Raw genomic sequence first — 265,625 nt, 5'->3', positions numbered from 1 at the left:
GTCTTGGAGAGGTACCAAGACCCTGGATCTTTCCTACCACAGGGTCTTTGCACAAGCTGTTCCATCTGCCTGCACTGTTCTTCCCTAAACACGTTCACATAGGCACCTTCTCCTATGTTGGAGGCTCGACCCGTGTGTTCCCACGCCCTAAAGCCCTAATGGGGTCCCTCTCCAGTCTCTGTCTTTCCCATTGCTCTCTTTTATTAATCTTGGTAGCTACTTTCACTCTCTGAAACAAGAAGAATTTATTTGTTTACTTATTTGTCATCTGTCTCCCCCACTAAAGTGGCAGCATCATAAAACAGGGGACTGATTGATTTTGGTCACTGCTTCATCCAGTGTTCCTGGCATATAGTAGATGCTTAATAAATGTTTATTGAAAGATTTTTTTTTTAATTTTTTTAAAGTTTATTTATTTTTAAGAAAGAGAGAGCGCGTGAGCAGGGAAGGGGCAGAGAGAGAGGGAGACAGGATCTGAAGCAGACTCCAGGCTCTGAGCTGTCAGCACAGGGCCCCACGTGGGGCTTGAACTCACAGACTGTGAGATCATGACCTGAGCTGAAACCAAAAGCTTAACCAACTGAGCCACCCAGGCACCCCCGTTGAATTATTTTTTTAAGTATTTTTTTAATGTTTATTTTTGAGAGACAGAGAGCGGGGGAGGGCAGAGAGAGAGGGAGACACAGAATCTGAAGTAGGCTCCAGGCTCTGAGGTGTCAGCAGAGCTGACAGGGGCTCGACCCTGCAAACCGCAGAATCATGACCTGAGCCGAAATCCGACACTTCACTGACTGAGCTACCGAGGTGCCTCTAAAGTTTTGTTTTTTTGTGTTTTTTTTTTTTTTTAATTTTTTTTAAGTAGGGGCACCAGGGTGGCTCAGTTGGTTAAACATCGGACTTTGGCTCAGGTCATGATCTCATGCTTTGTGAGTTCAAGCTCTGCTTTGGGGAGCCCTGCTTTCTCTCTTTCTCTCTCTCTCTCCCTTTCTCTCCCTCTCTGCCCCTCATGGGATTCTCTCTGTCCCTTGCTCACTTGTACCGTCTCTCTCTCTCTCTCTCTCAATAAATAAAAACAATAAAATAAAATATTTTAAAGGAGGCTCCATGCCCAATGTGGGGCTTGAACTCACCCTGAAATCAAGAGTTGCATGCTCTACCAACTGAGCCAACTGGATGCCCCTGTTGAATGATTTTAAATTACATTTAATTCTTTAACCCATTTCCCGATTAATTTAGCATTTATTGAGCACCTAATATATACCAGGCACTGTGCAGGTCCCTGAAGGGGCCACGATTCCTGCCATCCTGGGCCACAAAGCTGACAGGCAGAGATAGACTTTCAAGGCAAGGTGTATGGTAAAGGGGTGACAGGATGGGACAGAAGGAAAAGGGAGGGACAAACCCCTGAACTTCAGGGTCCAGGGAGGCAGCCGGCAGCCATGACACTTAGCAAATTGTGCTCCAATGGGAGAAACTGTACATGCAAAGGAGTAGAAAGCTCCAGACACGGGGAATTTTGTTTAGGTCAGCTTATCGGTGGGAGGAGAGCTGGAGGCACAGGCAGAAAGGTACATCTGAAGCGTGCGCCTGGAGCAGCTCAGACTTTATCTGATACAACGATACCCCTCCAGAGGCAGCTTCTTCTATTTCTAGATGCATTTGTCTTTTTTTGTCCCAGTGCCACTCTGCTTTAACTATTGTAGCTTTAGAATATGGTTCAAAATCTGGGGTGCCTGGGTGGCTCAGTCGGTTAAGCATCCAACTCTTGATTCCAGCTCAGGTCATGATCCCTGGGTCATGGGATCGAGCCTGGAGTTGGGTTCTGTGCTGAGTGTGGAGCCTACTTGAGATTCTCTCTCTCTCTCTCTCTCTCTCTCTCTCTCTCTCTCTCTCCCTCTGCCCCTCTTCCTGCTCATGGGCTCTTTCTAAGAAAGAAAGAAAGAAAGAAAGAAAGAAAGAAAGAAAGAAAGAAAGAAAGAAAGATAGATTCAATATCTGATACTCCTCTTTTTACAAAATTCCTGGGCTGTTTCCTTTGTCTTTGTCTTTTTTTTTTCTAGCCTTTTGTTGGTTTGTGTTGCGTTTTGTAGATGTCTGTGCAGTTTCCTCATGAAACCCAAACTGGAAATTTACAAGTACTTTTATTGTAAAATAAAATACAAATGGGGGCACCCGGGGGGCTCCGTCAGTGAAGCGGCCGACTCTTGGTTTCGGCTCAGGTCATGGTCTCACGGTTTGGGAGTTCAAGCCCCGAGTCGGGCTCCACAGCTGGCAGTGTGGAGCCTGCTTGGCCTTCTCTCTCTCTTCTCTCTCTCTGCCCCTCACCCTCTTGTGCTATCTCTGTCTCTCTCAAATAAATCAATAAACTTAAGTAAAAATACTTTTGCTAAAAAAAAAAAAATACACACACAGAGCCAGATCCAAGAAACCACATAAACCAAGTACATAGTTTACGGAGTTACTGAAGAGGAGATTCCCAACCAGGGCTGGTTTTTCTCTTCGGGGACACCCAACAATATGTGGGAGACATTTTTTAATTGTCTTGATGGCGTGCGGGAGAGCTGTTTTTGCCATCTAGTGGGCGGAGGCCAAGGATGTTGTTAAAGGCACCCCCCCCCCCACACACACACAGCCAAGAATCATCCAGCCTGAATGTCAAAAGTGCTGAGTTTAGAAACCCAGCTCGAAGGTGACCCTCATGATAACCCCCACCCAGGTCAACACGTAGCACATCGCCAGCACCCCCAGAAGCCCCTCCCTGCACCAGGGCCCAGGCGCAGGGACGCCTCAGCCCCACAAAGTAACCACTGTTGTGACTTTTGCAATAATCGCTTTGTGTTTCTGAATCGTCTGTCACCCAAGGAGGAGTCTGCAGACATCGAAGTTTAGTCTTGCCCATTCAGAAAGGAAACGATCTGTCTTTTAAGTCTCTTCTGATTCACGGTGGCCCCGTCCATTCCTTTCCTTCCCTTACAACGAATCAATTGCCCAACTCAGGCTGTTTGTCCCAGAGCATTTCCCACGGTCGGGGGGGGGGGGGGGAGGGGGGTGTCGCGGATCCCACACTTGGGTTCCTCTGTCCTCCCCATTCCCTGCGGATTGGCAGTTGGTTCTAGAACTGGGGTCAGACTCAGGCTTGTCCGGCACAGCTAGGGGGATGCTGGGACCTTCTGTCGGAACACCTAGACTCTGATGGTGTCTCCTGCATGGGGCTGGCAGCGAGTGAGCTGGTGGTTCGCTGCAGCTGCACGATAGAGGTGTCCTCCTAATGTTTCTTCCTCATTTGTTAGCTAGAACTCTGCCCTTGCCAGATGCTGCTTATTACGTCCTATTTCGCTCCCAGTGGCGCATTCATCATAAGAAAGGCAAGACAGAGGCGCCTGGGTGGCTCATCTGGTTGAGCCTCTGACTCTTGATTTCCGCTTAGGTCATGATTCCAGGGTTGTGGGCTCAAGCTCTGTCATGGAGTCTGCTTGGGATTCTCTCTCTCTCTCTCTCTCTGCTCCTCCCCCACTCACTCATGCGCTCTCTCTCAAAAATAAAATAAATCTTTAAATTTAAAAAATTTTTATTTTTGAGAGAGAGAGAGATACCACTCTGCAAAATAATGTATTGATTCCCCATCATCTTCTGAAGGTGATGAATTAGGCTTTTTAAAAAAGTCAGTATGGCGGTGCCTGGGTGGTTCAGTCGGTGGAGAGCCCGACTTCGGCTCAGGTCGTGATCTCACAGTTCGTGGGTTCGAGCCCCACATGGGGCTCTGTGCTGATGGCTCGGAGCCTGGAGCCTGCTTCGGATTCTGTGTCTCCCTCTCTCTGCCTCTCCCCTACTTGTGCTCTCTTTTTCTCTCTCAAAATTAAATAAACATTAAATAAATAAATGCATACATACATAGTCAGTATGGGGCACCTGCCTGGCTCAGTCGGTAGACCATGCAACTCTTGATCTCAGGGTTGTAAGTTCAAGCCCCATGTTGGGTGTAGAGATTACTTAAAAAATAAAATATTGGGGCACCTGGGTGGCTCAGTCAGTTGAACATCCAACTTCAGCTCAGGTCATGATCTCACAGTTCTTGAGTTCAAGCCCCGCGTCAAGCTCTGTGCTGACAGCTCGGAGCCTGGAGCCTGCTTTGGATTCTGTCTCCCTCTCTCTCTGTCCTTCCCCCATTTATTCTGTTCCTCTCTCTCTCTCTCTCTCAAAAATAAACATTAAACAAAAATTCAATGAAAAAATAATACAATACATTTAAAAAATAATAAAATCTTTAGGGGCTCCTGGGTGGCTCAGTGGAGTCAGTTAAGCGTCCGACTTCAGCTCAGGTCATGCTCTCACGGTTCGTGGGTTCAAGCCCCAAGTCGGGCTCCATGCTGACAGCTCGGAGCCTGGAGTCTGCTTTGGATTCTGTGTCTCCCTCTGTCTCCTCCCCTACCCTGCTTGTGCTCTGTCTCTCTCTCTCAAAGATAAATAAACGTTGGGGCCCCTGGGTGGCGCAGTCGGTTAAGCGTCCGACTTCAGCCAGGTCACGATCTCGCGGTCCGTGAGTTCGAGCCCCGGGTCGGGCTCTGGGCTGATGGCTCGGAGCCTGGAGCCTGTTTCCGATTCTGTGTCTCCCTCTCTCTCTGCCCCTCCCCCGTTCATGCTCTGTCTCTCTCTGTCCCAAAAATAAATAAACGTTGAAAAAAAAAAAAAAGATAAATAAACGTTAAAAAAATTTTTTAAACACAGCATGCTTCAACTGATGGGCCCACCTGGCCAGTGGGAGCCTTTGCAGGTTGTGAGCTGTTTGAAATGTCTCTCCTGGTCTTTGAGTGTTCTTGCTCTCTTGTATGACCAGATGCTCCAGGCTCATCTTGGACTTCTGTCCCCGACCTGCATCAGATAGAAACTCCAAGAAACTCTAATTTCTTTGGGTGGGAAGTTATATTAGTTTGGGTGCTAAGAATGTTCATTACTGGGTTGTTCATGGTGTGCAGACTTTTTTTTTTTTTTCAACTTTTATTTATTTTTGGGACAGAGAGAGACAGAGCATGAACGGGGGAGGGGCAGAGAGAGAGGGAGACACAGAATCAGAAACAGGCTCCAGGCTCTGAGCTATCAGCCCATAGCCCGACACGGGGCTCGAACTCACGGACCGCGAGATTGTGACCTGGCTGAAGTCGGACTCTTAACCGACTGCGCCACCCAGGCGCCCCTAGTGAACAGAGCTGGCTGGAATACATATTATATTATACATATTAGATGCATACAATATAACATAACACATGAGATACGCAATAATCACTATATGATACAATATCAGGAGACACAATCAACAGAGTGGAAAGACAACCCACAAAATGGGAGAAAATATTTGCAAGTCATACCCCTGCTAAAAGATCAAGATCCAGAATATATGAAGAATTCGTACAACTCAACAACAAAAAGATGAACAACCCACAATTCAAAAACAGGCAAAGGACTTGAATATCTCTCCAAAGGAGACACAGTAGTCACCCTGCCCACATCCACAGTTTCACTTTCTGTGGCTTTGGGGGAGGGGCTTTTTTGTAGCAGGAGCAGGAGGAGGAGTTTCACCTATCTATTTAATTTTTTTTTTTTTCAACGTTTATTGATTTTTGGGACAGAGAGAGACAGAGCATGAACGGGGGAGGGGCAGAGAGAGAGGGAGACACAGAATCGGAAACAGGCTCCAGGCTCTGAGCCATCAGCCCAGAGCCCGACGCGGGGCTCGAACTCACGGACCGCGAGATCGTGACCTGGCTGAAGTCAGACGCTTAACCGACTGCGCCACCCAGGCGCCCCTTTAATTTTTAAAAAGTAATCTCTACGCCCAACGTGGGGCTCAAACGCCCGACCCCGAGATCGAGAGTTGCACACTCCACCGACTGAGCCAGCCAGATCAGATGCCCCAATGCTGTACCTAGTTTTAATTTTTTTTTTAATGTTTATTTATTTTTGAGAGAGACAGAGAGAGGAGGCAGGGGAGGGGCAAAGAGAGGCAAACGCAATCCAAAGCAGGCTCCAGGGTCCAAGCTGTCAGCACAGAGCCTGACGCGGGGCTTGAACTCACCGAGTGTGGGATCACGACCTGAGCCAAAGTCGGACCCCCAACCGACTGAGCCACCCAGGTGCGCCACTTTACCTAGTTTTAATTACCTGCGGTCAATGGTGGTTAGGAAGCACACAGTCAGAAGGCCTAGAGGAGCCTAACCCTACATCACAATGCCTACCCATCATTCACCTCACTTCATCTCGTGACTTAGGTAATTTATCAGCTCCCATCATCACAAGAAGGAGTGTGAGTACAGCACAATGAGGTATTTTCAGAGAGAGAGAGAGAGAGAGCACATTCACACGACTTTTATGACAGTATATCATTGTAATTGTTCTATTTTATTATTAATTATTGCTGTTAATCTCTTATTGTGTCTAACTGATACATCGAACTTTGTCATAGGTATAGATGCCCAGGAAAAAACATAGTATATATAGGGTTCCACACTATCCGCAGTTTCTGGTGTCCATGGAGGGGGTCTTGGAATGTCTGCCCGGTGGATAAGGGGAGAATTCTGTGTACAATACAATGCTGTATGAGCACGTGAAAAAATGCTCACCATCACTCGTCTTTAGGGAAATGCAAATCGAAACAGCAATGAGATAGCACCTCCCACTCACTAGGACGGCTATTACCGAGATAAATGTCGGCGAGGATGGAGAAATTGGAAGCCTCATCCATTGCTGGTGGGAACGTAACTGTGGGAAAACGATTTGGTAGTTCCTCAAAAAGTTAAACATAGGGGCGCCTGGGTGGCGCAGTCGGTTAAGCGTCCGACTTCAGCCAGGTCACGATCTCGCGGTCCGGGAGTTCGAGCCCCGCGTCAGGCTCTGGGCTGATGGCTCAGAGCCTGGAGCCTGTTTCCGATTCTGTGTCTCCCTCTCTCTCTGCCCCTCCCCCGTTCATGCTCTGTCTCTCTCTGTCCCCCCCAAAAAATAAATAAACGTTGAAAAAAAAATAAAAATAAAATTAAAAAAAAAGTTAAACATAATCTTTGAAAGGTTATGTTTTTTCCCCAGGTTTCTAACATCATTCACGGTGGAAAATGTGACCCTTCTCTGTCCCATCCTGTCCAGATGAGGCTTGAGCCAGAGAAGAGAGAGGGGCTCCTGGCCATGCCAGAACTCACGGGAACTCATTGGAAGCCACTCTCAGCCCCTCTGCCAGATCAAGGGCTCCTGAAACTCCAGAGCCGCCATCGCCCCAGTCTGGAATGTTCAGCTGCTCCAGAGAGGCTGTGCCTACCCCCTCCCCACCCCCAAACAGTCACTCCCAACCCTGAGGGCAGACTGGCCCCAACTGGGAATCTCAAACACCAGGATCTCCTTCCATCCACTCCCCAGCCTCAACCTGCAGGCACCTCTCCAGGCTCCAAATCCAGCTGGTCCGCATCCTATTTGTTTCACTGCCGGAATAGTTCTGGAATCCATGTCTGGCTTATCCAAGACCCCATCACCCCAGTCTTCCCTGCTGCCCTCCTGCCCCAGCCCCAGGTTTGAACAACTTGTATCTTTCACCAGGCAAGAGGGGTGCTGGAGTTTCTCTTATTGGGCTGGGTGTCTTCCTCAGCCTGGTTGAACCTTACACGAATGTGTGTTTCATTGTTACTCCTTACCTTCACACGTGTTAAAAGCAACCTTTTGTCCTTATTCAGTATTTATTTAAAACAATGAAAAGCAACCAATCTGGACAATGATGCAGGCAAGAAACTAATGATGGAAAGTTTTAGGAAAAACAGGATCTTTGCATAACTCCAGTGTATCCGTCCATAACATAACATACTGATTACAAAGGAGAAAATTACAAGGCTACAGATGAGAAACAGACAGACAAGGTCCCCACCAAGTCATCTTAGTTAAAATGGCCCTTAATGGGGCAAATGAATATCGATTGCCTCCTGATATAATGCACGGAGGACACATCGTTGTCCTTTGGTGGCATTCTTCCCAAACATGCATAACCTGCATCTAATCATGAGGAAAAGTAAGACAAACCCAACAAGGCCATTCTATACAAGGATTGGATTATGATCTTCAAAAATGTCACTGTCATAAAAGACAAATAAAGGGGAAAGAATGTTCCAGGTGAAAGAAATTAAAAAGGCATGGCATCCAAATGCAATACATGATCCTGGATTGGACCAGAGAGCAGAAAATGAAAATTGGTCTAAAAGATAATATTGAGGGGCGCCTGGGTGGCTCAGTCGGTTGAGCGTCCGACTTCAGCTCAGGTCATGGTATCACGGCTTGTGAGTTCGAGCCCCACGTCAGGCTCTGTGCTGACAGCTCAGAGCCTGGAACCTGCTTCTGATTCTGCGTCTCCTTCTCTCTCTGCCTCTTCCCCGCTTGTGCTCTTTGTCTCTCTGTCTCTCAAAAATAAATAAATGTAAAAAAAATTTTTTTTAAATAAATAAAAATAAATAAAAGATAGTATTGAATGATTGATCAAATTTGAACAAGGTCTGTGGTATAGCTAGCAATGTATATCAATACTAAATTTTCTGATTGTGACCATTGTTCCATGGCTATATGAGCAATGGTTCTTAACTGGAGGCAGTTCTGTTACCCAGGGGACAGTGTTAGTTATCACGACTAGTGATAGTTAGCACGGCAGATGTGTGCTACTGACATCTAGTGGGTGGAAGCCAGGTATGCTAAAAATCCTACCATGCACTGCACAGTCCCCACAGCAAAGAATTCTCCAGCCCCAAAGTCAGCAGTGACAAGGAGAGAAACCCTTTGTAAGAGAGTGTCTTTCTCTTTTTTTTTTATTTTTTAATGTTTATTTATTTTTGAGAGAGAGAGAGAGACACAGAGTACAAACAGAGGAGGTGTAGAGAGGGACGGAGACACAGAATCCAAAGCAGGCTCCAGGCTCTGAGCTGTCAGCATGGAGCCCAACTCCAGGCTTGAACCCACGAACCGCGAGACCATGACCTGAGCGGAAGTCAAACACGTTTAACCAACTGAGCCCCCTGGGGCGGCCCAAGAGAGTATCTTCCTTATCAGGAAATATAAATTGACACATTTAGGAATAAGATAGTGTCATGTCTGTGACTATTTCTCAAAAGCTTCAGGGGGGAAAATGTGTATCTATATGTGTGTGTGTGTGTGTGTGTGTGTGTGTGTGTGTGTGTGTGTCTGTCTCCATGGCCCCTGTTTATGCTCGTCAAACACATGAGCCACATTCCCGCCTCAGGGCCTCTGCATTGGCTATTCCTTCTGCCTGGAATGCTCTTCCCCCAGATTTCCGTTTGACTTACCCCTCTATTTAAAATTGTAAGCATCCCCCTATTCCATATCTCCCTTCTTGGATTTGCTTTTCTCCTTAGTAGGCATCACCACGTAATGTGCTATATGTTTCCCTTAGTTACCTTATCATGTTATAATTCTCACAGACAATTATTGGGTCAGGTCCTTGTGTTAGGGCCTTTGCACCCATTGCGTGGCACACAGTAGCTTCCCAATGTTTGATGAACAGCCCAAAAGAATGAAGGAAGGAGGAGAGAAGGAGGAGGGGAAGGGGGAGGGGGAAAGTTGCTACTCTTCGTCTCCACATCACCCCTTTGGCTGCTTCTCTGAATCTTTCACCCTAGAGGCCACCTCGGGTGCCCGTGCTGCCCTCCGGAGTCTCGCAAAGGGGGCGCCAGGAGCGCCTCCCCTCCCTCCCTGGAGTCCGGAGTAGCGGGAAAGGGAAGTCTAAGGGCTGCTCTCGGATCCGCCACCAGGGGGCGCTGCCCTCCGGCCAAATCGGGGACTTGGCGCTTATCCGCGGAGTACCTGGGAAGGAATGTTCCTTCGGAGCAAAAAATGCAAACTTGGCTTTTTCTTACTGCTAATTAAAAAGTAATCTCTTGGGGCGCCTGGGTGGCGCAGTCGGTTAAGCGTCCGACTTCAGCCAGGTCACGATCTCGCGGCCCGTGAGTTCGAGCCCCGCGTCAGGCTCTGGGCTGATGGCTCAGAGCCTGGAGCCTGTTTCCGATTCTGTGTCTCCCTCTCTCGCTGCCCCTCCCCCGTTCATGCTCTGTCTCTCTCTGTCCCAAAAATAAATAAACGTTGAAAAAAAAAATAAATAAATAAAAATAAAAATAAAAAATAAAAAGTAATCTCTTGGGGCGCCTGGGTGGAGTCGCTTAAACGCCCAACTTCGGCTCAGGTCATGATTTCGCCGGTTTGTGAGTTCGAGCCCCGCATTGGAGCCTGCTTCGGCTTCTGTGTACCTCCCCCCCGCCCCTCCCCCACTAATCCTGTTTCTCTCTCTCTCTCTCTCAAAAATAAATAGACATTAAAAAAAGAGCGTAATCTCTAAAAATTAACATATTCGTTGTAGATATTTAAGAAACTAAAGAAAGAAATTAAAATTGCGCCACTGGCCCTCCTGGGAACTCGAAACCAGATCTACGAGCACATTTTACTTTGATCAGCAGTTGCTTACTCAAAATTTTTCTTTTAACTTTTGTTTTGGAGAATTTAAAACAAACAAAAAGAAATAGAGAAGTATACTTAATTCCACCAACTGCCCACATAAAGTGGTAAATTTTCTGATACATATCTTCTCCAACAATGAAAAAAAAGTATCACATAAACAGCCAATTATGAACTCAATCTTTCTTCTTTTTTGATAAATGTTTATTTTAAAAAAATTTTTTTTCAACGTTTATTTATTTTTGGGACAGAGAGAGACAGAGCATGAACGGGGGAGGGGCAGAGAGAGAGAGGGAGACACAGAATCGGAAACAGGCTCCAGGCTCCGAGCCATCAGCCCAGAGCCCCACGCGGGGCTCGAACTCACAGACCGCGAGATCGTGACCTGGCTGAAGTCGGACGCCCAACCGACTGCGCCACCCAGGCGCCCCGATAAATGTTTATTTTTTTAGAAATGTTTTTGTTTTGAAGTTTATTTATTTAGTTAGAGAGAGAGAGAGGCCGCGCACACAAGCGGGGGAGGAGCAGAGAGAAGGAGAGACAGAATCCCAAGCAGGATCGGTCCCTAACATCAGCACAGAGCCCGACGTGGGGCTCGAACTCACAAACTGTGAGATCATGACCTGAGCCTAGATCAAGAGTCAGACGCTTAACTGACTGAGTCACCCAGGCGCCCCTCAATCTTTTTCATCTCCTTTCATTTTCCCATGTCCTCCCCTATTGGATTATTTTGTTTTGTTTTGTTTTGTTTTTTTAATTTTTTTTTAACGTTTATTTATTTTTGAGACAGAGAGAGACAGAGCATGAACGGGGGAGGGTCAGAGAGAGAGGGAGACACAGAATCTGAAACAGGTTCCAGGCTCTGAGCTGTCAGCACAGAGCCCGACACGGGGCTCGAACTCACGTGAGATCGTGACCTGAGCCGAAGTTGGACGCCCAACCGACTGAGCCACCCAGGCGCCCCCCTATTGGATTATTTTGAATCAAATCCCAGGCTTCCCATCATCTGTAAATATTTGAATATGCATTCTAGGAGATGCAGACTATTTCTTTTTTAAATATCCATAATAGCATTATTATAACTTAAAACCTTAATAGTATCAAATGTCCAGTAAATGTTCAAATTTTTAATTGTCTCATAAATGTCATCATTTGTTTTGTTATGTTTTGTTTTACTATTTTAGAGACGCTGTGAATCAGGATCCCCAAACATCTATATGTTCGTTGAAATGTGGTTGTTGGTTTTTTTTTTTAATTTAAATGTTAGTTAACATACAGTGCAATATTGGTTTCAGTAGTAGAATTCAGGGGCGCCTGGGTGGCTCAGTCGGTTAAGCATCCAACTTCAGCTCAGGTCATGATCTCACGGTTTGTGAGTTCGAGCCCCGCGTGGGGCTCTGTGCTGACAGCTCAGAGCCTGGAGCCTGCTTCGGATTCTGTGTCTGCCTCTCTCTCTGCCCTGCTCACACTCTGTCTCTCTCCTTAGTACCCATTCCCCACCTAGCCCATCCCCCATCCATCTCCCTCTGTCAACCCTCAGTTTGTTCTCCATTGTTAAGAGTCTCTTATGGTTCGTTTCCCTCTCTTCTCTTCCCCACTTCCCATATGTTCTTGTTTTGCTTCTTCAATTCCACATACAAGTGAAATCATATGGTACTTGTCTTTCTCTGCCTGACTTATTTCACTTAGCATAATAGATTCTAGCTCCATCCACGTGATCGAAAATGGCAAGAGGTCATTCTTTTCGATCACCTAGTAATATTCCATTATACATACATATACACCACATCTTTATCCATTCATTAGTTGATGGACGTTAAACATTTGGGCTCTCTCCATAGTTTGGCTATTGTTGATAATGATGCTATAAACATCAGGGTGCATGTGCCCCTTCCAATGAGTATTTTTATATGCTTTGGGTAAATACCTAATAGTGCAATTGCTGGGTCTTAGGCTAGTTCTATTTTTAGTTTTTTGAGGAACCTCCATGTTGTTTTCCAGAATGGCTACACCAGTTTGCATTCCCACCAGCAGTGCAGGAGGGTTCCTCTTTCTCCGCATCCTCTCCAACACCTGTTTTTTCTTGTGTTGCCAATTTTAGCCATTCTGACAGGTGTGAGGTGGTAACTCAACATGGTTTTGGTTTGTATTTCCCTGATAATGTGTGATGTTGAGCATCTTTTCATGTGTCTGTTGGCCATCTGGATGTCTTTGGAAAAGTGCCTATTCATGTCTTCTGCCCATTTCTTAACTGGGTTGTTTGCTTTTTGGGTATTGAGTTTGATGAGTTCTTTATGGATGTTGGATACTAACCCTTTATCCGATATGTCATTTGCAAATATCTTTGCCCATTCCATCAGTTGCCTTTTAGTTTTGTTGATTGTTTCCTTTGCAGTGCAGAATCGTTTTATCTTGATGAGGTCCCAATACTTCATGTTTGCTTTTGTTTCCCTTGCCTTGGGCGATGTGTCTAGTAAGAAGTGGCTGCAGCCAAGGTCAAAGGGGTTGCTGCTGCCTGTGTTCTTCTCTATGACTTTGATGGTTTCCTGTCTCACCTTTAGGTCTTCCATCCATTTTGAATTTATTTTTGTGTATGGTGTAAGAGCGTGGTCCAGTTTCATTCTTTTGCATGTCACTGTCCAGTTTTTCCAACACTGTTTGTTGAAGAGACTTTTTTCCATTGGATATTCTTTCCTGCTTTGTCAAAGATTAGTTGGCCATATAGTTGTGGGTAAATTTCTGGGTTTTCTATTCTGTTTCGCTGATCTCTGTATCTGTTTTTGTGCCAGAGCCATACTGTCTTCATGGCTACAGCTCTGTAATATAGCTTGAAACCCAGAATCGTGATGCCTCCAGTTTTGTTTTTCTTTTTCAGGATTGCATTTTCTATTCGAGGTCTTTTGTGGTTCCATACAAATTTTAGGGTTGTTTTAGCTCTGTGACAAATGCTCATGGTATTTTGATAAGGATTGCATTAAATGTGTAGATTGCTTTGGGTAGTATAGACATTTTCACAATGTTTGGTCTTCCAATCCATGAACATGGAATGCTTTTCCACTTCTTTGTGTCCTCTTCAGTTTCTTTCATACGTGTTCTATAGTTTTCAGAGTACAGATCCTTTACCCCTTTAGTTAGGTTCATTACTAAAGTATCTTATTGGTTTTAGTGCAATTGTAAATGGACTCATTTCCTTGATTTCTCTTTCTGCTGCTTCGTTATTGGTGTATAGAAATGCAATAGATTTCTGGAAATTGATTTTATATCCTGTGACTTTTCTGAATTCAGGTATTAAATTCCAGCAATTTCTTGGTGGAGTCTTTGGGGTTTTCTACATAGAGTATCATGTCATCTGCAAAGAGTGAAAGCTTGACTTCTTCCTTGACAATCTGTATACCCTTCATTTCTTTTTGTTGTCTGAATGCTGAGGCCAAGACTTCCAGTACTATGTTAACTAGTCATGGTGGCAGTGGACATCACTGTCTTTTCTGACTTATGTCACCTATGTCATCACTGGCCATAGGGGAAAGGCTCTCAGTTTTTCCCTATTGAGGATGATATTAGCTGTATGTCTTATATATGGCCTTTCTGATGTTGAGATATGTTCCCTCTATCCCTACTTTGTTGAGGGTTTTTATCAAGAATGGATATTGGGGGCGCCTGGGTGGCTCAGTCGGCTGAGCGTCCAACTTCGGCTCAGGTCATGATCTCGCGGTTTGTGAGTTCGAGCCCTGCATTGGGCTCTGTGCTGACAGCTCAGAGTCTGGAACCTGCTTCAGATTCTGTGTCTCCCTCTCTCTCTGCCCCTCCCCTGCTCACGCTCTGTCTCTCCCTCTCTCTCAAAAATAAATAAACATTTAAAAAAAATTTTTTTTAAAGACTGGATACTGTATTTTGTCAAATGCTTTTTCTGCATCTATTGACAGGATCATATGGTTTATATTTGGGTGCTTTCAAATTGGAGGCATAAATATTTACTGTTGTTAGATCTTTTTGATGGATAGACCCCTTAATTATGATATAATGCCCTTTTTCATCTCTTGTTACAGTCTTTGTTTTAAAATCTAGTTTGTTTAGGGGCGCCTGGGTGGCGCAGTCGGTTAAGCGTCCGACTTCAGCCAGGTCACGATCTCGCGGTCCGTGAGTTCGAGCCCCGCGTCAGGCTATGGGCTGATGGCTCAGAGCCTGGAGCCTGTTTCCGATTCTGTGTCTCCCTCTCTCTCTGCCCCTCCCCCGTTCATGCTTTGTCTCTCTCTGTCCCAAAAATAAATAAACGTTGAAAAAAAAAATTTAAAATCTAGTTTGTTTGATATAAGTATGGCTATTCCAGCTTCATTTTGATGTCCACTAGTGTGATAGATGGTTCTCCATCACCTCACTTTCAGTCGGCAGGTGTCTTTTTAATTTTTTTTATTATTTAAAAAAATTTTTTTAATATTTATTCATTTTTGAAAGACAGAGACAGATAGAGCACAAGCAGGGGTGCGGCGGAGAGACGGGGGGGGACACAGAATCTGAAACGGCTCCAGGCTCCGAGCTGTCAGCACAGAGCCCGACGCGGGGCTTCAACTCACGAACCGCGAGATCATGACCTGAGCCGAAGTCGGACGCTCAACTGACTCAGCCACCCGGGCGCCCCTAATTTTTTTTTTAACATTTATTCGTTTTTGAGAGAGAGAGACTGAGTGTGAGCAGGGGAAGGGCAGAGAGCGAGGGAGAAGAATGGGAAGCAGGATCCAGGCTCTGAGCTGTCATGAACCATGAGATCGTGACCTGGGCCAAAGTCAGACGCTCAACCAACTGAGCCACCCAGGCGCCCCTGCAGGTGTCTTTAGGTCTAAAATAAGTCTCTGGTAGGCAGCATATAGATGGATCTTGTTTTTTTATCCATTCTTGTACTTTCTGTCTTTTGACTGGAGCATTTAGTCCATTTACATGTAGAGTGATTACTAAAAGATATTAATGTGTGTTACCTGTACAGTTGGTGTTTCTGATGATGTTCTCTGGTCCTTTCTAGTCTTATTGCTTTGGTGTTGTTGTTGTTTTTTTCTCCCCCTCCACTCAGAGTTCCCCTTACAATTTCTTGCAGGGCTAGTTTACTGGTCATGAACTCCTTTCGTTTTTGTTTTTCTGGGAAACTCTTTATCTCTCCTTCTATTCTGAATGACAGCCTTGCTGGATAAAGATTTCTTGGCTGCATATTTTCCCCATTCAGCACGTTGAATATTTCCTGCCTCTCCCTTCTGGCCTGCCAAGTTTCAGTGGACGGGTCTGCCGATAACCTTATGTGTCTACCCTTGTGGGTTAAGGACCTTTTGTCCCTAGCTGCTTTCCATTTTTGTCTTTATCTTTGTATTTTTCAAGTGTCACTGTGATATGTTGTGGTATTAGCCTGTTTTTGTTGATTATGAGGGGAGTTCTCGGTCCCTCTTGTACTTGAATGCCTGTTTCCTTCCCCAGATTGGGGAAGTTCTCAGCTATAATTTGTCCAAATAACTTTCCTGCCCCCTTTTCCTGCTATGTTTCTGGGACTCCTATGATATTGATATTGTTCCATTTTATGGAATCACTAAGTTCCCTAGGTCTACCTTCACAATTGAACAGCTTTCTTTCCCTCTTCTTTTCGGCTTCATTGTTTTCCATAGTTTCATCTTCTATATCACATATTCTCTCCCCTGCTTCTTCGATCCTCGTTCTGATTGTGTCCAGTCGTTTTTACACCTCAGTTACAACATTTCTTTTTTATTTCATCCCGACTAGTTTTGGGGCCTTTGATCTTTGCCGCAAGGGTTTCTCTGGCGTCTTGTACGCTTTTTTTCAAGCTCACCTGATAGTCTTACGAGTGTTCTAAATTCCTGTTCAGGTTTATTGCTTATGGCTGTTTTGAGCAAGTCCCTGGCAGTAATTTCCTCTTGACTTCTCTTTTGGGGAGAATGCTTCGGTCTTGTCACTTTGGCTAAGTTTCTGTCTTTTGCATGTTTTGGAAGCTTGTTATGTTTCCCGTACCTGAGAGTAGCGCTATATCAAAAAGGGGTCGGGGCACCCGGGTGGCTCAGCTGGTTAACCGTCTGTCTCTTGAATTTGGCTCAGGTCACCAGCTCAGGGTCATGGGATTGAGCCCCGCGTCGGGCTCCTCTCTGGGTGTGGAGCCTGCTTGGGATTCTCTCTCCCTCTCTCTCTCTCTCTCTCTCTCCCTCTGTCCCTCTCCTCTGTTCACATGCTCCGTCTCTTTCTGAAAAAAAAGCTTAACCTTGAATTTAAAGTTTTTTTTTTTTTTTTTAACGTTTATTTATTTTTGGGACAGAGAGAGACAAAGCATGAATGGGGGAGGGGCAGAGAGAGAGGGAGACACAGAATCGGAAACAGGCTCCAGGCTCTGAGCCATCAGCCCAGAGCCCGACGCGGGGCTCGAACTCACGGACCGCGAGATCATGACCTGGCTGAAGTCGGACGCTTAACCGACTGCACCACCCAGGCGCCCCGAATTTAAAGTTTTTAAGAAGGGAGTCATTGGGCCATACACTGTCCAGGAAGGGGGCCAAACACTCCAGGAAGTGTCTGCTCTATGCTGTGTGCGCTCTGTTGTTGCATTTTGGCTGCTTTTTCCCATTGGTCTTCCTCTGCAGAGCTCCTCCTTGCTTGGAGCGGGGAGTGTTTGGACCTTTACCTGGGTGTGCTTTGATTCCTTGTTAGAATAAGCCCCATACCTGCCATGCCGTCACCCTCTAACCGTGGAGAACCTTCTGCTGGTCCTCAGATCAATTTCCTGGGTGTTCCAAGTGATCTGACCCCAATACAGTTGTGTTTGGGGGACAAGAAAAGCCCAGGGTCCCCCTACTTCTGGCCCATCTTAACTCCTCCCCCAAGGCCTTCTGAAATGTGTTTTAATTCTCTTTCTCTCTCTCTCTTTTAAAAGGTTTTATTTTGGGGGCACATGGGTGGCTCAGTCGGTTGGGCGTCCGACTTTGGCTCAGGTCACAATCTCACAGTTTGTGAGTTCAAGCCCCCCATTGGGCTCTGTGCTGACGACTCAGAGCCTGGAGCCTGCTTGGGATTCTGTGTCTCCCTCTCTCTCTGCTCCTCCCCCGCTCATGCTCTGTATCTTTCTCTCAAAAATCAATAAACATTTGGGGCGCCGGGGTGGTGCAGTCGGTTAAGCGTCCGACTTCAGCCAGGTCAGGATCTCGCGGTCCGTGAGTTCGAGCCCCGCGTCGGGCTCTGGGCTGATGGCTCAGAGCCTGGAGCCTGTTTCCGATTCTGTGTCTCCCTCTCTCTCTGCCCCTCCCCTGTTCGTGCTCTCTCTCTCTCTCTCTGTCTCAAAAATAAATAAACGTTGAAAAAAAAAATTTTAAAAATCAGTAAACATTTAAATAAATAAAAATAAATAAATAGGGGCGCCTGGGTGGCTCAGTTGGTTAAGCGTCCGACTTCGGCTCAGGTCATGATCTCACGGTCCGTGAGTTCGAGCCCCGCGTCCGGCTCTGGGCTGACAGCTCAGAGCCTGGAGCCTGTTTCAGATTCTGTGTCTCCCTCTCTCTCTGCCCCTCCCCTGTTCATGCTCTGTCTCTCTCTGTCTCAAAAATAAATAAACGTTAAAAAATTTTTTTTAAAAAATTATAAAAAAAATAAATAAATGAAAACAAATAAGATACAAAACAGTGCATGCAATGTACTATCTTCTGTGTAAAAAGGGCTTGGAGGTGTTGTTTATATCTGTCTAAATAAACACAAGAAAGATAGAGTACAAAATGTTGATGCTGACAGTGATTGTATGTGGTAGGGAGGGGAACTGAGCAGATAAGGAACAGGAGTTCTACGGAAATTCAAATTCAAATTTGAAATTAAAATAAATTCCCTGGGGCACCTGGCTGGCTCAGTCAGTAGAGCCCCACATTATTTAAAAATAAAATCTTGGGGCGCCTGGGTGGCTCAGTCGGTTAAGCGTCCAACTTCGGCTCAGGTCATGATCTCATGGTCGTGAGTTCAGACCCCGTGTCGGGCTCTGTGCTGACAGCTCAGCGCCTGAAGCCTGCTTCAGATTCTGTGTTTCCCTCTCTCTCTGCCCCTCCCCTGTTCATGCTCTGTCTCTCTCTGTCTCAAAAATAAATAAACGTTAAAAAAAATTTTTTTAATAAAATCTTAAAAAAACTCCCCCAAAAGAAATGAAAGCGTTATCCAATCAAGAATTTGTACATGAATGTCCATAGCAACTTTATTTAGTGGGAAATAACCCACATGTCCTTCAACAAATGAATGGATAATGATATTGTGCTTTATTCGCATTAGCATTAAAAATAAATACACTACAGGGGCATCTGGTGGCTCAGTTGGTTAAGCGTCCAGCTCTTGATCTCAGCTCAGGTCTTGATCTCAGGGTCCTGAGTTCAGGCTCTGCGTTGAGCTCCATCCTGGGTTTGGAGCCTACAAATTAAATAAAAAAATAAATTACTGATACACGCTCCAACAAGGATGAATCTCAAAGTAATCATGCTGAGTGAAAGAAGCCAGACCCCCCCCCCAAAAAAAATTATTCTATGTGATTCCAGTGATACAAAATTCTAGAAAAAGCAATGTAACCTGTAGCGATAGAAAACAGGTCCTGAGTACGTGGGAAAAGTGGGAAGAGCCAGTGAGAAGGGTTCCCAAGAAGCACAAGGAAGGTTTTGGGTGTGACAGATACGTCCATTACCCAGATTATGGTGATAGTCTCACAGGCGTGTGTGTATATGTATATGTATCAATGTCAATTACCTTGTGCCCTTGAAACTTACCAGATTGTGGCACGTTGATTACACTTCAGCATGCTGTAGTCATCATCTTTGGCTGCCATAACAAAATGGCACAGGATGAGTGGCTTAAACAATAGATCTTTATTTCTCACAGTTCTGGAGGCTGGAAGTCCAAGATCAAGATGCTGGTGAATTCGGTTCCTGGGGAGAGCTCTCTTCCTGGCTTGTAGGCGACCACTTCCTCCCTTCCTCCTCACGTGTGTCTCTGTGTATCTCTTTTTATAAGAGCACCAATGCTTCACAACCTAATCACCCGGGAAAGCCCCCAACCCCAAGTACCAACACACCAATCACACTGCGGGGGTTAGGGCTTCAACAAATGAATTGTAAGGGAACACAACATTTTATCCATAACAACTGTTTTCAGTTTATTTATTTATTTTTGAGAAAAAGAGACAGAGAGAGAGAGGCAGAGAGAGAGGGAGACAGAGAATACCAAGCAGGGTCCGCGATGTCAGTGCAGAGCCCAATATGGGGCTTGAACTCCTGAAGTGTGAGATCACAACCTGAGCCAAAATCAAGCGTTGGACGCTTAACCAACTGAGCCACCCAGGGGCCTCTGTCTGTAACAATTTCTTATTTTTTTTTATCTCTCTCTCTCTCTTTAAATGTTTACTTTTTTTTGAGAGGAAGAGAGAGAGCCCTCCACGCAGCAGGGGAGGGGCAAAGAGTAGGGGAGACAGAGGATCTGAAGGGGGCTCTGTGCTGACAGCAGAGAGCCTGATGCGGGGCTTGAACCCACAAACCATGAGTTCATGACCTGAGCTGAAGTTGGGTGCTTAACCAACTGAGCCGCCCAGGACCTCTCTCTCTCTCTCTCTCTCTCTCTCTTTAATGTTTATTTATTTTTGAGAGAGATAGAGAGAGCATGAGTCAGGGAGGGGCAGAGAGAGAGGGAGACACAGAATCTGAAGCAGGCTCCGGGCTGTCACTGCACAATGCGACATGGGGCTCAAACTCATGGACTGGGCGATCATGACCTGAGCCCAAGTCGGATGCTTAATCAACTGAGCCACCCAGGCGCCCTCCCCCTTTTTTTAAAAGTAGGCTCCACACCCAACATGGGTCTTCAACTTACCACCCTGAGATCAAGAGTTGCAGGCTCTACTGGGTGAGGCGTCCCCATAACAACTATTTTAAATATTTATTAACTTATTTTGAGAAAGATAGAGAGCATGAGCAGGGGAGGAGGAGAGAGAGAGGGAGAGAGAGAATCCCAAGCAGGCTCCGTGCTTAGCTTGGAGCCCAATGCAGAGCTCAATCTTACAATGGTGAGATCGTGACCTGAGCCAAAATCAAGAGTCAGGTGCTCAACCAACTGAGCCACCCAAGTGTTCCCCTCATAACAATTTTTTTTGATTGAGTGATTGATTGATTGATTGACTGATTGATTTTCAGAGAGACAGAGAGTGTGAACAGAGGGAGGGACAGAGAGAGAGACAGAGACAGAATCCGAAGCAGGCTCCAGGCTCCGAGCTGTCAGCCCTGAGCCCAACACAGGGCTTGAACCCCTGAACTGTGAGAGCAGGACCTGAGCTGAAGTCGGACCGGATGCTTAACCGACTGAGCCACCCAGGCGCCCAGAAAATGAAATCTTTAAATAAACATGCACTGCTATGGTTATTATTTCTTCTTTAGGGAGGTCAAAGTTGTTGGCCCTCGATGTAAAGGCCGCCCAGGTTCATGTGCACACAAGCTCCCAGGCTAGGACTGTGAGGCAGGGTGCAATCTGCCCCAGCCCTTTCTGGGGACCCAGCCCACAATCTGACTCATCCTTTTTTCCCTGAGCCTCTGAGCCGGCTGCCCTCTGGCTGACCTTTCCTGGTGATCTGGATATGACTAGAGGCTGGCAGGAAAGGGCATGAACAGGGGCTAGAGGTGGTGGGGGTCATTTCCCGGACACAGGCCAGCAACCTCCCTTGGTGGGGTCCGTGTCCCTCTGGGCTCATCTGGGACGGATTGGGCACGTGTCCCAGGCTATAGTGCATTTTTCACACTCTTCCTCCAATCTGGGTCATTCATTCCTTACCGTCTCCCATCGGGTTGATCTTACTATCGTCAGCTTCCGGGCCTCTGCCCCAGGAAGCCTTGCCCGATGGGACTGCTCCCTTTTCTGGGCTCTCCTTGGTTCTCATGCTTCCCCCACGACTGACCATCCAGTATTAAAATTAAATGGTTAAGTGGTTCCTGGGTGGCTCAGTGGGTTAAGCATCTGACTCTCGATTTTGGCTCAGGTCATGATCTCACAGTTTATGAGTTTGAATCCCACGTCGGGCTCTGTGCTGATGGCGCAGAGCCTGCTTGGATTCTCTCTCTCCCTCTCTCTCTCTGCCCACGCGTGTACTCTCTCTCTCTCTCTCAAAATAAATAAGTAAAGTTAGAAAAATTAAGTGGTTAAAATAATCACAATTAGAGGAAACTTTCCGTTTTAGAATAAATTAGTTATAAAATAAATAAATCCTGGGGATATAAGGTGCTGCAAGGTGAGTATAGTTAATAATACTGTAGCGCATATTTGAAAGCTGCTAAGAGAGTAGATCTTAAAAGTTCTCATCGCCAGAACAAAAAAGTTTTATAACTATGTAGAGTGACGGATGGTAATCAGTTTACCGTGGTGACCATTTCACAATAGATACAAATATGGAATCATGGTGTTGCACACCTGAAACTCCGATAAGGTTATACGTCAATTATACCTCAATAAAAAAACAAACCTGGGAGGCCGCTGGGTGGCTCAGCAGGTTGAGTGCCCAGCTTGGGCTCAGGTCATGATCTCATGGTTCGTGAGTTCGAGCCTCACATTGGACTCTATGCTGTCGGCACAGAGCCTGCTTCAGTTCCTCTGTCCCCCTCTCTGTCTCTGCCCCTTCCCCGCTCACGCTCTGTCTTTCTCTCAAAAACAAATAGGGGCGCCTGGGTGGCTCAGTCGGTTAAGCGGCCGACTTCGGCTCAGGTCATGATCTCACGGTCCGTGAGTTCGAGCCCCACGTCGGGCTCTGTGCTGACAGCTCGGAGCCTGGGGCCTGTTCGGATTCTGTGTCTCCCTCTCTCTGACCCTCCCCCGTTCATGCTCTGTCTTTCTCTGTCTCAAAAATAAATAAACGTTAAAAAAAAAAAAAAAAAAAAAACAACAAATAAACATTCAGGGGCCCCTGGGAGGCTCAGTCGGTTGAGTGGCCGACTCTTCATTTGGGTTCAGGTCATGATCTCAGGATTCCTGAGTTTGGGCCCTGCTTGGGATTCTCTCTCCCCTTCTTTCTGCTGCTCCCCCTGCTTGTGCTTTCTCTGACTCTCTCAAATAAATAAATAAATAAACTGTAAAAAAAAATAAATATAAATAAATAAACATTTAAACATAAACAAAATTTTTAAAAAATTTTGTAATGTTTATTTATTTTTGAGAGAGACAGAGCATGAGCGGAGGAGGGGCAGAGAGAGAGGGAGACACAGAATCCGAAGCAGGCTCCAGGCCCCGAGCTGTCAGCACAGAGCCCGACGCGGGGCTCGAACTCACGGACCGCGAGATCATGACTTGAGCCGAAGTTGGACGCTTAGCCAACTGAGCCACCCAGGCACTCTGAAAATAAACAAATTTTTAAAAATCACAATTAACAGTGCCAATAAGGGGCAGAGAGACATCACGGGCCTCCTGCTAGGCACAGAGAAGGACAAAATATTGCTGTCAAAAAAAAAAAGTCTAATCGGGAGGAAACATCAGACAAATGCAAGTGAGGGATATTCTATAAATAACTGGTGTGTACACTTCAAAAATGTCGATGCTGTGAAGGACAGAGAAGGACCCTGGCGCCGTTCCAGATTAAGGGGAGCTAAAGGGACAGAAATAAAATGCTGTGCATGATCCTGGATGGGATCCCGGTGGAAAACACAGCTGTAAAGGATATGGTGGAATATGGACTATAGATTAGATGATGGCAAGGTGTCAAGGTCACATTTCCTGACGTTGCAAACAGTGTTGTGGTGCAGGTGACTCTCTCCATATACATGTGGAGTTTGTGTTATACATATATCTGTGTATAGGAATACATCCCTACATATATGTGTATTATATATGTGCATTATATGTCTCTGTTTATGTTATATATATACATATGTAGCTCTCTACAGATAAACGTGTATATTATATGTCTCCATAAAGGTTTGTTATATGCATCTCTCAAAATATTTGTGTGTGTGTATATATATGTATATACACACTATGTGTGTGTATATATATGTATATACATACATATATATATGTATACATATATACATATATGTATGTATGTATATACATATATATACACACACATAGTGTGTATGTTACATATCTGTATCTATATGTACATGGAATTTATAGATAGAACAATAAACTTAGTGGAACAAGTTGACAATTGGTGAATCTCTATGAAGAGTATACAGGATGCCCATGACGTCTTCTTGCAACATTTCTGTAAGTTGAAATGATTTCAAAATTTAAAAATTTACAAAAAAAAAAAAAAAAAAAAAGGGGCGCCTGGGTGGCGCAGTCAGTTAAGCGTCCGACTTCAGCCAGGTCATGATCTCGCGGTCCGTGAGTTCAAGCCCCGCATCGGGTTCTGGGCTGATGGCTCAGAGCCTGGAGCCTGTTTCCGATTCTGTGTCTCCCTCTCTCTCTGCCCCTCCCCTGTTCATGCTCTGTCTCTCTCTGTCTCAAAAATAAATAAACGTTAAAAAAAAAAATTAAAAAAAAAAAAAAGAACAAGACAGAAGCTACGTGTTCTTTATGATCTAACCTAGGAAGTCGCACACACCATCGTCTCAATAATATCCTATCGCCTACACCAGAGGGGGGACGTCTAGAAAAGCATGGATATCAGGAGGCAAAGGCAGAGCTACTAGGGACAAAGGCAGAGTGTCATTGCTGCCAAGAGCACAGTTGAGAGTCGGCTAGCCCGGGTTCAAATCCTAGCTCTGTCTGGATAATTGTGAGAATTTGACCAAGCACTTAATCTCTCTTTTATGTAGTCCTCATCTATAAAGTGGAATAAGAGTTCCCAACTCATTTGGCGTTGCTATTAGGATTAAGCGAACATATAATCACTTTAGGGCAAAGCATAATACTCGGCATAAATGAAGGACACGGTAGGTGTTCGCTATTTCTATCCTAAGCAGCCTGTCTGCTAACAGATCAACCCTTCCTGACTCACCCACCAGGAGACCCAATGCTTGGGGATTAGTGAAGAGGGACTGAGGGGCCCCTACTAACTGGGGTTCTAGAGACACAGATGGAAAGACACTTCTTTTTCTTCCTTTTTTTTTTGTTCTTTAAAGCAGCCTCCATGCCCAGTGTGGGCCCCAGCTCACAACCCTGAGATCAAGACCTGAGCCAGGGGGCACCTCGATGGCTCAGTGCGTTAAGTGTCCAACCTCAGCTCAGGTCATGATCTCACGGTTTGTGGGATCGACCCTCATGTCAGGCTCTTTGCAGATACCTCAGAACCTGCTTAGAATGCTCTCTCTCTCTCAAAATAAATAAGTAAGCTTAAAAAAAGAAACAACTGATCAGAGCAACAGTATCACTGCTGGGTCAGAGAGTATGTTCCACAGAACAGTTTTTATTTATTATTAAAAAAAAAATTTTTTTAATATATTTATTTATTTTTGAGAGATGGGGGGAGAGGGGGGGGAGAGGGGAAGAGAAAGACAGAGACACCGAATCCGAAGCAGGCTCCAGGCTCTGAGCTGTCAGCACAGAGTCCGATGCGGGGCTCGAACCCACAAATCGTGAGATCATGACCTGAGCAGAAGTCGGTCACTCAACCGACTGAGCCACCCAGGCAGCCCAGAACAGTTTTTAGAATGCAATCCAGAGCCAGCTCCGGGTCCCTGGAAAATTTCTTCTGGGCCATGTTCACATCAGGTGCCTCTAAAAGCTTCTGGCGGGTTCCGTGTCCTGTGAAACATGGCACAAAGGAAGAAGCCCCTGAAAAGTGAGTGGAGAGAAAAGGCCGTCAGGTTGAGAAGGTAACTGATCATTTCTTTCAGGGCAAGAAGCCACGGAAGAAAAGAGCACACCCTGAGAGTTATGTCACCGCCTCAGAGAGAGGCCAGGGTGTCGGGGGTGGACAGGCGGGCTGCCAGGGCAGATGGTGGCTGTCTGGACCTACTCCATGCAGAGGTTTTCCTTGCCGCCCTTCCCATCTGCCTGTCACTGCTGCAGGGATCAGCCGTCCTGGCATCCAGCCCGGCCGGGGCCAAGCTTATGAGTGGTGACCCGCACGTCAGCCCCGGGGCATGCAGTTTCAGATTCCAGAGACTGAGCTGGCTCTGAGCCCTGCTGAGTCAACTCTGTTCTTCTCGCCCGTGTGCCAAGCCAACCTGCCTGGGGGTTCTTCCTGGCAGGCAAGTTTTTCTTTGCCAGCCTCAATTTCCCGACAGAGTATAGTGGAGCAGGACAGGAGGGAGGGGAGGAATTTAGTCAACGTCTGTTAAGCGAATGCTTAGCCTTTTGGAATGAACATGGTCGGCCCCACAGCCTCAGTTCTTCCTTTGTTCCAAGTTTGCCCCTACCCCAGGCTCAGAGTGTCGGGCTCTCTCTTACAGAACAGAGGGGCTGTTTGTTGAATGAGTGAATAAATGAATGAGGAGTTAGGAGCCCTTCTTTCCGTGTATCACCTCTTCCTGTTCTGAGGTTTCTGCTTTGATACAGGAAAAGGCTCACGACACTGCAGACCCTGGGTGGGGGTGGGGGGCAAGCAGGGGAGTGAGCCGTGAGCTGGAGTCTGAACAAGATAGACCGGGAGCCACCCCGAAGGGGCAGTCAGTTGTGGGAAGCGGGATGACGGACGTCAGGGGATCCGACAAACTCATCTGCAGTGACGAATCCTTGAGCGGGAAGGAGCGTGGGAGCCCAGAGTCGTCTCCCTGGTCGTCCAGCCTGGTCGCGAGCTGCTCTCCGAGAAGTCTCCGGGGCCGGGGATGTTTCAGGTGTCCCGGGCATGCCCGGCCTGACTGGACTCAGCGCACCGGGGCCCTTTCTTATTCGTCTCTCTCTCCAGCTTTTGACTCGGGGAGGGGGGTGGGGGGTCACGGGTACCGCTGAGCGCGGCGGGTGCAGCGTGAAGGGTTTGGGATTCCGGTGTTTGGAAGGGGGCCCCCGTGAGGGTCACGTCTTCCACGGTCCGCAGAGGAGACGCTCCAGGGCCTGCTGGGGGAGCCAGAGTTTTGCACCCCGAGGGCGCCCCCCCTCCCCAACTCCCCGGCCGCTGGCTCCCACAACCCTACCCCCGGCCGCACGCCCCGCCCCCGGCACTCCCTGCGCCCCGCCTCCGAGGCTCCCCTTTCCCTCTCTCCGCGGGCTTATAAAAAGGGGGCGTCGCGGGGACTAGCCAAGCCCCAAAGGCTGGCGGCTGTGATCGGAGCCATCCTTGCGGCTTCTGAACGCCAGTGAGTCTCCGCCAGGACGCCCGCGTCGCCAGCCCTCGACTCTCCAGCCCGCGCCTCCGCCTTGCGCTCCCGCCACCCGGAAGGATGCGCGGTGCGCCGACGGCCTCGGCAGCCTTGGTGCTGTGCGCCGCCACCGCCGGGCTGCTGAGCGCGCAGGGCCGCGCGGCGCCCGCCGAGCCTCCCGAGCCGCCGCGCTTCGCGTCCTGGGACGAGGTGAACGTGCTGGCGCACGGGCTCCTGCAGCTGGGCCACGGGCTGCGCGAGCACGTGGAGCGCACCCAGGGGCGGCTGGGCGCGCTGGAGCGGCGTCTGCGCGCGTGCGGGGCGGCCTGCAAGGAGTCCGGGGGGTCCGCCGCGCCCCCGCGCGCGCCCGAGGGTCTGGGCCCCGGTGGCGAGGCTGCCCCCGAGACCCTCGGCAGCCTGCAGGTACGTGGGCTCCCGCTGCCCCCCCTGCGGGTCTCGGACAGTGTGGGCGGGAGGGGGACGCATCCGGGACTCCCTGGGCTCCCCTGCCCGGGTCTCTCGGGAGGGAGAGCTGGAAGGCCAGAGACGAGTGACGATGAATGGAGAGGCTGGCCGCAGAAGGCCGGGTCCTCACCGCGGTGCTGTGCGCACGCTCTCCCAGACTCAGCTCAAGACCCAGAACGGCAGGATTGAGCAACTCTTCCACAAGGTGGCCCAGCAGCAGCGGCACCTGGAGAAGCAGCACCTGAAAATCCAGAATCTGCAGAGCCAGGTGCCTGATGCTTGCCCCGGGGTTGGGAGGGAGGCCGAAGCTCGTCCGGGGGCGGGGGGGGGGGGGGGGGTGGACCTAGAGCCAGGCAAGTTGAGGGGCCGGAGCCAGCCAGACCTGACATCCCCCTCCTGTCCTGTCCAGGTGAGCCTCCTGGCCCCCATGCACCTGGGCCACAGGATGGCCAAGCCTGGCAGGAAGAAGAGGCTACCCAAAATGGCACAGCTTGTTGGCCCTGCTCACAATATCAGCCGCCTGCACAGTGAGTGTCCAGCCCTCTGCTGTCCTCTGGCAATTCCTTCCCCCCAACCACCACCACCACCACACACACACACACACACACACACACACACACCACTCCTGTCCCCTTCCTTGTCCTGTCCACCTGGCCCTGGGTTCCTGTGGGCTCACTAGTTTCTGGTAAAGGGCTGATGAGGGCACATCCCATCTCATCATCCCTGACCCTGACCAGGTAGGCCACCCCACCCTTCTTCCTGGCAAGCCAGTGGCATTCCCCGGAGCCCTGCTGGCCGCTAACTGGAGCAGGGCTTGGGGTCTTTAAGAGGGTCCAGGAGGGACTTGAGCTGCATGGGTGTGGGGAAGGGGGCGGTGCAGGTCAGAGACGCCTTCCTGACGGTTGTTGGAACCTTCTCTGAGGGCACACTGGTGGACAGGAGGGTGCCAGCTATGGAGCCTGGAGTTCTGACGGTGAAGAGCGATGGCTTCCTGGGAGGGGGATTCTGAGCTGGGGCTCCCCCCCCCCAATGGTATCTTGGAGCATAGCTCTAGGAGGCAGGTAACCCCCATCTCCCTGGCCAGACACACCACTCGCTTTTGCATCTCTAACAAATCCAGGGCTCCTGCCCCCCACACCTGGTGCCTCACTCCCCTCTTGGTCCCCGAAGTCCCTGATCACCCTGATTCCTGCAGAGAATGAGCCTTTGCCATCAGCACAAGCTCTGGGTCCTTCATTGTGCATCCCAGATCGCCCCAGACCTCCTGCCCGTCCCCCTCCCCCCCCCCCCCAGCATGTCTCCGTGTGTCTGACACAGGCTCACAGCTCCTGGTGTCTCTGTCCCCACCCTTAGTTCGGGGCTCCAGACCCGGCTGGCTTCCCTGTAGTCCTCCTACCCCATCACCCCGCCTGGCATCCGGGGCTGTGTGCAGCCAACTGGGTAAAAGTTCGGATTCCCCCTTCCACACCCTGGGTCTGGCTGCCGGCTGCCGGCTGCAGGCTCCCTAGTCTTGAAGGCTGCCCCTCCCCCTGCCCTCCCCCACTCTTCCTCCTTCCCTCACCGGGCCTGTAAGGGTCCATACATCGTCCCAACCCCCCCTCCCTGCCCCTGCGCCTTGAGGGGCTTTGGAGCTTGCCAGCAGGCGTGGGTCCGGGCTGGGGGATGTGACGGTGGGGGATGCGTGGGTTTGGGGACTCCCAGACCTGGGGCTCAGCCCTGCCAAGTAGGGGAAGGTTCAGAGCTGGAGAGACAAACAGCTCCTTCTAATGGAAGCCACATTGGTGGTTTGGCCGGGTGCCGTCCCCCGATTGGAAGGGAGGAAAGTAGGGGAAAGGGGAGCTGCTCCCGGGGCCGGAAAATGTCTCCAGTCACTCTGGGCCCGCCCCCATCCCCCTTACCCCCACCCTTCAGCGCGGACTTCCCCTCCCCCGGGCGACCTTTTCCCTACTTTCCAGGCTCGACTGGGGGCGGGGACTTCACAGCCTTTGGGCACAGCCCAGCCATCCCTCCCAACTCTTTCCCTCCCTTGTCTTCCTCCTAGGTTCCTTAGTCCTGCCTTCCCCTTTACCTGGGATCCCAGGTGGGGCCCCTGGCCTTGCAAGCCTCATGCAGAGCGCCCCCCACCCCCCAACAGAGCGCTTCTGCTCAGCCCCACTCCTATCTTCTCCACCCTGGCCCGGCTTCTCAATCCCTCATGCCTCCAGTCTTTATTAAACACCTGCTGTGGGCCAGGATTAACCTGGGCACTGGTGCCAGACTGTGGGCAAAGAGCCACTCTGTCCCTGGCCCCATGGAATCCTCATTCAGTGGCGGAGAGACCGCTGGATGACTCCAGTGTTGTGGGCAGGAAGTCCCCGATGCTTCTTTTGGGAGCCTGGCCTGGTCTGGGGGTCAGGGAAGGCATCCCTTCTAGAAGCTGGGATCTTTAGAATGAGGCAAGAAAGTCCTGAGGGAAGATCTCTCTGGCATGTGACTGGCATGTGCAGGCATAGAGACGGGCATGTGCAAAGTCCCTGTGGCAGGAGGGTGTGTGATACAAGGCTGGCTGTGTGGCCTGAGGTGAGAATGCAGTGTGGGAGGAGGAAGGATGGTGGGTGGCTCAGGGGCCATCCAGGACAGGGGATGCTGTGAACCCAGGATTACCCCCTCATGTCCCCTGTCACCCACTGCCCAGCCCCTAACATGCCTGTTTCCTGAGGCCCCTCCTGCTTCAGTCTCCCCGCCCCTCTCTTTGCCTGCCCTTCAGGGCTGCCCAGGGACTGCCAAGAGCTGTATGAAGAGGGAGAGCGGCAAAGTGGACTGTTCCAGATCCAGCCCCAGGGGTCCCCACCCTTCCTGGTTAACTGCAAGATGACCTCAGGTAGGATGCGCTGGCCCGCTGGGGTGCCCTGCATCCTGTCATGGGCCCTATTGCCATTCCAATCAAATGCAGCTCCCCGCCACCACCCAGGGTTGAGCCAGGTTCAGTGGACCTAGAGAAACTTCCTAGATTTCTAACGCTCCCTCCCTCCTCTCCTCCCTCCTGGGGCCTTGGGACAATGTCTAGGCTGAGCCCCTTGCACGTTGGCCAGCCCACCTTTAACCACCTTCCTCTAGTCCTGCTGGGGTGAATGAGAAGACCTTGGCCCTCTCTGGGTTTGGAGGCAGTTTAGGGTTTGAGAGCCAGATGGGAAGTCGGGGTCCCCTGCAAAAAGCGGCCTCCTGATGGCATTGCACCTCTCTGGGCAGATGGAGGCTGGACTGTAATTCAGAGGCGCCAGGATGGCTCCGTGGACTTTAACCAGCCCTGGGAAGCTTACAAGGCTGGCTTCGGAGACCCCCAAGGTGGGTGTTTCCAGCCCGGGGGGCCGGAGGCAGAGAGGGGAGGAGGGGGCGAGGAGGTGGGTCTGACTCACCGATGGGCCTCTCTCTCCCCTGTAGGTGAGTTCTGGCTGGGCCTGGAGAAGGTTCACCGCATCACGGGGGACCGCGGCAGCCGCCTGGCTGTGCAGTTGCAGGACTGGGAGGGCAATGCTGAGTCTCTGCAGTTCCCCGTCTATCTGGGTGGTGAGGACACAGCCTACAGCCTGCAGCTCACAGCTCCCGTGGCCAGTGAACTGGGTGCTACCACTGTGGCACCCAATGGCCTCTCCCTGCCCTTCTCCACTTGGGATCAAGACCACGACCTCCGTGGGGACAAGAACTGTGCCAAGAGCCTCTCCGGTGAGCAAGCTCTGTGCCTCCCTGTCCTGCCTCGCACCACGAGGTCGAGACCTCCTCTCTCTGCCTCTGTGTTTCCCTGTCCTGCCTTCAGTGCCAAATGCCGTCCGTTCTCTGCCCCCCTTTCTCCTAACTTCCTGTGTGTCTTTGGGCAACTGACTTATTACCCTGTCTCACCTTCGGTTTCCCCGTCTTTAAACTGGGTATGACCACAATGCCCACTCCTTAGGATTACCTTGAGATGACATTTGTGGGATAGTGGCCGGCATGTGGCCCAGCCACCAAGATAAACCCTGTGTTGGCTTTTGTTTTTGTTTTTTAGTTTATTTATTTTGAGAGCGAGAGAGAGAGCAAGTGGGGGGGGGGGGAGCAGAGAGAGAGGGAGAGAGAATACCAAGCAGGCTCCTTGCTGTCAGCTCAGAGCCTGACCCAGGGCCAGAACTCATGAACCATGAGATCACGACCTGAGCTGAAGTCAAGAGTCAGGTGCTTAACTGATTGACCACCCAGGCCCCCCGACCCTGTTGTAATGAAATTGGAGGCAGAACCCAGGCTCTGTAAAGTGAAACATATGACATTGCTTTTTGGTGGGTCAAAAAATGATGGAATACTAGTAATTTTATATGGTTTGATCAAATATAAGTTGAAGAAATGGACGATGATCATAGAAAGTCTTTTTTTTTTTTTTTTCAACGTTTATTTATTTTTGGGACAGAGAGAGACAGAGCATGAGCGGGGGAGGGGCAGAGAGAGAGGGAGACACAGAATCGGAAACAGGCTCCAGGCTCTGAGCCATCAGCCCAGAGCCTGACGCGGGGCTCGAACTCACAGACCGCGAGATCGTGACCTGGCTGAAGTCGGACGCTCAACCGACTGCGCCACCCAGGCGCCCCAGAAAGTCTTTTTTTTAATATTTAAGTTTGAGAGAGAGAGAGAGAGAGAGAGAGAGAATGTGCAGGGGAGGAGCAGAGAGAGAAAGGGAGACTGAGAATCCCAAGCAGTCTCCACACTGTCAGTGTAGATGTGGGGCCCAAACTCACGAACCCTGAGATCATGACCTGAGCTGAAATCAAGAGTCAGACACTAACCGACTGAGCCACCCAGGCACGCCAGAAAGTCTTTAATAAACGTTTCCCACGTGTCAGGTACAGAACAGTAACTCGTCACAGTCACAGACACAAAAGCTGTAGTTACCGGGAAGGGGTCCAGAGCCCCTGAAACTCCTTTGTCACAGCCTGGGGTCCCTCAGGACGTCGTGTGACCATCACTAGAAAAGTCTTCCCCTCTGAAGTTTATAAAGTCCGGGGCTCCTGGGTGGTTCAGTCGGTTGAGCGTCCGACTTCAGCTCAGGTCATGATCTCACGGTTCGTGAGCTCGAGCCCCGCATCGGGCTCTGTGCTGACAGCTCAGGGCCTGGAGCCTGCTTCGGATTCTGTGTCTCCCTCTCTCTCTGCCCCTCCCCTGCTCACGCTCTGTCTCTCTCAAAAATACAGATTAAAAAACAAATAAAAAGTTTGTGCAGTCCAACACCCAGCCGCCTCTCGGTCCCAGCCTCCGTGGAGGCCCAGGGACCCCAGCCTGACCAGTTCCTTTTCCTCTGACCCCGGCAGGTGGCTGGTGGTTTGGCACCTGTGGCCATTCCAACCTTAATGGACAGTACTTCCGTTCCATCCCACACCAGCGGCAGCAGCGTAAGAAGGGCATCTTCTGGAAGACCTGGAGGGGCCGCTACTACCCGCTGCAGGCCACCACAATGCTGATCCAGCCGACAGCGGCTGAAGCAGCCTCCTAGCCTCCCCACTGGGGCCTGGCTCTCAGGCTCGTAGACAACAGTGACTTTGACTCTGGCCCAGCGTGTGGCCACTCCCTGCTCAGGCAGGGGCTCGAGACGGGGGCCATCTGGAGCCTCACGGACAGAGAAGATGCTCACGACTGGAGATGCCCCCTTTCTGAGTGGCGGGGTGCAGGTGATACCCTCTGAGGGCAGAGCTACAGGGTTGCAGGGCACAGAGCCAGGAAGCGTGAGACGGAGGGGCAGTGAGGCCCGCTCCTTGCCCGCCTAAGGAGTCGAGGACACAGAGGGACCACTCGGGGGCCGCCGAGCCAGCCCTCGACGGCGGATTCAGTCACATTGACTGGCTGGGGGACCAGGGCTCCCGTGGGCCCCCAGTGCCCTCACGGTGCTCTCGCGTGTGGGTGCTGTGGGATGAGCCGGTGCCAATGACATCCGGGTGGAGCTCACCAAATTCTTGCAATAAAAGCAACCTCAGCACATTTCGTTCTCCTGTGTCCTTCGGTTTGTTTTAAAAGTGGGCAGTTTCTGGGGCGCCTGGGTGGCGCAGTCGGTTAAGCGTCCGACTTCAGCCAGGTCACGATCTCACGGTCCGTGAGTTCGAGCCCCGCATCCGGCTCTGGGCTGATGGCTCAGAGCCTGGAGCCTGTTTCCGATTCTGTGTCTCCCTCTCTCTCTGCCCCTCCCCCGTTCATGCTCTGTCTCTCTCTGTCCCAAAAATAAATAAACGTTGGAAAAAAAAAAAAAAAATTTAAAAGTGGGCAGTTTCAAAGTGCACATAAATATGTTCCCAGGGTAGAGGGTGAACACTCCCAGGTCCCTCGAGGACAATGCCGATTGGTCCTACAACTGATTTCAATTTCCTCCATTTATTATTTCACGATGTGGATCTCAATTCTTGTTTTTCAAAAACCAAGACCCTCATTCAGTCCTTCTGGAAGCAGGTAATAGAGAAAATGAGAACCCCGCCCCCCCCCTTTTTTTAAGTTTATCTATTTATTTATTTATTTTGAGAGAGCTAGAGCATGAGCAGCGGGGGGAGGCAGAGAGAGAGGGAGAGAGGGAAATCCCAAGCAGGCTGCGTTCCCGTCAGCGCAGAGTCTGACGCAGGGCACCAACCCACGAAACCCTGAGACGGTGACCTGAGCCAAAATCAACAGCTGGATGTTTGACTGAGCCATGCGGGCGCCCCGAGAACGCCTTCTTCATCATACTTAATGCATGTGAATCACAATGAACTGTTTAGCACCCAGCCATCTGATAGAAACATAATGTGAGTCATGCATTTTAATTTTTTTTCTAATAGTCACATTTAAAAAAAGGGAGAAAAAAAAAAGAAACAGATGAAATTAATTTTAGAAATGTATTTTTATCAAGCCCAATGTAACCAAAATATTATCATTTCAACATGTGAGTGATACACAAGTCATTAATGAGATATTTGACACTGGTTGTTTTTTGTACTAAGGCTTTGGAAGCCAGTGTTTACGTTTATGACACATCTTAATTCGGACTGGCCATATTGCAAGGGCTCAGTAGCCAAGAGGCTAATGACCACCATATTGGCCAGTATAGTTCTAGTGTTTACACGAAAGCAGTGCTTTGGGTAGATTCTTTACATTTTTTGCCACATCAGCCAAAGTTTTCCTTTAAGTTGGCTCTTTTATTTATTTTTTATTTTTCAAAAATGTTCATTTATTTTGAGAGGGGGAGGGGCAGAGAGAGAGAGAGAGAGAGAGAGAATCCCAAGCAGGCTCTGCACAGCCCGCACAGAGGCCTGGTGGCTCGGTTGGTTAAGCATCCAACTCTTGGGGGGCGCCTGGGTAGCTCCGTCAGTTAAGCGTCCGACTTTGGCTCAGGTCGTGATCTCACGGTTTGTGAGTTCGAGCCCCGCGTCGGGCTCTGTGCTGACAGCTCAGAGCCTGGAGCCTGCTTGGGATTCTGTGTCTCCCTCTCTCTCTCCCCCACTTGTGCTCTGTCCCTCTCTGTCTCTCAAAAATAAATAAATAAATGTAAATAAAAAAATTTAAAAAAGCATCCAACTCTTGGTTTTGACTCAGGTCATGGTCTCACAGTTCATGAGTTCGAGCCCCACATCGGGCTCTGTGCTGACGGTGTGGAGCCTGCTTGGAATTCTCTCGAATTGTCTCTCTCTGCCCCTCCCCTGCTCTCTCTCTCTCTCAAAGTAAATAAATAAGCTTAAAAAAAAAAAAGAGAGAGAGAGGCCTAACTGACTGAACCACCCAGGTGCCCCTAAGTTGGCTTTTTTTAAAAGTTGGCCTTATGTACGTAAAAATACGTATAGAAATTCAACTCATATTTATAGAGTTCTTACTACATGCCAAACCCTTGTAGTAAGTGCTTGGCAACTAAATCCTAGTGAACAGAAAGATTCCTGCTCTCACCAAGCTTACCTTCAAAGCCCTTCCTATCACAGACAGTTTGGCCTGTAATTGATGGTCCAAAGGGAGGCACTTTTGAGTGGGGGGAAAAATACAAATAGTGGTTGACACTGGAAAAATGGGCGGGATTTGACTGTGAAGTGGGCATGAGGCAGCCTTCCCCGGTGATGGTGACGTTCTGAGCCTTCCTAGAGACGGGTTACTCCGCCGTACGCCTTTGTCTCTGTGAATGGACACTGAAGACCTATATTGCATTGTATGTAATTTTCACCTTAGAAGAAGAAAACACAAAAAGAGCCATAAACAAATATTGAACTCGAGTCGATGACATGCATGCTGAAGTGTTTACAAGGGGAAGTAGACTAATGTATTCAACTTTCTTTCATTTTTTCCCCAGCTTTTTTAGATACAACTGACATATGATATTGTGTAAGTTTAAGGTGTACAATGTGTTGATTTCATACACCTATATATTGTGAAATGATTACCGCCCTAGTGGTAGCTAACACTTCCATCACATCACGTAGTTCTCTTTCTTTCTTTCTTTCTTTCTTTCTTTCTTTTTGTTGTTGTTGTAAGAACATTTATTTATTTTGTTTATTTGTTGGGAGAGAGAGAGAGAAAGAGCACGGGAGGAGAAGGTGGGGGGGGGGCGGGGGAGAGAATCGCAAGAAGGCTCCATACTGCCAGCACGGGGCCAGATGTGGGGCTCAAACTCACAGAAGCATGAAATCGTGACCTGAGCCAAAATCAAGAGTTGGATGCTCGACTGACTGAGCCCCCCAGGCACCCCTGTGGTGAGAACATTTAATGTCTCCTCTCTTAGCAACTTTCAAGTACTAACTAAAATCACCATGCTATACATTAGAGTCCTCCAAAGTTTCAACTTTCTTTGAAATGCATCAAAAAATAAGATGATGGCTGGTTGGATAGACAGATGGGTGTATAATAAAGCAAAATGTTAATAGTGGAATCTAGGTATTCTCTGTACAGTTCTTTCCATGTTTCTACGTGTTTTTAAAACTTCACAGTAAAATGTGGGCAAGAAAATTCTAGCCAGATCCTGTTGCCTTCTGAAGGCTCTCAGCCTGCCTCGGGGCTCTGTATAAAAAGGGGAGATGGGGCTAGAAAACTGTTCAAGATGGATAGATGAGCAAGAAAGAAGACTTTCTCTTTGATAGATGATAAAATACTTCAAAACTGGGAAAAAGTGAAGACTTTCTCAGCATGTGGGTCAATGCTATTTAATGCACTGCCTACAATTGTCACTCCTATCTTACGGCTTGGAATGTGTGATGCCTTATCTCCAGGACACATGTTAGGGAAAGGCAACATCTGTCTGTGTCCTGAGGGCCCAGCTGCTGTGTGTGTGTGTGTGTGTGTGTGTGTGTGTGTGTGTGTGTTGTTCGTTTGTTGTTTTTGTTTTTGTTTTTAAGTAGGCTTCACACCCAGCATGGGGCTTGAACTCACAACACTGAGATCAAGGGTCGGAAACTTCAGACACTTAATCGACTGAGCCACCCAGGTGTCCCTTAGCTGCTGTTTTAACAGGGGAATATATCTTTCTAATACGCCTCCTAAGCGCTCCTAAGGTAGTAGGGGGCCTCTTTTGGTAGAAGAAAAGTCTGTGACTTTCTTCTCCTGTGACTCTTCCTGGATGATGCTGGGACACAGTAACTTCCGTGGGGCCCTGGCTGAGTACGGGTGATGAACTCCTCAGCTGGAGGCCAGACCCCCTCCAGGCTCCTTGTCTGGGGGTGTCCTGTACCAGGCGGGCTTGCAGAGTCTCCCCTGAGCCCGTTGTGGTTGGAACTGGTGGGAAGTCCCGTCCGTGGAGGTTGGCAGGGGAGGGGGTTCCCCCACCTATGCCATTTCAATTCTCAAGCTCTGCCAAGAAAGCTCATCCCCCCCCCCCCCCCCCCCCACAAACTGTCCCTTCTCCTCCTCTCTTCCGTCTCCAGGAACAACACAAAGAACCACCACCATGACTGGGAACCAAACAAGAGCCAGGATGTGAATCCAGACCCATTCAGCTCTTCAGCGACATCATTCTCCTGGTTGACTAGAGACTGTGTACTAAAGCTTGGTGGCCTCAGCTCCTGCATCTGGAAAATGGGAGGGGGGGGGGCACTGGTACCCCACCCTCCCATTCCCACCCCTTTCTCTTCTCCTGGTGCTGTGAGGATTTCATGCAGCAGTAAATGAAAAGCAGTCCAGACAGCGTCTGGCTAGTAGTGAGCACACAATGTAAACATCAGTCGTCATTACAAATACTATTATCACTCTGAGCTATGCTGGGGGGGGCGGGGGGGGGGGGCAGGAGAAGGGACCCTGACTCAGACCGGAGAAAAAGCTTCAGGGTGAAGCTGACTTTTCAGGCAATTTTCAAAGAAGGATGAAAATTCCACCAAGAAGGTGGGGGAGGGAGAGGACATTCCAGGAAGAGGACACAGTGACATCAAAAGCCTAGTGACGTCATCAGAAAGTGAAGCTCGCTGGGGGAATCAGTGCATAGCGCCCCCTGTCTGCAGCATTTGGGCAGGAAGTGGGGATGGTGAAGTGGGGGCGGGAGGGGGTTTGAGCAGGAATGTGCTCTTCAAGCCAGCCACCCAGGAGTGTGCCGACAAAGCCTGGGAGGGGCCACTCTGGTCTGGCTTCCGGTCTCGGCTTTTTCACGTCTTCTGAGCTCTTGGTCCCTGGATCCAACTCTCCAGCCACCACGGCCATCTGGCTGTTCAGATCCATCAGAGTCTCTCTCACTTGCCGTTGTGTCCCCCCTGAAATGCTGTTCCCACCATTTCCTCCCCTTTCCCCAAACTTAGGGCAAACGCCATCTGCTCCAGGATGCCTTCCCTGGGTCCCTAGCTAAGGAACGCCACGATCACATAATGTGAGTCATTCCCCTCACTGCACGCCTCCCATTCTGAAACTACCTTGTGCATGTTGTTTACTGGTTTTTCATCTGCCTGACCCCATCAGACTGTCAGCTCTGTGAGGGCTGGGACTTTGTCTCATTCGATACTGCATCCTTAGCACCTAGAGTCCTACCTGGCACTTAGCATGCGCTTGGTAAATGTTTACTAAAGGAAGAACCGAAAGATTTTTAAACAGCGGAGTGAGACAATCTGACTTATGTTTTAAAAAACGGCCCTAGGGGCTCCTGGGTGGCTCAGACGGTTAAGCATCTGACTCTTGATTTGGGCTCAGGTCATGATCTCATGGGTTCCTGAGTTCGAGCCTCCTGTAGAGCCTGCTTGGGATTCCTTCTCTCCCTCTCTCTCTCTCCCTCTCCTGATTGCGCATGCACGCTCTCTCTCAAATAAATAAACTTTAAAAGATAAGATAAAATAAAAGACTGACTGGGGCGCCTGGCTGGCTCAGTCGGTAGAATATACGACTTGATCGTGGGGTGGCAAGTTTGAGTACAGGAAAAAGATTCTGTACTGGACAACTGTACTGGTCCAGGGACTAACGACAGGGCTAGGATTGAGGGGGTGAGAAGTGGTCAGAAATTTAGGAGGGAAGAGGAACAGAATAACGCAACTGAGGGAAAAGAGGGGAGGAAGAAGCAGGGGACTAAGAGAGGAGGAGAGAGAGGAGTCCATGACCTTTGGCTGTGAGATGGGCATTGGAGCAGCACGAGGTAGGGGGTGGTGTGGGGAGAACACAGTCACAGGGGGAGGAGTAGACCTGGAAAAAGAGACCAAATTAGTGTCTGAGATGCCTGTTGGACAATCCAGGGATGAGGGCTAGGAGGCAATTATAATAATTACAATTATGGTCATAACAAAATAACTAGCACAGAGCTCTCTGGTTATATTATTCATCACTGATCAACTATACATTGAGCACTGGGGACACAGCACCCACAGTGACAGACAGTCCTTGCCTTCATGGGGCTGATGTTCTGCTGGCAGGGGACTAAAGAGATTACTGGATCAAGAAATATATCTATATCTATATCTATATATCTATATATATATTTATATATAAACATAAACATTTATGTTTATATATAAATATATATATAGATATATAGATATTTTTTAAATAAGCTCTACGCCCAACGTGGGGCCCAAACTCCCCACCCTGAGATCAAGAGTCATAGGCTCCACCGACTGGGCCCGCCAGACCCCCCCCCAGAAATACATAATCTAATGTCAGGTAGTGATAAACCCTCGGGGTGGGGAGGTGGGGATGCGAAATAAAACAAAGCGAGGATTTAGAGAAGGGGAGATCATGTTGGAGAGAGTCTGACGTCCAGGAAGGATTTCATAAATATTTGTTTAAAGACTTAACGACAGAAAGTGGATGGTTGATTTACTGAGTGTTTAGGGAATTGATCTGGTTATCCTCAAAAGATTCCAGGAGGTGAGTTCCTTCCGTTATGTAGCGGAGAAAACTGAGGTAGAGGGGTATCTTAATGACTCAGAAACGTAGTGATGGAAACCCAACCAAGCGAGGACAGGGAAACACTAGGTGGAAATCCCCCCTCCCCCACCAGCTCAGAGGCCCCCGGAAACGGTCATTTGCCAGGGCGGAGGAGGCAGAGCAGAGCGTATTGACCTATGACGTCATCGGGACGTTAAACAGCGTAACATCACCTGGACGTAGACCCATTTCCCTTCCCGGACAGGTCCTCTGGTACTCCGGGACCTCCCGAATCAGGCCTCTCATTGGTTACTCGCTCCATCAATCTGTTTCATTCTTACAGTCTTCCGCCCCGCCTTCCAGAGCCCACCTCTGATAGGCTGACGCGGCCGTCACTTCAAAAAGGTCCGCATTCCTTCCGCCTTTCTCCAGGAGACCGAGGGCGAGAGGGGTGGATCCCAGGCAGCGCCCACCCCTGAGGCTCTGCTTCCGCCTGTAATTGGCTGCCCTGGGTGCCGGTCGCTACGCCACCCGCCTCTTATTGGTCACCCATCCGCCGCTCTGCGCGGCGCCGGCTCCGCCCCCGACGGGTGTTTGTGGTGGGGCTGCGGAGTCGCCGATCCCGCCGGAAGCGCCAGGACAATGGGGACCCGGGACGACGAGTACGACTACCTATTCAAAGGTGCGGTCGGTGGGACACAAACGGGCGAGGGGACGACGGGGAGGTGGCGGACCGAGGCTGCTCTCCAGACCGCTGGGCCCAGGCCGGAGCCCGGGACTTGGGGCCCGGCGGGTCAGGCAGCCGGGAAGGCCAGGGAAGTCTGGGCTCAGTCAGCTTTGCGGACCGGACCGGTGGCCCAGAGAGGCCTGGGGGCCTTGGATGCGCCGAGGCGGGGCTGGGGCCGAGAGGGGGTGGGGCCCGAAGCGGTGGGAGAGGCCGTTAGGGGCGGGGCCTCGGGGAGCCGGGCCTCCCCAGCGTTTGGCGGGCCGGGCTGGGTGGAAAGCTCCATTCGAGACGGGGGCGGGGCCGCCAGAGGCGGGGCTAGGGCGTGGTGGGCGTGCCCAAGAAGTGGGCTGGGACGGGGCAGGTGGGGGTGGTGCTCTCGCGGAGTGGGAGGAGCCAGCCCTGATTGGTAGCAGCCTGTCTGGGGGCGGGAAGAGACGGCATGGTAGGGGTTGAGGTGTGTGGTAGGGGACCCTGGAGTGGGGTGCTGACCCAGAATTGCTTGGAGGGGCGCCTGGCGGGGGGACTGTGTGTGCCAGGCTTGCTGGTTAACCGCAACAATTATCTTTGAACTCTCAGAACTCTTAATATCGAAGTACCCGCCCTTTCCCAAGCATTCCCGCTCATGAATTCGTTACATGAATTCACCCCAGCCCTGTGAAGTCGTCGATATTCTCCAGCCTCTCTCTGTGGGCTTGGAAACTGAGACCCAGAGAGAGAGGGCACGTGTTGGAGCAGGATTTGAATCCAGGTCAGCTGTGGGCTTTACCACCTAAGGAGTATATATGGGACTAATAAGCTTATCAGACCACCTCTCCCCACACATGCGCACTGGTAGGCCTGCTTTCTGCCAGCCTGCTGGAGGATCGTCCCTGCCCAAGGGACAGAGGGCTCTAGAGCCTCGAGTGAGGCCTCGGCAGATCAGGCAGCCATTGCTGGCCTAGCTCCCTAAGCCTGCAGCCCCAGCTGGGAAGACTCCCGCCATCCACATCGCTGGCGTTGTGCACTGATTTCAGAGTCACTGGCTTCACGGTGCCAACCTGGGCTTTGGCCAGGTCCTGTGCTGTCCGTTCTGGGCTCCCTGGACGACAGTGGTTGCCCTTGATAGCTACCCTGGGGCCCCGTGAGACATCATTGTCCTGCCGCCTGCCGCTTGAGGGTCTGCCTCCCAAACCAGCTGTTGGTCTCTCCCCCTCGTTGGGCAAGCCTGGAGATCCCTGGGAGTGCAGTCTGTGTCCGTCGCTGACCATTGTGTCTCCTCTAACACGTTGGGGCTGGGAGCCTGGGGATCTTGGGGCTGTGGAGAGCCAGGTGGAGCGCTCCCTACCTGGGATATCCATGTGGTGAGAGGCTTCTGGGCTGGGGGAGGGCCCATGCAAAGGCCCAGAGTTGGCACACAGCACCGTGGGCCCAAGGAGCTGTGTGCAGGCTGATACGTCACTGGCAGGTGAAGCTGTGTGGTCAGCAAGCATCAGTCCAAGGCCTGACTGAGCCTTGGGGTCTCACGGTAGGGGCCGGGGAAGCTCAATCGGGGCTTTGGGGACTGGCGACAGGTGGACCGGACTCCATCCTGCTGCAACTGGTGCCCGGAGGCCACTGCTCCCCAGGTCCTGACTGGTCACCCGCCTGGATGGGGACCCCCAGGGCAGGGGGCGTTTCCCCAGGAGTCACCGCCAGGTTTTGATGGTCCTTTCCCACTTGTTATTTTCAAGCACTTGCTGTTATAAATAACTCAGCTCAGTGTTTTTCCCAGTCATCTTTTGCCCTTTGGGTTATTTCTTTGAAGTACGTTCCCAGAAGCACCGTTACTGGGTCAGGGGCAGTGGGGCGGCTGTGCGCTTCCCGGGACTCAATCTCCAGAGTCTGCTTCCTGGAAACACAGATCTGACTTCTGCGGCAATTGGCAGGGGTGGGGGTGGGGAGGTTGCCTGTCCTGCTTTCCTCCCCCACTGGCCTCGTTTCCTGAGTTGGCAGGTGCCCTGCTGACCTTTCCAAGCAGAGTTAGGAGTGAAAGTCTAACCCACAAGGTCAGTGCTTCCCAGACTGCGGTCATCTGAGACCACCTATCCACACGGATGCCCCACTCAGTTTTTCACTCACTTAAACGGGACAAGGAAACTGGGTGGGTCTGGCACATACAGAAGAAAGGAAAAGAAGCCAGCAGGTAGGCAAGCCACCACGGTCCCATCACTTGCCAGTGACAAGACAGCTGAGACAGAAACATGAATATACTGTCGCCCCGGACCCTCCTAAGACCCCTGTGGCCTGCAGAGGGGCAGGTCTGGGCATTAGACAAGTGCTCAAGGTAAGAGTGTACCAGAAGGGGTGACAGGGGCCAACTTTCTTTTTTGTTTGTTTGTTTGTTTGTTTGTTTTTTATCAAATGTTTTGCTTCTTTTTGAGAGAGAGAGAGAGAGAGTGTGTGCATGAGCAAAGGAGGGGCAGAGAGAGAATCCCAAGCGGGCTCCGTGCCATCTGCACAGAGCCCAACGAGGGGCTTGAACTCACGAACCGTGAGATCATGACCTGAACCCAAACCAAGAGTCAGATGCTTAACCAACTGAGCCACCCAGGCACCCCACAGGGGCCAACTCTCTGACCTCGAGGCTCGCCAGCCCTGCTTCCTGGTCGGAGGGGGCCGTTCAGGAGCTGGGAGGCCAATGATCCTCCTGCCCCCAACCCTGTGCTCAGCCTCCCCCAGGCTTTAGTCACCTTCTGGCCCTTCCCTTGGCACGGAGAGGCCACACTTTTCACCCGGGACACAGCCTGCCCCTTGTTTAGCCCTCCTGCCACCGCCTTGGTTATGTTGGCAGCCACATCACACGTTAGCTCCCTTGACCTCCAAGACCAAGGCCAATAGAATCCCCCTGGGTGTTTTCCTCACTGCACATTCCCCTCCTCCCGCAGGAGTAAGGTTGTTTATTTGTACCTAATTATAGATCTGCACGTTTATCCTGCTAACATTTTATCCTGTCAGCCATGGGGCTATTTTCCCAGCCTGCAGATCAATCCCTGGGGGCCACCTCTGACCTCTCTTCTGGTAGGCCAGGCTGCGGGGTCCACAGTGGGAGCAGCTATGTCCCCAAGGGCCGCCGAGGACTTCCTAGAGCCCCTGGCCACTCACCTAGACTGTGAGGATGTGGGTTGAAGTGGGACGCTGCTGAGGTAGCCCAGGACCTTGTCCTCCAGGCTTTGTCTACCCCTGGACCATCTTCAAGTCCTTTTGGGAAAGGGGTCGAGCAGAGAGTTGCAGCCGGCACCCAGAGAACAGGCCAGGCCCCAGTGCTCGCCCGCCTCTGCTGAGCGCTTCCGAGGCAGCCTCCTGGCTCTCCAGCCCAGGCAGGCCCCCCACCAGACCCGCCGGTAAGGACCCAAGCGCACCATCTTCCTCCAGTGAGCAGCCTTCCCTGTGTCTTGGCTTTGGGCACCTGTCTGTCGTCTACTCTGATGCCCCAGGACATGGCTGTGGCAAGATTGCCCCCAAGCGCCAGTCCCTGGGGCCTGGGATGGTCAGGGCTGGCTTCCTGCAGGAGAGGCAGGGTCCTGTTCTTGCTGGAGTAGGGGAGCCAGCTCCCCTGTCCCCGCAAATGGCCACTCAGTCCATGAGTGTCCTGAGTGCGGGCTCCAGGGGTGCCGTGCTATCATGGGGCAGGTCAGTGGACCCTGGGCTTTAAGAAGTGCCAGCTCCTTGTTTTTGCCAACTGGGCTTGCCTGCTCTGCCAGCCAAATGGCATGTCCAGGGAGGCAGTTTCCCTGGCCATTGGTGCCACCAACTTCTGTGGAAATTCTACGGGCTGTGTCCTCAAGGGCCCTTTATTTCCCCTAAGACAGTAGATCACTTGTGCCTTGGACAATGCCGTTCTCATTCCCAGCCTGCACAAGGGGCCAGCCTGGCCACTGCCCCACCGGCCACCTCTCTGCATTGGGCACCGTGTGCCAGGGACTGTCCAAGCAGCCTGGCCTTCCCGTCGTTCATCTGGGCTGTGGCTGGTGGCTCTCATCCTGCTCTGGCCTCCACTTTCTCACTGGGGGACCCTGGACCAGGAACTTTGTCACTCTGGGTTGAGTGTCCCCAACTGTAGAAGGGGAATGATAATATGAACATTTGTCCCAGGGGTGGCCCTGAGAACACAGTCACAAAGCCTTTAGGGCTGAGCCTGGCCCGAGGTGCTAAGGGGCTTGTTGGCTAGGCCACAGCAGAGTGGGTGGGGCCAAGGGGACTCTGAAGTTGTATAGTTGCGCCAAGGCTGGGAAGGGAGGGAGCAGGTAGGGGCGGGGATACAGGGCAGGGCCCAAAAGGCACCCTCTTGGTCATTTCCTGTTCTATTCCTAAGGGTATAAAAATTGTGAGCACACCCCTCCAGCCTTGGCCAGGTCCCCCTGGCCGTGTGGGAAGGAGGGGAGGGCTTGGGGGTGTAGGTGGTGGGCCCCACAGCATGGCTGAGAGCCACGGGCCCATGTCCGTCCCCACTCTTTCCACCTTTCTCTGAAGTCAGCTCGCCATCTTCTGTTGGGCACCCCCAGTGTCACAAGAGAACACTGGCCCTGTTATCACAGGTGTCGTGGGCCAGGCCACATGGTGGTTTGAGGGGAGAGGAGAGGCCTGGCTTGAGGGGTTTTGAAGGATGAGCAGGAGTTTGCCATGTATTCCAAGGGTCAGGAAGCCCCCCCACCCCCGCCCCTGAGCTCAGCCCTGGATGCAGAAGACATGGGTTCAAATCCTGATGGACAGCTTTCCAGCCAGGAGGACCTGGGCAAGTCACTGTCTGGTGAGCATGGTTGGGAGGTAGGAGCGAGCCCGCGTTAGGCTTGGCATTCTCCCGCTTCCTAACCCGTAAAGGTTACATGAGACATGTGTGTGAGGGGGGTCTATCAAGGGCTTTCTTAGTACAGACTCGTTAAAAAAAAAATTTTTTTTTAACATTTATTCATTTTTGAGAGTGACAGAGACAGAGCATGAACAGGGGAGGGGCAGAGAGAGAGAGGGAGACACAGGATCCGAAGCAGGCTCCAGGCCCTGAGCTGTCAACACAGAGCCCCATGCGGGGCTCGAACCCACAGACTGCGAGGTCATGACCTGAGCTGAAGTCGGACGCTCAACCAACCGAGTCATCCCAGTACAGGCTCATTAAACATTCTTCTTGCTCTTAGTGTTCTTGGCTCTAAAGTAGCTGGCCGAGAGAGGGTGCTGGGTCCTGGGTGCCTTGCCTGCCTCCTCACCTGCGGCCTGAGGATGATAACCTGGGCATCCTCCAGGGGGCAGGGAGGCTGGGACGCTCCACCGGCCGCCTTGGCATTGGTTCATTCTGCAGGCGTGGATCAGGTGCTTCCTGCGTGCTGGGCGCTGCACCAGGCCGGGACCCAGCAGGGAAGGAGACTGTCTGAGGTTCCTGCCCTTGTAGCCCAGTGGGAAAGACTAAATAAGTAAGTGAAGGCTGCAGTGTGAGAGAGTGGGGAGTGCTGTGGAGGAAGTCAGGTGGGGCAGGGAGTGGGCTTTTAAGCGGATGGCAGCGAAGGCCTCTTTGGTCGAGTGCCATCAGAGGGACCACACTGAGGAGACGAGGGCAGACACCAGGCAGGTACCTGGGGAAGAATGGTCCAGGCGAAGTGCAACGTGCCCCTGTGTATCTCCTAGTCCTGGTGAGGAGGCCCGTGTGGCAGGAGCAGAGAGGGCGAGAGGGAGAGAGGGAGGAGGGGAGGGCAGGGAGGGCCCGGGGCAGGTCATGCAAGGCTCTGTGGGTGGGCCTGGACTTGGACTTTTATCCCAGGGAGGTGGGCGCCCTGGAAGGCTGTGGGCAGAGGAGGGCGGGGCCTGGCTTGGCAGCTCACAGGCGCCCTCTGGTGGCCTCCGGGAAAACAGCCTGTTGGTACGAGCGTAGCCACCAGGGCTGCGGAGGGACGCGTGTGTTGCGGACCAGAGTGGGGGCGGTGACGCCGGTCAGAAGCCGTGGGAATTTGGGAATGCACATATACAACTTTCCACCGAGGAAAAACTTTTAACTAGGGCTGTGGGTGACCAAGCCTACAGCCCCCGTGACTTTCCACTGGACAGGCCCACCCTTGGGTGCCAGAGCCCAAGGCCCCCACGTGTGGTTTCCGCCTGGGGTCTCTGACCAGACAGCCGCGTACTGTTTCTTCGACGTTGTACGTACAGCCGCGCGTGCGTGTGCGGCACATACACTGTGCACACACAGACGTGAGACTACCTGGGTCTAAGGACAGCCTCTTGGGCTCAGACTCCTGGACCATGTCATGTGGCCCTGTCACAGAGCCTGGGGCGCCTTGGTCTCTAGAAGCAATGCTTCTATGGCTGGGGCAGGAAACTTGGGAAAGAGAGGGATAAAGGCAGAGACTGGAGGGGCCTGCTCTGCCCTCCTCAGGACGACTCTTCCTCTGGATGTCTGCAGAAAGGGCTGACTCTGGGGCTGTGGGGGTGGCGGGCTCTGTCCCCTCCCAGCTGCATCCAGAGGGCACATTCCTGTTCCGCATGAGCCAGCTGTGACTGTGCTGGGGCCCGAATGTGGATTGGCTTGCAGCAGCTCTCCAGAAGGAAGCAGAGGGTGGGCGCGGGGGTGAGGCTTCCCATTTCCTGTTACTTACAGCTCCAGAGACAGACCCCTGCAGGTAAGAATCTAGGGGAACTGTGGTAATAACCGCTCCCCTGCCTGTCTTAGCACGCTAGATGCTAGCGGAGTTCTGATCCTGCCATTTCTCCTCGAGTCCCCCTCTTGCAGAAAAGGCAGCCCGGAGAGGTTAAGTGACTTGCCCAAGGTTGCCCAGCCCTGGAGCTTTCTTGGCCACCGGGCTGCCGTGGAGGTTCAGGGGTTCCGAGTGGGATCCCCACCCTGCCTGCCTGCCTGCCAGAATGTCTGGGTCCCTACACCGCAGCTGAGGCAGCTCTGCTCTGAAGAGACCAGAGACGGCAGGGGTGTCGTGCTGTCCGCAGTGGCTGTGCTTCTGGAAGCCCAGAGCCTCTGTTTGCTTCTGCCCCGGGAAACGCGGTGCCTCGGGCTCCGACCGCCCCGATGTCGGTTTCCAAGTTGGCTCCGCACCTGGGACGCCACCATTCTCTAGGTGGCCGTGGGTGGTGTGTGGGCCTTGGCTCGGGGACGCCGGCCCGCAGAGTCTTACCCGTGTCCCTCCTGCCCCCAAAGTGGTGCTCATTGGGGACTCAGGCGTGGGGAAGAGCAACCTGCTATCACGCTTCACCCGCAACGAGTTCAACCTGGAGAGCAAGAGCACCATCGGCGTGGAGTTTGCCACCCGCAGCATCCAGGTGGACGGCAAGACCATCAAGGCGCAGATCTGGGACACCGCCGGCCAGGAGCGCTACCGTGCCATCACCTCTGCGTGAGCGACAGGGCCGGGGTGATGCAGGCAGCCGTGGGTGGGGGGGCCCCTGGGGAGAAGGATGGGTAGGACTCGCGTCGGAGGAGGAGAGAGCGGATCTCTGAGGGCAGGAGGCCCCGCGGTGGAGGGACAAGACCCCCAGGAGCTAGGGGATCCTCGGGAAGACCCGTGTGCCCAGTCTCGGCCACTCTGTGACCCCGGGGCAGGCATGTCCTGCAGTGTCTCCGGCCCCCGGAGTCCCGTGAAGCCCTGCGGTTTTGCTGGGAGCTGGCTGCACGATGAGAGTTGTTACCCCGGACCGGCTTGGGCCCCTGTGGCCGCTCGCCAGCCCTGCCTGCCTTCTCTCAGCTTCCCTCTGCGCTTCAGCTCCCACCTGGTCCCACACCTGTCCTGTCCTCCCACGCGGCTCCCGGCGCTCCCCGGCCACCAGTACCCACTGGGGCTGCCTCTTCCCAGACCTTCCCTGTCAGTCGGCTGCGTCCTCCGGACTCCCCCCGCTGGTCACCTTCTCATGTCCTTAATCCCTCGGGATGGGTGTGTGTCCGTCAGCCTCCTTGGTGGTCAGGCTGGCCAAGCCTCTGGTGGGCGCTGGAGCTCTTGCCCAGCAGTGGCCCTTTCCTTCTCCCCTTTTGTGGCCGACCCCAAGGGTGTCTTCTGACTTTGGGTCCCAGACTACTTCCTCTGGTCCCGTATTCCCCAGCTGAACCTGGGGAGCAGAGCCTGAACCTCGGGATACAAGCGTCTCCCGTGAGGCCACCACGGCTGCCCCTCGGGTGGGCCCTGTGCCTCCTGCTCTGTGTGTGGGCTGAGGAATGCCGCCCCCGGAGCCTGGTGCAGGGAACTGGCAGCCGGCTCAGGCTTGGGCCCCGCGCCCCGCGTCCTGCCCCACAGCTACTACCGCGGCGCGGTGGGCGCCCTGCTGGTGTATGACATCGCCAAGCACCTGACCTACGAGAACGTGGAGCGCTGGCTGAAGGAGCTGCGGGACCACGCCGACAGCAACATCGTCATCATGCTGGTGGGCAACAAGAGTGACCTGCGCCACCTGCGGGCCGTGCCCACTGACGAGGCTCGTGCCTTTGCAGGTGAGTCATGCTGGGCCGGAGCGGGTGAGGCTGGGGGCTGCCGGGGCTTCCCCCATGGGCCACATTCCCGAAAGGCATGTGACTGAGGCATCGGAGAAGCATCTGGAAGTCAGGCAGCACCCCCACCCCGGCCCCTGCCATCTTCCCTGTCTGTGCCCACGGCCTCAGTGCCAGCTTCCCCTTCCTGATGCGTGGGCATCTCGGTCCTCTCTCTTTGACCCCAACCCTTCTTTTTCCTGGGCCAGGCAAGCAGCGTCCCCGAGAGGGCGCAGGACAGCACCCTCCACCACCTCCCCGCTCACCTGGGCATTATTCTTTTTGTTCCAGAAAAGAACAACTTGTCCTTCATTGAGACCTCAGCCTTGGATTCCACCAACGTAGAGGAAGCTTTCAAGAACATCCTCACAGGTGGTCACAGGGCCTGGCTGAAGCCATGGTGGCCCCCCGAGTGCCTGGGGAGGGCGGGCGTGACGGGAGCACCGGCCACTCGGGTTGCAGGCTCCGGAACATAACCTCTGGAGCTTTCTTCTTTAAACCTGTGAGTGGGTCTGGACTGAGAACAGACATGGCGTGCTCCATGGGCTCAGGCCAGATCGCGGCCCTGCTGGCACTCAGGACATAGAGACCCTCCCTCCACCCAGCTTCTCCAGGGGGTCCCTCCCTGGCTTCACCAGAGAACAGCCAGCTTGGGCAGCTGCGGAGCAGGCGGCATCAGGGGCGCAGGGCCCTCGGGCTTCTGAGAGTTTATTCTGGGGGGGATGGAAGGGGAGCGCTGATCTTACAGGATAAGAGGCCGGGCGTGGGGGAGGGCTATATGTGACCAGATACGGTCTTGCCTTGCTGAGCACACAGCCAGCACTGGGTGAGGGTGGAAACCTCCAGGAGCCCACCCCCTGCCACGGTTCCCCTTGACCTGACGGGGGGCACAGTGGGAGCTGTGGGCTCAGCCTGGGGGGCGGGGGGAGCGGGGGCAAGGCGCGAGGTCTAGATGAGCCCTGCAGGGGGGCGGGGCGCGCAGCGCGCTCACCCCCTGCTCCCCCCACTCCCCCCCCCCCCCCCCCCACCGCAGAGATCTACCGCATCGTGTCGCAGAAGCAGATTGCAGACCGCGCTGCCCACGACGAGTCCCCCGGCAACAACGTGGTGGACATCAGCGTGCCGCCCACCACCGACGGACAGAAACCCACCAAGCTGCAGTGCTGCCAGAACCTGTGACCGCCCCGCGCCGCCCCGCGCGTGCGTGCACGTCCTCCGCCCGCCCCTCCCCCCGCCGTCCTCCCTGCCCTCCCCTCTCCGCCCCCTCCGTGACTGGTTCCTGCCCTCCCATCGAGCTCCGCATGGCTGGCCGGGCCGGGGCCCCGGAAGAACAGGAGTGGGCGGCACCTGCCGGCCCGCTCGCTCGCTCGCTCGCTCGAGGAAAGCCGGAAGCCCCGGTTTCCTCTGGGGCCTCCGTGTGCATCTCGGCGGGGCGGGGCGCATGGGCCAGGAGGATGGGCGCACCGAGCGGGCTTCTCCGGTTTTCCACGGCAGACTCCAGGGAGCGATTGCCTCCCGCCCTCTGTGGCCAGTTGGCCCAGCTGGTCCGCGCTCCCCATCCGGAACCCCCTTCCGGGCTGATGCTCGAAGAGCAAGGCGCCAGGGGGCCGGGGCAGGCGGACACTCTCGGCTCTCGGCACCCCTGTCCCCCCCACGCACAGCCAGCACCGGCACACGCACCGGCACACGCCTTCGACCTCTCCCGTGCGTGCGCGACTCCAGCTCCCGCCTGTAGATTTATGCTGGGAGAAGACACCCCCCCCATCCCCCTCCCCCTCCTTTTGCACGCGGCGCGCTCTCCGGCCCTTCCCTGTGCCCCCCTCTGTCTTGTCTCCCGTCTGGTCCGGAACCTGTTTGCAAGTGAAGCAATATCTCCGTGTTTTGTATATACAACCGCTCTTGTAGCCTTTGGTTTTTTGTTATTGTAGAGAAACACAGATTCTTTATACACTTTGTAAGATTTACGCCAAACCCCAGCTCTCGATCTCTTATTCTCCCTGTGGCCCCTGCACTGTTGCCCCGGATGCCTCATTTCTTCAGCCCGTTACTAAAATGTATACTCCGACTTCCTGTACAGAAACCTGCCGCTGCGCCTTTGTCTTCTTTCTCTCCGCCAGGCGGCCACACCTGGGTGCTTCTCGCTGCCCACGCCCTGCTGCGGGCTGCCTCACCCTGGCCCGGCCCCCCAGGGAGCTAGAAGACCAGGTCGAGGCCCCGCTTGGGACAATACGGAGGCCCACGAGCTGACCCCAGGGGCCTTGGCCTGGGGGGGCGGGGGTGGGGGGGGAGAGGATCGGATCCTCTCTAAGCTGCCCCTGTGGCTGGGGGGGGGGGGGGGGGGGGAGGGGCGGGTATTAAATTTCCCGGCCCAGGATCCAAGGGTGCCTCCTGGCGGGGGAGGGGGGGCGTGAGCCGTGTCCACTGCCCCCCATTCGCAGCCTTGGGGTTGTTCATCCCTGCTGTTCCCGGCAGCCTCATCACCTGGGGTCCCCGCAAGGACAGGCGAGAGGGACTGTTCTGGGGAACGTTGGTACCAGAGCCACCCCGGCTCTCCCCATCCCAGACTGACCTTTAAGGAGGGCCCAGTGGGAGGGAGGCAGGTAGCCCGGAGTTCTCTGCCTCTCCCCAGGATCCAGCTTCTCCCCTGGTCCCTGTGGGCAGAGCTGGCCTGAGGACCATTTCCCACTATATAGGAAGTGTGGCTGTGCCCCCCCCCCCACCAGCCCAGGCCTATGTGGACCCCCCAGCCCATCCCTGCACTAGCCACGGGACTCACTGTGGCCCCTCAGGTGAGGGCAGGGGGCTGTTATAGAACCTCCACCCTCTGGCATGAGGCCCCTTATACTCTTGACCCCTAGAAGAGCCACCAGAGAAGGGGGTCTAGTCTCTCCCAATTTCAGGCTTTGGCCACCTTGCCTGGAGGGCTGAGCAAACCCAGAGAGGCCTTCCAGAAGAGCCCTGAGCCACAGGGAGCCGTTCCTATAGAGTTGGAGTGAGCCAGGGAGCAGCGTGGGCCAAGGCCACCAGTGGGACAGTGGGGGAGATCTGGTGGGGCCACACGCTCCAGGGGCCATTCACACAGACCTCGGGGGTGCTGAATCCATTTGGGCAGTGTGGGCGTGGGGGAGGGGGGCAGAGAGTGGGTGGGGGCTTCAGGTGGGCCAGGTGAAGTAATGAGGCACCCTGGCGGGTTTCAGGTAGTCCAGAGATCAGATCTCTCCCGAGCCTCTGTGATTGGCCAGGCCGGAGGCACGTACCGGGGAACAAGACTAACCCGACACTGTTCCCTTGAGGGGTCACGCAGTCCAGTGATGCTGTTTCGATGACTCAGATTTCCGTGATTTAATAAGCGCGGCACGTTCACTCAGTGCTAGGCGCTGCTTTTTGTATGGTAAAATAAACACATTAAATTGGCCATCTTGACCGTTTTTCAATATACAGTTCAGTGGCATTAAGTACATTCAGTGTTGAGCAGCCACCCCCACCATCTGTCTCCAGAACCTTCCATCTCCCCAAACTGTCCCCATGAAACACGGACTCCCCTGCCCCTGCACCACCCTCCCGGCTCCCACCATCTATCTACCTTCTGTCTCTGTGGATGGAACTCCTCTCAGGACCTGGGGACCTCCTGTGAGTGGGATCTTACGGTATGTGTTTCTTTTGTGTCTGAGCATAAGGCCTTCGAGGTCCGCCCACATCATAGCAGGTGTTAGAATTCCCTTTTTGACAAGAGGCTGAATGAGAATAGTGCATCGTATGGATATTCATTCCTCTTCCTGTTTGTCCATTCATCCATCGATGGACACCAGGATGGCTTCCACTTGTTGGCCATTGTGGATAACGCGGCCGTGAACATGGATGTACAGATATGTGTTCGGGTCCCTGCTCTCAATCCTTTCAGGTACATGCCCAGCAATGCAACTGCTTGGGTCTATGGTAATTCTGTGTTTAATTTTGTGAGGAACTGTATCAACCTAAATAAATGGTGACATAAAAGACAAGAACACTCCAGGGGCGCCTGGGGGGCTCAGTTGGTTGAGCGCCCTACTTCAGCTCAGGTCATGGTATCACACTCCGTGAGTTCGAGCCCCGCATCGGGCTCTGTGCTGACAGCTCAGAGCCTGGAGCCCGCTTCCGCTTCTGTGGCTCCCCCTCTCTCCGCCCCTCCCCTGCTTATGCTCTGTCTCTCTCTGTCTCAAAAATAAAAACATTAAAGGGGCGCCTGGGTGGCGCAGTCGGTTGAGCGTCCGACTTCAGCCAGGTCACGATCTCGCGGTCCGGGAGTTCGAGCCCCGCGTCGGGCTCTGGGCTGATGGCTCGGAGCCTGGAGCCTGTTTCCGATTCTGTGTCTCCCTCTCTCTCTGCCCCTCCCCGTTCATGCTCTGTCTCTCTCTGTCCCAAAAATAAATAAACGTTGAAAAAAAAATAAAATAAAATAAAAACATTAAAAAAAACTTAAAAAAAAAAAGACGAGAACATTCCACACAATGTGAGTCTTTGACATGTCATGGTATTCATAATGACCCTAGGAGGTGGGCATAGCTTACTAGCCCTGATTTAGAGATGAGAAACGGAAGCAAGGGACTTGCCCTGGGTCCCACAACTAGTAAGAAGCAAACAGCTTTTAACCTCAGAGCTGTTGGTAACCACTAAGCTATGAGACCTCACCCAGTGTTTATTGGGTGCCTACCAGGGGCCAGAAAGCCCTAACAAATGGAGAAAATGCCCGAGAGAAAAGACGGGGAAGAATTTTTTTTTTTTTACATTAATTAAGGAGATTTTATTACAAAATATTTTTGTTTGTTTGTTTGTTTGAGAAAGAGAGAGAGCGGGGCGCCTGGGTGGCTCAGTCGGTTAAGCGTCCGGCTTCCGCTCAGGTCATGATCTCGCGGTCCGTGAGTTCGAGCCCCGTGTCGGGCTCTGTGCTGACAGCTCGGAGCCTGGAGCCTGGAGCCTGCTTTGGATTCTGTGTCTCCCTCTCTCTCTGCCCCTCCCCCACTCATGCTCTGTCTCTCAAAAATAAATAAACATTAAAAAAAATTTTTTTAATAAAAAAGAGAGCAAGCAGGGGAGGGACAGAGAGAGAGAGAGAGAGAGAGAGAGAGAGAGAGAATCCCAAGGAGGCTCTGTGCTATCAGCTCAAACTGTGAGATCATGGCCTGAGCCGAAATCGAGACTTGGATGCTTAACCCACTGAGCCACCCAGGTGCCCCACAAAAGATTTTAAACACATAAAAGTGGAGAGAATAGTCTAAAGAACCCCTATCAGCCCATCACCCAACTTCAGCCAATCTGGTTTCACCCTATTCTCTTCCTGTGTGCCAACTCCAGACACATTCCAGCCCTAAATATTTCAGTACCTCTCTCTAAAATACAAAGACTTGTGCCTGGGTGGCTAAATTAGTTAAGTGTCTGACTCTTGATTTTGGCTCAGTGAGTGATCTCATGGTCATGGGATCCAGCCCTGTGTGAAGTCCCGGGTGGGGCTCTGCACTGGTGGTATGGAGCCTCTTGGGATCTCTCTCTCCCTCTCTCTCTCTCTCTGACCCTTTCCTGCTCGCATGCATGCACATGCGCTGTCTCTCATAAAATAATTAAATTAAATGAAGTTAAAACTTGTGGTCACTCCGTCTGAATTTTGCTGGTAGCATCCCTGTGATCTCTGCCTTTTTGTTTTTTAAAAATTTGAGATAAAGTTCACCCAACCTAAACCTCTCCGTTCGAAGCATTTAAAAATGCACATCCAGTGGTTTCGAGTATATGCACAAGGTTGTGCAAACATCATCACACTCTACAACGGAATTGTTTGCACCACTCCACAAAGAAACCCCATACCCATTAAGCAGTTTCTCCCCATTTCCCCTTCCTTCCCCAGTCTCTGGCAACCACCAATCTGCTTTTTGTCTCTAGGAACCTCTAGGGTGTCATTTAACATGTCCCTTTGTCCCCTGCATTTCCTGTAAATTAATAGATGTGGAGTGTGATCAGATCTGGGACTGGGCACTTCGGAGGTGATGTGGGCACGCGCTAGGAGGCAGATGATGTCAGCATGTCTCATTTGTGGCGCGTGTCTCCTTTGTAGCTGCTGCAAAGTATCGCTTAGGTTCACAATCCATTAGGGTTACAGAATGGCGATATTCGAAATCTAGCCTTCCTCACTTATTTCTAGAATACATCTGTAAAGAGAAGTTTCCCTTCACCTACGTAGTTACCCTGAGGTGTGGATTGTACGGGCCAGCATAAATACTTCATTCTTTGTCCGCTTTGGAATTTCGTCATTTTCGAGATTTTGGGTCCCAACTCAAAGGCTTCCCAAGAAGCCTTCAGTCACTGTTGCGTCGTTTTTGTTTTTGTTTTTTTAGTTAACGTGCATGAATTTAACTCCTTGGTTGGAGCCACGCTTTCAACCAGTGTGCCCACTGGGGGTGGACTTGTGTAGGAGGTATATATCTGGGACTGAGTCTTGACCAGTGCATCTAGGAGTGAGGCTATACATGGGGTGGGGTTGTGTAGAAGAGTGATGTACTGGGGATCATGAGACATAGGTTTCTCAGTCAGAGGAGGAAGTTAGAAATATGCAAAGTGTCTGGGATAAAGTTTGGTGTTGGGTTAGAATTAGACGTATGGGTGTGCACTCGTGGTTTTAAAGACGGATGGATGGATGGATAGACAGACAGATGATAGACAGGCAGGTAAATGTCTATATAGAGGTACATACACACACGTATGACGATGAGAAAAGTAAGAATTGATAACCACTGTAGTAACAGTTGACCACACCTAGCAACCAGCTCTTGGTTTTTAAATGTCGTTCCCCATGAAAACCAGGGCTCCTTGGGAGAAATGGTTGCTTCCAGAGCTGGGGCAGGTAAAAATAACAAGAAAATGCCACCTTGGAACATTTTGTTGAGCCAGTATATAAGGAAGTGCTCGAAGACGGAGGTAGAAAAGTTATTTGGCAACCGTAATCTGGTTTTAAAAAAAGGCTAACACCTCCATGCCACTCCCTTCTTCCTGCCTTGATTGAGGATATGACGCCTGGAACCCCAGCAGCCACCTTCACTACCGTGAGGAAAAGACCAAAAAACTCTCAGAGTCGCTGACCCTATTATCATCATTTGACCAAGCCAATGCCGGCAGCCATCCTCCTCCAGAATTCTTTATTTATTTTTTAAAAATAAAACCTTCTTGGGGCGCCTGGGTGGCTCAGTCGGTTAAGCGTCCGATTTCGGCTCAGGTCACGATCTCGCGGTCCGTGAGTTCGAGCCCCGCGTCGGGCTCTGTGCTGACTGCTCAGAGCCTGGAGCCTGTTTCAGATTCTGTGTCTCCCTCTCTCTCTGACCCTCCCCCGTTCATGCTCTGTCTCTCTCTGTCTCAAAAATAAATAAACGTTAAAAAAAATTAAAAAATAAATAAAAAATAAAACCTTCTTTGTCTAAAGTAACGTTAACAACAAAATTAAAAAAAAAATTGGTGTGTCATCAATGGATAATAAATCTGGTGGGTGAAAGTTTGTTGAGGAACCAGATATTTCATTAATTTCAAAGTCTTTTCCCATAAAGCACCGTTGACAAGTGCAACATACTAGCTCAGGCTGGACAGCCGGCAGACACGATTTTAAACAGGCTAGCATAATCAGTAATGGAAGAAATCAACATTCTATGCCTCCGGATATATGCACTGAGAACGCTTTATCACTTCTGTAGTTCTTGTTCCAAGTGCCTAAATCATGACAAAACAGTAGACAAACACAAATTGAGGAACTTTCTGCAAAATAGCTAGCTCATACTCTCCAAAAGCATCAAGGTCGTGAAAGACAAAGATTGGAGAATTGTTACCGAATGAAGGACACTAAAATTAGAAAAATACAGTGTATGATCTGGAATAGATGCTGCAGCTTTAAAGAACCTTGTGGGAAGGGTGCCTGAGTGGCTCAGTCGGTTAAGCGTCCTACTCTTGGCTTTGGCTCAGGTCATGATCCCAGGGTTGTGGGATCGAGCCCCGTGTCGGGCTCTATATCGAGCATGGAGCCTGCTTAAGATTTTCTTTCCCCTTTGTCTCGTAGACACACACACAAACAAACTTTTGGGACTTTATTGGAAACTTTGAATGGGATTTGGGAATTACATGGTACTCTTGGATCAGTATTAACTTCCTGCTTTTGAAGGTGGTACTGTGTTTATGTGCAAGAGTGTGCTTATACTTGAGAAATATACACTGAAAGGGTGTCTGGCTGGCTCAGTCCACAAAGCATGAGACTCTCAATCTTGGGGTCATGAATTTAAGCCCCACATTGGTGTAGAGATTACTAAAAAAAAAAAACAAAAACAAAAACAAAAAAAAACAGACAAGAAAAAAATATTAAAAAAAATAAAAGATTCAGAAATGTTAACAAGTGAAGAATCCGGGCAAATATTTGTAGGAGCTCTGTAACTTTCACTTCTGCAATTTTTATGTACATTTGACTTTTTTATTTTGAAGTAAACTCTGTGCCCCATGTGGGGCTTGAAGTCATGACCCCCCAGATCAAGAGTCACATGCTCTACAGACTGAGCCAGCAAGGTGCCCCAACGCTATTTTGAGATAAGAATTTTTAAAACCCCAGTGAATGGATTTAAACATTTGACCTGATCGGGCTCTGGGCTGATGGCTCAGAGCCTGGAGCCTGTTTCCGATTCTGTGTCTCCCTCTCTCTCTGCCCCTCCCCCGTTCATGCTCTGTCTCTCTCTGTCCCAAAAATAAATAAACGTTGAAAAAAAAAATTTAAACATTTGACCTGTTTTGATCAACTGCAACCATTCCCCTTATTGCAGGGCAAATAATCCCATTTGTGGCCAGTGAGAGCTTCTTAGTTGGGCTCCCACTGCCATTGCCTCACTAGGTCATGTCTTTGATAATGCCTGTGCTTTCTGGTATACCAGAATGCACCAGGTTCATCTTGTCCATTCCCTGCTTCAGACCCAGAATCAGATATTTGCCTAGGTTCCCTGGCTCATTCAGTTGGAAATGGTATTTAGAGACCATGATCTGGGCTTACGGAGTGCTCATTGCAACAAAGTCAGTCTTTGTTTCAGAACTTTTCAGTGGACAGAGCTAGGAAATGTATTTTTTTAATGTTATTTATTTTTTTTTTTTAACTTTTTTTTTTTTTTTTTTTCAACGTTTCTTTATTTTTGGGACAGAGAGAGACAGAGCATGAACGGGGGAGGGGCAGAGAGAGAGGGAGACACAGAATCGGAAGCAGGCTCCAGGCTCTGAGCCATCAGCCCAGCGCCTGATGCGGGGCTCGAACTCACGGACCGCGAGATCGTGACCTGGCTGAAGTCGGACGCTTAACCGACTGCGCCACCCAGGCGCCCCGATGTTATTTATTTTGAGAGAGAGAGAGAGACAGAGACACAGAGACAACGTGAGCAGAGGAGGGGCAGAGAGAAAGAATCCCAAGCAGGCTCCGAGCTATCAGTGCAGAGCCCCACGCGGGGCTTGATCTCACCAACTGTGAGATCATGGTCTGAGCTGAAATCGAGAGTCGGGCAATCAACCGACCAAAGAAATGTTTGCTTTTTATATAGGTAAAATGTATCGCAACACTCTCAATTCAAATTCAAGACTGCAGGGTTTTTATTAATGTGATCAACTTTATATTCCCTACTTCCTTCGCTCCCTCTGAAAATCCCAGTCCTTGATCAGTGTAAGTACTCCTTGGCTTTCGCTTTATCCCAAACTAAATATGCCACAAGTTCAGAATAACAATTGCGACATCACCATCAACAATATAGTAGTGGTATGCAGACAAACAGTCCTGGTCTCAAGTCAGTAGGAGTTCATCTCCGTGTCATTTTGTACCAACTGGATACAGGGTTTCCTTTGTTTTATTTTTGTTTTGAGGGCTATCTTTACGCTTTAAATTTTGTTTTATAATTATGTAAAATTTTTACATGGTTGTAAAACCAAATATATAAGACAAGGTATATTTTTTAAGAGTCTAACTTGTATCTTTGTCCCCTTCCTCCTACCTCTTCCCTCTAACCTCTTAAACAATGTTACGATTTATCTTTTCACTTTTGAAAAATAAAGCCAGTACAACACAACAGAATGTAACTGAGGTCATTGAACTGGCCTGTGTATTCCATAAAGATAGGGCAGGAGAGGAAGGAAATACTGAGGCAATTCTCCATCCTACCTCAGCTCTTTGCATGTGCTTGAACTCTCTGCCTCGGATTCTTCCTCCCTCTCTTCTCCTAGTTCACCTCTACTCCTAGTTTTCAGTTCAATTGCTTCTTTTTCAAGGAAATATTTTTGGACTTTCCAAATTATTCCATGATATGCCCCCTCTCACTTGCCAGAATTTATTGCTTTTATAATTAATAATTAACTATACAATTGGTTGTTTAATTCCCTGGATTAAGGTCCGTGAAGGCAACAGTATTTGTCTTACTCAACCTTGTGTCCTCAGCGCCGAGGACAGTGCCTGGCACATAACAGGCCCTCTTGTTGATGTTTATTGTATCCAGTGAATGAACCTTTTGCATGAGGGAATGAATAAGTGAATGATGAGTACATGACCTTGGCCTTAGGCTCTTCCATGGCCCCCTATCCTCTCTGGACTGCTTTCCCTCTGTAAAGTGTGATCATTCGGTTCCTCTCACTTTCTCTCCCAGAATTAATGAGAAACATAAGTGAGGTGATGAACACTTACAAATCCCTTTGCTATGAGTCACGTTCATTTCTGTAACCGTTTTATTTATTAGCTGGCACCGGTCGACGGCAGGTGGCGCCACCAACCCCGCTCGGGCCCCCTGCCAAGATGGGGCGGGGAGAGGGCTGGGGGTGGAGCCGGGACTGGGGGCGGAGCTAGGACGCGGCAGGGGCGGAGCCAGCAGCCGCGGCGCCGCTGGGCCTGTGCGGCCTAGGACGTCCCCGTCGCCCCCGGCCCCGCCTCCTAGGGCGGGACGTGCACGGCGATTGGCTCATGCGGGCGAGAGGCGGTCGCCATTGGTCCGCCGCACCGTCGGCTCGGCGGGCGGTGTCCGGACGCAGGTGCCGGCCCGAGCGAAGCTAGCGGCGCTGAGGGGACCGGCCGGGCCGGGACCAGGGCCGGGGCTAGCGAAGGGGCCTGCGCGGCCGCCCGGCCCGGCCGCGGATCAGGTAGGCACGGGCGGGCGGGTGGGGCCGGGGGGCGCGGGTCCGCGGGGTGGCCCCGGGTTCGAGGCCCGAGCCTGGCTCCCGAGCGGGACGATCAGGCTCAGACTCTTCGGCCTCAGCCTTCCCTGGAACGAGGGGATCGCAGTTCCGGTCTCGGGATCGGCGTGAGGTCCCTGAGGCCCGGCACACAGTAGGTGCCTCTCCGCGCCTCGATTTCCCCGTCTGTGAAACCGGGTCATCCCAGCGCCAACCTAATGGGGGCTTGTTAGGAGAATTCAGAAGGTGGTGGATGAGGAAAGAGCCCTGCACACAGTAGGCGCTCACTAAGTGCCTTCCCCAACCTCCTTCTCAGGGGGGCTCTGCCTGGAAAATAGTAAATATTGTAATAACCCAGGCACTGGATACAAAGGACTTGCTTAGCAGAGTGCCTGGCTGTTAGGGGATGCTCAAAACAAGGTGGTCAGAATTGATATGATTAGCTCATTTAATCCTCCAGGGACCATAAGAGGACGAAGTACTAGAAACGTTCCCTGTTATACAGATGAAGAAATTGAGGCTCAGAGAAGGCAAGTCCTTTCCCTTGGGGCCATACAGCAAATGAGGGCAGAGCAGGGAGTAAACCCTTCTTAATAATTATGCGTGTAGGAGCTGGGTATCATTATGACCCCCGTTTTACAGATGAGAAAACTGAGGCCCAGAGAGTGAAGCAGTTTGCCCGAGTTGACACCGTAGGGAGTTAGGGGCCCTCTGATTCCTCTTCCTTTAGTTTCTTGCTCTCGGGAAAAGAAGGCTGGGCAGGTTGCAATGCCCCAGCACCACCCCAGATGGGCCCAGACGCTTCTCTGGAGGAATTGAGCCTGGGGGCTCCTTCTCAAGAAGTTTTCTCAGCAAACAGTCTACCAGCTTCTTCAACTTATTTGACAGAAGAGAAGGATGAGGCCCAGAGAGGCAGAGTGGCCTGTCCCAGGACACACAGCATCAGTGACGGAGTCAAGACTTAAAAGAATCCAGGTCTTTTGAGTCCCAGACACACTCACTGGATTAAATTCGAATCTTGGTACTGTCCCTTGTTAGCTGTGCGACCTTGGGCCAGTAGCTGCCCCTCTCTGAGCCTCAGTCTCCTCACTTGTCAAATGGGGGTAATTATTGGACTTCTGTCGTATGTTTGTTGGAAAGACTCGGTGAAATCTATCCCCCAGGCACTGGGCCAAGTTCCCTTGGGATGTTGGCTCACGCTCCCAGCCCAGCAGCCCCCGAGCTGAGTCGAGCTTTGAGTTTTGGCCCCTTCCAAGCCCGGGCCTCTATGGTTTGCACAAACCTCTAGCCTCTAACCATCTCTGACTCCCACCATGGGCGTTGGCGGACCAAGGTATGGGGGTCACGAGGGCTGATTCTCCCCACCGATTGGGGGGCTGAGAAATTAATGCAGCAACTTTGTGCCAGACCCAGGGCAGGCGCTGGGGACGGTGGAGTGCATGTCAGACTGGGTCCCCCCTTCCCAGAACTCAGTGAAGGAAGGAAGGCAGATGTGGGTCCACAGGTAGATGAAGAAATGAATAAGAACGCTTCAGAGAGGGACACATTCGACGAGCTCAGTAATATGGATGCCTGTGGCCCTTCGGCCAGGGGGTTCAGGGAAGGCCTCTCCAGGGAGGCGACCTTTGAAGGGGACGCTTAACAGCAGCTATTTGGAGTTCAGTGAGCTTCTCAGTACGCCCCGGGTGGTAGGCCCTCCACAGAGCTGCTGTCGGAATTTGGGTGATTTTCAGGCCTTGCTTTAGCGGATTTCCTGATGACCTTTAACCCCCAATAGTAACTGAAATGCAGAACTTAACATCCAGGAGCCGTGCTGGTTCCTGTAATGCCCAATCACTTGTAGGAATGTTAAGGCTGATGCCTGGGGCGGGGCTGGAAGAACGGATTCCCCTCTGTGTGCATTCTCTCGGATAGCCCGGAGGCTTCCCTGTTGACCTCTGAGCCGGATGGACGTTCTGGTTGTAGGCACCAGGGAGGGACAGGAGCCTACACCACAGGACAACACGACGGCCCTCCCTCTGCTGCCCTGAGGATGTTATCTAGGTCACACAGCCTTCCTCCCGCTCCTCCTGCTTCTGGGCTGATACTTGCTTATCTGGCCGGCAGTGGCCCAAGTGTGGAGGCCCCAGAAGGGCATGATGGGCTAGGAGGGCTCCATCGGCCACTGCTTCTCCTCGAGGACACAGGCGTGGCTCGGGGCAGCCGCCCTGGTGGGGACAGAGGCCTGCCATAGCTCTCCCCAGCCTGGGCCATTTTCCCGATGGCTTGAGGTACCAAGGAGGTATCAGATGATGCACCATGCTGGTCTGTGGGGCCAGGTTTCCAGCCCGGTTCTGCCCAACTCAAAGGCAGGCTCACCTGCTCTGAGCCAAGCCCCAGAAATCCAGTCCGTGGAGGACAAGCGTCTATGTGCTTGGTGGGCATGGTTCCAGCCCGAGGAAGCACCAAGCACGGGCCAGCCACACACCAGGCACTCTAACTGTGAGGTGCCGTTACCGTGTCTAGAGAGGTGATTGGCCTTGAGGGCTGGATCTGGCTGACTTTTCTCAGGGGAGTCAGAGATAATATAACCGAGCCCCTGTCGTGTGCCAGGGCAAGTGGCATCTCCTTGAATCCTCACAGCCCCCCGACAGAGCCCCATTTTACAGATTGGGCAACTAAGGCTCAGAGAGCTGGATTGAAGCCCCGCTCAATGTTCGGCTCGAAAACCTTTCCCTTAACTTCCCTGCCGGGCCTCTCCCCAGGCTCTTGGGACCATGGGCCTCGGGCCCTGAGGACGCAGGGCTCCCTGTGGCCATGACGACTGGTGATTGCTGCCACCTCCCTGGCTCCCTGTGTGACTGCTCTGGCAGCCCTGCCTTCTCCAAGGTCGTGGAGGCCACTGGCCTCGGGCCACCTCAGTATGTGGCGCAGGTGACTTCAAGGGACGGCCGGCTCCTCTCAACCGTGATCCGAGCCTTAGACACGTCAAGGTGAGTGGTGACCGAGCAGGTGTCTTTGCCTGGGCCAAGCGATTTCCTCCCAGCCTGGGGTCAGAATCATCTAGAGGGAACAGGTGGGCAGAGAGCGGGGCCCCCGATCATAACCACCATGTGGAAGCAGAGGCCCAGGCTGGCCAGGTCTGGTTTCTGGTTCTTCAGGAAAAGTGGAAATTCCAGATTGTCAGCTGACGTCTGAAGATTAGACGTCCGTGGGTGAGTAGCTCAGATTTTGGAGAGGCGTTATATACAAGTGGCTAGCAGGGCAGGCCGGGCTCAGATCCTGCTGCCAGCCTGTCTCCCTCGGGGACCCGGGACAGGTCACTCTACCCTCGTCTCCGAGATGGGGACACCTTCCCCATTGCATTGTTCTGAGAGGTCGTTGCCATGGTTCACATAAAGCGTCTGCCCGCGGGTCTGCCAATGTGTATGTGTTCGATAAAAGGATTTAAGCCTCGGTGCCGGCTTTCCAGACCCATGTGTGAGCTGACCCTGCCTGGTTTGCCAACTTGTCATCATTCCCAAGGAAAAGCGTCTGAAGTAAACCCCACACAAATTCAAATCCATTTAGTTTAATTTAATTAATTGGTTTATTCATTCGTTTATTTACTTTAAAAGGAGATAGAAGTTTATTGAATACGCCACAAGGGAGCGGTGGGTAGGACAGCAAAGGAGAGTGTCTGCCTCGAATCCATTTTAACTCAAGAAAATTCTTTTTAATGTTTATTTATTTTTGAGGGAGAGAGAGAGAGAGAGAGAGAGAGAACATGAGCAGGGAAGGGACAGAGAGAGAGGGAGACACAGAATCCCAACCAATCTCCAGGATCTGAGCTGTCAGCATAGAGCCCGACATGGGGCTCAAACTCATGAACCTCAAGATCATGACCTGAGCCAAAATCAGACACTTCACCGACTGAGCCAGCCACCCCATTTTAACTCATTTAGATGAAAATAGCTGAGCAGTTGGCTAAGGAAACAAAAGTCTAAATGACATCTTTTTCTTAGCAAGGTTTAATTCATATGTGTTTTTCTAGTCCTTTTAAAGTTTATTTATTTATTTTGAGAGAGAGCGAGAGTGGGGGGGGGAGACTGTGGAGAGAGGGAACCCCAAGAAGGCTCCCTATTGTCAGTGTGGAGCTGATTCGGGGCTTGATCTCAGGATCTGTGAGATCATGACCTGAGCCAAAATCAAGAGTCAGATGCTCAACCGACTGAGCCACTCAGGTGCCCCTCCAATTTTTTTATTGTGGTAAAAAATATATATATGTGTATATATATAATATAATATAAAATATGCCATTGTAATACTTTTTATTTTATTTTATTATTTTTTTAACTTTTTTGTTGTTGTTTTAATTTTAGTGAGAAAGAGGGGGAGAGGTGGAGAGGGGCAGGGGAAGAGAGAGAGAGAGAATCTCAAGCAGGCTCCACACTCTGGGTGGAGGGCTTGATCCCACGACCCTGGGATCATGACCTGAGCCGAAATCGAGAGTCGGATGCTCAACTGACTGAGCCACCCAGGTGCCCAGCCTTGAAACACTTTACCAAAAAAAAATTTTTTTTAACGTTTATGTATTTTTGAGAGAGAGAGAGAGAGAGTGTGAGCAGGGAAGGGGCAGAGAGAGAGGGAGACCCAGAATCCGAAGCAGGCTCCAGGCTCCGAGCTGTCAGCACAGAGCCTGACGAGGGGCTCGAACTCATGAACCGCGAGATCATGACCTGAGCCGAAGCTGGACGCTTAACTGACTGAGCCCCCCGGGCGCCCCAGAAACAGTCGAGTTCAGTGGCGTTAGGCACACTCACGGGTGTACCGCCATCCCCACCATCCATCTCCAGAACTTTCTCATCTTCCCAAACTGAACTTCTGTCCCCATGACGCCCTGCCTGGCACCTGCCATCTACTTTCTCTGTGAACTTGACTCCTCCAGGGAGCTCATCTAAATGCATTCGTACAGTAGTTTTTCCGGTGACTGGCTCGTTTCACCGAACTCAGTATTTTCCATACTCATCCGTGTCGTAGGGTGTGTCAGAATTAATTCATAAGTCATTCATTCAAACCTCAAAAGAAGCAGATGGGAGCCTCACAGTGCTTTGGAGGAGGCTCACTGCCATTCACCCTCCAAGTCTCCGCCTGACGTCACTTCCTGAGGAAGCCTTACCTGAGCCCAGATGATGTGGAGAGTGCCCTGGGCGTCCTCCAGGGCGTGGGTTTTTATGTCTGCATCTCCACAAGCCCCCTTGAAGGCAGGACAGAGTCTGTGCTGGTCAAGCCAGGCTGGGGGCCGGGGACATTTGGTGGGGTTGGGGGCCTAGGAAAAGGCTGACCAAAGCTGGGGTCTCCCTCCGTGGGGTTTCTGAGAGGCACAGAGTGCCTCCCTCACCCCACCCTCCCTCCTGACACCTGGGAAGACTGAGACCCAGAGGGAGGCGGGCACCTGCCAGTGTCACTGAGCGTTGCCAAGGCCTGAACCCAGGACTCCTGCTTGGGTTGGGGGAGCAGGGGGAGAAGCTGGTTCGGCCCCGCCAGCCAGTCCTGCAGTCCTCATAGGTGGGGCAAGCGACAGGCAGCAAAGAGTCCCTCTGTGACCCCGCTAAGGGTCAGGAGACCACTTGTCCCTCTTGATCTGCCCCTTGGCCTCTCTGCTCATGGCTTCTCCCCTCTGATTTTGTTTTCGTTTTTGTTTTTTGCTTTTTTTTTTTTTTTTTAAGTCATCTCCACACCCAGCACGGGGCTCGAACTGACGACCCTGAGATCAAGAGTTGCACACGTGCTCCACCAACTGAGCCAGCCAGGCACCCCTCCCCTTTGATGTTTGATACAGCTCACCCCAAGCCCGTCCAGGCCGAAGACCAGGGCACAGCCACCTTCCCAGAGAGGAGGCTGCTGTTTGTCTAAAGGGCTTTTATCATCCTGAGCCTTTGGCCCTCTGCCCACCAGTCTGTGAGCAAGCCCAGGCCCTTCTCGAAGCTTCTCAGAGCATTTCCCCAGCCCTTCCTCCTAGCCATCCCCTGCCGTCTCTTCCGCATGGCTTCTGCCTGCTTCCCTGCTCATTCTCTCCCTTCTCTGGCTCTTGGCATGTGCTCTGGGCAGCCCCACTGAGGCCCCCCCCCCCTCCGCCACTCCCCCAGTCCGTTCCCTTGTCATCTGTGTCATATGTGTTCTTTTCCTGCCAGGACTTCATGAGCAAGGCCCATTTCTCTTGCCCTGCCATCTGGAACAGACAGTGTAGCTGCTCAGGGTGCACGGGCCCTGGAGCTCAGGCAGGTCCGGGATGTCCTGGGAATTAATTCCTGAAAAACCCCCGCTTCACGGGCTGCTAGCTGTGTGAGTTCCCACAAGCGGGGTCACCCCGCGGTGCCTCAGTTTCCCCATCTGTGAAAGGGGGGCAAAACCAGCACCGTCCTCCCAGGCTCCCCACGAGACTAGCAGATTGGCCCATGTGCTGTGCTTGGAATATACCTCACAGTCCGTAATAAGCCCTCTGTGATAAAGCAGGTTTCATTTTGTGTTGTCTCCTCCAAACTGGCTCTTCCAAAATAGGGTTCCCCAGGACAGACCCCCCCCCCCCCAACTGACGTGGCTCTCTTCCTCAAGGTTCTCGTCCCTTCCACTTCCTGGAGTTGGTTTTTCCGGAGCAGGGATTCCTTTTCCTGTTAACTCTGGGCAAGGGGAGTGTGGGGTCAGGGTGGAGCCGGGCACGGCCTTTTGACATCGTCGGGGAAGGCAGCTGCCGGGCACAGGATTGATGAGAAAGTAGGCATGAGGGTCCGCTCGGGGTTTCGGCTTCAAGGCAGCCAGGCTCTGCCCCACCCCCCCAGCAGGAGACACCGAGCAAAGGATAGAAAACAGTTTCTGAGGGGAAACTGGTGTTCTCTGGAAAACAGCCTCCCTGCTCCGCCTCCTTCGTGGGTTCCTGCAGTCCTGTCTCTCGGCAGAAATGTCTGGAAAACAATGACTCATGTGCTGGACAACCTCTGCGCCCACCAAGGCCACACCCCCAGTCCTGAGCTGCCCCAGGAAGGCCCCAGTATCCCCAGAGACCAGGCTGGCGCTGAGACTTCCCTGAAGTGGCGTCTTCTGAGCCCAGGACATGTGTCTGTCTTCTGAGCCCAGGACACGGGAGCAGGGGAACCACGCTCCCTGGACACACAGGTTTCTCAGGTAGCATGGTCTTCAGGCGTGGCTCGATCCAGAGCCTCCGATGGTGTCTTTGAGAGAGCAGGGTCTTTCCTGTTGCCCGGCTCAGCTTTCCTCTGTTTGGCATCATTCACAGACTCCACGTGGAGACCAGACTGCTGCCAGCCGCTCCAGACTTACATCAGCCTGGCTGTCTATAGCTGGGAGTTTAGGGGTGACAAAAAAAAAAAAAAAAAAAAAAAAAGAATTTCAGGAATTAATCCCCAGTGACTCTGATTGCATCACACATGCCGTTCCCTGAATCAGTCCCAACGACCAGGGGTGTGTGGTGTTCTAACTGGTGAGGCCTGAGGTCATCGGGGCTGTTGTCAGCTCTGTTCCAGTCCCGGAGGACCAAGAGTCGAGAGTGGGTTGGTTGCTTCGGACAATTAGGAGAGTATTGGCAGGAAAAGGAGGCTGGATGCGTGGGGGCAAGAGGTGCTCACCTTGGGGCTAAAAACGTGCCACAGGAACCCCGGGGAGGGAGCACATCGCCACACCTCTGGGAATCCAGGAAGGCTTTACGAAGGAAAGGAGTTTGGAGCTGGGCGTTGAAGGATGAGTAGGAGTTTGCCGAGTGGCAGGAGAGGGGCACCCCAGCTCGTGATCCAGTGGGTAGTGAAGCAGGCATAGGCAGGCAGCTGGCTCATGTGCCTTATCTCTGTGTCCAGTGATGGTCCCTTCTGCCGGATCTGCCATGAGGGAGCCAACGGGGAGAGCTTGCTGTCTCCCTGTGGCTGTACTGGCACGCTGGGCGCCGTGCACAAGAGCTGCCTGGAGAAGTGGCTCTCCTCGTCCAACACCAGCTACTGCGAGCTGTGCCACACGGAGTTTGCAGTGGAGAAGCGGCCCCGGCCCCTCACAGAGGTATGCTTGCGAGCCTGAGGTTGGAGTGGGCAGAGGGAAGGCGGGCAGGCATGGGGCCGGAGGAGGGAACTGCAAGGGAGGATCCTTCTCTATGGGACGGACCTCCCTTCTGCCCCCCCCCCCACCGCCCCCACAGTGGATTCAGCTGATGGGGGTGGGGAACCCTGTGCCCCCTCCCTCATTTGGTCACCCCTGAAGCTGAGACCTGAAGAATGAGGAGCCGGCGATGCCCAGGCACCCGGCCTGGGGAAGGGCAGTCCTGGCAGAGGGCACAGCAAGTGCCAAGGCCCTGGGGCCAGGACGAGTTTGGTGTTCCGTGGGGAAGCCTAGGCGGCTGGAGTGAAGCGAGGTACAGGAGGAGGAGAGCGACCTGGAAGGAGGTGGTGGCAGCCACTCCGGGCTTAGTGGGCTGTGCCCAGGAGCTTAGACTTCAGCGTGAGCATCACGGGTCGGGACTGAGATGAGCACTGTCGGACGCGGTGGCTGCCACACTGCTCCCCAGAGTACCGCTGGCCGCATGGATGCCCTCGGGCTCCTCTGGGCTTGGCTTGGAAGGGGGCAGCAGAGCGCTGCAGAGTGAGGTCTCTGGGCTCCTGCAAAGGCCCCTGGCCCCACCTGGGAGCTGGGCTCTTAGGAGAACACTAGGTGGGGGAGGCAGCCCTGGCCTGCCCCGCCCCCCGCCCCCTCGCTCTTGTGCTCCAGCCACGTGGGCCTCCTCCCTGCTGTACCTCGTCCAGGCCGCAGGCTCCGACATCAGGGCCTCTGCATTTGCTGTTCTGCGGCCTGGGGCCCCGTCTCCCCCATTCTTCACATGGCTGCTTCCGCTCATCGGGTCAGCTCACTGTCGCCTCCTCAGCAAGGTCATCCCCTCCCTGGCCATCCACCCCGTTTCATCCCTCCCGCACCAGCCCAGAAGCTCTGGGAAGGTGGGGGCCTTCCTGTTCCATGCACCAGAACCACCACGAGCGAAGCCCGTTTCTCTTGCCCCTTCATCTGTGGCGGGCAGTGTAGCGTAGCGGCCAAGGGCACGCAGGCCCTGGGGCAAGACTTCCTGGGGTCCGGTTCTGGCTTTGTGGGTGACTAGCTGCGTGAGTTTGCACAGATGAGTCAGTCCCCCTGTGCCCCCAGTTTCCCCCTGCCTGTACAGTGTCTCGTCGTACGCAGGCTCAGTAAGTATATGGAGGAAGGGAAGGACAGAGGGAGGCGCCAGGCGGGGGGCTGGTCCCGCAGGCCCCACCAGTCAAGATGGGCCTGCACCCCATCCCCAGGCCGGGACTGGTGGGGCTGCCGCGTGTAGCCCGCCTCGGCAGCTCGTTCCCCCACCCCCGCAGTGGCTGAAGGACCCGGGGCCTCGGACGGAGAAGCGGACGCTGTGCTGTGACATGCTGTGTTTCCTGTTCATCACGCCCCTGGCTGCCATCTCGGGCTGGCTGTGCCTGCGCGGGGCCCAGGACCACCTCCGGCTCCACAGCCGGCTCGAGGCCGTGGGGCTCATCGCGCTCACCATCGCCCTGTTCACCATCTACGTCCTCTGGACGCTGGTGAGTGCTGCCAGCCGGAGAGCGGGCATCTGGGGGGCTGCGGCTCAGAGCAGTCAGGCCAGGGGTTTGGTCAATGGCTCGGGGGCCTCCCTGTCCGCCTCTGCCTCTGCCTCTGCCTCTGCCTCTGCCTGGGTGGGAGCAATTCCCAGCATCTCGTGGCGCTCCGGATTCCGAGCCCAACCAAGGTCCAGGAAAGCCACAAGTCAAGTGTGAGCCTCCACTGCAAGGAGGTGAGGGCACCTGATCGGCTCCGTTGTGTGTAAGCCCTGCCATACACGAGCCCAACAAGACTGGCTGGGGTTAGGGGAAAGGGAGGTTGGGAGGGTGAGAGGGAGAGCGAGACCAGAAGACTCGGAGAGAAAGAGCAGGAGAATGAGAGAGATAGACAGGAACAGGCTTCCAGCAGCCATGAGGACCCTCGCTCAGAGAGGATCCCTGGTCTTCCCTCTTAGGTATGACCACTTGTGTCTAGGTGTGGGGGCATCCCCCCCCCCCCCCCCCGCAAACACTGTTTTCCATGGCATCCACTTGCATTTTTTTAAACATACAAATAGTATGAAACCATAGGTATTGCTTTGCGGTCTGCTTGTTTTCACTTTGCTAACGTCCTTTAAAAAAGAAAGGCAGCTGCCCAACAGGGATTCACGGTCTGGATGTACCGTATTTATTGAACTAATCCCTTTTAATGGACACTGGATGCTTTCCAATCTGTTTTTCTCCCCCCTTCCTTCCTTCCTTCTGTCCTTCCTCCTCCTTTTTTTTTTTTTTTTTTTTTTTCTTTTTCTTTTTGCTGTTACCAGCAGTGTTGCTTTGGGCACCTCGTGTACAAATGCTTCTCAGAACTTGCTTGATCAAAGACTGTGAACTGTTGACATTGATTTAAAAACATTTTTATAGACTCTATTTATGTATTAGGGCAGCTTTAGGTTCACAGCAAAATTGAGCAGAATATTCAGAGAGTTCTCGGATATCCTCATCCCCATACACGGCCTCCCCTGCTATCAACATGGCACCAGAGAGGACAGGCCGTTTGTCGCAAGAGATGAACCTATATTGACACATCATTCTCATCCAAAGCCCACGGATTACATTAGACTTCACACTTTGAGCTGTACATTCTATGGGGTTTGGACAGATGTGTAGTCAATGCATCTATCATTATAGCGTATGTTATATACAGTAGTTATATACAGTAGTTACATAGTTATAACGTACGTAGGGAGTAGTTATAAACAGTAGTTGTATATGTTACAGTGTGTGTATAGTTTCGCTGCTCTTAAAAATCCTCTGTGCTCCGCCTGTTCATTCCTCCCTTCCCTCAACTCCTGGCACCACTGATCCTTTTACTGTCTCCCGTAGATTCTTCTTTCCAGAACGTCATAGAGTTGGAATCCTACAGCGCGTAGCCCTTCAGACTGGTTCCTTTCACTTAGTAGTATGCATTTAAGGTTTCTCCGTGTCTTTTCATGGCTGGAGAGCTCATTTCTTTTTAGCGCCGAGTAATATTCCCTTGTCCGGATGCCCCCCAGTTTCTTTGTCCATCCACTTACTGAAGGACGTCTTGATGGCTTCCGAGTTTTGGCGACTGTGTGACCCACTGACATTTAATCCCTTCCGAGAGACTGTACCACTTGGGTCCCATCCTGAGAGAAACAGAAAGGGAGTTCCTTGCTCCCTGCTGCAGGGCCCTGCATTTTTGCAGGGGTCCAGAAGGTCAGTGGGGCGCTTTCCAAGGAGAGTGAATGGGTGTATGTACACAGTCTGTATGAGAAACATATGGACACTGTCCCTGCCTCTGGAAGCATGAGCCCAGCCCTGGTTTGGGCCAAAGCAGGTGCCCCAGGGGCTCAGTGTTCCTCCCCCGGGGGTGGAGACCAGCCGGCTGGCATTCCCAACCACCCCCCCCCAACACTGCCCTGTAGGTCTCCTTCCGCTACCATTGCCAGCTGTATTCCGAGTGGAGAAGGACCAACCAGAAAGTTCGCCTGAAGATCCGGGATGCAGACGGCTCTGAGGGCACCCCGCACTCCTCACTGGCAGCTGGACTCCTGAAGAAGGTGGCAGAGGAGACACCCGTGTGAAGGCCGGGCCAGCAGGGCCAGAGACAGCTGGCGACGCCCTGGTATTTGGAAGGACGAAATTGCCTGACCCTTCCTGCACGGCCAGAATGCTTTTGAGGCCAAGAGCCACCAAGCGGAGCTGGTTCTGTGATCCCACACGAAGATGTTTTCCAATTGTTTTGCACACCGTCGTACCTGAGGACAGATGGACGTGGGCCTGAGCTTTGGACGGAGCAGGCACCCTGATCTCGTCCTGAGGTCCACCCGGCCCCTTGTGGGCCAGCGGCCGTGGCCATAGGTGAACCAGGGCGCCCATGGGGCTGGGAGGTTCCGCAAGCTTCTTGCGCTTCTCTGCACCCAGCAGGCTTGCTTTCCTGGCACCCTCGACTTTATAAAGTTGCACTGCGTTTCAAAAACCCACCCTGAACGAATAAAAGGAGCCCTTGCTGGACAAAACGGACTTGTCAGTTACGTTTCTGAACCCAGGCCTCGAAGGGAGGCCCCTGGGACCTGAAGGGAGTTAGGGACCATCCAGAGGTTCAAAGCAACCTAACCGAACCCTCAGCTGGTTTGAAGGGATCTGTTGCGCAACACTGGAAGCAGCAAAGCCTGAGCGTTCAAGTGAAGAGCAGGGAGCAGGGTTATATAATAAATGACTTAAAATAAATAGTTGTAAGAACAGTTCCCACTTACTTTGCACGTAGAGTGGACCACGCATCTTACAGATAAGACCGGGGCTCAGAGCGGGGAAGCCTGTGTCCAAGGCCCCCACGGCTCTAGGAAGTAGAGTGAAGGTTGGCCCCCAGTCCGCGTGGCCCCCCGTGCTGAGCTTTCTGCTTCCCCTTCCGGGAGGACTCGGGAAAGGAAGAAAAATATGGTCACGGTAGTAACAGCACCTACTTCGTGAGCTCTTGCTGAACTGTGTACATTTGAGGGTTCTCTGCATTGGGCCACGTTTATTACTCAGAGCAGATCTGAAAGGTGGGTTCTGGGCTTCCCTTAATTAATCCCATTTGCAGATGTGCGAACGGAGGCTCCGAGCGGTGGGGTTTCTCACCCAAGGTCACACATCCCTGACGGGCTTAGTGTCTGGTGTGTTCTATTGTTTTCTTCACGAATGCCCATCTGGGGTATGGGTCACCCAGAGAGGGAGAAAAAGCCTTTCTGCCTTAGATGAACAGCAGGGGGGAAGCCAGCCTGGCCTTTGGGAGGGGGGCGGGGGGAGGAACAGCAAAGGGCAAAGGCCTGGAGGCTGACACCTGCCTGGTCTGTGGGAGAAGCCCAATGGCAGATGAGTCCTGTGATTGAAGGGCAGAGGGGCAGGAGAGAGGCAGCAGGAAGGGTGAGCATGACTGTAGGCTTCTGGTGGTCTGCAGAACGGATGGTCCCCAAGTGTCTCAGCTCGGCCAGTGCTCAGGGCCCTCTGCAGCCTTTTACTCTACACAGGTCTGGCACCCGCTCTCTCAGGGCAACTTTGGAGTGCTTCTCCTAAAGGTGGTGCAGAAGCCCCAGGATGTGCCACCACGAAAAGAGAAAGTCGTTTCCTTTGCAAATCACTTCTAACACTTTTTTTTTTTTCTAAGTTTACTTGTTTATTTGGGGGGGGGAGGGGAGAGAGAGAGAATTCCATGCAGGCTCCTCACCATCTATACGGAACCCCATGAGGGGCTCGAACACACGAACCGTGAGATCATGACCTGAGCTAAAATCAAGAGTCAGACGCTTAACTGACTGAGCCACCCAGGCACCTCTCTTCTTCTTCTTCTTTTTTAATATTTTTATTTATTTTTGAGACAGAGAGAGACAGAGCATGAGCAGGGGAGGGGCAGAGACAGAGGGAGACACAGAATCCGAAGCGGGCTCGGGGCTCTGAGCTGTCAGCACAGTGCCTGACGCAGGGCTCGAACTCACAGACTGTGAGATCACGACCTGAGCTGAAGTCGGACGCTTAACCGACTGAGCCACTCAGACACCCCAGGCACCCCTCTTCTAACGCTTTTATATAAAGTGAGGAGAAGTATGTAGTTTGGTGCTTGGTGGTCTTTAATGACCCTTAACCCTCGCAAAAGAGAGAGCAAGTCTTAGGCTCAGAGCTGTTGGCAGTGAGCATGACTGAATTTCTACTTTAACAGCATCCTCTTATTTTTCACAGTAAGCTATTTTAGCAAGTTTTCAGTACGTGCTGTGATGTAAAGTAGAATTTAAAAGCATATTTCTTTTTTTTTTTTAATGCTTATTTTGAGAGCGTGTACTTGCACACGTGCATGCAGTGGACAGGCAGAGAGAGTGGGAGAGAGAGCGTCCCAAGCAGAGCCTTTAACAGCGCAGAGCCTGAAACGGGGCTCGATCCCACGATCCATGAGATCATGACCTGCGCTGAAGTCAAGAGTTGGACGCTTAACCAACTGAGCCACCCAGGCGCCCCCAAAAGCCCCTTTCTTTAAAGGAAAAGAACGTGTGCCAAAGGAAAGTGTGAAGAAGATAATAGTTCAGGAGACTGCAAAATTCCTGGGGGCAGTGTTGGGTGAAGTCAACCAGCCCCCAGCCCGTAGGAGCTTGGCCTGGAAGAATTTGTCTCTTCAACCAGGGCCTGGCTTATCCCTGATTTCCAGTCACACTGCAGGAGCAGGGACTGGAGAGCCAGGTGGCTTCTTGTCCCTGTTGCTTTGCATTTGATTCGGACTTTGCTCCCTCTCTTAGATTGTTATGGTCTCCTCCACCCTGTCTGAGCTGCGCTGAACAAGGCGATTCAGAGGTTTGTGAGGCTCCTTCTGCCCCCTACAGTCTAGGGAGAGGATAGTAAAGCTTAGATTCCAGTGGGGCCACAGAAGAAGGGGGTGTGCCCAGGAGATTTTAGTAGAGCAGAGGGGGTGTGGGAGGAGGAGGTCCTTGAAGATGGGTGATAGGAGGAAATTTTGTGAGACACAGGAGTTTGGGAACTATGTGGGAGTGGGGCCTACCCTCCGTCAGGCTGGGCTACTGGATTTCTTCTCTGGGCCTGGAATTCTCAGCCTGGGTCAGAATCACCAGGAAGATTTAAGCAGCTAGGAGGGTGTGGCAGATGAGATATTCCCCCAGAGCTTGATGACGTGTAGAGAAGGGGTAAAGAGAACTTTCCCTTTGTAAGCCCAGAGAGAGCTTGATGGCTGGATGGAAACTTCTGCGAGATCCAGCGAAGCACTTCGAAGTTCCAGAGACACTGGGGAGGGAGGTGCTGTGGGGAAAGGGAGCCTGAGGCCTCTAAATACTCTCCTGGGCTCTGGCCTCTTCCCAAGCCAATGTGGTTTCCTCATGACACATCCTGTAACAGCCCTTGAAAACCTGTTTCTGGACAGAGTCAAGCCTTCAGGACAAAGGAATCCAGGGGTAGGCAGAAAGGGGCCCCAGTGAAGGGACTCTCCTGGCCTGTGACTAATTTCTTCCATCATGTTTGGATTCTTGCTTTTTCATTCACTCAAGAAACATCCGTGATTCGGGCCCCTGGGTGGTTCAGTCGGTTGAGCATCTGATTCTTGATTTCGGCTTGTCGTGATCTCTCCGTCCAATGGGATCCAGCCCCTCGTCGGGCTCCGAGCTGACAGCACAGAGCCTGCTTGGGCTTCTCTCTCTGTCCCTCCCTCTCTCTTTCTCTCTCAAAATAAATAAATAAACTCAAAAAAAAAAAAAAAAAAAAAAGAAAGAAACATCTGTGAGCACATGCTAAGTCCTCAGCCACATGTTTTGGTTTTTGGTTAATGGGTTCAGTGAGAGGAACGTAGGCCACGAGCTCTGCACCCAGGAGCTCCCAATGTGGTAGGGAGACAGGCCAGACAGAGGCCACAGATATTCTTGGTGCAGGATGATACTTGCTAAGGGAGACAGCATTTTGCACAGCAGTTCTGCCTGGCCTGACCAGTATCCTGGCCCTCCTAGCCTAGCTAATTCCTCTATATTCTAGGAAACAGAACTTTCTCGCTGCCTCTGCGCCAGCTCTGATTACAGAAAGCTGGGAATGAGTAGGTCCAGGTGGGGAGGTGGGGAGATACTCTCCTGCTAGATTTGGAGAGCTGGTGGAGTATCCAAAAGGTGCCTAAAGCAAATTCGTCGCGGTAATGAATGAATAACAGCTGCACGTGTGCGCTTGCGCGCGGCGGGGGCGTGGCCCGGGGCAGGGGCGTGGCCCGTGGCGGGAGGGGACGAGGCGGGAGTCGGTCCCTGCGCGCGCAGGCGTTACTGGTCGCGCCGAGTCACGTGAGCGCGCAGGCGCAGCGCCGCGCAGCCCGTACCCTCACACAAAGCCCAGACGCGGAGAAAATGGCGGCAGGGGTCGAAGCGGCGGCCGAGGTGGCGGCGACGGAACCTAAAATGGAGGAGGAGAGCGGCACGCCCGGCGTGCCAAGTGGCAACGGGGCCCCGGGCCCGAAGGGGTGAGTATTCCACGGCTCCTTGTCCCGGGCCGGTCATCTTCGCGGCGGCCGGCGGCGGCTCCGTTAGGTCTGTTGGCGGCCTCCCCCCGGCGCGGCCTCGGCCCGGGCCTTCCCCGCCGGGCCTTCCGAGGGTGGGGGCGGCCGAGGCCGTGAGGAGTGAAGCCGGGCGACCCCGTGGACGCCACAAAGGTCGCACCCTCCTCGCAGGCCCCGGTCCTCCACTCCGCGGGTCCCTCTAGGCCGGGCCCGACGCCGAGGCCTGCGGCCGGGGCCCTGCGCACGGGGATGATGGCGCGGCCCGGGGAGTCGCAGAGTCCGCGGCCCGCTCGCCTGTCGGGTGACCTTGGGTTGAGTGGTTTCACATCCCGCCCTCCCCCACCGTCCGTGGTCTCAGTTTCCCGATCCGTGAAGTGGGGGGAGGGGAGGGAGTGCGCGCGCAGGGTTTCGCGCGCGGTGAGCCTCGGTAAACGGCAGCCGAGGCGGGTAGATTTCAGTCGGCCGGGACCGCGAGGCCGGTTCGGGGCGCCTCCTCTTCCTTTTCCCCTTCCCCCGCCCCGCGGGAAGTGCCTCGGCCAGAACCGCGCTAGCCCTGCGCTGTGGCTCCGGCCCGAGTCCCTCGTCGCGTCCTTCGCTCCTCCCCAGGTGCGCAGTACGTATTTGTAGAGAGTTCGGACCTTGCTGCTCGGTGTTCACCCTTAGAAACAAGAAAGGGTAGCGGAAAAGAAAGAAACTTCTTCCGTGTTCCAGGGGAAGATTTTCCATCATCAGGCGGGCTCACCACTTGCAAACTTGGTCACCTTTTAAACCCAGCGTGGGGCTCTGTGCGGGGTCCTTGGTTTTTCAAGTTTAATTAAAGCTTCGAAGTGTTATCCTGTCCCCCCGAAACCCACCCATTCTGATTACAGTCACCTGAAAGACGTTGTGGCTATGACCAACAGCTGTCCGGCCAGGAGGGGGGGGAAGTCTGGGCACACATTTGATTTTAACACAAGTTAAAAAAAAAAAAATGTGGTAACGTGCATAACATAAAATTTACAGTTTTAGCCATTTTTGAATGTGCGATTCGGTGGCATTAAGCGCATTCACCATGCTGTGCAGCTATCATCCCTTGTCCATGTGCAGAACGTTCATCTTTCCAAACAAACTGGAGCCTTTATACAGTAACTTATTCTCTCCCTTTCCCCAGGTTCTGGTTACTTGTATATACTTTTCTCTTTATGAATTTGCCTTCCCAGAAATTTTTAATATGCGTAACTAGAGTCTGAGAGTGAATGTAGTGAAATTGCTTTGTTAATGAGCATTCAGTCAACACTAGCTTTGTTAAACTTTCTCTTCTGAGGTGGAGAGGAACAAAATACCATGGTTACTGGTCCTGAGAAATCACAACAGAAAAGGCATCCTGGAAGTTTTTCCAATACTTTACTGTTGAAAACTGGAAAGAGAGATGTTCACTTGGACTTTCATCTATTTAGGGAGCTTTGTAGGATTTTTGAGGGCCATAGTTGGGGGCATTTAAGATACATATTTTTCCCGTATTTTATCTTTTAAAGCATTTATCACAGGGTGAAGTGTTGCTGGAACCATGTTAGGTGAGAAGTTGGATAAATTATAAATTATATGCTATAAATAAATGCTATAAATTATAGCAGCTGGGGGACAGTTTTCAAATTTCCCATTTTCCTGTGCATTTTCAAGTGGTCATTTTGTGATTGATTCATTTAAGATGTGGACTATTAGGAAGAACCTGAAGGCTTTTAGAGAGAAAATACCCCTTGTTGGAAAGAATCCAGAGTTTAGCACTGCTTAATAGAGTATATATCAATTAGCAACATTTAGATCGGTTTCGTGTGGCTGGTGGAAAACTTTTTTTTTTTTTTTTTTTTTTTTTGGTGTGAGGAAGCTTAGGAAACCGAGCTCTTTGGAATAAAGTCTTTGCCCAGAAGAGGAGGCAATTTACATTTCTGTAGTAGGGTAATTACGTTGTGAGAAGTAAAAGGAATTATCCGGCTGGGAGCTTGGAGGGGCCACCCTCCCTCCAACCTAACCTGCCCCCAGGGAGCTGTTGGAGGTGGATGAGAGAAGATGAATGGGGAGGGGCTGGGAGGAGAGTGTCTAAAGACTAGGGATTTTAGGTGTTTGCTTTGCTATTTGTAAGGAACTGAAGCTGCTTTAGCATTTTATGCTAAAATACTGGGGGCCAGCTGGTGGGCAATGAATTCCAGGCTAAGGAATCCAGATTGTTATCTTGAAAGCCTTTTTAGGGATGGGAATTGAGTGAAGCGGTTCTTCTGACCTGTCTGTAGCGGGAGTGGAGTGTGCTGGACAGCAAAAAAGCAATGAGCAAGCAAGCTTGATTGAGGACCCCGGATAGGAAAGCTTGTTTTCCAGTTCCTTTTCTCCTGGGTGTGGGAGGACTTGTTTTATTTTGATGAGAAATTTTCATCTAAAGGCCATCAAGATTCAGAGTTAGAGTATATTTAGTATGTTTTGTTGGGGGAAAAGCATTCATTTTAGAGGACTACATGTGGGTTTAGGTGTCCCGCCCCCAGTTAAGTAAAGGTTGCACCATATATTTAAAATCAGTGACTTAACCTATTCTTTTTCTAGATTAATCTTGTGGCTGAATCAGAAAATTGAGAGATGGACTGGTCATTTCAAAAATAAGAAACTGTATTTAGTATAGCTTCCCAGGGAGGTAACGTTAACTCTGTTGTAGAACCGAGAAAAAGTTGTTTTTTGTTTTTTGTTTTTTGTTTTTTTTTTAAACAATTGAGAAAACTCATTAAGGAAATTGACCCAGAGACCAGGGTGGCCATCTTGATTCCAAGGGCCTTGTTGCTTCCACAGTGCTACCCCGGTAACCTCTCTAAACATAGTCAGTGGAAGTGTTTTATTTAAACCAAATTCTCTGCTCTGCAATGATTTGAGTGTTTGCTGTACTTTAAAAAGTGTATACTTGATAAAAAGGATTTTTGAGGCACATTACATTGTGAGCTCAACTTTAGAATGGGGGCCCCAGATGATTTGAATGCATGCTGCCAGCTCCTTGCTTTTACTTTTTTCTTTGATTTTATTCATGGCTAGGCAAAGAGATCCTCTGCAAAGATTAGGTTGTTTCTTTTTGGGGTTCTCAGATGGGCTCTTCCATTACCATGTTTTACAGTCAGAGTTGAAAGCTGAGTTGCTCCTCCCGTAGACTGTAGCGGCTGTGCCTAGGTGGCCTCAGCCACCGCCCTGGTGAACTTTTAATCACTATGTAACAGCAGAAGGCTAGGACTGAATCCATCCCCGTCAAAATTGTTACAGAAATCTGTCAGTGCCACTGTTACTGTGTGCTGAGTCTCCTTCAGACCTGTAAGTGTGGCTAGTAAGGAACCGAAGTCTAGCAAGGAGACGGTGACGTTGGGGTTCAGACCTGGATATGTGATGCTTAGTTACCTGTCCTGCTCCTTTGCATATTGTGCTTAACATTTACCAAGCTGCTTTTTGTTCGATTGTTTGTTGATTCTCACAGCATCCCCGTGAGCTACCTTGGGTACAGGTTATGCTGGTTTTGCGGCTAAAAAACCAGCCAGGTAGAGAGCTGGAGTCATGAGTAGTGCTGTGAACAGTAAATACATTAGAGGAGCTGAGGACCTAATGTGAGCAGGGATTGGGGGAGGAGGGAATCTTTCCCTCAGGAGATATGATCAGGTTTTCAGGGTGTCGAGGTTGCCATTCAAACTACACTCTTTGTTGAAAAACTAAAAGCAATGAGAGCATTGAATGCCGTGGAGGAGGCGTAAGAGAAGGAGAGGGTAGGGATTCATCAAATGTAGCAGTTTTTTGTGGAGCAGGCACTGTCTTTTTAGTTGTGGTCTTTAGGTACAGTATAATTCTAGCACGGTGGGGCAGTGACATGAAAAATGATTAGCTCAAAGAATGCAGTCAGTGAAACAATTCCATAAGCCATAGGAAACATACTTCATCTTAATGACTTGGAAGGTATTTAACAGGTATCTTACGCTTGGTTTTTGTTGTATCATGAAATTGATGGAATGTTAGAAAAAAATTTTATGTTGCATCTGTTTAGAACTTAGGGTGAGTGATCGGGTGCCAGAGTAGACAATGTTCATTGGGAGTTGAGAGCCAGTTAGCAAGCAGAATATTGGTAAGACGTTTAGCTGGTCTAGGTATATCTCTTATTGTGGCTTCAGTCTCTCTGAAAGATTACTTTAAACTCTACTACATGTTGGGGCACCTGGGTGGCCCAGTGGGTTAAGTGTCCGACTTCAGCTCAGGTCATGATCTTGTGGTTCGTGGGTTCGAGCCCCGCGTCGGGCTCTGTGCTGACAGCTCAGAGCCTGGAGCCTGTTTCGGATTCTGTATCTCCCTCTCTCTGCTCCTCCCCTGCTTGCACTCTGTCTATCTCTGTCTCTCTCTCTCTCAAAAGTAAATAAACATTAAAAAAATTAAAATCTACTTTATGTTGGAGTGACAAATCAAGTTATTAGAGTTAGTTTGAAATTCCACAAGCAAAAGTAGAAACTTTATAAAAAATCTGTATTGCTGAGGTGCGTGGGTGGCTCAGTTAAGCGTCTGACTCTTGATTTCGGCTCAGGTCATGATCTCACAGCTTGTGGGATCAAGCCTCGAAATGGGCTCTGTGCGGAGCCTGCTTGGGATTCTCTTTCCCTCTTTCACTGCCCTTCCCGTTTGTGCACACGTGCTCTCTCAAAATAAATAAAAATAAACCTCAGAAACTGTATTGGCGTTATTGGCACAATAAGCACACGTATTGGAAACGTGCAGCTTGGTGTCGGTATTATGAATCCCTCACTGAATCGGTGTAATAAATATGTCTATGACACCCACAAGTTTTTTCTCTCCTCTGTAATCTTTGGAGCTCTCTCCCCTTACCCCCAACCATAGTTCTGCTTTCCTTCAGTATGCATCAGTGGTTCTCAACATAGTTGACTTTTTTCCTCTCCAGGGTACATTTAGAAGTGTCTTGGAGACATTTTTGTTTTTCACCTGTAAGACTGAGGGATGGGGTTGCTACTGGAACCTCTTGGGTAGAGGTCAGGGATGCATGCGGCAGTCCCACACAGCAAAGCTTCTGGCAGGGATGCCCGTAGTGCTGAGGTTGAGAAGCCTTGGTGTGGATTAGTTTGCCAGATTAGATTTTCTCAAATATAAACTTTTATATGATGGAATCCTATGTTATACTCCTTGTTTTGGTCTGGTTTGTTCGAGTAGGATTGTGTTGAGATTCCCTTTTGTTGTGTATAGTTTTTTTACTTTTTGTTGCTGAGTAGTATTTCAGCTTATGGTTTTACTACAATTTGGTTTTTCATTTACCTGTTTAGTAGACAGATTTCCAGTTTTAGGGTATTACAAATGTTGCTGTGAATATTTAGGTACAAGTTTTTGTATGAATATATGCTTTATTTTCTCTTGGATAAGTAGCTGTGAATGATTGGGTCATATGGTAGGTGTGTGTTTAATATTTTTAAGGTCTGTAATCTAAATTTGGGGTATCTGGGAGTAAGCAGTTTATCAATTTCAAAATATAATCCACTTATAAAAATTTACTTTTTTTTCTTTAAAATTTTTTAATGTTTATTTTTTGAGAGAGAGATAGTGTGAGTTGGGTAAGGGCAAAGAGAGAGGGAGACAGCGACTCTGAAGCAGGCTCCAGGTTCTGAGCTGTCCTGATGCTGGGCTCAAACTCCTCAACTGCGAGATCATGACCTGGGACGAAGTTGGCCGCTTGACGGACTGAGCCACCCAGGTGCCCCTAAAAACTTACTTCTAAAAGGTTTTCGGAATTAAATGTTATAAATATCTTAGGGCTATAGAAGAATATTCCCCCAATTTTATCCTGAAGATAAGTGAGAAAATCAAATTGGGCATTCAGGATACCACTTTTTTTTTTAAGTTTATTTATTTTGAGAGCACAGTCGAGGGAGGAACAGGGAGAGAGAGAATCCCACTTAGGCTCTGCACTGTCAGCACAGAGTGTGATGCAGGCTTGAACTCATGAACCACGAGATCGTGACCTGAACCGAAATCAAGAGTTGGGATGCTGAACCGAGTGAACCACCCAGGCACCCCAAGGATACCACTCTTAAAACCCTCACATTCTCAATAGTTGAATGTGTATTTTGAGTGGGATTTCTTTGAGGGTGGTCTGCAATTCTGTCAAGAGGGGTTGGTCATGTAGGTATTACTTAAGACAAAAGAAAAGTTTACAAAGGGGCAGGCACCTGGCTGTTTCAGTCCGTAGAACATGTGACTTTTGATCTCGGGGTTGTGAGTGCAAGCCTCATGTTGGAGGTAGAGATTATGAAAAGCATTTTTTTAAAAAGAAGAACTGGTAGTGATCTTTGGGTTTACGAAAAGGTCAGTTTTTTGGGAAGCTGGAAGTGATGATAGTTCTGACCCCTTTTACTTAGGATGAAACTTCTCGGTGGAAATGATGAGCCAGAGAAGGATTGGGGTACAGAGTGCTGTGCTCACATCTTGGGCATAATCCATATGAGCTGCTTGCTTGATGGTGAGCCGTGTGATAGGGATTAACCCCAAACCAAATACCCAGCTTCTGTGGTTAGATTGGGTAGCTAGTTTATTCTCAGCCATAATGATCTGCAGAATGTAGGCTAGACACTTTGTTACCTGCTTTGGCTGTAGTTAGTTGTTTATACATTTTGTAACTAGTAGATGAACTGAGCAGGTCTGTGAAAACACAGATGCAACTATTACGGTGTCATGGACTTTGTGTCAGGATGATGTTTTTTAACATAAATCATAGAGTATTTAGGTTTTAAAAGAAACTAGATATTGAAATACTTTTTTATGCACAGACCCTCCCTGTAGGTCCATGAAGGTAGGTTGATCTACATTTTATTGATTTTTACTAACACTTTCCTCCTATCTGCCAGGAACAAGAGACACTTTGGCAAATGCGCTCTTCAGCAGACTTTGGTGTGGGACTTTCGCATGGCATAGACAGGTGGTCTCTGGTGGTTGAGGGATTCCTTTGAGATCTGCTTGTGGTGTGCAGTCAGCCTGAGAAGGATCTCGTGTGAACCTGGGTAGACCGTAGAATTCTAGGAATTTAGAGACTAGAGTGGCCATACCCCTTCACATTTGCCAGCCTCTGTGAAGGAAGTCTATTGCATGTTGGTGTAGTTAAAATCATGGAGGAAGCTGCTTTCCTTACTTTTGCCTAGGAGGATACTTTCACTGGGTTACCACTTGGCACCCTTGTGTTTGGATATGAGGGACCAGCAGAAGAAACTCTGGGGTTTATAAAAAAGTTGCTAAGTTGATAACATTAAAATTTTCCAAGTGGGGTGGCTGGGTGGCTCAATTGGTAGGGCATGTGACTCTTGATCTCGGTCATGAGTTAAAGCCTCATGGGGGGCATATAGATTACTTAAAAAATTTTTTGGGGGGTGCCTGGGTGGCTCGGTTGGTTAATCGTCCGACTTCGGCTCAGGTCATGATCTCATGGTCCGCGAGTTCGAGCCCCGCGTCAGGCTCTGTGCCAACAGCTCAGAGCCTGGAGCCTGCTTCTGATTCTGTGTCTCCCTCTCTCTCTGACCCTCCCCCGTTCACGCTCTGTTTCTCTCTGTCTCAAAAATAAACATTTAAAAAAAAATTAACCCCCCCCCAAGTAAATACTTCTCTAAGCTATCATCTGGTATTTGAACACTACTTTTCCCATGCAAGGAAGACGTATCCTAGAGTAAAGGTAAGCCCTTTAAACGAAGGTGGGTTTGTAAATCAGTAATAGACAATCTTTTTGTTTTTTCCGTTTTAGTCATGGATCACAAAGTCTGCTAAAATCTGTGGTTTGGGAGTTTTCTGCATTTTCACTGGGGGAAAGCATAGGGCTTGGTAAGCGGAAAGTGCAGGACCCAGTGTAGGAAGCGAGAGAACTTCCTGTGTCTGTTGGATCCCCGTTTGTTTCTGATCACCTCTTACCGGTGTCTGCCTGTAGTCACAGGGGGCTGAACAAGAGTGGGCAGGCAGCTCACGGAGTAGCTTCACTTGGCCTGTGTGTGGGCCCTGCCCTGGCCGCACACACTGGCCTGTTTCTCTGTGCTGTCGCCTAAGTTTCCAGCCTAAAGTCTGATTCTGTGCTTTGGAGGTTTGCTTGTGAAATCTTCTAAGCTGAATTTGTATCTGTAGAGCTTAGAAACTAAGTGTTATGGCACGGAGACTCGTGACACAGAAAGGTAAAGAGTATTATAGGAAAAGCCACGCCAGAAGAACATTCACCCTTTGCTGAAGGTGGGATCGTTGGCTGCATATTGTCTTTTACCTACCTGGGTTGCTCAGACTTTGGTTTTCCTAGGGTTGTATAGAGAATGACTTCTTTACTGTTAAAAAATTGTGGTAAAGTGTACGTAAAATACGCCGTTTTAACCATGTTAAGTGTATAGTTCAGGGGGATTAAATACAATGTTGAGCATATACCACTGTCCATTTTCAGAACTTTCTTTCTCATCCCAAACAAACTCTCATCCATTAAACGATAACCCTTTTCCCAACTCCCTCCAGCTTCTGGAAACCTCTATTCTGTCTTCCTTATCTGTCTGACTTATTTTGCGTAGTATAATGTTTTCAAACTTCATCTGTGTTGCAGCATGTATCAGCATTCCGTGCCTTGTTATGGCTGAAGAATCTCTTTATGGCTGTACCACATTTCTTTATTCCATTCATCTGTTGGTGGACCCTTGGGCTGTTTCCACCTCTTGGCTATTATGAATAATGCTATTTGGTGTACAAGTATTTCCTCCTTCCTGTCACTTCTTTTGGATCTGTACCCAGGAGTAGAATTGTTGGGTCAGATGGTAATTATGTGTTTTAACTTTTTGAGTGACTGCCAAGCTTTTCTGTAGTGGCTGTACCATTTTATATTCCAGCTTAAAAAACATTTTCCCCCCCTCAAAATAAAAAGGTAGTTTTATTTGTGAAGTTAAAGTTGATTGGGCCTATGTGCACCAGCTCATTTCTGTTCCATGAAATCTTGCAAATCTTCCCTTCTTTTTTCCTGTTTCTGGCATGAAATGAAAACACCTTGGGCAGGGAGTTGGCTCCTGGCTCCTGTCTCTATTATACCCCCTAGGAATGTGTGAAGGCAGAGGAGAGCACAGTTTATTGGGAACGGCTGCTTGATACGTGGGTTTTAAGGAGTGTGCTACTTCACCTTTCTGCTCTAGGAGCACTGAAGTTTGAATGTCTCAGAACAAAGTGAAGATTAGTCTTGTGATGGATGTAACTATGTGGAATTCTAAATCTGGCAAATCGAATACTGTCTTTCATGTTGTGCTAACATATGGACCCTTTTTTTTCCCTTCGAATTCAGTGAAGGAGAGCGACCTACTCAGAATGAGAAGAGGAAGGAGAAAAACATAAAAAGAGGAGGCAATCGCTTTGAGCCATATGCCAATCCAACTAAAAGATACAGAGCCTTCATTACAAACATACCTTTTGATGTGAAATGGCAGTCACTTAAAGACCTGGTTAAAGAAAAAGGTAATGGTACTGGTGGTCGAGTAGGGTAAGAAGGTTGATGTGTCATCTTTTCTGTGGCTAATTCCTTGGTTATTTTTTGTCAGTGGAAGTTGATCTGGGTAGAGCATTGTGTTCTGTCCAGGCTTGAGAGTTAAGCCGCTTTACCCACCCTACTTTTTTGTGTGGTCATGCACCTGTGTGTCAAACAGGGTGGTTTGTATGGTCCTTTGGCCTACAAATGATTTCACTGGCTTAATATGGTTAATAGGACTTTGATTAAGCTTGAGGGGAACCTCTTTGTGTTAAGGAAATTTTTTGATTTCTTCATATTAGGTGGGAGAGGTTTTTCCTTTAAAAATTTTTTTTTAGCTTTTTAATTCTGGAGGGAAGGTAGTTTGTTTAAATTTTGTGGATGTCTTCCTGGGATCAAAATTTGGTAGTTGGAACTTGCGCTGCTCAGCTTCTAAATTCTAAAACATGAGCTTGTATTTAAACTTGGGCTTTTTCCACCCTGGGAAGAAACACAGGTTAGATTGGCAATTGGAGAGCTCAAAATAAGGCATCTGCCGGGCAATGCCGTTCTTGCCGGCAAACCTCAGTAGCGGCCTGGTGTCCCGGGCCAGGGCAGGGGGAGCAGCCGAAGCTCTGCTGCCACCAGGAGGTCCTAGGAGGCCGGTTGTCCCTGTGGTCCTCTGCCTCGCCCCCTGTGCACACCATACGGATCCTCTGTCTTTTCACATTCTTGTTCTGCTTTTGTCTTCTTTCTTTCCTGATTCTCGGCCCTGCTGGTGGCACTCAGGGCTGAAGAGATTGCTCAGCCCTGGTTTAGACAAAACTATTGATAGAGAACAATTTGTCTGATGCCTTGAGGTCTCACCCCAAGGGAAACTGGAATCAAATTACCCTTAAATGGAGTCTTTTTGAAGGACTGAAAGTTACTGGTTTTCTGGAGCATTCATAACGAAAAGAGATGCAAGTTTGAATTGTCCAATGATGAACATTTCAGTGGCAGAGATGCCACTTGGATAGGCCATTCTGGTATGTGTACTGGTGCTCCCAGCATCGGGTTTTGAAATTATGACTGGCCCACTGCCGTCATTGTCCCATCCATGACGTGCCAGAAGCACTAGGCACCGTGAACTTCTCTGTACAGTCATGTAGGCTGCTCCCGTGTAGTAGTTCTCCAGAGAACACGGATGGAAAAATGTTTCGGTGTGAGATTTGTTTTCCTGCCTCGATCAGCCAAATCATTCCTGCCAATGCTCCTAGGGCAAGAGTGAAGTTTCTTCTTTTTGTCTGAAGGGCGTGTCCTGTGGCATCCCAGATGCAGTGTTCTTGGTTTTTGGGACTGCTGCTTCAATACAAGCTTAGAATTTCTGTACAGTACAGTTGGGTCTCATTCGAATTAGTTTTTGGAATAACTCCCAAATTTGTGTTTTTGTGATTTGGTTGAACCGCTGAATTGCTACTTCCATTGATAATAAGGTATAGTAGTTCCAAGAACCAGGAATGTGGCTTTGAAAACGCAATTGTTAGAATTTTGTAAGAGATTGCAGGCCAAATTATTTTTTATTTTTAGGAGTGTGTGAACCAGTTTTGGGACATGATGGATAAAGTAGGTGACATTTTTACTGCTTTACCATTCAGTAATTCAGTTTTGGAAGCCTTAAAGCTGGTAGCAGCAGCAGCAGCCATGACGTTTCTGGATGTAGAAGCAGTTCACCTCAATTTCCTATTTTGCACTGTATTAAGTGTGGGGCCAGCCTGGTGGTTTATTCGGATCCTTCCAAACTGGTTCTCATATTCCTCTGGCATACTGCTATGAATGCCCTGGCTCAGCCCTTTCAGTGTATTTTTTTGGTGGTGTAACTTAGAATTACAGGTGTGCAGTAAATCAGTTATTTTAAACAAATCTTAAAATGTTCTTGTTTAGAGCTCCCCTGTATAGGTTAAATTAATTATTTTTCTGTTTCAGTTATTTGCAGTATTGTATTGTGGGTAAAGGGAATTCATAAGAGAAAGGTAATTTTTTATGGTAATGCTTCTGTTCAGCATGGGAAGTCTGAAGTTTACTGTTCATGTACATAGGCCTCCTTAAAAATGTTCTTATTTTTATTATGAGATTTAAAATTACAGTTTTATTCGTTTCTTGGTATGCTGAAAACATGTGTAGGTGGTTATTTGAAATCTGTAGTATTTACTTGAAACCTGTTGCAAGTAAGTTTTTATTTTTTGAAGGCCTGTTGCCGCAGCTAGGGACAGTTAGCACCCTAAAAGCGTCAGTCTCCAGGTAATCTCCAGAGTGCACCAGCTGCAGAGACCTGGCTTGTTATAACCCAGACGCTTTTTATTGGTCTGCCTTTTAAGAGTTTTGCTGTTTCAGGAAACCAGTGGAATAAGCTTCATTAGTTGTCTTCAACTGAAAGGCCTGGGAAATGTCCTGTCACTGCAACACTGTCTAATTGCCGCCTCTCAGAACTAAACTAGATGCTTTAAAGTGGCATGACCAGAGCTTTTCTAAGGCTAATCATGCCTGAGATTGCCTCTTGTACCCCTCCGTGATTCCTGATCTTTACCCCCTTACATGGCCACCGGGCGTATGTTGTCCGTCTTAAGTTTTAGCATTTGGCAACATTCTAGGACATCCTATGAATGACACATGTATTCTGTGAATTGGTCACTTTGCCTTTTTCCCCTGGATGGGCTCACAAAGCTTGTTTGGTGCCCAGCTGTTTGGTGACACTATCATGAAATCAGCATCACTGAGTTTAAAGAGAAAATGCATGGAAAGCTTGTTTTGTCCTGAGTCGGGCTGCCTTTTTGCTCACTACCCACCCATCCCCATACCCCTGTATTGGTCAGGGATGTGGCTTCAACAGTTTTCACAGCCCATAGAATTGAACGCTGAACTTTCCTCTTCCTGTTCTAAGTGTCCTGATGGAACAAAGGAAAGGTTTCTGTTGTCCTTTCTCTTGACCATGTTTATTTTTAACAGAGATATTACATGGAACAAATAAATGGCTGCTGTGAACACCAAAGAGTTGCTGGATTGAAACCAAATTGAGAGTCAGGGTAATAGGAAATTTGAATTGGCGATTGTCACACCAGGTCCCAGTCACCCAGTTTTCACCCCTTGACAGATTGGAATCACATTGCAGGTGTTTGACCTTAAGGACTGGGTGAAAAACGGTGCTCTTGGGAATTTACACTTGGTGTTGTGCTACGTTACTGGGAAGTTCTGTGTGGATGAATAAAGCTCCTTATTGGTTATTGGGCTGCTTGTTCTTGTTCTCCTGGCCTGACCAGGTAGTTGGCACATGGAGGTGGGGCGGTTGTAACCAGACAGGCCTGAGTTGGACCTGCCCTGAGTAAACAGCACAGTTGTAGGAATAAAGGAAAGTCCATGATGGAGTTTACTCTCAATCAATCCCAAGTTTATCAGCAGTCAGGTTGACCTGTGTAAGCAAGGATTTCTTTAAGCACTTAATCCTGTCCTCATTTAATGCATCACTCTGAGTAAATTTCAGATTCCAGCTGACAGAAAACTGAGGCCCAGAGGGCAAGTGTAGTCCAGAAGAAAGTCTCCCTTGGCCCTTGAAGACAACCTATGTTGTGGATTTATGGAGCCGAACTTTATTTTCAATTTAAGTAAAAATCCATATCCAGTCCTTTTGTTCCTTTGTGTTTTCCTGTTTTGGAAATTCAGCCTGCATTTTTTAAAGAATTATGCTAAAGCATCTCTATCTGGGGGTAATTGGGTTGAACCTGGACAGTGTAGCCTGCCTTAGCTTACTTGGTAGCTTTTGGTTTAGTTAGAGAAGTAGTGGTCTTCAGCTTTTGCTATGAAAGTAGCAAGAACGGGCTCCATAAGTATCCAGTATGTCCATTAAATTAAGTAGACATTGTGTAGAATAATTATTTTGCCACGTTTCATGTTGTCTATGTATTAAAGATACAAGCTTTCCAGTTAAAATACTCGTTTGTTCCGTGCACCCCTCTGAGAGCAGCCAGTTGAGAGTTGAATGTGTTTGAGGGGAATGCATTTGATAACGTACCCTACTTTTGAGCCTTCCCCCTCCAACCCCATCTTTTAAATTATAGGCCTTTTCACATGTGAATTCTCTTCAGTGAAGTTTTGGCCTCCATACATCATCTTTTTTTGGGGGGGGGGGGAGGGGGTCGGTTTCAGAGTAAATGAGAACACAGAAACAAATACTCCTGGTGATAAAAATATGTGCGGGAGTGTTAAATCACAGTAGCTCCTAGGGACTTCCTGACTTCATTTTGGGTTGGGTGTTCACTCTCCTTATCCTCATGATGTGTTTTATTCTTGAGGCAATGTTTTTAATAATCTGTGTAAATGTTGGTGAAAGGTGACTTGGAGCATTTTAAACTAAAGGTAGGTGATAATGTTTGTCAGATTTTTCGAAGTCTTAGTTTTTTCATATAGATGTTTTGATGTTTAAAGCTCAGAAGGATTTCTTAGCACCTCCTCTTGAGATTCCATGGATTCCATCCATGTTCAGGAAGGGAGAGGAACAACGGTATTTTTCATCAGTACCTGCGAGTTCCATTTCAGGGAGACTTGCTACTTACTGCCAATTTGATACCTCTGCCTCTCAGTCCTAGCTCCTCTGCTGTGGTGGATTTGCTTTCTTAAACGTAGTTTCATTGGCTGTGAGCAGACTGTGCATGGTTGGCAAATTTTACCTTCAGAGTTTTGTTGCTAGTTGTTCTGACTGAACAGGTTTTTGTTTTAATCCTGTAGAACTGAAAAGAGAGGTGGTCTTCGTTACATCTTCCTCTAGGGAAGTACGAACTAGCACCTGTTGCATATCTTGTATACTGATTTGCTTACATCTCTGAATTAAGGCAGTCTCTCAGGGGAGACATTGGGAATTGACGAAGGACACAGTTATTATTAACGGTCCTCAGGAACAGCACTACTCTTGCTAGAGCCACAATGACTTCCTAATCTATGGCTAACCGGATAGGGTGGAGGGTTTTTTTTAATGTAATTTTTTGTTTTTACTGAACAACTATACCATTTGGGGGGAAAAATAAGAAAGGACATTTTAAACAAAGTTTTGGTGCTAAGGATTGAAGTTGGATGTGTGCCATCACTAGAATGTCAAGTGGGCAAAGCCCTAATTTCTGAACCTGGCTTTTTGGAAAAAAGTTTGGTTTGGACTTGGTTTCTAGGGTGCAATGACAGTTTTGATAAAGTGTCTTTATGGACACGGACTAGAAACTTATCAAACGCAACAGTATTTGAATTCTGACAACATAGTTGTCTTGAGTTAGAGATGGTGATTATTTATTTTTAAGGTCACTAGGTGGTAGTCCCCGCTTGTAGAAAATAAATTTGAGGTCTCTTCACTGTCTTGACACTATTTGGCATTTTTATCAAAGTGGAGATAAAGGCTGTTGGTCCTCAAATGGCTGCTGCTGTTGAAATGAATGGCTGTTTAAAAACATGGCCTCAGGAATGGCCACAACTTTTTTGGAATTGCTTTCCTTTGTAAGGGTGAAATAAAGCCAATTTGTATGACTGTCCTTGGCTGATCATTTTCAGTTTGCCCCACAGGAGTACGTACTCCAAAAGTTAAATTACACCAGCCCCTATTTCCACTCTTCGTTCTTTGCACTGATTCTCCTTCCTGTTTTGTGCACAGTGCTGGTCTGGTTCTTTAACGTACCAAAAAAAGACAAGGGGAGGTGACTTTGAACACTTGGCCTTCTTGTTGTCAACTGCCATGCAAGTATATTGCTAATAAATACTCCCTTCAAATTGTTAATTTTTAGAAGTAATTTTATTCTACTTTACATTCACATCATTCCTTGATGTATTTTAAGTTGCTTGTAATGTTAATTTCCTTTGGACAAATGAATTAGAATAGGCAGGACTTGTCAAGGCCATTAAGAGGCTTACGTTTACCCTTGTACTGTTAAACCAAACTTGAACACTGAATTGGAGAAGGCTTTACTATCATAAAGATAATCCTTTTTCAAAAAGGATATTCCTGAGTACAAAACCACTTGCTTGACTTTGGAGAGCCTGCTGAGAGATGTTTTCTCCAAGTTAACACTTTAAATTTCTGTTGTTTTTTGTGCCATCTTCAAGTTCAGCAGCCATTTTGGTGGTTGTCGTCTTGATGGGTTCTAACATCTGGTCATGGTGGTCATGAATTGGCAATCCAAACCTTGAGGAAAATCTGTGGAACCTTTTGAAATGCTTCATTTTTAACCCGTTCCCCACCTTTGTGTAGATTAGAATCCTGTGTCTTAACTGTTAGTTGCAAACTGAGCTCTGAATTCGCATTTATCTTTGTCTTTCAATGGGAAGGTTGAAAAAGCAGGAGGAATAAAAGCCTGCCTTAACTCACCGAAGAGAATCCAGATGCTGCTCTGGTTTTGCGATCGGATACTCGAACATCCTCCTTCTGACCATTATGGAGCCTAGTGCTGTGCGCAGGACCAGCTACAGATTTTGTGGGGCCCCGTGCAAAATGAAAACGCGGGGTGCCTCGTTAAAAAACTAAGAATTTTGTGATAACAGCAGCATTAAACTATGCACGTGGCCCTCTTGAATGCAGGGCTTTGTGCACTCCTGTAGCCGCCCCTTTGGGCATGTGTGCGTGCACATCCTTGGATTTAGCAGTTGAGCTCAGTTCAGTGGCCTTGCGGGCCTGTGTGCTGTTTACCTGCTTTCACCAGTAAGAGTGTACGTGCAAAACTGTTTTCCTCCTTTCCCCAAAAAAGTGAATCACGCAGACTTCTTTCCTATAGATTTGGATTGCCTCTAGTCATGAATGAGTATTTCAGACAGGGAAATTGATATGGAAATCTGTGGAAATAGCTTGTTTGTGGTGGGAGGAAAATCAAGGACATAATTGTTAACGAGTCTCACCTACTTTTACTGCACACCTGTAATGCCTAGTTTGGTGGTTTAGAGAATATGGAGTGTTTCTGGGCTTTCTTATAAGGCAGAGGCTCCATACAAGGTTGCTGATGATTGTTCTAAATTCCCATTGTTTTCTTGGCTTTTCTCCCTTGGTTTATGTGTCGTCTGGAAACTGATTTGTAGTTGGTGAGGTAACATACGTGGAGCTCTTAATGGACGCTGAAGGAAAGTCAAGGGTAAGTGTCTGAGAGAATTTCTTCTGTGGATTTACTACTTGAAAAATGTAACTGTATGGTGGCGTGGAATCGAATGAAATCAGGAAGGCAGTGAGTGCTCATGTTATAGTAGCTATGTTTGACTTTTGCCAAACATTTGAGTGGGGTGGGAGGGGATTTGCAAACGGGAGTCCCGCTTTTCCAAATGGCTGGCCAAAGAGCTTTTTGGTATTCTGTTTGGATGCCCAATTTGGATAACTGGGGACCAATAGCAGCATTGTCTCTTTGTTAACAGAGGAATTGGCTGTGTGTGAATTATGCATGGAATTTTAGCGGTGGCATATTAATGTAAAACGTGTGTTCTTGTCTAGAAAATGTTACTCTTGGTCGTTTGCTGAATTTGAAAGTTGTGTGAACCAAAGATTCCGAAAAGTTGCCTTTGTGCCAGTAAATTGTAAAACAATTATTAAAACCTGAATGTTTAAAATTGGCCTAGTTTAAAGAGAAAATTAAATTATTTTGTCGCGCAATAGAATGGCTTAGAATAATCAAAAGGATGAGCTTTAATTTACGGAAGGGATGGATTTAGGAGGAGTATGATAAGGAATTGATTTGAGTACAGAGAGAAGCAGATCTAAAGTTTGTGTGATTTCTTGGAGAACCTGAATTTAGGTCTGCTTATTACAACTTCAGCAGCTATAGTGCAATGCTGGTAATGTGCAGGCAGAGGAGGTAACAAGGAGCCCAGCTTTTAATAAGGAAGGCTAGGCGAGTCATTCCTGTGAGCTTCCCCTTAGAAGGGTTGATATAAAAACTAACCTTGTTATATAAATCGTATTTTTAATTTCTATAACTGTCATTGGTATTTACTATGTTTTTCTTTTTTTCTCCTCTTTCCTTGCTCTTCTGACTGGTGTGTGGCTTCCTCCAAAGGGATGTGCGTAAGTATTGTCTAGTTACTTATTGGCAATTGAGCCTTCTCAGTCGTAGGACCGGTTTCACTCATCTCCTTTTGGCTCTTCATAGCGTTGTTGAATTCAAGATGGAAGAAAGCATGAAAAAAGCTGCGGAAGTTCTAAACAAGCATAGTCTGAGTGGAAGACCACTGAAAGTCAAAGAAGTAAGCTCTTGAAACAATGTGGATATCATTTATAATTGTCGAGTTGTCCCCGTTTGGAGTTAGGAAAAGACAAAAATAATCCTTGACTACATTTTACGGAGCAGACCAACCTGTTGTTTTTAATGAAGAGGGCCAGTCGCAGGCTTCAGCAGTCAACTCCTGTAGGAACTTGGAATAATGATGGAGCACGTCCTGAGCAACTGCTGTCTTCCCGATGTCTGTGATTTGTCTTAGACCAGCCTACCTTGTTTTATTGATCAGGGGCACTTGGACTGAGCCCCTGGTTGGTGTATGTGTTTGTGGGTGTGTATGTGTGTGTGTTAAGGGATTCTACACCTAAAGTTTTACCCAGCCTGAACCCTATTTCTTAGCCCACCTTTTTTCTTTTTTAAAGCGAGTTTATCATTACTCAGATCCACTTTGGTATTTAATCCAAACCAGATATCTTCTCTCCCTTGAGAAAGCGGGAAGTTCTTATGATTAAATCCCTCCCTTATTTTTACCTTTCCTTCTTAGAGGAAGATTAATATATTCAGAGCTCAGAGAGTAGAGCACAGTAGGGGCTAAGGTTTCTTTGGGCTGAAGAGACACATGAAAGGGCAAAGAGTTCAAGACTAGTGTCAATGCCAGAGTTTCCTACACCTGTCCAGACCTTACATGAGTCAGACGCCTGCATAACATGAAGGATGGAGTACCTCGGTGATCTAGAACTGCGTTTTCAAACTTTTGGAACAATCACTGATGGGGTTAACAGAAATTAACAGAACCCCATTGAAAATTAGTGAGATTCAACTATACCAAGCCTGTGAAGATCTTATTTCAGTCTGGAAGTGTTCTGTGTTCTATCAACTAATCTTGTCATCTGCCACTCAGTTCAATTGATAGCTAAATTTGACACCTTTCCTTTTGGCCTCGTTCCTTTGGCTGGAATTCTTCTAACCTGATGGTTGAGTTCGTTTGAATTTCTTGTTATAGATTTCAAGAAATACTTTTCCAAACAACCTCTCAATCTCTGGAGTTTTGGGAATATCACTTTTTGTGAGATCATGGTCTTAGTTGTCACTGGGTCAGTTAAATGTAACACTTTTGTGCTTGTTTTAGGATCCTGATGGTGAACATGCCAGGAGAGCAATGCAAAAGGTGATGGCTACGACTGGTGGGATGGGTATGGGACCAGGTGGCCCAGGAATGATTAATATCCCACCCAGTATCCTAAATAATCCTAACATCCCAAATGAGATTATCCATGCATTACAGGCTGGAAGACTTGGAAGCACAGTATTTGTAGCAAATGTAAGTAAACGGAAACATTGTCTAAGGTGGAAAAGTCAGAACTTTATGACTTTTGTTTTGTTACTATGTTATAAAAGTAGTTCTGATATTTGAGAAGAACAATTGAAAAGAGGGTTATGCTGTCTTCTTCTTCTTCTGTTTAAAAAACAAACAACTTTGAAGTTGGGCTTTGTCCCACAGTGACCCTGTAGTGATCAGTCACAGGCTTGACCATGGTCCCACTGGGGTCATGTTCACTGGCTTTTGCTGGTTATAAAAGTGGCAGCTGAGTCTGCATTCCCTGCGGGTGCAGGCCAAAAAAGTATATGAACCAAGCTGACATTCCATCCCTCCTCTTGTGTTTGGGATGAAAGATAATGCCTTTGCCATTTGCAAAGGGAAATATTTTTAAAGAAAAATGCATTGGGAAGGATGACGGTAAACTTCAGCTGGGGAACAAAAAAAAAATTTTTTTTTTTTTTTGGGGTTCAGAGTAAGCATTAATTTGAAAGGCATGAGGTGACTTAACCTGTTCTTCCGGAGAAAAGAGACAGTGACTAGCAGTTAAGGCCAGGCTTCATAATCGCATCTGAAAAATTCTGTGATGGGATAAGTCCTTGTGACATTATATTTATTTATTTATTGTATTTAATTAATTATTTATTTTTGAGAGAGAGAGAGAGAGAGAACACGAGCAGAGGAGAGGGGCAGAAGGACAGAGAATCTCAAACAGGCTCCATGCTCAGCAAAGGGGCTCGATCCCATGACCATGGGGATCATGACCTGAGCCGATATCAAGAGTCGACCCTCAACTGACTGAGCCACCCAGGCGCTCCTGTGACATTATTTAAAATAAAATAATAAAATAAAAAAAAAATTTTTTTAATGTTTTTATTTATTTTCGAAGGAGAGAGGGAGACAGAGCATGAACGGGGGAGGAGCGGAGAGAGAGGGAGACACAGAATTTGAAGCAGGCTCCAGGCTCTAAGCTGTCAGCACAGAGCCCGATGTGGGGTTCGAACTCACAAACTGTGAGATCATGACCTGAGCTGAAGTTGGACGCTTAACTGACTGAGCCACCCAGGCACCCCTGTGACGTTATTTTTAAATGTTTGTTTCCAACCAGAGCATCTTGTGTTCAATATGTTACGTGTTCAAAATGTTTTTTCTTGAGATGTCTACATTGAGATTTTTCTCTCCTTTCTCTTGATTAGCTGGATTATAAAGTTGGCTGGAAGAAGCTGAAGGAAGTTTTTAGTATGGCTGGTGTGGTGGTCCGAGCAGACATTCTTGAGGATAAAGATGGAAAAAGTCGTGGAATAGGCACTGTTACTTTTGAACAGTCCATTGAAGCTGTGCAAGCTATATGTATCCTTTTATCGGAATTCAACTCTTGGTGAACAGTTTGGCCTTAAATATTGCATGAATAACACAGGTTTTTGGGGAGGAAGTGGTAACTGTGTGACCATAGGGATTGCATTACTGTGGAATGTAAAAGTTGTCTGTGATGGAATTGATTCAGTACTGCATAAATAGAAAATAGGCACATGCCCGTGAGTGGTCTTTTCCAGTATTCTCTTTTTAGAGTCTGGTTTGAAGGGAGAAGTCTAAAGAATACGCCACTGGAGAGAAATTCGGTTGTTACTTCACGTATAAGTCCTTGGCTGTATTTCTCCAATGGATTGACATCATTCTAGAAATACTTCTGTCTCTGATCCTAAGCTGGTTACCCTGGAGTTTTATCTTTGTAGTCACAGCGGAGAATGCCACACATGAACAGTCATTAAACTTGCACAAGACTTTTACTGTGTATCTTACCCAGAAAACGTGGTACTTGAAAAAATATATGGTACTTGGCCCATTGGACTCCTACAAAAAAACTGACGCCAGTACCAAAGAGGATGGTTTAGTGAGAAGTGTGGGGTTATATGAGTGGAGCTCTACACCTAAGGAGTAAGCTGACACTTACTTCCCCGTCCCTCGAGCTTTATTTATTGTTGCTTTTATGGTTAATGTAGAAACAAAGATTTTAAAAGTTTAATGAAGAACCAAAATTGCTCATAAATTCACTACTTAGAGGGGCTGGTAGCAGTTGGAGCATTTTTCTCTTCTGTATTTCTCTCCTGTGCATGTTTTTAGAATTGTGAGAAATAGCCTTAATTGGAATATCAGCTATGTTTAATGGTCAACTGCTATTTGATAGACCAATGCACGTGAAAATGGTAAGTTAATAGGATCTCTTTCTCCATGATATATTCAAATAAGTCTAGAATAACATGGGAATATTAAGAGTGTACATAGCTATTATACTATATTTATGGATCAGTCTAAGTTAAAAAAGTTGCAGTATGTTGAGCAAATTTATGGCAGAAACACAGCTCTTCAGATATATTTCCCTTCTGCACAGTTGCCTGTTAACTGACATGGTCAGGAGATCAGTTGAGTATCCTGCTCAAGCAAGTGATCAAGTTCAAAGATCCGTTATGTACATGGGGTTCTACTCTTCAGGGTATCTCATTATAATGTTTAGCATTTTATCTGTTGTGAATGTAATTAAGTCTTTGATTCACACAGCCTTTCAGGTTCTGTTGAAGCGCTTCGTTATAAACATCCCTGCTTTGGCTGTGCCAGGATAATAGTGAATTAATACAAGCACGACTAGAATATGCTGAGGGCAATCTGGTGAGGGCTCAGATTCAAGAAGAAAGTAAAGGGAACTGTAAAGGGATATTTTAGCTACTTTAAGCATTCAGTTTAGTTTTTTGAATAGATTATTGCTTTACGTGGCTTAAAAAGCATGAAGATACAGCGTGAGAGTCTTTCCCTTACTTTGTGCCCAGGTCCCTTTCATCCCCCCTAGTAACGTGGATGCATATTTTTGTCCTTCTTTTTACATAAGAGTGCAAGGACTCTGTGTATTTCTTTTTGTACTTGTATGTTATTTCGTGACATGGGTGGATCATAATTTAGCTAGTCCTCTGTCATTGGGAGTTGTTTCCATCTGTTGTTGTTGTAAGCTGTGCTTTAATACTGAGATTTTACTCACTTTCTCTTTCAGGATGAGAGGGCCTTACCAAAGGGAGATTTTTTCCCTCCTGAGCGTCCACAGCAGCTTCCCCGTAAGTGTCTCAGTATGGCTTAGTTTTTGAATTTGATCAATACTGACCGGAGAACTACACTTACCCTTGAGCTTGCGCCATGTGATTCTGCAGTGCTCTTGATCATTCTTGAGGGAAAGGTTCAAAAAGGGGTTTGTGGTAATTTTTTTCCCCCTGTAGATTCTTCAGGGTGAAATACGAGCGGAGAGATTCGCAACTTAGGAAGGGTGGTTAGGATTACTCTGTGGTGAGGCAGACTACATCCTCTAGGATGTAGTTGGGTGTTTTGAAAGTGTCCTGTGGAAGGAAGAACCAGAAACTGGAAAGGAATTAAAATCAGGTTGCCCGTGGGATCAGAAGAGATTGGTTAGCACGGTATGGCTCAGCGTGGTTCCACTCTTAGGTATACGTCGAAGAACTGAAAACTGTGTCTCCATAAACATTCATGTGGGTGTTCCTAGCACCGTGATTTCAGTTGATAAATGGATAGAAGTGGTAAATTTATATGATGGAGTATTACTCAGCCATAAAAAGGAACCAAGTACTGATACCTGCCACGGCGTGGATGCACCTTGATTCCATCTGTAGGAAATGTCCAAAAAAAGACAAATCCACCTACAGAAAGTAGATTAGTGGTTGCCAGGGGAGAGGGGTAAGTGGAGAGTTGTTTTTGGGGTGATGACAGTGTTTTGGAATTAGATGATGGTGATAGTTGTATGTACGAAAAATCACTGAACTGTACACTTTGAATGGGGGCATCTTATGTGAAGTACGGTGATCCATATTTTTATATGGGGTCACGTGAAACATCCAGGTGAAAGTCTGTCCCGTGACAGGGAAGACTAGGTGACCAGTCACCTCGAAGATGGAAGTGGTGCATATTAGTGAAGCCTCAGGCCCTCTTTCTGACAAGCCCACAGGGCTGTGCGGAGCCTGGGCATAGGCAGCAGTGAGAGTGCTGGCCTCCAGCAGGAAGAAGGGCTGGGGAGTCCGTAGGAAGCATGGGAGTTAGGTGGCAGTGGGAGGGGAGGGGCTTGCTTGTGCTATGTTGGGAGAACTTCCTAGCAGATGAGGCAGTTGGGGTGGGTGTCTGTTTGGAGGGCCAGGGAGTGTCTCTGGTCTGGAGTGGGGACTCAGGCCTAAGGTCCAGCATCAGATGGATTGAATGAGAGCCTAGACAAGAACACTAACAGGAGTGCCTTTGTGGTTTAACATTATTGGAAGCATAAATGAGGCAGATTTCGAGGGGAGGTCAGAGGCTTCAAGAATAGATGGCTTAGTTGAAAATTTAATATTTTTTAGAGAAGTACCACATATCCTTGCCCTAAACAATGTGGTCACTTGCCATGATCACTCAGGATCAGAGTGATGGCTCTTACTGACGTTTGTGCCTAGAGGAAGTGGGATGAGGGCTGTTTGAGAGCCTTGGCTGGCACACATTGGGCCCCAGGGAGCCCATTATCCATGACTCTTGGTCTCCCAGCACATTTCAGAGGGTTGACTTCAAAATCTTCAGTGCCTTAGGGAGTAAGTAACCTTGGTGATCTCTCGCTTGCTGTTTCTATGCAATTTAAAAACACTAGTCTGTTAAAAAACAGATTAAATATCTGGGAACTGGCATCAGGGTTCTTTTTAAGGTATTATTATTACTTTTAATGAACTTGGTTGCCATTTAAAACCTGGCCTTGGTTTAAGCGTCAGGCCAAGGTCACTCAGAGCATCGCAAGTGTCTTGCACTGTCTGGTCGTGTTCGCTCTTTTGAGACCAGTCTGTATTCTTACATCCCTGCTTGTGTGTGTGGGCATGGAGTTGAGAGCGGACTGGGTATTGATCCACAGGTTAGGAAGCTTTCTGGGCAGAGGAGAACAGTAGTTTCATTGTTGCTACAACCACCTGTAGAGTCAGAATAGTGTATGCCCAGTGTATTAACTGGCTGGTTTATTCCATTGTTTTTTCTTGGGGAAAGTCCTTTGGGTTACCAGGTTGTGAGGTGGTGATTGGGCACATTTGCACTGCTGGCCACCCGATGTCCTTAATTGCCTTATTTATTTGTTTGTTTAAGTTTATTCATTTTGGGAGAGAGCAAGCAGGGGACAGGCAGAGAGGGAGGGAGAGAATCCCAAGCAGGCTCTGCACTGTCAGCACGAAGCCTGATGCAGGGCTCGAACCCACGAAATGTTGAGACCAAGACCTGAGCTGAAACCAAGAGTCGGATGCTTAACCGGCTGAGCCACCCAGGCGCCCCTCCTTTTTAACCTTTTAAAAAATGTTTATTTTTGAGAGAGAGCATGAGAGGGGGAGGGACAGAGAGAAGGGGAGACAGAGGATCTGAAGCGGGCTCCATGCTGACAGCAGAGAGCCTGATTTGGGGCTCAAACTCAAAAACCGTGGGATCATGACCTGAGCTAAAAGTCAGACACTTAACTGACTGAGCCACCCAGGTGTCCCCTTAATTGCCTGTTTTAATTAAACATTTCTCAATTTGAGATTTGGGGAAATGAATAAGTGTCTGTGATTCTTACATTTGAGTTGCTCATGATTCTCTGTAATTTTCAGTTGCCTTTGTTTTATACATAGCACAAACTCTAATCTGCAATTGCATATGAAAAGTTACGCCTTGAAAGGGATAGCTCCCAAAAGCCCTGGGTTTGCTCTTGGAGGTGGGTGGATTGGAATGGAGTGTGACATTTACAACACAGTATAAACAAAGACTCTTTTTGCTTTGGAAGGTCATGGTTTTCTAAGTGGAATCTACACTTCCGACTTTCTCTTTTCCTTTCAGATGGGCTTGGTGGTATTGGCATGGGGTTGGGCCCAGGAGGACAGCCGATCGATGCCAATCACCTGAATAAAGGCATTGGCATGGGAAACATAGGACCCGCAGGTGAGAACTACAGGGTGCTTTGGAGATTTCTGGGGAAGTTAGTTTTTCAAATTATTGGGATAATTGGATGTTGAGTGCTTCAAATGGAATAAAGATTTAATTGGGGCAGAATTTCTTCCTTACTCCTCTTTCATTCATTTTGATAAAAGCAGTATTTTGTGTTTTTACTGAATTGAATCCTCTTTTCTAAAGTTATACTTTTGCATTTTGTCCTTGCATGACCTTCTGAGCTGAGGTAGTTCCATAAAAGGAGGCAGGCCAGAGAGTTGGTCTTGCTCAAGGTCACATTATCAGTTAGTGACACACTGTAGATCTCCTGACCGTGGGACTACTGTTACCCAGACACCCTTAGGCTCTTGCCTGATGGTGATAATGGCTTGTAGAGGTGGGGGCATTGGCAGATACAAAAAAGCACAGGAGGGCCTCATTGCATGACAGCATAGCTGTCACAGGCCACAAAGACGTAGTGTTGAGTGTTGTCTTTGTTCAAGATGATAAATAGCTAATGAATAAAAACTTTGTGGAGAATATACTTTAAATTTTGCTGTTCAGCATTTTCATTCTGTGCAATGAGGTGTTTATATACTATTAAGAACGATTTCATTTTTATGACCACAGACTTAACGGCTGTCTTTCTTGAAACCCTTTGAATTGCAGCCTGGATGCCCCTTCACTCCACTTCTGTCAGTTCTGCATATCCCTTGTCTCCCTCCCAGATTAAACTCTGGGCTGACCTCAGCACCCTCAGCCATCACCTCAGCCGGCCCTACCAGTCTGATGGCCACTCCCCTAACACCTAAGAAGAAAGTCTGGTGTTTTTAGGAACTGCTTTTTATTTAGAGAATTTTATCTTTGAAAGAGGTTTTTAAGTCTACTTATGTTCCATAAAATAAGCTTATAAAAAAGTGCTCTCCACTTTGTACCTGGTTAGTTATATATCATGTTTAACGTGGTCTGATTTGGGTAGTTGTTAAAACTGTATGTGGACCCTACAGAATTTTGAGTCACGTGATTATTTTGTTAAAGACTAACGTTTCTTGGAATGTGATAGTGTGACAGGGGAGATGGTAGGACCGCTTTCCCCCTTTTCCTTGACAACTAAAATATACTCCTAATCAGGGATATTTTTTGTTCATTTATTTGATGGTTTGGGATTTCCTGTGCTTTTTAAGTTCAAACGTTACTTACTACTTTGACATAATTTTAGTTTGCATTGACTTTTTCTTTTTAAGGAATGGGAATGGAAGGCATAGGATTTGGCATAAATAAAATGGGAGGTAAGAGATTTAAAATGAAGTACAAATGTAATCACTTTTAGGTACGGTTTTCTCTCACCTTTCCTCTTTCTTTTTCCTTAAGCCTTGCATGAATTCTCACTTTCGGTTTTCTAAAAGTTTGAGACTAGAAATTAATTTTACCTGTCAGTCTTTCCTAGTGGGTATCTTGGCTTTTGGTCTGGCTTTCTCACTAACTAGCTCTGTGACCTTGGGCAAATCACTCCATCTCTCTGGGCCTCTTTGTACTTGTCTGTTGAGGGGGTGGATCAGATTAGCGTTTTGAAGATGGTGGTTTCCAGGCAAGGGCACTAGCATTTTTTCCCCCAAAGTCCTTACACTTGGTAAGGAAGTTCCTGGCAGAAAACACCCAAAGTGAAACTCACGAAAACATCTTTCTTTTCCTGATGAGTGTAAGCAGTCTCATTGGGATGGTGCTCAAATGTGGATATCTCTTGCAGGAATGGAGGGACCTTTTGGTGGCGGTATGGAAAACATGGGTCGATTTGGCTCTGGGATGAACATGGGCAGAATAAATGGTAAGACTTGGGTTTCCTTCCTGTGTGCACCTGCCCTCTGCTGGTTGTTGTCTCCTGGGCGACTGTGAGGCAGCACACCCATTTCAATGAATAAGATTTGCCCCTTCCACTTTTCTTGATGAATCCAGTGTCTTTGAATTGCCTTATTTGAAATCATAAGTTTGTATTTCAGAAGCTAGACTTGCTGGTAGGTAAGTGTTAATCCCCTTAGCCACTGAACTGTGTTCTGAATCTCCCCAGTAATTACCCAGAAAATTCTAGAGCTTTTTTATTGCCTCCAGCACTAGCAGGCATCCTGTAGACACATTTGTGGTTGTGTTTTGCACACTTTAAAATCATCTTCAAGTGTGAGGGATTAGTTTTAGTTTCTTTGGAGTTTTTGATCAAGTTCATCTCTCTCCTGGAGTGCTGGAACTGCATCAGTTCATGAGCATCTGCTCTGAGAACTTGGAGTTGTGAGCAGAGACAGTGATTTAGCTCAGCATTTCCATAGTGAGAATTTTGGTGTATTTCAGATCTTCTATCCCTTTCGAACCCTTAACAGAAATTCAGTGGTATTAATTATCATTGTAACCGTGTGTTTTGTTCAGTCCTTGCAAGAACCACATGATTTGTAGGTACTTTTATCACCATTTCATCAGAAACTGAGGCCCGGAGAGTGACTTGCCTAAGGTCACATGGCTAGTGATATTGGGAGATGGGTCCCGGTGTCTGGCGGATCCTGCCCTTCAGAACTGCCTTCCGCGTGGGCGTCAGCCCCTCCTCAGTGGGCCTGCAGAGTGTGCCTTGAGAAGCCCCACAGTCTGTCTTTCTGAAATTCTCTGGGGGTTGGTGGACTCTCTTACCCCCACCTGTGGGGATGATGCTTCCCTTATACACATAAACTTCCCTGAGGAAGGTCATTGAAGATTTGCATGTAAATGTTTCTTTTCTGACCTGCAGTATCATTTAATGTGAAGATCGAATTAGAGCAACGGAGAGTCTTACTAGGATGGACCTTACTAACTATCAAACTGGAAAGAAAGATATTTCTCAAGAATAAACTGTCCTTCTCCATGGGGTTGTCTTGTTCTAGATAATGGTAAAAAGATGTAGGGAAGTCCTCACCAGTAGTCAGGAATGAAGGGACAAAGGCCTGAGTTTGCAGGGTGCTTTCAAGCCGGCCTGTAGTTCATAATGTGTATGGGAATTTTTTAATAAAAAGAGTTGGAGGAGTCTGGCTTGGTAAAGTGTTTGCTCAAAACAGATGAGTCCTCAGGAAGGAGGTAACATTGTTGCTCTGAGGAGTGGAGTGATGTGACTTAGAGGCGGACGGACGGAAGTGAGCTGGGGCTGTGCTGAGCTGTGTGGGCAAAGTCCTTGGTGACCTGGCAGGTGGAAGGCAGCAGCCACAGTTCTGAGCCTGGTGATCAAAGGGTTCTGAGTGCAGATTCTCGTGGGGAGCAGCAGTGGAGGATGTGTTGTGATGCAGTGCTCTTAGATGTTCTCACGTACAGATACTCAGTCCTCCCATGTCATCCTCGACAGCAGAGAACAGGGACTTCTTCCACTTGAGCTGTGTTCTGGGATTTGAGTGAGTCAACGTAATCACAGAGGGAAATTGATAAAGATGTTTTGGGTTTAATATTTAATTGGCGACTATAATCCATCTGTTCTGGTCACAGGTGCTGATATCAGACTGGCCCTGAGATTCTGATTTCTAATCAGTCAGAGTAGAGGTCAAGTCCTAATAGAATGGATGCTTAGGAATTACAGATTAAAAAACCAAATCCCAAACAATGATTTGATGCAGTATTTGACAGTGAAACACTTCCGTTTTGGGGGGATTACATTGGAGTTCACAGGGAGTTCCCTGAACTGCAGAGACTGCTGACAGTTGGGAAGATGACTTCTGAGGCCATTGTCATATTTCTGCCTGCACATGACTTCCTTATCTCCAGGGGGCAGAGTGCTGCCGTCTTCATGCCCTTGTGATAGGGATTAAAGGAGTGCAGCAGAGCTCTGTCTGTCACGGTGCCAGTGTGGGACTTCTGCTGTGCCTGCCACATGCAAGCTCACACAAGTTAGTTACCTTTTCAGCAGATGGCATGCCACCAACCTGTGACCTTCAGTTGGGTCTATGCACACTATGAATAGCACGTCTGCCATTGCTAAATGAGGCATTTCTAATTCATAAGGCCAGCCTGCTTCCACATCTTCAGTAGACTTATTTCATTGAAAGTGTAAGGGCTTGAGCTGCATATAACCAATTTTGGCAGTTGCACAATTGAAGGCGATTGTTTGCCTGATTGCTAAGGAGCAAGATTATTTAGTGTTTTTTTTTTTTTGTTTGTTTGTTTGTTTGTTTTTAATTTTTAACGTTTATCCATTTGAGAGAGAGAGGAGAATCCTAAGCAGGCACCATGTTGTCAGCACAGAGCTGGATGCAGGGCTCGATCTCACGAACTGTGGGATCATGACCTGAGCTGAAACCTGGAGTTGGATGCTTAACTGACTGAGCCACCCAGGAGCCCCAAGACCTTTGTTTTATTTTAAATTTAATTTTTTTTTTTTTTTTTTTTTTTTTTTAACATTTATTCCTTTTTTGAGAGAGAGTGAGCAAGGGAAGGACAGAGAGAGAGGGAGACACAGAATCCGAAGCAGGCTCCAGGCTCTGAGCTGTCAGCACAGAGCCTGATGCGGGGCTTGAACTCATGAACTGTGAGATTATGACCTGAGCCGAAGTCGAATGCTTAACCAACTGAGCCATCCAGGTGCCCCTGTTTTTGTTTGTTTTTTTTTTTTTTTTTTTGTTTGTTTTTTGTTTAAGGCATTGCAAAACGTAACTCTTGCTGTGAATGTAGAAAAAAGTAATGAAGTTACCAGTGTCCTTGTGTAGAGGAGACCACTACAGTTGATCCTGGAGAAGGCATGTTATACTGCAGGGATGTTTCTGGATTCTCCTTGGATGTACTTGTGTTAGGAGAGTTTGGGTTTTTGCATTGGGTTTATAGGTTCCAGCCTTTGCCTCATCCCATAGCAGGCAGGTGGCCTTGGTCAGGTTACTAAGTCATTTGAGCCTTAGTTTCTTTGTAAAGGGGCCATGATGGTGGAGGGTGATAGAGGTGTGCAGGCTGTTGGGCGGATTCCGTGGACTGCTGGCGCCCCCCGGAATGCTGTGGGTGGGGCGGGGTGCTTGGGAAGTAACCGAGAGCTGTAGCTGCTGCTTCCTGTGACACAGCGTGGATGCAGCCCATTGCTGTAGTGGCTTGGTGTAGCCACCGTGTGACTGTAACGAAAGTCATCAGTTAGTCTTTGGTGGATTGAAGGTAGGTGGTTTGCAGGGACTCACTTGAGGTGAGGGGACCTTTGTAAGGAATAAGGGATGAGTGATAGTTTCTCCTAGAAAAAGTAAGCGTGCTGACTTGGTGCTGGCTGCTGTGTGCCTGTAATTTGTTTTATTCATGTCTAAAGCACAGAGGGATTCCTGGAAAGGCCTAGGGTAATGATTTCTTCCACAGAGATGGAGCGTGGCTTGGGTGGAGGATTTGAGAGAGACTTTGCCAGAAACAAGATGGGAATGTTTCGAAGCTCTGGACAGCCCCATGGCAGAGGCATGGGTAAGAAGGCCCCACGTGAGCGGGGCTCATGCTCAGCTCAGAGGTTCTTTCTTAAGCAGAGTCCGCTATCTTTCCATCGTCTTTTAAAACATTGTTTTCTGGACTTAGGTAAAAGCTTTTGGTCCTTGAATTTTTTATTCGTATCAATAGCAGCAGTTTCCTTTATAGTCTTTTCAAATGGCTTCTTTGGCTGCATCGGTATAAGGTGTTTGCTTGCCGAGGGAGTTAAAGCTGCTGCATTTACACAGCACTGGCTATCTAGTGCGGTAGTGGCTTCTGAGGCCCTGCCGAGCGGGATGTGAGTCCCCTTGTCCAGGGCGCCATGGTGCTCTAGTTAGCGGATGGTGTGGTGTGATTGCTGGTGCCTTTAAGACAAGAGGCCTCAGGGAACTAGAGAAGTGTTCTGGTGCTGGAAGGCCTGGAGTATTGGGCCTAAGTGCAGAGAAACTTTCGTTTCAGTTTTGGTTGCATTTCCCGGAGTGTCTCTCCCCTCCCTGCTGTTTTGAGTGTAGATGTTTCTGAGAATCTGTCAGCTTAGTTCTTCGTTAGTATGACGCAGAGAGATTGTCCATTTCTGCACTGTTAAGTTTGTTTCTGTCCAAGCAGAGTTTTGGAGCATCGGTCCGCGCTCTTCCCCCATCTTTACCTGCTTCTCATTCTGTGCAGATGTGAGGCTGCTAGGTGGCTGCCCCGCAGGGCTCAGCCTCTGTCTTTAGGGGACCCATTGAGTTAGGTGTGAGGTTTGAAGCTCCTTTTTGTCTTGTTTGTGTTAGTTGTATTCTTAGAATTTATGAAGGCTGTAGAAAGATTCATCATCCAGTTCATCAGTGAGACAAGATTCTTCTGTGGATTATCTCTGGGACTCCCATCCTCTTTGTGTTTGTGTTCTCCATGGAAACCAGGAACTATTAGAAACTGTTTTCCTTTTACTCTGAGTTTGGGGAGACTTCTATTTCTTTTTCCCTCCCTGCATGTGAGGTAGCTGGAAGGACTGACTTTCTTGTGTCTTACCAGGCGGGTAGTGACGATTTACCTTTTTTTTTTTTTTTGTATGTTTGATATGATTGTCTATAACTTTATTCTAGATTGTTTCAAATTTGTAGAATTTGGGGGATGAATTCATAATCTGTATGCGACTAGGTCAGTTAAAAGTTTCTTACTCTCTGACTGGCTTTGCTTTTTGTGTCATGGAATGGCCGCGTATTTTGTTTTTATTTATTTTTTTATTAAAAAAAAATTTTTTTTTTTGACATTTATTTTTGAGAGAGAGAGAGACAGAGCGTGAGCGGGGGAGGGGCAGAGAGAGAGGGAGACACAGAATCGGAAACCGGCTCCAGGCTCTGAGCCGTCGGCACAGAGCCCGATGCGGGGCTTGAACTCACCAACTGTGAGATCATGACCTGAGCTGAAGTTGGACGCTTAACCGACTGCGCCACCCAGGCGCCCCAAGAATGGCTGGGCAGTTTCAAAAACATGTGAAAACTTACAGTCCTTTGGCTGCAAGTAGCGATTTGTGGATACCGAGGTGAGAAGAACAAGATGGCACATGGCTTTTGCTCCCACAGGCACTTGTTCCCGCCCTGAGCCTTTAATCCTTTGCCCCTCTGTGGTGCCTCTCCGTGGTGAGGCTGGCAGCCTTCGCCTCGTTTCTCGCAGAGGTGCGGGAGGTGGGTCTGGTGAGGTCGTTACTTCTCGCGGCAGCAGGAGAGTCTTCTGTTCTGACCTGAATAGAAGCATCATCTTGTAGGCCTTGCTGTCTCCTGCTACTTTGCCATCCCTCCCTTGTCTCTCTGTGCTGAGGCCTTGCACAGTGACAGGGGCAGGAGCAGAGGGCTTTGTTCTGGAATTCGTTACTCCTTGTGGTCAGACCCACTTTAGTAAAAGCGTCTTTGTACCAAATAAGTTTAAGTTGGGTTTTCAGACTAGGATTTTTTTTTTTTTTTTTTTTTTTTTATTCAGTTCTTGACCCCCCCCCCCCCGCAAGTGGAATCATTTTGGTGGTATTTTCTGTAGGGCCTCCCCATTCATTGTCCCTTCTATCAAGGCAGTAGATCTTTGCCCTGGTTTCTGCAGGCCACTGTACTTGGTGGTACAGGGAGATAGTTGTGTGTTTCTTGATCTTGAAGGAGGTGATGGCAGCTGTGGAGGTGATGCCCAGTGGCTCAGGGCAGCACCAGAGGCCCCTCTGGTAGAAGAGGCCTAGTGAGGGTGCCAGTGGAAATGTTGGTTCCTTGGCCCTTGGCAGCCATGTGAGCACCACCCAAAGGTGATCATTTTCTCTCTGTGTTAAGATTTGAAAAAGCACTGCTCTCGGTGGTTGATAGAAGTGCTCTGTTCAGAGAGCATGGGATCCAAGCAGGAATACAAAAAGATGAGTGCAGGGGATGTGGTTTAAGCTGGAGGGGCTGGGTGTCTGAGAGGGTTCAGCATAGGTAGAGGGTGTGCTGGCAGATAAAGAGGGCTGACCGCATCAGATGCAGAGGTTTGGAGGTGAGGACCTACCTGGGGTGGGGAGAACAGGTTCAAGTTATAGGACAGGGAGGTCTTTGCCCATGAAAAGAATTTTTCCTTTCTCTTTAAATCAGTGGTGGGCTGATTGTGAGGGATGTGTGCAGGAATAGTTTGATCTAAGTGCCGTTTTAGGAAGGTGAACCTAGGCCTGGGTATGCTGAGCAGGATCACAGGTGTCACGGAGGAATAAGTGAGCCCTGTGCTTGCAGGCTGGAGGTGTGTGCTTCCCTGTGTCCTTCCTTTAGCAGGTAGCACCAGAAACAGCTGTGGGCTCAGGGTTACTCTCTGCGGTCATGGGCCTAAAATGAGATGTGCAGACAGACTTTAAAGGTTCGGATGAATTGTTGGCAAGCAGGCGACAGTGTTTTCTCCTTTGGACGAGGTGTTGGATGAGTTTTGGATGTGTTGGGGGTTTTATTTTCCTGAAGCTTTGTCACTTTAGTCAGCATCACCCCCAGCTCCTTCCAGGTGGGGCTGGTGGGCTCAGCTTGCTGGAGTCCCTGCATGACTTAATGAGGTCACGCTTCAGTGCTGCGGGCGGTTGCTGCTGCGTTTCAGGGTTTGGGCAGCGAGCGTAAGTAACTACAGCTTTAGTTTGCTCTAAAGGACAACCATGAGAGGTTGGTTGGATCTGGGAGGATGAGCGCAGGCTTCGGTGTGAGCGCTGAGGGTCTGGACTGCTTTAGAAAACTGCTGCTGGCCCCATTCTTGCTCTGACTTTCTCAGTTTCAGTTCATTGGTGCACACTGGTCTTCCTTAGCTCTGCTGGATGCATTCCCAGATGGTGTTGCCAACTGGGCCTCAGACTCTGGAGCTACATGGGATCCTAATATCATGACCCATCATCAAGGACTTAACAGTTTTCCAGTAAAATGATCTTGTCTCTGTGTGTGTGTTTCTTAACCCCTTCCCCGTCCCTTGTTTTATTTTTAAATTAGTAATATTCTTACTCTGGAATCTGTAATAAACAAGTTTCTGTTACCATAGAGAAATTTGGCTAATTTTTTTTTCTTCCTGATTTCCTTAGAAATCCTAAGTAATGCACTGAAGAGAGGAGAGATCATTGCAAAGCAGGGAGGAGGTAGGAAACGCTTAGTTTTGATGTTTTGATTTTTAGAATAGGCTGTTATTAACGGGGATAGTAGAGTGTAGTGGTGAAAAGCACGGGCTCTAAAATAGACTGCCTGGGTGGGAACCAGCTCTGTCTCTTCCTAGCTGTGTGACATTTGGCAAGTTACCGAACCTCTGTTTTCCATACTGTAAAATGGGAATATAATGGTACCTACCTCATAGGGTTGTTGTGCAGAGTAAATGAATTAATGCATAGAAAAGTGTACCTACTAAGTGCTATGTAAGCATTGGCCATTGTCGTTATAATGTCCCTGTAATTTGGGGGTTTGTTTTAAATACTATAAAATTACAAATTCCTAAAAGTAAATACTTAATTATAAAAGCCTACTACTTCCATACCTAACAAATAATTACTAAAGTATTTATATGTACTCTTACTAAGATTCAAAAAATTATAAAGAAAGTAAATCTCTGCAATTGCGCTGCCCTGTGATGAGTATTGTAAACATTTTGGAATATATGCTTCCATTAATGTGCTTTTTTTTTAATGGGTAGTTAAAACTAAATGTACTTTTTCAGCTTGATTTCCCCCACCCATGGCTCTGAGTGTTTTGACATTTCCTTGGTTACTCCACTTGCTGGTTATTTCTGTGGTGTGCTGATTCTAGAACTCCACGTGGGCACCGTTTTTTCCTAGTTCTCTGCTACTGTTGGCATCCGGGGAGTCAGCCTGATTTCTGATCCTCTTGAGCATGCTGCCTACCCTTTCCAGTTATCTTACTTTTTAAAAAAAAATAGTTCCTAAGAAATTTCTGCTTTGGAAGTCAATATTTGTAAAACCGTGTTTATGTTTTGCCACTCGGTGTGCTGTTATTAAGTGTTACTAAGGAAACGGGCATGGAGAAGTGGAGTGACGTGAGGTCACTCTGTCCGTTAGAGACTCACTTCTAGAAACTGAGTTTCCTCTTGATTTACATGTTGCACCGGGCGGCTCGGACCAGTAATGGGCTGGCTGTGGGCTCAGCTGCCCTTCATCACAGGCAGGTGGTGCTGGTGGTGGTCAGGTGAGGGGGGATCCTTAGGCTCTGCATGTGGAAAAGTGGTGGGCAGTGGCCTTGGTGGTGGAGCCAGACCCTCCTTGTCCAGAGTTATCAGCCGTCACAGGGTCCTGCTGGCAGGCACCTGCCAGCATGTGTCCAGCTGAACCATGGCACTGAGAACTGATCTTAGGCTGTAGAATCCACTCTGCGGTGCCATCGACTTCTTTCCTTGAAAGCCAGCAGAGTAGTTACACACAAGTCATTCAGTGGTTTTCCTCACAGAGTAAGGTTCCCCGGAAGTGGCTGTCTGTTCGTCTAGACATAGAGGATCTATACTGGCGTTTGTTTTCTTTATCTCTTAGTAATTATGTGGCCGTATACTAGCTTCTTTATGCCTAGAGGTGCTAAGGAAGTTCAGCCAGACTGGCCACCAGCATGCATCTGAGAGAGGGATGAGCTGGGAGAGGATAAAGGTTGTGAGGGATTTGAATTGTCCCATATGATTCAAGTAAATCCATTACACTGGCTGACTGAGTGAGGGTTTTGGAGCTTCCTCCCTTGAGAGCATTTCTCAGTGTCTGGTGGTGGGAAGAGCTCAGGTTCTCTGAAATTGACCACCGTGGCTCACAGAGCTAGTTTATGAGTTCTAGAACTTCCGAAGTAATGAGTAATGTGGAGAACATTTTTTGACACAGGTGCTCCAGGGTGGATTTTTTTCCCTTTTTAAATTTTATTATGGAAATTTCAGCTGTGGCACAGAAATAGGAAGAATGGTGTCCTCGCTACCCTGCCTTAACAGTTGTCCACATTTGAGGGGTGTCTCGTGATAAATTGTCGTGGGACTTAATTCCTGAACTGTGGTTGAGTTTGTGGAGTGCCCCGGTCTCTGTACCCAGGTCACCTTTCTGGCGTGGTGTGTGCACATAGTGTGCAAGTCCCTGATATTTGCCTGTGTTTTGTGTCCTTGTTTCAGGTGGAGGTGGAGGCAGTGTCCCTGGGATCGAGAGGATGGGCCCTGGCATTGACCGCATTGGGGGTGCCGGCATGGAGCGCATGGGCGCAGGCCTGGGCCATGGCATGGATCGCGTGGGCTCCGAAATTGAGCGCATGGGCCTGGTCATGGACCGCATGGGCTCAGTTGAGCGCATGGGCTCGGGCATCGAGCGTATGGGCCCACTGGGCCTCGACCACATGGCCTCCAGCATCGAGCGCATGGGCCAGACCATGGAGCGCATCGGCTCCGGAGTGGAGCGCATGGGTGCCGGCATGGGCTTTGGCCTCGAGCGCATGGCCGCGCCCATCGACCGCGTGGGCCAGACCATTGAGCGCATGGGCTCTGGTGTGGAGCGGATGGGCCCTGCCATCGAGCGCATGGGCCTCAGCATGGAGCGCATGGTGCCCGCAGGCATGGGGGCTGGCCTGGAGCGCATGGGCCCTGTGATGGATCGCATGGCCACCGGCCTGGAGCGCATGGGCGCCAACAACCTGGAGCGCATGGGCCTGGAGCGGATGGGCGCCAACAGTCTCGAGCGCATGGGCCTGGAGCGCATGGGCGCCAACAGCCTGGAGCGCATGGGTCCCGCCATGGGTCCGGCCCTAGGCGCTGGCATTGAGCGCATGGGCCTGGCCATGGGTGGCGGTGGCGGTGCCAGCTTTGACCGCGCCATCGAGATGGAGCGAGGCAACTTTGGAGGAAGCTTCGCAGGTTCCTTTGGCGGAGCTGGAGGCCATGCTCCTGGGGTGGCCAGGAAGGCCTGCCAGATATTTGTGAGAAATGTAAGTGGCTCTTGGGCAGATCCTTGGTGGTGGTACGCACAGAGGGGGAGGGGGCGGGTCGAAGTCAGGGGGGTGCCCCCAGGAGGGGAGCGGAGTAGCAGCGCAGAAGGCCACCTTGCCACTGTCCCCAGAGTTTGGTGCAGGATCAGGGCAGAACGTAAGAGCACGCGGGATGTGTGCAGCTGGAGCCGGGGCTTCTCGGACTGCTGGGTGGAACCGACCGTGAGCTCAGGAACCCTCGCTGCTTGATTCCCTTGGCTTGAAGGGCCGCTGTACCTGGGCGTGGCAGACCGAGGGATAAAGGGCTGTATCTAAATTCTCTTTCTACCAGATTGACCACCTTCAGCTACTGTCGAGTGGTCTGTGGGCCGCTCACCATAGGCGACTGCATTTTCTGCACGTTGAACAAGGAAGTGTACTTGGTGTGCTGGTTTAGAACCTCATTCCAGGCAGGCTTGTTTTGTTCTCTGCTGATCATCTCAGTTTGAGATGTTTCTTGGTGCAACAAGAACCACTCCCCCGCCCCCAAGAGACCCTGAGGTTTATGCATTGAGGGTGTTAGGATTTGGTTGTGTCACTCATCAGTTTCTCCTTTTCCCTTTAGCTCCCATTTGATTTTACATGGAAGATGCTAAAAGACAAATTCAACGAATGTGGTAAGTGTTTGAGAAAAGGCTTTCTAGGTGCTTCCGTGTGTTGTGGCCTCCGAAGTCTTAGCTTGTCAGTGATGCACTTGAGGGGTGAAGCAAAGCTCCCATCCTGGTCTTCACTGCCACTTGCCATGACTCGCGACTGATGGGACTTGCCATTTTTCTGCCCGTGCAGACAGTCAAGCCAGCTGTTGGGTTTCCTTTTATGTGTCAGACACTTCTCACCTGTGCTCTCATTTCAACCTCATTCTTCTATGGTTTTTGAAAGGAGGTGATGTCCCCATTTTACAGATGAGTCAGGCAGTCACGTTGCCAAAGTCACATGGCTTCTAAGTGACAAAGCTGAATAAAATAAATACTGATCTGAGATGAGGTTGCTTTCTGCCACAGCACTGTTGGTTCATGCCTCAGAGAGCACTTGCCCAGGAGTTCCCAGGGGTGAGTGAGTGAGTGAGTGAGTGAGTGTGTGTGTGTGTGGCCTAGGGGCTCTGGTTTCCCGGCACATCAGGCCATCATTTGGTTCGCTTTGTGGCCAAAAGGAAGTGAAGTTGTCACCGGGTGAACCCCTGCCCCTCACTCACATCACCTCTGTTTTTTTAACCCTGTCAAGTGGGAGCCCCAGGCCAAAGCCAGGAGTCTGGGCGGTTTGCTGGGTCAAGGCTTCCTCAGCGTCTTTACTCATTTCCTGTTTCAGTGTTAGCTCAGATTGCACCACTTTGCTGCTTCTCCTGGTTCTTCTCTTGGGGCAGCTGTTGAGCCATAGCATGCCCTCGTGCCCTCTCCCCACTCCTCAGTTTCTGCATTGTACAGTAGGCAGTCTGAAAAGCCAGACTGGATCATGCTGCTCTCCGGCCTGAGAGGCCCGGAGGTACCCGGCTGCCAAAAGAGAAACTCCCCAGCCCCTTTGCAACTTAGTCCCTCCTCTTTCATCTCCTTTCTCCTTCCTGTCCCTGAACCCTGAGTTGCAAGTGCCATTTTTCAGAAGTGCTTTATTTCGAGCTGTGATGGCAAGAGTCTTCCTTCTGGTGAAGGTCTTTCAGAACTTTCTGCTGAGAAGCCCTGGAGATGTTGACCTTCCCTCAGGCTGAGTTAATGGCTCTAGAAACGTGGGTCCCTTAGCACAGGCTGCATGGTCCTGTCCTTTGCTCTTCCCCCTTACAGACTTGTTTCATGGTGCTTGACACATACCTGGATGCTTAATCAGTGCTTGAATAAATATGTGAAACCCACTTCCTAGTTAGGATGCAGCTTATATCTGAACGGTACAGAGTGTCCATTGTATCACGATGGCCTTGCAAATGTGGTGTGGGGTCTTGAAGCCCAAGCCTCTGCAAAATTCACCTATAAAGTTGGCTGCACACGGCCCCCCTTTTAACTCTCTCGAGCGTAAGGGTATGCGCGTGTGAAGCAGCCAGGAGGTCTTGTCACGGGCCGGTCCGATTATTGTCCTTTGGCAGAAGAATGGCAAGGTGGCTTAAGGGCCATCGTCTCTGGGTTCCGGCTGCTGCGTTCTGAGCATTCATGTGCCAGGGCCGCTCTCCCTTTTGACTCTGTCCACCGAAATCCAACAGGTGATCTGGACTGAGTGGAGCCCAGACTGAGGCTGAGCTCTGGGTTTGCCTGATGAGTTGTGGTCTCTTCTTCCCTCCCTGTGCCCAGGCCACGTGCTGTATGCCGACATCAAGATGGAGAACGGGAAGTCCAAGGGGTGCGGTGTGGTTAAGTTTGAGTCGCCAGAGGTGGCTGAGAGAGCCTGCCGGATGATGAATGGGATGAAGCTGAGTGGCCGAGAGATTGATGTTCGAATTGATAGAAATGCTTAAGCAGTTGCCTTTTTTAAACATCGATACCAGACCTCTGAATTTGTATTTTTTCTTGTTAACCATTTTAATTTGTTGGCTGGATGTATAAAGATGTTTAAAAAATTCAGTTGCTTTTTGGGGTAATTTGAATTACTTTTTTAATGACTGGGGTTCCATTTGACTGTTTGCATTGAGATTGCAATGTGCGCAATTTTTTTTGTAGTTGTGGCATCTTGTTGACATCGAATATGACTTTGATAATAAATACCAGTTCCTGAAAAGACGCTTGCTTTTTGCGTGTGTGTTGTGGGGCATCCACCTGAGGTTTGGGGAGCTAGAACCAGTCTTCCTTCTACCCTTGGAGCTCTGGCCACTGGGGGGTCGCATCCCCATCCTTGCTTTGTGTGTGGACGCCGATGGGGGGAGGACATGGGCCTCGGCCACTTCAGAACTCTCTGGAAACTGAGCGGACTTGGATTCTCCAGTGCTGGCATGCACTTGGATGTTAGTGGTTCTGAAAGCCGCCATCCCCCCTCCTTGCTTACAGTTCCTCTTGGGGGCGTAGACATCGTGTCAGGCTCATTTCCAGTTTGGCTTTTGTCGTAGTCTACTTCGGGCGCTATAACAAAGGTACCATAAACTGGGCGGCTTAAACACAGACGTTTATTTCCCACAGTCCTGAAGACTGGGAAGTCCAAGATCAAAACACCAGCAGATTCCATGTCTGGCGAGGGTACCTGATCCTGGTTCATAGATGACACTTTGTAGCTATAATCTCAACATGGTGGGAAGGGACAGAAGGCTTCTCATTCCTCTTTTATAAAGACACCAATTCCACTCACCCCCCAAATACCATCACATTGGGCATTAGGCTTTTAACGTGGAAACTTGTGTGTGTTGGGGGGGTGGGTATATGCGTTCAGTCCAAGGCAGCGTTTCTTAGCTACCACAGACCAGGCAGGGTGTGAGTTTCTGAGCATGTTTAGTCCTGTAGCAGCTCAGGCGGAGCGTGATACCTGGGCTCTGTCAGAACTGGGTCACCCCTCCCCCGTCCACCAGGATGTGACCTCATACATAGGTCCACTTGGGCTAGACAGCTGTTGGCAGCCCGCGTGGAGCTGCAGCCACTGCTTGTCGTGTTTGGATGTGGCGTCCTACCCTTGCTATCACCTCCTCGTCACACTTCTCCTGGTGTTTATCCCTGATGGGTGAGACGGTGGGGGTACAGGGTCGACTTCACAGACCCCCAAGGAGATCATGTCTCCATTGGGTGCCAGTCAGGGGAGAAAGAAAAGACAAGAAGCAGGGATCGCTTTAAATAGGAGCTTTATGTGGTTCATGTATGCAGTCAGGCACCAGCCTGGATGGTTCTGTGACTGCCAAGCTGGGATCCAAGGCTCCTGGTTTAGCAGGTGGCTGGGCGGGCAGGTTGTCCTGGGTACCCACACCTGTGGGCCCTACTGTCCCCTGGGGAATGGATGGCTCTCCAGAGGGTCTGCCAAGGAAGGGAGGGTGACTTCCATTGCCCACCCGCCCCCCCCCAAGTAGATAGCAGCCCCTGGGGAAACGGGGTGTGGGAGGGGTTACCTCCTTCCAGGCACCGTGATCCCTTCCAGCCCACCTAGAGCATCTACATACCCTAGAAGCCAACATCGTCATACACCTCCGTTTCCCTGGCGGCAAGTACGGCTTGGTCAGTAAGGGTCACCCCGGCCCGTTGACCAGCCCCCTACCCCCCACCCCCAGCCAGGGCCAGTCAGTACTCACAGGGGCAGTAGAGCTGTTCTGGGCACGTAGCCATCTGCAAAAAAAGTGGAATAGGTGAGCTCCCGGCGCTGGTGGTGGCCCGTTTCCCTAGGACTTTCTGGCCTGACTTACATTTGCCCTTGGTGTCCCGGCACAGCATCTCATCCTTGTTGGTGAACTCGATCACCTCTAGGATCTCCCCACGCCGGATCCCCAGGTACTTGCCACCCCCGCGACGCGTCTTGGCGTTGGGATCGATCATCATCCTTGTCTGAATCACTATCTCCCCCTCAAACTGGGGAGGGAGAAGTTAGAGCTTTTGTTTTGTGCTGTCACCCCAGGGCTTTTGTCACCTAGGGCTGTGCCAGATCTCCCAGGGCTCCTGTTCACAGAGTTGTGGTGTTCACACCTTGAACTTCTTCCGGAACTCCCTCTCGGCTTTCTCTGCCTTCCGGATCTGCTTCAGAGACTTAAGGTCTGCAGGTGGCAACTGCTGTGGCTGGGGGGCCTTCTCCTTCCTGAGGAATTGGAGGGTCCTGAGCAAGATGTGCCCCCCACCCCACCCCCGTCCCCTTCCTGACCTCCCAGACCTCGGCCCCACCCCGTTCTACACACACCCTTTGCCCTGTGGTACCTGAGCTCTGGGTCTTGTGGCGGCCTGAGGGGTTGCTGGGTAGATGGCACCCCATCTGGGAGCGGGGAGAACACTGAGTTAGGACAGGGACTCTTGGGCTAGGCCTCCCTTTCAACCCTGGTGGCTTGATCGGGAATGGAGCCTTCCCTGTGTCAGTTCTCAGGACGTCAGTCCCCTCCCAACCCTCACCCTGCCCACCGGCCCATCTTCTCCCCAGGCCTTTTTCCTGGGTTGTGAGTTCTAGTGCATTGCCTTTCATTTTCGTAACTGTTACTGCATGATCGGCAAGGCTGAAATCGTTCACCACAGTAACTCCTTCCAACCCTCATGACAACCTTCCTCGTAGCGGGCAATACGGTCATTCCCAACTTGCTGAGGAGGGAAATCAGGGCTCAGAGAGGGGTAAAGCGGTCTGCTCCCGGGTCATCCAGCTGGTAAATGGTAGAGGGAGGATTTGTCTGTGGGCTTTTGAGGCGATTTCATGTCTGTCTCCTAGGGTAGGCTGGCTTCTGGGAATTGTCATGGGATTTGGGTCAAACATAAGGTGAAAGCATATCCTTGAGCAAATGAAGTGGGCATCTGCGAAGAGGCTGGTGGGGTGGGGTTCTTGGACTGGCCTGGCTGCTGCTGAGACTGTACTGTGAGTCTCCCAGGTCAGGGTTGACTTCCTGGCAAACTACCAGCCTTCCAGGCAGGAGCCTGCTGACTGAGGGTTTGGCTTCTAGCGAGAGCCTCGTGAGTACCAGTTGAGTGACAGATCCAGAACCTGAAGCCCCTGCCTTTTCACTTCAGACTCCAGCCTCCTTGGCCTGGTGCTCGGATGGTGCCATCCATAGTCTTACCCAGGACACTCCCTCCCGCTGCTCCCACTCCTCCCGGAGGCACTCCGGGGCCCCTACCCCCCTGGCACACCTGTAGCCCAAGCTCCCTGGCAGTGGGACCCAAATCAGGCCACACAAGTAAGGCGGGCTCTGAGGATGGCCCCTTCAGGTCCTGGGACCACCTAGGTCTGGCCCCAGCGCCTTCCAGGGAAGCCCCCTGCTGTGCAAGGAACCTCTGGAGGAGGGCCGCCACCGCTCCAGAATGAGGCAGAGTGGGAGGCTAGATTTGGAAAGGCCAAGTAGCCTTTGGAACAATCGGTACTAACAGTGAGTCGTCCCCCACCCCCACCCCCACCCCCGCCCCCCGATGGTGTCTGAGAAGGGAAAGATTTGGGAAGTGTATTTGATTGGAATCGCAAAGAACGACTGACCCGGAATGGGGAGAGACAGTTGTCCACTGGCAGGGATGGTGAGCAGAGGTGGGGATGTGCCTGGCCAGTTTGGGGCTGGGGACGGGGGCGGGCCATGCCTGCAAGGCTGCTGGACAGTTACCAGAGTCACCCCCTCTCTCCCCATGTCCCTGTCCCGAAGAGCGGCCTCCAAACCCCAGCCACGGGAGGCTCACTGGAGCGGAAGCAGGAGGGGCCCTGCCAGGAAGCTCTGCTAACAGAGGGGTGTTGCAAGCAGCCCCTGAGGAAAGCCCAGGAGAAGCAGGAGGGGCTCGGGAAGGAGGAGTGCAGGCAGCAGACCTGGTGCGGGGGCTGGTGGGGAGGAAGCGGGCGCATCCCAAAGGCACTCCCAATACAAAGTTGCCCTGTAGGAAGCCCTTCCAAAGGTGGGGCAGGGGAACCGGGACCACAGGACCTGGGCTCCTGTGTACTGACAATGAGCTGGGGCAAGTTACTTGGGTCAGGCTTCCACATCTGTAAAACGGGCATGACGTGGCCTTGGGGGTGGGTGGGAGGTCATGCAGGGTCAGTGAGATGCACGTAGAGTGCCTGCACGGAAGCCGCTTTTTTCCCCCCCGCTCGAAATTGATGAAGGCATTGACCCTGCAGTGGACTGGACACGTTGGGGGTGGGCTCCACCGTCCTCCTGCTCTCTCAGAGCAGAGACTTGGGAGAAGGGAGAACAGGGGACCTTTCGGACCCCAGAGCACAGAGTATCGAGGACCACAGGCTCAGGGGTCTCCGTCTCCAGCCCGTGCCCGAGTTCAGGCCCGAGTCCCGCAAGCACCTCCGACACAACAGGTGTGTGTGGAACCTGACCCCTTGTCCCCAGCTCAGGGTGCCTTGGCTCTGCACCCAGGCGTTGGGCTCGAAACGCGGGCCTCATCCGCGTCGAGGGCTCGCTCTCACCCGCCTGGTGGCTCACGCACCACCAAGTCCTTGTTCGCAGTCTTCCGCGGCTCTTTCGCCCCTCTGCCACCGCCCCGGGCCGCACTCCTGGCCACACCATACCCACTGGCTGCTCCGCCCACCAGAGGCTGGTCCCACCTTTCCGGAGGGCCTTTCCTGCTCTCTGCTTTCTCCCTCAGTGTTGCCGGGGAGACGGGTGGTCACTTGGCTTCACGCCGGCAGCGCGGCAGAATATGCCCTGGCGATGGATGGTCCCCAGGTGCCTGGGCGGAGGGTCTGGCTGAGGGCTCGGCCCCACCACCCACAAACCTCTGCCCTCGCCGCTGGGGCCGGAGTGGTCCGTGGGCCCCACGTCATCATACAGCTCGTAGATCTCATCCTGGTCCCTGCGGAGATACCTGAGATGAGGGCCTCTTGCGGCATCGGGCCTGTGCCGGGGCTGCTTGCCCCCCACACTCACTGCGGGATGTCTTTCGTCTGTTGCTCCTGGAAGTGGATGGCAGCAGCGGAACGAGCCCTCCTCAGAGCTGTGGGGGGAGGAGAGCAGGAGGGAGGCGGGCCCTGGCGGGGGAGCCTCTCCCCGGCTTTCTGCCTGGGCTGCCGCGACCCACCTGTGGACCCACCTGTGGCTGCAGCTGCGGCTCTCCGGAAGCTCTGAACGTCCCTGGGGCCTGGGGGCAGTGGGGGCTTGGCTGGAGGGGGCCCCAGGCTGCTGGCAGGGGGCAGAGGCCTCCGCCGGGGCGGGTGGCCCTGTTTGAGGCCCAGCCTCGACCGTCCACTGTGAGTGAGACTGAGTGGGAACCTGGGGCCGGGGCCCGCGACAGCAGTGGGGAGCGAGCTCTCCGAAACAGAGCCAGGGAGAGGGGGCTTTCTGGGAAGATCACCAAAGAACTCGGCATGCGGGCGCTTCTTGGGCAGAGCACTGGGCTCGGGCTGTGAGAACTTGCGGGGGGGCCCCTGGCACTCAGGCTGCAGGAACTTGCTGGGGAGTAGGCCAAACTCAGGCTCTGAGGCCACCCTGGGGAGGCCCCCCGGCTCGGGCTGCAGGGGCTTCTTGGAAGGTGTTTTGAATTCGGACTGCCGTGGCCTCTTGGGAACCACACTGACTTCCGACTCTGAGGACCTCCTGGTGAGGTCTCCAAAATCAGGGTGCAGGAGCTTCTTGGGGAGGTCACTCAGCTGAGGGGCTGGGATCTTCTTGGGAAATGTACTGATGTCAGGCTGTGATGGGTGGGGGTGGGGCTCACTGGACTCAGCCTTCCAGGGGGGTGTCTGAGGGACCTCACTGACCTCAGGCTGCGGCAGGCACTTCTTAGGGAGCTCACCGACCTGAGGCTGCAGGGGCTTTCTGGGGTGCCCACCGAACTCAGGCTGTGGGGGCTTCTTGGGGAGGGTACTGACGTCAGGCTTTGAGGGGTGGGGGTGGGGCTCACCAGTCTCCACCTTCCAGGGGGGTGTCTGAGGGACCTCACTGAACTCAGGCTGCGGCAGGCACTTCTTAAGGAGCTCACCGACCTGAGGCTGCGGGGGCTTTCTGGGGTGCCCACCGAACTCAGGCTGTGGGGGCTTCTTGGGGAGGGTACTGACGTCAGGCTTTGAGGGGTGGGGGTGGGGCTCACCAGTCTCAACCTTCCAGGGGGGTGTCTGAGGGACCTCACTGGACTCAGGCTGCGGCAGGCACTTCTTAAGGAGCTCACCGACCTGAGGCTGCGGGGGCTTCTTGGGGAGGGTACTGAAGTTGGGCTGTGAGGGGTCTGGGGTGGCCTCGTTGGGCTCAGGCTGCTGTAGCTTTTTGGGGAAGGCGCTGGATTTGGGCTCTTGGGGGGGCAAGGCCTTTTGAGGGGCCCCGAGCTGCGGGAACTTTTTGGAGGGTTCACTGAACTCGGGTTTGGAGGGCTTCCTGGGCAGATCAGCGAAACTGGGCTGCGAAGGCTTCCTGGGCACTGCATTGAACTCGGGCTGCGGGGGCTTTTTGGGGTGCTCGCTTAGCTCAGCTGTTGGAAGCTTCTTTAGGGGTTTGTGGAACTCAGGCTTCAGGGGTTTTTTGGGGAGTTCACTGGTCTCGAGCTGAGAGGCCTGGAACTTTGCTTGAAGGCTCCGGAAGTCCTGATGGCTCCCCTAAGGAACATGGAGCCAGAGTCAGGCAGGGACTCTCTGCCGACTTCTCTTCCCCTGACTGTGTCCGTGGCTCTCTCCAGTGTTGGCTGAGGACTCCCACATTTGTCTCCAGGCTCCCCGGAGCCCTGACCCCTTAGGCACTGCATATGTGCCCCCAGGCTCACCCCCATCAGGACCCAGGCTCCTGCTGCTCCCCCAGTCCGCCCTCAGTTGGTGGTGCCTTGCAGGTGTCCTTGAGATACCCCGTTGCTAGTACCTTCTGTTTTAATTTCAGAATACATCCAGAATGCAGCCACTTGTCTCTGCCTGTACCACTGTCACGCGGGCTGGAGGAACCCAGGCCCTCCTCCTGGGTCTCCTGCCCCCGCCCCCACCGCCCCCCAGTCTCATCTCTGGCCAGGCCCTGCCCCCACAGCAACCAGAGGAATCCCCTCTGCTCAAAATCCAGCAATGTTCCTTTATTTCCCCATGGTAAAAGCCAGAGACCTCATGAAGGCCCTGAACCATCCATTGGCCTCCCCTACCTGGATCCTTCCTCGCCTGGCCACCTCCTCGTCCCCCTCGCCCTCCCCCCTCCCGTCCCCCAGTGTCTTGGGCCTTTGTCCTGCCCCCTTGCCCGTGACACTTCTCCCCATGGCCTGCTTCTCGTCTCTTCCACCTCCAGGTCTCTGCTCGTGATACTTTCTCTTCTTTCTTTAAAAAATGTTTATTTTTGAGAGAGAAAGGCAGAGAGAGAGAGAGGGACAGAGGATCTGAAGCAGGCTGTGTGCCGACAGCAGAGAGCCCGATGCGCGGCTCAAACTCACGAACCAGACGAGGTTGGATGCTCAGCTGACTGAGCCACCCGGGCACCACATCTCTGATATTTCCTTATTAGAGAGGCCTTCCTCCTAGGCCACCCATATTTAAAACAAATCGATTCCCCCCTTCCCCTCCCCCTGACCTGCATTTTACTTTTAGTACTTGCTGCAAAGTGTCACAGAGTTTACTTGACACTGTTTCATAAATGTGCCCTGACTGTTCTTTTGGTCGCTCTACCCTCCCCAGACCCCGTGGCAGATCAGGGACTTGGCTCATTCGTTGCTCTCCTTCCAGTGCCTGGCACACTGTGGGGGCTCAGCAGAAATAAATATACACAAAGGCGTAGACTCAGCCACGTCCAGTCTGTCACAAGCCTCGTGAAGAAAGACACACAGAGACACAGAGGCCCGGCGGCAGACACACCCTTTGCTGACGGTCAGGGCACTCACAGGTGACCGGCAGGCAGGCCCAAGCGGCAGCACAGGCACGTGCACCTTAGCACACCTAGTCTGACCGGCCCTGTACCCTCTGTCACAGACACAGGCGGACAGGCCAGGCCGGCTCTGACCAGAGGTGGCCCTGCTGCAGGCCCCCAATCCTGGCTTCACCCGGGGCCTAGGAGATCGGGGAGTGGGGGTGGGGGCAGGGCAGAACCGTGTGGACTTTGCTCTCTTGTCTGTGCCTCACTTTCCCTGTCCCGCGAACGAGGAAAGGTAGTGACTCCCGCCCGGGGCCTGAAGTACCTCTATTAAAGCCCCCCTCCGGGAGGGTGGGGCCAAGGATTCCCTGGGTGACCCACAGGACCAGAGCAATCAGGATCAGCGGGTCATAACTTGGGTGACTGCTGGGGTGCAGGGTGGGCAGTAGGTACGTGACCCACTTTGTCACCCGTAGGAAGCCCCTGTGTTCACGCTGGTCTCCTGTTACCAGGCTGCTTTTCATGCTGACCTGTTCCTCCTGTTAAAGTCGAAACCTCAGCCTGGGCCATAGGCCCCTTGGAGCCCCGGCTGTCCCAGCAGTGAGTCCCGGCTGCTTCCCGCCTCTGGGCCTCTGCGGTGGTCATTGCTGTTTACCTGGGTGGCTTTCCTAGCCCCTCTACCACTCACCTCTTGGAATATGCCCTCCAGTCTCCAACCACAGCACCCCTTGCCTGTGGCCAGTGGCGGAGGGGGGGGGTGTCTCCTAGGGTTGGGGGTTCACTCACCATGGCTACAGGAGGGTGACGGGCCACAGGGCGAGTGGGACCTGAGCTGGGCCGCTGCCTTCAGGAAGTGACTGTGGCTTCTGCTCCACGGGCCCCACGGGGGTGGGGGCTGATGGCGGGGTGGGGAGGACAGAGGAGGAAGGAAAGGAGGCGGAGACAGCCTCTGCCTGCCCCCAGATCCTGTCTGGCATTTGAGTTCCCATCCCGCCTGCTGCTGTCTCTCCATGGCTTTGGGCATCGGCTGTCAGCACATGCCCAACACAGTCACTAGTTTCTTGACTCTCTCTAGTTCTGGGGGCTGGCTGACTTCTGGTCTCCAGGGAGGACTCCGCGGGACGGCGAGTTCTCTGTGGGTAAGGGGCATGGTCAGCTCTGGGCCGGGAGACCAAGGAGTTGGGGGAGCGTGATGAGGAAGGTCCTTCTGCCGGCTCTTGTTGCCTCATCCGCCTGCCTCATTTCCACACTTCCCCACGGATTCTCAGCTCTGAGCAGGACTTCCCTATTGTAGGGGCAGCTGTCTGTCACATGGGCCATGGACACCGTGGTGGACAGGGGGCCCAGCCCAGATGGCAGATTCGGGGGGGGGGGGTGGCTAGTATACAGGGCCTTGCCTGCTGGGGAGGGAGGGAGTCTGAGGACACCCTAGGTGTCCAGAAGAGGGTGGGAAGAAAATGGAGACAGCAGGGAGACCAGTGAAGAGGGGGTGAAGGGAGGGGCAAAGCCAGCGCTTGTTAGGGTCAGGCGCGCAGACCAGGGGAGAAGATACCTCCTGGGAGAGTGCAGAGCCCTGATTCTGTTTGGCAATACACGGGAATGGCTTTTACAGAAAGATGGAAGGAAGCTCCTGGAGATTCTGACTTAATTGGCCTGCGCCTGGGGGTTTCTTAAACACTCCGAGGGGGATTCTAATGTGCCCACGGGTCACCCTGAGACCCCATTAAAGTGCAGGTTCTGCCCCAGGTCTGTAGTGGAGCCTCAGATTCCTAGACACCCTAGGTGATGTCCCAGAGTAGCGAGGGTGTAGGAGGACGCGGGAGGTTTGTCTTGAGGGGGCTGCATTCCCAGCTGGAGCCGTTCAGTGGCCGCCCTGCCATGGAGGCCACCGGCCGCATGGTCGGAAATGACTCCGTTCGCGCCTAAGATGCACAGCTTGAGGATTCTGGAGCCTCTGTGCCCGCCCATCCTCACCACTGCATGGGCAGACATGCACCCTAGGTCACATTCCCAGATGTGGGTCCCCTCAGGAGTCCTGGGGGATCAGGGGTGATGAGATGTGGGTCCTCCCTGGGTCTCCGGGTGACCGACACTCCCAGTGTTTGGTGAGAGAGGGAAACGAATGAATGAAAGAAAAAGCGATTATTGGCCAGAAACACACAGTAGGTGCCCAATCCAGGGCAAAGCCAAAGGGCTGGACACTGGTGACAATCTGATGACTCCCCAGGCTCCAGGGCCAGCCACTCCGTGGGGACTCTGGATTTTGCAGTTGGGAGGGCTCCACCCTGGGGAGCCCTATTTTCCCACAGCCCCCCTTATGGACATTCCCCCAACTACCCTTGGTGTTTGGAGCCTTTCCGGTGGCCGTAGGCTGGTCTGCACAGCGAAGCCATGAACTTGGACAGGCGGGTCCACAAATGGAGCTGCGGGGACCAACCCCCGAAGTGAACACGCGGGCCTCAGTCCGCCTTGGGGAGTTGTGGGGGTGGGGAGGTGTCTGCTGGGACCAGCGTCTGGAACCCTGGTTTAGGGAAGGGTACCGGTTCCGAGCACACGGCGGGGGGGGGGGGGCCGGGACGGGGGCGGAGTGGGCACGTTCAGCCGTGCACCTGGCTGCCCTGGTCGGAGGTGGGGGTGGAGTAGGGGACGGACACGGCGGCGGGGGCCAGGCTGAGCCGCGCATGCGGTCCCAGTGCACGCAGTGGAAGAGGACTGAGCACGTGGGCGGCCCATCCTGGGGCCACGGGGGGGGGGGGGCGCTCGGGAGGAGCCAGGGGCCCGGGATAGGGGTGCTCGGATCCGTGTCAGAGGCAGGGCTCCGGGACGTGTGCCCAGGAGCCTTCATTTCCCCTCTCAGTCTGGTGACGGAGCATGGTCGACAACTGCCGGGCGGTGGGCGGGTACCTGGCCGGCCTCACGGCTGACGTAAGCCGCCTGCAGAGGCTCAGTGTTTCCACGTGACCGGCAGTCTCTTACCAACCTGTCCTCGAGGCGGGGGCAGCCAGGCCAAGCGGACGCCTGCAGGGACACGCTTGCTGTCTTTCCCTGTCCCTTCAGATGGACACTCCTGGGCGCCCTCTGTTGGGCAGAGCCGGGGCCCCACGAGGACTCAGCTGTCAGGCATTTTGTGGTTGGGGGAGGGGGGACCATCTGTGGAATCAGTTTGGCCGCATGGGCTTGGTGGGCAGAGGGACGTGAATCACTCAGAAACATTTCCCAAGTGTCCCCCCCCCCCCCAACCTGGTCCCTCTGAATCTTCACAAGGATTCCAGGGAGTGAGCAAGCATCGGGACACCCATCTTAAGGACCGACAAACTAAGAGGTGGGGAGGTTGAATCTTCTCCAGGATCAGAGTCCTGGTTCCAAGGCTCATGGCAGAGAAGAGGAGAGCTCTGAGGGGGCCTGGAGCCCCAGGGTCCCCCGATGGCCCACCTGGCCCCACAGCTGGCGCTCGGCGATACCTGCCTCAGCCTGGGCCTGGAGGTGCTGGTGGACAGACACCTGGCCTAAGCCAGCTGAGTCTCAGCTACAACCCCATTAAGGGCATCACAGCCCTGAAACCCACCGTGAGATCTCGGGTGGCCACAAAGGCAGGCAGGTAGGTGGGCAGGCGGGCCCCTGGGTGCAGGTGGGCCGATCCTAAGGGCACTCAGACCACCCCCCACACCTGCCTTCAGGAGAGGATGAAGGGCCTCTCTGGAGTTTGGGGCTGTTCACCTGCACGGAGGCTGGGGCGGTCTTGTTCACGGAAGGGCTATGCTCCCCGGAAGGAGAGGATAAGGGGGAAGAGGAGGGTGGTGAGGGAGGGCATGGGGAGGTTCAAGATGGGCCTTGTGGGCTATTAGGAGAACACAGTCTCCATCCAGAGAGCCGCGGGGAGCCACGGAAGGGTACCGGGTGGGCATGAGAAGAAACCCCCGTTTCCAGAGGTGATCAGATTGCTGGGGGGTTGGGGAGGGCAGGAGGGTTGTTGCTTCAGGTGCCTGAGGAAGGGAAAGGGTTGAGGCCTGGGCTAGGGGACCGTGGAGCCGGGAGGGAGGGAGGCAAGACGCAGGAAGGAAAACTAGCCTCTGAAGGGTGGCTGTCAACAACGCAGAAGGCTTTCACATTCAGGAGGCTCGGCCCGCTGGGTTTTGGTGACTACAGGGCTGGGACAGCAGTGTGGCCCCAGAGTTTGAACGCGGACCCAGGACTGACTTCCCAGGAAGGAAGGGGAAATCCCTGTGGTTGGAAGACTGAAAGGGAAGTGGTGAAGAGGGAGGAGCCAAGCCCCCTGGGGCTGGCTCTGACCCACCTTCCTCTTCAGAGCTGGCCTAGGGGGAGAGGTGAAAGCAGGGAGCCAAAGAGGAGGGTCCCCAGGACAGTGACCAAAACAAAACCTGAGCCTAGCCTGCCTGAGTGCCCAGCCCTGGGGGCCCTGGCACCTGTGAGTCCACACCGGCGGCCTCAGGATTGGCGAGTGGCTCCAGCTGGGCCAGGCCCTGCCTCCCAGCCTGTCCTACCCCACTGATTCCTGGGACTTTTAAATAAACGTGGGATTTCCATCCCATCTGGTTTCTGGAAATGGTGGGACAAGACAGGACACTGGCAGTCCTAACTGCTGCTGGATAGGGTAGCACTGACCCGGGTCCCGGTGCTAAGGTGAGGTTGAGGGGCAGCTTGTCCCCTCCCAAGGTATGAGCGTCCCAGGGCTGCCAGACTGTGCATTGGGAGGGGCAAGGGACCCAGACACAGCACAGGCTGGCTCATCGCGTCTCCTTTATTGTCCCCCCACCCTCTCCATCTTAGGCCCCGCGAAAACGACAAAACTACCCACACCCACAGTTGAGCCCCCCTCCCCCCGCCCCCCGCCCGCGGCCGGATTCAGAACGGCGAGAAAACCGGACACTCCCCCTCTGCCAGCAGCGGAGACACCTTGGGTGCAAGCGGGGCCGGGTCTGGGTGGGGCAGAGGAGGGGGCGCCTGAGCCTCGGCCCCGCCCCTCGCCTCGGGGCCCCCGCCCTCCCCACCCGCGCGCTCCTCGGCCTTACCCGGCGGCGCGTCGGGGCGCGGCTGCCCGGGCGCCGGGGCCGCGGGGGCGATGGGGCGGTGGTCCTCCAGGTGCAGTGTCATGGCGGGCCGCGAGGCCGTGGAGAAGGCGCACTGCATGCACGAGTAGCGGCCGCGCGTGTGCTCCCACACGATGCGGCTCGGGGCCGCGTGCCCTGCGGGCAGGCGGGGCCCCCGTCAGTCCCGGAAGACCCTTCCACCCCCAAGGATGGCGGACGAGGACGAGTGCGGGTCAGGTCTGGCCGATCCACTTCCCCGGATCGCGTCCCACCCCTCCGTAACTGGGGACACTAAACTTGTATCCGAATCCCCCGTTCCTACCCCTTGGAGCCACCGCAGGGGGAAGGGCTCGTGAACCGGGCGCGGGTTTTACACGGAAACGCCGGCGCAGACGAAGGCTCGGGGGCCAATAATTTTTAAGGCAAAATCTTGTATTTCGTGGGTAGCAGTTGTGGCCACCTGGGAAGGGGTGGGCAACGCTGCCTCCCAGCATCCCCTGGGCCTGGCAGGGCGCAGGACAGAAATTCCCCTCCACCCGTCCCTGGTGGTCACCTGCACGCACCTGAGGGTGCGTCGGAGCCGCCCTGGGGTCTTCGCGGGCTGCCGCCGGCACCTGAGGTAAACGGGCGGGTCAAGGTCAGAAGTCTGCGCGAGCTCAGTTCACCCTTCAGGCGGCCCTGTTCCCACACTCACCTTGGCTCTTTTTCCAGACTGCGGCGCTGGAAGCGGGCGGCCCGGGCGCCGCAGCCAGGAAGGGGCGCAGGCGCGGGGGGGTTAGGCCAAAGGGCGCGGGGTTCAAGTAGGGCAGGAAGGGCCCGGTGGGGGCGGGGGCGGGGGTCGTGAAGGGCTCGAGCAGCGGGAACGGCAGGCCCGGCGCGGACGCAGCGTCTGACTCCTGGGGACGTTCGGGCGCCGGGGGCTCCTTGTCGAGGGCGGGGGGTGGCGGCGGGGCTGGGCTCTGCGCATGCTCGGCGCAAACATGCAGATGCTTGAAGAGCGAGCGGTGCGTGCGGAAGCGCAGGAGGCAGTTCTCACACCTGGGGGCAGGCACAAGGCTGGGCTGGGTCTCCTGGGGGACAAGGGTAGGGCCTATGCGATACTACCTGGGGGGCCGCCGCGCGAGGTCGGGAAGTAAGGAAGAGAGCATAAAGCCCAAATCACATATCCCCCACTTGCGGGGGAGAAGCTTGCTCTAAGCGCCCCCCAGTGTGGCCGCGACCCTTCCAGACCCCTCCGAGTCCTTGCCCTGGGAAAACGAGATAGGAGGTCTCAATTTTGACTTAGGTGGCCGGTTTTCCTCCAGGCAGGGAAGGAGTGACTGGGCGGAGACACGGCACGTATGCTCCGCCCCTTTCCGAGCTCGGGCCTCCGCGTCTCTGGGACTCTCCAGCAACCAGTCCCTTTAGGGCAGGTAAGGGCAGGCCTTGCTCGAGGCTGCGCCCACTGCCGGGACCAACCCCCTTGACTAGAAAGGGACAAAGGCCTGGACCCCAGGTGGTGGCAATCAAACCAGGGGTGGGAGAAGCTGCCTGGGGCCTGGTCACGGAGCACAGGTGGAAGTCGAGATGGTCAGGGTCTCACTTGAAGTAGCGATTGGGTTTGTAGTGCAGCTTGCCATGTGCCACCAGTTCCTGCATGGTGGGGAAGGTCTCGGTGCAGCTCAGGGCGGAACAGCGGAAGAGCTTGCCTGGCGGGGCACGGATGAAGGACACAGGAGTGGAGACCGGTGGCCAAGGCTGGCCTGGAGGCTCTGCCTGCCTCCCACCCCAACTGCCTCCCCACCACCTGCTCTGGCCCTACCTTCCAGGGACTGTGTGGGTGGGCAGTGGGTACGCAGATGCTGTGCCAGGTCTCGAACACTGGGGAAACTGAGGCAGCATCCAGGGCTGGAGCAGGGTATCTGCTTCCCTGAAGGATGCACAGAAGTGGAGGGGGTGTCACTCACCCTTCCCCCATCCACGCTGTCGGGAGTTCTGCCCCAGAGAGGCTGGAATGACGCTACTGGTTTCCTATCAAGGCCTTTACCCTCTGCTTCCCCCACCAGACTGAGCTACCGGAGGGCAGGGGCTGAGCTGGCGTGGCTCATCACTGTAGCCACAGCCTGGCGCGCACTTGGTACTCAATGGTGATTCCCTCTAGATGAGCCCCAAGTCTGGAGATACTCTGTACTCCTCTCCATTATTCCAAGGCCTGTAACCCTCCCCGCCCCCCGCAGAAGGTTCCATCACAGATCACCTGGTTGTTGGCGTCGTCTGGGAGGCCTCAGGTCCTCGCTGGTCCCCGAGACTGTGCTGGTTGGGCCAAGGCCAGATCCAGGGCCAGGCTGGCCACTGTCTGGGGCTGAAGGAGCACCCTGCTGGGACCCTCCAGGCCCTCCGCGGTCCCACACTGGGGGTGTGGCTGCCCGGTCAGGGCCTGGGTCCTCCCCCATGGAAGAGGGGGGGGCTGCGGCAGCCGCGACTGGGGACAACACCTCCTTGTCAGTCTCACTGAAGCTGGACTCTGCAGTGGCCGGCATGTCCGGGCTGGGCCCCGAGGGTTCCTCTTCCTAGTGGAAGGAAAAAGCAGGGAGAACCCCTCTGGGCCCACGCTGGCCTGGATCAGCCAGGGTCACCCCTCCCGCCCCGCCAAGACCGCTTGACATTTGTGAAGTAGCGAATGCCCTGGAGACATCACCTGGATGGTCAGCCCCCATCCTAGGGAATCATCATCAAGGGAAAGAGTGGATTGAGCCTTCTGCGTTCCACCCTCTGAGAGGGAACTGGAAGGTGACCCAATCGCAGAAAGGGGTATGTCAACAATTACTCTTGTGAAAGAAGTCCCTCGACCCAAACTAGGGCCGGTGGGATGTCCCTTACACAGCAGAGGCGTGGCCTACAGGGAGCGGGCGGGATGAAGATTATACAGACGGGGCTCTGAATAGGGCGCCGCTAGGAACATGCTGGAGGGGCCAGGAGTGGTCCAGTGGATCGTGTGAGGACGGAAATCTACACCCTCCCGGCTCCAGCTGTGCAGTCGAACCTGGGGGTGCTAAGACCCGGATGTAAAAGGGCCAGGGGCGGAGCCCAAGCGCTGTAGGCGTGGCCCAGTCGAAGCCAGGCCAGAAAGCAGGGGTGGGGTGCTTCCCCAAGTGACAGCCAGCGGCGGGAGAGTGCCCGGATGTGGGGGCGGGGTCGACCGGACGGTGCGCATGCGACAGGGCCGCGCCCCGCCAGTACCCGCTGGTTCGTCGCGCCCGAACCCCCGGCGCCGCGCTCACCATCCTCGACCCGGCTCAGCCTCTTGTTCCTGCGACTCCGGCGGCTCCGGCTGAGGCTGTGGCGACTCCCTGGACGGCCGCGGGCTCGCGCTCACGTCGGCGCCATTTTCCGCCTGCCAGCTCTCGCGAGAGCGGGGCAGGCCCTGCGCAAGACGCCCCCCGAGGGGGCGGAGCCTGGGATCTGGGTCCTCCTGGAGAGCCGTATAGGCGGCGCTCGCTACGGGTCTCCAAGCCCGGGCCTATCAAAGAGTCCCCCTTTAAAAGTCTGTGCCCAGGGATCCTGGCTTAAAATCCTTCGGAACCTCTATTCTCCTTTGCAAAATGGATATCTTTATCCCCTCCCTTCCCGTCACCAGCTCTCGCAGGGGGGCACACAGCCGTTCTTCTGTTTGAAGAGGTCGTGATGATTGGGCTGCCTCTTTAGAGGGAAATTGCCAATGATCGTCAAAATTGTCAATGAACTTATTTCTGAAGTTGAAATGGGCCCCTTGTGATAGCCAAGGGCAAGAAACAAGCCAAGGGCAAGAAACCTGACCTCAGGACAGGTGTAGCTTAAGGATGGAGAGCCCTGGGTGGAATGAGTCACCTATCCATCCTACATTCCTTGAGCGCCAACTGTGTGCTAGGCATTGGGTACCCGAGAACAAACATCCTTGCCCTCAGGGCAAGGGACTGTGCCTCAGGGGCCTGCTCACATTTTAAAATAGGGAGACAGATAATGAATCAACAAATACAAAAACCATCTTAGATTATATTAAGTGCTACAAAGAAAAAAAAAAAAAACACACGGAAGAGAAACCTCTCTGGGAGTTGACTTTTGAGCTGTTATCTGGTGGTCAGGAAGGAGTGAACAAATGGAAGGTCAGGGGATTCTGGGAAGTGGATAGTGGGTGCAAATGTCCTGAGGTGGAGAAAGACAAGCTTGTCTTTTTCAAGGATTAGTGAGGAGATCGGCTTACTGCTGAAACAGAGTGGAGGCAGGGTATGGAGGTCAGAAAGTGAACTTGGTGCAGGGAAGGTCGGTCATATAGCGCCTTGTGAACCATGGAGAGAGAGCGAGGAGTGTGGTTTCTGTTCTCACCATTGATGAATTTTTAGCAGGGGGAGGTCCACCATTTGATTCCTGGGTGTTTGGAGGGTGGGCAATTGGGGGGATGGTAAAGTGGATCTTTGATCTCAGATCTCTATAATACATTGTGTAATATTCAAGAGGTGTCTCTTGAGTTCTGGGCAAGTATAGACTTTATGTGCAGTGTATTTTCATCTGTGTACATAAGATGTACCTATGTGCCTTTATATGCAGAGATACTATTGGAAGGAGACATTAAAAAACTGGGGAGGGGAACAGATTTTCAAGTGAGGGTGAGACAGACTTTTCACACGTGCTGTTTGAATTAAAAAAAATGTTTTTTTTATTTGTCATTAATACAGTTAAAAACTCATAAAAAACAACAACAGATAATTTGGGGCACCTGGGTGGCTCAGTTGGTTAAGCATCCAACTTTTGATTTTGGCTCAGGTCATGATCTCATGGTTCGCGAGATCAAGACCCGTGTCGGGCTCTACACTGGGTATGGAGCCTGCTTAGGATTCTCTCTCTCTCTCCCTCTCTCTCTCTCTCTCTCTCTGCCCTTCCCCTGGTGGCTCTCTCTGTCTCTCTCTCTCCCTCTCTCAGAATAAATAAACTTAACACAAAACCCAAACAGATCATTTGGTGCTGGGTGGAGGTGCCTTTGTGTGTGGAGGGGGGTTGGTGCAATCTGGGGAAGAGTGGGGTGAGGCCTCAGAAGGACAGGCCACCCAAGGAAGGGAGAGGAGGGGCCAGGCTTAAGAAATTCTAGAAGTCAACAGGATGTGGGGCTGTGGAGTGGGCAGGGCCAAGGTGATTCTGAGGTTTGCAGTCTGAAGATGCTGTAACCTAGATGTGAGGCCCAGAATGTGCTACTTCCTGCAAATGGGCTGACTGCCATGGCAATGGGGCCCCAGGGCTGTACCCCAAAATATCAAGGGGCAGGCAACCTGCATGGTGATTCAGGGACAGAGAAGGGAGGCGGAAGCCCCGAGTCCTCTCCAGGAAATGCCCAGCTGATGAGGTTGGTGGCTTATGCAGTTCCTCCCCAGCCTGTCCTAGCATTTAAGTGTCATAGAGAGCTACACAGTGGTGGTTGGGCAGTGGAGGGGCAAACGCCAGAGACAGAGGAAACCAGGGACATTCAAGCGACCGGTTAAATGCTTTTGTATAATTGTTGGCTAATAAAAGAGTTGGTGAGGACCAGTTGCAACCTTGTGATTTGTTTGTTTGTTTGTTTCCAGCCCGCTCAGCTTCCCAAGATAGGTACAGAAGAGAGAGGGTTCAGACCTGCAGAAGGTTCTGCTGGACAGTCTTGCACTGACACCTCATCTCCCATGGGTAGGTGTCCTCTGCCCGGACTTCTGTCACAGTGGAGATCGGTGTATGTGGTGTTTGCCATCAAGATCTGCTCACGCCAACCCTTTTCTTCCATCTCTTGGCTCCTCCAGCAATGCCCGCTCCTTCTCTGCATTCCCTCCCCCTGCCCCTGGCCCTTCTCTGGCCCAGTCCTGACACCAGGAGTCTGGCTCTGTCTCTCCTGGACTGGCTGCCCTTTGAGGGCTGAGCACAGAGTGGGTGTCCATCTGGAAAGTCAGGATCCTTACACTCAGACCATGGCAGGACCCCCAGCAGTTTCCAGCTGTGTCTGCAGAGAGTTCTGAAAGGCTCAGACTCCATCACTGATTTGGAAACATCTGGGGAGACAAGTAGCCAGGCTGATCCCCTAAATTCATAACAATAAGTGCAGAAAGCCAGGGCCATTGAATATCAGAACCAGTCCTGACCCCAAGTGAGTGAGAGCTAAGAAGGCACAGACATGGGGTGGGGGGCAGGGGCCGGGGGTGGCCCAGGGTGCATTGTGAGGGGTTGTGTGGGACCTGCCTCCCTCCTCAGGGTCCAGGCAGGTCCCAGGTGGGTCTGGGGGCTGCAGATTCAAAGCTGACAGGACCCACCAGACCATTTTCTGCAGGAAAGCAGGGATGCACATAGCCAACAGTGGGTGAGCCAGTGAGTGAGCAAACTCCAGCTTTGGGAGAGGCCAGGTGGGGGCATACATGAGTTCAAGGCTTGGCTCCGTGGAATCTTGGGCACATGATGAAACTTCTCCCAGCCTCCATTTTTTTTCACCTGCAATTGGGGTATATTTGGGGCACCTCCCTCATGGGGTTGTGAGATGGTAGTTCTTGTTAACGCTCAGTAAATTAATCCACGCTTTCACCTGGCCAATGTTTATTGCCTCAGTGGTGAGAGAAAGAGGGGAGCGGATCTCACCTGTCAAGGTGTGCCCCCAACTGTGCTTGGCACTTGGCCCACGGGACACAACTCATGTATATGCACAAGGCAGCTGGGAGGTAGATGCTGATGTTAGCCCTGTTTGACCCAGGAGGCAATGCTTGTGACCTGGGGGAGGCCAGGGCCCTGCAGTGGCTGCAAGGGTGAGCCGCAGCCCCAGTGGTGACCCAGAGCCTGGGCTGGGCTGGATGCCACAGGACTGGACCTTCTGGCCAATGCGGCCAAGGAAAACGAGGCCCCTGCCGGCAGGGCCTGGCAGGCAGTCAGGCAGGAGGCAGAATCCGGGGCTCAGATCTTCTCTCAGATTCTCTCTCAGATCTCTCAGATCTTCTCCACGTAGTTTCCTGGGAAGAGGCCCTCCTGGCCATGCAGCCGGCCTTTCCACCAGCCAGAGGAATCTGTGGGTGCGAAGGGAGTGTGAGGCGGCACCCCACTTGCCCGGGAGACAGCTTTCATGCTGGCTCTGCACCTGTCTTATTCATTTCCACTGGCGTGGCAGAAGGCAGACGCTGAAGAGAACTGTCCACAGATGGAAGGGAGGGAGGGATGGACACATGGTTTTCCTGCCACTGCCTCACACTCTGTCACATTCTAGACCACTCTCTTGTGCTCTTCCCTCATCGTCTCTTCCTACAGGCGCCTCCCCACACTCCCCATGATGGACCAGTTAATAACCCCGTTGGGGCTCCCCATTTACCCGCAGGGGGTGCTGTTGAGTCCCAAGCCCCTCTGGGGGCAGCCCAGGGGACTAAGGTAGGAGGTGGCCTGGGTCATCTGGGCATGACCCATTTTTTACTCATGAGGGGTCTCTTGAGGTAGGTTCTGCTATTAGCCCTGTGCTTGACAGGAGAGAAAAATGAGGCCCAGGGATTGGGTGTGCTGCTGTGAGGCCAGGTCCCCAGAGTGGCTTAGGAGGGAACCTCCAGACCCAAGGCCTTTGAGCGTATGCAGCCACTGGCCCGGAAGAGAATATCTCCAGATGGGTCTGGTTGCTTCTGTTCTCCTCGGGAGAATGGGGGGGGGGGGGTTGCAGGAGAGCAGGAATGGGGGGGTTCACACACACACCTTCCATGAGGATCTCGATGACCTCGTTCACGTTGAAGCTCAGCTCGTCCACGTCTTGGCCCACATACTGGTACAGGGCCCGGCACCGTGGGCCATGCGTCCGAGGCTGGGGCTTGGGTCGGCCCACGCCCGGCACAGGTCGCTGCCCCACACTGCGCTTCCTCTGCATGCTGTGGGCACAGGGAGCGCCCATCAGAGTCCAGACACTCCCCTGCCCCCTGTGCACATCCTGGGGCTGCCCTCTTTCCTCACCTACCCTGCCACACCCTGGTCAGGCACGTTAAGGAATTCTGTGTTGTGCTCCGAGGGGGGCCGTGCCCGGGGGCGTCTGCTGGCCCTCAGGGCTGACGACGGAGGGCCCCGGGGAGGCTGCTGGAAGCCCCCTCCAGATGGGATCTCTAGGGGCAGGTCCCCCCTTCTGGCCAAGGGGGGCACATCATTGCGGTCCAGGCCTGCGGCAGGAGCAAGAGTGGGGGCATTTATCAGGGTGATGGTAGGAGGATTTGGGGAGGATTTGGCTCCAAGTTCCTCATCTGAGGGAGAAGGCAGCCAGCTACATGCTCGACTCAGCATGGTAAGTGCTGGCCCAGAGGGAGGCCCTTCAGGGGTTAAGATTTCCTCCATCCTGTTCTGTAGGAGGGCTTTTGTGGGTGGGTCTTGGAGGATGAATAGGAGGTCAAGCTGAGAGAGAATTTGGGAGACCAGAGGAGCAAAGAGCCCTAGCAAAGGCTTGGAGATAAGAACAAATTGGTTAAATTGGCAAAATAAGATGTAGCTTGCATGACAGGAGTCGAAGATGGGAAGACAGAAGAGGTCGGTGGTTAGCTAGGGTTGGATTCTGAAGGGTTTTGAATATCAAACTAAGCTCAGTCTGTATTTTGTGGAAGATGGGGAGCTATGGAGAGCTCTGGGCAGAGAACAGAGTGGCCCACTCTGCTGACAGCAGGTCTGGCTTAAGTCATGGAGCACACAAAAGACAAGGGAAGACACGTCTTCTCACCTCTGGGAGGCCCAGGGGCTGCCCGGGTGGGGGCCTGGGCTGCCCTTCGAGGTCTTCCCTGGGCCATTCCCTTCCGTGTAGGCTCTGAAAGGGGAAAGGACATGGGAATTTGAACGGTGGCCGGACCGCAGCAGGCTCTTGGCCCCGCCCACAAGTCCAGTCTACCCTGTGGCTCCGCCCCGGGCCCCGCCCCCTCAGACTCACTGGCTGTCCCATCAGCACCGACCCTGGAACCCTGGCTCTGCCCAGTAATTGGCTCCTCCCCCCAGGACTCACCTCTCATTGGCCTGGCTCTCTGGTCCCGCCCATAGTGGGGGGGGGGAAATCGCTTCCGTGGCCCCGCCTCCTCCACATTTCTCTCCCACTCATTGGTTACCTCGCTGACCCAGCCCTCTCCGTGGCTGCGACCTCCCTATTAAATATCTCCAGACTCACCCCTCCACGGCCCTCACCTGCTCTCGACCCGGCCCCACGGCCTTGATTTGTACCCCCTCGCTGGCCCCGCCCCCACAGGTCCCGCCTCCTTGGCTCCGCCCTCCAGTTCTGCGCAGACTCACTGGAGCTTTTGGGCAGCCCGTCACCCACGCAGACAGTGAGGGACCGGCCGCTAGCCTTGAGCACAGCCACGTCGCCGGAGCCACGGGAGAAAGTGACACTGCGGGTGCCACCTCCGCCCCAGCCCTCCTTCTTCACTCGGAACTGTAGTCTGTGGGGAGAGGAGGCAGCTGCGGGGAGGCCCACTCCCCAAGCGCGGTGGGAGAGGGGGCGCCGTGCTCAGCCCAGCCCGGGGACGCGGGCGGGGAGGGGGGGGGGCGTACGTGTCGCTGAAGGTGAGGGGCAGGGTCCTCCGCGCCGCCTCCTCGAAGCGCTTGCTCAGGAGGCTGACGAATTCGGTCTTGAAGACGCTCTCCAGGAAGCTGTCGGCCGCGTCTTCTTGGAGGATGAAGAAGTCGTCCTGCCGCGTGCTGGGGGCGGGGTGGGAGGAAAGGCCGGTGAGAGGGGTAGTGATGGTGGCAGGACTGACCTGTGAGATGCGCCGGGGAGGGTCGGGTGAAGGCAAGTGAGGGGTGACGCAGGCCCGGGGAAAAGGCGGGGGGGGGGGGGCGGGGAATGGCAAGGAGCTGGGGAAGATGGTCAGAGAGAAGCGGCAGGTGAGGGGACAGGTGCTGTTGGCAAACAGGGATCGTGAGTGTGGGGGCAGGGGAAGGTGACAGGTAGGGCCTAGAGGGTCACAGGTATAGGGGTAGGTAGCATGGTGGGAGTGACAGATGAGGTAACAAGTGTGAAGGCACCTGAGGATGACCAGGGGGCAGATGAGGGTGAGTGGGGCAGGCGAGGGCCTGGCCTCACCTGAGGGAAACTCCCCGAAGGGCCTGGATCTCCACCTTCTTCTTCAGGATCTCACGCACCTGGCCCTTCTCTGGTCCTTTCTTCACCTTCTCCCGCCCGATCATATACACACACTTGGGCGTCAGAATCAAGTCCCTCTTGATGGGCTGTGAGGATCAGGACCAGAGCTGGTGGCTGGAGCCCTGGACATGGGCCGCCTGGCTCTAGGGGATCAGCCTCGGGGAGGGGGGTGGTGAAGGACAGGCCAGCTGAGGGTTTCCCTCCATGTGAAGATATAGGAGTAGCTACCTTATGTGAGAAATAGGAGGCTAAGTAAGGGTGTATTGGCTAGAGAGAGGTTTCTGGGCCATTGAGCAGGTACAGGATAGGTGAGGGTGTACCTGCTGGACGTTGGTGCCTAGGCCAGGTGAGAGTGCACCTGTGCACAGGTGTATCTGGGCCAGATGAAGGTATGGCTAACTGACCGATCCATCTAGACTGTCTGAGGGTATACTTAATGGATAGTTGTGTCCGGGATAAGTGAGGGTGGTCCTATGGTCAGGGCTTCTGGGTGCGGTAAGGGTGCAATTGTGGACAGCTGTGTCTGGCCAGGTGCAGCTATATGTGATGGGCAGATGTGTCTGGGCTGTGTGAGGGCATATTTAATAGACAGATGTATCTACACTACTTGAGTGTATACCTGTGGACAGGTGTCTCTGGGCCGGATGAAGGTGTACCTGTGATGGGACAGGTGTATCTAGGCAGGGTGGATGTATACCTGTGGACAGGTGTATCTGGGCCGGATGAAGGTGTACCTGTGATGGGACAGGTGTATCTAGGCAGGGTGGATGTATACCTGTGGACAGGTGTCTCTGGGCCGGATGAAGGTGTACCTGTGATGGGACAGGTGTATCTAGGCAGGGTGGATGTATACCTGTGGACAGGTGTATCTGGGCCGGATGAAGGTGTACCTGTGATGGGACAGGTGTATCTAGGCAGGGTGGATGTATACCTCAGGACGGGTGTATCTGGGCCGGGTGAGGGTGTCCCTCTGGTGGGGATGCCAGCCTGAGGCCAGGGTCCCAGACATGTCCACCTGCTAGTGCCTCACCTTGAAGCGGCGGTCGTACTTGGTGACCGAGTCAGCGAAGTCCACGCGTTCCCTCTTGCCCAGGAACTGACGCAGCTCCGGCCGCTCCTCTAGCCCCAGGTAGTCCCCGACGAAGTTCCGGTTGATGCTGTTCCGTCTCCGCTCCTTCTTGTTCAGCAGGATGTTGGACGCTGTGGAGATACCGGGTGGGGGGGGCAGAGGTTGTGGCCTGGCTCCTCCAGGTCGGTCTGTGCCCTCCCTGAGCCTCCCACCTGCAGGCTCTCACCTTCCTCCCGCATCTCTTCGTACTTCCGGACTGCCACATGGCGTCGCCAGGCCTTCTGGATGGTGCGGGCAAAGCCATCGAACTTCCGCTCTCGCATCTCCTCCAGAAGGAAGAGCTGGGCAAAAGAGGGGCGCTGGGTCTTTCCCGATTCACCCCACCCGCTTGCTCGTGCTGATGGGCACCCGCACACGTGCACAGATGCTACGGTCAAAAAATTTTTTTCTTTCTCCAAACGACCGGACCCAGGGTTCCCTCCCGATATGGGGCACAAGCCCCCGTGCAAAATTGTAACTGCGGGCTGGTCTCGTGGGCTTCAAATCCCAACTCTGCCTCTGACTAGCTGTGCAGGCTCACCAGACGTGGCATAACATCACAGTTTCCGACTCTGCTAATTAAGGGGATGGCATGTCGCCCGTGTGTGGTGCACCCCAGTTTCACAGACGGTAGGAATGTGAACCAATGTGCATCTTAGAAGACCAACACAATACTGTAAATATGAAAACCTGATGTACAGGACTGCGCTGTGCCCAGAGACCATCTGGTTGTTCAGTGTACAACCTGCACAGCCATACATGCCAGCCCTGGAAAAGAAGCTTTTTGCAGAAAGCAGACTTCTGACTTTTAAGAGTCTCTGTCCAGAGGGGATTTAGGGTATAAACTTAGTGCGAGTCAGAGTTGAAATGCCGTGAAGGACGTCTCTTCACTTAGAATAATAGCAGCGAACTTATCAAGGAGAGGAACTCACTGGATATGAAGTTATAAATCTACAGTAATAAGAACAATGGGGGTGCTGGTCCGAGAACAGGACAACCTATTGCAGTAGGACAGATGGCTCGGGAACATTGTCATTCAAACAGAAATTTAGCAATAAAAGGGACAGCACTGTCAGTCAGGGCAATACTGAAATGGAAACTATTGAAAATAAAATTAGGCATCCTTTAGAAAAATAATTAGCATGTCACCCAGAGGGATTTGTCAAATGCACTGACATCACATCACTGCTTAAAGCCTGGCTGCCTGCTTTGCTGACCAAGATGGTTGACGGCTGATGAAACCCCAGGGGTCCCTGCAGGGACTAAAATAATTCTGCAGATACTTGGCTCAAATGCACTTTAAAAAACATACCTTGGAGGACTTTTAAAGCTGTGGGTGTTTACAAATGTTCATGGAAGGTGGGGAGTCTTCACCAGGAAAAAAAAAAACAAAAAACCACCACGACTGCAGCTTTACATCCTGCAGGGAATCGAGTGGCGTTTCTGTATCGTTTTGTTTCTCAGGCTGATATCCTGTGGGTCAGTGGGTCTGTGTACAACGCGTGTCCAACTACTGCCTGGGGGGCAGTAGGTGCATTTTGCAGTTCGCTGAGGGGATGACAGGTAGGAATAAAGGGAGACCAGCCTCACAGAAGCAGGGCGGGCCGGTCAGCCAGGAGTCCTCTTTCCCTTAGCTGTTTAGGGCAGATGAGACAAGTGTCCTCCAACCTCGTTATTTCTGCTCAGGGAAGGGGATTTGTGTTCGTTGTTGGGAGAGGAATCTTCCTGTCCACAGAGTTTGAAATTCGTCTCCTTCATATGCAGAGGGCCGATCAGGGTGTGCTTAAGGTGGGTGAGACAGAACCCCAATGTGAGCCTATCCTGGTGTGCTGGGTTGAATAGTGTTTCCCCAAAATTCATGTCCACCCAGAACCTGTGAATGTGACCTTACCTGGAAAGAGGGTCTTTGCAGATGTAATCAAGTTAAAATGAAGTCATGCTACAGTGGGGTGGGGGTGGGGGTGGGGGTGGGTGGGGGTGGGCCCTCCCTCAATCAAGTATGATTTGGTTTCTTTATAAGAAGAGGGAAATTTGGACCCAGACACAGAGAAGGTCGTGTGATGACAGAGGTAGAGACTGGAGTGATCAAGAATGGCAAGGATGGCTGGCACCCACCAGAAGTTAGGGAGAGTCAAGGAAGGCTCTTCCCTGCAGACTTGAGAGGGACCGTGGCCCCGCGGACACATTGATTTTGGATTTCCAGCGTCCAGAAACGTGAGAAAATGAATTTCTGTTGGGTTAAGCCATCCAGTCGGTGGTACTTCACTACAGCAGCCACAGGAAAGGAACACACGCAGCGTGACGGGCAGGGAAGGCCAGCAGGTGTGTGAAACAGCCAAGGATAGTTTGAGTCCATGTGTACAAGGAGCCAAATTCAAATCAGCATCATCCCAATGTGGGCTGGCTGACAGAGTCCCCACCTCCGTTAGGGTAACTTAATTTTTTGATCAATTGTGATACAGCATAGTTATAAACAGTTACAAAACTGTATCCAGTTTTTTTCCTGTGCAAATTTTCAGTCTTGTTTTTCCTTACAACATTTTTCCACCAAACTTTTCCCTGTGTGAATTTCATTGTTTCCGGCCATGGAAATAATTTTCGTCAGAATATGATTTTACCTTAGATAGCCTTAGCCAGTGCTAGCCTTGTTGACTCTGTTTTTGTTTGTTTGTTTGTTTGTTTTTTCCCAGTGTCAATTTTTACACGTTTGTTTCGGAGTCAGATTTTGCAAACTGCCTGTAACAGGATGGATTCTCTTTCTCTGTCTCTCCCATCCTCTTTTTCTGACCCTCCCTCCCTTTCTTTCTCAACTGCTACAATTTGAATTGTTCCCGATTAGTTCCAGTCATGGGCAATTTTGGTTTGTGATGCTAGTTTCTGTCAGTAAAAAGATCTACTCTGGATGCAATTCCAGACTGTTCTCATTTCTTGGAGCAGAGCACATCCATAGGGAAAGCTCTAGAGATCGGTACAGACAAGTTTGGGGGACAGAGAACCCGACCTCCCGAAACAGACTTATTTTCTTCTTTCTCTTTTTTTCTTTTCTTTTCTTTTTTTCTTTTCTTTTCTTTTCTTTTCTTTTCTTTTCTTTTCTTTTCTTTTTTCTTTTCTTTTCTTTTCTTTTCTTTTCTTTTCTTTTCTTTTCTTCTTTTCTTTCTTTCCTTTCCTTTTCCTTTTCCTTTTGTTTTCTTTTGTTTTCTTTCTTTTTTTTAAAGTAAGTTTTAGGGGCGCCTGGGTGGCGCAGTCGGTTAAGCGTCCGACTTCAGCCAGGTCGCGATCTCGCGGTCCGTGAGTTCGAGCCCCGCGTCGGGCTCTGGGCTGATGGCTCAGAGCCTGGAGCCTGTTTCTGATTCTGTGTCTCCCTCTCTCTCTGCCCCTCCCCCGTTCATGCTCTGTCTCTCTCTGTCCCAAAAATAAATAAACTTTGAAAAAAAAAAAATTTAAAGTAAGTTTTATGCCCAATGTGGGGCTTGAACACACGACCCTGAGATCAAGTGCTGCGTGCCAATAATCCAGCTTGGTCCAGGCAGGGGAACATAAGATCTGCGTGGGAGTGTAGTGAGCCAGCACAACACATCCAGAAGGCCAACTCCCGATTTGCCATCCAATCCTCACATAGCAGCAGGTGGCCAGGCAGGCCCTAGGGGATTCTTTGCACTGCCTTATTTATTAAAAAAAAATTTTTTTTTTAATGTTTGTTTATTTTTGAGAGAGAAACAGAGACAGAGTGCAGACAGGGGAGGGCCCGAGAGAGAGGGAGACACAGAATCCGAAGGACGCTCCAGGCTCTGAACTGTCAGCACAGAGCCCGATGCGGGGCTCAAGTTCACGGACTGCGAGATCATGACCTGAGCTGAAGTCGGACGCTCGACCTACTGGGCCACCCAGGTTTTTATCTATCTATCTATCTATCTATCTATTTATTTATTTATTTTTAATTTTTAATTTTTTTAAGATTTTATTTTACTTCATTTTTTTTTTTTTTTTGTTTTATTTATTTGTTTTGAGAGAGAAAACACATGAAGGGGGTGAGACAGAGAGAGAGAATCCCCAGCAGGCTCTGCACTGTCAGCGCAGAGCCCAACGCGGGGCTCCATCGCACGAACAGTGAGGTCGTGACCTGCACCAAAATCGAGACTCTGATGCTTAACCAGCTGAGCCACCCAGCTGCCCCTTTACACTTAAATCTTTAAGTAATCTCTACACCCGACACGAACTCACGAACCGCAAGATCATGACCCGAGCCGAAGTCAAGATGCCTAACGGAGCCACCTGGGCGCCCTGTCATTGTTGCTTTTTAAAAAACAACTACCCCTGTCCAGCTTTGCTGAGGTATAATTGACGCGTGACATTGTGTAAATTTAAGGCGTACAGGAGTTGACTGGATACATGTATATATTGCAGAATGGTGACCGCTATAGATCAGCTGGCACCTCCACGCATAACATAGTTACCATTTCTTTTGTGGTGAGAACCCTGAAGGTCTACCTGCCAGTATATAATACAGCGCCGTTAACTAGAGTCGCAATGCTATCCGGTAGGTCCCCAAGACAGATTTGTCGTCGTCACTTTGTTTCTCCCCTGAAGGCAGAGGCCCCGTACGCTAGGTGATGCTCCCGACCTTTTGAGAAAAGGCTGAGAGCGGCCGGTAAGGTGCTGGAGGGGTTATTTCTGCACTGGAGGGTACAGAACGAGGGTTTTCTTTGACAGATCGGGGCCTGGGGCAGGTCTTGGGATAAGCCAACCGCCACTTTGACACGAGTCTCCAGCCCAGGGACTCCATGTGTCCATGAAGCAATGAAGGAAGAGGACAGAGAAAGCAGGCTAGGAGAAGGTACAGAAAGAAATTAGTTAAGGGGCGCCTGGGTGGCTCAGCCGGTTAAGCGTCCGACTCTTGGTTTCGGCTCAGGTCATGATCTCACGGTTCGTGGGTTCGAGCCCCGCATCGGGCTCTGGGCTGACTGTGCGGAGCCTGCTTGGGATTCTCCCTCTCCCTCTGCCCCTCCCCCCTCGCTTTCTCTCTCTCAAAAGTAAATAAATAAACGTTAAAGAAATAGAAGTTAAAAAGGAAGAAAGCAGAAAGAGAAGAAGGATAGAAAGTTCTTCTCCCTCACAAGGGGCTTGTCACCACAGGTGGCCACGCGTGTCCCTACCTGCCTCCTGGCCACCAGGGGACCGTCCAGCTAATTCCGGTTTTTCTGAGCACCTGCTATGTGCCACACACTGGGCAGGAGACTTCCCGTTTTGTCTAATCCTCACCCCAGTCCTGCATGGCGGGGGGGGGGGCTTCTCCTCCCCCCGCTTTTCAGGCGGAGAAGTCTGTCTGCCTCTCACACTCACCGACTCAGGGTTCTTGACAAAGACCTTGGTGCTCCCCATCTGGTACTGGTCTGGATCCATGTTGACTGCCCGAAGCAGGTGCTGGACCCCCTGACGTTCATCCCCACGCCACTGTGGCCACGTCTCCGGGGTCAGGATGGCGTACCTGGAGGCAGAGGACGTGGGAGGGTTTGGAGTCCACGTCCCCGCTGGTGGATATTCTGCGGGGTGGCAGTTAGGGCCAGGGGTGGGCGGGGGCACCTCACCTCTGCAGGAACTTGGAGAATTGGCGACGGTAGGCAAAGCCAGCCCGGCGTACTCTGATGTTCTCCTTCAGGCCCAGGTACTCCACCTGGTGCTTGACCCTAAAGGGGAAGGCACTTTGAGTCCCCTGCGGGGTACTCCTGGTCCTGGGAGTGGGTGGCTGCTGCTGGGCAGGGCTGGAAGGAGCAGACGTGGGGCCCAGTGGGTCTGGATTCGCGCCGGGGGCAGTGTGGGCGGGGGGGGTGACTTCAGTGCCGGTGCCAGGGGTCAGCCTGGGAGTCAGTGCTGTGGGGGTGGGGACTCAGCTTCTGGGGAGGGAGGGGTCTGTGACAGTTCTGTGGTCAGTTCCAGAGTTCACCCTAGGGGTGCGTCCTAGGGTTTGGGGACTGAGGGGACTGGGCTAGTTCCTGGGTCATCCCTGCAGTCTGGATGGTCGTGGTCAGTGGTAGGTATAAACCCGGGGCCCTGAGGAGGTTTGCACTGGCCCTAGGGGTCGGCCCTGGTTAGTCTTGGGATGAGTCCCATGACCCTGGGCGGGTTCTGGAGGGAGGGGGTCCGTCTGGGGGCACAGGAAGTGTGGATGGGTCCAGCTGGTGGTCACCTGCTCTCCTCCCAGTCGCGGGGCTTCTTGGTCTCGTTGGGCTTGATGCAGCGGATGTAGTGGGGTGTACATCTTTTTAGCGTGGCCACCAGATCATTGGCTTGTTTCTGAGGCGGAGGAGAAGGTGGGGGCGGTGGAGCGATGGGACCCTCGGACCCTCTCTCCTCCCAGCCTGGATACAGACCCAAGAGGCAGAGACGCACGAAGTGGGGGCTGGCTCCCAGTGCACCACGGGGTCAGGTGTCCCTGGTCTGTGCATACCTCCATGAGCACACCCCGTGCAGGGTTGACAACCTCAGACGAGGAGCTCTCGTGTTCACAGCACTCAACGCTCCATCTGGCACATCACAAGTGCTCAGCAAACATTTGCGGGTGGCCAGCCGAGCGCTCAGAACACGTGCACAGAACATTTCTGCCTGTCCTTCGGGGAGCCGGTCCTCCGGGAGCAGGGAATCATGCGTGTGTGCCTGAGAGGCCAGCCTTGTGCATTTTAGTCCCTTGGAGGAGACTAGAAAGGGAATCGTCCCAGGTGGGGGGATCGGAGGGAGCGGCAGGAGAGTCCTCTGCTGTGTGATCGGGGCCAGTGACGGTGCTTCTCTGAGCCTTGGTCCCCCCGTCCCCCGGGTGGGATTAGTCCCATGCGCGGAAAGCGTCCCCGCATTTGCTGCCAGTACCGAGTGCTCGAGGCATGGTCATTAAAATGTTTTCAGGATGGGCCACCCAGTGGATCGTCGCACTATTCACTAGGTAAAAGGGGAAAGCAACCGAGGGTCCATCCACGGAGGCGCGGATAGGAAGAATGTGGCCCGTTCGTACACTGGAAGATTCTTCAGCCTTAAAAAGGAAGGCTGTCCTGACCCCAGCTACAACAGGGACGAACCTGGAGGACGTGACGCTGAGTGAGGTAAGCCAGACACAGAAGGACACGTCCTGCCTGATTCCACTCACGGGAGGTCCCTAGAGGAGTCCCGTCCGCAGGACAGAAAAGATAGTGGGAGTCGGGGGTGAGGCAGGGGGCGGGGAGCCAGTGCTCCATGGGGACAGAGTCTCAGTTTGGGAAGATGAAAAAGTCCTGGGCACGGATGGTAGGGATGGTGGCCCAGTGTGAGTGTGCTCGATGCCCCTGAGCTACGCGCTTAGCAGTGGTTAAGACGGTCCATTTTACGTATTTTCCCCCACAATCCAAGTGGCACATAGCCAAAAGGCCAAAAAATTTTTAAGATGATGGACGGTTCAGTTTGGATTTAGGGAGTCAGGGGGACATCAAGGAAGCTGGTAGAACCCCCCCTACCCCCAGAGTTGGAAGAAGACCGTGCTGGACAGAGGGTGCCAGAGAGAGGGGCAGAGGCCCCAGGACGCAGGAGAGACAGAGGCTGGGATGAGTGGAGAACCGTCCCCAGCCCTCCCCGGGCCCAGCTCCTCCCCTCCTGCCCGGGACCCACCTTGATCTTGGAGCCGGCGGTGCTGGGGCGGCCCTTCTTGTCTGCATCCAGCTTCTCAGGAAACAGCATGCGGAGGAAGGCCCTGGGCAGGGGGCACAGGGGAGTTAGAGGTGCCCTCTCCCAGAGGGGAGGCTACCTAGACGCCCGTGACCTAGAGGACGCGCTGCAAAGCGTAGTTCTCCCTGAGTGTGGGGGGTGTGATGCTGAGAACCGGGGAGTTGCTTTTGTCCTTTCGGTTTGATTTGTTTGCACCTGTTCCTTCTGCCTCGGTGACCACGCTTGGCCTGGGTAGCAACTAAAATAGAACAAAGTTAAATTAAGTACGAACACCTATCAAGGGATGCGGCATCTCCGGCAACAGGGGCAGGTCCCCTTTCGGGAACGATCCTACGTGCACAGGCTCACGTGCGTGTGCAAAGAGCCACAGACAAGGGAGCCTGCTGCTGTGACCCTGCCTGTGGTCGCCATGATGGACACAGTCACATCGCCCCTCAGCAGGGGATTGGTTAGACGCCCTGGCACATTCACAATTCTCTCCCTCATCTCCGGGGGACCTTCCCTGACCATCACAGCCCAGGATGAGTGGACTGCTCGATCGGTACATATTTGGGAAGATGAAAACGCCCTGGAATTAGAGAGTAGGGATGGTTGCCCGACGTTGTGAATGTGCCTTAAGGCCACCGAACTGTTCAGTTCCGAACGGTGAAAAGGTAAATTTTATATTGTGTGTATTTTATCACGATTAGAAAGTAAAAGAAAGTGAGGGGCGCCGGTTGAGCGTCTGACTCTTGACTTCAGCTCAGGTCATGATCTCAAGGTTCGTGCGTTCGAGCCCCGCATGGGGCTCAGCGCTGACAGTGCAGAGCCTGCTTGGGATTCTCTCTCTCCCTCTCTCTCTGTCCCTCCACTGCTAAGAGTGATGCCTACCACAATCTCCAGCCCTTTATCACCTTAGTTTTCCTTTTCAATGCTTGCTTCAGTGGATACTGGAATGGCCAGGAGAGCTTGTTAAAACACGGATGGCTGGGCCCCACCTCATCCCTCTTGAGTTTCTCATTCACACATCTGGGCTGGGGCCCCATAATTTCTAGCGAGTTCCCAGCCGATACTGCTGCTGCTGGCCCAGGAACCCTACTTTGAGAACGACCGCTCTGTCCTTTCCAATATGGCGGCCCCTGGTCACCTGTGGTTCTCGAGGCCCTTGAGACCCGGCCTGTCTAAATCATGATGCGCTGTGAGTGTTAAATCCATAGAAGATTTCACAGAGTACCACAATATGGGGAAAGAGGATGTAGTTCATCCATTCATAATTAATTCATACTCATTCATGGATAATTTTTATATGGATTATATATTGAAATGATATTTGCGGTATGTTGGGCTTAAGAAAATATTTTTTAATGTCACCTATTCACCTTTTTTACTTTCCGTATTTATTTGATTTTTACTTTAATTAATTTATTTTAAGTTTATTTATTTTGAGAGAGAGAGAGAGAGAGAGAGAGCGAGCCAGGGAGGAGTAGAGACAGAATCCCAAGCAGGCTCCAGGCTCTGAGCCATCAGCACAGAGCCCGACATGGGGCTCGAACTCACGAACCTCGAGATCATGACCTGAGCCGAAATCAAGAGTCAGACGCTTCACCGACTGAGCCACCCAGGCGCCCCCACCTTTCTACCTTTTCAGTGTGCACTAGGGAATTTAAAATTGCACACATACTGGGAATAAGGTTTGGGTGCAGTTTGGCACGAGGGATCTTTCTGGCGTGATGCAGATGTTCCCAGACGGGTAGGGGTCATGGTTGTACAATCCTACGCGCTGGCTAAAAATCCCTTCTCGAGGCGAGCGCATTTAATGGCATGCAAGTTGTACCTGGACACAGCTGTTTGAAAGTCATGATGCGTGTGGCTCGGATTCTACGTGGATGTGGGGTACGAGGGACAGTGCCGGTCTAGATCATTGGATCTCAAGTTCAAATGTGCACGTGGCCCTCGAGGAGGCATCAGGGGCGTCACGTTGAAATGCAGATTCTGATTTAGTGGGTGTGGGGTGGGGTCTGAGGTGCCGCATTTGTAGGCAGCTCCAAGGGTGTTCAGGAGCCATAATTTCAGCCTTTTACGGACCACTGTCTTACGACTCTCATGCGACACTATATTCTATTTGCCTTTTTTTTCCCCTAGTTCAACACCTGTCTCCTCGCGTGGCTCTCCACTCAGTGAGAGCAGCCGTGTTCTCCGACCTGTCCGGTCCTCCGTCCCCACAGGTTCAAATCGTGCCTGGCACACAGCAGAGCCTGGACAAATTTTTGAGGTTAAAAAGGCAAAAAATGGACGCCGGCATGCAGCTTCGGTCAGGGAGATGGGAGCCATGGGTCCATATGTGTTAACACGGAAAAATGCAGGGCGTGCTGTGTTCTCACGGTGTAACCGGGGAAACCGTCCACACCCCACGTGGATTGGGTTGGCGCAGGGGAGCACTGGATGGGCCAGAAGGAGCTCTGAGGGCTTTCCTCACTTCTTCCTGTGGGCCTCGGGGGGCTAACCAGTCACTAGAAACACCGTCCCTGTGGACAGCCACACTCACAAAGTCTGCGGCGTGATGGGAGCTCTGGGGAAGACGGAGTGGTCCCCGGCCTCCCCACAATCCCTAGGAGGATGTGTCCCCGGAGGTCACTCACTGCTCACTGGTCTGCATCAGCTCTATGAGGTCAGAGAACAGGACGTCCCGGTTCCTCTCGCAGAAGCCGTTAACATCGTAGGAGACCTGGAGGGAGACAGGGTTGGGGCGAATGCGGGGCCGAGACCTGAGGGGTGCTGCTTGCAGCCCAGGCGGTCAGGGGGCCTGTGGGGGCCTGCTCTGGGCTGACAGGATCGGGGGGTACCTATAGTTCACAATAAGGGGCAGGGGGCTCCAGCCTGGGCAGGGGGTCCCTGGGGGTGTCCGCTGACCACCGAAGGTCAGTGGGAGAGTCTGTAGTCCTGTCAATTGCGGGGTGGAAGACCGTGGCCAGGGTCAGAGGCCAGCGGATTTCTAGAGTCTTGGGTAGGGGTCCGGAGGGGGCTCCAGCCCATTTTGGAGGGTAGCGGCTTGCCGCGTAGGCCTTAAGAGTTTGAGTTGGAAGGCCGTGTCCTGGGTCAGGGGTTAGTGGGGTTTGCAGCTCAGATTGCGGGGGAGGGTCCGGTGCACGACGTGGGGTCAATGGGAGGGAGTTTCCGCCCTGTTAGTGGGAGCTGCGCTGGGAGTAAGGAGAGCTGTGACCTTGGTCGGGGGGGCCAGTGGGTTTCTGCAGGTCTGGCTGAAGGAACACGGTGGGGGCCCCAGGCCAGTTCCTGGGGGTGCGTGGGAGGGGTGGAGAAGGGGGTCGCTGGAGTTCTGCAGCTCTGACCGGGGTTCCCTGCAGGCTCCTTTCACCAGGGGGCTGGGAGGCTGCGGCCGGCCGGGGGCGGGGCACCGCGCACCTTGCCCGCGTAGTGGTGGATGACGAAGCCTGAGCTCCAGCTGTTGAAGTGCTCGTGGGTGCCCACTGCCGCCTGCAGCTTCTGCAGCAGGGTCTGGTCGGCGCCGCCGCCCGTGGCGTGCATGGTGGCGCACACGTCGTCCAGGACGCTCATGATGCCTGGGGGGCTCTGCGGGTGGGGGAGGCGGGCGGGTGGCTCAGCCTGGCGGGGGGCCCTGCCCCCATCCGGCTCCCCTGATCGCGGAGGGAGTGGAGGAGGCGGGGCTTCCACATTCAAGAGCAAAAATGGGGGGTGGGGAGTGGCTGTGGAAGCTAGCTGGGGGGGCAGGACGGGGTGAGGAACCCCACCGGGGATCCTCGCCCCTTCTCCCAGACTGGGATGACCTGGTGGGGGACCTGTCAGCCTGACCCCTTCCTCTGTCTCTGAGCAGGTTGCCATGGGGAAGGTGTTTTGTTTTGTTTTTAAAGTTTATTTATTTTGAGAGAGAGAGAGAGAGAAGGGAAGGGAGAGAGAATCCCAAGCAGGCTCCACACCATCAGCACAGAGCACATGGGGCTCAAGCTCATGAACTGTCACATCATGACCTGAGTTGAAATCAAGAGTCAGATGCTTAACCGACTGAGCCCCCCAGGGCCCCTGGGGCGGAAGGTTCGTTGAGTGAACAAGTGAAATGCAAGCAGGTGGGCAGAGCGAGTGGATGAGGTGGCTGATGGGATATTTCAGTGTGCTCCATCTGTCCCCCAGCGGGGAGCAGGGGGCCCGAAGCCCGCCTCCCCTCTCCCAGGCCCGGCTCCAGGCCGGGCAAGACCCGGACCCGCAAAGCTGACCCAGTCCTCACCAGCTTGTTTTCAATGAGGTCGCAGACGATTTTGTTGTTGAAATACTGGATGGGGGTCCAGCGGATGCCCTCCTGTACGTACTCCTCCTGGGGGAGGCACAGGGGGCGGGGGTGGGGATGGGTGTCTGGGCAGAGGGTGTCAAGGTGGGTGAAGGAGGTGTGGTGGGTGTTCCCATATCTCCCCGTCTCACCACGTAGGGCCGTCTCCAGTAACGAAGTCTGTGGCCCTGTGTGAGGCAGGCTGGAACTTCTCCCCCTGGCAGCCCTTAGCCACCGACAGACAGGAGCCGGTTCATAAATATCCTGGCTCCGTGGCTCCTGGGGTGGACCACCTCTGAGGTCCGCGCTACAGTGTCCCCCAGGGCTCAGCAGAAATTGGCCCCAATTGCCTGCAGCATAACCCGCTCATCATCATATCCTATTCTGCGCCCCCCCCCCTTTTTTTTTTAAGTGAGTCTTTCACTTCCTCTCTCCTCGCCTGATATTTGCCCTGAATCCTTGTCTCAGGCTCTGCTTCTGCAGGATGGGCAGGATGAAAATAGCAGGGGTTTTTGTTCATCTCCTGCACGGCAGTCTTCCCAGCACTGCAAACAGTGTCTGGCACACAGCAGGGTCTCAATAAATAATCGTTGGAGGAACGGACGAGGAGGCTGTTCCCCAGCCCTTGTGAACGTTAAAGAGGCAGAAAACCTCTTCCAAAGGAGATTTCATGGGGGGGTGGGGCCTGGACAGCTCAGCAGAGAGAGAGGTGGGAATGGGGGGCTGGAGGGGGGAGGGTCCCCTGGTTCCTCGGCAACCTTCATGGTCCCGCCCTCACCCCCAGTGTCCCCTGGCCCCTGGCCACCTGCTCGGCTTTCAGGGTGAGTTCGATAAAGATTTGCTGCAGCTTCTCGTTGACAAAGTTGATGCAGAACTGCTCGAAGCCATTTTTCTGCCAAGGGAGGCAAAGGGTGCTGCCTTCAGGGGCCTGATGCTGGAGGCTCCTGGGACCACTGGGCCAGCCAAGGCGCGGGGGGGTAGGGGGGTGGGGAGCAGAGGCCGAACCTGGAAGATCTCGAAGCCATAGATGTCAAGCACACCAATACTGTATTCCTCCTGGGGCTTCTGCATAGCACGGTTGATGGCCTGTAATGTGGGTGGGGACAGCAGGTGAGTGCCAGCGTGCCGCTCTCTTGCGCTCCTAGCCACGTTCCCAGGCTATGTCCCCTCATGCCTGTTCCTCTCCTGCCTTCTCCAGCTCTGTGTGTGGCACCCCCCCGCCCCCACATGAGAAACCCAGGTGTCAGAACATCCGGGTTCCTACCTTGCAAACTGGCTTTGGCCCTTGACCATTCTGCACCTCTATTTTCTCATCGTTAAAATGGGTTAATAATGGCAACTACCCTGCAGGGCTTTATACAGGAATTAAATTGGTGCGTGTAGGAACACTGAGAACCGTACCTGGCATAGACTAAGCGTCATATAATGTTGGCTACTACAGTATTGTCACCATTCCTGGCCTTGACACGTCCTGTTCCTGTCGCTCCCATCCAGTCCATCACTTTGTCCCTCTGATAGCCCCCTCGGGCCTCTCAGATGCCCCCACCCATCTCCACCCCCACAGTGCAGGCCTGGATGGTTCCAGCAGCCCCCTCCCTCCTGGGCTCGGCCAGAAGGAGCCTCCGCCCACGTCATCCATCTGACTGGCTCCTGCCCCTGCTTGATGACTCTGATGGCTGGTGACAGTCAAACCTGCCTTCCCCACTTGGTTGGTCCAAGCCCAGGTTGCTCTGGGGCAGCGCCTCTCCCCCTGCCTGGCCCCGGCGCCTCTTACCTCCACGAGAAAGTCGAAGAGCCGGGCGTAGAGCCCCTTGGCCAGGGCGTCGCGGGTGTAGGCCGCCTGCTCCACGTTGAGGGTCACATCGATGGATTCGCTGCGCCCGCCCCAGCGGCTGTCCATCTTGCGGCTGGTCAGCTTCTCCTGCAGCCGCCCGCTGTCGATGCCCAGCAGGTAGGCAGGAAAGGCCAGCACTGCCGGGCGGAGGGGGCAGCCAGTTAAGCTCTTGGGCCTCCTGCGATGCTTCTGGCACTCCCCATTTTGCCCAGTGACTCAGATACTGGCCTCGTGGGCTCTGACCCTCCTGGGGTCGAACTAGGAGGAAGCAGTTCACGCCTCCGCCCCACCGTCCCCGGAACCCACACTCACGGTCCACACTCTCCACCCGGGCGTAATTCCCGTCTTCACAGAAGCTGATGTTTCCCAAGTGCAAGATCCCGGCCACAAGCTGTAGGACCAGCTGCTGGACGTTGGGTGGGATCCCAATGACCTGCATGGCATTCTGCGGGCACAACAGGGACAGGGCCTGTGCCACGGATCCCCACCTCCGCCCTGCCCTCCTGGGTTAGGCTTCTGGGGCCACAGCACGGAGTCAGGACACCGGGATCCCTGTCCTGCCTGTTTCACCCGCTTGCTGTGTGACTTGAGGCAAGTCCCTGCCCCTCTCTGGGCCTCGGTTTCCTAGTGTGGTGGTCACTGCTCACCAGAGTCTCACTGAAGTCACTCCGGTCATCGGTGCCATCCACCTTGTAGGTGTCCGACTGGAGGTAGTAATAGTACTCGGGGGTCATGAGCCCCAGGTTCTGCCGCTGCTCCTGGGAGGCTCCTTCCAGCAGCTGGGGGGTGAGCAATGCTCATGCATCTGACGTGGGACTGCGCAGCCCCCGTGACCCTCCAGTCCTCACTGTCACAGGCTCCTGGGCACCAACCCTCCCCCACCCCACCCCACCCCGGCTCCCCTTGGGCTCTCCCCCCGCCCCAATCTCACGGCCCCTTTCCCAGCACCTGGTAATAGATGTGGAAGTTCCTCTCGTTTTCGTTCTGCATGACCACACGGGATTTCTCTAGCAGGAAGTTGGAGATCTTGCCCCCATCTGGCTCCCCGCCGCGGCTGAACTGGATCTCAAAGTACTTGCCCTGAAGCCGAGAGAGACACGTTAGACCCCCAGGGTCCCAGCGGTGCCCGGTGGGGGAGGAGTTGAGGATGGGCCTTAGGAGCCTGGCCTCTTGCACCCTCTTGCCCGTGCGACCTCAACTCTGCTCTCCACTCCCGCTTACTGGCTTTGCCTCAGCTCCTTCCCTCCCGCCTTTGTTTAAGCTGCTCCTTCTCGGCTGACTCAAGTCCACATCTGGGCATCCAGCCCTGTGCCAGGCACATAGAAGTACCTCACTTTATTGACCAGTTTCCCAGGTCTTCTATCACAACACAGAGGCCTCCACGTTCCTGGGGGATGTTGCTAGTTTCAGTGATCCTGGGTGTCTCTCCCGTGTTGTCCCTGAGCCCAGAGCAAGGGCTCCACAGCCCCTTCTTTGGCCTCTGCCAACCTCTGGGTTCTACTCTGGGCAAAGGTTGGAGGGCAGAGAAGCCCCCTTACTTCTCCTTTCTGTCGCTTCCATGCAATGATGATACACATTACATCATAGCGCTACCCAGACACCTGTAATACGTGACATATACCCATTCTGTTCTGTTGTATACTAAGTAATATGGTAATATATGTAACATATGATGTAATATATCTACACATATGTATAATATATAACATATGTAATATATGACATATATAACACATAACCTATATTACATAATATGCAATATAAAACATGATTGCATTCTTATATATGTAATATATGTATTATGTATCTATAATACATAATGTATAACATATATAACATATAATATAATATGCCATATAAAACATAATTGTGTTCTTATGTATCTATAACATATAATATATAACATATATATTACATAATATTATATGCAAAATAAAACATGATTGTGTTCTTGAGGTTCAGCCATGTTTTTGTGTGTATCAGTACTTTGAAAACACATACGGTGCGATTTCCAGTTATATAAAGTTCTAGAACAGTCGAAACTAATCTCTTGTTAAAAAAAAATAAAAAGACCCAGAGGAGTGGTTGCTCCTGGGGTGAGGTGGGAACAGAGACTGACCGAAAAAGAGGGGGGGGGCAACTTTCTGGAGCGATGGTGATGTTCTGTATGTTGATAGGGCTGTGGTTGTACAGATGCACGCATTTTTCCAAACTCTGTGCATGATCCGCTTTAATGTGTTTTGCTACATGCAAATTTTACTTTGAAAGAAATCAAAGAAAAAAAAATAAAAGAAATCGGGGCGCCTGTATGGCTCAGTCGGTTAAGCGTCAGACTCTTGGTTTCAGCTCAGGTCATGAGCTCGTGGTTTGTGAGTTTGAGGCCTGTATCGGGCTCCACACTGACAGCGCGGAGCCTGCTTGGGATTCTCTCTCTGTGCTTCCCATGCTTGTTCTCTCTTTCTCTCTCCCTCACCCCTTCTAAATAGATAAATAAGTGAAATGGAAGAGCACTGGAAATTTATATTGGACTATCATTAATGATCTGCGTGCTGAAGTGTGGAGTGGGGAGCAGAAATTATGGTGTCTGCAGTTTACTTTGTAGCTCATCAAAAAAAAAAAAACATGAACAGGGGCGCGTGGCAGGCTCAGTCGATGGAGCACACGACTCTTAATCTCAGGTCATGAGTTCAAGCCCTGCATTGAGTGTGGAGCTTACTTAAAAAAAAAAAGAAAAAATGAATGGATGGAGACATGATAAAGTAATGTTAACAACAGAACCTGGGGGGCGCCTGGGTGGCGCAGTCGGTTAAGCGTCCAACTTCAGCCAGGTCACGATCTCGCGGTCCGGGAGTTCGAGCCCCGCGTCGGGCTCTGGGCTGTTGGCTCAGAGCCTGGAGCCTGTTTCCGATTCTGTGTCTCCCTCTCTCTCTGCCCCTCCCCCGTTCATGCTCTGTCTCTCGCTGTCCCAAAAATAAATAAACGTTGAAAAAAAAAAATTAAAAAAAAACAACAGAACCTGGGAGGTGGGCAGCAGGTGCTCGCTGTGCAATTCTCCCCATTTTTCTGTGTAGTTGAGATTTTTAATAATAAACGTTGAGGAAAATACTTCAAATATAATTATATGATAAGAATGTTAGAAAATAGGGGCGCTTGGCTGGCTCATTTGGTAGAGCGTGCAACTCTTGATCTTGGGGTTGTGAGATCGAGCCCCATGTTGGACGTAGAGATTACTTAAAATTAAAAAAAAAATCTTCATTAAAAAAATCCTAAGCCATAAGATTTATATTTTATTTTAAAAAAATGTTTTCATGTTTATTTACTTTTGAGAGAGAGAGAGAGAGAGCACAAGCAGGGGAGGGGCAGGGAGAGGGGGAGACACAGAATCCAGAGCAAGCTCCAGGCTCTGAGCTGTTAGCACAGAACCTGACTCGGGGCTTGAACTCGTGAACTGCGAGATCATGACCTGAGCTGAAGTCGGATGCTCAACTGACTGAGCCACCCAGGTGCCCCAGCCATACGATTTTTAAAAAAATATTTATTTTGAGAGAGAGATGAGGGGGGTGGACAGAGAGAGACAACCCAAGTGAGCTCTGAGCTGTCAGCACAGAGTCTGTTGCAGGGCTCGAACTCACGAACTGTGAGATCATGACCTGGGCCAAAATCCAGAGTCAGACGCTTGACCGAGCCACCCAGGCACCCTCTCCCCAAATTAAAAAAATCTTAAAAAAGAATGTTAGAAAAAATACAATTAATAATATTTAGGGGAATAAAATAAATTGTATTAGCATATGGAATTTATTAAATCATTTTCATATGCGGGAATTATTGAGATCTGTGACATGGATATTAACACCATCTCCATTTTATGGATGAGAAAACAGGAGCTTCAGGAAGTTACACTGTTTTTTGTTTTTTGTTTTTTTTTTGGTCCAACCCACAAATCTAAATAGTGGTAGAATCAGACCATAACTCCAGATCCGTTGACCTATTCTGTCTTCTGTTAGGCTCAGCGTAACACCTGACGGAAGGAAGAAGCCCAAGAACGATTTGTTAAAAGAAACAACGGATGAGAGAATAAATCGGGAACTGAAATGTGAATAGGAACAGACGTAGCATGATTGCAGCCAAGGAAATATGGAAGCATGTTACACAGCCAAGTCAAGGAAGTCAAGGCCACTACAGTTCAGCTGACGGGGGAATCTTTTTCAGATGGACCATGAGCAGGAAGTGAGTCTCCCATCCAGGAGCAGGTAGTTCCTGTATTGCTGGGAATACACGAGTGCGTGTGCGTGTGCGTGTGCGGAGGGAGCCCTTGCTCCAAAGCAGGGCTGCGGACTCACAAAGCGGCTGGAATTGTTGTTGCGCACGGTCTTGGCATTGCCGAAGGCCTCTAGCAGTGGGTTTGACTGCAGGATGATATCCTTCACATGCTGTGGGCAGAGGCGGGTGGAGGTGGGAGGAGGTCAGGATGAGGTCGGCGGTCCTGGGGGTTCATTACTGTGCACGTGGGGAGACCCGGCCCATCCTTCCACTCTCCCCTCACCTGGACCTTCTGGCCCCCGCCGGAGACCTTGGAGATGTAGCCCATGATGTATTTGGCTGCCACCGTCTTCCCTGCTCCACTCTCTCCACTGGGGGGCGGGGAGGGGGGTGGTGGGTGAGGGAGAGAATGATCAGCAGCCAGCAGGGAGGGGGGTTGGGGGGGAATAAGTACCCTTTCTGGTGCCTGCTCATTCATTCATTCATTCGTTCGTTCCCTACCGTGTGCCAGGCACCATATCAGATTCCGGGGAAGCAATAGTGAAAAAACAGAGAAACAGCCCTGCCGTCTCAGAGCTGACATTTAGAATGCGCGACAGACAATAACATAATGAATAAATAAACATATCCTGGGTCAGCTGGTGACAAAGTGAAGCGGGACCAGGGGGCAAGGAGGGACGGCAAGGTCTGTTTGGATCAGGAGCTCTGCGCAAACCTCCTCGGGGCTGGTGAGGCTGTTGTGGGGCCTGGGCAGGAAGGTTATGGGCACCGCCGTCCCCCGCCCCCTCCCCCCCTCCGTACCTGATGATGACACACTGGTTCTCGCAGTCAATGAGCATGTTCCGGTACATGTTGTCCGTGAGGGCATAGATGTGCGGGGGATTCTCGTACTGAGCCTGGGGGAGAAGGTCAGGCCTGAGCGTGGCGCTGGGGGCCAGGGGTCCTGGGGCTGCGCCTCCCCCACCGGCCCCAGCCTCACCGCGCCCTGGTAGAGGTCGATCTCGCGGTCGGTGAAGTAAGGCATCTGCTTGAAGGGGTTTACGGAGATAAGCACAGAGCCGATGTAGGTCTGGGGTGTGGTGTGGTTAAGGGCGGTGCAGTGGCCGGGCTGGCTTGGCTCCCCCTGCGCCCCTGTCCCTTAATCCTAAGCCCCTGCGGCCTCCAGAGCCCCCTTGCTCAGAGGAAGAGATGGGGCTACGGAGACGTGCCCTGGGACCCGGGGGGAAGACAGGCCTGGGTCCGGAAAGGGGAGACGCGCTGTGGCTGAGCTACCCAGGGCAGAGGGGGTAGTGGGGGCCAGAGCCCCGCCGTCGCGGCCTGTGTCCCCTCCCCCGACCCGGCGCGCTCCCATCCCCCCCCCCCCCCCCCCCCCCCCGCTCTGATCGTTTGCCCTGGCGTCTGTCGGTCCCCTCTGTGCTGCCGTCCCCCTGCCACTCTTCCCACCCCTCCTCCGTCTGCCCGCCGGTCGGTCACCCTCCCGCCCCTGTCGCCGTCTTCTGCCCGCCCCCGCCCGGGGCCCAGGGTACAAAGATGTAGTCGTCCATGAAGCGCTTGCGGAGGTTGCCCACGATGGCGTCCTCGGTGATCTGTGGCAACAGCACCATGTCGTCCACGCCGCTCTGCTTCACGTTGTGGCTCTGCCAGTGGAAGCGCTCCTTGCTGCCCTGGGGTGGGGGGTGGCCAGGCGGGGGGTGAGCCCCTGCAGAGGGGATGCGGGGGGGGGGGGGCGGGGGAGGGGGGTGTGACGCCTCCGTGCCCCCCGCCCGGCTGGCCTCCGTCACCAGCTTCTGACTCTGCACCTCGGCCACCTGCCTGCGTCCTTCCCCACTTCGGGGACACCAGGAGAGGCGGGCGAGGTCGAGAGCAGGCTCCTGCCCCCAAGGAGGGGGGCTCTGTTCTCGGTCCCTCCACCTGGTGTCGCACTGTCATGGAGGGGACCCTGGTGCCAGGCAGCTGTTGCAGGGGGGAAGTCAGGAGTGGGGGGAGGCTTGCTGGGCAGGGGGGCGGGGGCCTCGCGTCCTTCTCACTTCTTCAGACTTCCTGCCCCTCGCTTCTCCAGACCCCTCTCCCTGCCCAGGCCCAGGCTGAGTCCCTGACTTCTCCAGGGCATTTGACCCGCTGCCCACCCCTTCCACCCCTAGGTGGCCTCCTTCCTCCCACTCTCCTCCTCCTCTCTCATGGTCATGCACGCTAGCCTGTCACATCCGTGACCTCTGCCCTCTGTGCCCAGCCAGGAGCCTGTTCCTCCGCCCCCACAGCTTTCCCTTCTCATTTCCTTCCTCAGTTTTTTTTTTTCTTTTCAATCAGGTGAGACTTTCTTTCAGCCCCAGGGAGAGGACTCAGATAGAGGCTCCCCCAAAAGACCCCTCCTCCAGGAAGCCTGCCTGGAACGTTTTCCCTTTTCAGCCTGACTGAACTCATCCAGTGCCTTGGACACTTAAACATACTGGCTGTCTCAGGTGCACTCGAGGGTCAGCGTACCCCTGCCGTGGAGGAGTCTGGCAGACCTGTGAGTGATGGCGGCCTGGAGCTTCCCCGGCAGATGTTCTCATGCCTGGATAAGATGCCCCCTTCCTCCAGGAAGCCCCTCATGCCCAGACCAGGAGCTCTTGGAGGGCAGGGCCTGGGACTGAGCCCTTTCTCAGCTCTGGCAGGAATCACCCGATGGAGGAACAAGGAACGAGGGCAGAGAAAGAAATCCAGATTTGGCAGGGGGAGGTGGGGGAACCCCAAGAGCAAAGGATGCTGGGAACCAAAATCAAGTCTTCAAAGAGGACCCGTGTTTTGCCAGGCAGGTTCCAGGGAAGGGAGAGGGGAGACGCAGGAAGGGATCAAGCAGGAGGGTCACTGTCGTGTGGCCGCTGTAGGGCAGAGGTGGGTGAGGGGCCACAGTCTCTCCTGGGGACACTGGGGGGTTCCTGCGCAGGGGAAGTGCGAGGTCAGATCCTGGACATGCCATCAGCCAGAGCGGGGTTCACCGATGGATGCCACAGGCAGTAAACGAGCCCGGTTCTTGGTGGGGGGTAGATCTGGGCTCTCATCCCGGCTGGGTGATCCAACACCGCTCTGAGCCTCAGTGGCCCCATCCATAAAATGGCAGCAGCATGCTCACTTTCAAGGCTGACGTGACGGAGGAACTGCTCTGGGGTGCCCAAACCGGAGTGGCGTGAGGGGCCCTGTGCTCCTCTGCAACGCACGCGGTTGTGAGGACAGGCCCCGGGGGCAGAACTGACATTCCCCAAGCACTTAGGACTGGCTGAAGCTGGGAGGCCAGGGGCAAAGCCCGCCACCCTCACTGCAGCTCAGGGGGCTCTAGGGACAGAGGCTTGGCAACTGCCTGAGGCTCGACTACGCACATAACTACATTGTTTCCAGGGGTGTGGGATTCCACCCTGGGCTCCGCCTGAGAGCAAAGGCCAGGCCCTTGTATCCACACGCTGGAGTGGCTGGGCCCCAGGGGCTGTTTGGGTGGGACTTGAGTTCGAGAAGGGCTTTGCTCAGGAGCTGGGAGAAAAGCTGCAGCAGGCGAGGCGAAGTAGCCAGGCCAAGGTGCAGAGAAGCAGGAGCTGAGAGCAGAGGAGGGAGTGGGGGGCTGGGGAGGGGGGTTTGGGCTTGAACGCCCCTCGCTGCTTCCAGCCTGAGGTCAGTGGTCAGAGTGGTAGTTTCATATGGCACGTCTGGTCTCCCCGCTCTGCTCTGCGGCTGAAAACCTGTCTGTGGCTTCCCGTCACTCTCCCATCCATCTGGTCCACAAAGGATTCTGGCGCGCCTACTGCGTGCTGGTGACCTGGCCCCCCTCCCGCCACCCCCCCCACCCCCACCCCGGGTAAACCTCCTTTGGTCCCTAACCTCAGTGCCTCCAAGCTGTGCTGATGCCCAGGCCTCTGCTCAGAGCATCCTTCCTGCCTGGTGGGTGCCTTCACACTTGGCTCAGGTGACATTTCCTGTGAGAAGGCCTCCCTGACCCCAGGCCACGCTGAGGATCCCCGCAGCTCCCCGGGTGTCCCTCACCACAGCCCTGTCCCCGCTCTGGACATCCTGCACACTGGCCACATCTTCGGGTGTGGAAGTTCCCGAGGGCAGGGGCTCGGGCAAATGCCGGGCTGAACCCGGCCTCGGGGCTCTTTTGAAAGAATGAGTGGAAAAGTGAGGCAGCGCTTGGATGAATGGAGGGGAGGTCAACCAGGGCCAGGGGCTGAAGGGCCTTGAATGCCAAGCCAAGGAACTCAGACTTCATCGTCAGCAGCTTGGAGCGTTCTCAGCAGGGCCCTGATGCTCTTGGGGACACTTTAAGAGTTGTGGGAGCAAATGGGGCGGCCTGGGTGGCTCAGCCGGTTAAGCGTCCGACTTTGGCTCAGGTCACGATCTCACGGTTTGTGAGATCGAGTCCCGTATCGGGCTCTGTGCTGACAGCTCAGAGCCTGCTTCACATCCTCTGTCTCCCTCTCTCTCGGCCCCTGCTGTGCTCACGTGTGCTGTCTGTGTCTCTCAAAAATAAATGAAACTTAAAAAATAAAAAAAGAATTGGGGAGCATTTTTGATTGTCCCGGGGATGGACACTGTCTGGCATTGTAAGCGGGCTGCAGCTACCAATGTGCACACAAATAATCGCCCTGATCAGAGCCCCCACTGCTCCCCACCAGACGCTCATTCACGCGATGTAACTGTTAGTAACCACTGGGAGGTAGAGCCAACTTCTATCTTATGCATAGACAGAAAATAGATGTATTTTTTTTTTTTTTTTTGCCTCGGCATCTTCCAGCAATGCAACTACCCTGTGTCAAGGGGGATTTTAATTTCATTCAGATTTCACTAAGACTTGTTCAGCAGTAAGAAAAAAACAAAAAACCTCGATGTTTATTTTTGAGAGAGAGAGAGACAGAGTGTGAGCAGGGGAGGGGCAGAGAGAGAGGGAGAATCCCAAGCAGGCTCCAGGCTCTGAGCCGTCAGCACAGAGCCCGACGCGGGGCTCGAACTCCTGTGGTGTTAGTGTGGCCGATACGTCCCTTGACATCAGCCTGTGAGTGGGGCCGTCCGCTCACTGAGATAGACCTGGGTCCCCGTGTGAATCCCTGGTGGCTCGGGGGGCTCGGCTGTGGGCCACCGGCCTGAGCACTTTTCCTCTCTATGTGCATATAGAGAGTGCAAATGACTTCGCATTCTAGGAGATGGCGTTGATTATTATGATTTGTTTACTTTTGATTAAGTAGGCTCCACACCCAACGTGGGGCTTGAACTCATGACGCTGAGATCAAGAGTCACATGCTCTACTGCCTGAACCAGCCAGGCGTCCCCCACGTGAATTATTTTTGGAAGGATGGGAGTCCATGTGTTTCACTGTCCGTGAATTTCTTTTCTTTACTTTTTAAACGTTATTTATTTATTTTGACAGAGAGCCAGCACAAGCAGGGGAGGGGCAGAGAGAGAGGGGGAGAGAGGATCCCAAGCAGGCTCGGCACGGTCGGTGCAGAACCCAATGCGGGGCTCGAACCCACGAGCTGTGAGATCGTGACCTGAGCCAAAATCAAGAGTCGGACGCCTAACTGGCTGAGCCACCCAGGCGCTCCTGTCTGTGAATTTCATTTCAGGGCTTCAAGGGGGGTGGGGGGGGGCCTGCCATGATGTTTGTTATAAGAAGGGGGTGCTGGATGCACTAGGAACCCCGGGGTGCTGTGGGCAGGGCAGTGGGGAGGACAGAGTTGTGCCAGCTGCGTTGTGCGGGGGTCAGAGAGGGTGCCTACGACAGGGGCTGAGCAGGGCGTTAGCTGGGAGGTTGGAGGCAGCCGGGGCGGGTGAGACCCGGAGATGACAAGGGCGAGTTGGCCGAAACAGGGAGTCATGCTACCAAAGAGTGCCCAAGCTCACCGGAGACAGAGGGGCCCCCTGGAGAGTGCTGGTGACCTCATTCAGCAGTCAGATTGGGAGGTCAGGAGGTGTAGACGGGGGAGTGAGGACGGCTCTCAGACAGTCTGGCTGAGAAGGGGAAGAGGGCAAGAGGCTGTGGGGAGCCGTGGGGTCAGCGGGCGTGTTTCCCGTTTTGAAGATGGGGAGACCCGAGTGCGTTGGCGAGGAGAGAGGATGAAATCGGGGAGCAAAGGGGTATTATTCACGGACTGGTGTCATTCAGGGGCCACAGGCGGAGCTGGGGGGAGGCCTACTCTTTCTCTGAGCCAGCAGTGGGTGGGGAAGTGAGTGGGTGGGGACGTACGGGGGGTACAGGAAGTGGATCCTCTCTCTGAAGACCTCTGAGGAGTGGGGTTTTGGGTGGTAACTATGGAAACAATAGCGAACACCCCACTGGGGTTTACCGTGTGCCACACTGTGGGCTAGGCTTTTTCCGTGAACGATCTCACTGAACCGTCCTGCACATGCTGAGGTCAGTACTATGACCGGGCCCGCTTTGTGGAAGAGGAAACTACAGCACAGAAAGGTTAGCTGTCCTCCCCAGGGCCACACAGCAGGAAGGGAGGACCTTGAAGACGACTGGAGAGGCTGTCGGCTACCCTTAGCCCAGTCCGGGGCAGAGGCGGCCGGGGTCGGTGTTTTCAGATCAGAGACAAGGTTGGTCCTGACCAGGGTTTCCCCCAGTGGGTTAACCTGGTCTCTGGGCTCCTGGGCCCCTCAAGCTGGGCCGAGCGAGACCCGACACCATTTCCTTGCTCTGAGGTCAGAGGCCCTGATGCTGGCTGTGTCTGGCTCTCTTGGCCCCAAGGACTTGGTTCCTCTTCCTGTCCCTTCCGTCTTCCCCCATCCAGCTGAGTGGTCCTCTGCCTCTTGCAGCCACTGACATTTTCCCCCTCTGTGTCCTGCCCTGGGCACTGGAAACCCCCACACCCACTCCTACCCGCCTCCCCCTCCGCCCCCCACGGTGACAAATCTGTGGGCTGTTTGTAGTGGAGGAAGAGAGAGTTTTGCTCAGGTGAGTACAGCGTGTGGAAGGACGGTCAAGAGTTTTGGCGTGGGACCAGGTGGGTGTGAGGCCTGCGGAGCCCACTTCACGGCTCCAAGCCTCAGTTTTCCCCTCCGTAAAATGGGTTCCATGACAAACCTCCTCCGTGGGTTGTCTGAGGGGAGTAAATGAGCCAGTGCAGAGAAGAAATACACTAGATGCCTCGGAAAATGGCAGCCGGCGACCCCAGGCGCATGTCGAGGAAGTGATCAGTGATTGATGCAGGATACAGGAGCTGGCCCATAGACGCTTGTTGAGTCAGTGAATGAATGGGTGAAATACCACTGGGATGAGACCGTCGCTTGCCCTGCGTCACGGGTGCCCGTCTCTCTGGGGCTCCCAAGTCTCCGTGGACCAAGTGTGTTTCTAAGTCCCTTCTTTGGGGGTGGGGGTGCAATGAAGAGGTTGCGGTCACAGTTGACCACAAGCTAAGTATGACTCAACCCGATGGGGCTCTTGTGAAAGAGAGTCCGGGCTGGGGGGGAGGTGGGAGGTTCTTCAGAGAGACTCCCCCCCAGTCTAAGGTGGACGGCTTGGGGAGCACAGCTTCCAGCTTCTTTGGGATGGACGTTCTAGGCCCAAATGAGGCTGGAGGGATGGGCAGCCTGGGGCATGGTGGGGGGGGGAAGGCACCCCCAGACCCTCGCAGCCCCTCATCGGGTAGGGCGGAGCAAGAGATCGCAGGTCAAGGGGGCTGTTAAAAGCGTGACCTTAGGAGTCACGGGGTTGAAATCCCCTGCCGCTTTTGGGTCGTGCGGCAATTCACCTAATCTCCCTGCCTCCGTTGTCTCATCTGGACAATGGGAACACTGACCTCACGGGGCGGCTAGCTGCACGGATTCAGCGAGGCCAAGGGTGTGAAGCAGACCCACTAGCCTTTCTCACCACTGCCAGGGGCAGGGGCAGGCTCGAGCTGGCCAGTCCCCCGGGCTCAGGGCACAAGGCCAGGAGGAAGGGCTGGATGAGGGAGCTTTTGCAACTCGCCCTAACTGCTCTGGCCTCCCTGCTCCTGGGCGGTGATGAGAAGAGCCTCAGACAGGAGAGAACAACGAAACAGCCATTTCCTTCCTCGTTGGGGTCCTGTGAGCTGTGGTCGCCAGCAGGGAGGAGGTATGACATTGCCATGCAGCACAGCCCCCCAGCCACAGCCCCCGGTGTGTCCCTGGAGCCTTGGTCCTGTCCTCCCCCAAACTCGGTGGGGTTCTGGGGCCACGCCCTGCATCCCTGCACCGTGCAAACAGCATTCTCGCCTCCAAAGGCTCTTGAGGTCCCCCTTCCCTTGGGGGGAGGGCTCTCGGTGTCCATTTGGCCTAGCTGGAGGCCCTTCTCCTCTGGGGACAGGTGGGGACTCTTGTCCTTCTGCGGTCTTCCACCCGAACTCTCTCTTGGGCCCCTGGCCATTTCTGTCCATCCCCGCGGCTGCTGCCTGTGGACTCGGCAGCCACGTAACGTACAGCTTTATGTCTGCACTTTAGAAACAACCACCGTCACCCTCACCGAATCACCATCCCCGAGAATAACCTGTTCCTGCCTTCACCCCCTTTGCCCTCACAGTCAAACAAAAACTGCCGATAACCTCAATCATGGCACCCACCGTCAACGTCACACAGAACAGGGAACGGGTCCCGCCGCCAAGTTCCCTACTGTCGCCACCGCCACGGCCACCGCCGCTGCCACGCTCACAGCACTGGCCGTCCACGGCCACACACAACCAACTTCCACTAAGGCCGCCGTTCCCACACCACCATTGCCAGGGCGGTCGTCAAAAATCAGCAACGGACGGCCAACAGCCAAAAGGGCTGCCATCACCGCCCCACTCGGGGCAAGAGCGGCCACTGACTACCATCATTCCACGGATCAGCCCTGAAGACGACCAGCCACCAACCACAGATCAACACCGGCTGGCAGGCGGCAACCATCGCCCCTGCCGACACGCGCCCACGGGACTCACAGTTACTGCCAACTTGCGATGACCGTGGGCGATGACCACCATCACCCCCCGCCCCCCCGGACACCCACCACCCATCATTCAACAGCAACCGAGAGTCGCCTCCCCCGGCTGCCATCACTAACGACAGCACTGAATGGGCATCGCCCACGGGGACTGCATCGAGGGCACAGCGCGTGGCTTGGGGAAGGACTTGAAGAACACTGCTCCGTTGACTCCTTCCACACTCTTCCTGGCACTCATCGCCCCCGCCAGGAAGCAGTCGGCACTCCTGGGTGGAAGTTTTGGCCTCGTGGATGGGGTCTGCCCTCTGTTTTCCCCTCCGTGGTCCTCTTGGGTTGAGCTTCTCCCTTCCCGCAACCCACCAGGAGAGCAAACCATTGACTAAGCATTTTGTACAGCTTCCTTGCGAGGGGGTGGATTTCTTTCAAGTAGCAAATCATTTCCTGTGTTCTTTTGATCTCCGTCTCCCCATCCGAGCGCCCGAGCCTTCCTGGCTTGGCTCCTTCTTCGAGGAATTCCCATCCCAAGCCCGGTGCCACTTTGGTGGGTGAGCTCCCCAGAGGGGTCCTCGGCCAGTGACCCCCGGTTCGTCACGGGCTTTCTGAAACGAGGAGGGGCTCTCTCCCAGACGGACGCAGTCCCTGCCGTCTGTCTGGTCCACCACCCTGCCTCCTCCACCTTGGTCAGGTGCCTGCTGCGGCTGGCTGGGTGACTGTCCCAGCCACATGCTGTCGTTGACAGAGTGACAAAAAATGAAAGTCGAAGTGGTTTGCAGATGTGTGGAGCGGAGGGGGCACATTTTGGAGCCAGCCTGGGCTCTCTCTTTATGTGTGTGTTAGGAGGCTGCTGGGTCTAGACCCACGATAGTGACGGTCTCCTGAACCCTGTCACCGCAGTCATCGCCAGACCTCAGCCTCACCAGGTGGTGACGCGGCTGGCAGCAGGGTGTCCCCTGCCATACTTGCTTGGAAGGCTTCCGGGAGTGGTGTGGCCCTGCCGGGCCTCACCGCCTCCTGTTTCTGTGATCGCTACAGCCAGACATGCAGGCACACTGCCACGACACCATCACTGCCCCCCATTGCCCACTGGACACAGCTTCTGGCCGCAGCTGTGGACTCAGAGTGGCCGAGCCCGCAGACCCTCTGAAGTTCGGAGAGTTTCCCAGAACACCTTCCCTATCACCACTGACTTCCAAATATGACATGTGTGGGAACTGAGGCCCAGAGAGGGGAAGTGGCTTGCCCAAGGCCACACAGGAAGATGAGGGACCAAGATGAGCTGGAAACTGGCTCTCTAAGCCCTGACAAAGGGGTATGTCCTTGTCCCCTGCAGATACTGTGTGGTCCCTCAGGGTCATCCTCTGTCCTTTGTTACTGCTCCCTCCTTGGTCCCCTATCACCATTCTGGCATCCTGGCACCACCCGATGTGAACTTGGACCCTGGTGAAGGATGCTGGGGCATCTGAGCTGCAGAGAGGGACCCCCCAAAGGGTCCTCTGTGCCCCTCCCCCTGGCCCCACCTTCTGATGGTGGCCCTGGGGCACCTCCACCTGGGTGGTTGCTCCCCACCCCTGCACTCGAGGGCCCGGCCTTGAAGGACTTACCATGGTGAAGGTGTGCCACCCCTGGGGAGCGCCCGAATGGGTCGTGGCGGGGGTCCAGGCTCAGGGCGTTCTGGGGGGCGGCTCGGGCATGGCCCTGCTCCTGCTCCTGTACCGGACTCCTAGCCTAGTTCCTCTTACAACAGCCCCCCCCTCCCACTTCCTTTGGCGGGAGGGGCCTCTGCTACAGGGGAGGAGGGACGCTGGGCCCCAGGGCGGGGAGAAAGCTCCAGCAGCAGAGGCAGGGCTGTTTGGGGCTCAGCCTGGAGGGAGAGGTCAAGGGTGGCCGCAGCTGGCGGGCCCCAGAAGGCCCCTTCTCCAACTGCGGGGACAGGGGCTGCGGCTGACAGCATGCAGGTCAGCTGGCTGCAGGACTGACTGTTCTTCCAGGGGGGCCTCAGGGACCTTTTGGGAGGCTCCCGCCTCTTTAGAACCACTTCGGAGATGTGTCCGTTCGGGCACCTCCGAGCAAACTCCCGCTTCCTGGGCCGCCCCTGCCGCTCCTTCCTCCAGAAAGGCCTTGGGGGGCCACGTGTGTCCGTGTCACGAGGAGTGCAGGAGTACCAGGAGCCACGGGCAGCTCTTAGGGTCCCAGACTTTGGATGGCAGCTCTGGATTTAACAACCCATCGGGTGGTGCCAGATTTAACAACCTGCTACTTCAGGGGCGCCCCACTTTCTTATAAAATGGGGGGCGCTGGCTCTCACCCCAGGGCCTGGCACACACAGGGTTCCATCAGGTGTTGGCTCACCTCCTGGTCTCCCCTTGACATTTAGGACATGGCAGTTCGGAGAGGTCGGCGCCTCCCGGCCAGGAGGAGGAGGAGGTCGAGGCCGAGGCAGGCGACCCTGGCTGGGAGCCTGCGCTCCGGGCGGTAACACAGCATCGTGCTTCGAGGCCGGCAAGCCGCAGCGTCCCCTAGTGGCCACACCTGGGGAGGAGCGAGTTTCTCCCGGAATCGCCCGCACAGGCGGGGGGCGCTGGGTAATCTCAGCGGTGCCTCCGGGCACCTGCGGAGAAGCGGGCAGGTGGACCTTCTCCTTGCCGGAGGCTTCAGAGGGGGGGTCTGCAAGGAGGTGACGCTTGGGCCGACGCCGAAGGGTGAGTCGGAGTTAACCGGCTGAAAAGGGAAGGGGAGGGACCACCTGGCGGAGGAAGCAGGTCTAGCAAAGGCCCGGAGATGGGAAGCCGGCGGGAGATTGAGGAACTTCGGGGAGGCCGGGGAGGCCCGGGAGGCCGCGTGCGGCTGGGCGGGAGCGAGCCCCGGGCCTGGGGACGTGGTGGCCGGGATGGCGGGTGCCTGACCGGGTAGCTCTGAGCGCCTCCTTGAGAAGCTGTAAAATCACTGGGCTCTGGTCTGTGCTGGTAAAAGGCCCCTTTGGACTGATGGGGGCCACGTGCGAGGGGCCGCGGCCGCATCCATTCGGTGGCGGGGACGGAATGTGAACAGACATATTGACGCTCGGAAGTCTACACAAGACAGAACTTTATTGATGGAGGGCTTCCTGGCGAGGGGTGTGTGGGCCCCAGGGCAGGGCCTGTAGCACCATGATGGGGGCGCCTGGATGTCGGGGTCCCCCTGGGGCAGGCAGGACAGAGGTTGGGGTGGATCTTGCCAGCTCTGCCTCACCCCTGTAGCTGGTCTGGTCAGGGGGAGGGTGTCAGGGAGGCGCTGCTAATCCCCCTCCCCCATGGCAGACATAGACCCCCCCCTCCCCCCAGCTCAGAGTGGAGGGATAGGGCAGTGCTGGGGGCAGGACACCGGCAGACCCCCTCCCCACCCCCACTCTTCACAGTACATATTCCGGTCAAAGGGGGGGCAGTATTGGGGGCTCCCTAGGGGTGGGTGAAAAGGGCGCTAGGGCGAACAGTTGTTCCCTCCTCAAACCCACCCTGGAGGGGGTCTCACTATGAACTGGGAGAGGGGATGAGGAGGGGCCCTGGGGGTGGCCAGCCCCTCTCCACCCCCCAGCCAGGGGCCCTGCAGGGGTTCCCAATAAATAACTTCCGGCTTCGTCTCACCCAGCTCCCGCCCCCTCGGGCTCCTTCAGGCTGGCCAGCTGCAGGCATGGTCCCCTCCAGCCGGCGCCCAGCTGTGGCTCCGGGGCCCGCGCGCCCCCTAGCGGCCCTGGCAGGTTTTGCAGCACATCTGGCGGAAGTAGGCTCTGCTGCAGAACTGAAATTTGAGCACCAGGGGGCAGTAGGCGACCTTGTTCACATCCTTGCACTCTGGAGGGGGCGGGAGAACGGGGTCGGGGTGGGGAGGGGGGGAAGGGAGGGATCAGATCTCAGCGCCCCTTCCCTGAGGGGCGCGTCCGCAGCCCGCACAGGGCTTCCTGGCTTCCCTGTGCCTCAGTTTCGACCCCTCTCGGAGGGAGCTTATAACTATGAAACTCAAGGCGGGGCTTCTAAATATGTGATTAGGCTTTTGGAGGATTTTGAGAGAGTGCGCCGGGTCTGGGAGTATTCCCTTTCAGTTATCCTTTTGGTCCAACCGGGGCTGCCATCCTTCCACGTTTCCCTTTGTAACAGAGTGAGGATTTTGTGGGTGTTTGTGTATTTTGTGTTCACGGCAATCCGCAGTCTGATCGGGACAATGATGCGGGCTCCCACTTGGGCAGTGATGTATGGTAGGGCCTGGTGCTTAACAAAGGGCTTCGCGTGGCTTGTTTTATTCCATCTCCCTCACGCAGCCCCCCTCCCCCCCTCCCCCCCACCAAGTGAATCTGGTATTGACCCCCCTTGACAGATTAGAAAACCAAGGCACAGAGAAGGAAGCTCAATCCAGTTTGGTTCTAGTGCCCGGAGGAAGTGATCTATTGCTCTGTATGGAAAATACTTAGGTAGAAAAAAATGGACGTATTTAAAGCAGTGGTTCTCAAGGGAATGCTATTTTGCTCCCCAGAGGACATTTGGCCGAATCTGGAGACATTTCTGGTTGTCACTACAGGGAGTGGGGGAGGGGGGGCGGCGGCGGCGGGTGCGGGAGCGCTATTGGCATCCCGCAGATACAAGTCAGGAACGTTGCTGAATATCCTGCAATGCATAGGGCGCCCCCTCGAATTATCTGGCCCCAAACATCAATCGTGCCCGAGGTTGAGAAATTCTGACTTAAAAAAAAATTAAGCAGCTAATGGGACAAGTGGAGATGAACAGGGTGAAGGCCATGGAGGTGGGCTGGGGGAATGGCCGGAGTCTGGGGGCCCAGAAGGATCAGGTGCCTAAAAAGCTAGGCACGCAGTGGCAGTTCGTACATGTTTGCAGGGAGGGGTGGTGCAGGACGGCCTGGAGGGGACAGAGAAAGGCACTTCGGTGGTTGCAGAAGCTCCGGGCCAAAGGTCAGGACCCCTACGCTCTCCTGTGGCTTCCTTCGCACCAGGCCCTCCCGCCGCCCCTCGGCCTCGCGCCCCACATACCTTCGGGGCCGTCCCCGGGGGGCGCGCTGTCGCACTTGGCTTCGCACTGCTGCGTGGCGGGGGGCCGCAGGGCCTCGGCGCACTCGCGTGACGGCTGCCCCGTGTGGCTGGAGCAGCGCACCGCCCTCTGTTGCTGCCCGAGGCCGCACTGTGCGGAGCACTGCGGGGAGTCGCCGCTGAGCCTGGGCAGGCCGGGCCCCCGCGCGGCCCCCGCCCCCGCCCCCCAGGGCGCAGACCTACCTCGCCCCACTCGCCCGCCACCCAGCGGGCTGGGGGGCAGCGGCGCAAGTTGCAGCGCATGGTGGCCGGCGGCTTGGCCGCGGGCGGGCAGTGCCCGGGGGGCAGCGTGGCGCGGTGGTCTGAGCTCTTGCAAAGGACGACGCGGTGGCGGAGGCCTGGCCCGCAGCTGGGGGTGCACTGCAGTTGGAGAGGGGGTTTCGTGCTCACGGGCGCTCCAGTCCCCGCACGCACCGGGGTGGGGAGGATGGTCGTCCGGAGGGAGGCGAGGAGGGGTCCGGCTAACCTCGGGCCAGTCTGGAGGGGGCGCTCTGGGCCCAGCAGGAGGGGCTCGTGACCGCGCAGCGGTGCCTCGGTGGGCACCCCGATGTGGGCCCCCCCCCCCCGGTCCCTACCCCCCGCTGCGCAGCTAGCGGGAGGGGGCGGCTGACCTCTGACCAGTCCAGGGCCGCCCACTCCGGCGGGCAAGCGGGGCCCTGGCAGGCCTCCAGCACTGGCGGGCGCGGCTGCGGGCACGCGCTGTCGTCCAGCGCCTTCTCTTCGGCGGCCGACACGCGGCGCTGGCACACGACGGAGCGGCTGCGCACGCCCGCATCACAGCTGCGGCTGCAGCGCGACCAGTTCCCCACCACCCAGCTGTGGGGAGGGGGCGGGTCTGAGAGAGTGTGCGGGGCGGGGCTCCCCGAGGGCGGGGTGCCGGCCTCTCCCCCTCCTCCCCCATAACCGGCATCTTAACTGGCGGGGGGGGGGGGGGGGGTGCCTGCTGCTTGCAATATTATCCCGCGCTGGGGGGATCGTCGCCCTGGACCCGCGCTGTGCCTGGGGACGTGCATCACCCCGGCGGACGTGATCACCTGGACCCGGCTAAGGGGCATCAGGGGTCCGACCCCACCCTGGGGAGCACTGCCACCCCCACCCCCCTCCAGTCCTGGGAGCACACGCTCCTCTGCTCTGAGGAGCACTACCCGCCCCGCTCTTGTCGCTCTTGTCGCCCTGCGCCCTGGCAGGCACTCACTCGGGTGGGCAGGGCTCTGTGTTGCAGGCGCGCTGCCTCTTGGGCAGTTTGCTGTGGGCGCTGCAGTGGTGGGGGGCCACGGCCGAGCTGTCCAGCTGATTGCGGCACTCCACGGCCTGCACCTGGCTGCCTGGGGGTGGGCGAGAGACCCGCTCAGCCCTGCCACGACCAGAAGGTCAGCCCAGGTGACCCGGGCCCGCCCCTGAGCCCACCCCGACCTCACCGCCGGCACACTGGGCGGAGCACTTGGTCCAGGGTGCATAGTGCCAGGAGTAGGGGGGCAGTGCATCCCGGGCGATGGGCGCGTTGAAACGGTAGCGGAGGGCCGCCAGCTCTGTCCGGGCCAGCACCTGAGGCGGGGGAGGGGGCCATCACGTGGAAGCCAAGCTCTAGTCCCCACAGGGAGGCTAAGGTCTTCCTGCACCTCGCTCCCACTGTCGTTACCATGACGATGAGAGACGCATTTATAGGTCCCAGGGCTTCCAGGCTTTGTGTCTGATCTGGCCCCTGTCGCAGCTGAAAGGTGGTCCCAGCCAGGGGCAGGCGGTGCGGCTGGGGGGTCCCGGGCAGCCCCTCCAGCAGCAGGGACTCCTGGTCCCCCTTCAGGGCTAGGGGGACAGCACAGGGGTCAGACCCCCAGCCACGCTGACCCCCTCCTGACCCCCCAGTCCGCGTCCCTCCGCCTCCGGCTCACCCAGGTGACTGAGGGAAAGGTTCAGGTCCTGGATGAAGATGTGGACGGAGCCTTTGGGGATCCAGACGACTTCCTCATACCCTGCACGGTGGAGCTGAGAGGTCGCCCACTTGGCCCTTCCCCCACACCTGCCTACCTCCCCCGTTCCTGGCCCCTGATGACAACAGCTAACCACTGCTGCGCCAAGGGCTCACAGGGACCTTCCAGGGCATCCCCGGCTCCGGGCCTGTGAAGCGGATGTGTTGTCACACCCATTTTACAGATGACGAGACTGAGAGGCTCGGAGAAGCTAGGCAACGCACCCAGGTGTGACTGCTAGGAACTGGCTGGGCTGGGGACTGAACCCAGACTTTCCTGCCTCTCTGACCACCACAGTGGCCTGGTCCACCCCCTCCCCCTCAAGCATGCAGCAGGGCTGGCTGTGGGCACAGGGAAGGGGGCACCTTGGAGGCCCCGACCCACACGGCGACATGGCGATTTTAACAGCTGGAGTTAGGTTCGCAGTGGGCCCCACCACCTACGCCCCGGGCCCCTCCCTGTCCCCTGGACCCTACACTTGGGCCTCACTGTGTGTTTGCTTCCAGAAGCCCCTGCTCCCATCCCCCCACCTCCTCCCTGGGGTCTCTCTTCTTCTGCCCAAGGTCGGGAAGCATAGTCAAGTTCACCACAGCCTGCAGATGTCCCTCCCCTAGTTAGCCTTTTCCTCTAGCACGGTGTCCCTCAGCCCCCTGGCTCAGACCATGGAGCGGGGTCAACCCCCCACTGCCCCAGACCCGGCGCCAGGCCCCCAGGGTGGGGGGAGGGGAAAGGTTTAGGTCGCTGACCTTCTCCTCACGTTAACTGTCAAGGCTTAGGCACCAGAGCGCAAGCTGGTCCCCGACCCTGATCTGAGGCATTGCTCTGCCCCTGGGACTTTTTGGGGTCCCCACGGGGCCCCTGGCTGCTGTGACGGGGCCGGTGCTGCCCCCCTGGCCCCCCTGCATCGCCAAGTGGGGAGAAGGAGAGGGAACGGAGATCTCTCACCGGCAGCAGGCGAAGCTGGGCTGAAGACCCCCTCAATGGTTTCGCAGGCACTGCCGTCACCACCACAGACCCTGCACTTGTCCTCCCTCAGGTCGGAGCCCAGGACTCGGTCACAGCCCACGTGCTGGGGAGGGGGGTGGGGCAGGGGTGGGAGTGTCAGCGAGCCCCGCCTCCCTGCCTCCACCCCTCCGTTCCCTTGCCCTCTCTCCACCTCTGGGAGTCCCCTCCACCTTGCACTCGCCGCTGACGCAAATGTCCACCGTGTCTGGGCGGCAGGGCGTCCCGTCCACCACGGCTGCCGCCCTCTCGGTGTAGAAGTTGAAGCCTTCGGCCAGGCACGTGAGTGAGCAGGCCTTCACGCCCCCTGGGGGGGCACAGCCCCGTCAGACCCCGAGGGCCTGACCCCCTGGCTCCCTGGGGGAGCGCCACAGGGGACTCCCCGCTTGCTCCCTGGGGGCGGCGAGGCATAGGGCAGACCCCAGACCCGACAAGGAGGGGCAGGTTGGGCAGAGAGTGGTGGTTCCCTGTGTCCAGCTGAGGAACTACTGAGCCACATCCTGGGCTCTGGGGCCCCTTGGGTGAAGGGGGTGCTCTGGGCAGCCCCCCCCCCCGCCCCGCCCCAATGCTGTAGCCACCTGCTGCTGTCCTCCACTGCCCCACGGCCTCCTGAGGTCCTCACTCACCTCCTCGGTATGTCTTCCATGTGTAGAATTTTCCACGGAAGGGGACACTGTCAAATTCAGAGCACTGCATTTCCCTGAAGTCCTGAGAGCCTGGGGGACAGTCCTGGGGGCGAGAGAGGAGAGAGGGAGGGAGGCCAGCTGTGGGGGGGATGCAGTTGGGGCACAGGCTCAAGGCCAGAGGCCTGATGCTCAGAGCAGGGATGGGTTGGAGGGGTGAGGCTGAAGGCAGAGAGGCCAGGGAGGAGGCTGTGGAGGGCCAGGTGAGACTGGTCAGTGGCCTGGGCTAGGCCTGGAGCTGGAGGGATGGGGACGTCTGAGATGGAGCAGGTGACTCATTAGAGAGTGTGGGGCCAGCTGGGGATGATGGCTGGGTTTCTGGTTTCAGACCATGAGGCCTTTCTTGAGACAGCAGGCCTAGAAAGGAGCAAGGGGCACTCTTTATGAGGTGTGCGTGTGTGCGTGTGTTCATGCGCGCGCGTGGACTCCCTGGAGACACGAGCCCCTCCAGGTGGAGCTGGGAAGGCCACCCACCCCTCACTCCAAAGCTTTCCCTGACCTCTGAGCCCTCCTCTCCCCCCACCGCCCTGCAGTGAGTCCTGTGCTTACGGGGTGTGTACATATAAGACTCATTTACAGCCAGGAGGCCCAACCAGCCATGGGGACCCCCCAGCGTTTAACAAAGGGGCAGCAGTGGAGAAAAGGAGACAGAAGGTGTAGCCCGAGAGGCTGGGGGTACAGGGCACGGGTGGTTCGGGCAAGGCAGGAGTTTTGGACCGGGGCCGAGGTACCTGTTAGAAGGGTGTGCAAGCAGAGGACCCCAGTGTGGCCACTGGGTTTGGTGACAGGGGTGGGTTGGCTTGGGGAATTTGGGCTTTGAAGGGAGGGGGCGAGGCTCGCCATAGCCGGTGGAGGTTGTGGGGGTCAAGCAACTTCAAGGTGGGAGACTCATCTGCTGAGAAATGGAAGGAGCTAGACGCTTGCAGGGCGTGCTGGGCCGGGTGGGCACCGGGGCCCAGGGGCAGGTGTAGGGAGGGCAGGACAGGGCGCGGCTAGCCGCCGCAGGGTCCCGAAGAGACGGCAGGTGCCCGGCCGAGGCTCGTCCGAAGCTGATTCGTGCCCCTTTTCCAAGCGTAAGAGGGGCCGCGGATACCCGGCCTGGGGTCCTGGGGAAACTCACGTCGGTGTTGCAGGAGCGGTGCCGCCGTCTCTCACCCAGGCAGTACTTGCCCCCGATCGTTGGCCTGGAAGGGGGAGGGGGACAGAGGGGATACCGGGCGGGGGGAGACAGACGGCGGGGCCCGCCCCAATCTCCCTTTCCGAGAGGTCCTAAGGTCTGACCTGGGGCTGTCGCAATGACGGCTGGAGGAGGACACGCCGCCGCCGCACGTCCGGCTGCAGTCGCCCCACGGGGTCCACGGGCCCCAAGCCCCGTCCACGCCCTCCGGCCGCGACCCGAAGGGGACGCACACTCTCTTGTAGCACCACTGAGGAGAGGAGGGGGAGGCGGAGGGGGTGAGTCCGGCTCCCGGGATCCCGGCGCTCCTTCCTGCCCCGCCCCTCCCCCCAGCCGGGGGTCTCAGCACCCCTGGGAGGGGACGGAAGGGGGAGGGTGGAAGTCTGAGGACCCCGACGCAGGCAGCGCAGGGGCGTCGCCTACGCAGACGGCCACCGTCAGGAGGAGAAACTAGCTTGGGACCCAAGCGGCGGGAGACGGGGCGGGTCCTGCGGGCAGTGGGCGGGGCCAGAGCGAAGGAAAACTGGAACTGCGGCGCGGCGGGCGTGGCTCGGAGCAGGGGGCGGGGCAGGGGGAGGGGCCGGCGGGCGGCCTCGGCCGCGCTCACCCCCTTGTCGATGGTGTGCGTCTGGCACAGCGTGCCCTCGGCGGCTGGAATGCTGTTGGTGATGCACCGGTTGCTTTTGCTCAGACACCACAGCTCGCTGCAGACCTCCTGCGGGCCAAGGCGCCCGCTCAGGCTCGCCCCCCGCCCTCCTCCCTCTGGCAGCCCGCCCGCCAGGCGGCGACCCGCTCTCTGCCGCCTAGCAGTGGGGCCCCGGCGCTCCTTTGCTGGGTCTCAAGGAGCCTTCTTGAATCCTCCTGTGGGGCATGGCCTGAGACCGCCTCTCTGCCTCGTGGGCCGCACTTATCCAACGTCCGTGTGTGCCATCAACTCCCTTACGCATTATTACCCCTGTTTCACTGAGAAAACCAAGGCTCAGACAGGTAAAGTCACCTGCTAGGGATCACACAGCCCCTGAAGGGCAGCCTGGGTTCTAACCCAGACCTTTGATGGACCGGTCTGTGATCCATTCACCCTGGTGCCTCCTGAGTTTCCAGAAGGAAACTTGGGACCTGCTGATGAAGCAGCCCCTGGGAAAACAGCAATTCTGATAACTCAGGCCTGGGAGACGGCTCAGGTCAAAGGCCTCGTTTCTGAGTTTTTCCAGCTGGTGGTCCTCCTCGTTGCCCCCACCCACACTGGGGAAGCTCCCAAAGCTTTTAATCTGTGGGAGGCTGGGGCGGGGGGGGGGGGGGCGGGCAGGGTAGGGGGAAAGGCCAGGCTGGATCTGGGTGGGAGGTTCCTTTACCTCCCTCACTGAAAAATCTGCCCACCTTCTTGTCTGAGTCCTGCTGGGGCTGGGCCAGTCCCAGGAAGTCACTCTGACCCTTTAGGTTAATATCCTTGGACAAACCCCAACGGGTTCAAGTGTGGCCAAATCTCTGACCCTCTAGCCTATGTCCTGCCCCACCTCCCAGGGTCTTCCCTCCCAACACCCAAGAAGTGGAGATCCTTTGGTCTCCTTTTTACTAATTATGTGTCATTTCCTCTCTGAACCGAATGCTTTCAAGTTTTGAAGGTTTGGGATTGGACCAATCAATGGCTACAGCAGGGTCCCTTGTCTGGGTCAGCCTCTGAGAGACACCTGCACACATATGAGAAGTTCAGAAGGTTTTTCTCAAATCTGCTCCCTCAAACGTCCTCCAGAGTCCCTGCCTTCTGCCCACTTCAGGGCACACATCTCAGCTAAAAACTCAGCCTGGATTTCTGGCTTCACTTGGCTTGCGTCCTCCTGGCCATTTGTAAAAAAAGATCACATGCCGCAGGGCCCCTCGGGACACCTCTTAAAGAGAGCTGGCTGTTCCAGTCCTGCTTTTCCTCCTGTCCACAAGGAGGCGCTGTGGTGCACATGCACGAGGTGGGTAGGGGTGGGGAGGCACTCTGGGAGACAGAGGCTCCGCCCCCGACTTGCAGCACAAGCCCCTCTTTGGGCCTCAGTTTCCTCAACTACAACAGAGACCTTGCCTACCTAAAAGGGAGAGGCATGTGGCAGGGTAGATATGAAAGGGATTGCATAAATTCCCTGATGTTGTGTAACAAGGACCACAGCTATCTCTAGACTAGGCTCGAGGCCCAGCCCTTTACACGTTAGCCAAGTTACATGTAGTCAATACTTTCCCCCTTTGCCAGGGGCGCCGGGAAGATGATCCTTGGAAAAATAAAAGGAAGAATCAATTCAACATACAGCCAGCACCCATCCACGCTCCATATTCTGGCACCTCCTCCCCTCCCCTTCTGACGTGTTCTCGAACCGTGACTTTGGGCAAGGCACCCTCCCTACTCCTCAGTCCCTTCATCTGTCACGTGGGATCGTCAAGAGTTTCAATGAGATGATACGTATCACACGCTTAGCACATAGCGAGTGCTCAGTAAGCGGCAGGCATTGTCATCATTGTTAGGACACCTGGGATAGGCAGATGCCCTAGGGTAGCTTCCAGATTCTTTAGAAATTCATTAAGGGTGCTGTCCTTAACAGCCAAGTTGGGGGTGGGGGTGGGCAAGAGTCACTTTACCAGCTGCCTGTTCTTGTGTTGAGTGAACATGGCCTTAGCTTGGCCATGTCAACTCTCACCTCTGGAGTCTTGAGGAAGCCAGCAGGCCTCCAGTTTCTTGGGGGCAGCTGGGAGCGGGACCCCCAGCTTGCTCGTCCATGACAGGACGGGGCTCTGGAAGTCGATCTAAACCTCACAAAGAGTGAGGGGTTGGTCAGGAGGCTCAGGCTCATCCAGCCAAGGGTCAGGGCCAGGCGATCGTGTGAACCAGTTGCTGGGGGGGGATGTGGGGAGTGCAGACAGGGTGGTGTCCTTGGAAGGCTCTGTCTGGTTCTTTGCCAAGTGGGGAAGATGGTCCATCCCCAGGGAACTATTTCCACCCAGTTTGGATGTCTGGTTAAAAATGGCCCAGTGAGGGGGCTTGGGGCGTTAGTTCTGCTAAAGCCACAGGTGGCCTGATATGCTGGACAGAAGGTAATGCCCAGGCTCTCCCTGGCCCCGCACCCCCAAAATCAGGGGGTCTGGAGGACCAGGAGATCCCATTCTCCACCCCAGTCATTGCTGGAGAGCATGTGACCTTCGCACACCCGTGCACCTCTTCTCCCCCAGCCCCCAAGGGGGCTCACCCCCTTCCCGGCTCTCCCACCCCCTGCGGCCCCTCCCCTCCCAGGAAGGAAAGCAGGAAGGCTCTCTCTACCCCGTATTTACACTGACGCGATTTGACTCCATGTTGGAAGCGGCACTGTTCATCCGCGTCGTAGGCCTGGCCGGGTGCTACGGTCGGGTACACGAAGTCCTGTCTGGGGGGCCGGTTGTTCAGGCACAGCCCCAGGCCTGAGCTGTGGCGAGAAGAAAGCAGCTGTCACGTTAGGGGGCTGCAGCCGAAGACCTCAGGGAACCCACCCAGCTGGGGGCGCGGGTCCCGGGGAGCAGCCCTGCAGGGAACGCCCCCCCCCCCCCTCGGAGGCACTCTGGTTTCCAGACCCTTCCCCCGCCCCCGCGAGCCTGAGTATGGACAGGCGGGCAGGCACGTCCTCACTCCAGAAAGCTGGTGATGTAGTCGCGGCTGCAGGACGACCACACGAAAGGGTTGGTCTTCATGGTGATGTGGGCGGCCATGAGCTTTGCCGGGTCCTGGCCACGGGCCCCGCAGCTGTTCCCCACGCCGTCGTGGTTCATGCCAAACCTGGGGAGAGCAGGGTCGGCTCTGCGGGCGCCCCGGGAGCCCGCCCCGCAGTCCCCGTGCTCCCCCTGCCGCGTCCCCCGGCCTCACGTGTGTCCGATCTCGTGGGCGATGGTGAAGGCCGTGGCCAGGCCAATGTCCTCGTTGATACTGCAGCTCCTCTCCCGCTCGCACATCCCGCCCACGGGTGCCAGGCCTGCGCAACGGGCACGCGGGGCGGGGCTGGGCTCAGGCTGCGGTGACGGGCCCGGCCACCCTGCCGGCTGCCCTCTCCCCCCTCCCCCCACCGGGGCCGGGGTCAGCCGGTCCCCTGCCTTCACGGGCGCCTGCCAGCCCAGGGGGCGTGAGTACCTAGCGTGCCGCAAGGTTTGTTCTTGTAGATGCAGATGTCGTGGCTGTGGAGGGAGAGCGGGGCGGTGAGGGGCTGGGCTGCCTCCCTGAGCCCTGCTGGTGCCACCATGACCATCTGGGGCGGCTCACTTCTGCCTGCCTCTCGCCCCGAGCCTCGTGCTCTGCCCCCAGCCGACCTTGGGGATGCCGGGGGTGCGCGAGCGACCGGCTGACCGCAGGAATGAGACGGCGAGTGAATGGGTGCACCTGTGCCCACCTGGCCCACTGGCCCTGCGCCTCCCCCCCCCCCCCCACTGCTCTCAGGCTCCCAGCAGCCCCTCCCCGCCCCTGGCGCCCCACTGGAGTGGCCGAAGCTTCCCAGCCTCTCCCGTCTCCCGGCAGGCGTGCCCCCTGCTTGGACCTGGACGGTCCCCGGGACCGCTTGCTCCCCCGGCCCACGTCCTGGAGCCCTCCCCGCCCCCCTCACCGCGTGATGAGCACCGCTGTGTCATGGTTGGCCACACCGTTCTCCGGAATGGCGTTGCCATGGCCGCTGCGGTTCACGATGGATTTCTGCCACTTACAGAAGCTGTCCAGGGACTTCCCGGCGTGGTGGGTGATCTCCAGGGTGGGCTGCGGGCAGACAGAGTGAGGTGCATGGGCGCCAGCCGCGCTGGGGGGGGGGGGGGCAGGCAGCGCTGGTGTGCAGGGGCCGGGGGGTGCGGGGCCCGCGCACCTGGTCCTCCGTGAGCAGGATGAGGCGTGTCACCAGGATATTAACGATGTTTCCCAGACTCGAGTCCTGGAAAAGTTTGGCAACCTGACCTCCAAGAAACAAGAGAGACCGAGTCTTAAGAGGGGCTCAGAGCAGAAGACAAAAGGCAAGACAGTGACAGTAGCTGTCTTTTGTCACTGTGTGCCGGGCGTCAGGCTAAGCCCCCCGGGTACGTCTTCGCACGGGTAGGTACTGTGCTCCTTCCCGTTTTACAGAGGGGCAGACTGACACGCAGAGAGCTGGCAGGTGCCCCAGGTGGGATTCGGGTCTGGCTAAGCCCGCCTACACAGCACGGTTGCTTATCAGTACATTTCTTCCTGACCCACCCCCATTCAGCTCATCCCTGCCCACCCCGCAGCAGCCCTGCACATCTGGCCTCATTCCACCGCCGTCTAAAGGTACCAATCTGAGCATCACCACAAGCAGGGGGCAGGAAGCGTTGGAGACAGTGGCCAGGGAGGGGGAGGGAGTGCCCAGGGGTGAGTGGGCCACACGGCGCAGTGATCTTGGAGCCTGGGGCATGCCTGTCCCACGTGGAAACCTCCAGAAACCCTGGCAGGTTTTAGGTAACTTTGACAGCCCAAGGGGGGGGGCGGCAGGGTGAGGGCAAAACGTGGCAGCATCACACACACGGTGTCGGGTCAACACGCTGGGCCCTCGGTCTGTCTGCTGAACCTTCTCTCCTCCCTTTTTGCTTCAGGGAAACAACAGTGCCACGTGTCAGGCTCTTACCACGTGCCAAATGCTCCGTCTGGCTTCTCTCCCCACCCCCACCCCCCGCCCCCGCCTCTTACCCTCTGTGGTAGATGCCATTATAACAGTATTTTACAAAGGCGGAAACGGAGGCTCAGGGAGATCCGGGGGCCCGACCGAGATCTGGTATGGGCAGCGGGTATATATGAGTGTGGGTCAGTGAGGTGACCTGTATGGAGTTACAGGCAGGTGCTGGTAGGAGAGTTCTGCACGCGTACAGGTGCGGGCCCGTGTGTGTGTGCTGCTAACCTCGACAGGTATGGGCAAGCCGTGTCCTTATTTTATTTTACTTTTGAGAGAGAGGGTGCAAGTGGGTGAGGGGCAGAGAGAGAGAGAGACAGAAGAGGGGGAGAGAGAGAAGCGGGGCTCGTGTTTTACCCAAAGCGCGGCTTGAGCTCACCCTATGTGGGACTCAGACTCACAAACTGTGAGATCGTGACCCGAGCCGGTCAGATGCTTAACTGACTGAGCCACCCAGGCGCCCTGTGTCCTTATTTTGTATAGGAGACGCTTATACAGCACCTACCACGTGCCAAGCGCTGTTCTAAATATGTTTATCGATTCACTGTGAGCACCTTAGCCTCGTGAGGTAGGTACTATTACCAGCCCCATTTTACAGATGGGTAAACCAAGGCACAGAAGTGCAGTAACTTGTCCAAGCTAAAAAGGAGCGGAGTTGAGATTTCGGCCCCGGCCCGCAGGCTTTCGAGTCCACGCTCCCGGCCGCAGAGCTCGGCTGTTTCCCCCCATTCCTTGCCACACGTGCGTGGGCCTCCTTTCCCACTCTGCCCCCCTCCATTCCGGTTCCCTGGCCTCAGGTCGGGGCTAGTGGGTGGAATGGTGAGACCCCTTTTCCTGCCCCCCCCGGGGGCTGGCTCCAGGTCTCGGGGCCCCACGCCCAGGGAGGGGGAGGCACTTACAATGTTCATGATGGCCAGCACGTACTGTTCCACGTCTCGGCGCCCGTGGTAGGCCACCATCATCTTGTCAGCCACCACCAGGGTCTCCACGTAGCGCTCTCGGCTGACCGAGCGCTTCAGGCCTGGCTGGCCACGCTCTGTTTCATTCCCCAGGGGCCTGGCAGGTGGCGGCTTCAGGGTGCGCAGCCACCATGGCCGCCCCTTCCACGGTTTCTCGTCTGGATGGACAACTTCTGGTCAATCCGCGGCCTGCCCTAACTGTCCAGCCACCTGTCTGATGGCTCATCTGCCCAACTGGCCGCCAGAGCCCTCATTCTTCGGCTACTGGGTGTTCTGGTTGCACAAGGTCTGGTCCTACAGTGTGTCCGTTGCCCAGACGTCTGGTTCTACAAGGAAGGGGCTGCCCCACTGCCCAACTGGCTGGTCGAACAGCTGTCCCATAACAGCCAGCACGACCGTATGACTTCCTGACAATTCTGTTGCCCAAACGTGTGTGTGTGTGTGTGTGTGTGTGTGTGTGTGTGTGTGTGTGTAGCCGCCTGCCTCAGCAGTGGAACTGTGTGCTTGCAGGACTTTGTGACCTTCCAACCGTGCCATGTTCTCATCATCGCACAGCCCAACTGCCCCATGGTCTTACTGCCCAACCGGATCCAGTGCAACTGTCTCATGGGCCGCCCGGCTGAGAAACCACCTGCTTTTCTGTTTGTACAACTGACTGCGGTTGTACGTCTGCCACAGCGTCCTACTCCCAGACTGTCAGGTGGTATACCTCATTTAATGTCCCCGGGCTCTGCCTTTGTCCCCCCGGCAACCTGTTTTTCTAGCTGTACAATTGCCCTGGTTGATATCTGTCTCATCCAGCTTTCTTACCTTCCCATTCCCTGACCCTCTGATCTAGAACTGCCCTCCTGAAAGTCTGGCTGTACATCGGACCTTCTGAACGGTGTTTTTGCTGTGCAATGGCTCAAGTATCGGCAACTGCCCGGCCGCTAAACTGTCTGATTGCACAGGAATCCTGGAGGTGGAGGGTTTTACACCTGAGCACCTGTCTGGCTGTCCAGCTGCCTGTGTCACTCACTGCTGGACCATCAGACTATGGCAGTGATAGATGGGCTGTTTCACCGACCTACTGTCCTGCGATCTGGCTGTCTGCCATTTCTCCCCGCATGTAGCTACCTGCTGACCTTCTGCAGGGAGAGACACTCCTGCCTACCTCTGCCTTAAGGCAAAGATGTGCAGCCCCTCTGCCCATCCCCAGAAAGACAGGTGTACCTCTCACTCCACAGGCTGTGTCCAGGTGGGGGTGACGCAGAGAGGAGCGCTTGTATACCACATGGGGGCCACTCTCCTCTGGGCCCTGGGTTCCTTTGGGCCCAACTTGCAGGGGCTCGATCAAGTATTCTTCTTCATCTGCCACAATGAGGCCATGCTAGGGGTTGGGGAGTGGGCAGAGGGCTTGAATCAGATATTGCTCCCAGGACCCATGGGGCCCTATCTCTGTCTTTATGATTTCATTCCTTCTATCTTACTGGGGTTCTGTCGCTTCTCATTTTTCAGCTTCTTGAGGTGGATGTTCAGTTGATTAATTTTCAGCTTGACCCCCAAGGCTATACATTCTCCTCTAAGTTCGGCTTTGGCCGCGTCCTAAAAAAATAACTAATCCTTTTGATGAGCTCAAAATGCTTTCAAAATATCCACCGTGATTCCTTCTCTGACCTCTACGTAGGAATGTTTTTCTGAACTCCCAAACTTGTGGGCATTTCTCCCTGCTTCCCAGAACCCTCCGCTCACCAGGCCCCCACAGGTGCTGATGGCCACACGGGAGCTGCCGGCCTGGCCCTGCAAGTGGCCGGCGTAGAGGCAGTGGGGCCGGGCAGCCCTCTGCCAGGCCAGGCCCTCCCGTGTCCAGTACTCCACGGAGACGTGCCCTGCTAGAAGGCGGGGGCTGCGGGTCAGGTTCAGCAGGAAGTGGGTGCTGGGTGCAGCCACCTTGTAGAAGAGGCGGGACTCTGCAGCTGGCCCTGTGCCCCGACGCTGCCTCCGGGGGGGCGGGGGCGAGAAGGCCAGCAGTGCCCCATTATGGTCCACTCGAGTGGGGAATGCGATCTCATAGCTCTCCAGACTGGACAGGAACTCATCTGTGGGCAAGGGTCAGAGGCTTGGGGTGAGCCTTGGGAATGACCCGTGTCTTGGCTGCTTGGCTACAGGGCCTTCCCCGCATTGACTGCCATCCCAGCCCCACTGACCCTTCCTCAGCTCCTTTTTCCCTCCCCACTGTCGCCCCTGGACCACCCCTACCTTGAGACCGGAAGGCATGTAGGACTTCGAATGTGAGGCCCAGCCCCAGGGTGAGGACCCAGCGGAGGATATGGCAGGCGGGAGCCATAGAGGCCACGTGTCCACATGTCTCTCTCCAGCCCCGGCTGCCGGCAGCCCCCACAGCACCGCCTCCCCTGTTCACAGCCTGGGCAGCATCACTGGGCTCCTGGGAGGGAGGAGTTGGGTCGGGGGGGCGGGTGCCTGGTCCCACTGCCCAGTGTAGCCAGTGCCAGGGCCCCTCACTCCCAGCCCCAAGGATGCCCAAGGCATCTTCTCATTCAGAAGTCCCCCTGTCCCCACCCTCCACTTCCTCCCTGTACTATTAGGATTCACAGGGATTTCGACTTTGTGAGCATCTACGAGGTGCCAGCTATTGGCCTGAACGTTTTTGCACCATTTCACTTCATTTCCACAATAATCCTGAGGATTCCTTCCCTGGGTAAGGACTACGTATGATATGGAGGCTGTCCTTGCCCACCGTGGGGCTCGGTCTCCTGGGAGTGACCGAATGGGGAGAGTTCAGATTGTGACAAGTTCTCTAGGAGAAAGAACGAGGAGGCTCAGAAGCAGGGGTGTGGAGGATGAGCAGAAACTCATCCGGTGAAGGGACAGGAGAAGGCGCCCCAGACGGAGGAACAGCAGGGGCAAAGGCCCTGAGGCAGGGAGGAGCTGGGTGTGGACCCAGGACCACAATGGCTAGCCCGGCTGGGGTGTCTAGGCAGAGTGCCCGAAGGGGAGGGTGCAGGAAGGCAGTGAGGAGAGGCTGGCGTGGGACTCGCTTGAAGGCTGTGGAGGTCAGTGGGCATTTTCAGCCCAGATTAAAGCAGAGGCCAGTGCTTGGCTCCCCCTACTAATCCTGTCCGACCTCAGCCCTACCATTAGATCCCTGCCATGGGTAGCACTTTCCACCCCACCAGCAGGGCTGGGTACTGCTACAGGTGGCCTCTGTTCCTGTGACCTCCCTTCTAACCCTGTATTTCCAGCCTGGCCCCTGGTTCTGCTCCTTCGCCTTTCAGATTCTTCTTTCTGGAAGCTCTAGGCCTGCCCGGCAGGTCTCACTTTCTCTGGCATCGGCCCCGGGCCAGCTTGCTGCACACAGACACCACCAGGGGCCACTACCCTGTGCCAAACCCTCCTCCCCACTCCCGCCTCCACCCTCCTCCTCCTCCTCTCTGCAGTTGCCCCCTTAATCACACACTGTCTTGTTTTCTTTGCAGCCTGGCCAAGTCTGAGAGTCGGTCCCCAAACAGGGCAGTTCAGCACGCGAGGGAGGGAGCCAGGTTTATCAACAAGATGCAGACTTAGAAGGTGACATTACCCGCTTTTGCTTGTACCCCTCCAGCAATGGGGAGTTCACGCCAAGATACTCTGGGGCCCTCCTGCTCCCTTCGGCTGGGCAGGTGATTACCCCTTGTTCGTTTGTTTGTTTTTACCTTTTGGGGGCTTCGGTTGATGGCGTGGTATCAGTCACCTGTGCGTGAGCCTCTCTGGGCCTCAGTGCCTCTTCTTCGGTGCCTGGACAGGGAGGGGGCAGTGAGGGGGTGGGGCGCTGGGCTGGGTGGGAAGTTCAGGGGGGGCCGAGAACACTCTGCCCTTCTCCCTGACCCTGGTGAACCTCCCCTGGGAGGATGTGATCATCCTTCAGGTCCTGGTCCCCCACCAAAGCTCCCTCCTCCCCCCTGTCCCTACCTCCTCTAGCTTTCTGCCCCCTAGTCCATCCTGAAGACCCTAACCAGCTCTGATTAAATCCCTTCCTGGGTCGAGTTGCCCTGACCTCCTCCTGTCTTAACCTCCCCACCCCCCCCCGCCCCCATCATGCCAAGGTGGCAGCGTTTTGATTGCAAGTGAGGCTGGAAGCCCCTTCCCCCAATCCTGTCCCTCTCCTCCTTTCCTGCACCGCCACGCCTGCTGTGGAATCTTCTCCCGCAGCGGCTCTGTGGCTCTGGTCTTGGCTGCAGTGCCTTTGAGTCTCTCCTGCTGCCCATCCCTGAAGTCCTCACCGCTGTCCTCTGGGGCTGGGCCCCTCCTCCCAAAGACCTCACAGCCTCCCTCAGGCTTCTGGCTCTGCTGGGGCATGGGGGACGGTGTGGAAGGACCCATGGGTGAGGATGGGGGGTGTGGAGGGGCGGGGTCTGATGGGGAGGGCTCACAGGCGTCTGCCAGGGCAGGGCAGGGCAGGGCAGAGCATCCGGGCCAGTGGCCCAGCTCGCAGGGTGGTGTAGGGAGGTGTGACCTGCCCGGGGCACTGGGGGTGTCAGGAACAGGTCAGTGGGTCTGGGGGAGAGAATGACGCCGGTGCCGCAGAGGTTAGGGCGTTCCAGGGCCGGTGCCTGGCTGGGGGCAGCAGCGGGGGATCTACACCGTGATGTGTGCATGACTGTGTGTGTGTGTGTGTGTGTGTGTGTGTGTGTGTGTGTGTGTAACCGTGTAAGTGGACCGTACGTACGTATGTGGCTTGGTGTGCGGTGGTGTGTGTGCCCATGTGACCCCGTGTGTGGCCGTGTGTGTACCCGTGTGCGCGCGCACGCACACGCACACGGGCGCGTGCCTAGGCCTGGCCATTCCTCCCAGCCCCTCCTTCCAGAAGGCAGGAGGGAGGCGGCCAGCGCGGGCCGGTGCCAGCGCCGGAGGAGGAAAGGCCGCGCGGAAGCGGCCGGGAGACAGCGGAGCCTCCATCCCATCCCATCCCAGCGATGCGGGATGGACCCGCCGCTCCGCACCCAGAGCTCCGGGGGCCGCGCCGGGAGGAGGAAAGGCCGCGCGGAAGCGGCCGGGAGACAGCGGAGCCTCCATCCCATCCCATCCCAGCGATGCGGGATGGACCCGCCGCTCCGCACCCAGAGCTCCGGGGGCCGCGCCGGGCAGACCCGGCCGCTCCGTGGGGGCCAAGGCCGAGGCCGCCCGGGCAGAGGCCTCCTCCGGGCGCTGCACATCTGGCTGGGCGGGAGGCAGACCCTGCCGGGAGAGCAGACAAAGGCCCGCCCGCGGCCTGCGGGAGGAGGGGGCCGGCGCCCCGGCGGGTGCCCCTCACCCAGCCACTAATTAAAGGCCCTGAGCCCGAGGGGCTGGAGGCGCTCGGAGACAGACGGCTGTGGCCTCGGTGACCGACGCAAGGGAAGTGGGAGGTGCCGCTCCCACACCCAGACACAAACACACACACTGGCGAGCGACGCGCACACTCGAGGGTGGCCACACCTGCGCAGCCGGGGACCAACAACCGGACACCGCGGACCCACAAAGGACTCCCGTCCCCACACACAGCGGCGCCCTCGGAACCCGCATCCGGAGGCGAACACACAAGACACGCAGCCACACGCTCCCCGGACCTATGGGCACACTCACGCACACGCTCATTCACACACGCAAGACAGCCCGGAGACGAACGCACACTCGGGCCTACGCACACCTACACGTACACACTCGTTCACGCACTCACGCCAGACAAGGGACAAACTCACAGAGTCCCACAGAACGACATTCACCCCAAGTGCACTCCCATCCGGGCACTTACACACTTGTTACACTCAGACACACCCGGAGACGGCACGGAGACACGCGCACACTCACTGGACGTTTACATCCACAGCGGACATGAAACTACGTGCACACAACGGCTTACACACACACCTATGCACACGCACAACACCCCTTACGATGGATCACACGCAGACTCAAACACACCCAGACACTCCGAGGCATTTTCATGCAGACACGCGCATGCACACTCACCGCATTCACACATACGTGGATGCCCACACACACACACACACACACACACACACACACACACACACCCAGACAGGCGCCCGCACGACCTCGGGGTCGCACACACTTTGGGACGCCGCACGCCGACACAAGCCCCGAGGCTGGACGGTCCAACCGGCCCGGGCCCGCAGCCGTCCCCGCCCGACGCGGACGCGCAAGGTCACCCCCCCTCCCCCGCCGCCGCGCCCCGGCCCCCTCCCCCCGGGCGCCCGCCGGGGCCCGCGGAGCCCGCTCCCCGCCGCGCCGCCTGCGCCTTTACCTGCGGCCGCCCGCCCGCCCGGGCCTCCGTCCGCCGTCTCCGCCGCCGTCTCGCCGCCCTGCGCAGGAAGGGAGGGAGCGAGCGCGGCGGCGTGGCCGGGGGAGGGGGCGCGGGGAAGGCACTTCCTGAGCCGCCTGCCAGGGTTATAAAAAACCCCCAAACCGCGCGAGGCCAGAACCCCGCCCGCCGCCGCCGCCGCCGCCCGGCCTGGGCCGCGGGCTGGACCCGAGCCAGGGACCCGGGAGCTCGGGCGGCCCCGCCCGGACCGGCCCCGCCTTGGGGGCTGGGGCGGAGGGAGGCCGGGGTGGGAAACGGCGGGCGGGGAGAGGGGCTGCGGTGGGGGCGGGGAGAGTAAGGTGGCAGGTGGGGGAGGGGAGAGAGGCGGGGTGGGGGAGGGGAGGGAGGAAGAATTGGGTAGGGGTAAGGGGAAAAGGAGCGAGAGGAGGAGGGGTGGGGGGAGGGGAGATTGAATGGAAAGAGGCGGGAGGAGGTGGGGGGTGGAGGAGGAGGCACCGTCGCGTGGGGGGTACGGGGAAGGCATGGGGAGCCGAGGGGAGGGGGGAGCCGGGTGGAGGGGTGGGGGAGGGGAGAGCCCACTCCGTCGCCGGCACCGCCAGCATCGACAACAGCTGTTATTTATTGAGGGCTAGTCCTGCTCAAACAAGCATTTATTGGGCACCACCCGTGTGCCAGGCACGGTGCCCGGGGCGGCTGGATAAATGTCAGCCCGCCCCTGCCCTCCCGGAGCTCCCCTCTGGGGGCTTGACCTGCCCTGGGCCTGGCTGGTTCCATTTCGCAGAAGAAAAAACTGAGGTCAGAGACGGGGAGGGTGAAAGTTTGATGGGAGCAGGGCCCCAGTGAGTTGCTTTCACCCCTGGGTGAGTTCTCCATCGATGTGGAGCTAGCACATGAATGGGGCTGACCTGCACAGTCAGGGCAGGAGTGAAAATGCACACTGAGGCGTGGCCGGTTGCCCCAGAGGCCTTTGGGTGCCTGGCCAGGGGTTAGTGCTGCGGGGGGCGGCAGGGCAGTGACCCCCAACCTCTCAGTTCCAAGGCATTTTCCAGGCCTGACCCCAGGGAATTAGGCAGACCCTGGCCTGGCCTGGCCTGGCCTTGCCCTTGGCCCTCTCTGAGTCTTGGTTTCCTGATCCCCACCCGGTGGCTAATGGCAACCTTACAGGCGGCTGGGAGAGGGATTCATTCAACAGCGAACATTTGTTTCTTTTGTCCTGAATTTGGGATGTGAGGTCAGGGCTCGTGCATACAGCAGGTACTCCATAAATACCAGACGCTTCCTGGAGCTCCTGTGAGATTGGAGAACTCCGCTGGCTCCACCTCTGCCCCATTCTCACCCCTGGCCAGACCAGAGGGACAGGCCACCCTTGGGTTGGCTACCCGCTCCCCCAGCCGAGGAGCCAGTCCCAGTAAGCCAGCTTGGGTCTCCGTCTTCAGTCCCCTGCACTACCGGAGGACCCGCCTGGAGCCCATCCTGAGCTGCCTTCCATTTCCCCTTTTGCGCATCAGAGACGTGGTCGCCTTGCCCTCCTCACTTTGCTCTGATGCTGCAAAGCTCTCACCTGCAGTCCCACGGGCTGCTGCAGCCACCGAGCCACAGTCCCCAGTCTGGACTGGGTGGCCACCAGACAGCACTGGGAATTTCAGGGCTGCTTTGAGTCAGGAGCTCCCAGGCTCTGCCACTTACTAGCTATAAACCTCTTCCAATGATTCGGTGAAACTGGTTCTTCTGCCTCAGTTCCTCCTCCCTACCAAGCTGCAGCCCCAGATGTCCCTTGGGGTCTCTCCCTCTCCCCTCTGGGTGGGGTCTGGATAGGGCACGTGACTGGGCCCTAAGCCACTCCCACATCCCCCAATGTCCTGGTCTCAAGGATTGATTGGGGGATGGGTTTGCCCCGGCTTTTGCAGGGAATCCTGGGGGACAGGCTTTTGAGCACTCATTGAACACCATGTTGTGCCAGGTGGGGGTCCAGGTACTGGGGACACACGGTCACGAACAACAACATGGCACCCTCACTGAGGTCACCATTCTGCCTCTTCTGCCTGATAGTGCTGTGGCCACTCCACCTTGTTCTTGAAGTTTCGGCTCAAATGTCCCCCCCCCCCCCAGTGAGGCCAGCTCCTCCCCCCCACCCCCCCCCCCCCCCCACTTCAAGATTACACCCACGCCTTCTCTCCCCTTCCCTGGTTTAGTTTACTCCAGAGTCACTGCCTGACGTTGTGGAATACACATTGTCATTGGTTCTCTCTCCTTGACCAGAATGTCAGCTCTGAGGGAAGAGCATTTTGTCTGTGTGGCCCACAGCAGTGTCCCCAGTGCCTAGAACAGGGTCTGGCACTCAGGCACTGCTCAGGATCAGAATAAACAGGGAGCCAGCCAAAGGCTCCCGGTGCAGGTGGCATGGACATTTGCGGTTTGAATGTTAAGAAGGAGGCTCAGGGGGTTGAAGGCGTCCTAGGAGGGAAACACAGCAAGTGCAAAGGCTGCTGGGGCCAAGCACATTCTCTTTTGACTTAAACCAGCTTGGACTGACTCAAAAAAAAAAAAAAAATTTTTTTTTTTTTTTCCTGACTTAGAACCTTTAGGATGCAGAGCGCTGTAGTGCGCCGGGAAGGGTGCAGTACTCAGCGCTGCCACAGGAGGGCCTGCCGGAATCCGGACGCTGTGCGGGGGACTGGGGACATCGGAAATGAGGCTGTGACACGATGCTGGAGCGCTTGCTTTGAGGCCTGTTTTAAGTTCACACCAGCCCAGTGAGGTAGGCACCGTTATCATCCCCATGTCCCAAATTTGAAAACTGAGGCACAGAAAGGCTGAGTAACTTGCTCAAGGGTTGCTCAGCTCCCGGTGGTAGAACCGGAAAAGAACCACCAAGATAAGCCATTCAGAGGGAAGGCAGGGTGGCCCTGGGATCGTTGCGCTGAGGGTGGGGGGACCCCTTTCCCAGGGGCCAGAGCCCCCATCTCTAGCCCCTCCGCTAGATGTTTTCCCAGCTGTGGAGTTGGTGTCCCCTTAAATATTGAGAGGAATCTCGCTTCCCCCGGGTCAGGTGAAATTGACATCCCCCCCATCTCTCCCACTTAGGGGGTCAGGGAGGATGCCCTGCGGTGGGGGAAGCCACGTTTAATGGCAGATGGGAGGGATGAGTAGGAGTCAGGCAGTGGGAGAGGTGAGGAAGAGAGTTTCAGGGCACGTCATGGCCATGCCGTATTTCCCTGGGATTCCTCCCGTGTCTGGAGTGAATATTTGCTCAAACTCCGCGAGGCAGGGCAGGGGGGGGGGGGAAGACACTGTGTCTGGTCGCTTATGTGTAGAATCTAAAAAAAACCAAACTCGTAGAAGCAGACACAAGAATGGTGGTTACCAGGGGCACCTGGGTGGCTTAGTCGGTTGAGCGTCTGACTCTTGATTTCGACTCAGGTCGTGATCTCCTGATTCTGGGGTTCGGGCCCCGCATCAGGCTCTGTGCTCTCTCTTTCTCTCTCAAAATAAATAAACTTAAAAAAAAAAAAAAAAGAATAGAGATTACCAGGGGTTGTGGGGTGGGGGCGACGGGGAGATGTTGGTCAAAGGACACCAAATCCAGTTAGAGAGTCAGTTCTTTGGATCTAACGTTCGGTGTGGTGACTATAGTTAACGCGGTATTATATTCTTCAAAGAAATGCTAACTGCCTGAGGGTGCTAACGGGACTGTCGCGTATAAGTGCACCAGATCCATACATCGTATGCCTTAAATTTACATGGTGTTGTACATCAATTATATTTCAATAAAACTGGGGAGAAAAGGTAAAACAAAAACCCAACCCCCGCCCAGCAAATGCAACGCGGGCCTCCCACCCTCCCTCTCCAGGGCCCTGAGGGTTCCTCCCTCCCGCCCCCACCCCTTGGCCCCCATTCTAGCACAGAGCACAGAAGGGTCTCCGATTCCCCCCCCCCCCCCGCCCCCAGCTTTGGGGCCTGCTGTTGGGAACATCACTCTTGATCTCAGAGGGATGGTCTGAGGGCTGGCCTCAGTTTCCCTTTGGCTGCTGGGCCAGACGAGCCTCAGCCGTCCCCCTCTGCCCCTCCCAGAGCACACGGCCAGCGACTTTCCTCCAGCCCGGCACTTTGTGACATAGACTTCAAATGCGGCGCCTTTCTTGTCCTGCCCCACCCCGACGCGTCCAGGTGAGTGGCTGGCCTCCAGCCTTTTGCCCTTTCAGGCACCATGGCCACCTCAGAGGTCTCGGGGGTGCCTGGCAGAGGATCAATAAAATCCCCCCTCACCCTCAAGTGAGAAGCCCCAGTGGGTTGTGACCTCCTAACATTTTGTCCGTGTGTATGTGACGGGGGTGGTGAGTGAGCAGGGGGTTCTCAGGCTGGGGATGTGGCTTCGGCAAAGCCCAAGTTGGCTTCTTGGGTTCTTCTTCTAGAACAAGCTGTCTCTTAGCATTGGGGATCATCTCCCATTCCCCGGGGGAAGTTATGCCCAGATGGAACGGCACCCCGCCTTCTCCAGGGCGGCCCAGGTCTGGCAGAGGGGGCCCGAGTGTCAACTGGGAGTCAGGAAGCCGCTGGGGAGAGCCAGGTGGGACGGGGTCACCTAGGATGGGTGGGGTCCAGCTGGAGAGAGAAGCAGATGTGGGGGAAGTCCCAGGGGGTGAGGCTTCTGCTCCAGAGGATGGGCCAAGGGGTGGCATCCAGGGGACACCAAGACCCCAAGGGACACCTGGTCCCTGGGCTTCTGCTGGGCTGAGCCCTAGGGAGCAGAGAGACGTCTTCTAGAAAGCAAACGTGTTCTCTGGCCCTTAGACCCTGCGAATACTGGGATGCGTCAACGGGACTGTGGATCTGAAGAACAGAATGCTGATGATCCCCAGGAGGGTCTGAAGGTTAACGGGGGATTGGAGAGATGAAGCCGGGAGCCTCCCGCCTCCTGCTGTGTGTCCCTGGCAAGTTGCTTGGCCTCTCTGAGCCTTGTTTCGTGCATCTGTTGAGTGTGAATGCAAATACTGGTGCTCAATAGGTGCTTAGCTCCCGGCTGTTGGACGAGAGGCTGGGAGAGGTGTTGCAGGTGGAGTCTCGGCGGGCAGGGGAACCGCTCAAGACCAATTCTGTTGCTCTCTTCTTGGCCAGGACATGTAGCACGCAGTAGGTGCCTCATAAAACCTTGCCGACCTGTTTGGGTCCAAGACTCCTGAATCTAAGGCTTCCTTTCCCTTTTCTTTAAACAAAAATTTTTTTTTTTTAATGTTTATTTTTGAGACAGAGAGAGACAGAGCATGAACGGGGGAGGGTCAGAGAGGGGGAGACACAGAATCCGAAGCAGGTTCCAGTCTCTGAGCTGTCAGCACAGAGCCCGATGCAGGGCTCGAACTCACGGACCGCGAGATCATGGCCTGAGCCGACGTTGGAGGCTCAACCGACTGAGCCACCCAGGCTCCCCTCCTTTTCCCTTTTGACTTGTCTTCCAGCCTCACCTGCGCCTCCCTGGTGGGGCCACCGGGCAGGCAGGCACACTCAGTGCTGAAGTGTAGATTCTGAAGCCTGGGTTCAAGTCCTGACTTGGCACACAGTAGGTGCCACAGAACGACATTGCCATAACACTGATTCGTACTGTTAGCGTGGGTTTCAGGCTCCAGATTCTTCTGGGGGCTGCAGCAAGCAGACCTCTCCATGCCGATCAGCCCCTGCCCCATCCCAAAGTGTGGGGTCAAGGCAGAGGTTTCAGCCCGGGGCAGTTTGCCGGCCCCCGCCCCCCCCCCCCCAAACTCCCCCAGGGGGCATCTGGCAATGTCTGGAGACATTTTTGGTTGTCATGCCTGGGGGAGGTGATACAGGCATCTGGCGGGTAGAGGCTAAGGGGGTGCTAAGCGCCCTACAGTGCCCGGGACCTTGTCCATCACAGACATGATCTGGCCCCAAGTGCAAACAGTTTGGAGGTGGAGACTCTCTGGGTTAAGGAGCAGGAGCTCAGAGTTACACCCCCTACCGCCTGGCCCAGGGCGGGTGGCCTTTCCCTCTGAACGTGTGTCCCTGTCTGCAAAATGGGGGTGATTGTGTCGGTTGCACAGGACTCTTGGGACGATTAAGTGCGTTAAGGATGTAAAGGGTTTAGGACATGACCTGGCTCACAGGAAGTGCTGTCAGTGTGGAAGAGTTATTATTAGTGACAGGAGGACGATGACGGTGGGGGTCGCATGTGTCTTCTGCCCCTCTGCCCTCTGATTTCTGAACTGGCTCCTGGAACAGCCAGCTCTTGTTTGCCCGGACCCCAGTGGCCCCATAGCCAAGCAAGTTCACCTCTGAAGCCAGAACAGACAGTGTTCAGCTCACCACGGCTGGAGAAAACGTCCCCTAAGCCCGTCCACTCAGGGAGGCGCGTGGAGCTGCGTCCCCCACGCCCAGGCATTGGAGAAACAGAATTTGATATAAATAACTCATCTTAACCTTTACTCCGAGCCCTCATTCAGCTATGGGTGGGGGAGGGCGGGGGAGAAACCATAATCGCAGTGGATTCAGGGTCCCCCATTCCCACCCAGGAGGTGAGCTGAGAGAAGGGTCAGGACGCAGGCAGTCTGCGTTAGAACCTGGCTTTACCGGGCCGCCTGGGTGGCTCAGTCGGTTGAGCGGCCGACTTCGGCTCAGGTCATGACCTCACTGTTTGTGAGTTTGAGCCCCGCGTCGGGCTCTGTGCTGACAGCTCGGAGCCCGGAGCCTGCTTCGGACTCTGTGTCTCCCTCTCTCTCTGCCCCTCCCCCACTCATGCTCTGTCTCTCTCTCTCTCTCTCTCTGTCTCAGAAATAAATAAACATTAAAAAAATTAAAAAAAAAAAGAACCTGGCTTTGCCATTTACAAGCTGTGTGACCTTAGGACAATTACTTAACCTCTCCGAACACAGGGACAGTAATAATGCTCACCTTATAAAGGGGTTGTTATGAGAATGAAATGGTCAATGCGTATAAGGCGCTTAGAACAGGGCTTGAAACCCTGTGAGCGCACTCGAAAGCGAATCAAAATGATGAGGAGGAGGAGGACGATGACGACTCCAGCTTGGGGGATGACTGACTGATCCGGGGTCTCTCCCCCTTTGCACTACTCACACCGTGAGCTGCAGAGGCCTTGGTTGTAGGGGGCTGTCCTGTGCATTATAGGATGCTTAGCAGTGTCTCTGGCCTCTACCCACCAGATGCCAGCAGCACCCCCAATCCTGCCAATCAAAACTGTCTCCAGACATTGCCCAATGTCCCCTGGGGTGGGGGGCAGAATTGGTTGGGTGACAGCGGCTGGCCTGATCCTGGGTTGTCTTCTGTCCCTGCTGGCATCTGCTGGGATGAGCCGGGTCCTTCCTAGCCCACCGCTGTTACCTGACTCACAAAAGCCTTTTATTCCCCCCCCCCCCGCCTTTTTTTTATTTTTATTTTTGCAGAGACCGTCTCTCTCTAAGACAGCAGAATTGAACTCCCTGTCCCAGGACCGCACAACTGCTAAGTGGTGACCCGTGATTCCAGTCCCCACCCATCTGCCCTCCTGGTGTCAGGAATAATGCATGGGCGTGTCCATGCATTATTGGAGCGTCGTGTCCACTAAAGGCTAACTCCCGTCATTGGTCTTTATAGTGTAACCACACTGTGGGCCGACGATGCCCGTGACGTCTCCACTGTGGCTCTGTTGATGGGCACAGTGGCTCCCGTCATGGCCAGGGGGGAGGAGCAGGAGACACAACTCTGGGGGGGGGGGAGTTTGAGGTCTTCGGTGGAGGACCGGGGGTTTGGTCAGAGAGCAAGGAGCAGGGTGGTGGCAGTGAGGGCTGAGTTCCCCTTCCAGGCCCTCGGGGACATTTCTGGTGTCTGAGGGTGGCATGCAAGGTCCTCAGGCCTGGCTTGTGTCCCCCTTGTCCCCTCCCTCCCTCCAGTCAAACTGACTCACTCCCTCTGCAGCCTGACTGCCCCTGGCCCCTCTGGGCTCTCACAGTGGGCATTTAATTGGGGCCTTGGATGTTCAGGGCATGCTCTGTGGAACCCCGGCCAAACCGGGGATTAAGCAAAGCTAAATGGGGTTGTTCCTTGCAGGCCTTCCCAGAGGTTTTCATTTGCTCGCGTGTTTTGCGTAGCTTTCTGGAATGCATCTGCCCCCTTGATGTTTCTTGCCCTCTGGAGCACTTTTTGGGGTGCTAGGGGTTCCTGGAACAGATAAAGGAAACGCTGCCTTAACCCCAAGGGGAAACTTGAATGGTGCAATTTCAGGCTGAGGCTCCTGGCCAAGCCTCAAAGGTTTCCTCCTCCTCCTCTTCCCAGGACCATGGCTCTCTCTGGGGTGGCCCAGTGGGGTAGCAAACTCTGGGCAGCCAAATTAGGAGCTCAGGATGAGGCTGGATGGGGGTCAGCCCGGGCTGGCTGATGGGGGGTTGGGGGGGGCGGGGTTCCTGGACTGGAAAACGTCCCTCCCCTCGCTCTCTGGGGGGTTCTTGAGGAGGGGGCGTGTCTTCTGGGAAGGCTTGCGGAGTCCCCTGGGACGAAGCCCAGAGTTTAGCTCAGGGGAGAAACATCTGATCACCCCTGGGGCCCAAGTCCAGGGTCACAGTGAGAAGCTGAAGACTGGCCCCCTTCTTCCGAAACTAACATGTGCTGCTGGCCTGGCTTCCCCTCCGTCTGGCTGCCGGGCCTCACTGCCCAGCCCCCTCCTGCCACAGCCCTGCCCCAGCATGTCAGACCCGCCGATCTTTCCTCTTCCTCCTCCTCTGGCCACCCACTCCGGCCTCTCCCGCTGCCTCTGGTTGTGAGCACCCTGGGGACTTGGCCACTCCAGGCCTCAGCCCCGCGTGTCCCTGATGGGCACAGGCCACCAAGGCCCGGGGAAGTGGAGGCAGATGCGAGCTGGGCCGGCCTCTCCTGCTGTGTGCTTGTTATCACGACTGCTGTCAGTTGGTATTGCCAGCGGGGGACAGGGAAACCGGGACGAAACGGAGAAAGAGGAGACGCGTGGTCTCCGGGACACCTTGACCTCGGCCCCCGGCCACTCTCTCTTCTCTTCCTCCTCTGGCTTCTCTAGCTGAACCTGTTGGTACCACGGGGAAAAGCTTTCCACGCTGCTGAGGACGGTTCCCTGCCTCGGCTGCCTGCCCTGGGGAGCGGCTGAGCCACTCTTATCTCCCCTGTGTCCCTGACGAGCCCCCACCGCTGCCCTGGTTCTCCCCAAGCCTAAGCCGCTCTCCGAATCTGCAGGGCGGGGCTGGTGGGTTTGGGAGGAAGGAGAGGAGAGGGGAGGGCGCAGCAGGACAGAGGTGGGGGGGCCAGGCTGGCTGCAGCCGAGGGCTCAGGAGTGCGGTAGCTGCGGTCAGGCCGGCAAGAGGGAACAATGACAGATTCCTGCTTTGTTTCCAGTTCTGGTAAAATGGTAACATGAAATTTACCATTTTAACCCTTCTTTTCTTAAAAAAAAAATGCTTATTTTTGAGGCAGAGAGAGAGGGAGAGAGAATGAGAATGACTGCGGGAGGGGCAGAGAGAGAAGGAGAGAGAGGATCCCAAGCAGGCTCCATGCTGTCAGCACAGAGCCCGATGTGGGGCTCGATCCCATGAACCGTGAGATCAAGACCTGAGCCGAAATCAAGAGTCAGACGCTTAACGGACTGAGCCACGCAGGCTCCCCACATTTTAAAAAATGTTTATTTACTTTTGAGAGGGAAAGAGAGAGGGAGGGAGGGGGCAGAGACAGAGGGAAAGAGAGAATCCGCCCTGACAGTGCAGAGCCCCACAAGGGGCTCGAACTCACAAACCATGAGATCATAACCCGAGCCCCTATCAAGAGTCAGACGCGGGGCGCCTGGGTGGCGCAGTCGGTTAAGCGTCCGACTTCAGCCAGGTCACGATCTCACGGTCCGTGAGTTCGAGCCCCGCGTCAGGCTCTGGGCTGATGGCTCATGATGGCTCAGAGCCTGGAGCCTGTTTCCGATTCTGTGTCTCCCTCTCTCTCTCTCTGACCCTCCCCCGTTCATGCTCTGTCTCTCTCTGTCCCAAAAATAAATAAACGTTGAAAAAAAAAATTAAAAAAAAAAAAAGAGTCAGACGCTTAACTGACTGAGCGCCCCAGGTGCCCCACATTTTAACTGTTCCTAAGTGCGCAGCTTGCTGGCATTAAGCAATTCACAATGTCGTGCAGCCGTCCACCCCATCCATCTCCAGAACTTTCTCATCTCCCCAAACTGAGACTCCGTGCCCCCGAAACGCTGACTCCCCACCCCTGGTTCGCACTACTCTGTCTCTGTGGACGGGACCCCTCTGGGGACCTCACGTAAGGGAGGAATCATGCAGTATCTGTCCTTTTATGTCTGGCTTCTCTTACTTTACGTGTCTCCAAAGCTCAGCCACGTTGTAGCGTGGATAAGCACGTGACAATTTTTAAGGCTGGATAACGTCCCCTCGTATGGACGGACCACACTGTGTCTGTCCGTGGATCCTTCGATGGACCTTTTGGCCGGTGTGAACGCTGCTGTCGTGAACTGCTGTGTACGAGTGTCTGTTCGGTCACCTGTCGTGTACAGAGATCCCTGCTTTCAACCCCTTTGGGTAGATGGATACCCAGCAGTGGAACTGCTGGGCCCGATGGTGGCTCCGGTGTGATTTTCTGAAGGGCTGCTGAACGGTTTTCCACAGCAGCTGCTCTAATTCACCGTCTCACCAGCCGAGCACGGGGCTCCGGTCTCTCCACATCTTGGCCAGCGCCTGGTATGTTCCTTTTTTTTTTTTTTTTTTTTAACATTAATGATCATGTTCCAGGAGAATTAAAGGCAGAATTCTTTTTTTATTTATTTTAATCAATCCATCAATCAATTAATTTAAAGTAAGCTCTATGCGGGGCTTGAACTCACAACCCTAAGATCGAGAGTTGCAAGCTTCACCATTGGAGCCAAATGGGTGCCCCTCTCTTTGCTTTTTTGTTTTTTAAGTTTATTTATTTATTTTGAGAGCGAGAGGAAGCATGAGTGGAGGAGGGACGGAGAGAGAGGGAGAGAGAGAGAAAACCCCAAGCAGGCTCCGCAGTGTCAGCGCAGAACCTGATGTGGGGCTCGAATCCATGAACTTCGAGACCACGTCCTGAGCGGAAGTCGGACACTTGACCGACTGAGCCACCCAGGCGCCCCTCAAGTTTACATCTTTAATCCCACGGTAGGTTCTGGAGCAAGGGACATCCCAGGGAAGACTTGCCAGGCGGTACCTTGAGACCCCAGAGCACAGGCCACGCGGGAAACAGACTAGGGGTTCGTCCAGCCACAGGCACAGTGAGAGCCAGGACTGGCTCCAGGTCATATTAGTAGAAATAGCTGGTGGAGATCCAAGGAGGTGAGTTCTAGAAAGAGACCTGGAGGTGGTTGTGGTTCACACGTCGGCTGCCCGTGACGCCACAGAAGCGATAGCCCAGGGAGGAGGATGAAAATCTGGGTAGGAGACAGAGCTGAGTCATCAGAGATGCAGGGGCAAACTGGCGATGTGACATAAGGACCCAAGCGACAGCTGTTGGGTCTCAAGCAGCGAAGAGTGTTGGAGTGTTGACCAGCGCCCCCTGCCCTTGGGACTTAGCCACCAGGAGGGCCAGGGAGGTGAACGGGGTGAGGATGGGGGGGTTCCTCAGCCATTTGCCGGCCAAGGGAGCAGGGTCTTCAAGGCTGGAGGAGGGGATGGGAGGACACAAGTGGATCTGGGGAGCACGGATAGCCCCTTCTTTCCTATTCAGCTCTGATTTTTACCGCACGGTGTATCTTTTCCTTCCAGATCTTTTGCTTTCCTTAAAAAACAATTAAGGTGTCCTTTGCACCCGGTAAAACCTACCCACTTGAGGGTACAGGTCTATGCTATTTGACAAATGCATACCGCCCTACAGACACAGCCTCAATCAGGATAGGCGTGTGCCCCCCTCCCCAGCCTCTGGCAACCACTGATGTGTTCCCAATCACTAGTTTGTCTTTTCCAGAAGAAAAGTGTCAGTGGAGTCATGCCGTATGAGCCTTTGGAGCGTGGCAACTTTCGTTCAGCAGAACGCACGGCAGACTGACCCCCGATGTCAGTGTGCCAATTATTTCTTTCCCGTTACTGCTGGGGAGTGTTCTGGGATGTGGATGTACCACCTTCTACCGGTCCGTCCGTTGAGGGACATTTGAGTTCTTTCCACATTTTGGAAATTATACATATATCGCTGTAAACATCTATATGAAGGTTTCTGTGTGAGCGAAAAGTTGTCATGTCCTCTGGATGAATACCTAGCAGTCCTGACATTCCCTCTCTCTCTCTGTATCACACACACACACACACACACACACACACACACACACACACACAGCTTTGGGATACAGTTCATATAGCATGCAGCTCACCCATTAAAAGTGCACAATTCAGGGGCGCCTGGGTGGCTCAGTCGGTTAAGCGTCTGAATTCAGCTCAGGTCATGATCTCGAGGTTTGTGAGTTTGAGCCCCACGTCGGGCTCTGGGCTGACAGCTCGGAGCCTGGAGCCTGCTTTGGATCTGTCTCCATCTCTCTGCCCCTCTCCCACTCATATTCTCTCCCTCCCTCTCTCTCTCTCTCCCCCCCTTCTCTCAAAAATAAATAACATGAAAAAGAATTTTAGATATCCAAGGGTCTTTGATCGCCTCCCCCTTGAGTAGGACCATACAAACTTCCTATTGCTCAGATGCAGTCTGAACAGTATCCATAACATCCACAAGGGGATGTGGACCTATTTCCATGGCAACCCTCAATCGCATGTCTCGTTCCGTGCGCTCCGTTCGTGGAAATTCAGGTTAGCTCAAGCCTTCTAGAACCTTGGCCATCATGGAGGAGAAGTGGGGCAAGGAAAGGGTGTTCAGGATAGGGAATCTCTAAGGCTGAGGGGAAGATCAGTGGAGAGAAAGAAAGGAAGGCCGTAGAGCGAAGCCCACTGATGGAAGAAGCCTGTTCCAGCCCCAGGGGCCTAGGCACCTGCCGTGTCCCCCGACTGCTGGGCTCTCCTCTGGCTATTTGAATGGCCAGCTCCGCCGCCCTTCAGATCTGAGCTCAAATGTCACCTCTGCAGAGAAGATGACCATCCCAGCCACAGCCGCCTGTCTCTCTCTCACTGTTTCCTGTTTATTTCCTTTATTGCACAGACCTCAGGATGTCAGCATTTTTGGGCTCTAACTAGTTCATCACACTCGTTTCTCCCCCTGAAGTGTTAGCTTCGAGAGGGCAGAGGTTAGGAACGCCTTCTCCCCCCTTCCCCCCTCCCCCCACCAGGTCTCAAACACAGAGTTCAACTCATGTCTGTGCAAGGAACAAGGGGTTCCTGGTGCTGGGGAGTGGGGACCAGTGGGGGCTCCCTACAAGCTCTCTGAAAAGTCAGGGAGGGGATTGGGGGGCCTGGATCTGAGCCCAGCAGCCCGGGGCTCCTCTCCAAACTGACTCCGGCTTAAAGCAGGCTCTTGGGAAGGGAAACAGAGGGCCTCACACACCCCAAAGCCTCCTCTGTCTCCTCAGAGTCCAGTGAGGCTCAGGGGCACGTAGTGGGTGCAGGTGGGGGGGGGGGCGGCGGGGACACGGCGCCTCGCACCTGCTTTTCTTCCTCGGTGGCATCTCACACGCGTGGAGGCCTAGGAGCACCTGCGCTGGCAGGTAAGACCGGGCGCCCTTCTCATGCGCTGGGCCCTCCAGTCGCCGGGCCAAGGAGGTGCCCTCGGGCTTGCACGACGTGGGCTTCCACGGATTCCTCGTCCAGCGCCAGTCCGCCGATTTCTCCTGGAGCCACCGGACCGGTGCCAGCACCACGCGCAAGCGGTGGGCGCAATGCGTGCGCCCCGGGCGGGGGGGGGGGGTGCTTACAGCTTCTGGGGAGGCCCGCTGAGAGGCAGGACTTGGCTGGGGCGGGGTCCGGGAGGGTCGGGGGGAGGGCGGCCGAGGGGCAGAAGAGACCCATGGGGGCTGCCGGGACCGTGATGGAGGGGGGAACCCGGCGTCTTCGCCAGCCCGCGCCACGTGCGTCGCAGTCGGCAGCCAGAGGGGTGGGGGCGGGGCCTGAGGGCGGGGCCTGAGGGCGGGGCCTGGGCTGGCGTGGGGAGGGTCCGTGGAGGCAGAGGGGGCAGCGGCGCGCCCTCCGTGGAGGCGGGGCCTGGGAGGAGGCCTAGGAAGCGTGCGCTCCAGAGTTGGGGGTCCCGGGCGCTGACTCTGCGTCTCCCCGGGAAGCTGGAGGTGCGCCAGAAACCAGGAGGGGCGGGGCTCGGGCTGAGGGAGGAGCCTGAGGGTCCCCGGGGCTCAAGGGGGATGGGAGGCAGAGGGCGGAGGGCGGGGAGGGGAGGCTGTGCTCTTCCGGCAGGGCAGCTTGAACTGTGCCACCGTGCGCGGCCACCTGTGTCAGACCTGGGAGCTGGAGAAGCGCGGGGCGGCGCTGGGGTGCAGGCCTGGGTGAGGGTAGGGTCAAGGGGACGGCGGGGACTGTCCTGAACAGCCTGCACCACGCACTCTAGGGGACGCTGCCGATTGAGAGGGCCCAGGAGATGGGGAGGGGTTTCGCGTGGTCGCGTCCTTGGCCACACCAGCAACTCTCCCTGGCCTTCCGTTCCCAGGGCGAGGCACTGGACCCGGCCATCATCAGCCCGGACCCCAGGTGGACCCCAGGTGAACGTCTCCATTGCTGTAGCGGCCCACGAGCCGATGCCCTCAACAGCCCGACGCAAGAGGAGGATGAGTTCACGTTACCCCAGGGTGAAGACCAAGGCCTAGACCGCGTTGGGGTTTGGGGGCCTGAGGAGGTGCGGGCCGGAGCCCGGGGGCTGAGTGTGGGGCTGAGTGAGGGATGTGCCTGTGGCTAAGTCCGCGTGGCTGGTCCTGGCTGCAGGGGGTTTTGTGTGCTTGTGAGAGTTCACGTGTGCTAGCCGTTGTGTGCGTTTGTGGGAGGTGTAGACGGATGTGTTTAGGGCCAATAAGACTGAGGAGCTGGGCTGCCTGGGTTGGAGTCTGGCTTCTGCTACTTAGACACCCTGGGCCTTGGGCCATGGCCCAGATTCTTCCTGCCTTGATACCCTTTTTCATTGTGGATTCATTCAGCTCTCAAATATTTACTGAGCACCTGCGGTGTGCTAGGCACTACTCCGGGCCCTGGAGGTCATAGCCGTGAGCAAAACAGACACAGATCCCTGCTCTGGTGGGCCAGGCCAACAATAAAGATAATGAATTCAGTATATGGTGTGCCGGATGGTGGTGAGTGCTGTGTGTGTGTACGTGGGGAGAGGCTTGTAGTTTTAGATTGAGAAGCCTTCCTGAGAAGGTGATATGTGGATAGAGTTCTTGGGGGTGAGGAGTGAGCTGTGTAGTTGCTTCAGTGGAGGAAGAGCCTCTCGGGCAGAGCAAAGAGCCCGTGCAAAGATCCTGGGGCAGGGTCAGGCTTGGCTTGTTGGAGGAACAGGGCGGAGGCCTGTAAGGCTAGAGCAGAATGAGCCAGGGGGAGAAAGGGAGGAGGTGAGGGCAGGGAGGGGACAGGGGCAGGTCCTGCAGGGCCTTGTGGGTTGTGGGAGGGGCTTGGCCTTTCCCCACGGAAGGGTGTTGAAGCAGCTTCCTCTGGCTTGCATGTGGATGATGACAGCATTTACCCCAAAACTTTCTTATAAGAATTATGTGAATTAATATGTGTAAAGCGATAATACAGTGCCGGGCGCATACTAAGCGTGCATTAAATATTAGGTTATTATTATGTGTGGTGGACATGTGTGTCCTAGGGTGTGTCTGAACCACAGCTGAGCTGGGTGGCTGTTAGTGAGTTTGCTGTTGTGAAAGAACCTCTCTAAAGCTATTAAAAAACACACACACACACACACACACACACCAACTCTGCTGGGTGTTTGAAAGCTCTGATGGGTTACTGCTTTCTGGCTTGGACGGGCTCTTTTGTATAACAGATGTTATCCAGATGTCAGCTGGGGTCACTCGGGCCTCGGAGATTTGGCGCCTGCCTCTCTCCCACGACCTGCGGGAAGTCCAGTGCCCTCCCCGAGATGTCTGCAAATTCCCAGGGCCTCTGTTCCCATGGTTCCTTCTTGGCCTGAGTTCCTGCCCGCTGAACCCTTTGCTCTCACTCACCTATCTGGGGCCAACCCTGTAGGGGAAACAGTCCTGTTTTCTTGATTTCTCCGGACCACCGGTGTGTGATCTTTGCATACGGACCCCGTGGCCCCGTGTTCTCCTTAAGATTCTGCCATCCTGACGGTTTTTTAATATTGTCCGAGCCTCCGCGACAAGCTTCCGTAAGATGGGGCTTGGCAAAAATTCCACTGCCCAGAGGAACACTTTGCATGCTTCTTGGACAACCCGGCAGAGTTTATCACCAGCTTAAAGTACACTGGGCTGTTGTATGAGGAGGAATCTCACCCAGGACACCCGAGGCCATGGCTGTGAGCAGCTATAGGTGCTTTTGATGTCAAGTGGGCTTGATGTCAAGGTAGAAAGACGAGGATTGGCTGCAGAAAGTCGAGGCAGAGGGAGATAGGAGCGGGCACAGAACCGATGGTGGTGGGAGCTGGCGGTGAGCAGTTGTGAAAGACAGCACCGCGTCCCTGGGGAGACATGCAGCTCAGAAACCGTTACAGTGATGAGCCAGACTTCTGGAAAATGAGGCAAGGGTTGCTTCAGACAGAAATCTGCTGTAGATTCTTCTGGCAGTTCCTGTAATATTAACTGCTTTCTCGGGGCGTGGCTAGTCAGGGCTCGGCGGTCAAAGCTGTAGCAACGGAACCTCACGTGGGGCAGGAGTGGAGAGCAACCTCCCTGGGCGGGTCACGACAGGCGAGAAAAGCCCGGAACTGGTCAGGTCCCAAGACAGGGGTGTGGGGTGTGTCAGAAAGATGCATTCTGCTCAAGCCTGGAACTGAGACCAGGGTCATGTTGACCTTGGCCGCAATTCAGGGCTGCTGTGATGTGGACTGAACTGCACCCAGGACTATCCTTGGGAGGCTCATTTGGCTTCTGCATACCTGTAATTGCAGCATTTGGGGTCAGCTGGAATAGAAACTTGACCTTGGCAAGGGCCTTCCATGGCGTATCGTGTGGTATTTCTTAATCTTTTCTGGATCAAGACTCATTTGGGAATCTCACCAAACCTACAGACCAGCTGACTTGCTCACTGCCTGTCCCCCTCCCCCCCAAATACCCTCCCCTCCTTTCCAATATATTTACCCAGATAATTTTTTGGACAGTTGTATGGTATCATGGTTGCCCAAACCCGCTTAAGAACCTCTGATTTTACTCTGCTTCTCTCATTTGATATGAGAGGAAATAATCACAAGACTGTAGCACCTTGCTCAGAACTACACAGATCATTAGTGAAGGGCTAGGTGTCAGGCCAACGGAGCAATTAATCACAGAGTCAGAACTGGATGCAAACCCTGGCTCCACCCCTTACTAGCAACAGAGTCAAATCTCCCTGTGCCTCAGTTTCCCCATCTGCAAAATCGAGATAATAATGTTTTTTTTTTTAACGTTTATTCATTTTTGAGAGAGAGAGAGAATGAACAGAGAAGGGGCAGAGAGAGGGGGGATAGAGGATCTGAAGCTACTCCGTGCCGACAGCAGAGAGCCCGTTGTGGGTCTCGAACTCAGCAACTGTGAGATCATGACCTGAGCTGAAGTCAGGTCCTGACTCAGGACCTGAGCTGAGCTCGCGGTGGTTGCAGAGCTTACAGGAAAAGCGGAGAGTGCAAGCATCGCGCGCCAGCGTCTCTCAGGCTTCCCCTGGCGGCGTGTTTCCTAAGGTTTCATTGGCCAAAACAGGTCACATGGTCAAGCCCAGCTTCAGAAAGCGGAGAATCCGAATCCGTATCTTGGAGGAGAGGCTGCCAAAAGTGGTGGCTTTGTTTGTTTTGTTTTGTTGTGTCTTCCTCTCAGTGACCCATACACGTTTGCTGGTGAGTGGCTGGGTAGTGAGTTACCAGCTTACAACTTAGAGAGTTTTGACCCTAATGAGCGTTTCTACTTTTCCGAAGAGGAGAACTTATAAGCAGAAACTATAACCTCCAGGCCAGTTATGGAAAGTGACCTCCTCTGTCGGGGCCATTTGCACGTCTTTGTTGTGGGGTTCTCTTCCTCATCCACCTGCCTCCTGCCGTCTTTCCCTCCCCCATTCCATACCTTACCACCTTTCACCTGCCTGAAGGGTTGAACAGACTATTGTGGGCTAGCCTGGGAACTCTATATAGTCTTTACCCCTGCATTGTTCTCAGTGGACCATGCTGTCCAGGGATGGGTGGGATGGTCACAGCCAACCTCTTGTCGCCTGCCGTGGCAATCTTGAGGATATTTCTCTGTTCCTTGGCTTACGAAGGGCCCAGGGGCAAGGTGGGCTCTGATCTGTCTTGTCTCCCACCTGCCTTAGAACAGCGCCTGGCACGGGGCTAACACTCAGTAAATATTAGCGCAGTGAATGACTGTTTACACGCAGGGTCCAAGCCCCCGTCCGAGGGTTTACACCTGGGAGGGTACCCAGTTGTATGCCATCCCAGTGGCTACTTCCTGCTGCCCTCCGTCCACCAGCCCTCTGGAACCCTCAGTGCCGCCCCTTAGTGACTGTGGTCAGCTGCCCACAACAAAGTCCACAGACTCCCCCGGTCCTCTGCGAGAAATCTTCACTGAGCCCTGGACTCAACCCTCGCACCCATGACTCAGAACAAAACTGTTTGGTGGGAGATGGCAACAGGTTTCGCTGTGGGATGTGAGGGAGTAGGCGTGCATCTGAGTTGGTCTGTGTGTGTCTGTTTTGGGTGAGGGCACAGATTTTCTCTGCACTAGGGGGTTCCCCCCCCCCATCTTTGAGGGGCTCCCTTCCCCTCAGAGACTGGGTGCATTTGGACATTCATTTTGACTACCTTCCAGCAGAGGGCAGTCAAGGGCCTCATTCTCGGTCGGGTCTATGGCGACGACTTTGAAGCATCCTGCAATGACAAGGTGCTTTGTTCTAATTTGCATGGAGGTGCCCTGTGAGCTAGCCATGGACCCCAGTCTGCCTGTATGGTGTCCATGTGTGTGTGGCAGCCGAAAAGCCCCAAACCGTGCGCGTCCTAATCCCTGGAACCTTGGGTGTGCTCCCCTCCCTGTTCGCGGCGGAAGGAATTCTGTACTTGTGATCCAAATTAGGCGTTTTGAGAGGAGGAGGTGAGCCCGGATCGCCTGGGTGGGCTCAATCCAACCACGTGGGCCCTTAAAATCAGAGAAGCCTTCCTGGCTGGGACAGAGGTGACACAGAAGAAGGGTGAAGGGTGACAGGGATTTGGCCTGCTGGGTGGGGGCTTTGAAGCCGAGGAAGGGGCTATGAGCTGAGGGCTTCTAGAAACGCGGGTGTTTCTAGGAGCTGGGCGCAGCCCTCAGCTGACGGTCTGCCAGGAAACAGAACCCGAGTCCTACAACCACAAGGAGCTGAAATCTGCCAACAATCTTAATGAGTAAGGAAACAGATCCTTCCCTCGAGCCTCCAGAAAGGACTGGACACCTTTTTTAGCCTGGTGACCTCCGAGAGGGACCTCTGGCCTCGAGAATAGTAAGGCAATACATTCGTGTCATTTAAGCTACAAAGTTTGTAGTCATTTGTCATGGTGGTCCCAGGAAGCTGATAGTATGGAAATGACTCTCTCTCTTTCTCTAAGAATGGTGTCGGTCCCCTGTCCCCTCCTCCCCTCCTCCGCCTGTTACTTGGAGGTCTGGAGGTTGAGTGGAGCCTGCCCTGTCTCCCCCCGTCCCCGCTGCTTGGCCATGAAGCTCTGGGGTGTGGGGCCCACAGGTGTGCTTGGGAAACTGAGGCCTAGAAGGAGGCACCACAGGAGGGAGTCCAGGTGGCTGCAGGGGTGACAACTCCTTCCTCCCTGCGCCACCCCCAGAAACAGCAGGACGTGCCTGAGCTGCCCCTGATCTATGGGGGAACCTCATCAGCCAGGGCCAGGTGGGCACACACTGTGTCCCCAGAGGCCAAGCTAGATGCTCCCTCGTCTGTCCAGCGCCGGGCGAGGGGCGTGCTGTGGGGGGAGGACAGGAGCCCAGGAGTCCCTGCCCGGACTCCCCTGACCCCAGGTGGGGTCAGGTGGGGGAGGCCTTGTTCCCCATACCGGTCACTGTCCCTTTCGCCTCCCCCAGGGCCGCTCCCCTCAGATGCCTGGCCCATCCGTCCTCAGTGGTCCCCACGGGCCAGGTGGGCATCTCAGAGGTGGGGGCTCGGGGATGGAGCTGGGTGGGTGAGAGATGAATCCGGACCCCAGCAGAGACCGGGGTGGAGCTGAAGAGGGTGCTCTCCCAGCACGGTCCCTGTGGAATCCTCCCAAGAACGTGGAGGGGGGGCACCCCCCAGCTGGGGCCCTTTTGGCCCATGACCTTTAGCCTCAGAGATAGATGGACCCCTCGAACTCAGATGGAAGGTCCACTCCTGAACCAGGCGAGCTGGTGGAGGTGGAGGGGGGTGGGGCGAGTGCCAGGACAGGAGTGGGGTCCCCGGGCACTGGGTCTGGATGGGGAGGAGAAGGGGGCTGGGCCTGGCCTGTGGCGGTGGACTCAGTTTCCCTCTGCGTGCATGCCCTGCCCGCAGGTAGACACACAGGAGTGGAGCCACGTGCCTGCCTGTGCACACACGCATTCGGATAAAGGCTGATGCATCGGGAAGGACACCCAGCATAGACGTGCACATATCGAACACCTATTGTATGCCCATCACTGTCCACGCCCACCACTGTGTGAGCTCATTGCCTGTAATGATCTCCACTTTACAGATGAGAAAATTGAGGCACTGGGAGGGCAAGAAACTTGGTTTAGCTCCCACCTGCCCGGCAGGGGTGAAGTTGGTATCTGATCCCAGGCAGGTGGGTTTGTTCTAGATACTGGATACATAGAGAGGAGCCGTCCCCTCCCTCCAAGGGCTGGCATTATAATGGCAGAGACAGACACTACACAAATGAGTAAGTGATAGAGACAGTGATAACGGCCCTGAATTTAACACAAAGCAGGATAAAAAGGGGAGAGTGTGAATCAGAGAAGGGGTGTGGTTATTTAGCTTAGGGGTCAGAGGAGGCCTTTCTGCGGAGGTGACTTTTGAGGAGACCTGAAGGATGCGAGGGAGGGATATCTGGTACAGGCAGGGAAACAGCCCATGCAAAGGCCCTGGGGCAGGGCTGGGCCTGGCAGTTGGAGGAACAACGCGGAGGTCCACGTGGCTGGAGCAGAGTGAGTGAAGGCGGGAAGAGGGAGGAGGGGTGGAGGGTAGACTTTGGGCTTTTACCCTGAGGAAACTGGGAGTCCCCGAGAGCTGCAGACCTGTCTCAGGTGCTCATGGGCGCCCTCTGGCTGCTGCCGGGAGGACGGACTGTGGGGGCCAGGGTGGGACTGGGGACCAGGACTGGTCCAGGTAGGGCATGACAGGATGGACCAGGTGGGGCTAAGGAGGGGGAAAGTGGGTTGATCCTGGCTAGCTTTTGAACCGGAGCTTCTAGAGTTTGCTGGGGGATTGGCTATGGGGTGTAGAGAGAGGAGCTGAGGGTCCCCCAGTGCTCCTGGTCTGAGTGAGCGAAGAACCGATGTGTCTGACACTGAGCCGGGGAAGCCAACCAGGTCACGTGACCTTTGAGATGTTGCCAGGGACCCCCGCCCGAGGCTGCAAACAGAGGTGTCAGTCTGGGATGGCACGCGGTGAGTTTTTTTTTTTTTTATTTTTTATTTTATTTAAAAAAAAATTTTTTTTTTCCAACGTTTATTTATTTTTGGGACAGAGAGAGACAGAGCATGAACGGGGGAGGGGCAGAGAGAGAGGGAGACACAGAATCGGAAACAGGCTCCAGGCTCTGAGCCATCAGCCCAGAGCCCGACGCGGGGCTCGAACTCACGGACCGCGAGATCGTGACCTGGCTGAAGTCGGACGCTTAGCCGACTGCGCCTTAAAAACTTTCAACTTGGTTTTCATAATTCCTTGTGACAAACCGAAGGAGAAGTATCGGAAAAGATCTCACACCAGCATAAAATCGTTCAGATGTCAGAATGCGGTCCCTCCCGGGTTGTCACTGTTCATGAAAGTTCCTGAAATTGGTGTTCTGTGAAGCTCTGGACTGAATCGCAGCCGAGTTTGAAGCTGCGTCGTGGCAATTAACCGTAAGAATCGCATCTTGTGGGTCAGAGTGAACACTGATGCGCTACCCGGAGCCCTTAGCATCTGTTTCTCCAAAAGGGACCCGGGCACTGCTTCCCAGGAATGCTTAGCCAGATTTCTTCACACAGATAGGCAAATAGGTGATTCTGGGAGTAAGAAATTACGTTTTTACTCAAAAAAAAAAAAAATTGTGTTTTGATGGAGGATTCAGTGTTTTTAACCCATCAGCGATTGTGATGCATTTGCATTTGCTTTTCTCTGAGTTTCACCCGTACCCGTTCTATTTTCCCCAAGTGATATCTCTTTTTGAGATATCATTGACATATAATGTTGTGTGAGTTTAAGGTGTGCAATGAGGTGATTTCACACACTTGTATATTGCAGGATAATTACCGTGATTACCCCCATTGTGTTAGCTACCCCCTCCTGCCTCCTTCACCTCGCATAAGTATCTTTTTTTTTTTGAGAGCGAGAGAGTGTGTGAGTGTTGCAGGCAGGGAGAACCTTAAGCAGGTTCCCACCCAGCATGGAGCCCAACTTGGGGCCCGATCTCCTGACTCTGGGATCATGACCTGAGCTGAAAGCAAGAGTCAGATGCTCAACAGACTGAGCCACCCAGGCGCCCCCCCCCCCCCCATTATCATTTCTTACTTGTGGGGACAACATTTAAGATTTACTCTCCTAGCAAGCGTCCTGCTTGTTAACCAGGCAATGCCGAGGTCACTCTGGCCTCTCCAAGGCCCTGGGTGCTGACGTGCTGACTACACCTGTGCCCCATCCTGGCAGCCCTTCCCATCCCCAGAGAGTGGGGTATATTGGTGTGCACCAGAGTGCGTGGACAGTCCCCCATTCTCCAGCCTTTGTGACATTTGGAGTTACCGAGTCACCATCCGTGAGACCTCCGTTTATGGCTGGATGCCCTACAAGGCAAGCAAGGGCTGGGTGGGAAGGGTCGGTGAGGGGCTCTGGCCCAGACGGGCACGCTCACGAGTGGCTGCTGGGTCTACGGGCCGGGGAAGGGGACCCGCTGAGTCCCCCGCCGGACCTGGGGCGGAGAGAGGCCCAAGCCAGCTCTCCCCGATGCCTGGTGCCCCGTCAGCTGCTTCCCAGCATGACCCTGGCCAATGCAGCCACATCCAGAGGCCCTCACCCAGTGTGTGGCCTTCTCAGCTCCGCACCTCAGGCTCTCTTAGGTCTGTACTCCCCAGCGCACTGCCCGGTGGGCCCGGACCCACACACTCCATCTGCGGACGCTTCCAGAACCTTTGTGAGCCAGCATCTGCAATCTGTCTCCCAGCAGCTGGCATCCAGCACGTTGATCCTGCAACGCTTACACCAAAGATAGCATCCCCTCACGTGGTCCCGACTCTCAGGACATAGGAGAATCTTCTAGCCTCGAGACTCCCGCTTTCCCGTCAGCCAGTGCCAACGCCTCGATACTCAGGCCAGTTCTGAAGACGCCAACATCCCGGGCACGCAGACTCCCCACCGCTGGGCTGGGGGAAGCCCACCATGAACACCCCATCTCTCACCCCTTCTCATCAGGCAGTAGGCGAGGCGCTCACCCCAAACCAGCTGCTGTGCTCTGTCTGGCCATGTGACACGTGGGCGTCCCGACACTCGGTCCCTTTCGTGTCCCAGATCCTGGCCGTCCTCTAAGGTGCCGACAGCCAAACACCGAAATAAATGGTCCAGCACATGGACGCCCTGCTGGGCCGTATGTCCCATCTCCAGCGTCTGTTAACCAGCCTCAATCCGAAAGCACCCAGCTCCCCCCAACAGCCGAGAGGCCTGCCTCCAGCACCCCGCACGGTGCGTGGGTATCCACAGCCGTTTCTCTAATCGCCATCTTCCCACTGACCCCACGCACCAACCTTCCCCTGGATATGGGACGATGCAGACCGGCGCCTGGCCCTTGGTGTGTATTCCTTTTTTTTTTTTTTTAATGGTTATTTCTTTATTTGTGAGAGACAGAGACAGAGAGAGAGAGGGAGAGGGAGAAGCAGAGAGAGAGGGAGACCGAGGATCCCACGCGGGCGGGCTCAGCGCTGTCAGCCCAGAGCCCGATGCGGGGCTCGAAGCCTTGAACCATGAGATCCTGACCTGAGCCAAAATCAAGAGTCGGACGCTTAACGGGCCGAGCCCCCCAGGCGCCCCTCTTTTCCTTTCTCCAGCACTCAGCAGCCGGCTCCCGGTGCTCTGTCGCCCTGACACCCGGTGAGTTCTGTCCCCCAGTCCTCACTGGCCAACCCTCAGTATAGGGTGGCCCCACCATCCATGTCAACCGCTCCACCTGTGCTAAGTTGACATAGCCATGGCTGAACTCCCCACTAGGCTGACGTCCGGTGCTCTCACACCCGACACTCCCTTTGTCACCCAGTACCCCGGCATGCCGCCACTTGAGTGTTTGACTCCCTGCGGGCCATGCTTTGTTCACGCCCTGATTATGGCCAGGTTACGGGGGTGTGGGCTGTGGCCTGACTCTACTTGGTCCTGCTGTCCCCGGGGGTGGGGATCGTTCAGATTTCCTGACGGGGGGAGCAGTATAATTTGGCTGGTGAGGCCAAGGGGGCCCCCTCGGACAGGGGGCCAAGAATACCTGTGTCTGATCTGCCTCTCTGGGGATGGAGACCCTCGTGCCCCAGCTTAACCTTCTCTGCCTCCCCTTAACACCCAGGACTTCACTTTGGCTGGGGCCAGCTCAACTCCTCCCCTCCCCCAAGCTCGGCAGCAGTAAGGGGGATGGCCTGTCAGGGCTCTCCAGGGACATAGAACCCATAGTGTATATATTAAGATATTTATTTTAAGCAATTGGCCGCAGCAATTGTGGGGGCTGGCAAGTCCGACGTTTGCAGGGCAGGCTGGAGACTCAGGCAGGAGTGGACGCTGCAGTCCTGAGGCAGAATTCCTTATTCTCTGGGAAACCACAATTTGGGCTCTTAACGTCTTCAACTGATTCGACGAGGCCCACCCATATAGTGAAGGTAATCTGCTTTACTTAAAGGCAGCGGATTGAAGGCATAGCACCACAGCTACAAAATGCCTTCACAGCAACTCGTAGATTAGCATTTGATGGATTGAATAACCGGGGGCTTTAGCCTAGCCAGGTTGGCACAAAACTACTCTTCACCTCCCTCCTCTCTGTCTGGGGCAGGAGGGATGCGAGGGGAGGAAGATCTGGGGTAGATGGGTCCTCTTAGACTCACCCAGGCTGTGTAGCCTGGTCCCACCCTGGTGTTTTGGGGTCCCTCTGGAGCTGAGGGGGTGTTCCTTCTACTGAGGAACACTCTTCCTCTGGCCACGGAAGGAAGAGGACTCTAGGAGTCCCCAGACAACCACTCACAATGCCAAAAATAAATTCAACTTCTGTCTTGTGTGAGCTGCCTCATTCCTCCGCAGGGCAGGGCGATGAGGGAGGGAAGCTGGGAAAGAGGGTGGACCTTGCTGGGGGGGGGGGGATGATATCAATGAGAATAAATACCCAAAAGTGACCCCTGGGAGGGTGAGGCTGGTTTCCCCACGTCTCTGCTCTGGAATCAACTTGATGTGAAATGTGGGGGCTGGAGTAGAGTAGGGAAACTGAGGCAAGGTGGGGGAGTCTCCAAGACTCCAGCATGGAACCCATGAGGGCAGGTGAACTAGAGCTAGGACCCTGACTTTCTCTTCTGACCATGCACCGCCCATCCTCGGCTGTGATTGGCTGCAGCCCCAGCTCCCAGCCACTATCTCCTCTTTCTGGCCACAGCCCTTCCTTGGCTCAGGAGCGGGCTTGTAACTCACTCAGAGCCAGTGAGAGGCGAGGAAACTTGCTGGGGATTCTGGGGATGCGTGTCTCCCTCTCCCTCCTTTTTTTCTTTCTTTGGGGCAACTGGAAGAGGCCTTCAATGTGGCCCTAGATAGTGTGGTTTGAGGATGGGAGAAATGGCAGTGGCCATATTGGGGACCACAGGGTTGGGACGGGGGCTTTCGCTGCGGTGTGAAGCCAGAACGTAAAGCCCAGGCAGCCTCAGACAGCAGAGGGAAGACACCAGAGCCTTGGTGAGATCACGTGAGCACCTGGATCAAACCTCACCTGCCGCCGTCAGGCTCTCATCTTTATTGTGATAATGAAGATAATGATACATGACATTATGTAGCCCTTACTACATCCAGACCTTCATTCCAACCATTTGGCGTGTATTAACCTACTCAATTCTCCCAACAACCCTCCAAGTTAGGTACCGTTATGATCCCCCTTGTACAGATGAGGAGACTGAGGCACGGGGCGGGGGAAAGCAGTTCTCCCAAGGCCACATAGCTGGGGTGGGCAGGGCCATGATGCCTGGGCCCCCCATTCTGGGTGAGATCCAGCCTCTTCTGTCATTTACACCCAAAGGGGTCCTGACTGATTCCAGGTGACGCCAGAGTCACTTCTCTCTTGCATGGGGTCCCCGAGGCCCTACAGGAGGTGGCCCCTGCCACCATCTCTATCTCGCGTCCCCACCGCTGTCCTTACCTCACTCAGTTCCAGCCCCATAGGCCTCCTCCCTGTTCCTCCGAATCCCTGAATTTACTCCCGCCTCAGGGACTCTGCCCTCAACTGCTGCTGTCCCCTCTGCCTGACATGCCCTCTTCTCCTCCTGGTTAACCCAGCCATGTCCTCAGGGCAGTGGTCCTCGACCACCTTTCCCCTGACCTCAGTCTAGGCTAATAGAGCCCGGAGGTCAAGAACACATGCCCTGTGGGGTCATAGCCAGTTCCGTCCCTTCCTAGTTGTGTGACCTTGAGCCATTACCTTGATCCCCTTGTGCCTCAGCTTCCTCATCTGTAAGATGGGGTAATAATAGTACCCTGCGTCACAGGTTTGGATGAGGAATAAGGTTACAATGTGTAAAGTGATTAGAATAGTGTGGGACACTGGGAATGCCATCTGGTGAAGCCACTCTGGAAGACAGTCAGGAGGTTTCTCAAAAAACTAAAAATGAACTACCCTACGACCCAGCAATTGCACTACTAGGCATTTACCCAAGGGATACAGGTGTGCTGTTTCGAAGGGACACATGCACCCCCAAGTTTATAGCACCACTGTCAACAATAGCCAAAGTATGGCAAGAGCCCAAATGTCCATCGGTGGATGAATGGATAAAGAAGCTGTGGTATATCTATACAATGGAGTATTATTCATCTATCAAAAAGAATGAAATCTTGCCATTCGCAACCACCTGGCTGGAACTGGAGGGGATTATGCTAAGAAAAATCAGTCAGAGAAAGACAAATATCATATGACTTCACTCATATGAGGACTTTAAGAGACAAAACAGATGAACATAAGGGAAGGGAAACAAAAATAATATAAAAACAGGGAGGGGGACAAAACAGAAGAGACTCATAAATACGGAGAACAAACTGAGGGTTACGGGAGGGGTTGTGGGAGGGGGGATGGGCTAAACGGGTCAGGGGAATCTACTCCTGAAATCATTGTTGCACTATATGCTAATTTGGATATAAATTAAAAAAAATAAAAAATAAAAAAAAAATAATATAAAAATGAAAAAAAAAAAAGAATAGCGTGGGACGCTTAGCAATCATGCAGGCAGCACATAATAATAATATAATACTAATTAAGATATATATTATATACTAATATACTAATAATGATATTATTATTCATATTATTATTTTGTATTTTTCTGCGACCACTTGGAGATTATATTTGTGTTTATTAAAACAGCAAAGTGTGGGAAACCATGAGATATTTTTCATTGACAAGCGTAAATATCATTTCATACGTGAACGATAGTGCTGATGAGTTTGAGTAATATCTTAAACATGGAAAGTTATTCTTTTTATTTCTTTAATTCTACTTCAGCTTTATCCAGGTGTAGTTGACAAATAAAATTGTAAGGTGTGTGAAGTGTACAAAACTTCTTTTCAAGAAATTCTTCCCTGTTGTAACACAAATGAATGAATCAAGAAAATAAAATGTTACATCAGTGCTACGACTTGTGCCTGCCAAACCTGTACGGCGTGTGGATATTAAAATTCACTTAGTGACTGGCCACTTGTTACGTAAACTATTTTTATTTTATTTATTAAAAATTTTTTCTTAAACGTTTATTTATTTTTGAGAGAGAGAGAGAGAGAGAGAGAGAGCGAGCCAGACTGGGGGAGGGGCAGAGAAAGGGAGACGCAGAATCCGAAGCAGGCTCCAGGCCCTGAGCTGTCAGCACAGAGCCCCACGCGGGGCTCGAACCCACCAGCCGTGAGATCAAGACCTGAGCCGAAGTCGACTGACCGCTCAACGGACTGAGCCACCCAGGCGCCCCAACATAAAAACATTTTTATATCAGACACTAATGAACTTTTCACCATCTGCATTTATTTCCTGGCTATTATCATTTTTTCACTTCAGGATTACTGCCGAAGGTGAATTTGTTTTATAGGAGCGGGGAATTAAAAAATAACCCCATTGGGGGGTCACGTACTCCGGGAACGCGGCTGGGGCGGCGGTGAACGTCTGCGGAGTGAACCCGCGAAGGAGGGTGCAGTCCCACACCGTGCCCACCAGGCGGCGCTGTCCCCCCAAGTCGAGGCCCGCTCGATCCCACCTGGGCGTCAATCCTCCTCAAAACCAGCGGGGTCTGGGGGTGGGAGCGTGCCTCGGGCTTCTCCGCACCTGCAGCCCGCCCCCCGCCCCATCCGGTTCACCCACCCCGGGGGCCACGTGCGAGGGCTTTCCTACCAGCAGCTCTGACCACCTCTCCCAGGATCCCTCGGAAACGCGTCCATGCGGATCCTTACCTCTAAGCCCTTGCCTGTGCTGTTCCCTCTGCCTGGAATACCTGCCGTCCGAATTCACTCTTGTCCGCTCAGGAAATTCATACTGAAGTTAAAGATCGGGCTTCACGTTCCCCCGGGGGGGAAGGTCACTAAATTGCTGTGTGCTTGCCTCCTCTGGTGGGTAGACTGGGCAGAGGGCGTATGTCTTTGGGGAGAAGGATTAGGAAATCTGAAAGGCAAGGAGGAGCCACAGAGGGTGTTTGAGCAGGGGAGTGTCCTCACTTGGAAGAGAAAGGGACCTTTGCTTTTGCTCCTCTGATCTTTCCAGAAGGGTCTTAGGGGGGTGGAATGACATTCTGGACCTTTGGCCAGCCAGACCACCCGCTTGCTGCGCCCCCAGGGGGCAGACCAGCAGGACCCCCCCCCCCGCCCTTGGCGCACGCCTGGTGGTGAGGTTTGCTCCCCAGTGACCCCCCACCCCCACCCCGAGTTGAAGCCAGCCCACAAACAGCTGCTCCCCGGGCAGACACCAGGTGGGGGGGGGGGACCGCTCTGCAGGGAAAGCCACGAGCTACAGGCTGGGGGCCCGGGGTGTCACCTTTACGGAAGCGCTGGTGACTCCCTCCACCGCGGAGGAGTTTGGAGGCCCCACGCGGCTGATGTGGCTCGTGGCTCGCGCAGGACCGGCTGGGGAAACAGCGACCCGGGAAGTGAGCCCCGTGTGCAGGTAGAGGTCCCCCTGGGCTGGCCGACATCCAGGGCACTGGGGGAACCCCGGGAACAACCCCCCCACCCCCAGGCCACCTCCTGCTGCCCATCTCAGTCCCTTTCTCTGTCTTTTTCTGCCCCCTTCCAGCTTTCCTGCCCCAGCTCTTTCTCTTTCTGTGTCTCTCCCTGTCTCGCTGGGTCTCTGGCTCTCTTTGGGATTCTCTCTGGGTGTCTCCCTACCTGTGTATCTCTCTGTCTCTGTCGGCCACATCTCTGTTGCCTCATCTGAGCCGGGCTCAGGGCTGGGTGAGGAAGAACAGGCCTTTCTCCAAGTCGGAGGGACCTGTCCTCCCCCTGCCCCGAGGGAGACCCGGCGGGGCCCTGGGGAAGGGATGGGGCGGGCTGGCTGGCGGGGTGGGGGCCAGGGCCAGCCGTGTGCGGGACCATCTGGCTTCAGACCCCAATGCCCGCCTCCATTTTGGGGGGCCTCCAGCGGCCACCTCCTCTCTGTGCCCCAGTTTCTGCTGGCTTCTGTCCTTTCCCTTTCCCCTCCCGGCTCCCGCCCTCCTCTCTGCTCCCTCCACTCGTGTGGCCCCCACACCCGACCCCTGTTCCCCACCTCAGGAGGTTGACGGCAGCTGTTGTCGCCTTGTCAGCACTTATGGGATGAAAAAGTACCAGCTTCGTGTAACCCTGAAAAGGACAGGATAGTGTTGGTCCCCATGGGTGGCTACACCTGTTGGGGTGTGTGTGTGTGTAGGGGGGGCGCTGAGTGGGAGGTCGAGGTCCTAGAAGAGGATGCCTGGGGGCCTGGGAGGGTCTGCTGTGGTGTGGTCGTCTAGGGGTCTGGCTGTAGGAGAGGGTGGGGTTTGTCACGGGGTGAGGGGGGTCCCGCGTGTTCCGGGATCTGGTGGTTACGTGGGTCCGGCAGCCATGCAGACCCGTGTGTGTGCGTGTGTGTGTCCTCAGGGTGTGTCTGTTGTGGGGTCTGACTGTCGTGGGGAGATGCACGTATGCTGGGGAGTTGGGGTCCAGTGGCCGTGGGGATGGGACCGAGCGTTTGTTGCCGAGTTCGTGGTCACAGACCTCTGGCTGTTGTCTGCTGGGGTCTGCTGCGTGTGTGGGATGTCGTACGTGGCTTAGTGGCCGTCTGTGCTCTCTCTCTTTCTCTTTCTTTGCTGGCCTCCGTCTCTCCTTCCCTCTCTGCCCTTCCTGCCTTTTCTGTTTCTGTATCTCTTTCTCTTCCTCTCTCTCTCTCTCTTCTCTGTCCCTCCATAATGCACTTTCATCCACGTGTTTATTGAGCAATTGTTTTGTGCCCACCGTATGGCAGTAGCAGGTGCCTGGGGGGCTCTGGGCCCTGCTCAGATGGGAAGAGGAGACGACCCACGGTTGGCCCTGAGGGTGGAGTCACTTAGCGCAAACCACCTGGATGTTGTGTCTCTGAGACCACGCGCTGCTGGGTCGGGCCTTGTTCCCCAAACTTCAAGTCTGACATAGAGGGGATTAGGTGGGCGCAAGCACTCTGTCCTGCACAGAGGGTTACGGGCATTGAGAGAGGGGATCAGCCATATAGATATTGAAGTGGGAGGGCATTCCAGGAAGAAGGCATATACTGTGCAAAGGCCCTGGGGTGGGACCAGGCCTGGCATGTCAGAGGAACAGGAAGGAGGCCTTCGTGGCCTGAGGGGAGTGAGCAAGGGGGGAGATGGGGAGGAACGAGGGCAGGGAGGGAGAGGGGCAGGTGGTACAGTGCCTTCTGGGCCTCTGGAGGACTTGGGCTTTTATCCTTTGGGAGGTGGGAGCCCTGGAGGGCTGGACATGTCTGGGGTTCTACAGACATGCCAGCCCATGCTTCAGACATGACCGCTTGCTCTGTGTCCCTCCCTCTCCCCCCCCCCCAGTTTTTAAATATTTTGGTAAAATACACATAACATAAAATTTGCCATCTTAACCATTTATAGGCATAGAAGTCAGTGGTATTAAATACGTCCCTAGTGTTGTGCAACCATCACCACCATCCGCCTCCGGAACTTTCTCGTCTTTCCAAACTGAATCTCGGTCCCCGTGAAACGCGGACTCCCCTTCCCCTCCCCCGCCCCTGGCTCCCACCATCCCCCTTCTGTCTACATCTCTGGCTACTCCGGGGACCTCATTTCAGTGGATTTATACAGTATTTGTCTTTTTGTGTCTGGCTTATGTCACGGGGCCTAGTGTCTTCTGGGTTCTTCCATGTTGTGGCAGGTGTCAGATTATCCTTCCTTTTTCGGCTCAATGTTCCATTGTGTGGATGGACCGCGTCTTGTTTGTGCATTTGTGTGTCGATGGGTGCTGGGCTGCTTCCACGTTTCAGGTATCGTGAATCATGCCCTGTGCACTGAACATAGGTGTGCAAATATTTCTTAGAGTTCCTGCTTGCTTTCTTTTGAGAGAGAGAGAGAGAGAGAGAGAGAGTCTTAAGTAGGCTCCATGCCCACGACCCTGGGATCATGACCTGAACTGAAATCAAGAGTCGGACGCTCAACCGACTGAGCCACCCAGGCGCCCCAAATCCCTGCGTTCAATTCTCTTGGGTGTTGACCCCATAATTGCAACTGCTGGATCATATGGGAGTTCTATTTTTAAGTTTTTGAAGAACCCCCGCACTGTTTTCCGCAACAAACAGCCGTGCCGTTTTATATTCCCACCAGCAGTGCCTGAAGGTTCTGGTTTCACAACAGCATCGCCAACACTTGTTATTTTCTGTGTGTGTGTGTGTGTGTGTGTTTTAACAGCAGCTGTCCTCAGGTGTGTAAGGCCGTATCTCGTACAGTTGATACTTGAAGACAGGAATTAGGGGCACCGACCACATCCCACAAGCCGAAAGCCCACATACAGCTTTCGGCTCTCCGAAACCTGACTGCAGTCAGCCTACTGTTGGCCGGAAACCTTAGTGATAACGTGGACGGTCCATGAATGCATGTTTTGCATGTTCCATGTACGTATTTTGTATGTTCAGGTATTAGGTGCCGTGTTCTTATCATGAAGTCATTGTGAGAGAAAAGACAGTGCTGGTAAGGAAGTCATAAGGAAGAGAAAATACGTTTACGGTCCTGGATGGTATTTATAACCAATTTGCGGGTCACTGGAGCCACACGTCCTAACCCGCGCTGTGCGAGGGCCCGCTGCCGTTTTCCTGTGCGTTTCCTGAATGATCAGTGACGCTGAGCCTCTCCTCATGGGCTTACTGGCCACTTAGGCATCCTCTTTGGAGAAATGTCTGTTCAAGCCCTTTGCTCAATTTTTAATTGAGGGTTCTTTTTTTTTTTTTTGTCATTATTGCTGAGCTATAGGAGTTCTCTATATGTTTTGGATATTAATCTATGATTTGGAGATATTTTCTTCCTTTCCGTGGGTTGCCTTCTTGCTCTGTGGCTTGTGTCTTTTGATGGTGACTTTCTTTTGCTTCCTTCCTTTCTTTTCTTCCTTTATGTCCTCCTTTCCTTTCCTTTCCTTTCCTTTCCTTTCCTTTCCTTTCCTTTCCTTTCCTTTCTTTCCTTTCCTTTCTTTCCTTTTCCTCTTCTCTTCTCTTCTCTTCTCTTCTCTTCTCTTCTCTTCTCCTCTCCTCTCCTCTCCTCCCCTCCCCTCCCCTCCCCTCCCCTCCTCTCCTCTCTCTTTTTCTTTCAGCTGAAACAGTGGCAGCTGGGTCCAGGTGAAATCTGTCCGGGGAGCTACTGTTAACACCTATCACTGGTTCTGATCAGATGGCCCCCGGGCCCAGGCCTAGCCAGTCTTTATCAGTCAGGCTAGGATGTGGCCCCTTCTCCCGAAGCAGACTTTCTCCACCACACATTGACATTTGAGGCTGGATAATCCTTTGTGCTGGTCACTGTAGGGTGTGAGCAGCATCCTTGGCCTCTACCCACGAGATGCCGGTAGCATTCACCTCCTAGTTGTGACAGCCAAATGTGTCCCCAAACATTGACAAACGTCCCCTTGGCTTTGGACCACTGCCCTAAAGCTGGAGGAGGGGGTTAGGAGGCTGCGTGGGGGGCAGTGGGGGGCAGGCTGTGCAGAAGAGAAGTCAGGAGCGAGCCTCAGTCTCCTCACCTGTAGAATGGGAGCCTGGGGGGATAGCGGGATTCGGCCCAACACTCATTCATGAGTATTTATCAAGCATCTACTATGTGCCAGGCCCTGGAGTGGGGATATATCTGGGGGAAGAAACAGGCCTTGGTCTCATTGGAGAAAGAGAGATGTTATTATTTTTTTTAACGTTTATTTATTTTTGGGGAGAGAGAAATAGAGAACGAGTGGGGGGAGGGGCAGAGAGAGAGGGAGACAGAGAATCCCAAGCAGGTTTGGCACAGTGAATGCAGAACCCAGTGTGGGGCTTGGACCCACGAACCGTGAGATTGTGACCTGAGCCGACATCAAGAGTTGAACGCTTAACCAACTGAGCCAGCCAGGCGCCCCGAGAAAGAGAGATGTTAGTGAATAAGTTACACAAATGAATGTAAAGTTGTTTGGGGGAACCCCAAGCCTCACGTGGGGCTCTGCACTGACCGTGCGGAGCCTGCTTGGGATTCTCTCTTTCCCCCCGCTCTGCCCCTCTACCTCTCTGTCTCTTCCCTGCTTCTCAAAATAAATAAACAAACTTTAAAACTTACTTGGATAGTGGGGCGCCTGGGTGGCGCAGTCGGTTAAGCGTCCGACTTCAGCCAGGTCACGATCTCACGGTTCATGAGTTCGAGCCCCGCGTCAGGCTCTGGGCTGATGGCTCAGAGCCTGGAGCCTGTTTCCGATTCTGTGTCTCCCTCTCTCTCTGCCCCTCCCCCGTTCATGCTCTGTCTCTCTCTGTCCCAAAAATAAATAAACGTTGAAAAAAAAAATTAAAAAAAAAAAAACTTACTTGGATAATAAATGCTAAGAAGCAGAAACACCTACTGTTTCTCCCTGACTTCTTTCCTGCAAGTCAGGGAGGGCTTCTCGGAGAAGTTGGCAATCAAAGGATGAGAATGAGGATACTGGGAGAGGGGAGGTGGAGCGGTCCAGGCAGCAGGCCTGCAGGTGCAAAGGCCCTGTGGTGAGTCCCAGTGGTTGGAGCATGGAGGGGACCAGCCCCATCCGGACTGTGTGGGAGGCCCCGTGGGTAGGGCAAGGGAGTGTGGTCTTGATCTGCTGAGGATGTTAAGCTGGAAAGTGGCATAATGTGATTGTGTGGTGAGGAGATCCCTCTGGCAGATAGTGTCTGTAAAGTGCTTAGCACAGGCAGAGCTGGGCACCCAGCAAGGGCTTGGATGAGGCCAGTGGGTGTTTCGGGAACCCAGAGAAGTCACAGGGTCCAGGCCCTGCCCCCTGAAGGCCCCAGGGACACAGCCTGTCTCCAGGAACCATGGGGTGGGGGCAGGGAAAGTGGGATGTTTCTTTGAGTGCAGTTCCACAGATGGAGGAGGGAGAGCCACCCCTGGGGTGGAGGGCAGGGCTCGCAGAGCCGGAAACTCTCTCAGGGCACCCCTGGGCCCATTTCACAGAAGGGAGTCTGCGGCCCTGGAGCTCCTTGTACACAGAGGGGAGTGGGCCCTGTCATCAGGGGCTAGCATTCTGGTGGCAGACGGACACGGAGCAAGTCAGTCGTCACTATTGAAAAAGTAAGGAGTGTGGTAAGCGCCCCGTTTAAGCACAAGCCGCGATAAGAAGGAGAGAAGACGGATGGGGTGTGTGGGTGGGTGGTGATTTAGCCTAGGGGTCAGGACGGACCTTGCAGGGGAGGAGAGACCTAAAGATGGTGAGGGAGGTACCATATGTGAGTATCTGGGGGAACAGCATTCTAGGTAGAGGGAACAGCCCGTGCAAAGGCCCTGAGGCAGGACCATGCTTGCAGTGTTGGGAGAGCAGCGAGGAGACCCCGTGTGGCTGGAGCAGAGTGAGTGAGAGCAGCCACAGCCTTGAGACTTGGAGCAGGATTGATGGGATGTGTGGGTAAGGCCTGGTGGGCTTGGATGGTGTCTAGACCCCTGTGTGTGTGTGTGGGGGGGGGTGGATTTGGGCACACAGGTACCCAGAAGAGAGACCCTTCTGGCCGGGGCCTGAGTGGAAGCAGGGGCTGGGTGGGTCCTGGGCTTGGCTGGACACGGGGACCTCTGGGGTGCTCTCCCTTGGGTCTGCACCCCTTCCTGGTGACACCACCCCCAGGCTGATTAGGGGGCCTCAAACTTCCACCAGGCAGTGGGGCCCTGGCCTGCCTGGGCCCCAAGGATCTGAAGCATTTTGGGGGTTTGGGCTGGATAGAGCGGGGAGATAAAGCCCGAGGGATCCGTCTGGCCCAGGGCCGAGATGAATTTTGTGCCTCGTCAGTTTTAGGAGGTCAATTTCCACTGAGCTGACACTCATGTGACACAGTCCTGCCATCGGATCAGACCCCCATGAGCCCCAGGGACCTCCCTGAAGCTCATGGAGTTGAAGAACAAAACACCTACTATGTTTTGGGACTAAGCACGTAACCAACGTTACTTAACCAACCCGGGCACCAATCTTGTACCCATTTGACAGTGAAAACACTGAGGCTCAGAGAGCAGCTGGCCCTTGTCTAAGGCCACACTGTGTGTCACCAGCACAGGAGGGATGGCAGACACCCTGTCCCCTGGCCCGCCCCCTTCCTGCCTACCAGTCTGGTCCCTGCTCTGGGACTCTAGCTGGGCTTGTGGGTTGGGCACAGAGGTACCAACGGCTTCCGGCCTCTTCCCGGGCCTTGGGAGGGGGCTCAGGGGAGGGGTAGGGCTCGCCACAATCCCACAGTGCCTTGCATTTTCCCCTTGAAATCTGAGTTCCCGCAGAGGGCTCTCGGTTTTAGAGGTCGGTTTCACTGGGGCTTTTATGAGGCATGGGTTTGCTCAGAGTGAGAGGGCCCTGGGGCTCCATCGGGCTCCCTGAACCCCGTGAGAGTGTAGCGTCTTGGGACTCTGTGGCCTTTCTGAGGAATGGGCTGGGCTGTATCAGCTCCGTGGGAATAGTCTCTGCGGGTCCATAGTCCTCCCTGGGCAGTTTTCTGAGTCACAAGAAAGCCCCATGGAACCGCTTGGGGAAGAGGGCATCTCCTTCAAGCCCCCCCCCCCCAATTCTGGCCAGGTAAGGGTGGGGAAGTCACAAAGAAAGAGAAGTGGTTTCCAACCCCCTGCTTGCACACCTCCTGTGATGGGCAGCTCATCACCTATCGAGGCAGCTTCTTCTGCGTTAGTGAGCTGGACTTCTTAGAAAATTATTTCAGGGGCGCCTGGGTGGCGCAGTCGGTTAGGCATCCGACTTCAGCCAGGTCACGATCTCGCGGTCCGTGAGTTCGAGCCCCGCGTCAGGCTCTGGGCTGATGGCCCAGAGCCTGGAGCCTGTTTCCGATTCTGTGTCTCCCTCTCTCTCTGCCCCTCCCCCGTTCATGCTCTGTCTCTCTCTGTCCCAAAAATAAATAAACGTTGAAAAAAAAATTAAAAAAAAAAAAAAGAAAGAAAATTATTTCAGACACTGGCTCCAGCCTGAACCTCTACCCCCCTCCCTCCCACCCCAATCTGTGGTCTTGGCTCAACCTTCTGAGACCACACAGAGCACACCCTCTTCTCCAAATATTTCACTTCTATATTTGTCCAGTACTTGTGAATATCTGCAGATCGGTGGGGGTGGGGGTGGGGGACACACCCAGGGTCATCACTGTGGTGGTGGTGGAAATCCACAGGACCCTGGGAGCCCAGGAGAGACTCCTGGCCTAGTGGAGAGGGGTCAGTGTGGTGGGCTTGCTGCAGGAGGTAACACGTAAGCTAAATCCTGAAGGATGAGTCAGATTTGGCTGGGGAAGAGGTGAGAGAAGGTGGAAGATGTTTCGGGCAGAAGGCACAGCGTGCATGAATGAACGAACAGCTTTCTGGGAAACAAAAGAGGTTCTAAGTGGCTGGAATGGTGTGTTGGAGGAGGGATGTTGGGGCTGCTAAGGCCAGAATAGAGAGATGCTTGGAGCGGGGATCCAGGTGGGAGAGAAGTGACATCTTTATCCCTCAAACAGGGTAGGAGTCCAACTCTGCTTCAGATTGTTTAGTTGCTCTGCCAGGAAGCAGCTTATACCTTCTCTTTCTAGGTACACAAGTGCCCATCTCACCACATCCTTGCTAGCATTGGGTTTTATCGTTTTGAAATCTTTGCCCATTTCAGCCAGAAAAAAATGGTATCTCATTGTGCAGATGAAAACGAATGAGTATTTTTCTTGTTAAGGGAAAGGGATGAACAATTTTTCCAGAGGTGAATTGGCCACACAGATGTCACTTCTTGCCTGTGAGTGTTAAGAAGGCTTATACCCACCGGAGAGTTTGTGGTCATTTTTAGTTCCCCCCATAACACGGTGTAAAGGGAAAAATTGTGGGCTGCCATCTGACCATGTAGGCGGGGGATTTGTAAGTCAGCCTACCCTCTCTCCTTTGATTCATCTTTTTTTATCACCTTTTTTTTTTTGTCCTTTCAAGGTTTTAAATTTCTCTCCTATGTTGGTGGCCTAAGTGACTGTAGCTTTGTCCTCATCTGGGGTTTCTTTGGGCTCAAAAAAGAGGGTTGTTGAGCCCCAGAAAGGTGTTCCATGGGAGACCTCGGAACGCCAGATGTCTTGTGCATACAACTTTCTATTCTCAAAACATCAGCACGTGACAGGACCCATCAAAGCCATTTTATAGATGAGGAATCTGAGGCTCAGAGATGTGAAGTCACCAGTCCAGCATCCCATGGCCAGTACTGGAGCTTTACTCTCAGTTTTAGTCAACTCTTTTCTTCACATTCAGATTCTGTTTAATTAAATTCTAATTTTGGAGGAGAAAGCTGGCCATTTCTCCATACCCATGGTCCCACCCAGACCAGTCAGGGGATGGAACTCCGTTCTTCATTAGGGGGGGAGCTGCGGAGTTCAGCTCAGCAGCAGTATTATGATACAGGGGAAAAAAGAAAAAAGAAAGTGGGGGAAGGAATCGCAGAACACCCTCAAAAAGAGTTTCCACAAATGGCCCCAGGACTCAGCTCCTGAGTTTGACCTTAGTTCTGATCTTCTAAAATCTGGGTTCTGTGTTCTGGTATCATCTGCCTCTAAAATCCCATGTGACCTTGGTCAGTCCCTTCCCAGTTCTGGGTCCTGTTTTCTCCTTCAATCAGGCAACTCATTTCTGAAGTGTTTTAGCAACTATATTTTTCTTTTTATTTAAAAATTTTTTTTCTAAGTTTATTCAGTTTTGAGAGAGAGAGAGAGAGAGAGAGAGAGAGAGAGAGAGAGAGAATCTGAAGCAGGCTCCAGGCTCTGAGCTGTCAGCACAGAGCCCGACACGGGGCTCGAATTCACGAACCATGAGATCATGACCTGAGCCGAAGTCGGATGCTTAACCGATTGAGCCACCCAGGCGTCCCTAGCAACTATATTTTTCATATCAGAGCTCTGATTGGTTCTTTTAAAAAATCAACCTGTTTTGGGGTGCCTGGGTGGCTCAGTCGGTTGAGCCTCCGACTTCAGCTCAGGTCATGATCTCACGGCTCGTGGGTTCAAGCCCCATGTCGGGCTCTGTGCTGACAGCTCAGAGCCTGGAGCCTGCTTTGGATTCTGTGTCCCTCTCTCACTCTGCCCCTATCCCACTCATGCTCTCTCTCTCTCTCTCTCTGTCTCTCAAAAATAAATAAAGATAAAAAAAATCAGCCTGTTTTTGTTCTATAACTTCCTGTTCTTGTCTAATGGCTATCATTCCATCCTTTGTCTTTTGGAGTTCCTCAATCTATTCATTGCACAGCTCCTTCACATCGCACCAGTAATCTCTATTTCCTCTGATGTAAATTCTTCCAGTGGGAGAGTATGTGAGAACTTCATGAAGTGGTTGTGAATTCATCTCTTCAGGATATTTCTCCTTGCTCAGAGTCTTTTGAGAATATGTGCTCTTGATCTCCTGTATTAGGCAGCCCTGTACGTACGAGGGTGGGCACACCCTTGTCATAGGGCACTTTTTCTTTGGTCCCTCATTCAAGTTAACATTTTCCTGTCATTTCTAAGTGTTTAGGGGAGGAATGGGAAGGCCTCCATGTGTACTTGGTGTGCCATCTTGAAAGGAAGTCCAATCTTGTCATCTGTCAACCGATACAGGGTGTTGAGTGGTCTCTGAGGGTTCTCAGAGGTATTTTCGACACAAATAATCGTGGGAGCAGGGTGGCAGCAACCTAGTGGGAGAGGGTTCTAATACCACCATCAAATAAAAAGTGGCTGCGTGGATTGTTAACTATTATTACGTATCGGCTTTTAACACCAGGATCTCTGGGATTTATTCTTTTTTTTTTTTTTTAATTTTAATGTTTATTTATTTTTGAGAGAGAGAGAGAGAGAGAGAGACAGAGCGTGAGTCAGGGAGGGGCAAAGAGAGAGGGAGACACAGAATCCGAAGCAGGCTCCAGGCTCTGAGCTGTCAGCACAGAGCCTGACGCGGGGCTCGAACTCACAGACCGCAAGATCGTGACCTGAGCTGAAGTCAGACGCTTAACCGACTGAGCCACGCAGGTGCCCCTCTGGGATTTATTCTTTACATGACCGATGAACTAGGTACTGCTATTATCCTCATTTTGTTTTATTTTTTTTTAATGTTTTTATTATTTTTGAGAGAGACAGAGCACAGGGGAGGGGCAGAGAGAGAGGGAGACACAGAATGCGAAGCAAGCTCCAGGCTCTGAGCTGTCAGCACGGAGCCCAATGTGGGGCTCGAACCCACAAACTGCGAGATCATGACCTGAGCCGAAGTCGGATGCTTAACCGACTGAGCCCCCCAGGCGCCCCTATCATCCTCATTTTAGCTGAGGCATCAGAAGCTCATAGAGGTGATGTGACTTGCCCAAACATGCTTAGCTAAGAAGGATGATTTGAACCCGGTTCAAGCGGGTTTAAGGTCTTAGCTCTGTCTGTCCTTTGTACGATCCTGGTGGCTTGTATGCTCATCTAAGTCCCGCCCCGTTGTTAGCTGTGCAGTTTCTGGACCCTTTTTTCCTCTGTGGGTACTGATCTCTACCCGTCAGAGGTGCTGAATGAACTAAAAAATGTGTCCTCAGTGGAAAGAGCGGGAAAGGCCAGGAAGGCTACCCTGCTGTGTTCAGAAGGCGTGGGCCCGGAGGCCATTGCCTGCATTCTGGCCGTGCTGACTCAGGCAGGTTGTCAGTCACCTGACTCCTCAGGGCCTCTTTTCATCCGTCAAGCGAGGGTAATGACCGAACTTTCTTCTTGGAGCTTGGAACGGCGGTAAGTACAAGGCGAGGCGTTCTTTGCGCCTGGCACCTCGTAGGCGCTCACCAAACACGACTGCTTTCCCTGGAAAGCAGACCCGAGGAGGGGCTAGGGGGATGTGAACATCGATCTGTCCAATTCTCAGAGAATCTAGGGGCCAAAGGGAGGAGGGGTGTTTCACCAACAGAGAGAATGAATTCTAAGGGAAAAGGTCTAGTAAAGGTGGGTGTTAGTTCTGTTGCAGGGAAACCCGGATGGTGAGAGCTCACCCAGCCTGACAGCAGCTTAAGTTAACAGTGAATGAGCTCCCCGTCACTCCAGAAAACCAAGCCGGGCTTTGACGGCCACGGTCAGGGAAGCTGTGCAGGCTGCCGGGGCTGGGGTGCAACTGGCCTGGGCCATCTCTGGGGGAGACCCCTTTCCTGTTTCCTTGCTCGCCGCTGCCTCAGGCTGTTGCGCACGAGTGCCCCTGACTCACTGCCTTCCATTACCACAGGAAGGTTCAGCCCAGCCCTCGCTGCGTCTTCTCTAAATAAATTCAGGCAGCTGAGCTATCTGCTGCCCCATCTCCCTTTGGGTTCCTGTGGAGGTGGGGGTCGGTGGTTAGGGGGAGCTCAGACCAAGCCACAGGGAGGAGGAGGGACTCAGGAAGGGAGCTGCACAGTGGCACTTGGCCTCTCATACCCCACTGGCCGGCTGTCTTCTTTCTTGGGCGTCTGCTGGTTTTGACTTTTCCTTGGAGGATCCCTGGTCTTCGTCTGCTCCCTTTCCAGCCTGTCTGGCCCCTGCTCCAGTCATCCCTGGGTTTGCTTGCCCCCCCCCCCCCCGCCACCCCCCGCTTCTGTCCTCTCTCCCTGAACCGGAATGGTGCCCACGGGCGCTGGCCCCAGGGCCTTGGGATGTGCTCCATGCTGGCGCACATCAACTCCTGGGCTCCTGTGAGTATCCTTGAAGTTGGAATGGTGCTCAGGACCCCCTCTGAGGCCCCCCACCCCCTGCCCCGGACAGGGCCAGGTCGGTGGCAGCAGGATGCTCTGGCGGGTGGGACAAAGGACCCTGAGCGAGAGCCTGTCTGGGGGCTCACGTTGGTTGGGTCTCAGATGAGCCGTCTGGGCAGTGGAAGGCCCAGGCCCAGCCCTCTGGGGGGGAGAGAGGATTCACTCAGGCTTACTGTACCCCACTCTCAGGGCCCTGCCCCTGGGGTATTTCTCCGTCTGCTTGCTCACTCATACATTTTCAGGTCACTCATTAACTGGTTCAAATACTCACGCATTCACCGGTTCATTCCAAAACCCATTCGTGCAGCGTCGGCCTCCGTTTGCTCCCCGGCCCCAGGGTGGAGAAGGGGGGGGGGGACCTGAGCTGCACATGAGCACGGTTTTCAGGGATCATTTTGTGTGCTTTCATAAGCACACCCCAGAGGTTTCTAACCTGAGGGTCAGTGGGGTTTTGAAAAAGACTCCTCTGGGCTGCTGGTGGGTTTGGAGGGACCGGGGTGCAGGCGGGTGTGGATCCAGGGGGGATAGGAGACGCCTGGGTGGCGGCCGGCGCTGCAAGGAGAGCGGAGGGGGTGCGTGCACGTGTGGACAGGGAAGTGGTGGGGGGTGGGGTGGGGGGGCAGGGGTGTCGGCAGTGGCTGTGGGGCTGGGGGGGTGGTGGTGGCAGTCACCATGCTGGGAGGAAAGGATGGGAGGGAAAATCAGGCCGACTTGTGAAATGGCTGACACCCCCAGGCCAGCCGCGGGAGCTCCTGAGCCTCGGTTTCCTTCTCTGTAAGCGGGACGATGCACTCCTGCCAGAGGGTGTGCTGGCCTCAGACGGCTGAAAGGGGCCAGGGAACGTGGCCTCCTGGACAAGGATGTGATAGGTGGTCTGACCGCCAGGAGCAGACGTGAGGACTAGGCAGGTGCAAACCCAGGGCCCCCCACCCGGGTCCTGTGCAGCAGGGTCCACGGTTTGCGGGCGCTTCTCCAGCCCGTGCGACACGGGCCAGCATGGGCCACCTGCTGCAGCAGGCGGGCCGGTGGCCAGGTGGCCCCAATGCCTGTTGGGCCTCACAGGAGGTCTTGGGCCTCGGTGCTGGTGTCCCCCTCGTAACCCGTTCTCAGAGGGGGTCCCAGGCAGTGGTACTGGAGTCCCTCTGGTGACTAGGGGTTCTTGCCGACTCAGGTGACTGCAGGGCCCCGCAAAGCCTTTTGTTCGAAGCCCAGCCATGACTGCAGACATAGCAGCCCCTCAGACCTCTAAGCAGAACGGACCCACGCATTAGACAGATGGCATTCAAATCCTCATCCTGCCGCTAACTTACTGTGTGACTCGGGCAGATAGCAGACCCTCTCTGGGCCTGTGTTTTCCATTATATCTCACTTACCTTTACCATGTGACTGGGGGCTTTGTGAAGGCACAGGGCTGTTTGACTTTCCTCTGGTAACCAGCTTAGGACCTGGCACAGTGCTGTATGAATGAATGAATGAATGAATGAATGAATTTGCATCCCAAGGTGTTTTGTAAAGTTGATATTTTGTGAGTTTGAGAACCTCTAAGTCAAACAAAGTTAAAAAAAATTTTTTTTTTTTGCAGGACTTCTCAGAGCCTTTAACAATCTTTTAAATGTTTATCTATTTTGGAGAGAAAGAGAGACAGAGTGTGAGCAGGGGAGGGGCAGAGAGAGAGGGAGACACAGAATCCGAAAGAGGCTCCAGGCTCTGAGCTGTCAGCACAGAGCCCAATGTGGGTCTCAAACTCATGGACCACAAGATCATGAGCTAAGCCGAAGTTGGACGCTTAACTGATTGAGCCACCCAGGTGCCCCTGAGAATCATTAAGATTCTCAGGTAGGGTGTAGGATATACAGCATTTCTCAAATGTATTGTATTTTTTTTCTCTTTTTTTGGGCAGTGCACCCTCGGCACTCGGGTTCCTGACAACATACTTTGGGAAACATGGACATAGAATCATGGTCAGAGTTTTGGAGAGTGTTGTCTTTTGATCTCAATGATCTTATGCAGCCAAGACACTAAGGCCAAGAGCTGTTAGCACAGAGCAAAAGACTAAATTCAAATAATAACACTGCAGAAGAAAATAGCTTTCCCAATCAAGAAGGCTATTATAGCTTATCTTCAAACTGAATGCTGAGTTTCCTGGTGGCCAAAGCAAAAAGGGAAATGTGGTTGGCTTCATGATTTGGGGCTGGCAGTTCAGCAGGAGGGCCAAACATTTTCTGTGAACAAAGTTCTGTTTTGAATCACCTGTTCGTTCATTTGTTCATTCATTCATTCATGTTTATTTACCACTTACAGTCTACAAGCACAACATTAGGTACCAGGGTTACAATTGTAGACAAAAAAAGACACATACCCGCCATTATGAAGGTTAGTCATGGGTTCTCTGAACAAGGATGCCAGCTCTCAATGCCCACTCTTTCTTGGAGCCTGCTTTGACTTCTCAGGCAGAAACCCCATGTCTTGGGCACACAGATGAATGAATGGATTTGTGGGAGGCTGACTGGTACACGGAGGGATGCTTACTGGATGGTTGAGGGAACGGCCGCGTTGCGGGTGGATGAAGGGGGACCGGTGAATGGATATGTGGATGGCAAGACGGCTGGCATTCAGTAAAGTTACATTAGTATTATTAAAAAAAAATTTATTATTAAAAAATTAAAAATACACATAAAGTAACACTTATTGTTTTAACCATTTAAAAAAAATTTCAGGGACAGAGAGAGAATCCCAAGCAGGCTCCGCACTCAGTGCGGAACCCACAGTGGGGCTCGATCCCACGACCCTGGGATCCTGACCTGAGCCGAAATCAGGAGTCAGACACTCACCTGACTGACCCACCCAGGCGCCCCTGTCTTAATCATTTTTAAGTGTTTGGTTCAAGAATATTAAATACACTCACACTGTTGTGCTACCTCCCACTCATCCCCATACTGTTTTCATCTTGTAAAAGAGAAGATAACTCTTTTTACATAACACTAAAGCATAACTCCGCATTTTCCTCTCCCCTTGGCCCCCGGCACCCACCATGCTATTTTCTGTCTTTGAAATTTTGACTATTGTAAGTACCTCTTATGAGGGCATCGTAGACCATTTGTCTTTTTGTGGCTGGCTTATTTCGCTGAGCCTCAAACCTTCGAAGCTCATCCGTGTTGCCGCAGGTGTTAGACTCTCCTCCCTTTTAAAGGCTGAATCATATTCCATCGTATGGCTGGACCACATTTTGCTCCTCTGTTCATCTGTTCATGGACACTTGGGCTGTTTCCACTTCTTAGCCGTCGTGAATGCTGCTGCTGTGAACATAGGTGTGTGGCTATCTCTTTGAGACCCTGCTTCCAATTTTTCTGGGTGTATGCCCAGAAGTGGAGTTGCTCGATCACAGGGTAACTCTATTTTTAATTTTTTGGAGGAAACGCCATACTGTTTTCCACAGCGGCTGCACCTTTTTACATTCCTGCCCACAGTTTGCGAGAGTTGTAATTTCTTTACCTCCCGGTCAACACTTGCTACTTTCTGTTTTGGTTTGTTTTAATGGTAGCCGTCCGGAGGGATGTGAGGCGATATCTCGCTGTAGTTTTGATTTGAGTTTCCTTTAATGATTAGCACTGTTGAGCCTCTTTTCACGTGCTTGTGGACCAGCAGCGTATCTTTTTTTGAGAAATGTCTGTTCAAGCCCTGTGACCATTTCTGAATTGGGTTATTTTTATTTTTATCTTGTTGTTGTTGTTGTTGTTGTTGTTGCTAAGTTGTAGGAGTTCTCTGTATGTTCTGGGATATTAATCCCTTATCAGATCTATGATTTGCAAATATTTCCTCCCATTCTGTGAGTTATCTTTTTACTTTGCGGGTGGTATCTTTTGATGCACAAAATGTAAACATTTTTATAGAGTCCAATTTTTTTTTCTATTGTTACCTGTAGGTACAATATTGTAAAAAAAATGACTCTATCGGTGAATGAATGGACAGGTAGGTGGATGGGTGGGTGTGTGAGTGGCAGATGTGTAGATGATTCTATAGTCGGATGGGGGATAGATGGAATGTTTTTTTAAATTTTTTTTTCAACGTTTATTTATTTTTGGGACAGAGAGAGACAGAGCATGAACGGGAGAGGGGCAGAGAGAGAGGGAGACACAGAATCGGAAACAGGCTCCAGGCTCTGAGCCATCAGCCCAGAGCCCGACGCGGGGCTCGAACTCACGGACCGCGAGATCGTGACCTGGCTGAAGTCGGACGCTTAACCGACTGCGCCACCCAGGCGCCCCAAGATGGAATGTTTGAATGAGCAGAGGGATGGACAAATCAGATGGTGGGTGGGTGGTTGAGGGGATAAATGGATAGATGGTGAGTTGGTTGAGTAGGTGGGTAGAGGGATGGACAAATGGACAGTTGAGTGAGCGCACAGATGAATAGACCATCTTATGAATGTGTGGGTAGGCGGATGGATGGATGGGCAGATGCGAAATTCTGGCCACGTATCGAGGAGGTCTTGGGACATAACCTAGGCACAATTCAGATGACTACTGGCTTATTTTCTGAACCCAGCTTGACTCAGTTTAACTCCATGGACACACATTCTTTCTTTCCAGGTCTCCAAGGATCTTAACCTGGAGCTCAGACCAGACTGAGCTCTAGGCTTATCAGCTGACGTCTCAGCGGTAAGAACCCCGGGGAAAGAGCCTGCATCCTCTAAGGACACGGTCGGTGCCCCACCGGCTCTCCGTGAAGACTGTGGTCTGCGTCTAAGCTTTCCCCGGCCAAGCGGCCTCTCTGGAAGCCTCCCCCACTCCTCTGCCGGACACCCAATGGTCCCACCAGCTCCTCTCCTCTTCCTCTCCATTACATCCCTCTCTGCCTCCATCCTGGTCACGCCCCACCCTCCCTGCTCCCACCCCACCTGCGCCCTTACCTGTCTGTGATGGTGGGGTCACAGGATAAATTAGAGGGAGGGCCATCCTGGTCAGCCTCCTGCCTCCTGTCCAAGACCCCTCTCTCGTGTTCCAGGTGCCCCAGGCAGCCATGGACGTGGGTCTCTCCAGCCTGCCAGTTGTATCTCAGGGTTGCAGCAAGACCCTGCGGGGAGCACGCGGCAGGGGTCCGGCCATCCGGAGGCAGCGGGAGTTCATGCCGGAAGAGAAGAAGGACACGGTTTACTGGGAGAAGCGGAGGAAGAACAACGAAGCTGCCAAGAGGTCCCGGGAAAAGCGGCGTCTCAATGACGCGGCCCTCGAGGGCAGGCTAGCCGTGCTGCTGGAGGAAAACGCTCTGCTCAGGGCTGAGCTGTGGACACTGAGGCATCGCTTTGGCCTTCTGCCCTCCGTCGCTGGCTCCCGGGCCCTGCCCCTGCAGGCCATGCTATGGGAGGCCCCCTGGACTGGGGACCCCTGCTCTAGGGCCGAACCCCTCCCCTCCCTCTCTGGCTCCCGTGGCTGCTTTTTGAGGCCATGCGCCCTGGACACTGGGGTTCCGGGATGCGGGGGCTGTCTGGTGGCTCACAGGTGGACTGGTCTGGCCACCTCTGGTGCCCCCAAGTGCCCCCAGGACCCCGCGCCCCCTGCCCCCAAGAGAATGGACATGGCCTTGCAGGCTGCCCTCCCAGCTGCCTTATTCAGTTGTCACCTCCTGGATGGGCATGGGGGGACCAGACCAGAGCTCAGGCCTTTCTGGAGGCTGTGGTCACCCATGCCCACTGGTTACCAGGCTTCAGGGCCCTCAGATGTGTTGCTCACACCCTCTGCTGACCCGATGGAGCTGCCTCCCGGGGTGGCCTATCCCGTCCCAGGGAACGACTCTGAGGGTCAGCCCTCCCTGCCCCACAAACTGCGCATCAAGTCCCAAGCCTCGGGCAGGGTGCCTCCAGGGTGGGCGGATGGCCGGGGCCCCCTCTGAGGGCTCCCCAGGGGCAGGGCTGGCCCGCAAGGGGATTTTGGGACTGAACATGGGTTTGTGCGGGGGAAGATGAGTGGCTTGCCCCTGACTCAGCTCCCAGCACTGGGCGAGGCCACGGAGGGGGTCCACTTCTCAGTGTCCAGGTCTGGAGGAGGGGACAGGGTTTCAACTTGGATCATGCGTGGTTCCCATCCTGCCTGAAGTATGTGCTTTGGATAGTCCCTTTCCCTCCCTCCCTTCCTTCCTCCCTTGCCTTCCCTCCTCCCTCCCTCCTCCCACTCTCCTTCTTTCTTTCTTTCTTTCTTTCTTTCTTTCTTTCTTTCTCTCTTTCTTCCTTCCTTCCTTCCTTCCTCCCTCCCTCCCTCCTTCCTTCCTTCCTTCTTTCCTTCCTTCCTTCCTCCCTCCTTCCTTTCTTCCTTCCTTCCTTCCTTCCTTGCCTTCCCTCCTCCCTCCCTCCTCCCACTCTCCTCCCTCCTTCCTTTCTTTCTTCCTTTCTTCCTTCCTCCCTCCCTCCTTTCCTCCCTTGCCTTCCTTCCTCCCTGCCTCCTCCCACTTTCCTCCTTCCTTTCTTCCTTCCTTCCTTCCTTCCTTCCCTTACTCCCTCCCACCTCCCTGACTTCCATCCACCATTCATTCATTCATTCATTCAGTCATTCTCTTACACATTAACTCTCACAATTTCCCCACCCCCTCACCCGCCCACTCATGATCTTTGAACCCTCCCTCTGTGCTTAGCTTAGTGGCCAGTGTGAGGACACCCTCCTGGCTTTGGGATTCCGATTCCGGAGGTAGTGGTGGGGGTTTGGGGTTGGACATACTGAGGGCCATGCTCAAGAAGGAGGTAATGTCTCAGGATGTCTGAAGCCTTGTGTCTTGGGTTCTCCTTGGGGGCTTACTTACCAGCTAGTTTGGGAGCCAGACTTACCCAGTTCAGATGGCTTCCCCTTGTGTCTTGGGTCAGGGTCTTGAAGCACCGGAACATGTCAGCAATATTGGGGCAGGGGGGTGGGAGTCCATTTCTTCTCTCTCCCTGGCTGCCCATGGCCGCTGAGCACGCACACTCCCAGCTGGACAGGAGAAGGGACCATTCTGCGGGGAAGGTCTCCCAGGGACCCTGGAGCCCCACAGCTCATGAAACCTTCCCGCCTCAGTTTCTCACTCAGTTGGATAAAAAGCCCCCAACTTCGACTGTGGGGAGAACTGGGTGGGGGGGGGGCCTCCTCTGGGCGGATGCGGTCTCTGAGTCCTGCATGCCCTTGGCCAGCTAGCTCTGGGTCATTGGGCCTCAGGCACCCCACCCCTCTCCCCAGAAGCCTCAGGGGCTGGGCCCTTCTTGGCCACCCTGGGTTTGTCATGGTCACAAATGTGTGCCAGCCGAGAGCACTGCTCCTATACTGGGCAGCGTGGGGGACTCGCCTGTCACTGCCCAGCCCCTCTCTACCTGCTGCCTCCTTGGTTCTGCTTCCAGGCCAGGACTGGGCAGGGTCAGCCCACCCCTGCCCTGTGCTCCGCCTTCCAGTGGGAGCAGAGAACAAGGGCCTGGCGAGCCTCCCATCCTGCTGGGCACAGCTTGGCCAGCACTGCCCGTCCGAGGAATGTGCTGCTGGCTCAGCCACTGCCCTTGGGCACAGACAGGTGGGAGACACCCAACAATGCCTTTGGTCTTGGTTCAGAGACTCACATCTCCCAAGAGTGTCCTGGGGAGGCAGGAAGGAGGGCTGCCTGGAGGAAGCGGCACCAGCCTGTCTCTCCCCAGCCAGTGCCCACAGCTGGGACGGTGGAGCCTGAACGTGCACAGGAGCCAACGTCCAACGCGAAGGCACCACACAAGCTGTGGCTAATCCTGCACAAAGGCCTTTAGTGAAACTCTGGTCCTGACTGACCAGAGGGATATTTTAAAAAGCTTAAGGGAGAGGGAAGAAGGAATGGGGGTGGCTGTGTGGCACCCCACTGCTGGGAGATGTAGGTGGCTTGGTGCTTCCTCCTGACAGGGCCACCTGGTTGGTGTCTGAGGTATCTGGGACCAGCTCGCCCAGGCCCTATGGACTCAGGGGAGTGGGGGCTGGCCACCCTTGGGTCACTCAAGCCCCCTTTAACCTTCCAGCCCCAGCTGGAAAAGCCCAGAGAAGAATCTTCCTAAAGCAATTCATAGAATTGCCCTATCAGGAGGGACCCCTAGAGTCTCTTGATGGCTGCTCATCCAGTGTCCATTTGAATATCTCCAGGGATGGAGAACTCACTTCTTCTAAAGCTCATCCCTACTTCTCTAGAGTCAAAACCTTCGACCTCTGACCTTGCTCTTACCCCTGGGGGAGCTGCTCGGAAGCCCCTCCCGCCCTCCTGCTTCCCTCCCTCGGCTTGGAGGTAGCCGGCGCGGTAGAAGATAGCTTGAGAAGATTACATCTCACTTACCGTGTGCCTAGCACTTTATAGGCAGCACGTGTTCAACAAATGTTAACTCCCCTTCCTTCCTTTCTTTTTTAGAAAGCTCTCATGTTCCCAGCCCCAGAGTAGTGCTTTCCTCAGGGAAAATGTCCTCTTGGTCTTTAAAATTCCTTCCCTTTGTCCTGGTCTGCCCCTCCCTCCCCCACCTTTTTTTTTTTTTTTTTTTTTTGGGCCCATGTTATTTATATATGATGACTCTTGGAACTGACTATGAATCATTTCTTCATCAAATACATATTTTTTTTCCAAGAAATATATTTTTGAGCTCCCACTATGTGTCCAGTAGGAACCGGAGGAGAGAAACGGTGCTCCAGACTGAAGAGTTTGCCAGGGGAACCTTGCACAAACATCTAGAACATTCACCCGAGTCATGTCGATCACGCTCCTGTGCTGGGCTCTGGGACCACAGGTGTGGCCTCTGCCCTCTGCGAGCCGATGGGCAGCTGGCAGACTTCCGTGGGGCTCCAGGGAGCTGCGGCTACAAGAACTTTAGTGCCACCTCCCCCCTGGGGTCTCCATGGGCCCCTCGGGTTATGTCTGTCACGCTCAAGGGTAACTTGGGGGCCAAAGTTTAGGGCACAACTGTATGTTGTGTTTCCTCTTCTGCCCATCCTTGGAGGCTAGTGAGATCTTTCTGGCTGCGAATGCTTGAGATTCCCTTCCTGCTTCAGGTATGTCTGACCCACGGCGAGTGTGTGCAATATCCACGGAATGAGTTTCTGCCCGCTTGGTTGGTGATTCCCGGGGGCGGGGGGTGGGGTGGGGAGGGAAGAGATAAAAGGAGTTGAAGATGCTGATGAGGCCATGTTTCTCTATCTTGTCTATTAAGGATTCACAGACACATCCTGGCTGAACTCTGTGTTGCCTGGATCCTGGATACTCAAATCGTGGTCCAGGGACCAGCAGCCCAGCATCACCTGGGAGCCCTCTGGAAATGCAGACTCTCAGGCACCTCCCAGAACTGCCGAATCAGAACCTGCATTTTCATGAGATTCCCCAGGAGACTCACGCACACATGAGAGTTTGAGAAACACTGGTTCAGAGCAGAGGTTGGCAGATTTTCTTTACGAGACTGGGGAGTAAATGCTTTTGGCTTTGTGAGTCAACAGCCACTGCATTGCTGTGTCTACTGTGCTCTTTGTAGCGGGAAAGCGGCCACAGACAATATGTAAATGAGTGGGTGTAGCTGTGTTCTAATAAAACTTTATTTCCCCAAACAGATGTGGTCAGATTTGGCCTGTTGGCTGTACTTTGCTGATGGCGTATCCCCAGGAGTAGAACCTAGGATCTTAGGGGTGCTTGTCTTCAACCTTGATATTGCCAAAGTGTTCTGCAGAGTGGCATTGCCCATTTGCAATCCCTTGCATGTAAATAAGCTTTGTTTTCTGCCAATGCTTGTTTTTTTCTTAAAAAAATTTTTTTTTCAACGTTTATTTATTTTTGGGACAGAGAGAGACAGAGCATGAACGGGGGAGGGGCAGAGAGAGAGGGAGACACAGAATCGGAAACAGGCTCCAGGCTCTGAGCCATCAGCCCAGAGCCCGACGCGGGGCTCGAACTCACGGACGGTGAGATCGTGATCTGGCTGAAGTCGGACGCTTAGCCGACTGCGCCACCCAGGCGCCCCATCAATGCTTGGTTTTTGATGGGCTCTTTGATTTTTGCCTATGGGGGGGCACGTAAAATGGTTTAACCTGTGTTCCTCTGTTAAACATCTTTGCCAAAATTGGTTGGCCTCTTGGATTTCCTCTTCCATGAATTGCCTGTTCTGTCGGGATAGTTACCTTTTTCTTGTTGATTTCTCAGAGCTCTTTATATATTCCAGATATGTTTCTGTTGTCACATATGAACATCACAGACTTTTCATCTGGCTTGCCTTTTCATCTTATTCCTGGTGTGTTTTATTTCAGCAAAAGTTGGAAAATGGGATGTAGGCAAATTTATCCATCTTTTTTTCTGGTTTGTACATTTTTGTCTTGTTTATGGATCCTTTCATGTCTCAAGGTCATAGAGATAGTCTCTTAAGTGTTCCTGTAAATGTTTCCAAGTTTTACATTTCACATGCATTTAGCCCAGCCTCTTTCTGTCCCTCTCATTCTGTTGCATGAAGTGCCATTATTCAAACTTCCTTGATCAGAAGAATCACCTAGAGGTGCTCGCTTAGGTTATAGACCTCTTGAATCAGACTTTCCAGGAGACAGGCTTTGGGATCTGTACTTTTTACTAGCATTGAGGTGATTCTTCTAATAGGGAAATGATGCTGCAGTGGTGAGCCAATGGGTTTGGGAGCTGGGCAGCACCCCATCCTGGCTGGGTGGTCTCATACATAGCAAGGGGCCTCCCTTGCTTACCAGTAAACAGGGATTCCAAAGGCTTCTTGTGAAATTAAGTGAGAGGCAGTCCGTATATGGCTTGGCACAGGGCTTTCCCCTGGGAACTGGATTGTTTATCCCCATGGAGGCTCTAACTAGTCCTATTTCTGCTTTTGTTTTGGTCACCAGGGGTTTCGGGGCTAAGCTTATGGCTCAACCAGAACAACCATTCATTCATTCATTCATTCATCTGAAAGATTAGTTTACTCACGTAGCAAATATTTATTGATCATCTACCATGTTCAAGGCGCAGGGAAGAGCAGTAAACAGAATAGATGTGGTTTCTGCCTCCGTGGTGCCGGCAGCCTAGTTGGGGAGACAGATAAATAAACAAGAAAAGGAGGATCCATGCTGGTAAGTGTCATGGAGAAAAAAGAGGCGGGATGGGGGAGCTTGGGAGGGGTGGCAGGTGGATGTGTTGCAATAATTGAAACAGGGAGGTGGGGGTCCCTTTTCTCGCTGAGAAGGTGATATTTGAGCAGAGGCTTGATGGACCCGTGTATGTACTGGAGGAAGATCACTGCCCAGGCAAGAGACAGCGGTCCATGATAAGGCCCTGGGGCAGGGCTGTGCCTTGTGAGAAACAGGGAGGAGGCCCGTGGGGGTGAGGCAAGAGTGAGCGAGGGGGAGAGAGGGAGGAGGTGAGGACAGGGAGGTGATGGGGAAGGTCATGCAGAAACTGTGGGTCGTGGCTTTTTCTGTAAGTGAGATGGGGGTGCCGGGGAGTTTCTGAGTGTTTCTGCTGTAACTGTCCCTCCTCCCCCCTCCCCTCCATCCTGTGGTGTGTGAAGCTGAGTGAAAATAAATAAACCCACCACATCGGTGCAGGGGAACTGGCTCAGTGTCTGAGAAAGGGGGTGACTGACCACATTGTCAGTGTGGCTCATCTCCCCACAGGCAGTCACGTGCCGCCTCCCCTCGGAACCAAGGTGTCCCTTCCATCCCTGTTTCTGAGTCTTTCTGAGATCTGAGGGGTGGGCAGGAGGGCTGCTCCATGGGTGTGTGTGTGGGGGGGGGGGGTTCATGCCGCCTTCCACTAAAAACCACTTGAGACAAACATGCGGGGACGGGCTGTCAGGCGTGTATGGGGGTCACCGGAAAGCCCAAGGTCCGCTGAGGTGGGGGAGGTCAGCGAGGAGGGGACCAGGGACAGCTGAGGTTGAGAGAGGTGCTCAGGTGAACCAGAAGAGCTGGGAATCATCTGGAGATAGGTGGCTCTGGCTGGTGACAGTGGGGAGGACGGCCCTGCAAGGCCAGGAGGTGTGAAGGAGGCAGAGGCTTACCCCTGCCCCATAATTACCATGATCCCAGGGGTCTGTCGCCCAGGACAAATGGGCTTGTTTTCTGGCCACCTGGCTTGAGCCAGTCCCTTGAATTTTGTCTCACTTGCTCTTTGCGAAAGACTTCGTTATTATTATCCTCATTGACAGATGGGGAGACCGAGGCTTAGAGAGGTACGCGCCTTGCCTCGTGTCCTGCCCCGCCTCACTGTGCCCGCATCACGGCCAGCTTTCTCTCCCAAGATCTCTGCCTCAGATCTTGGTATTTGCTCTTCCCTCTGCTGCAATGCTTTTCCCCGCATTGACTAAGCGCGACTCTCTTTTTCCTTCTTCAGGTCTCGGCTCACACGCTACCGTCCCAGCAAAGGCTTTCCCTGAACACCCACTCTAACACACCTCTGATGATTCGCATTGACCCCTACACATAGTAGGTGCTCAGTGCATATTTGTTGAGTGAGCAAACCTAGCGGAAAGGAACAGTTGATTCTCCCGGGGACAGCTGGGACTGCCGTGAAATCCTGTGTCACCCGGTGTGATGGTCTGTCCCTGCCTGGAGGACAAAGGCACGGCCTCTCTGTTGTGTTCAGTGCCGTGCCCTTGGTGTTTGGGATGGTTTGTGGGGCCTGTCACACAGTAGGTGGATGATAAGTACTCTCCAATTGAATCGAGGCTTGGCAAGGAAGCAGGACAATGTTACATGGGCGGTTCGTCCATTCATTCACTCACTCACTCATTCATTCATTTATTCGTTCATTCGTTCGCAACTTTCCAGAGAGCATGAAGCGAATCCCTTCCTACCTGTTGGCCCCTGCCCTTTCAGGAAGGAGCTGGACAGACTCTGGGTGAACGGGTGGATGGACACGTTATGTCAGATGCTGCTGAGGGCTGTGAGCTGACGAGGACGTGGGGGCAGTCAGGGATCGGGGGGCGGTGGTGGTGGTCGGGGAAGCTCCCCTCGGAGGACCTCTGGACTGAGTCCCGGCAAGCATGCGTGAAAGGAAAAACACGGGGCCCCCAACGGCCACGTGTTGTGTGATCCCCTTTATAGGAAATTTCCAGAATACGCAAATCCGTAGAGACAGTTGGTGGCTGAGGGGGCTGGGAGTGGGGAGCTGGAAGGGGCTGTGTACTTGGTATGGCGTTTCCTCTGGGGAGGATGACAGTGTTAGGTGACTGCCCAGCCCTCTAAAGGTGCCGGACGCGGCTGAATTGTTCGCCGTAGAATGGTGAACTTTTTAAAAATAATTTTTTTTAAGATTTTGCTTTTCTTAAGTATTCCCTACACCCGACGCGGGGCTCGAACTTACAGCCCCGAGATCAAGAGTTGCACGCGGCTCTGATGGAGCCGGCCAGGCGCCCCTAAAACGGTGAATTTTGTGTTGTGAGAATATCACCTCAACTTAAAGCAATGCCAGTGACCTGCCATGCCCAAGGACAGAGGACATACGGACCTCTGGGAAGCGGGAAGGAGAGAGAGACCAGGGACCTGTGCAGCGGGTATAGGGGGTGCAGGAGGAGACGCCCCCGACAGACCCCCGAGGGACCCCAGCCTGGACACCCGGCCCTCAGGGGGTGGGGGGAGGCAATCCCGCCCCCTGGCTTTGTGGGGTGCCTGGGTGGCCGGGCGACATGCCTGGGCCTGCCCGGGTGGGGGTCACACACATGCATGTGCACACTCACGCAGCCTAGCCTGAGTGTGCGTGCGTGTGTCACAACCCACGCATGGACACGTGTCACACTGAGGGTAGCACGTGCATGCACACTTGTGCCAGAGCCCGGCTGTGCAGGGGTCTCCCCATATGCGGCCCCCACCCCCTGCCAGGGATTGGGGTGGGCTGAAGGCTCAAAGATGTGGGAGGATGAAGGGGAGTGGGGGCCCCCACCCCTAAGGCCACAGGTGTGGGCCCCCCATCGCCCACTCTCTCCCCGTTGCTGCGGGCCCTGGGGGCTCCCCCAGCCTCCCCTCCCCTCCTTCTACTGTAAATTCTGAGAAATCCTGTCCGTGGTTTGGCCTTGCCCCTCCCCCTCCCTCTATCAGGGCTCTCCTGGCCACTGTCTTCCTGTCTTGGGGCCTGGGTGGGGGCTGTGAAGGGGTCAAAGGCTAGGAACTGCCCCCCCCCCCAGCCTGGGTCCCCAGACCCAGGGCTCTCCACTGCTTCTGAGGCCTCATGTCACCTCTCTGGGCCTCAGTTTCCCCTTCTGTGGACCGGAGATAAGCATTTCGTGCCTCGGAGGGAGGAGTGGAGGAGGTAATAGGGAGGGCCTGACACAGTCTAGCTGCTATTATTATGTACTTCCGGCCTCTGACTTTCCCTGCTCAGCCTCCACACCTTTGTCCCCTCTGTTCCCCAACCCAGAGCGCCCTCACTCCTGTCCCCCGATTCAAGCCCAGGTGTCATTCAAATCCCAGTTCTTCCGGGAACAGAGAGAGCAGTGGCACCAGCGGGGGCTGGGAGGCAGGGAACCTGGGTCTGAATCCTGGGTCTGCCACGGACATGCCGGCCGGCCTCCAAAGGGTTGCCATGTGGCCTGCTGCCTCAGTTTCCCCAGTCTGATGCTTTGTGGTTCTAGGCCTCCCTGATAAACGACCTTCTGGCACCCTCCACCCCCAGCTTCCTCTACTTCTCCAGAGGCTGGGCTGCCTTCCTTGGCTGTTCCAGCCACAAACTGCGATGCTCTTAGAATTCATGGTGCAGGAGGTTCTGGGACCTCCAGAGACCTGCCTCTAACTCATGCTGTGCCCACTCGTCTCCTAAAACACAGCTTGAATCTGCCTACTTCCCAACTCGGCCACCAGCTTGCATCGCCCCAGAGTTTTCTTGAATCCAGATGGTTGCCCTGATGTGTCCTGTGCCTGCTCTCAGTCCTTCCATGGCTCCCTATTGCTCCTAGAAAAAAAAAATCCAAAGCCTTCCCCAAAGCCGTGAGTGAAACACGAATCTGGATTTGGTCAGGAGAGCTTTTATTCAAAAGGACAAAGGAGAGAAAGGGAGTGAGCACTCTGACCACGAGGTCTGCAAGCCTCTCAAGAGTTAGGCACAAAGTCGTTGTCTTTTTTTTTTTTTTTAATTTTTTTTTCAACGTTTATTTATTTTTGGGACAGAGAGAGACAGAGCATGAACGGGGGAGGGGCAGAGAGAGAGGGAGACACAGAACCGGAAACAGGCTCCAGGCTCTGAGCCATCAGCCCAGAGCCCGACGCGGGGCTCGAACTCACGGACCGCGAGATCGTGACCTGGCTGAAGTCGGACGCTTAACCGACTGTGCCACCCAGGCGCCCCACAAAGTCGTTGTCTTTTATAGAGAGGACTGAATAAACACAGCAAGAGCCAGGTGTGGGGAGGTGGGATGTCCCCCTGGGGCTGGCCTTTTCTCTAGAGGGGGCTGTCTGTTGGCTCAGGTGAAGGGCATCTAAGTTCAGGGCCCCTGGGGAAGGCGAGGAGCTTCACTAAAGTTTGGTTAAGAAGCATTGTGCTCCAGGGATGCCTGGTGGCTCGGTCGGTTGTCAGACTCTTAGTGTTGGCTCAGGTTGTGATCTCGGAGTCGTGGGATTGAGCCCCACGTCGGGCTCTGCGCTGAGTGGTGCCTGCTTGGGATTCTCTCTCTCCCTCTCTCTCTGCCCCCTCACCCACCATGCTCCCTGTCTCAAAATAGATAAACACACTTAAACACACACACAAGGGTTGTGTTCTGATGGATCAGTTGGGACAAGCAGTACGGCGGCCCGCTTTTGAGGCAAAGTAGGAATTCGGATGGTCTACATCTGGCCTTGTCCTAGATGAACAAGGAAATCTGCATTGGGGTTCTCCAGAGAAACAGAATGATAGGGTGCCACAGGGTGATGTGTGTATGTATCTGTCTGTGATTCTATCATTCTATCTATTTGTCCATATATCTCTCCATGTATCTATAATCTATACAGTATCTATATGGTACATATATCTGTATATCTACACAGATATATTTAGATCTATAGATATTTATAGATATCTCTATATATTATATGTCTATAATGTCTGTGTGTTAAATATTAGATATTTATAAATCCCTATCTCTATATCTATTTATCTATATGCCAGGCCGCAGATGTCTGTCTAGATAGACAGATCTATAGCCAGATAAACATCTATACCTATATCCATCTATCGAGAGGTATACCTATAGCTTGGCATATAGCTTTATTATAAGGAATTGGCTCATGGGATTATGGGGACTGTCAAGCTGTAAGATCTGTGGGGTGAGTCAGCAGGCTCGAGACCCAGAAAGAGCTGATGTCTCAGTTCAAGTCCAGAGGGGGTGCGGGGAAAGCCAGTGAGTCAGTCTGAGGGTTATCAAGAAGGTAGAATTCTCTCGTATTCTGAGGAGGGTCGATTTTTTGGTTGAGGCCCTCAACTGATTGGATGAGGCCCACCCATGTTTGGGAGGGCAATCTGCTTTACTCAGTCTGCTGATTTAAATGATGATCTCATCCCCAAACACCCTCACCCTCGCAGATACACCTGGAATAATGTTTGACCAAATATCCAGTCAAGGTGACACATAAAACCAACCATCACAGGGGTCTGCCGGGAGTCTAAGTTAAGTCATATGGGAGGCTGTTCCTTGCACTAAGCAGTTTCCCAGAACACAAAGGGTGGGGGATTCCCTAACCTTCTCTGTTTTCTAAGATCGCAAAGCTCGGGTAAAGTTCAATATTGTCATAGCCTGTAAGGCCATCCCCACCTGTCCTGTCCCCTCCCTGCTCTCACCTCCTCCTTTCTCTCCCTCACTGCCTCTGCTGTGTTTCTCAAACACTCCAGGCTGGTTCTGCCTCCAGGCCCTTAGCCTTGTGGTTCCTTCTGCCTAGAATGCCCTTCCCTCATCTCCTCAGGTCCTCTGTGACCACCAGGCACATCGCCCTGTTGCATTTTCTCCAGGGCATTTTTTCACGATCTGAAATTCTTATTTCTTTTTGCATTTATTGTCTTTCTTCTACTGGGCAGAAAGTTCTGAAATCACCAACAGGCAAGTGTTGGTTGAGAACCTATTACATGCTGGTTCCAGCTCCTTCTTGGAAGTCATCACGGATTGGGTCACACATGCAGACAGAATGTACAATCCTGATGTGAGGTTGGACTGAGGCCTGGTGCTGGTGGGCCTGACCCACCTGGGTGGTCATTCAGGGCTTCCCAGAGGTGAGATCTGAAGTGGGGATAGGCATCAACTATGGAAAGAGGAGGAAAGAAAGTGTTCTGGGCGGTGGGGAGAGCTTGTGCAAAGGTCCTGAGGTGGGCGGGAAAGTGCTAAGGCATGCAGGAATAGAATATGTCGGGGAGGGCAATGAGGAGCTTGTGAGGGGTTAGCAGGGCTTTGGTCCGGCTGTCAGTGGGATGCTGAGAAAATCCTTTAGCCCCAGGGCTATGGGGAACCAACAAAGGGTATTGAGTAGGGGGGTAGCCTGGTTAGATTTGCTTTGTGCAGAAGAAATGTCCTGAGGTTTGAGGTAGGGGGGAAGTCTGGAAGGGGAAGGTGGGGATACTGGGAGCCCGTGGGAAGAAGAGGGTGGCAACCTGGCCTACGTAGCAGGCATGGGCTGGAGAGAAGGGGGTGCAGAGCAAGGCCCAGGAGGTAAGATGAGCCCCCTGTGGGGTAGCTGCCAACCAGCTGGGCCAGCTCCACCTTTCCCACGCACTGCCCAGGGGCTTGGTTAGCCAGGCATCAGCTGGGCTTGGGGGAAATCAGCTCCTTATCTCGAGCTCCGTCAACCAGCCCAGCCCTCCTTCCCTACTCTTCTCCACATCCGGTGGCCCCCTCTGTCCATGCAGTTTCAGGAGGCCCAGGTGAGGCTGAAGGTAAGGGTGTGTGTGTGTGTGTGTGTGTGTGTTTGAAAGGCTCTGCTAAAGCCAGGATTCCCTGCCTCTCGGGGATTATACTTTTCCTCCCCCTGTGCTGGGGTGAGTGTGGGCCCAGCTGCAGGTGTCCCACCGTGGGTGGGGGCAGCGGTGTGGGTGATTTCCTGGTTTCCGTGGGAAGCAGGCCCTGCGGCCACCAGTGGTCTCGAGGAGCCTGATCTTCCGGTCTTTCCTTCCTGGGCCAGCCTCACGCAAACAGTCTCAGCCCCTGCCCCGACACATCCCTAGTGTCTCTGTTCGGAGGCTGGGATGGGGGCAAGGTAGGTGAGGCTCTCCTCTGAGCAAAATTTAAGGGGTACCCCAAATCTCAGTAATCAAAATAAATAATGTTTCCTTTTTAAATTGACATACGTTTGGGGGCACCTGGGTGGCTCAGCTGGTCAAGCGTCAGACTCTTGATTTCAGCTCAGGTCATGATCCCACGAGATTCCTGAGTTCAAGACCCGCATTGGGCTCTGTGCTGATACCACAGATCCTGCTTGGGATTCTCTCTCTCTTTCTCTCTCTCTCTGTCCTTCCCTCGCTCATGCTTGCGTGCTTTCTCTCAAAATAAATGAATAAGTAAGTAAAGAAAATAAATGGGCATATGCCTGATAGATAGCATTGTGTGAATTTAAGGTGCCACATGTTCATTTGATACATTTATACGTGGTACTACCATATTGGGATGCAGCCGTAATCCACACCTCTTTTGGGTTCGCATAATTGTCATTTCTTCTTGGTGGTTGGACTAATTAAGCTCTAGTCTCTTAGCAAATTTGCTGCCTATAATACACTATTGCTGTCTGTTCGCGATGCTGCACGTTAGATCCTGAAGGCTCATAAGGCAAATCATACTTCAGTGCAGTGTTTGACATCGAGATCGCCTCCCAAACCGTCAAATTCGCCCTTAGTCCATTCCCAGGGCTGTGCAACCATCACCACCATCTAGTTCCAGAACATTGCTATCACCCCAAAAGAAAACGTGCCCCCGAGTCACTCCCCAGCCCCTGGCATCCGTGCAGTATTTAAAAAAAAAATCAAAATGAATGCAAAAATGAACAAAGCTGTCACATTTTATTTTTATTTATTTATTTAAACTTTGAGAAAATGTTTTATTTATTTTTTGAGAGAGCACAAGCAGGGGAGGGGTAGGGAGAGAGGGAGACAGAGGATCCAAAGCAGGCTCTGTGCTCATAGCAGTGAGCCCGATGTGGAGCTCAAACTCACGAACCGTGAGATCAGGACCTGAGCCGAAGTCGGACGCTCAACCGACTGAGCCACCCAGGTGTCCCTAAGCTGTCACATTTTAAAACACAGACGAGCATTGATGCTGCCCTTTGTCCCTGTGTCCCTCGCCTGCCTCACCCTAATCCTACCCAGTCTGTGCTTTGCCTGGTGGGATGATCCCACCTCCTCCAAATACATCCACCCCTGGGCCCCCCAAAGAACAGAAGGTCTGGACCTGGGTTGAGACCCTGGCAGTGACTTGGGGGATCCTCTTTGTTCAAGCCCTTGAAGGACAGTCTCCAGGCCTTTGGCGGCCAGTTGACTGGCTGGCTGGAGGGCTTGGGGTCTGTTTTGGGCACACTGTAGCTGAAACAGGAGCCCCATCACTATTTGGCCCCAACTGTGTACCGAGCATGTTAAGTTCTTATGCATTTCTAGAGATGGTTTTAAGAAATTATTATTATTATTATTATTATTATTTTTTTTTAAATTTTTTTTCAATGTTTATTTATTTTTGGGACAGAGAGACACAGAGCATGAACGGGGGAGGGGCAGAGAGAGAGGGAGACACAGAATCAGAAACAGGCTCCAGGCTCCGAGCCATCAGCCCAGAGCCCGACGCGGGGCTCGAACTCACGGACCGCGAGATCGTGACCTGGCTGAAGTCGGACGCTCAACCGACTGCGCCACCCAGGCGCCCCTAGAAATTATTATTTTTTTAATTATTTTTTTCAACGTTTATTTATTTTTGGGACAGAGAGAGACAGAGCATGAACGGGGGAGGGGCAGAGAGAGAGGGAGACACAGAATCGGAAACAGGCTCCAGGCTCTGAGCCATCAGCCCAGAGCCTGACGCGGGGCTCGAACTCACAGACCGCGAGATCGTGACCTGGCTGAAGTCGGACGCTTAACCGACTGCGCCACCCAGGCGCCCCTTAAGAAATTATTTTTATGGAGGCATTTGCATTGTAGAACATTCCAATACATTAATACCCAGAGTAAGTGTGAAAGCCCACCTCCACCCCACCCCCCGCAGCCCCAAAGACAATGGCAGCTTCTGATGTGTCCTTCCACACCTCCCAGAGCACCTGTGTTGTGTTCAATCCTTATAAAGCTCCCCCCTGAAGTGAGCACTGATATCACCCTCATTCTACAGGTGCATTGAGTGAGGCTCAGAGAGGTCAGGTCATTTGTCCAAAGTCATAGAGCATGTGAGGAGGTGTGACTTGAATTCAGGCCTGTCTGACTCCAAAGCCAGCAAAGGAGAGGGAAAAGCCCTTCCACAGGAGGATTCCTCTAAGCTCCGCTGAAATCCTGGTTCACTCATTCAGTCATTCAACAAACACCTTCTGGACTCGATTGAGCGCTGGGTGTGTGACACACGCAGGGTCCTGGTGGATGACACCATTAACGAAGCATCAAACAAGTCAGATGATCACCGCTGGAGCGAGAGGACAGAGAATGGGTCTGCCCGGGTGGATGCCACAGGAACGTAAAGGAAACATCCATGTTAAAAAAAAAAAAAGCATGATCTCATGATTATGAGCTTCAAACGAGCAGACAGTGAGAAATCCCCTTCTCATCTTGCTGCGGAGGTGATATTGCCCCCAAGGGGGTAAAAATTAGTTCTGGAGGGGGGTGGGGAAAATGCATTTTCATGTATAAAGCACAGATACACATAGAAATATAAACAGATATACAGTCGATCTGCGCTGTTAAACTTTCATGGGGGACGATTAGGAAAAAAATGTCTAATAATGGCTGTGCCTTTGGATGGGATTTTGGGAAACTCTTTTCTAGAACAGCCAAAACAGCTCCTTGTGAAATCTTCCAGAGACGTGCTGTGTATCTTCTTTTATTAAAAAAATTTTTTTAATGTTTATTTGTTATTGAGAGAGAAAGAGAGAGACAGAGCATGAGCGGGGGAGGGGCAGAAAGAGAGGGAGACACAGAATCCGAAGCAGGCTCCAGGCTCCGAGCCGTCAGCACAGAGCCCGACGCGGGGCTCGAACTCACCAACCGCAAGATCATGACCTGAGCTGAAGTCGGATGCCCAACCGACTGAGCCACCCAGGCACCCCCATTCTGTGTATTTTCAAGCAAAACTCATTTATTCCTGTTTTTTTTTTTTTTTTCTATAAACGCTAACATAGCCTTTTGGGCTTTCTTTTTCTTTTTCCTTTTTTTTTTTTCACTCAAAATATATCTTGGCGATAAACTCATGTCAGTGAATGCAGCTGGCTGGGGTTCCCTTTGTACAGTCGTGAAGTGTTTCTCTATGTTCGAGGGCAATCGCATTAACCTCTTCTCCTGGAGGTCCCGCAACATCAGAAGCACAAAATGTTTCCAATGTTCTGCTGCTACAAAGCACTGCAGGGTACGCGGATAACTGCATTCATGTCATTTTGCACATGAGCGATTGTATCTGAAGGAGAAATTCCTGGACGTGCCATAGCTCGGCCACAGGAGTGTGCCTGTGTCATTTAGGTCGTGATGATGACTTGTCCCACTAGGGGTGGTACCAGCGTCCTTCCTCATCACCAAGGTAAGAGAACGCCAGTTTCCTCACAGCCTCGCCAATGTGGAGTGTTATCGAGCCTTTTGATCTCTGCCAATCTGATGGGCTAAAAATGGCATCACGGTATAGCGTTCATGTTCATTTCCCTTATGAGACTAGCGTCTTCTCCTGGGTGAGAGAACTCTCTCTGTGAGCTCAAGTTTCACAGCCTTTGCTAACTTTTCCATGCACTGTTGTAGGGTTTTTTTTTTCTTGATTCTTTCCAAGAGCTCTTTACATATTACAGACATTTTCCCTTTGTGTTATGAGTTGTCATTTTCTCCACTCATCGTTTGAAAATTATTTATTATTGGGGCACCTGGGTGGCTCAGTCGACTGAGTGTCCAACTCTTGATCTCAGCTCAGGTCCTTGATCCCAGGGTTGTGAGTTCAAGCCCTGCATTGGGCTCCATGCTGGATGTGAAGGCTACTTAAAAATAAAAAATAAAAAAACACAAACAAATAAAATAAAACTATTATTTAATTTGTTTTTTAAAATGTCATTTGTCTTGATTTTGTTCAGGGTGAGTTTTACTTTGCAGATTTTTTTTTTTTTTTTGTGATGTTTACGTAAAGTCAACTGCTTTAGTCATTCCTTTTATGGCATCTGAGCTTTGTTATCATACTGAGAAAGGGACTACCTTTGAGAAGGTGGGAGGTGGAGGGAGCATTCTCAGTACAAAAGCCCTGAGGTAGGAAGGGGGCTTGGCATGTGTCTTAGGGTTCTCCAGGCAAGGCGAACCAAGAAGATGCACGTGTAGCGAAAGACAGATGTATTTTAAGGAACTGGTCACGTGATTGTGGAGGTCGACCCATAATCTGTAGAGTAGGCTGGGAGGCTGGAGACCCAGGAAGAGCTGCGGTTTGAATCCGAAGGTAGTCATCTGGCAAAATTCCTTCTTTCTTGGGGGAGGGTTAGTTTTTGTTCTCTGAAGGCCTTCAACTGATTAGATGAGGCCCACCCACCACCCCACGAGGGGGTAACCTGTGTTACTCAAAGTCTGTGATTTCAGTGTGAATCTCACCTAAAAAACACCTTCACGGCAACGTCTAGAATGGTGTTTGATCAAGGCGTTTGGTCCAATATCGGCACCACAGCCTAGTGAACGTGACACACAAAATTGACCACTTCTTGTCAAGTCGACACACATCTCCGTAAGCCCTACTTTTGCAGTACACGATACAGAGTCCCTGCTCCTTGTTCTGATCTCCCAGGACCTAGGACAGGAATGCACACAGCCTGTGCGGAGGCTCAGGCTCTGCATGGGTGTGTGTGTGGGGGGGGGGGGGGGCAGGTGGCAGGCAGAGTGCAGAGGTTTACCCACAACTCCTGGGAGGAGGTGAATTTCCTAACAGTAGACTTGAGGTGCTCCCTACGCGTGGGGGTGTGCCAAGGTGGGGGCACACGTTAGGAGAGCTGTAGAGAAAAATCCCTGCATCAGGGGAGGTTTGGAGTTGGGGAGACCTCAGTCTGGTCTAAATGAGAGTTGACTTAGCAGCCCAGGGGTGGTGGGGGTTTCTGCTTCTCCTCACTTCCAGCCTGTGCCACATCCCTTCTGTGTGTGTGTGTGTGTGTGACTGGCAGTGCCCTGACATCGCTGTCGGGGTGGGTCTCCCTTGAGGTCTGGGAGGACCAGTTTGCTGCAGTCTGTGTGGCTCTCAAAGTGATGCCTCTTCGCAGTGCCTTGAGCTTGGAGGTGGTGCCCCCTAGCGGGAAGAATGGGAAGTTTCGCCTCAGGACCCTGCGACCCCCTGGCCTGCGCGTTTTGCAGATTGAGGCCACCTGCCTGGTGACGCGGTGAGACAAGGGGGTCCAACTCTGAAGGTGATCTGGAGATCCTGGCCTGACTGGGGGACTGTCCCCGCAGCTAAGGACCACCTACTGGCCAGGAATGGGACCGGAGCCCCTGCCTAGTCCCCAAGACAGTGGGACAGGGCCGGTGGGGATAACCAGGGCCCTCAATCACCCCCATTGTCTGATGGCAGATGTGGGGGTGGGGATGGGGTGATGGTCTCAGTGCTCCATAAATAAATGAGGTTCCACTCGTGAAAATTCCTGCATAAGAACAGTGCTGGCAGGTGAATCAGATTGAGGAAGGAGGGAACAAGTGAGGGAGGAAGAGAGAGAAAGAGAGAGGAAAGAGAAGGAGGGAGAAGGAGAGGGAGAGAGATATCTAAGTGAGCAAATAAAAACCAAAAATAGCCTCAGGGAGACAGAGACAGAGAGGCTCAGTAGATACTGACTAATTGGATGGATGAATCAATGTCTCCTTGGAAGAGGACCCGTCGTGGACACAGACAAGCTCTGACAGCTTGTATTTATTTTGTTGATCAAGCTGGGAGGACGCGCCCAGGCTGCAGGCTGGGGTTCCTGAGGTTTAGGCTGTGCTGGATGTTGTGAAGGCAGAGGGTCTTGCCTCCAGCAGGGACTCAGCATGGCCAAGGATGAGGTTGGAGGGAGGAGAGGGGACCCAGGGTGGCTTCTGGGGAGAATGCCCAGCCTCTGTGGAGGGACAGCTCAGGACATTTGGCCCCTGGGGACCTGTGTATGGGGCAGGAGGGAGCCAGTGTCCAGGTGGAGCCCAGGTGGGCTGGGCAACCCTCAGGAATATCGCTGGCTGTTGGGTGTCTCAACTAATGGGGTGGGGTGTGGAGGGGGGCTGGATGTAGGGGGTGGGGTTCTAGGGAGTCTGAAAATCCTGGGGTAGAATGTCCTAGGGGTTCATCATGGGGTGACCCTAGGAGAGTGTCTTTGGGGAGAAAGTCAGGGGGCTCAGAACACAGGGGAGGGCCTAGGGCATCAGTGAGGGTGATCATGGGATGGTCCTGGGGACTGGAACCTTCCTGAGAAGATGTGAAGGGCTGAGGAGTGGGGTCAGGAGGTGCGCTGTAAGGCAGGCCATGTGGGAGTATTTCTGGGGGAGACACAGAGCTGAGAGCAGTGGGGCTATCTGGGGGGGGGTCTGGGGGTTCAGAACATAGTGTTCTTTGGGGGGCACAGGTCGGGGGGTGGGTGTGAGATGGAAGAAAGGAGTCTGGGAGAACAAATCATGCAGCGAGGACAGAGTTATGGGGGAGGATACATTTGGGGAAAGGGCTTTGGACACCGGAGGATGCTTTGGTGCAGGGGAGACCCTTCAAGATCAGAACATGGGTCTTTGTGGTGGGTGGGGAGTTTCGGCACCTGTGGGGGGGATGCTCGGAATACCAGGGTATGGGAGAACTTGGGATAATAAGACGGGGGAAACCAATGAAGGGGTGGATTTGGGGTGCTTGAACTAGGGGTGTCTTAGTGGGATGTGTTTGGGGGATTAGAAGTGGGGCAAGATTCTGAGGGTGCTTCTATTCCATCATGAGGGTTCTGGGGGGGGGGGCTGGAGCACCTGGTGTAGGTTCCTTGGGGAGGAGCAGGTTATGGAGATGGGTTGGGGGTCCTTGAGGGATATAGTAGGGAGTGGACTGGGGGCTTAGAGCCTAGGAGAAACGTGGCGGGGGGAGGTCTCTATCAAAAGCAATAGATCATGGGGGTGAGAATCTGGGGATGTCTTGGGGGTGGGCTTGGTGAGGGGTCCCAGCCTGAGAGTGCCTTGGGGTGGGGGAGGGATCATGGCAGGTGGGTGTGACTGGGTTAGGACAAAAGGTGGCGCGTTGGGGCTTGATGGTGGAGGGGCGGGTTTCAGGGAGTCGGAACTGGGTGCTTCTGGGGTTGCATCATGGGAGGTGAGTTAGGGCAGGAAAGAAGCAGGATGTCCGGGAGGCAGATCTTGGTGGGGTCAGAACCCGAGGTGAGCCAGGGTGGGCGGGCCCGGGAGTGGACCGGGCTGGGCCCTGGGTCAAGGCAGGACAGAGCCGGCTGGGTATTGGAAGCTTTAGTGCCCCTCACCCCCCGCGCCGCCGGGGGTCAGTAGCATTTGCGGTAGACGATGTGCGGTCCCTGCTCTTCGTACTGCTCCCGCAGGACCCAGCAGGCCTGGAAGGCGCGCAGCGAGGCCAGGATAGAGCCCCCCCTCCACACCGAGAAGTTTCTGGTAGGCTGCGCCGCCACCACCACGTGGGCCTCCGGGGGCTGGCGGCGCAAAAGCTCCGCCCTGAAGCGGCCCTCGAACCCCCGGAAGAGCGAGGAGCCCCCGCAGAGCAGCACGTTCTGGGCCACGTCCGCGCGCGCCTCCGGGGGCACCTTGCGAAGGCTCCGTCCGGCCATGGCGGGGACGCCCGCGGGCGACAGCCCCGGCATCTCCGGGGGGCTGAACAGCAGCTCGGGGCACTGGAACAGCTCCTTGCCCAGCGTGAGCGTCCGCCCGTCGGGCAGCCTCAGGGTCTGGCGGCACTCCCGCTCGGGTCGCGCCTGCGCCTGGAGGAAGTCGGGGGCCACGTAGCAGTAGCGATGCTTGATGGCCTCGACCGTGTCCAGCTCGTGCTGGCCCGGCGGCAGGCCCGGGCCGAGGAGCGTCTCCGCCAGGAAGGCGGTCAGGTGGGTGCCCGCCAGGTCCAGGCGCTCGGTGGCGTGCGGCAGGTTGTAGCCCTGGAAAACCGCCGCCGCGCAGGTGACGCCGTGGCCGGCGTCCACCACCAGCCCGCTGACCCGCCCGTGCGCGTAGACGGACAGCACGGCCTGCGAGGCCACGTACGTGGCGGGGCAGCGCAGCGACTCGAAGGCCACCTCCACCAGCTTCTCGCGGTTGGTGCTGGGGCTGAAGGGCGGGTCGGAGAACAGCAGCGGGTGGTCCCGAGGGGCCGCGCGGAGGTCGTGCTCCAGCAGGTGGCGCCAGATGAGCTCGGCGGCGTCCCAGTCCACCACGATGCCGTTACGCACCGGCTGCACCAGCGTCAGCTCCGGGCGCTTGCGGGCGGCCTCGCCGATGAAAGTCTCCAGCGCCGCCTGCCGGGGGGAGGACGGCTTCTTGGGCTGGCAGCCCAGGATGGTGGCCACGGTGTAGGCGGGCCGGGCCTGGCCCGCGAAGCCCACCTTACAGGTGCCTGTGCCCATGTCGATGACCACCGCGCCGGTCTTTGGTGGCAACCTGTCGCCCACCATGCTGGGGGGCTCCTGCCGCAGGGTCTCGTTCGCCAGGATTGAGCTGGGGTTCGCGCCAGGCCTGGGGGCCTCTGGGGAGGGCTGGGGCTTCGTGCACCCCGAGTGGTTGGCGTCCATGGCTGCAGGTGGCTGGGTGGGCTGCTTGGTAAGGCTGACCGCTTTCCTCTGGGGGTGGGGGGGGGCAGGGGTGTGAGGAGAAAAGGCTGAGACGCGAGCAGGGCAGGCACATGTGGAGGGAGGGGACGGACCAGTGGTCTATGACATCACCCTCATATCACCCTGTCACCCTCATATCGTCACCCTGCTGGCTGCCCCCTTCAAAAGACTTCACAATGCAGGGGAAGGGAAGGGGAAGGGGAAGGGGATGAGCCTATCCCAGAAAGCTGCCAGGATACTCCTCTATTCTGGATGCCCCTCCAAAGCGGCAAATTTGGAGGAGCAGGCTAGAGGGTGCCCAAGGAGAGACCAGCTCCCTGATCCAGAGCCCAGGAAGACCCAAGAATCCTTCTCTTGGTGCTTCCTTAGAATTTCATCTTAAAATTAATTTAATTAAAAATAGTAACCCTTATGGGGTGCCTGGGTGGCTCGGTCGGTTAAGCATCCAGCTTCGGCTCAGGTCATGATCTCTCGGTGCGTGGGTTCGAGCTGTGCTGACAGCTGGGAGCCGGGAGCTGCTTCGGGTTCTGTGTCCCCTCCTCTTCCTGCCCCTCCCCGCTCATGCTCTGTCTCTGTCTCTCTCTCAAAAATAAATGAACATTAAAAAAATAAAATATTGCCTCTTAGAATATTAATCAGAAGGTGATTGGCTAGCTGGTTTGTCCTTCTGGTTTCCTAAAGGAAACAAAAGCCTGCCTGGGGTGGGGTGCAAGGAGAAGCACAGACACCCCCGTACTGTTCGTTGATTCTTCTGCTCTTTTCTACACCTGGCACAGTTTCCTTGCCCCATTCCTGTAGACCGGGAATTTGCCTCTTCGAATCGTAGCAAGATGCCACCTCCCCTTGGAAGCCTGCCCTGATTTCCCTTCCCTCTCTCTACCACATGGTGATGGTGATGAAGAGGTGTCTGTCTTCTCTCCAGGGGCGGCTTCTGCTTCCCCTCAGTGGGAGGGGTCTCTGTGGGATCCAAAAAGGGAGCTCTCAGTAAGATAAACGGGACAGGGCAGAATCAGGGAATTTCTTTCCTTTTTTAAGGCTGAATAATATTCCATTGTGTGTATACACCCCATTTTGCTTATCCGTTCATCTGTTGATGCATTTGGATTGCTTCCATGTTTTAGTTATCGTGATTAATGCTGCTCTGAACCTAGTTGTGCAAATATCTCTTTAAGTCCCTGCTTTCAGCTCTCCGGGGTATATACCCAGAATTGGGATTGCTGGATCATAAGGTAATTCTATTTTTAATGGTAAGTATTTTACAATGTACAGATGTATCAAATCAGCGCCTTGTACAACTTAAACTCATTGCAATGTTATATGTCAGTTACATCTCAATAGAGCTGGAGGTGGGGAAGGACTCAGACCCTCAATAAATTGCTAAGTAAATGAACATTTCCAAAAACACGGATCAGACCACAAACAAAATTAAAAACTCGACCTCACTCTTGGGCCAGGATTAAACCTGGACACAACTAGGAGATGAGGCCTTCTTCTATCTTCCTGTGACTTATTCAGCTCTTGTGCTGGCAATTTCTAGCATTACACACACACACACACACACACACTTAATTGATTTGTTTTAACTAACAGATGATACTTAGCACCACCAGAAGTGGGTTTTGAGGCAACTCTCCTGATCCGTTTTGGAGCCGGCTGTCCTTATTTGAGACAATTCCTTCTTCCCCAATGCACCCCCTTCTGGATAACGTATGTGCAAGAAATGAACGCTGTCCACATTAAATGCCAACTCCCCAGCCCCCCTCCCACCCCTGGCTGCCACCACCTACTTTCTGTCCCTGTGGATGGGACTCTTCTAGGGACCTCCTATGAGTGAACGCCTACTGTATCTGTCCTCCTGTGACTTGCTTATTTCACAGAGCACAATGTCCTCAGAGTTCTGCTATGTTGAAGCATGTGTCAGAATATTTTGAGAGACCATGATATTATTTTCCATAGGGGCCGCACCATTTTCCATTCCCACTGGCAGTGTAGGGGTGCCAATCTCTCCACATCCTTAACACTTGTTTTTGTCTTTTTTTTTTTTTTTTGCTTTTTGCTTTTTAATTATAGCTACCGTAATGTGTGAGGTTGTAATAGTGTTGTAAGCATCGGCATCTTAGAAAGACATGTTCAGTTCAGATAGACTGTTACATAAAGAACTGAATAGCCCATGTTCAGAGCCCAGCCTTTGGTATCCATGGTGATACAGGTGTGTGCAGAAGGGGAGCTACTTTCTGTTTTTCCGCATCACTCAACAGACCTGCAGGATGGACCCTTGAGCCCTTAAAACATATTTTGGTGAATTTAGGTTACAGCCATTGAAGACAAAAATAAACATCCCCCCCCCCTTAAAGAATCATCATGGTGAGTGAAAGGGGTGTTGAGTGATAGCTTGGAATGGGGGTCAAGTCAATTGTAACTGCATCTTGAGGGTGCTGGGTTCATTGTTTTCTGATGGGGGAATAAAGGCTCAGAAAGGTGAAGTAATTTGCCCAAAGTCACACAGCTGGGATGGCACAGGGGGCAAGATTTGAACCGAGATCTCTGAGCTACTGCAGTGACCGAAAAGTATCCTGGAAAAGTGTGAGGTCTAAGATTCATCTGGAACAGTGGAAATGGAGGCTGGAACGCATTGGCCTCAGTTTCCTCTATTGCGTCTGCCACATAATAGACGCTAGATTCATGGATACCACGGCAAATGGGACAGCGAGCATCGCGATGAGAGTCAACAAGGCAACGATGTGGTCAAGACCACCGATCTGGAGCCAGCTGCTGGGGTTTAAGGTAAGAAGGTAATAAGGTTGGAGGTAATAATGGTACTGACTTCCAAGGGCAGCGATGTAGATGGACGAGTTATTATTTGTGAAGTGTTTAGGTCAGTGGCTGGTACATCGTAAGCGCTACTGACGGTTACACGAATTACACGTCTTGTGCGTGTGAGTAACCAAGAGGTGGAAACATCTGAGCAACAGCTCTGCAGTGGAATTAGGGATTAAGATGGGCATGTCTCTTGAAAAAGCTTTTTTTTTTTTTTTTTTTTTTTTTTTTTTTTTTTTTGCGCCCTCCCGGCTTCAGATCCGGGCCGCGGGCTTATCTGACACCTGCGTGGGCCGCGAGGCTTTCCACCTGCGTCTGTGGTCGCGGGGAGTCGAGTTGTATAGCTTCCTGCCAACAGGGGGCGCCCAAGACCACCAGCTTCTTTTTCTTTCCTGCAGCTGAGTCCTTCGTTCAGTTCACAGCCTTGGTTGCAAATTAGGATCGCCAGATGAATTAAAAAAAAAAAAAAAAAAAAAAAAAATCTCCGTGTTCTGGCTGCCACCCGTCCCGGACCGACTGCATCAGAGTTCTGCAGATGGGGACCAAGCATCCGTGATTGTTTAAAGCTCCCAGGAGATCTTAATGTGAAGCCAGTGGAGATCAGGTGATTTGGATGTTCAGCATTTTGAAATTCTGCTTCTCCTCCTCCTGCCCCCTCCCCTCCCCATCCTCCCGTCCTGTCCCCCTTCCCCTCCTTTTTTATTTTATTTTTTTAACATTCTCAAATTCTTAATTTCTCCTGACCATCAGAAAGGATGGACTGGGAGTCTGGGGTTGTGAGGAAGTTCTCTGGGATCAGCGGTTCTCATGCTTCAGCGTGTATGAGCATCTTCAGACGGGCTTGTTAAAACACAGAGTTCTGATCCTGCCCAGAGATTCTGATTCAGCAGGTCCAGCCCCCGCCCCCCCCCCCCCCCCCCGAATCTGCATTCCTAAGAAACTTCCAAGTAATGCTGATGCTCCTGGTTGGCCGGCTGGACTTTGAGGTGCCTTGTCTGGAGCCTTGCGGACGTCTGGGAGACTAAAGGAAAACTGCTCACAAGAAAGCTTTATATAGAGATATGAATATTATGTAGCCACGAGAAAAAAGGAACCCCTGCCGTTTGCACAGCTTGGATGACACTTGAGGGCATTATGCGACGTAAGCAAGTCAGAGAAAGACAGACGCTGGGTGATCTCGCTTATATGTGCACTCGGACAAAGCTGAATCTGTAGAAACAGAGAGTAGAATGGTGGTTACCAGGGGCTGGGGGGTGGGGGAAAGGGTGATGTTGGTCAAAGGGTACAAACTTCTAGTTATGAGTAAGTTCTGAGGCTCTAATGTATGGTAGTCACTGTACTTAATACTGTGTTACATAGTTGAAAGCTGAAAAGCCAGTGCACCTGTTCTCACCACAAAAACAGTGGTGACGTAAAACAGCTGGTGGTAACAGTTTTGCAATTGGTAAGTGTATCCGTCATTCTACGCCTCACACTTTACACAGCATTGCCTGTCAGTTATATCTCGATAGAGCCGAAAAAGTACAGAATAAAAGACATGATTGATACATTGTTCCTATTTGTTCTCCAGGGTTTATAGCAAGACTGCTCAGGATGCTTGTGTTTGCTTATTGTGGTGGTTAATGTTCTACAACGTCACCACTCACACGGAGTGAGTGACTACTGAACTCTGGTTACCTTTTCATCAACTAGTCAACTGATCTGTTTAAATTAGAAGGCATGCTTCTTTTTTTATTTAATTTTTTAAATGTTTACTTATTTTTGAGAGCAAGAGAGAGGGAGAACAGGGAAGGGGCAGAGAGAGAGAGAGAGAGAGAGAGAGAGAGACAGAATCCGAAGCAGGTTCCAGGCTCTGAGTGGTCAGCACAGAGCCCGACGTGGGGCTCGAACCCACGAACCGTGAGAACATGACCTGAGCTGAAGTTGGACGCTTCACTGAACCACCCAGGTGCCCCTGTGTGTTTCTGTTTAAAGATACATTCAATATACATTATTGGCCTTAGTAACACTGAACTCGCAGCCAACATCACTCACTATACCTGAAGCCTGAATGAAGCTTGTCTAGCACATGCATTTTCTCTGCAAGGCACAGCGCAGGCTCCTTGCACGAGGGAGCTCTAGGCAACACCATGCTTTGGGCCAATTTAAACAGTGAAACCATGGATGGAAAGCACAAAACTGTGAAACCTGGGGCACTAAACAGACCGTGAGAAGGGCACTTGTGTACGGTCTGAGAGCAGAACAAGAAAGCACACCATTTGCCTTGTTGGATCTCGGTGGGAAAGAACCATGTAGGCAACTCAGATCTTTCGTTGCTCTGTGTGTGTCTGCAGATGACCGTGAAAGTCCCAGAAGTACTGAGTTTGCGATTACAAATAAATTCAAGTAGGGCTCCTGGGGGGCTCAGTCGGTGGAGCAGTGGACTCTTGGTTTCGGCTCAGGTCATGATCTCACGGTGCGGGAGTTTGAGCCCTGCATCAGGCTCTGCCCTACCGGTGGGGAGCCTGCTTGGGAACCTCTCTCTCTCCCTCTCTCTCTCTCTGCCTGTCTTGTATTTCTCTCTTTCTCAAAATAAATAAACTACAAAAAAAAAATCAGGCGGGTTCTCAAATGTGGACTCTGAATAATGCGGCTTGACTGAACACACACACGTATACATATACACATATCTACACACACACACACACATCTACACTCTACACACACATTCAAGTGCCTGTGTGTATGCACCCAACACAGGCAACAAAACCACAACAAACACAACGGAAGCCGTCTGTGGATCTCTCCTCAGAGAGGATCAGGTTGCTGAGTTGAGCGTGTTGTTCACATGGGGGAAATGCCACTTTTGCCAGGACCCAGCCTCCCCTCTCTAGCTCTGTTGGGTGAGCAGTTCCGACCGTTCTTCAGTTTGGAGGTACCACTCCCCAGCACTGCTGACCCACTTGACCTGCAGTGGGAACCAAGCGTCACATCGTCAAAAACTTCCAGGTGAATCTACTGTGTAACCCATACTGAGAACCACTGATTAGCCGAGCAATCTTGCCATAAACCCCGGAGAACAAATGGAAACATTGTATCGATCATGCCTTTTCATTCTATATTTTTGGTGCTTGGACACCTTGGGCCTTGCTCACCTGGGAGAGACTCCCCGCCCAGGGCTAGCTGATTCCTAGAGATGGCACACACCTTGCTTCCCAGTGTACCTTTCGTGGGCAAAGCATGCAATCCAGAGCCCATGTTCCCTTCCCCCTCCTCTGCGGGGCTTTCACACTCAGGGCCACTGTCCTCCTCCACTGACCACCCCAGAGCCAGGTACCAGATGACAAGGGACAGCCCCTGAAATTATTCAAACTAGGGGGTCCTAAGCCTGTCTCCTGCCTGACCCTGGTGCTTCTCTGAGGGGACCCCCGATGGTGTGCTACAACCCCTCCCCTTGGGAACTGCGAGTAACAAGGCAGCTTTTCAATGGCAGTGCTCTCCTAACCCATTGGCCTCACATGCCCGGATCATAATAAACCTCTATCTTAAAACAGACTCCTCCCCTCAGCCTTCCGCTCAGAATGTTCCGTGGTGTTTGGAGGGCCCTGCCCAGCACCCCTTGGTCACCCATGCCCGTGCTCTCTCCACCATTCCTGTGGCCCATTAAGGGCTGAGTGCCATTGTTTTCTCATGTTCTGCTGGGACAAATTTTAGATGTGCGGCACCTGACTCCGCTGTAATCAACGTTCTCTGCAGTGGGAAGGAGAAGCCAGAAGGGGCTTTTGATGCGATGCCTTCGGCCCCTTGACGGGTTGTTCCTCACTGCTTGGATGGAGGAGGAGCTGGTGGGGCCAGTGGGGGGTGACGCATTCCAGGGAGGTGTTATCAGGAATCCCTGTGAGATGGGTCTGCTCCCGGCCCCAGCTCAGTGGACTGCAGAGTGAGATATGGAAGGAACCAGGAGACTTGCCTTTCACCTTTGTCCCTTGCAAACAGGACGCATGACGCTACGTAGGGGCAGGTCTCATTTCACCAGCCTGTGGACAGAACACCGGGACGGTTCACGTCATCTTTCTGGGTGAGGTCCATCACACCGTGTGGGTTTTAGTGACACAGTCTCTCCAGGGATGATGGGACTGGTTCTGCCATCTGTGGTTCTTCACGCAGAGCTTTTACGCAGGTGTTGCTGGTGTTGGCAGATGAGTTTTGTCCAGGTGTGCTGGCAAGAAACAGCCTTTTTCTGTTTATGGTTTTGTTTTTTAATCCGAAGCTTTCCCATTTATGTAAATGTCTCAAAACTTTCTTTAAAAGAATATTTAGTTTTGAGAGGGAGACAGAGCACGAGCAGGGGAGGGGCGGAGAGAGAGAGAGAGAGAGAGAGAGAGAGAGAGAATCTGAAGCAGGCTCCAGGCTCCGAGCCATCAGCACAGAGCCCGACGCGGGGCTCGAACTCACGAACCGTGAGATCATGACTTGAGCTGAAGTTGGATGCTTAACCGACTGAGCCACCCGGGCATCCCATATGGTACATTCTTTTTGTTTATTCTGCTGAGCAATTTTCTTTTTCTTTACAAAATTTTATTTAAATTCAAGTTAGTTAATATATAGTGTTGTATTGGTTTCAGGAGTAGAATTCAGTGGTTCATCGCTTACATACAACACCCAGTGCGCGTCACAAGTGCCCTCCTCAATGCCCATCAGCCATTTAATCCACCTGCCCTCCAGCAACCCTCAGTTTGTTCTCTATAGTTAAGAGTCTCTTGTGGTTTGCCTCCCCCTCTGTTTTTATCTTATTTTTCCTTCCCTTCCCCTATGTTTTGTTTCTTAAATTCCACATACGAGTGAGCAATTTTGAATCTTGAAATTCACAAGTTGCATTCAGGAAACAACTTCTTGTCCCATATTTCCATACTTCTGAAATGCCTACTATTTTGATGTTGGGCCATCTGGATTGATTCTCTGATTTACTATTTCTTTACTGTTTTTCTCTGCGTCTTTTTGTTCTTTTGTGTTTTTTTTTTGTTCTTTTGTGGTGTTTTCCTATACTATATATATATATATACACACACACACACACACTATATATATATATATGTATATATGTGTTTATTTACAAAAAAAAATTTTTTTTTTTTAGCGTTTATTTATTTTTGAGACAGAGAGAGACA

The 265,625-nt window shown here is 53.4% G+C and overlaps 10 protein-coding genes and 1 long non-coding RNA gene across 50 annotated transcripts; 6 read left to right on the top strand and 5 right to left on the bottom strand.

The window, feature by feature from the left end:
• Positions 1-24,828: 24,828 nt before the first annotated feature.
• On the top strand, positions 24,829-33,131 carry ANGPTL4 (angiopoietin like 4). The gene is made up of 7 exons (XM_045491816.1): positions 24,829-27,116; positions 27,316-27,426; positions 27,568-27,685; positions 29,905-30,018; positions 30,387-30,482; positions 30,579-30,860; positions 32,468-33,131. The coding sequence occupies exons 1-7, from the start codon at positions 26,775-26,777 to the stop codon at positions 32,647-32,649; spliced, it is 1,245 nt and encodes a 414-aa protein (XP_045347772.1). The 5' UTR covers positions 24,829-26,774; the 3' UTR covers positions 32,650-33,131.
• Positions 33,132-39,912: 6,781 nt separating this feature from the next.
• RAB11B (RAB11B, member RAS oncogene family) lies at positions 39,913-50,696 on the top strand. The gene is made up of 5 exons (XM_045491817.1): positions 39,913-40,104; positions 47,300-47,495; positions 48,387-48,580; positions 48,908-48,988; positions 49,650-50,696. Exons 1-5 carry the CDS (start codon positions 40,065-40,067, stop codon positions 49,793-49,795), a joined length of 657 nt encoding a protein of 218 aa, XP_045347773.1. The 5' UTR covers positions 39,913-40,064; the 3' UTR covers positions 49,796-50,696.
• An 8,916-nt stretch (positions 50,697-59,612) lies between these two features.
• Positions 59,613-71,876, top strand: MARCHF2 (membrane associated ring-CH-type finger 2). Of its 2 annotated transcripts, none has more exons than XM_045491814.1 (5): positions 59,613-59,764; positions 62,542-62,769; positions 67,624-67,819; positions 69,151-69,360; positions 71,283-71,876. In XM_045491814.1, exons 2-5 carry the CDS (start codon positions 62,594-62,596, stop codon positions 71,439-71,441), a joined length of 741 nt encoding a protein of 246 aa, XP_045347770.1. In that variant the 5' UTR covers positions 59,613-59,764; positions 62,542-62,593; the 3' UTR covers positions 71,442-71,876. The 2 variants fall into 2 exon arrangements, with proteins under 2 accessions (XP_045347770.1, XP_045347771.1); XM_045491815.1 differs by lacking the exon at positions 59,613-59,764 and adding an exon at positions 66,712-66,937 and having other exon boundaries at positions 62,659-62,769.
• Positions 71,877-75,661: 3,785 nt separating this feature from the next.
• On the top strand, positions 75,662-115,371 carry HNRNPM (heterogeneous nuclear ribonucleoprotein M). Of its 13 annotated transcripts, XM_045491797.1 has the most exons (18): positions 75,663-75,826; positions 85,185-85,354; positions 92,421-92,473; positions 93,386-93,393; positions 93,479-93,572; positions 94,674-94,712; positions 94,830-94,865; positions 96,059-96,212; positions 97,017-97,066; positions 97,903-97,963; positions 100,725-100,826; positions 102,059-102,103; positions 102,562-102,639; positions 106,140-106,238; positions 109,777-109,830; positions 111,834-112,636; positions 113,241-113,292; positions 114,946-115,371. In XM_045491797.1, exons 1-18 carry the CDS (start codon positions 75,714-75,716, stop codon positions 115,107-115,109), a joined length of 2,175 nt encoding a protein of 724 aa, XP_045347753.1. In that variant the 5' UTR covers positions 75,663-75,713; the 3' UTR covers positions 115,110-115,371. The 13 variants fall into 13 exon arrangements, with proteins under 13 accessions (XP_045347757.1, XP_045347751.1, XP_045347753.1 ...); XM_045491801.1 differs by lacking the exon at positions 94,830-94,865 and having other exon boundaries at positions 75,662-75,826; XM_045491794.1 differs by having other exon boundaries at positions 94,674-94,865.
• A 1,026-nt stretch (positions 115,372-116,397) lies between these two features.
• PRAM1 (PML-RARA regulated adaptor molecule 1) lies at positions 116,398-123,816 on the bottom strand. 3 transcript variants are annotated; one of them, XR_006715669.1, is made up of 10 exons: positions 123,771-123,816; positions 120,271-121,765; positions 120,108-120,174; positions 119,957-120,033; positions 117,469-117,523; positions 117,244-117,352; positions 116,967-117,129; positions 116,856-116,889; positions 116,676-116,761; positions 116,398-116,583 (listed from the first exon to the last, which is right to left on the bottom strand). XR_006715669.1 is itself a non-coding variant. In XM_045491808.1 (10 exons), exons 1-9 carry the CDS (start codon positions 123,771-123,773, stop codon positions 116,728-116,730), a joined length of 2,037 nt encoding a protein of 678 aa, XP_045347764.1. In that variant the 5' UTR covers positions 123,774-123,816; the 3' UTR covers positions 116,398-116,583; position 116,727. The 3 variants fall into 3 exon arrangements, 2 of the variants coding, with proteins under 2 accessions (XP_045347764.1, XP_045347765.1); XM_045491808.1 differs by having other exon boundaries at positions 116,727-116,761; XM_045491809.1 differs by lacking the exon at positions 116,398-116,583 and having other exon boundaries at positions 116,603-116,761; positions 120,271-120,904; positions 121,091-121,765.
• A 3,908-nt stretch (positions 123,817-127,724) lies between these two features.
• Positions 127,725-131,433, bottom strand: ZNF414 (zinc finger protein 414). Of its 3 annotated transcripts, none has more exons than XM_045491810.1 (8): positions 131,293-131,433; positions 130,269-130,581; positions 129,834-129,941; positions 129,615-129,720; positions 128,727-129,070; positions 128,586-128,646; positions 128,015-128,188; positions 127,725-127,921 (listed from the first exon to the last, which is right to left on the bottom strand). In XM_045491810.1, exons 1-8 carry the CDS (start codon positions 131,293-131,295, stop codon positions 127,744-127,746), a joined length of 1,287 nt encoding a protein of 428 aa, XP_045347766.1. In that variant the 5' UTR covers positions 131,296-131,433; the 3' UTR covers positions 127,725-127,743. The 3 variants fall into 3 exon arrangements, with proteins under 3 accessions (XP_045347766.1, XP_045347769.1, XP_045347767.1); XM_045491813.1 differs by having other exon boundaries at positions 128,596-128,646; XM_045491811.1 differs by lacking the exon at positions 131,293-131,433 and adding an exon at positions 130,892-131,082.
• A 1,733-nt stretch (positions 131,434-133,166) lies between these two features.
• On the top strand, positions 133,167-197,131 carry LOC123605223. Of its 13 annotated transcripts, none has more exons than XR_006715662.1 (11): positions 133,167-133,318; positions 133,606-133,702; positions 146,171-146,327; positions 157,037-157,259; positions 159,600-159,801; positions 165,269-165,351; positions 165,717-167,503; positions 168,569-168,893; positions 191,588-191,769; positions 193,083-193,178; positions 193,803-194,276. It is a non-coding gene; the product is annotated as an uncharacterized LOC123605223 (long non-coding RNA). The 13 variants fall into 13 exon arrangements; XR_006715664.1 differs by lacking the exons at positions 133,167-133,318; positions 133,606-133,702 and adding exons at positions 143,595-144,073; positions 193,424-193,519; XR_006715659.1 differs by lacking the exons at positions 133,167-133,318; positions 133,606-133,702 and adding exons at positions 143,595-144,073; positions 193,424-193,578.
• MYO1F (myosin IF) lies at positions 134,969-167,936 on the bottom strand. Of its 2 annotated transcripts, XM_045491792.1 has the most exons (28): positions 167,796-167,935; positions 158,819-158,956; positions 158,272-158,361; positions 158,094-158,188; positions 157,576-157,663; positions 157,373-157,462; positions 153,981-154,112; positions 153,680-153,811; positions 153,345-153,477; positions 152,973-153,169; positions 152,204-152,284; positions 152,004-152,090; positions 151,160-151,246; positions 150,322-150,489; positions 149,541-149,626; positions 146,866-146,947; positions 145,424-145,530; positions 144,825-144,923; positions 144,580-144,724; positions 139,427-139,541; positions 139,162-139,331; positions 138,072-138,217; positions 137,540-137,686; positions 137,279-137,427; positions 136,722-136,805; positions 135,978-136,173; positions 135,722-135,891; positions 134,969-135,054 (listed from the first exon to the last, which is right to left on the bottom strand). In XM_045491792.1, exons 1-28 carry the CDS (start codon positions 167,796-167,798, stop codon positions 134,978-134,980), a joined length of 3,294 nt encoding a protein of 1,097 aa, XP_045347748.1. In that variant the 5' UTR covers positions 167,799-167,935; the 3' UTR covers positions 134,969-134,977. The 2 variants fall into 2 exon arrangements, 1 of the variants encoding a protein (XP_045347748.1); XR_006715655.1 differs by lacking the exons at positions 134,969-135,054; positions 135,722-135,891; positions 135,978-136,173; positions 136,722-136,805 and having other exon boundaries at positions 137,314-137,427; positions 137,540-137,745; positions 167,796-167,936.
• Positions 169,262-189,162, bottom strand: ADAMTS10 (ADAM metallopeptidase with thrombospondin type 1 motif 10). Of its 10 annotated transcripts, none has more exons than XM_045491782.1 (26): positions 188,994-189,154; positions 186,403-186,484; positions 184,949-185,135; positions 184,442-184,788; positions 183,923-184,079; positions 182,651-182,868; positions 180,939-181,022; positions 180,690-180,835; positions 180,224-180,267; positions 179,963-180,068; positions 179,729-179,875; positions 179,387-179,528; positions 176,702-176,809; positions 176,199-176,344; positions 176,038-176,101; positions 174,861-174,963; positions 174,408-174,541; positions 174,178-174,301; positions 173,155-173,235; positions 172,905-173,068; positions 172,684-172,810; positions 172,461-172,590; positions 171,877-172,081; positions 171,449-171,625; positions 171,209-171,368; positions 169,262-170,021 (listed from the first exon to the last, which is right to left on the bottom strand). In XM_045491782.1, exons 3-26 carry the CDS (start codon positions 185,034-185,036, stop codon positions 169,912-169,914), a joined length of 3,312 nt encoding a protein of 1,103 aa, XP_045347738.1. In that variant the 5' UTR covers positions 185,037-185,135; positions 186,403-186,484; positions 188,994-189,154; the 3' UTR covers positions 169,262-169,911. The 10 variants fall into 10 exon arrangements, with proteins under 10 accessions (XP_045347738.1, XP_045347739.1, XP_045347742.1 ...); XM_045491781.1 differs by having other exon boundaries at positions 169,694-169,968; positions 188,994-189,157; XM_045491785.1 differs by having other exon boundaries at positions 169,794-169,968; positions 172,679-172,810; positions 188,994-189,160.
• A 38,284-nt stretch (positions 197,132-235,415) lies between the features above and the next one.
• Positions 235,416-237,016, top strand: NFILZ (NFIL3 like basic leucine zipper). The gene is made up of 2 exons (XM_045497055.1): positions 235,416-235,485; positions 235,832-237,016. The coding sequence occupies exon 2, from the start codon at positions 235,847-235,849 to the stop codon at positions 236,714-236,716; it is 870 nt and encodes a 289-aa protein (XP_045353011.1). The 5' UTR covers positions 235,416-235,485; positions 235,832-235,846; the 3' UTR covers positions 236,717-237,016.
• Positions 237,017-256,352: 19,336 nt separating this feature from the next.
• ACTL9 (actin like 9) lies at positions 256,353-257,726 on the bottom strand. The gene has a single exon (XM_045497053.1). It carries the CDS (start codon positions 257,620-257,622, stop codon positions 256,372-256,374), a length of 1,251 nt encoding a protein of 416 aa, XP_045353009.1. The 5' UTR covers positions 257,623-257,726; the 3' UTR covers positions 256,353-256,371.
• Positions 257,727-265,625: the final 7,899 nt, after the last annotated feature.

Source organism: Leopardus geoffroyi, chromosome A2 (genome assembly GCF_018350155.1).
Source record: "Leopardus geoffroyi isolate Oge1 chromosome A2, O.geoffroyi_Oge1_pat1.0, whole genome shotgun sequence".
In the NCBI taxonomy this organism is placed as follows: domain Eukaryota; kingdom Metazoa; phylum Chordata; class Mammalia; order Carnivora; family Felidae; genus Leopardus; species Leopardus geoffroyi.
The sequence above is the reverse complement of the archived record's forward strand: the minus strand, read 5'-3'. Positions and strand labels throughout refer to the sequence as shown.

What these genes read in the sequence shown, in the direction of transcription:
- ZNF414 (XM_045491810.1), bottom strand. An exon ending in AAACCCAATCGCTACTTCAA is followed by an intron (nt 129,071 to 129,614) that starts GTGAGACCCTGA and finishes GCCTGCCCCCAG; the next exon opens with GTGTGAGAACTGCCTCCTGC. An exon ending in GCACCCTCAGGTGCGTGCAG is followed by an intron (nt 128,189 to 128,585) that starts GTGACCACCAGG and finishes GCCTGCCCGCAG; the next exon opens with GGCACGCGGCCCCGAGCCGC.
- ADAMTS10 (XM_045491781.1), bottom strand. Translation starts at nt 185,036, where the DNA reads ATGGCTCCCGCCTGCCATATCCTCCGCTGGGTCCTCACCCTGGGGCTG. An exon ending in GCGTCAGCGGCGAGTGCAAG is followed by an intron (nt 174,302 to 174,407) that starts GTGGAGGGGACT and finishes CCCCCTCCCCAG; the next exon opens with CACGTGGGCTGTGACCGAGT. An exon ending in CCCCGGGGACGGCCCCGAAG is followed by an intron (nt 169,969 to 171,208) that starts GTATGTGGGGCG and finishes CTCAAATTTCAG; the next exon opens with TTCTGCAGCAGAGCCTACTT.
- MYO1F (XM_045491792.1), bottom strand. An exon ending in ACAACAATTCCAGCCGCTTT is followed by an intron (nt 154,113 to 157,372) that starts GTGAGTCCGCAG and finishes TCTCGGCTTCAG; the next exon opens with GGCAAGTACTTTGAGATCCA. An exon ending in CGGGCTGCCCAAAAGCTCCA is followed by an intron (nt 136,806 to 137,278) that starts GTGAGTCTGCGC and finishes TTCCCCTTTCAG; the next exon opens with AGCCTACACGGAAGGGAATG.
- MARCHF2 (XM_045491814.1), top strand. Translation starts at nt 62,594, where the DNA reads ATGACGACTGGTGATTGCTGCCACCTCCCTGGCTCCCTGTGTGACTGC. An exon ending in CGAGCCTTAGACACGTCAAG is followed by an intron (nt 62,770 to 67,623) that starts GTGAGTGGTGAC and finishes CTCTGTGTCCAG; the next exon opens with TGATGGTCCCTTCTGCCGGA. An exon ending in TCTACGTCCTCTGGACGCTG is followed by an intron (nt 69,361 to 71,282) that starts GTGAGTGCTGCC and finishes ACTGCCCTGTAG; the next exon opens with GTCTCCTTCCGCTACCATTG.
- ANGPTL4 (XM_045491816.1), top strand. Translation starts at nt 26,775, where the DNA reads ATGCGCGGTGCGCCGACGGCCTCGGCAGCCTTGGTGCTGTGCGCCGCC. An exon ending in AGACCCTCGGCAGCCTGCAG is followed by an intron (nt 27,117 to 27,315) that starts GTACGTGGGCTC and finishes ACGCTCTCCCAG; the next exon opens with ACTCAGCTCAAGACCCAGAA. An exon ending in TCCAGAATCTGCAGAGCCAG is followed by an intron (nt 27,427 to 27,567) that starts GTGCCTGATGCT and finishes TGTCCTGTCCAG; the next exon opens with GTGAGCCTCCTGGCCCCCAT.
- RAB11B (XM_045491817.1), top strand. Translation starts at nt 40,065, where the DNA reads ATGGGGACCCGGGACGACGAGTACGACTACCTATTCAAAG. An exon ending in TACCGTGCCATCACCTCTGC is followed by an intron (nt 47,496 to 48,386) that starts GTGAGCGACAGG and finishes CCTGCCCCACAG; the next exon opens with CTACTACCGCGGCGCGGTGG. An exon ending in CGAGGCTCGTGCCTTTGCAG is followed by an intron (nt 48,581 to 48,907) that starts GTGAGTCATGCT and finishes TTTTTGTTCCAG; the next exon opens with AAAAGAACAACTTGTCCTTC.
- HNRNPM (XM_045491794.1), top strand. Translation starts at nt 75,714, where the DNA reads ATGGCGGCAGGGGTCGAAGCGGCGGCCGAGGTGGCGGCGACGGAACCT. An exon ending in GAACATGGGCAGAATAAATG is followed by an intron (nt 102,640 to 106,139) that starts GTAAGACTTGGG and finishes TTTCTTCCACAG; the next exon opens with AGATGGAGCGTGGCTTGGGT. An exon ending in CATTGCAAAGCAGGGAGGAG is followed by an intron (nt 109,831 to 111,833) that starts GTAGGAAACGCT and finishes TCCTTGTTTCAG; the next exon opens with GTGGAGGTGGAGGCAGTGTC.
- ACTL9 (XM_045497053.1), bottom strand. Translation starts at nt 257,622, where the DNA reads ATGGACGCCAACCACTCGGGGTGCACGAAGCCCCAGCCCTCCCCAGAG.
- PRAM1 (XM_045491808.1), bottom strand. An exon ending in CAGACGAAAGACATCCCGCA is followed by an intron (nt 120,034 to 120,107) that starts GTGAGTGTGGGG and finishes GTATCTCCGCAG; the next exon opens with GGACCAGGATGAGATCTACG. An exon ending in CCACAAGACCCAGAGCTCAG is followed by an intron (nt 117,353 to 117,468) that starts GTACCACAGGGC and finishes CCAATTCCTCAG; the next exon opens with GAAGGAGAAGGCCCCCCAGC.
- NFILZ (XM_045497055.1), top strand. Translation starts at nt 235,847, where the DNA reads ATGGACGTGGGTCTCTCCAGCCTGCCAGTTGTATCTCAGGGTTGCAGC.